This window comes from Nannobrachium achirus (genome assembly GCF_963921795.1).
Source record: "Nannobrachium achirus genome assembly, chromosome: 11".
In the NCBI taxonomy this organism is placed as follows: domain Eukaryota; kingdom Metazoa; phylum Chordata; class Actinopteri; order Myctophiformes; family Myctophidae; genus Nannobrachium; species Nannobrachium achirus.
This window is the reverse complement of record NC_137820.1, coordinates 12245186-12491397: the sequence shown is the minus strand read 5'-3', so window position 1 is coordinate 12491397 and position 246212 is coordinate 12245186. Positions and strand designations below refer to the sequence as shown.

The window sequence follows — 246212 nt, the reverse complement described above, 5'->3', positions numbered from 1 at the left end:
TGAATGAATTAATAATGATACTACTCAAAAATGTATGATATGTGGAACAAGCGAGAGGATTTGTCACGCTCAGCATAGCTGATGCAGGAGGAACAAATCCATGGGTGTATGGCTCTTTGTAAATCTATTTATATACTGTGTGCTATGAAACACAACTGCTCCCGTAGGAACGGCAGGGGCGGAATGTCATGAGCTGGGGAACAGCTTAACTTGTTATGTGTGTGGTGATCTGGTATGTTTTTCATATCATACTTTATAGACAGAGTAGAGAGAGAGAGAGAGAGAGAGAGGGAGGGGGAGAGAGAGAGAGAGAGAGAGAGAGAGAGAGAGAGAGAGAGAGAGAGAGAGAGAGAGATTGTGCGTCACTTTGTGTGCGTGTGTGTGTGTGTGTGTGTGTGTGTGTGTGTGTGTGTGTGTGTGTGTGTGTGTGATAGGGATGGGACGATATGACATTTTCATATCACGATTATTTTGTCAAAAGAAATCGCGATTTACGATATTATCGCGATAATCAAAATCCATTATCCTGGGGTGGAACATTTGCCAAAAAAATAGCCGATCTACAAGCTCACAACGCGTCGCGTTGTGAGCTTGTAGAACGGCTATTTTTTTTTGGCAAAGACATTGATAGAGATTGAAAAGAAGACTGTATCAAGTACGTATATTTTAAGTACCTTTTACCAATTATAGAGGGTTTAAGTGGTACCGGATATGCAGCTCGGCAAATAAAAGGTCAATTGATCCCAATACATATATTATAAGTACCTATTACCAATTATAGAGGGTTTAAGTGGTACCGGATATGCAGCTCGGCAAATAAAAGGTGAATTGATTCCAGAGCAGGATGATATCACGATAAATTAAATCTCCACGGTTACGATTATCGTGAGTGTTTTTTATCACGATAAACGATAATATCACGTATCGTCCCATCCCTAGTGTGTGATTCAAAATAAAGTCACTCCTTTTTTTTTACAGACGCCCATCACTTTTGCACCAAACACTGAAGTGCTACTCGTAGCTCAGACACATTCAAGCAGAGGCATTTGGCCCTCAGAGAAAACATGAACGTTAATGGGACTACTTAGTACTTACAACCATCAAAGATGTTTCCTCACCCAGCACATTTCATATAATTGCAGGTGCATTACATCATGATGGAAGTTCAATCACAGCATTCAACAACCCATGCGGAGAACGTTAGCAGACAGAAATTCAATACACGTTTATGACTTCCACGTACACTAATCAAGCAAACGGCCCAATAATCCATTGCAAAGCCAAAGCCAATATTAACTCCAATTCCAAACCTTAACAGATGCCACCTACGTAAAATATGCACCCTTCTGCTTCTTAATGTTGTTACACAGCAATCGCTGAATGTTGATTGTTGCCAATAAACGTCTATGCCCTTTGTTAAAAGTACAATGACTTTCTGTATATTGTATATGAACAATATCAGCATCGCCCCCGGGCCACAACACAGTAGAATATTAGTCTAGTGTAACTGACAGGCCAGCTCCAGATCCAGTACACTTGTCACAAGTTGTTAGATTGCATTTCAGTCACAGCCAGGTTAATATACATTTATTGCACTTGTCCAAGCTCGCTGTATAGCTTTCTATATCTTTTGTTGGGGGATAAGGCTAAAATGTAGACTATGTGACGCACTCTGTTTTTCTAGGAGTTAATAAATTCTCACGCCAATGCAGAGGCTGGCATGGGGGGCACCGGGTAAAGTAGAGTATAGTGCCTCACAAACAGCCACCAGGCAAGGTAGTATTATGCTCTCGCTCAGCTATGTATCATGCTTCGAAAAGAATCCCTTGCATTTAAAGACACCAAGATTAATCTGACTCCCTGGAAAAAATTAAGTACAAAGTTAAATTGTAAAGTACACAAGTTAAGCCTTAATTGATGATACTGTACAAAGATTTCCAGACGATATTTGCACACTGTTGAGAATCAATGGCCCCCTGAAGACGGGAAAAATCAAATCAAATACCTTACCTGTGATGTTGTATAGGACTTGTTCAATTTGGTGAAGTCTGAGCTGAGCTATGAGTGTTGGTCTGCTTGTCTGTGTCTGTCTGTGCGCTTCCCTCAGGCTGTTGCTGTCTGGAAGAGAGAGTGCTGGTGAAGTATGTGCGCACTGGAGAGAAATGAGGCAGTGTGTCTGTGATCCTCTCTCTCTCCCTCCCTCTTTCCCTGCCTCTCTCCCTCCCTCCTTCCTTGTAATAAACAGAGAACACGTGGCTTCACCAATGATGCAGCAATGCATGCTGAGGATCAGAGGAGAGGAGAGGAGAGGAGAAGGGAGGAGAGGAGAGGATGAAAGTGCCGGGAGGAAAATTATTTGGAAGATAAAAAAGATTTGAATGATGGATCATAGAGGTGACCAGAAATAATAGAGAAATGGATGTGCAGTGCACCCCACACACACACACACACACACACACACACACACACACACACACACACGCACACGCACACACACACACACACACGCACACGCACACACACGCATAAACAGTTACGTTTGTCCTGCTCTTGAATGCAGGACAAAAATCTTCAAAACAGTATGAAATCACACAGCGAAAACATTGACAAGTCCACTTTTGGACAACTCTGATTGCTAAATTAAATTAGACCTCACCTCAATTCCTACTCACAGTCATACAACTCCTCCATACCTCCAAAGCCTGATCAACCCCTACAACCCCACCCGCTCACTCAGATCAGCTAACACAGGGATGCTGACAGAACCCTCGCTAAAAACCCCAGGACAAAAATCCACTTGGCCTTGACAGTTTGCCCTCCTGGCCCCCAAACTGTGGAATAAACCCATAGCACTTACTGTAACACTCGCCTACCCTTGATGACCGAGTCATGTCATCAACAAGGATCTGTCCCATTTAGCGCCACCATCAGGCAGATTTTTTCAAACACATTTTTCGACACTGCGCCTACAAATTTTTCCCTAAAATCACAGTATGTCAATAGTCATGTCATCAACATGGATCTAACCGCACACTCTCTGGCCCTACCTAAGCAATACATTTGCCACGCACATCCCCCTACCTACACCCAGGAACCAATGGCACTTACAGGTATACTGTGTATACTGTTGTTTCCTGTTGAGATTGGCACATTTCACCCAGGTTTTTTTCATCTCACTCAGGTCACTTTGTCTGCTGACCTCACTCAGCAACAAAATAAACAGAAAATAAACACAAATTTAAATAAAAAATTCACAGGAGGCAAGCAGTGATCACCCCATGATGTGCACTGCAATGCAGTTTCAAATGCACTACATTGCAGGCGCTTTTTGAGAGTGAAAAAATAAGAAGACATGTGTGATCTGGGCAGCTTGCCCCAGAAAATGTGCCAATCTCAGCAGGAAACAACGGTACATGTGACCTGACGGTCGCTTATCTCCCGATTAGGGAGTCTTACTGATTGTAATTCGCTCTGGATTAAAAGTATCTACTAAATTAACGCTGAGTTTTTAACACTGTACAATGCATCTATGTGTAATGTGTCTTCCTCCATCTGTCCGTCTGTCAGACATCAAACCTATTTACTACTTCTTTGCTCATGATGTGTCATTCTCTGTGCTTTCCCCACAGAAGGACACATTCAGAAGTACATTTACTTGAGTGCCGTATACTCAAGTGCTATTTCCATATTCTTATATTTTTAGAAGATTTCTTGAAAATGACAATATTTCAACATAGGAATGCATTGATAATAAAATGTAAGGGTACTTAGTCATTTGTACTTTTTAATACTTAAAAGGTGTGGTTCTATTTGAATGGTATGTTTACAGTGTCTTCATCAGTTCTGTTATAAACCGCCCTGTAGCTGATCTAAAATCACTGTAAGCAATGGTCTCTTGGGGCTTATTGCTTTATTACACAACAGCCCACTAAGCTCAAATTAAAACTGTTTCCAATTTAGAAAATTGAACATAAACTCTCCCCCGGTGCAGTTTCCATCAGATGTTCACTGTCCGAGTGCCCTTAATTGTGGATGTTGTATTTCCTGTTCTACCACCTCAGCCTCTAAAAGCGGTTCTTTGGTTCATAATCAATAGGGGTACCTCTCCTGTAGAGCACCTGTCTTAAAGGTGCTATTTGTCAAAGGTGCTAATTTATACATAGAACCATTAGAGGAGGATAAATTAAGCTAGATAAAAGCATGACTAGATTAGCCAGCTTTGCAGCTGAAAATTCATAAGGGCACGTTACGTTTGAGACGCAAGCACTACGCCACGGTTGTCACATTGGGAATTATTTGCACCAAGTAACATCATGTTCATGATGACCAACCCACATGTTGGATTTAAAACAGAGTGGGAGCTACCACTGCAAAGGCTCAGTCGCCCTTTTAGCCTAGTTTTCAGGATAGCTAGAAGCCCTTCAGAAGACCTGAGAGATCTCACAGTGTCAAGGGGATGCAGTAGTATACACATTATGAAAAGTGGGGCTAGCCCGTGTAGGTGCTTCATAGGTGATTAATATCTGTCTAATTCTACATTTGATGGGTAACCAACGTAGTGACAAGAACTGGTGTATTGTGTGTGTGTGTGTGTGTGTGTGTGTGTGTGTGTGTGTGTGTGTGTGTGTGTGTGTGTGTGTGGTGTAGTCTATTGTAGTGTTACTGTTGATAATGTGGGCCAGTGGTAATGTGGAGCAGTAATAATGTGGGACAGAGCAACTATCTTGGTGAGGTCACCTTTGACTGCTATTATTTACACAGGAACCACTTTATGTATCTCATATAACATTGAAAGACAGACAGATAGAACATAGTACTTTATCTAGGATAACATCCATTTCAAAAGCAGAAGAAGCATAACATCAATTACAAAAGCAGAAAAGGGGGGGAGGGGAGGGGAGCATGGGGCCTTAGTCTATTTACAAGTCACAAGTAGCAGCCGCCTGAAGGTGACTTTTCATACCAACTTTGAAGGAGGCTAGGGATTTGCCCTCCTTTAAGGCTTCACTGTAAATCACCTTGATGCAGTTAATCTATTTAAATAAAGTGTTATTTTTCAGTTGCAAATAGACTGCCCCTGCAGGGAAACCAGACTATAGTACTTGTCCGACTTTATTCCATCCTCTCCTAAGTAAACTTTTTTTTGCCATGCTACTCCTCCCAGTTTTGGGAGAGGTTGGGCCATATGTCAAATCGAACGACTTCATTGGGACACGCATGCGTGCTATTTTGCTAAGAGATACGTTATATAGTTAAATACATATATACATTTATTTGTTAATTAATTTTCTCCATTGACTTTAATTAAAATGACTTTTCCCAAATATGGAGATGGCCAACATCATAGATGTCTGACATCATAGACCGCATGAGACTGACACAGTATGTCCGTATATTGGCCTTCCAAAGATATGGGCTTAATATTGATGACATCAGGGATCTCCATATATGGCCATTCATTTATTAGTGAGTTCATTCTCCCCATTGACTTGAATGGGGAAAATTCAAATGGTAAAAAAAATGTATAAAATCAATTTGCGAAATTCACATCACGGCAACTACAGTTGCAATTTCCAATTACATCTTTCTAGTTAGTGTGGTTGCCCAACAGGGCAACACATTATAGTCCTGGGGAAACCTTATCTATTACTAGGGTAACTTTTCCGCTGCCATTGGAAATTGATGGAATCAATGGGAATGGGAATCAATAGTGAATCAATAGGATAGGGAATCAATGGGAGTGGGAATCAGACATACTGTGTCAGAGCTTCACATGACAGTTAGCTTACTTCAGAATACTAGAAATTCGCGGCCGCTGGCGCGGCCGCTCATATCTAGAAATCGCGCCCTAACGGGCGCTCATATTTGATCATAGTCATTGAAGACACAGAACTGTTTTAAAGTAGCAGTGTTTCTGGCAATATCAGCAAAAAGACAAACGAACAGACAGAGGAAATTTAATATATAGTGTGTTGTTACTTTGCTCTCTCTCTCTCTCTCTCTCTCTCTCTCTCTCTCTCTCGTGGCCCCCTCTCTCTGTTACTTTATCGTTTGAGAGAGAGAAATGTATATCTGTGCACAAACACGTAACGTTACGGAGCTGCTGTGCAACGTGTATCTTAAATGTCTGCACTACACTGTCCTTGCCACCAGGGGACACAGTAGGCCTATACACTCATAAGTACACTGCAGCATGGAACTATTTGTAAGTCTGTGTTTCGGCCGGAAGGTTTCTAATGGACGTACTATGATGTAATTCACGTCATAGCATTAAATTATTGTTTTGTTTAATTGTACATCGTGCAAGTACAATACGTTCAGGGAAAGCAGCTAGGAATGTAGGGGGGAAATGCAGCGATGTATGTGTGAAAGGAGGAATCTGTAGAAGCAGTGGTGTGAGAGTCTATCAATGACATGCTTAAACAACACCAGGAGCTCGCCTGTCTATTATAGTAAAAAGATAGTCACATCAGTCACCACACTTGCAATTTCCAATTGCATCTTTTCTAGTTGTAGTTGTCCCTGGCATCCTAGGATTCATTTGGTACCGTGTACAGGAACAGTGTATACCAGAGGCATCTCAATGTTCTGGTCAGTCCACGCTCAAGCCTCATCATTTTATTGTAATGTCGATGTCTATGTGCCGCCGGGTTCCACAGTGTGGGCATACTGCCAACACACTGAGACCTGGGAGAGCTAGGCTGGCTGCTGTTCTATTGACTCATCCGGCCGTTAGGCTGAAAATTGGTCTCTAGATGTTCACAACATATTCCTTCGCACTGCAGGGAGAGAGACAGAGACAGAGACAGAGACAGAGAGAGAGAGAGAGAGAGAGAGAGAGAGACACACACACACACACACACACACACACACACAGACAGAGACAGAGAATGAGTATACTGGGAGAAAGATAATTACACAAAAACCAGACCGGTGCCCGTTGGGAAGAACAGTCACCATTGACGTCCAGTTGTGCAATCTCTAAATTTGGGTATCGTTTCAGCATGCAGCTGTTACCATGGTGGCAACTCTGTTTAGTATCATTGATGTCAGCATGCTCATCGCCAAATGTTGGCATTATTTCAGCAAGCGGCTGATATCATGTAGATGTCACCATGCTCATCTACAAATTTGGGCATTGTTTCAGCATGCGGCTTTTACCATGGTGATGACACTGTGTAGTATCAGTGAGGTCAGCATGCAGACAGACGGACAGTGGACAGACATTCGCTAAAGTAATAGTGAGATGAGATGAGTATGACACATAAGAAGGAGGCCAGTTAATGGGGCCCTTGTTCCTGCATGAGAGAATACTGTTGTCTTATAGCCATATACAATACAGTAGGACAATGTTATGGTCCAGACTGTGGGGTTGATCAGGGGCGTCACAAGGGGTAGGAAAGTGGGACTGAGTTACTGGGGCCCAAGGTGGAGGGGCCCTAATAACTTTATCTATTGAAAAATAGCAGATATACAAGCTCACAGCGCGGCACCGAGTGCCGCGCTGCGAGCTTGTAGATCTGCTATTTTTGAAAAGTTGTGAAAATGTGTGAAAATCTTTGAATATATGTATTTTTTAAGCGAACATTTCTAACTCAAATTTTGCTTCTGGGGGTCCCTGGAACTAAATATTTTGAGATCGGGGTCCGTGGCCAAATACATATCATCTTGGGGGTCCTTGACATAGGTTTCTTGCACACATTTTCACGATTTAAAAAAAATAGCAGATATACAAGCTCGCAGCGCGGCACTCGGTGCCGCGCTGTGAGCTTGTATATCTGCTATTAACATTCATGGGGGGCCCGCAGTGAATCCTTGTACCCAGGGCCCAGAATTTGGTGTGACGCCCCTGGGGTTGATAGATGGCTAAGTAGATGTCTCACACAGCAGAAATTAGATGGAGCAAAGAGAGTGCGAAAAATCTATTACTTTACTCTTACACTTTCAAAGTGTATACAATCCAATTATTGGTGAAGAGATTATAGGAGCTATTACCTCCTGTGCATGTGGTTGGATAAGAAGGGCTACAACGAATGCTGGGTGATTGATCATACATTTCTTTATATCACATATCCACAAACATTTAAAGACGGCATTTAACCACTTAAATCCTTGCATCCATTTTGTGGGGAAAGCTTTCGTTGAAGATAGCAGATCGACAAGCTCACAAGGTATCGCACTGCGACGTGTTGTGAGCTTGCCGATCGCTATCTTCATTGAAAGTTTTCCCCACACAGAAAATACACTAGTATAGAGCCCTGAGGGACTCGGGTCAACCATATGGGGTTTAAGTGGTTAATTAACACCTAAATTGAGAAGATTAACATTAAAGACAGGGTGAAATCAAAAACATGTTTTTCACACTTTTAGAGCATATCTGTAGTGATAATATGGCCATACCTAACACTAGATGCCAAAAAAATAGAAAATAAACAATTTTTGTGTATATTTATATCAAAGGTCCCTAAATAGGCCATTCTTAATTACTTCCTGTTAACAGAAATTCAAAAAGTGTTGACATAGATTGAATATAAATGAACCTTTGATTACATTCACCTGTTTGTTTCCCATTGCTGGCTCCCATTACTCCCATTACTCCGATTTTAAATCCCATCGCCTGAAGGGCTGGTCCCCTCGGATAGGTTCAGAAACACACAGGCTTCCTTTTCAAACTGAAACTTCAAAATAAAATACCCAAAATAGTCATTTCATTGGGTCTTTAACAACTAGTCCTTACCCGTTCAAAGATATGAGCTCCGAAATGATGTGCAGTGTGTGGGTTATGGGATGTGCACTGTGCACACAGTATATGAGGGATGGAAAGTAACTTTAACTGGTGCTTTGCTTGCATCATAATATGTAGGAGCATCAATGTAAGAAATACCCGTTTCGTTTAATGGCTACAGAGATACTGTGTACCGATCTGCATGATTTTTGGACAACATCTGTAACCCCCCCCCCCCCCCCCCCCCCGCCCCCACACACACACACACACACACACACACACACACACACACACACACACACACACACACACACACACACACACACACACACACACACACACACACACACACACACACACACACACACACACACACACACACACACACACACACACACACCTGGTTAAACATGTTGCCTCATGCTAGATGCAGAATAGATATGCCTCATGCTAGATGCAGAATAGATATAGATACACCATAAAAATGCTAATATACAGCATATGATTTGTGAAAGTGACAAACGGGCTTCACAGTTATGTTAGGTGTGTTCATATGCTAATGGTGATGCGATTTCAGATCAATTGCTCCAGCCACTGAGGAGAAACGCTGGGACAGACAGACAGACACTCAGACAGACACTCACTCAGACAGACAGACAGACATTTGGAAAATTATATGTTTGATGCCATCCATGGTCCATGCATGGGGAGAAAGTCTGGGGAGAGAGGCGGTTCAGAACATGAAAGTTGCTGTCGGCGTGTCTCGCTGTTGTTGCCGTGGCGTAAACTTTACGCCACGGCAACAACAGTGACACAACAAGTCCGGGACCCCTAGGGGTTACTACAGGGGGGCTGCCAAAATCTTTGTTTTCTTGCAATGGGCCTGGTGTACAAGATTCACTACACCTCCAAGATACCCATGTACCTGGCAAACTACTTCTTAAAGGTCAAGGATGTTCACGATCACAACACCAGAGGCAGCTCCACTAATCATCATCAACGTAGATTTAACACTAAACAAGGCGCTAAACTCATTCTCCTGCTATACCATCAACATGTGGAACGCCATTCCACAAGCCTTAAAGGAGAGCAAATACCTAGCCTCCTTCAAAATTGGTATGAAAAGTCACCTTCAGACAGCTGCTACCCGTGACTTGTAAATAGACTAAGCCTCCATGCTCCCCCCCCCCCCCTTTTCTTTTTTTGCTGCCTTTGTATTTGATGTTATGCTTTTGAAACTGACATTATCCTATCTTTCAATGTTATATGAGATACTTAAAGTGTGGTTCCTGTGTAAATAAGCCTCGGCTTTCTAGGATCTCCTTTTAGTTGACCTTGTACCAGTGATTTGTACTGTCATGAAACTGTACTTTTTTCTATTGCAAACTTCTAATACATTCTTCAATCAATCAATCAATCAATCAATGTGAGATTATTTTAAATGAACAACTTGAACCCTCACATCCCTATTCTGAGGAGAACTTTAGCCAAAAAATAGCAGATCTACAAGCTCTCAACGTCTCACGCTGCGAGGCGCTGAGAGCTTGTAGATCGGCTATTTTTGACAAATAGGTTTGGTGTAGAGGTTAAGTGGCTTAATCAATGTCTGAAAGAAACACAGGAACACAAATCCGACATAGACTGATGACAGTGCTGTCAAACAAGTCTATGAATCCATCTATGAAATCTGTGAAAATCTACTGCACAATTGTATACAATAATAATATGTATTGGGGGTCCCTGCTTTCTCCCTATCAGCTAAGGGGTCCTCCTTGGCCTGAAAATGTTGAAGACCCCTGGCATAAAGCATTCTGTGAACCACTATATTTTCCGCGTTATGTGTTTTGGTTCTTTGAAATTCCAGTGTCTCCTCAGCCGTGAACTATTACATCATCCACTGCAACCGTGTTTGGTGGCCGAGTTTGACATCATGGTAAATTCCTTAAAAGCAAGGGCAGCCATGGTGCCAGTTTTGCCTGTGATTGCGACCGTCAGGTCGCACTTACTATCAAAACCTCCACAAACTGTAAGTAAGTCAGTCCCTCCGTCTGTCTGTCACACCTCACACGTCACACTCTTGCCCTGCTCATATCTCCGCAACCGTTGCCCCGATCCATGCCAAATTTTGCACACACGCTCCTTGCCTGCCAAACTACAACCTCCAAGGACCCCCGGAGCTCCAGGGACCCCCAGGTCCCTGGGGGACCCCCAGATGTAAAAAATGACCAAATGTGCAAAAATGACCAAATGACCACCCCAACGGGGCTGCTCACAGGGAATTCCCGGGGACCACCGACTCCTGGTGCTCCAGAACGGATGCAAAAGTGGTGGCGCCCCCAGTGGAGGACCCCCTCCACTGCAGCTCACATAAAATGCCGTAACTCGGGCTAGGAGCGTCCGGGAGAGCCGGGGCCGGTACCTATTCGTCCGCCAAGGCAACGCGGAGACCCCACCCCTCATTTCTCACATGCCCCTCTTCTAGCGCCACCATGAGGCCGATTCTTGCAAAACACATTTTTGGACACTGCTCCTACAGATTTTGCCCTAAAATCACACAAATCGGTACACACTATGTCTACACGTCCCCCTACACCCAGGAACCAATGCGACTTACAGCCCTCTTTGTGTATACCTGTCACCTGACGGTCGCTTATCTCCCGATTAGGGAGTCTTACTGGTGGTAATCTAGCTCTGCTAGTGACTATTCAGCTGCTGCAGCTCTGACCCCTGCAGGGAAGTATACGGCCAGCTGACCAATCAGCGCAAGCTTCTAACCCTCTCTGGCCTTTTATTACTCCCCTCAGCCATGGCAAATAAAGGCTGGCTGTGATAGTGGTTCATGATTCATTTTACATTATGAAATGTCACACCACACCCAGGCAAACCACATCACTGCCTCCTGCTTGGAGTCGTGGATGAAACGGCTGTACATCAGGGGTCTTCAACAGGGGGTCTGGGACTCCTATAGGGGGTCCTCAGAGTTACTACAGGGGGTCCACCAAATCTTTGTGTGATAGAAACTTGTTTTTTTTCCCTCTTTCTTATATTAACCACTTGAACCCTAGCGTCCATATTCTGAGAACTTTAGCCGAAAATAGCCGATCTACAAGCTCACAACGCCTCGCAGCCGCGAGGCGTTGTGAGCTTGTAGATCGGTTATTTTGGGCAAAGAGCTTTGGAAGGGGAAAGAGCAGACCAAGTACAGTGAAAGGTTGAGTTTATTAAGTATTGACCGTTGTGGTTAAAAAAGTATTGACCGTTCAAGTGGAAAACACAAATTAACATGAATCCAAAATACACTGTTGATCGTGCTGTCAAACAATGACAATATATCTATGAAAAGGTTCTGGGGGTCCCTGCTTCATCTCTCTCTCAACTAAGGGGTCCTTGGCCTGAAAACGTTGAAGACCCCTGCTGTACATGGTGTGTCGGCTAACACTCTTAAATTGTGTTAATTTAGTGAGGAAATGGTCCTTAAAGCTATACTGTGTAAGATGCTCAACTAGTGGTCAGTAGCCCTATAGCAAACCGCGGTCTTTCGGCCGTTTTTCGTACCTTCACACCCCCGCGTCTGCCTCCACAACGCCGAGAGCTATCTTTAGAGGGGTCCCTGGTTCCTGTGCGTTCAGGCATTCCGGAGAAACGGACTACTTCACCCTGCCTGGTAGGTGAGATTACCTTTTGAGTAAAGAGACACACGGGCGACTACAAATATGGCCGCCATAGCGACCCCACTTCAAGATGCGCTGTGATTGGCCGGCAGTGTATAACCCTCGCTGTGATTGGCCGGTAGTGTGATGACGCAATTTTGCCGCGAAATTCTCCCCCCCTCACGGCTCATAGAAAACATAAAAAGAGAAGGCTTTAGAAGCTGAAAATAACGGAGTGGGGGTTCTAAAACTTTAGCGATTTAACAGTTAGGACAATTTTAAGATTTGTTTTATAAAAAAAGTTACATGGTATAACTTTAAATGTAATTGCGATAAATTAAATTTGTATTGAACGCGAATGTTCTTAACATTTGAGCAAAACCTCACTGTACAGTACCACCTGTGTGCACTTCACTAGGGGTGCAGGAAAAAATCGATTCGAATTTGAATTGTGTTTCCAACATGGTAAGATTCAGAATCGATTCTCATTTTCCAAAATTAGATTTTTTTTATTAGATAATATGATTTTTATTTAATGATTTTTTATTATGATTCTTTTATTACGATAATTTATTAGATATTATGTTGTGTTTGTACAAGTTAAAAGAATGTGTGCAAGCACGAATAAATCAGACATGTTGTCTTGGATTTGCCTTTGTGTGTTTACATTATTGCAATAAGTTGATAAATATAATTGATTTACAATTATAAAAGCTACATAAATGTACTCTGCTTTCATGCCAGCAGACTAGAGTAGATCCTGATATATGAATTGAATAGAGAATCGTTTTGAACCGAGAATTGTTTTGAATAGAGAAGCGTTATTGCATCGGAAAATAATTGTTTCTGAATTCGAATCGTTTGGATTTGAAAGAATCGAAAAAAATCGTGAATCGTGACCCCAAGAATCGATTCTGAATGGATTCGTGGGATACCCAAAGATTCGCAGCCCTACACTTCACGGCATGCCTGCATGGGAGTTTTCTTTGGCAGGGAAACAGCTGATGTAGAGTGGAAGATTTATTGCCAATCAGCATGTATTCAGTAGTAACAAGGTAAAGAGTGTGGTGTCATTTTACATGTTGTGGTGGTTCGTTCAGACACCGCCCGCCAGGTAGGCCCCGCACGTCGGAGAAGCGCACCCTGGATGGGAGAGCGAGGCCCAGCAGAGCAGTGCATGCTGTGGGCCAAGTCATTGAAGGGCGTTACCTGCCGGCCCACATGCTTCATCAAGCACAAGCATAATATTATTATGCACCTGTGGGCTACTCCAAACACAGGGTGCATAAGTAGAAGCCTCGCTCTCTCCCCCAGTCTGTGCTGGATCTCCGACGAGCGAACACATGGGCAACCAGGCGGCTGGACCAGGAGCGGACCGACACTGAGGAGTGTGTACCTTTCACTGAGGAGTGCGTACCTACCACTGGAGAGTGAGTACTCAGGCGACCTGTGGAGATGGACCTGGAAAAGGACAAAGCAGCCTTACCAACCGGACCCCCAGGGAGCCAACACCATACCTATTTTGTTGAGTAGAACTCACTTCCCTTTAAAACTTACCTTGTATCCAACTATTCTCTGGCCCTAGGTCCCTTAATCCCTGTGTTCATTTTATTTAGAAGATAGAGGATCTGTTGGATTTAATTGAGAGCGGGCACCGTACTTACCTGTCACCTGTAGAGAGAAATACTCACCTATTACCTGTGGGAAAGAAATACTTTACCTGTCCCCTATGGAGAAGAATACTCACCTATCACCTGTGGGAAAGAAAGACTTTGCTGGAACCATACTCACCTATTACCGGTGGGAGGAAACCCCCCTAACTGACTCTTACCTACCCCTGGCCCCCCTATGAAGAGAAGAGACGGCAGCGCCCGCCCGGGGAAGAACCTATGTTGAACTGTTAATGACAATTTGAGTTATTCATATTTCTGTTGCACATTCATGCCACGTTGCATCATTCTGCTGTTGTAAACTAAGAATTGTTTAATAAATGCCCGGAGTTGGCAACACTGTTCACGCTCTCTTGTGTCTGGTTTGGGTTCAGTCACCACAATGTATTTATTTATTGATGGTTGATTTGATAGGGATACATATCAAGTGTATATAGACAGACAGAAAACAGCTATCCGATAAACGTCATAGAGTGGATGCTAATGTGCGATACCTGTCCCTCTAAAGGGCTTTTGTGAAAATAAGAATATAATAAAGTGATGTAACTGATTATGGCAAGATTAAGTAAAATATTCAATTAAACACACATTTAGCAATAACATAACGTAACTACAAAAGTGCAGCAGGTGTCCACCAGGCCGGGTTGCCTACTGCCAGCAAACTTTGGAAGCCAATCTTAGCCAATTCTAATGGAATATAATATAAATCTGACTGATACAGCTTTATCACGACACGTGTACCAATTCCAGGAGTGGTAGAAAAACGCGTTTTGAAGAAAACGCGAAATGGCGTAAAAATTGAAAATGGCCTATTGACTATAGGAGTAGGTCCTTGGCAAGGTAACATCTCATTAGGTCGAACACCCTTTGGATCGACCACCAAAACCTAACCTTAACCTCAGTAAAACTATGCCTAAACCTAACCCTAACCCTAAACCTAACCTCAGTAACCGTGACGCGGGTGATTATCTAACCTGCCAACGGGAGTTCGACCTATGGGGCAGTCGCCCTTGGAATCCAGGGATCTTTCTTCTTTTGATTTTTGGTGAAAGGTTTGTCATGGAGCAATGAACAACTAGCCTGGGATCGCATCCAATTTCAGGCTTCTGATCCGGTCGGGAGCGGATGGCGTCCTACTTCATTTTGTAGTCAAAACTGACTACACTTTGGCCGGAACTACCTAACCGGAATCAGTGTAGTGTCCAACACTACAATCAGTTTGAACCCAAAACAATTCCCCGCGCTCAAGGACATCATTTTAGTGCCTACCCAATAAAACCCTTAATGCGGCGTAGTTTTGCTAATTTTTTGAAAAGCTTGTTTGGTATATGCATCTTTTAGTCCAACTCGTAGCGACTGGCAAGTCTACGCTTCTCTAGCATTTATATAGGGATTGGGGAAACAAACAATGGGAACCAAAACAAAGCGACACCTCCGCTTCTTCTGCCATCCGGTCTAGGAGTGGCCTAAACCACACCAAAATGGCCTGTTGTAAACGAATACCAGGCTTTCCTCCAAGCTGGAAAGACTGGTGATGCGAGGATAATGAACAACTGAATATCTGTTTGCCAGTTTGTCAACCACATCCTCAGGCCAGGCCCACAAGCAGCTGAGGCAGTGTAACATACTGTAGTTAAATTCAGAAACTAGTGTACTACTGGACAAAGGAGGCATGATTGGTGCCCATGTCAGGCGAGCTCTAAAAAGCTATCTGAGCAACATTTTAATGGAAGCTTTACATAGTGAAATTAAATGTTTTCCCCATTGACACATTTTAAATTGTGTATTAAAGTTATACCATGTAACTTTTTTTATAAAACAAATCTTAAAATTGTCCTAACTGTTAAAGGGCAACTTTAGTTTTTTACAACAAGGGTTCATATTTTAGATTGTAATTAAAGAATATAAAAGATGAGTGTTAAATTGATTTCATTTAATTCCTTCTATTGTTTTAGAGGTTCTTATTTCAGTGTTTGGGGGCATGCGTACAAGTGGCTAAATATGTCATTTTACACAGAATAAGCCCATTCCCAAGATACAACGCAACCTTTCATGGTTGGATGTGACTTATGGGTGCTAGAAGTGTTACTGTAAATAGTAATAAAGAAACTGCTGGCTTATTGTGTCTACAAAGATATATTTAGCCACTTGTACGCATGCCCCCATGCGTACGCATGCCCCACATTTTAGCACAGTAAACACGATAAAACAATAGAACGAAGCAAATGAAAACATTTTAACAATCACTTTTTATTTTCTCTAATTACAATCTAAAATATGAACCCTTGTTGTAAAAAAAACAAAGTTGTCCTTTAAATCGCTAAAGTTTTAGAACACCCACTCTGTTATTTTCAACTTCTGAAGCCTTCTCTTTATATGTTTTCTATGAGTTGTGAGGGGGGGAGAATTTCCCGGCAAAATGATGTCATCTCCCACATGATACACTAACGGCCAATCACAGCGCAGATCATACACCACCGGCCAATCACAGCGAGTCTTGCTGTCTCTAAAGGAAGTAGCTTCCCTCAGCAACTGTGTTTACATTGGTGAAGGAATCTTGCTTGCTACTCCCTCAATCCTTGTCTAAAAATGACGGGAGACGGCTCTACGGATGCGTATCGGCGAGGCGGAGGTGCTCGGGACGGCCACGGTGGTCCGCGGACCCCCGTTCCGGAGGTCCGCGGCGACTCCGGCCGAAAAAAGCAATACCGCTACTGACCACTAGTTGAGCAGCTTCCACAGTACAGCTTTAAATACACAATTTAAAATGAGGGACTTGTGTCGTAAACGGTCATAACATTTTTATGACCGTGCCTAATTAGTTTTTCTTTCTCCCAAAGACACATCTCGTCCGTCCGTCCGTCCGTCCGTCCGTCCGTCCGTCCGTCCGTCCGTCCGTCCGTCCGAAACAGCGTTTCTCCTCAGTGGCTGGAGCAATTGATCTGAAATCGCATCACCATTAGCATATGAACACACCTGACATAACTGTGAAGCCCGTTTGTCACTTTCACAAATCATATGCTGTATATTAGCATTTTTATGGTGTATCTACTATCTATTCTGCATCTAGCATGAGGCACGTCTATTCTGCATCTAGCATGAGGCAAAATGTTTAACCAGCTCTGTGTGTGTGTGTGTGTGTGTGTGTGTGTGTGTGTGTGTGTGTGTGTGTGTGTGTGCGTGCAGGCAGGCGGGTGTGTGTGCAGGCGGGTGGGCGGGCGGGCCTGGGGGGGGGGGGGACAGTATCTCTGTAGCCATTAAACGAAACGGGTTTCTTACATTGATGCTCCTACATCATGCAAGCACCAGTTAAAGTTACTTTCCATCCCTCATATACTGTGTGCACAGTGCACATCCCATAACCCACACACTGCACATCATTTTGGAGCTCATATCTTTGAACGGGTAAGGGCTAGTTGAATTAAATTAACGACTGGTTGGCATGGGGCCATGCAGTTGAATCATAGGATAAATGTGAGAAAATCATAGAATTCTATGTTTATTTGTAATAAAAGGGATGCCATATCTAGTTATCCTCTGCCTCCAACTTTTTTCAATATCTTTGTTTTTTGTCTTTTCATTTGAAAATGTTTAAATAGTTCCCCCCACCATTTTATAGTAAATGGTCCATTTATAATAGCGCCTTTATCCAAGGCGCTTTACAGAGATTGTGCATTACATTCACCCTTTCACACACACACATTCATACACCGATGGCAGAGGAAACCATGCAAGGCACCAACCTGCTCACCGGGAGCAACTAGGGGTTCAGAGTCTTGCTCAAGGACTCTTCGACACCAACTCTGGGGGAGCCCGGGATCGAACTGGGAACCCTTCGGGAACCCTCCGTGTTCTAATGACGGTTTCTCTACCCCTGAGCCACTGCACTCTTTATTCAAATTGTTCTTTTACTGATTGCAATTGAGCCATCTGTCATGGCCCACATACTTATAGCCTATATACACGCGCACTATTTATATCAAGTGTGTATACGCCTGTCATTGTCGCCCTGCTTTAGATAATAAAGAGAGGTCTAAACTATAGTGCGTTCATCTTCCTCCTCCCACCCCACACAGAACACGTACATTGTCTGAGCCGCTGTTCCTGTGCCAACGAGGACGTGGTGGGGAGGGGCGGGGGCGTATAATGTTCATTTAGAGAGGCAGGGACGTGCTGGGCCCCTGATCCCTGATTCAGCCCGGGAAAAAGAGTTGGAGAGGCCCTCATTGCGCGCTATAGAGAGAGATCTCTCTCCATAGCGCTGCTGCTACTCAAAGATTTGCCATTTCAGATCATGACAAGTGCCAGTGGGCCAATTACATGAGTTATATTTCGTCGTTGTCGGGTGGAAACCTTGTATGTCCAAAACCGTTTGTTTTGTATTTATCATTTAAAAAATGAATTAAACTAGTGAAAACAGCCGATCTACAAGCACACAACGCCTCGCACCGCGATCGGCTGTTTTCACTACTTTTGTGCGACGGCCTTGAATGATGAAGCAGGGCTTTGCTTTGCGAAGAAATGTACAAATTTGAAACTTGGTGATACGAGGTTTCTTCGCGACAGTGGCGATTTACTTTGTTGGCCGCCCAGCCCCCAAAATGGAACAAAGGACGACATTTCATTTGATTTTTTTTTCCTAATGACCGGCCTGGACCGGCCCGGGAATGAACCGGCCTTTCGGGAGTTGTCCCGCTTTTCCAATTGGCCAGCACGTCCCTGACGTACATTGTCTGAGCCGCTGCTCCTGTGCCAACGAGGACGTGGCGGGGAGGGGAGGGGGCGTATAACGTTCATTTAGAGAGAGGATAGCCGGGGTGTCGCTTCAGATAAAGCTGATCCTCACACCTCATCACTGAGATGTGGCTGGCTGGCTGCGTGGCTGCATGGCTGCTACAGCAGCGCTCACACCTCATCACTGAGATGTGGCTGGCTGGCTGCGTGGCTGCATGGCTGCTACAGCAGCGCTCACACCTACCCACCTTCCCCTCCCACCGCCTCCTTTCTTCTTCCTCTTCTCCTGTTCTCCCTGACATTCAATCTCTCGCCTACGATCAGGAGCGTCACAAGGGGTGGGGGGAAGTGGGACTGAGTTACTATAGGGCCCAAGGTGGAGGGGGCCTTAATTATTGTATACTTTAGCTATTGAAAAATAGCAGATATACAAGCTCACAGCGCGGCACCGAGTGCCGCGCTGCGAGATTGTAGATCTGCTATTTTTGAAAAGTCGTGAAAATGTGTGCAAATGCGCGGCACCGGGCGAACATTTTTAACTCAAATTTTGCTTCTGGGGGGTCCTTGGAACCAAATATTGTGAGATGGGGGACCGTTACTATAGGGCCCAAGGTGGAGGGGGCCTTAATTATTGTATACTTTAGCTATTGAAAAATAGCAGATATACAAGCTCACAGCGCGGCACCGAGTGCCGCGCTGCGAGCTTGTAGATCTGCTATTTTTGAAAAGTCGTGAAAATGTGTGCAAATGCGCGGCACCGAGCGAACATTTTTAACTCAAATTTTGCTTCTGGGGGGGTCCTTGGAACTAAATATTGTGAGATGGGGGACCGTTACTATAGGGCCCAAGGTGGAGGGGGCCTTAATTATTGTATACTTTAGCTATTGAAAAATAGCAGATATACAAGCTCACAGCGCGGCACCGAGTGCCGCGCTGCGAGCTTGTAGATCTGCTATTTTTGAAAAGTCGTGAAAATGTGTGCAAATGCGCGGCACCGAGCGAACATTTTTAACTCAAATTTTGCTTCTGGGGGGTCCTTGGAACTAAATATTGTGAGATGGGGGACCGTTACTATAGGGCCCAAGGTGGAGGGGGCCTTAATTATTGTATACTTTAGCTATTGAAAAATAGCAGATATACAAGCTCACAGCGCGGCACCGAGTGCCGCGCTGCGAGCTTGTAGATCTGCTATTTTTGAAAAGTCGTGAAAATGTGTGCAAATGCGCGGCACCGGGCGAACATTTTTAACTCAAATTTTGCTTCTGGGGGGTCCTTGGAACTAAATATTGTGAGATGGGGGACCGTGGCTAAATACATATCATTTTGGGGGTCCCTCACATGAAAGAGTTTGAGCACCACTGACATAGGAACATTTAAAAATATTCAAATGTTCAAACATAGCAGATCTAAAAGCTTGCAGCGCGGCACCTGGTGCCGCACTGTGAGCTTGTATATCTGCTATTTTTCAGTTAAAGCACAAAGGAAGGCGTAATAATGTGTTCCCAGTCTAAATGCGTTAAACCCCCTCCCCCTATGAAGAACATTCACGGGGGGCCCCCCCCGGGCCCACAGTGAATCCTTGTACCCATGCATGCAGGGCCCAGAATGTGGTGCGACACCCCTGCCTACGATCTCCATTCATGTCTCTAATGTCCCCGTCTCGTCATTTTCCCCTGCTCTTGTCCATTCTCTCACATCACCTTCCTAACGTTTCTCTGCACCAAGTGCAGTGGTGGAAGAGGTACAGTGATTTAAAAGTAGCAGTACCACAAACATTCATAACTACACCCAAAATATGCCAATTATCTCTGTATATTCTTGTCGGAACGGAAATATAAATGACTCTCACACTCTGTTTCTCTCACTCTCACCCTGTTGTGCTATGTGATTTGAGCCGCTGTCTACATAAATTGCCAAGCCTTTTTCTGGCAATAACCAATTTGTGTTCCCCCCCCCCCCATCCATCCAGATAGGGCCACGCACAGGTCCTCTTTCCATCTGGTTTGCATCTATCAGCCACCACATAACAGACATAACACTATAGGACGGAATTATGGGATGTATGAGGCTGGCCATTCTGCGCATGCGTTAATTGAATTAATAGTTTAATAATGCATTTAATTCCATGAATTAATTAAAAACATTATTCCACTCATTTTGACAGCACTGTTATAGATAGATGATAGATAGATACCTTTATTATCCCAAGGGGGGAATTCAGTAAAACACACAACACAACACACCTCAAAACTGTACCACTTGAGTAAATGTAATACGTTACTTTCCACCACTGACTAACGTGCGCAGGGACTTCATTAATTGGCATAGAATGCACTTGAGAGGGAAAATGTTAACTAAGATGACTAACGCCATGGTAACAGCAGGAGGTGTTTTCACAGCCCTGCTCAAAATAGAAGCTCAAAACACTGCGTGCAGTGTCTGAAGTTACAGAGATGAAAACCACTGATGAGCTTAGATGTACACTCACTGATGCTTGGATGAATACAGGAGATGACAGCTCATACAGAGAGAGAGACAGAGAGAGAGAGAGATAGAGACACACACAGAAAGACAGACAGACAAAGATTTCACACTTGCTTTGGCAATGTAAACATGTTTCCCAAGCCAATAAAGCCCCTTTGAATGAAAAAGCGAGAGACAGAGAGAGAGAGAGATCTGGGATTATGCCCAACATTAAGTTGTATACACAAATAGTTTCATAACAAATACCAAATGTCAGACGCATTTGAAGCAGACACTGGCCAGAGGCAGCATTAGTGTCTTGTGTGTCAGGTTCCTGGACCCTTGCCCTGAGTCTGCCCTTTACTGTGGGCTAATCTTTTGGCTACGAGTGCCCACTCACACAGTCTCCTCCCAGCAAAACCATGCCAGAGTGTTGGGATGCCACGGCAGCTTTTGACTTTGAGACAACAACACTAAAACTGCCTGGAAGCGCAGGAAATCGGTTCCTTTACGGTTTAATCCATATTAAAATCACAAAGAGTTTCCCACTGCAATTATGTGCAGTGGGATGTTCAAACTGTTTTAGTTTTTTCTCCTGGGAAATTTGTACCGAGCAGGCATAACACAAACAATGTTAAATTCGAATGAAAAACAAAAATATAGAAGGGCACAGAATAAAAGAACAATAATGCATCAAATAGTACCTGTAACTTCAGACTTGCTGTAGTCTACATTTAGGGTCTTTAGAGTTGTCATGATTGTATGAGGATTACTAATCTCTCAAGACAGATTCTGCTAACAGCGGCAGTTGTGACCCTAGAGGCAAAAACAAACAAAACATAATTTACATAATGGATTCCCAGATTGGAGGATTTATGTATCAAAGGGACAGACAGAGATATAGGTTCTGCAAGACTTTGCAATAGATTGAAATGAAGTGGCATTACAGTAGACGTTAGACAAGGTTAATGAAACTGTATAGAGGGTATATATGCACATTTCTAAAGTGACAATTTAAGTAGCAAATAGGAAAGCTCAACGATCCTTTCACCCTTCCTGTCACCTCTTCTATCCCCTCGATCCCTCTTCTCTGGCCAGAGGTATCAAATTCTTTGATAAGCTATATCAATGACAACTACTTGTCAAACTACATTTAGTCTGCTGCTTGTTTGGATTGAACATCCCATCACTGTCCTGATACTTTGGATGTTATTAATTCATTCTGCTTCGATGGGTAGCTGTCCCTTGCCATCATTATTTATGTCAGCAGGTCAGGATCAATAACAGTGCCAACCCTGGGGCAATGTCAATAGCTTCCAATCACCAATGACCCGTCATTGAACTGCACGCACGCCACGCACGCACACACAGTAACATACATTCCTATAACTAGAGCAGAGAGCAGTGAAGTGGTTGTTTTCATGCTATGTGCTTCAGGGGTGGGTGATATGATGATAAATATCGTTGAGACGATAAAATGTCTCCACAATATGCCTTTTCAGAGATATCGTATATATTGTGATACAATGAGGGAGCCTTATAAAAATAATACGGTTGAATTGTTAATACAGAGATTCATTTAAACCTGCATTTTGTGTCTAAACCAGTAGTTCTCAAACTTTAAAATGTCAAGTTCTCCCCTTAACTTTGACAGAATACAAATGAAACCAAATGGACCCGTAAGGGTCCATTTGGTTTCATTTGTATACTGTCAGAGTTACATACTTGTAAGGGTCAATTTATACCTCCCAAAAGGAACCCAGAGAGTCCCTGGACCCCACTTTGAGGACCACTGGTCGGTCTGTTACTTGATACCGTGTACTGTAGATGGTTGTACTGTAAAGAATCGTGATAGGATTGTGTATCGTGAGGCAGCTTGGGAAAATATCGTGATATTGTATTATTTCCATATCGCCCACCCCTATATGTGCTGTTGTACCTTGGGGCGTGCACTGAGAATGTCTTTGGCTGAGTTCAAGCTTCAAGTGTGTAAGACACTGGGGCCTGTGAAGTGCTGATGTTGGCAGAAGCAGACGCATTGACGCAGGTGGCACTCTTTTAGGGGCCATGCACACTGGCTGAATGTCACCCCTGGATAACCAGCCTTTGCAACCCCAGGGAGCGACGCGAGAGACACAGCGGCTAAAGATCAGCACAGGCGTGCACACACACTGGCAAGTGGCAATACCTCTCACACAACAAATCATTATTGGATAAGCAAACACTACACTGGAATACAGTAAGAAAACAGATCCAACAGCCTACTTCAGCAGTATGGATTGTGTGGACTCTCTTTGTAGAGGCACTTGAGAGGGTGATATCATTTACTTAAGACTTAAAGTAGTTCACCCCCAAAATGACTTTATTTCTATTGATTACTCACGCCACGGAGACGGAGAGTTCAATCATATTTTCTGTTATTGTCGCATTGTTAAGACACAATTTTGATTACAGTAAATGTACCCCCATCGATTCCGGATGGGGACCCAAATGCATTTGGGTCACTATTCGGAATCAATGGGTGTCAAAAAATATTACTGAACTCAAGTCTCCATGGAGTAAGTAGTCGATAGAAATATTTTCATTTTGGGGGTAAACTACTACTTTAATGTTATTCCTGGAATATACAACCTGATTATTTTGTCATAAGATGTGGTGTGTGTGTGTGTGTGTGTGTGCGCCAGCCACACCGAAAATACCTGATCTATGAGGCACGGTGGTGCAGTTGATAGTGCTGTCGCCTCACAGCTAGAAGGGTTTGATTCCCGCCGGGGGAACGCTGTGGGCGTGTTTCCTCCTCTGCGTCCCACACCCTAGGAAAGGGCCTTTCTGTGTGGAGTTTGCATGTTCTCCCCGTGTCTCCTAGGGTAGATAGCCTCACAAAAACATGCATTAATCTTGTTTTCTATACAGCCTCCCCCAGAGGGGGCTCCCCAGGCGTGGCAGAGGGAGAGCAGAAACCAGGACTACAGGTTAGGCAATTGGCACTGGGTGAAAAAATGGGTTACAAAATCTTGGGATAAAATGTATAAAAAAAAGAAAATACCTGATCTATATTTTTGTAGGACTCCAAGGAATAATTTGAGATGCAGCTCAACACTGTACAGTATGTCAACAGTTTATATTAATGTATAATAAATTTGAAGGGAGAATGCAGTGTACATGCATAGGATTGTAATTCTACTGAATTCCAATTAAATGATATGACGACACATACTGTACATGTGATAAGAGTAGGGTGTTCACTGTGCACACTGAATACAGTGCAGGTTATTGAATTCCATATTTTACCCCAAACATGCCACAATACCCAGCATTGGTGTTGTACTAATTATTTTATTGAAATTGTAAAAATCAGGAATTGACTTCAATTCTAACTGCCATTACATTTATTTCAGTTACCTAAAACAACTTAAACATTACATTTAGATTAGATTAAGGTTATTTTATTTGTTTTTAAATCCCTTCTATCGGATTTAATCCAGCCCTATGTCCCAGCTAGCCTCGTAAACCACTAACTTCCGGATATCAAGATGTCAATGCGTTTTCTGGAAGTTGGTGGTTCATGAGCCCTATGTCCCTGCCAGGGCTTTAAAGGACCAGGTCACCTCTGGGACAACCAGATCTTATTTTATTGTTGTGTGGGACACGATCAACACAATCCTGAATTATTTTGTGTGTTCAATCTGTGTTTTTAGATATTTTAGTATTTCAGCCGATTTCAGCATGCTACAACTGGTCATATGATGCAAAATGCATCATATGACCAGTTGTAGCATGCTGAAATACTAACATATCTAAAAACACAGATTGAACACAAAGAATAATTCAGGATTGTGTTGATCGTGTCCCACACAACAATAAAATAAGATCTGGTTGTCCCAGAGGTGACCTGGTCCTTTAAGGTCTGCAGACAAGATGCAAGATGCAAAATCCTTACTTAAAACTTGTCTTTTCTCCCCTGCCTTTAGTTGTATATAGCTCTCCTGTAGAAGGCTAGGGCTCCACCAAAAAGACGCTGTTGTGCCGACGTCAACGTCGGCAGTGGAGCTCCCTTCATTGATTAAAACGGGAGCGTTCCCAGCGTTGACGCGGCGCTCTCGGTGGAGCAGGGGGGTTACCTTGCATATTTTAATCTGTGTCAATCCATATTATTTGTTGATGCTTTCTGTATAGATGCTCTGAATTGTTTCATTTCTTCTGCCATGTTGAGCACATTGGTTTAGCTCTGGGCTGTTGCAAGTGTGCTATACAAATAGCTTGATTTGATTTGAAAACTATTTTTTGCTGTTTTTTACATCACAAAATAAAACTATAGTATAATACATGGACATGGTTGCTTAAAATAATTTCTAGTGTGAACATATTCTTGGTATTCTATCAACAGGTGATGAGTTCATTCAAAGGTCATATCAAGACAGAAAAAAAACAAATAAGCCACAGTAGGAAAGTGAAGGAACTGCCTGCATAATGGTCTCGGGTAGGGGTGGACTACATGCTGTTTGATGCAGTACTGCCTAGTAGCGGTACTGCTCACTTTGCCTGAATGCTACAATCTGGTACCAAAAGCCATTCAATGTGCCATAAATAGAACCGGAGATACTTGATTTAGCCCCTTTCCACAAATAGAAGATGAAATATTTACCATGTAGATGAATAAAATACATTCTCAGTATTTTTTGTCCAACACTTGGCTGTTTTTAAGTCTGCATTCTTCACCACAACCAATGGTTCAGATATCAGTTTTCAGTTGAACCACGTTAACCCTACACTCCATCCAAGGCCCTTCTGTTTTCGCTCTAAACAGCTTCAATAAAACAGCCGATATAGAAACTCACAAAAGGCCACGCCGCATTGTGAGTGCAAATCTGCCATTTTCGTAGATAGTTCACCTCAGAATTGGTTTTACCCAATAGGTTGTTAGATCACCAATTAAGTGACAAAAGGGTTTCCTGTCTGAAAAGGGACACACACATGGTTATGCCGAAGGATAAATAAACAACACCACCATAGTAATATATCATCAAGTACAGACACAAATATTTCCGACATTAATTTATGAACCAAACACTCAACATCTCCTAAAACTGAGAACTCATCTCGTTGGCTTCTCGTTGTCTTGGGTTTATGCAAGAAACTGCACACAGCATGAAGGGGGTGGTCAAAGCAGGGTCCCCACAGAGCCCCAGGGGAGGGAGGGCGATCTCTTTTAGTGTCCCAGTCGCGATTCTTCCGTCCGCGTCCCGACGGGAGGACGGAGCGCCGCCAGGTAGCACCTAAACAAAACCTTAAAGCAGAAATAAGCAGTTTTCTGCTGACATAAGCAGGAATCATGCAATTGCTTATTTTTATTTTTTATTTTATTATATTCAGGCGGCTAACAATGCTCCCTAAAAAACTCTAGTCTCTGTGGCGCTTCTAGGAGCCGCAGTCTACCTCCAAAACTATTATTTTATCTGTAAGAAGCTCTGTCATTAGCAGCTCATTGGTGCATGAACCAGCCGACCGGGGCTAAAAGGATTGACAGACAGGTCAACCAATCTGAACAAGAACAAGAGGCGGTCCTGATTGGTCTGTTATTTTGGATGGGCACCCAGTTTAATCGACCAATGACAGAACTTCTCAAAGATAAAAATGATAGTTTTGGAGGCAGATTGTAGCCCCAGGAAGTGTCACACACACACAACATTTCTTTAGGAAGCATTGTTAGCCGCCTGAATAAAATACAATTTAAATACAAATTTTAAATAAGCAATTGCATGATTCCTGCTTATGTCAGCAGAAAACTTCTTATTTCTGCTTTACCCCTAACCTCTGTAACCTGCCGACGCTCCATCCCCCCCGCGGGTGAAATGAGTGCCTAACCTGCCGACCCTGGTGAAATGCTAACCTGAATAGAGATCGCCCTTGCTGCCCCAGGGTGCTTGAAGCGGTCTTCACATGTGAAGGTCGGCCAGTTTCCTCTTGCGGTAATTGAGAACCAGGTTGGAAGCGGTGAGCTGCGACGCGCGGCCCTTCTCCCAGCTTTGGAAGCCGTTGAGGCCGCTCTGCCCGGACCTGAACAGCGCCCTCTCCAGGCAGTCCAGGCGCTCCACCAACGCTGACGTGTCCTCGTTGTAGGCGTTCTGGGAGGAGTCCATCGTCCGCCGGAACCGGCCGATGAATGTCTGACAGAACAAATAGCGGGGGGAAAGGTTCTTATATTCTTACACTATAGCAGTGGTTCTCCACCTTTTCAAGCCGTGACCCCCAAAATAATCATATTTTAAATGGGGACCCCCCACCCTGATGAGCACTTTGTATAACAGTGATATTGTGAAAATAGCAGATCTACGTGCTCACAACGCCTTGCAAATCGGCTATTATAAGGTCCTTAAAATTTTGCCCATTGTCAGACCGACACTTTGTTTACATTCTAGTCTATTCTTTGATAGTGTTAGTTTAGGATGTAAACAAAGTGTCAGCCCGACAATGGCCAAAATGATTATTTTATCATTATTTTACGCTTTTTGTGGTCATTTTAGAATTGAAAAACATTATATGAAGCTTATTTTTTTATAAAATATTTTCGAAACATTATTTTTATTTTAGCATCCGTTTTTCAAGAAAAAGTTGACTATAGCTCCTTTAAATTGTCACTTTAGAAATGTGAATAAACCCCTCTATACAATTAAACTTTATGCTGGTTTGTGAGAGAACAATGTTACACATTTAAGTTAATCATCTGGGGACCCCCCAAAATAATTTGGCGACCTCCCTCCCCACAGGTTATGAACCACTGCACTATAGGACTACTCAAACATTTTCATGTTGGTTGGTTCTCAATATTGAGATCCACTGGTCCACTGCACTAGGAGAACAATGGTCTAGTCCAGTGGTTTCTCAAACCTTTTAATGTCAAGGACCCCCAAATTGACACTTACTGTATTAGCCCGCAGACGATTCCCCCATTCGAAAATATATATTTGATTTTACTGTAAACTTTTGCTGGTACCTAGAATAGGGTCAATGCAAAATAGTAAAATACAGTAGTGAATATAACCTTGAAACTTTTAAATCAGACCACATGTAAACCAATATCCTTTGGGACCTTTATAATCTTGCCTGACCCACTTAAAGTACCCATGGCACAGTGACTGGACCCACATAATTAAGAGATTCAAAAGATGCAGTATTCATCATTTCTATTACTTTTATTTTATTATTATTATTATTTATTTATTTGAGAAAACTGTCATTATGCTAAACATTCTAGATTGAAGGCAGGGCAAGATTTAATTTAGAGTACAAGGTTTAAAGGAGAACTTATATTATGTGAATCATCACATTCTATTATACAAATCTCTCACAAAACTTCCCAATGCATTGTGTGACAAAAGCTTGCTTTCTATATGCTGGAAAATTGCCGCTAGCCAGTAGCCAAAGTGAAATATCTTTTTTGATTAATATAACGCAGGCGGTGGCGATTTTCCAAGAGTGAGCTCTTGACTTTGGGAAGTCTTATGCCAGATTTTTTTGCATTCTAGTCAAACATAAAGTTGTTCAAGTTTCACAATAAATATGGGCAAAGTTCCCCTTTAACAACCTGAAATTGTCACACAGTCAAATAAGTTTAGAACATGGGCAAAAATCCAACATCAGATTTTCTTAAAAGCCATTCGTAGAGTACTGCAAGGTTAAAGACAATTAAGATAATATCATCTTACAGGGCACATCTACCCTTTGTCTCTGTCAATTCATGCGATCACAGCCAATCTGCCTGGCAACTGCATCAATCAATCAGTTCCCTGCTGCAATCTACCAAGTCTATATGATCTGATGTTGCCCTCTGGTGGTAGAATATTAAAATAGCATTCCCTAATGAATGTTTGTGTCATACACTAGGTGACTTTTAAGGTCACCCAAAGATTGTATTGGCAATATCCAATCTGCCTTACTGTATGTTGACAGAAATGCAATGACACTTGATCCAGCATGTTCTGCTTCAAACTAAACATAAAGCAAGGTAACAAAACCTTGAATTATAATTATCTTACTCCATTTTACATTTACAGAGTCACATATTTCTGAAAAAATTATGCACTGTGTAAATTTTATTATATCGTCACTGTCGGGCAGAAACCTTGTATCTCCAAGTTTCAAATTTGTAATTTTTTCACAAAGTAAAGCCCTGCTTCATCATACAAGGCTATTGCACAAAAGTAGTGAAAACAGCAGATCGGCTGTTTTCACTAGTTTAAATAATTTTTAAAATGATAAATACAAAACAAACGGTTTTGGACATACAAGGTTTTCACCCGACAACGACGATATGTAATATTTTGACTATTATTTTTTTTAACTTAAATGGTGCATTGCATTCTTGCGTTAATGTTGGCCATTTCATTAGCCAGTTCATCGTGGCAGAAAGCTTGGCAATAAATAGACTGATTAAGCTAGCCTGATGTGACACCATGGGAAGGTGTGCATTTATTTATTAGACCTAACAGTTGGAGCCAGACTACACGTTGAGTTATTTAGCACCGAGCTCCCTTGTAGATCTGAGCTCCTTGGCAGATGTGCTTTGCTTGCTTGAGTGCCAAAACATCATCCACTTACCTTGTAGAAATATACACATCATGCTTTCTGTACTTCCAATAAAAACAAAATGGCTTGGCGATTTTACTTCACTGCCACTTCCACTTGGAATGTAAAATAAAATCCAACAAAGGATCATTGTAAGGTAAATGAGCCCATGAACCCAAAATCACAGTCATGGAAATGACAGTACATGGATGGTAAAATTAGGGGTGTCGCTGAGACGATACAATGTCTCCTCGATATGCCTTTACAGAGATATCGTATATATTGTTTGTGATAAAATGAGGGAGCCTTATAAAAAATCCTGTTGAATAGTTAATACAGAGATTCATTGCAGAATTCATTTAAACCTGCATTTTGGTCTAAATCCATAGACTGTAAAAAAAACATGGACGGTGCGAAGCCATTGCTTTCTATGCTGCAAAAATTACGCTTTTTTGTTCCTTGTATGGGTGTCGCCATCATTGTTTTAATGGTACCCAAAGAATCATAAGGAATGCTATTGGCTGCTAGCCTAGTAAATGACCAACTTCCGTTATCCAGGAGGATTCCAGAACCGGAAGAGGGCGGGTACGAGGCTAATTGGCTGCCAGCGGTCGCGTGGAACAGCAGGGATACATGGGAGAATGTGGTGTTGAGCCTCCCGAAATAAAGCACACAAAGAACAACACAGCCGGCTGGTATCAGTTTAGTTGTCCACGCCCCCCGCAACTTTAGCATCAATTTTAACATAAATGGGACCATATTGCACAACCGCATATCATGGTGATTGAGAGGCAGTTATTTACTAGCAACAGGAACCATAAAGTATTTATGACGATGTTTATTAAGGTTAGAAAATCAAAGGGGGAAATGACTGGGGTCCAATGGAGAAATATTCTTTTTGGTACCTCGCGCGGGGAAAACAGCGCAACAAGCGGGCAATCATGGGATCTTTCTGTTCCGGGAACGCTTCATGAATAATCCAGGCAACAACACCCCTGTCTAAATCACTAGTTCTCAAACTTTAAAATGTAATGGTCTCCCCTTAACTCTGATAGGACAGTATACTTGTAAAGGTCAATTTAGACCTCCCAAAAGGAACCCAGAGTCCGTGGACCCCACTTTGCGGCCCACTTGTCCGTTACTCCTTTTCTTTTATTTTTTGTTACCATGTAGGTGGTTGTACTGTTAACTCATCTGCTGCCATTTAACAATACCTTCGTACTCTCATATGCCAAACTGTCTCCATAGACTTCCATGTAATTCATAGTGCACAGATCATGCACACCCATGCCTAGATAATGCACCACGTGTGTCCACATTGCTCACAGCTTTCAAACAAAAAAATCCGAATGGAAATCCGTTCAGGCATTCATGAGATAGCAGCCATTATGTTTTCCTAAAATGTAAACAAAGATGGCTGCCATGTTTGAAAGATGGGGTTGCTATGGGGGTTAAACATGCAATTTCGCGATCGCTATCATGCCTACTAAATGTTTTGGGGTCAAAAAAATTTTTTTTGAAAAAAAATCTTTTTTTTTTTTTTTTTTTAATTCTCGGGTTCCTCGGGCGTGGCAGGGTGGTACATCGCGAAATTCTCGTGTTCCTCGTTTTTGGCAGTTAAGTAACATGAAAATTAACCATAAAAACCAACATGAAAAGGAATCGTGATAAGATTGTGTATCGCGATACCGCTTAATGGAAACATATGGTGATATTGTATTTTTCCATATCATCGCCCACCCCATGGTAACATCCTAAATGTTGAGAGCGTAAATGCATTTTACTGTGTGCACAAGTATGTGTGATTATTTGTGTGCTAGTGTGACGGCCGAGGGGCTTTTGTTGTTTCTGTGGATTAGTGCTGGTAGGGGTAAGGTTACATTCACAAAGATCAGCACAACAGTGTTCAGTGGTACTGGTACTAAATAAGATAACGCTGATCTATTAGTTTCCTCCTGATTAAAGAAATGGTTGCTATACACAGGGTTTTTCTGAATCCATTGTTTTCATTATTTTACTTGGGTGGCTAAAACGATTTACAAGGTTCCCACCCATTTTTACCAATTAATTTCCAAAACTTTTCCAGAATATTTAACCCGATTTCTAGGACTATATAACAATAATTCAGCTCAATAACAAGTCGCTTACTCCTATGCGCAATGCCCAAAGACGGGTAGTGTATGCCAGTGGTTCTCAACCTTTTCAGGCCGTGACCCCCGAAATAATTATATTTTAACTGGGGACCCCGGCATAGCCGATCTACATGCTCACAACGCCTCTCAATTTTCACAATTTCTGCCTCTAATATGAGACAATTTGGCCAATGTTTAATTTGTCATTTCAGAGGTATTAGCCACTTCTTTTCGGTCCTTTCGTACTAGAAAAGATCAATGTGTAGATTAACAAAATCAATAACCAAAGACAATGCCATAGCTATTTTTTTCCAGGACCTTCCAGGACCCTTGATCAATTCCAAAACTTTTCCAGTACTGGAAAGATATTTTTCAAATTTCAAAATATTTCCAGGAATTTCATGACTGTGGGAACCATGGATTTATCGACCAAATTATATTTTGTATGACATTGGTTCATCGTATTCACCTGCAGTAATGTCCCTGCGATATCCGGGTTCTCTGGGCTGTCAAAGTGAAGCATCTGGGATCCCAGGCCATAATAGTAAGGCCCCATCTTATTCAGGTCCACTACTGTGGGGTCAGCATTGAACACGGTCCTCCAGCCTTCTCGGTACACCTTAGGAACTTCTACTGACACCACCCTCCGCTTCTTCTCATACAGACCTTTCACCAGCCACAGAGGAAGCTCCATCTTGGTACCCTGAGACGAAGGCGAGAAACTGAATTATGGCATGGTTAACAGTCTGGCCCAGGGGCTATATATATATATCTCCCGACCGATAGTATATCTTCCTTGTATTTCCTTTTTTTCCCACGACTGCAATTATGCAGCCGATATGGGCTGTTTTTTTTACTACTTTCAACCTGGCGTCTCTATTTTGGGCATTCCATTATAGGTGGAAGTACAACTATAAACTAATAATGGGACGGCCTGCCACCAGGCCGGACAGACCACATCATCACACTGGTGTCACTATGACTCAGCCATAACCCTACGGTCGCAGTTAACTATGAAAACTGGCACATCTTGTCTGTATCTTGTTCGTGAGTAACGCCTCTATGTCTATAGCTGACCTAAATGTCTATGGCTGATCTGTTGTGACATCCTCACCTGTTGTGACATCACCTGTCCATATATGGGCATTCCCACATGAAGTCGTGTTTAGGTGAACCACACCAACAGAATCTCTTTATGCCCATATATGGAGATCCCTCATGTCATCAATATTAAGCCCATATCTGGGAATGCCAATATAAATGTACATATTGTGTCAGTCTAACTAACCAGTGTAGCTGACACGACACGAGTCACACTTGCAAATGAATTCCGTCCTTGTCGCTTGCATGATCATAATTAAGCCCATAGCTTGGAATGCCCATATATGGACAATTGGACATATTGTGTGAGTCTCATGTGTTCTATAACATAAGACATCTGTGATGTCAGACGTCAGTCATATCCATATTTGGAAAAATATTTTGTCTAAATATTTTGAGATGGGGGTCCGTGGCCAAATACATATCATTTTGGGGGTCCTGCACATGAAAAGGTTTGAGCATCACTGACATAGAAACATAGGTTTTTTAAAAAACCTTAGAAGGATTTGAAATATTCAAAGACTTGCATTTTCATGATTTTTCAAAAATAGCAGATCTAAAGCTCGGCTCGCAGCGCAGCACTCTGTGCGAGCTTGTATACCTGCTATTTTTCAATAGTTAAAGCAAAAAGTGCGTAATAATGCGTTCCCAGTCTAAATGGGTTAAACCTCCTCCCCCTATGAAGAACATTCATGGGGGGGCCCGCAGTGAATCCTTGTACCCACAATACCCAGGGCCCAGACTTTGGTGTAACACCCCTGATAATCAGAAAATGGAACAACATAAACGGAAGACATTTGTATTAACATTAAATGAGTGTGTGTTGCATTGACAGCTGCTGCAGTCAAATGTCACACAGGCACACAGACACCCCTACATGTAAACACACAATTCATGTGTTTTTAACATTCAGCTCTGTGTTTACTGGTCAAAATGACTGATGTATAAAGGGGTCAAAACCATTCCACTTACTAAATCTGTAAACTATAATCCTCCTAAATATAAATGTAATAATGTAATAGATAGTGTTAATGTATCAAGGTGTAACTCTGAGTGTAAAAATGTAACCAAATAGACACTGTACATGTGTACAATCTCAAGAGTTAAATTGATAATAATAACAATATATTGTGAGGTCACAACATTATTATTAGGCTACTAGTCTTGTGCCCGGGGGGGCATGCACACTCACAGTATATGAGGGATTGAATGTAGGAGTCTCAGAAGTAATGTTGGAGAACCCAGAACGGTGCCCGTTGGGCAGAACAGTCAGTGTCACCATTGATGTTCAGTTGTGCAATACCCGTTGTATCAGTCTGTGATGTCAGTACTAAGATGTCAGAGTATGACGTCAGCATGTAGACAGCCATGGTGGTCGACACCGTATATTATCATCAGTGATGTCAGCATGCAGATAGACAGCGGACTCATCTCCAAATTTGGGCATTGTTTCAGCATGCGGCTGTACCATGGCGCCGCCGACACCATTTGGTATCAGTGATGTCAGCAAGCAGACAGACGGTCAGACATTTGCTAAATTAATAGTTAGATGTTAATTAATATGAATTATAATAACAACAATAATACAAACTTTATATGAGTTAGTTGACCTTGTACTAGTGAACTGTACTGTCATGATTGATTGATTGAAGACTTTATTAGAAGTTTGCAGTTTCATGACGGTACAGTTCACTGGCACAAGGTCAACTAAAAGGAGATCCTAGTAAGCACATGGCTTATTTGCACAGGAAACGAGTATCTCATAACATTGAATGACAGACGGATCAATCAATGAGCAGTTGGTAAAAAAAAAGGATTGGAGAGACATTCATAAAAATAAAGTGACCTTATTATTAGTTGTCAGTGACGCCAGATTTCATTGTTACTGAACTACCTTCATCTGGTATTATGGTATTATTATATACAAATTGCTCAGATTGGTTCAGACTGCAGGGAAGAACATAGGAGCAAGACAGCTCCCCTCTCTGCAGTCCATTTATGAGCAGACCACACTAAGACAGGCTCAAAAAATAGTTTTACGTGGAGAATTTATAGTGAACCTACATGGAACTATGTTAGGTTTAAAAAATCCTTTGTACCAGCGTCAACTAAAATGTTGAACGAGGCTCTGAAACAGCATTGATCGTGAGATAAGATCAACTACCATTTTGTGCACTGTGTAATGTTGTGTCCCCCCCTGTATGTATTTCTATGATGTCTTTTTTCATTGATGTTTTATGTGTGGCTGCAGCAGGGGTGAAAGCCCAAGCAAAATGTCCCTTGTGGACAATAAAGTTTACCTTAACTTACCTTATTATTTATATACATGATTTAATGACATTTCGTTGCATTGTTACAGTGTCTCATGGAGTGGAATAATGCCTTATACTGACCTCGGGGATGTCTTGCGTGTCACTGGACTTCTCCAGGAATCCCAGCCGCAGGAAGGCGCACTCAGTCCGGCTAGGCAGTCTCTCGTGAGAGAGCAGAATGTCATCGATGGAGAAGAAGTTCTCCTCCATTCCCACGCCGGGCGGCACGGGGAGATATGTCTGCGTCTCCATTAACAACGGAACGGGGCTCTGATGTGGAATTTAAATAGTTGTTTGTACTTAAGTGGTCTCTCACAGACAGACAGCACACCACTGCAGCTGTCAACACTTGAATCCACTTCCTGTTTCTTTCTTGTTTTAGCGCGCGCCGGCGGCGCCGCGCACTTCTAAACCAATCAGAGTGCTGCTAAGCGAGTCTAGGCAAATCGATTGCCGATAGTCAAAACAATCGCTCTGTGCAGGCTGAACAGAACACCTATGCAAACTTCTAATATACTTCAATCAATCAATCAATCAATAATCTTTTATACGTTTATGTGCCTTTGCACAAAATAAGTGCAAAGTTTGTTAATATTATTTTATTTGCAGTTGCAAATTCAACCATCAGGGGTCACAATATTACCATCCGAAAAGGAAAGAGTGGCCTCTATAATGCTTGGCAGTCATTTGAGGCTGCAGGTCTGGCACAAGTGGCTGGAAACTAAAAGGAATCATATAATACAGAGATGACAATGACGACAGGCTCTTCCAATGAGCCCTTGTGTTGCAACTGAAGCTAAATTTACCTAGAAATGTAATGGGAATATCAAATTAACATGCTGTATATCTCTATATAGGCTATCTGTATTGAATGCAATTACCTTAGTTAAAGGTGATACACCATGCATTTAAAAAGTATTTATGTCATATTGTTTATGTCCCAAAAACGTTTTTCAAAAGGTTTGAGGCTAAATTACCACTCCTGAATAGAGAGCCTCTCTCATTTTTGAATGGCTCTCAGAGCATTTCAGCTGCAGTACCACCTTTGGCCTGAACTGCGCCACCCCCCCTAAAATGTTTTTGAAAAAAAAAAAAAAAATTGAAAAAAAAAAAAAATGTTTTTGAAAAAAAAAAAAAAAAAAAAATCAAAAACGGCCGATGATGACGTCACAATCGGCAGCAAATCTGGATAGCCTGTTTTGAGAACCCGTGGGATACTTTTAACCTTCGCCTTCTCAAAACCAGAGAAAGACACAACGGTCAGAAATGGGACTTTGTGAGGATAGAAGGTGCTAGTGGGACCCCAAAAAAAGGTTTTAAAATAGGAAAAGTGAAATTTCATGGTGTATCACCTTTAACCCAAAGTCAAACTTAAAGGGAACAGACATCATCGTTTTTACATTTACCTTAGTCAACCCACAGTCAAAGTCTAAGCAGGAACCACAGGACAGCAATGTTGTTTCTTTTTTACATTTTAATATTATATATATATTATATATATCATTATCATTACTCATCCCACAGATTGCACATCAAAATCATCAGACATGTTAATTGGTGCCCCCAAAAAGCAGGCAGCCATTCACATCCTCTGAAAACAAAAATAAGTCTGCAAATGAAAAGAGTCAAATGAAATAAAGCCATAGTAAATGTAGGTACCATATTATTGTAGCTGTTTAGCTGAGAGGGCAGGCAGGCAGTACAGTATTGCATACTGTAACAGGAATTTGGGAGACTTACTGTAGTTAAGCCCTATTTATTGCTTCATCATATGACAGAGTCGCACACTGAGCTTGTAGATCTGCTATTTCCGATGTGTGACACCACCATACGGCGGAGCTTAAATTTGGCATTATTGGACATGTTTACACTGCTCAATCACACCAAACCAGACTGAAGTGGGCATCATTTCGCAAATATAGGTCATCTTCTTCCGTTGGCTGCAATGCCCATTATACATTGCCACATTGTGGCACAAATATGGGCAATGCAGTCAACAATTGGGTGTCATAATCGTTACAAAAGCCCGTTCCCATATTGGCATTCCAGGCCATATGTGCTGGCTTCATTTCTCACTCATTCACAAAACACATTTAGTGTGACTTGTAAACAAGTATGACCATTGCATTATGAGTACAGAGAACAGGGGCTGGATTTCCTGTTGGCTCAGAGAACTAGGAAGCCTTGGGAACTGCATTTCATCTTCAGTTCTTCATCAACATCCTTCCCAGTGAATGCCTATACCAGTCGTTCTCAGACTTTTTTATGTTCAAGAACCCCCATATAACTCTCAGAGTTACATACAGACCTCCCCTCCACGAACACTAAGGGACCCTATTTTGAGAACCACTGGCCTATAGGCCAAATATAACCCAGGGATGGAAATGTTTACTGACCTACACGCCAGCTAATAGTAATGTTTAGGTTAGTGTGGAGTTACCATTGAATGAATCACATTCAAATACCACCCCATAATATGTCTGAGGGTAGCAGCCAAAACCCTCTGAGAAATATGATACATCATTAGGTAGGGCATTCACGAATAGTGGTTTTTAGTATTCGAATTATTTGACCTCAAAGTATTCGAATAGTCGAATATTCGACAGGACTGGCCAAACTGTCAAATATTAAGCAAGAGGCGTACATTGTGAAAATAGCCGATCTACATGCTCACAACGCCTCGCAACGCGAGGCGTTGTGAGCATGTAGATCTGCAGAGCATGTAGATCAGCAGAGCATGTAGATCTGCTATTTTCACAATATTTATCTGCGGAACCGAGTCACATTAAATGTAATACCTACAATTCCAAGTGCTTGTCAGGGTGGGAACCCCCAGTTCAAATATGTTTATTTTGGGGGTCACGGCCTAAAAAAAATTGAGAACCCCTGGTATAGAGCATTAACAAATTCATCCACCAGGGGTATTGACAACTCATTCTTATGCCTTCCTATCTAGCCAAGCTTTATAAACCAAGAGAAAACAATAAAAATATTCAACATTGGTGAACAATGTCGAATAGTGACTTTGATATTCGAATATTCGAATATTTGGTGAATGCCCTATCATTAGGTGACTGTGGTTGGTAAGATTGTAAGACATTGTAAGATGAAAGACAAAACCGATAAAGATATAGACAGTCCTAGTGCTCTGGAGCTGTGAGGAAGCCCTTGACCCTGATCAGCAGCCTCCTCAAAGTCCAACGTTTGGTCTGAACGGTCTGCTGATGACCAGGTATCCCCTGAACCATCCTAGCAACAAGGTCAACTCTTTACCATTGATTTACGATGGAACTATTATACTGTTAGTTGTTCAAGGGTTAGGACAGCATGCACAAGCTATTCCTTTTTTATGTGACATTATTTAACGTGGTCAATACATATCTTTAACCGAAAGATGAGTTTTGGAATATTATTATTTTGCCTTTTATACAATCGTTGTGTGTTCTTATATTAAGGCCAAGTTAACAGCAAAAAAATGAATATGCTTACCTCTCTGTCCTAAAGCTTGTACTGTAAGACAACCTTGACCTTCGTACTAAGATCTATCATGGGATACCCAGCGCAGATCTGCTCATGTTTAAGAGGTATGTGGGTCACAAAATGGACCATTGATAATAGTGTCATCTAGCACAAATGGAACCATTGTTATTCCCAGCTATTGTCACTGTTATATTTGCTTACAATACCATTGTTTGTTTATATCTGTTTTGTCTTGTAGTAATCATCGTCGTACAGCGCCTCCTCCGTATATGAGAGACATTTCTGAATGGTGAGTTACGTCTGAGTTACATGACTCGAATATTAAACAAATATTGTTAAATATGAATGAATTAATAAATAAGCCCCATATAGTGGATCAACCGAGTCTTTATGGGATGTGTGGCTAACATCTCCAATTAGCCTCAGTCAATGGAATCAGAAATGGCCCAACCTCCAGCAGAAACACAACGTGGACAACTAACAGTAGCAGAAACCAGCGATTTACAACCTGTGGGGCCAGGGCCCACTGCTGGGGATATTGCAATTGGACCCCCAAATAATTGTCCAAACCAGGGGTCTTCAACGTTTTCAGGCCAAGGACCCCTTGGTTGAGAGAGAGATGAAGCAGGGACCCCCACAACCTTTTCAGAAATTCCATAGCTCCATTGTTTGACAGCACAATCATCAGTGTATTTTGGATTCATGTCAATTTGTGTTCTCAGATATCTAACCACTAACTGTCAATACTTGACCTTTCACTCTGTACTTAGTCTGCTCTTTTTCCCCTCTACACCAAACCTCTTTGCCGAAATAGCCGATCTGCTATTTTTTGCTAAAGTTCTCAGAATATGGACACTAGGGTTCAAGTGGTTGACATAACGTAAAAAAGGAGGAATAAAGTTTCTATTACACAACTATTTGGAGGACCCCCTGTAGTAACTCTGAGGACCCCCTAGTGGTCCCGGACCCCCTGTTGAAGACCCTTGATATAACATTCATATTAAAAAAAAAATGAAAATGGTGGCACTCGGGTGGTGCAGTGGTAAATAGGTTGTGGGTTTGAATCTACCGCGGTGCATCCGGCTTTGTGGAGCGTCTACAAACTCTACACACGAACACAACTGGTCCATGTTCGGGGATGGGAAGCCGGGCGGGGGAGGGAGGGTGATATTTGTCACTGCACGTACTCCTATGGGTGGGAGGGGGGGCGGCACCTGTCAGCAAGGAGTGTTCAGGAGGAGTAGGACGAAGGCTCTAAGTCCTCCCGGTGGGGGCTCCTCACTCGTACACGTGTGTGTGTGTGTGTACGCGCGTGTTTATAATTGTGGAAAGAAAAGTTATGGGAAAATGAGTTCTCTTTGTGACACCTAGTTGGATTATAAAGTGTACTACCTTAGTGCTCTAAGCCGGAACACTATCGTTTCATTGGTCATGAAAATAAACTATGAAAATGCGTGCGGCCCGTCAGATGGGTGGGCCATGAACACGTCTGAGATTTTCAAGGGGGCCCTGATCCAGAAAAGGTTGGGAACCGCTGGCATAGACCAAGAGGTGCCCCTCTCTTTCTCACACACACGCGCACGCACGCACACACACACACACACACACACACACACACACACACACACACACACACACACACACACACACACACACACACACACACACACACACACACACACACACACACACACACACACACACACACACACACACACACACACACACACACACACACACACAGACAAACACAGACAAACACGCACACAAACGTCATCCTCACAGACAAAAAAAAAATGCATACAGTCACACATGGCTGTCACAAGTGAAATGAATAACAACAAACAGCGTCTCATACCCACAGCAAAAGAAAAGAAAGAAAGACATCAGGCAGGTGAATAAAGAAGAGAGGTTATGTGTGCAGTACAATAATAATGTCATGTCGCTTCTCTGTGGTGCCTGTAAACATCATCAGCAAAGTAAAGGGAGGACTGCCAGTCTCACATACAGTAGGGAACATGGACATCTAGACTGTAAACGTTTCAATACACAGACCGACGCACGGCATTGTCCCAGTCAGCCATTCATTAAGACATTCCAGACCACACACACACACCCACACGCGCACACACACGCGCACACACGTCACACACGCACGCACGCACGCACATACTCACACACAGAGGCACACACATTAAGAGACGTTTTCAACATCTCCAATGCACACAATATACAGTACGAGCATAATCTACATTGCTGGCCCCCTTCCGCCCTCCCATGCAGATGGACTGAGCATATCGTCATTGTCGGGTGAAAACCTCTTATGTCCAAAACCGTTGGTTTTGCATTTATCATTTTTAAAAAGATTTAAACTAGTGAAAACAGCCGATCTACAAGCATTGTGTGCTTGTAGATCGGCTGTTTTCACTACTTTTGTGCGACGGCCTTGTATGATGAAGCGGGGCTTTACTTTACGAAAGAACATACAAATTTGAAACTTGGAGGTACGAGGTTTCCCCCCGACAACAACGATGTGGTCCATTACTATACCTGCTTCACTGCCACCCATCCCTTGTCTTTGTCCACCATTTCTGTTTACATTTTCTTTTCTTCACGTTCTTCCACACCCACAGATACAAGAAAAACATTGTCCCCCCCCCCCCAATGTCTTACACCCTTCCTTATTGTCCTCTAACAGTGTTTCAAAAGCGTTGTGATTGGTGAACAGTGTAGATCTACATAATGGGCGGAGGTGTGTGCGTGTGCGTGTGTGTGTGTGTGTGCGTGTGTGTGCGTGTGTGTGCGCGTGTGTGTGTGCGTGTGCGTGCGTGTGTGTGTGTGTGTGTGTGTGTGCGTGTGTGTTAGGGATGGGATGATATGAAAATTTCATATCACGATTGTTGTGACAAAAGAAATCGCGATTTACGATTATCGCGATAATCAAAATACATTATCCTGGGTGGAACATTTGCCAAAAAATAGCAGATCTACAAGCTCACAACGCATTGCGTTTTATTTTTTTTGGCAAAGACATTTGATAGAGAGTGAAAAAAAGACTGTATCAAGTACATAATTATATTATAAGTACCTTTAAGTGGTATCGGATATGCAGCTCGGCAAATAAAAGGTGAATTGATCCCAGTGCATGATGGAGGACGATATCACAATGAATTAAATCTCCACAATACGATTATCGCGAGTTTTTTATCACGATAAACGATAATATCGCTTAACGTCCCATCCCTAGTGTGTGTGGGTGTGTGTGTGTGTGCGTGTGTGCGCGTGTGTGTGTGGGCCATAACGTTTTGGTTATTCATCTCCGGTCCAGTGAGGGAGTGTGCGCTGGAGGACACAACTCACACGAGGGCAGGAAGGTGTGGAACAGGGGCAGAACTATAACGTAGAAGCACACTGGGAGCCAGTCCAATATGTCAGTGGTCCTCAAACCCTTTCATGTCAGCCCGCCTCGTTGTGAGCTTTTACATCTGCTTTTAAAACATCCAAAATCAAGTGATTCTGATGCTATATCAACTCATACCCTGGAACCCCCGTCAAAGGACCCCCTGGGAGTCCCCAGACCCCACTTTGAGTACCACTGCATCACGAGAGGCTGCTATTGTCGTTTTTTTTCCTTTTCTTTTTTTATCGTGAGACAAGAAGCCCACGGCATAATGCACAAGTTAGTAAAGTCTGTTGCTGTTTGGACATAGCAAACTCTCACAACGGGATAATCCTCCAATTACACGCTTCCTACTCCTTGCCATCATTGTTTAAAATCACTAACCTCCCCTCTCTCCGCATCCCATTTCATTATTATAAGGCCATGGGAGGGCTGATGGACACATGATTTACAGGCCTCACTCCCAATTCAAGATGGAAGGTTTGCTGCTCAAGGTCTGTGGAGAGCTGAGCATGCAGACACTGTAGGCAACTAGCTAGCGTGATGGGACCGTGCTCAGGGAGCCGGGGCTGGAGAGCAGTGGCTTTGGGTCTATGACGTTCAGACAACATGGAGAGGCGACTGGCTTTCTAGCTACCGTACCAAGAAGCGACTCTGTGTTAGCCTGAAGAGGCAGCTAGTAGCAGCAGCTTGCCATTATAGGGGGTCTTCCCGCGCGCGCGCGCGTGTGTGTGTGTGTGTGTGTGTGTGTGTGTGTGTGTGTGTGTGTGTGTGTGTGTGTGTGTGTGTCTGTTTGGTTGGGTGTCTTGGGTAGACGGGCAATGTTCTGTAGGTGTGTGTGTGTGTGTGTGTGTGGGGGGGGGGGGGTGTCGGTGGGGGCAGTGAGCAGAAGAATGTGGAACTTTGTAATGTACAATAGTATTGGTTTGACGGCTAACTCTTTTGGTTCAGTTCACAAGGAATAACTCTCTCAGTTATCAATTCCTTTAAGATAATTATGTTTGTTTTCTTTGATTGTTTCAACAGTTTTGGCTGTCTCTGTCCCGATATCCATGGCAGGATCAGGCCCTAGAGAGAGAGAGAGAGAAAGAGAGAGAGAGAGAGAGAAAAAGAGAGAGAGAGAGAGAGAGAGAGAGAGAGAGAGAGAGAAGGGGCAGAGAGACGGGGAGAGGGGGGGGTGAGCTAGGGAACAATGCATTAATCATGACTTGAGTAAAAACAGTTGAAATGCACAGATTTTATAAGCTTCATTAAATAGGCTGTAAACGGATAAAGAGATTGAAACAGCAGCTTAGCCTACAAGACTGAGAGTAGACATTGATACAGTGCATGCATGCCTGCCTGCTTGCGTGCACGTGCGTGTGTGAGTGAACACTAACATGAGCTTTTGCGCCACGGTATGTGTATGGGCACTGCTGGGCAGTCATCAGTGGTGGAAAATACAAGTACATTTACTTAAGTACCGTACTTAAGTACAATTTTACTTGATACTTTACTTGAGTATTTCCAATTTCCAATGCTTGTACTTCTACTCCACTACATCTTGGATCCTAATATTGTACTTTTACTCCACTACAATTATTTGAAAAATGTAGTTACTAGTTACTTTGCAGATATAAATCATATTATATTCTAAAACGGAATCAGTTTATATCAAACCCAGGTGCGTTATTTCTTGCCACAGTGTTCCACAGTGCCCAATGATCTGCACCTGTGTTGTTTCTGCAGCACGGCCGGGAACTACTTTCTTGTAGCTGGGGACTACTTTCTTGCAGAGCAGACCTTATAGTGTATAATAGTGAAATAGAACAGTTTTAATTGGTACGGTACATGTCTATGATTTTTCATGTTGCCATATACCATATTGTAACCGTTTTAGAAAAGCAATAAGTTGAGGCTTGTGGTTAAGGTGAGGCTTGTGGTTACTTGTGGCTTGTGGTTACCTGTATTTTACACCGGCTGAGAGGGGGTTGGCTACGCCTCTCAGCCAGTGTAAAATACCAGGTAACCACTCGCCTCTTGTGGCTTATTGCTTCATTATAAAACATACATAAACCACTTTAGCCCTATTTTATACTTTGGCTATTTGAAAATAGCTGATCTACAAGCTCACAACGCGTCACATCGCGACGCGTTGTGAGCTTGTAGATCTGCTATTTTTCAAACATTGTGTAGGCTACTTTCACTTTGGGTACTTTAAGTACTTATTGATGCCAATGCATTGATACTTTGATACTCAAGTACATATTGCATTCCCGTACTTATACTTCTAAGGGTGCCCTCACACCAAAATACCTATGAGAGTGGAATCCGCGTTCCGCCATGCATGCATTTCAATGAGAATGGAGCGTTTTTTTGCAGAAATCCTCTGCTGGCATGAAACCGCTTCACTCTCATTGAAATGCATTGGCGGAAGGCGGATTCCACTCTCATAGGTACCTTTACCTTCCAGGAGTGTGTGAGTCATGCGTCTTACCTTCAGCAGTGTTCAGAGTGTCCCCGGCAGTCAGTCAGATGGGTGTTCAGGGCAGGAGCGATTAATCTCAAACCATGAGTCTATACAGCTGCACAACACACACACACACACACACACACAAGAGAAAGAAACCGTTTTTTGCATTTCCAATTGTCTACAGTAGGGCATTCACCAAATATTTGAATATTCTAATATTTGAATATCAAAATCACTATTCGACGTGGTTCTTATTGTTTTCTCTTAAAAAAATATATAGTTTATAAAACTTGGCTAGATAGGACGTCATAAGAATGAGTTGTCAATGCCCCTGGTGGATGAATTTGTTAATGCTCTATACCAGGGGTTCTCAAACCTTTTTAGGCCGTGACCCCCAAAATAAACATATTTGAACTGGGGACCCCCACCCTGACAAGCACTTGGAATTGTAGGTATTACATTTAATGTGACACAGATACATATTGTGAAAATAGCAGATCTACATGCTCACAACGCCTCGCAACGCGAGGCGTTGTGAGCACGTAGATCGGCTATTTTCACAATGTTCGCCTCTTGCTTACTTAATATTTGACAGTTTGGCCAATCCTGTCGAATATTCGACTATTCGAATACTTTGAGGTTGAATAATTCGAATACTAAAAATCTACAGTGCAATATTTTTAACCCATTACGACCCGGAATTATTTCATACTTTGGCTATTGAAAAATAGCAGATATACAAGCTGTGAAAATGTGTACAAATCTTTGAATATATGTATTTTTAAAGCAAACATTTGTAACTAAAATATTTGGTTCTGTGGAGGGGCGGGGGGGCCTGATAGGGGCCCATAATATTTCGAGATTGGGGTCGACGCCAAATACATTTACTTCTAGCGGGGGTCCTTGACATGAAAAGGTTTGAGAACCACATGATAGAAACATGAGTTTTTCAAAAACCTTGCAAGGATATAGAAGATTTAGATTAGAAGATCTGCTATTAAAATCGGGTCAATAGCAGATCTATTATGATTCTATATATGTGCAATAACCATCCGACCAGTCCACTGCGAAGTTGCCATGTGTAAACTGTCCATGAATATTAAGAAATACACAAATCTCTGTATCTGTCCGTCTAGGATAATGGGTACTGCCCTAAGTACTTTGACAACGGGTACCATGGGTATTACATAACCCAGTGGTTCCCAAGCCACTTATGACTTGCATACTATACTTCTCATCTTACAACTGATAGCGAAAATAGCCAATTTACAAGCTTACAGCGCCTCGTGACACATTGTGAGCTTGTATGCCAGGCAGCAATTTTCCATTATGTATTAATAACTTTCAAAATTTTTTTTTATTTATTTATGTTTTTATTTATTTATTTACTAGCCACTTTGACTGGTAAGCCAAAAGGTTAGCTATGTACAGTTACAGGTTGATAGAGTCAGCAAGACCAGTTGGGCTGATACCACATTGAGAACATACAGGCTACAGGTGTGACTTGGTGCAACATGTACAATTTTGGACCACCTTCAAAAGTGTGTGTGTGTGTGTGTGTGTGTGTGTGTGTGTGTGTGTGTGTGTGTGTGTGTGTGTGTGTGTGTGTGTGTGTGCGTGCGTGCGTGCGTGCGTGCGTGCGTGCGTGCGTGCGTGCGTGCGTGCGTGCGTGCGTGCGTGCGTGCGTGCGTGCGTGCGTGCGTGCGTGCGTGCGTGCGTGCGTGCGTGCGTGCGTGCGTGCGTGTGTGTGCACACGTGTGTGTGCTTGTGTGTCCTTGTCAGTGTTGTTTTTGACAACAAATTTTGATTTAGTTTTAGTCATAGTCTTTTTAATAAAATGTCATTTAGTTTTAGTCATAATTTATTCACCTGAAGAGTTTTAGTTTTAGTCAAATTTTAGTATATCATAAGATTTTAGGTGACTAAATCTATAGTTGATTTAGTCAACTGAAATGTATTTTGGCAGGCCCTGATGACATTGTAATGACTGATACACTTGGTTGTGTGCAGAAAATAGCAGATCTACCACCTCACAATGCAAGCTTGTAGATCGGCTATTTTCAGCACACAACACCTGAGAGCAACCAAACATAAAATGACTCACTTCTCCACTAGTCCCTCCCTAACGTTTTAGTCTAGTTTTTATTTTGTTGACGAAATTGTCAATATATTTAGTCTTAGTTTTAGTCATCACAGCTTAGTTTTTATTTCGTTTTTTATTTCGTTTTCGTCAGTGAAAAAAGCGCAGTCGACAAACATTTTTCGTCATAGTTTTAGTCGACAAAATTGACACTGGTGCGTGTGTGTGTGTGTGTGTGACTGAAACTATCTTACCTTTTGTGGTAGATGCAGAGGCACGGCAGTCTGGCTATAGTGTCCCCTTGCTGCAGTTCCTCTAGACAGATCACACATTCGCCAGCATCCCTCGCCAACACATCATCTGGGATAACACACGCACGCACGCACGCATGCACACACGCACGCACGCGCGCGCACACACACACACACACACACACACACACACACACACACACACACACACACACACACACACACACACACACACACACACAGAGTGAACATTAGAATGCAATGACGGCAATGTCAGAGAGACTTATCCACTTTCACCCCCGGCACCACTATTTTGGGCATGTCATTATTATACTGTCGGTGGAACTTTCGAAATGTTTTCTAAAGAGCTGTTGTTGAAATGTTTTGAACTTGAACCCCATAGCGTCCATATTCTGGGGGAAAACATTCGCCAGAAATAGCAGATCAGCAATAGTTGGGTGAAGAGGTAGATGGAAAAAAGTGGCCCAGCTACAGTTGTAGTTAGGGAAAATTAGCAGAATATCTGTCAAATCTAGGAATAAATTCCTTACCAAACAATTTCTTCACCAATGTGTTTGTAAAGGTGTCTAGTAACATATCTAACAAAGATTGAAATTCAACATCCCTAGGAAAATCTTTGTCAGCTAGGGTAATTCTGGGTCTCATTCACTTACTATATACACTGTACTATGAGGGGAAAAAATTACTCCCAAAAAACTTGCTTTAAGTGGAATGTGAGGGGTCTAACTAGGTGTTTTTAATTATTCTGAATCCATTGCAAGCATTGGTTTTGAAACGAAAAACATTCCGTGGGCTAAAGATGGACCCCCATACCACTGTGAAAAGTGATGACTCATCACTAAACCATCATTTTTATTTATTGATTTTTGCCCAATGAATGTTTTCCATTCAAAACAAATGCTTGCAATGGATTCAGAATAATTATCATCCCACTTAAAGCATATTATTTGGGAGTCATTTTTTCCCTTATAGTATAGTGTATAGTGAGTGAATGAGACCAATAATTACCCTAGCTGTCAAAGATTTTCCTAGGGATGTTGAATTTCAATCTTTGTTAGATATGTTACTAGACACCTTTACAAACACATTGGTGAAGAAATCGTTTGGTAAGGAATTTATTCCCAGGTTTTTATTAATATTCCCTGACTATTGCAACTCTGTTTCACTAAAGACTAGAGCAGTGGTTCTCAACCAGTGGTCCGGGGACCACCAGTGGTCCTTGAGGGGGTTCCAGGTGGTCCCCAGCTAAATGATGGAGCGTTGGTGACCAAATGGACACTTATAGGTCTTTAACTCTTGAGAGCGTAAAATGAAACCAAATGGACCCTTAAGGGTTACATTTTACGCTCTCAGGAGTTAAATGATTGTCTACACAATTAGAGAATTGTTATTTTGATCAACGTTGGCCTGTTATCTCTCCTACGGTACAAACATCAATACAGCATGGAATTGTGGAAAAAAATCGTATCCAACGATGACCAGATATTCTACGTTTTGGGTCTGAGATAGCCTGGTTCCAGACCCTGAATCGCTAGCCACGCCCCTTTAAAAATATGTTTTAGGGCAGGCGATTGGGCAATAATAGAGTGAAAACGAAATGTCAATTCAGTCTGAGAGGCTAAATCTCATCAAATGGTGGTCCGTGGCTCACATGCCCAATAAATAATGGACTTTTTTTTTTTTATATAATTTAGAGTAGCCAATTATTTTTACCCCTTTATCGCCCCAATTTAGTCGTTATACCAATTGATTCCTCCCCACACACATTTCTGTGTTGTCACTGCTGTGGTATCCTACTGACTCACCTGCCAGTGAGGAGCCCCCACCAGGAGGACGCAGAGCAGGGTTCACCAATAGGCGGCCCCGCGGGCCGCAACTGGCCCCCACCAACCCCAGTGTTAATGGTGGTATAAGAGCAGCAACAACACTAGTATATCGTTGTTGTCGGGTGGAAATCTTGTATCTCCAAATTTGTATGTTCTTTAGCAAAGTAAAGCCCTGCTTCATCATTCAAGGCCGTCTCACAAAAGTAGTGAAAACAGCAGATCTACAAGCACACAATGCCTCGCAAGTACATTTTATAGATGATAAATACAAAACGGTTTTGGACACAAGGTTTCCACCCGACAACGACTATATGCTATAAATATAAGGTGCTGGGAGTGAAAATTATAATGTAGGGGTGCCTCGGATTAAAATAATATTCATGGGGTGCCCTGAGACAAAAAAGTTTGGGAACCCCTGACACAGGGCTTAAGTGGTTAAAGTACAACAACATCTACACTCAGAATATACACAGACACAGCCTATAGATACTGTGTATAGGTCATTACATTTTTCTCAAAATGATTTTTGTTTTTACATTGTGAAATGATTTAAAAAAATGATTTAAAAAATGTTGCCAAAAAGAGAGAGAGAAAAAAAAATGCTGACATTGACGTGACTCCTTTCTAAATAATAGGACTTGTTATTGCATTGGGTTCCGCCCTCTGTTCAACTCAGTGAGTTGAGAATGGAAACACTGCCGTCATGTGGATTCTTTCATATCACACTGTAACACTGTTAGTGAACAAACACTCGGTGGGAAGGATTCCTGTCACAATATAGAGCCGTTTTACACTGTTACTGAACAAGCACTCTATAGCAATGATTACTGTGACAACGTGGAGCAGTTTAACCCTGCTAGTGAACACACATACTGTGATTCCTACCTTGAGGCAGCAGTAGCAGCAGCGGCAGCAGTGTTGTTTCTCCAACACAGACTGGTTGGACTTCCTGGTCAGGTGAGCAGGCTGGGTGTGAATTCCTTGGCTACAGCGACATCTGTTGATGGGGACCTACTGATTGGTTTTATTTCACCAGACTCTACCTAGCTCCAGTGGGTTGGGGCGGCCGCGGCCGCTTCGCGGCCGCTGCCAGAGCACGCAGTCCGGCTTGGGTGCCCTCCGAGACCTCGGTGTCTGAGTCTGGAGCTCTGTGAAAAAAAAGAAAAAAGAAAAAAAGCCAGCTGCTGAGCGGGCGTGCGTGCGTGCGTGCTTGCGTGCGTTCAGTGCAATGTGAATGCATGTGACCAATTGATAGGAAGATAGATAGATACGTAATAAACATGAACTAAAAGGAGATCCCAGTAATGTTTTTGGCTTATTTCCACAGGGAAGTCATTCATGAATGAACGAATTATTGATATAGGACTGTCATAGGTACAGTGTCATTGACAGTACAGTTCACTGGTACAAGGTCAACTAAAAGGTGATCCTAGAAAAGACTAAGTCAGGGGGAAACAATTTAAAAAATAAAACAATAAAAACAGCCGATCTACAAGGCTGCATGTGGGCTTGTGGATCAGCTGTTTTGGGTAAATGTGGGTTTGTATTGATCCCTTTATCGAGTGATTGATTGAAGACTTTACGACAAGTTTCATGACAGTACAGTTCACTGGTACAAGCTCAACTAAAAGGAGCTTTATTTATTGAATGAATTATTTCCCTGTCTCCACACCAGGCCCAACTGCGCCGCCACTGACTGATAAATTGCGACCGTCGGGTCGCAGTTACTATCGAAACCTCGACCGGCTGTCTGTCTGTCCGTCACACTTTTGCCCTGCTCATATCTCTGCAACCGCTGCCCCGATCCGTGCCAAATTTGGCACACACAGTCCTTGCCTGCCAAACTACGATTCTCACATGGCCCTCCTCTTCTAGCGCCACCATGAGGCCAAAACTCATTCTGGACACTGCTCCTACAAATCTTGCCCTAAAATCACACAAATCGGTACACACTTGCTCTACGCTCATGTCATCAACATGGATCTGTCCCATGTAGCGCCACCTTCAGGCCGATTTTTTTAAACCCATTTTTGGACACTACTCCTACAGATTTTGCCCTAAAATCACGCAAATCGCTACGCAGTCAGTATATATTAGGGAGTCTTACTGGTTTAATTATTTATTTCCCGACTATGTTTCCGAGACTGATTATTTATTTATTTATTTCCCGACTATGTTTCCGAGACTGATTATTTATTTATTTATTTATTTCCTGACTGTTTCCGAGACTGATTATTTATGTAATTAATTATTTATTTATTTCCGCCCCTGGACTCCGCCCCCCCCAGGCGTCTGCCTATCGATCGGCTGGGCTTTAAAGAGCCATAACTCCGTTTTGCAGCGTGCTACCGTCTCCAAACTCGCTTTCTGGCTTCTCGTGTTACATACAAGCTCACGGAAGCTCCATCCAACTTCTGCGCAATGCATTATGGGATGTTGGAAAGTTGTGGATACTAGCAACAGAGTATTTAAATAAATAAATAAATAAATAAATAAATATATAATGAATGAACGAACACATGAATAAATAAATAAATAAACAAAGAAAGTGTGTGTGTGTGTGTGTGTGTGTGTGTGTGTGTGCGCATGCATGCATGCATGCGTGCGTGCGTGCGTGCGTGCGTAATTACTGCCTCCTCGTTAAGAACCCCACACATTTAGGCAAATTCTTTCTTTCTTCCTTCCTTCCTTCCTTCCTTCCTTCCTTCCTTCCTTCCTGTAAATGAGGCCGCATGACAAGCGTTCTCGTCACCGCGCTGACGGGGTAATTACACGCAAATACAAGGGGTGGAGTTGAACTTAACGAGTGGGCGTGGTTTCAACTACAAGCTCACAACGCGTCACATCAAGACGCGTTGTGAGCTTGTAGATCTGCTATTAACGAGTGGGCGTGGTTTCAACAAGAGGGAGGACTCTGACTTAACGAGTGGGCCTAACGTAATGAGTTTTGTGGGCGTCGCACGCATTAATTATGTAAATTAAGCCGACTTATGCAAATGGGGGGGCGGGGCATGGTTTGGAAATGCGTGTGGGCGTGGTGCGTGCGTGCGTGTGCGCCTCAATTAATTAATTAATTAATTAATTAATTAATTAACTGCCTCCTCGTTAAGAACCCCGTAAATTTAGGCAAATTCATTTCCTTTCTTTCTTTCTTTCTTTCTTTCTTTCTTTCTTTCTTTCTTTCTTTCTTCCTTCCTTCCTTCCCCTTCCTTCTAAATAAATACATAATTAAATAGCGGGGGTCCCCGAGGGTGTCATCGCGTGCGGGGCGGCGAGCCTGATTATTATGTAAATGAGGCTGCATTAATTATGTAAATGAGGTCGGGTGTGGTCTGCATTAATTATGTAAATGAGGCTGTTAAGTGGCGTTTCCCAGCGCGTAAAATATGCAGACGACCGTATGTAAATGAAGGGGAGGAGCTTAGTCGACGTATGCAAATTGGGGGCGGGGCATGGTTTGGAAATGCATTTGGGTATGGTTCGCATACATTATGCTCGCATACATTATGCTAATGAGGGCGTTAAGGTGGGTTTCCCAGCGCGTAAAATATGCAGACGACCGTATGTAAATGAAGGGGAGGAGCTTAGTCGACGTATGCAAATTGGGGGCGGGGCATGGTTTGGAAATGCATTTGGGTATGGTTCGCATACATTATGCTTGCATACATTATGCTAATGAGGGCGTTAAGGTGGGTTTCCCAGCGCGTAAAAAATGCAGACGACCGTATGTAAATGAAGGGGAGGAGCTTAGTCGACGTATGCAAATTGGGGGCGGGGCATGGTTTGGAAATGCGTTTGGGTATGGTTCGCATACATTATGCTCGCATACATTATGCTAATGAGGGCGTTAAGGTGGGTTTCCCAGCGCGTAAAAAATGCAGACGACCGTATGTAAATGAAGGGGAGGAGCTTAGTCGACGTATGCAAATTGGGGGCGGTGCATGGTTTGGAAATGTGTGTGGGTGTGGTTCGCATAAATTATGCTAATGAGGCTGTTAAGTGGCGTTTCCCAGCGCGTAAAATATGCAGACGGCCGTATGTAAATGAAGGGGAGGAGCTTAGTCGACGTATGCAAATTGGGGGCGGGGCATGGTTTGGAAATGCATTTGGGTATGGTTCGCATACATTATGCTCGCATACATTATGCTAATGAGGGCGTTAAGGTGGCTTTCCCAGCGCGTAAAAAATGCAGACGACCGTATGTAAATGAAGGGGAGGAGCTTAGTCGACGTATGAAAATTGGGGGCGGTGCATGGTTTGGAAATGTGTGTGGGTGTGGTTCGCATAAATTATGCTAATGAGGCTGTTAAGGGGCGTTTCCCAGCGCGTAAAATATGCAGACGGCCGTATGTAAATGAAGGGGAGGAGCTTAGTCGACGTATGCAAATTGGGGGCGGGGCATGGTTTGGAAATGCATTTGGGTATGGTTCGCATACATTATGCTCGCATACATTATGCTAATGAGGGCGTTAAGGTGGGTTTCCCAGCGCGTAAAAAATGCAGACGACCGTATGTAAATGAAGGGGAGGAGCTTAGTCGACGTATGAAAATTGGGGGCGGTGCATGGTTTGGAAATGTGTGTGGGTGTGGTTCGCATAAATTATGCTAATGAGGCTGTTAAGTGGCGTTTCCCAGCGCGTAAAATATGCAGACGACCGTATGTAAATGAAGGGGAGGAGCTTAGGCGACGTATGCAAATTGGGGGCGGGGCATGGTTTGGAAATGCGTGTGGGCGTGGTTTGCAGACATTATGCTCGCATACATTATGCTAATGAGGGCGTTAAGGTGGGTTTCCCAGCGCGTAAAAAATGCAGACGACCGTATGTAAATGAAGGGGAGGAGCTTAGTCGACGTATGAAAATTGGGGCTGGTGCATGGTTTGGAAATGCGTGTGGGCGTGTTGCGCATACATTATGCTTGCATACATTATGCTAATGAGGGCGTTAAGGTGGGTTTCCCAGGGCTTAAAAAATACAGATGACCGTAGTGAGCATTCGTTCCACGAACGCATTCATTCAATGAATGAATGAATAAATAAATAAAGTGCACGTGCACACACGTGTGTGCGTGCTTGCTTGCGTGCGTGCGTGCGTGCGTGCGTGCGAGCGAACGCACGTGCACGCACGAACGCACGCACGCACGCACGCACGCACGCACACTTTATTATTTATTCATTCATTCACGCACGCACACACGCATGCACACTTTATTTTTTAATTAATTCATGAATACAGCCTGCGATATGCGTGAAATCTTGCAAGCACATTCCCACTAGGTCAAGGAACAGATGCCTCCCTTCTCACATTGGCCTGTTATAGCGCCACCAGCGGGTCAACTTTTGCATAACACATTTTTGGAACAAAATGCCTCAAATCATGCATGCAGCTAATTTCAGTAACGTCAAAGAGAGCACTGCCTGCGATCTTGACATTTTGTACTTTTATAGACATTGTTTTCTGGCTTGAAGCGAGCCCACAATTGTTTCGAAGGAACAATATTTTCTAGTTTCCATATGATATGCACATGTATTCAGGGGCGTAACTACCGCTGACGCAGCTGACGCATGCGCATTAGGGCCCGGGACGTCCTAGGGACCTAGTTGTCTTAATGGATGATATTTATAATGCTGTTTTGGAAAAACGGCGTGGTGATGTTTGTAGTGTGAAGACTAATGTCAGAGTTGTTGTGTTGGAGTGCCATAGGGAAGAGTTCATTAGCACCAGAGAGAGATGGAGACAGTGAGACACTACTTGGTTGGGCTACATATTGTCATGAATTAGATGGCGAGTGTGTAGATGTCTTCTGTTGGAGCCTGGTGTCCCGCATTTGCGCTGTCTGCATTTGCGCTGTAGAAAAAAGGTGGTTGTTGTTGTTGTTGTTGTTGTGGGGCACTTGGTGAAAATCTCGCATCGGGGCACACCGGGGGCTAGTTTCGCCACTGTGTATGTCCAAAAAAAAAGGAAAATGATTTAAACTAGTCAAAACAGCCGATCTACAAGCACACAACGCCTCGCACTGTAGATCTGCTGTTTTCACTACTTTTTGTGCAAACAGTAAAATTTTTACTTTTGTGCAAACAGTTTCATTTTTTCCTAATGGCCCGGCCTGGACCGACCGATAATGAACCGGCCGTTCGGGAGTTGTCCCGCTTTTCCCAATGGCCAGCACGTCCCTGTATATATATATATATATGTGTGTGTGTGTGTGTATATATGAGACATTCTTTGTAAATATATATTTTTTTTTTTTTGCTTTGTTATTTTTGTTTAAAACTGTATTTTCAAGTTGTTTCTGTTTTTTATCGTTCAATGTTATATGACATTTAAAGAGAAGATCTCAATGGAAATAAGCCTCCTTCTAGTTGACCTTGAACCAGTGAACTGTCATGAAACTGTACGTTTCCCTATGCAAACTTCTAATAAATACTTCAATCAATCAATCAATAATCTTGTATACGTTTATGTACCTTTGCACAAAATAAGTGCAAAGTTTGTTAATATTATTTTATTTGCAGTTGCAAATTCAACCATCAGGGGTCACAATATTACCATCCGAAAAGGAAAGAGTGGCCTCTATAATGCTTGGCAGTCATTTGAGGCTGCAGGTCTGGCACAAGTGGCTGGAAACTGAAAGGAATCATATAATACAGAGATGATAATGACGACAAGCTCTTCCAATGAGCCCTTGTGTTGCAACTGAAGCTAAATTTACCTAGAAATGTAATGGGAATATCAAATTAACATGCTGTATATCTCTATATAGGCTATCGGTATTGAATGCAATTACCTTAGTTAACCCAAAGTCAAACTTAAAGGGAACAGACATCATCGTTTTTACATTTACCTTAGTCAACCCACAGTCAAAGTCTAAGCAGGAACCACAGGACAGCAATGTTGTTTCTTTTTTACATTTTAATATTATATATATATTATATATATCATTATCATTACTCATCCCACAGATTGCACATCAAAATCATCAGACATGTTAATTGGTGCCCCCAAAAAGCAGGCAGCCATTCACATCCTCTGAAAATAAAAATAAGTCTGCAAATGAAAAGAGTCAAATGAAATAAAGCCATAGTAAATGTAGGTACCATATTATTGTAGCTGTTTAGCTGAGAGGGCAGGCAGGCAGTACAGTATTGTATACTGTAACAGGAATTTGGGAGACTTACTGTAGTTAAGCCCTATTTATTGCTTCATCATATGACAGAGTTGCACACTGAGCTTGTAGATCTGCTATTTCCGATGTGTGACACCGTCATACGGCGGAGCTTAAATTTGGCATTATTGGACATGTTTACACTGCTCAATCACACCAAACCAGACTGAAGTGGGCATCATTTCGCAAATATAGGTCATCTTCTTCCTTTGGCTGCAATGCCATTATACATTGCCACATTGTGGCACAAATATGGGCAATGCAGTCAACAATTGGGTGTCATAATCATTACAAAAGCCCGTTCCCATATTGGCATTCCAGGCCATATGTGCTGGCTTCATTTCTCACTCATTCACAAAACACATTTAGTGTGACTTGTAAACAAGTATGACCATTGCATTATGAGTACAGAGAACAGGGGCTGGATTTCCTGTTGGCTCAGAGAACTAGGAAGCCTTGGGAACTGCATTTCATCTTCAGTTCTTCATCAACATCCTTCCCAGTGAATGCCTATACCAGTCGTTCTCAGACTTTTTTATGTTCAAGAACCCCCATATAACTCTCAGAGTTACATACAGACCTCCCCTCCACGAACACTAAGGGACCCTATTTTGAGAACCACTGGCCTATAGGCCAAATATAACCCAGGGATGGAAATGTTTACTGACCTACACGCCAGCTAATAGTAATGTTTAGGTTAGTGTGGAGTTACCATTGAATGAATCACATTCAAATACCACCCCATAATATGTCTGAGGGTAGCAGCCAAAACCCTCTGATAAATATGATACATCATTAGGTAGGGCATTCACGAATAGTGATTTTTAGTATTCGAATTATTTGACCTCAAAGTATTCGAATAGTCGAATATTCGACAGGACTGGCCAAACTGTCAAATATTAAGTAAGCAAGAGGCGAACATTGTGAAAATAGCCGATCTACATGCTCACAACGCCTCGCAACGTTGTGAGTATGTAGATCTGCTATTTTCACAATATTTATCTGCGGAACCGAGTCACATTAAATGTAATACCTACAATTCCAAGTGCTTGTCAGGGTGGGAACCCCCAGTTCAAATATGTTTATTTGGGGGGTCACGGCCTAAAAAAAATTGAGAACGCCTGGTATAGAGCATTAACAAATTCATCCACCAGGGGTATTGACAACTCATTCTTATGCCTTCCTATCTAGCCAAGCTTTATAAACCAAGAGAAAACAATAAAAATATTCAACATTGGTGAACAATGTCGAATAGTGACTTTGACATTCGAATATTCGAATATTTGGTGAATGCCCTATCATTAGGTGACTGTGGTTGGTAAGATTGTAAGACATTGTAAGATGAAAGACAAAACCGATAAAGATATAGACAGTCCTAGTGCTCTGGAGCTGTGAGGAAGCCCTTGACCCTGATCAGCAGCCTCCTCAAAGTCCAACGTTTGGTCTGAACGGTCTGCTGATGACCAGGTATCCCCTGAACCATCCTAGCAACAAGGTCAACTCTTTACCATTGATTTACGATGGAACTATTATACTGTTAGTTGTTCAAGGGTTAGGACAGCATGCACAAGCTATTCCTTTTTTATGTGACATTATTTAACGTGGTCAATACATATCTTTAACCGAAAGATGAGTTTTGGAATATTATTATTTTGCCTTTTATACAATCGTTGTGTGTTCTTATATTAAGGCCAAGTTAACAGCAAAAAAATGAATATGCTTACCTCTCTGTCCTAAAGCTTGTACTGTAAGACAACCTTGACCTTCGTACTAAGATCTATCATGGGATACCCAGCGCAGATCTGCTCATGTTTAAGAGGTATGTGGGTCACAAAATGGACCATTGATAATAGTGTCATCTAGCACAGGGGTCTTCAACAGGGGGTCCGCGACCCCTAGGGGGTCCGCGGAGGTACTGCAGGGGGTCCGCGAAATTATTGCTTAAAAAAAAAAAAAAAAAAAAAGTTTTTTATTTATTTTTTTTTTTTTTTACATTTGTTAAAAAATAAATCATGATTCTATCCATTTTGAATAGCTTGAATACATGATTACATGATTACTATGCAATTGACAGATTGTTGATATTATTGACATTGGTTCTCAGTTAATAAGTAGTATGTTTAGAAATGGTAGTGGTACGGCCCACCCTGCTCGCTGTAACTTGTACATGTTTAAAATAAAAAATATGTCGTAGCCCCGACCCCCCCACCCTACAAGGTGGTAGGGGGTCCCTGCTCCATCTCCCCATCAGTTTGGGGGTCCCCGGCCTGAAAACGTTGAAGACCCCTGATCTAGCACAAATGGAACCATTGTTATTCCCAGCTATTGTCACTGTTATATTTGCTTACAATACCATTGTTTGTTTATATCTGTTTTGTCTTGTAGTAATCATCGTCGTACAGCGCCTCCTCCGTATATGAGTGACATTTCTGAATGGTGAGTTACGTCTGAGTTACATGACTCGAATATTAAACAAATATTGTTAAATATGAATGAATTAATAAATAAGCCCCATATAGTGGATCAACCGAGTCTTTATGGGATGTGTGGCTAACATCTCCAATTAGCCTCAGTCAATGGAATCAGAAATGGCCCAACCTCCAGCAGAAACACAACGTGGACAACTAACAGTAGCAGAAACCAGCGATTTACAACCTGTGGGGCCAGGGCCCACTGCTGGGGATATTGCAATTGGACCCCCAAATAATTGTCCAAACCAGGGGTCTTCAACGTTTTCAGGCCAAGGACCCCTTGGTTGAGAGAGAGATGAAGCAGGGACCCCCACAACCTTTTCAGAAATTCCATAGCTCCATTGTTTGACAGCACAATCATCAGTGTATTTTGGATTCATGTCAATTTGTGTTCTCAGATATCTAACCACTAACTGTCAATACTTGACCTTTCACTCTGTACTTAGTCTGCTCTTTTTCCCCTCTACACCAAACCTCTTTGCCGAAATAGCCGATCTGCTATTTTTTGCTAAAGTTCTCAGAATATGGACACTAGGGTTCAAGTGGTTGACATAACGTAAAAAAGGAGGAATAAAGTTTCTATTACACAACTATTTGGAGGACCCCCTGTAGTAACTCTGAGGACCCCCTAGTGGTCCCGGACCCCCTGTTGAAGACCCTTGATATAACATTCATATTAAAAAAAAAATGAAAATGGTGGCACTCGGGTGGTGCAGTGGTAAATAGGTTGTGGGTTTGAATCTACCGCGGTGCATCCGGCTTTGTGGAGCGTCTACAAACTCTACACACGAACACAACTGGTCCATGTTCGGGGATGGGAAGCCGGGCGGGGGAGGGAGGGTGATATTTGTCACTGCACGTACTCCTATGGGTGGGAGGGGGGGCGGCACCTGTCAGCAAGGAGTGTTCAGGAGGAGTAGGACGAAGGCTCTAAGTCCTCCCGGTGGGGGCTCCTCACTCGTACACGTGTGTGTGTGTGTGTACGCGCGTGTTTATAATTGTGGAAAGAAAAGTTATGGGAAAATGAGTTCTCTTTGTGACACCTAGTTGGATTATAAAGTGTACTACCTTAGTGCTCTAAGCCGGAACACTATCGTTTCATTGGTCATGAAAATAAACTATGAAAATGCGTGCGGCCCGTCAGATGGGTGGGCCATGAACACGTCTGAGATTTTCAAGGGGGCCCTGATCCAGAAAAGGTTGGGAACCGCTGGCATAGACCAAGAGGTGCCCCTCTCTTTCTCACACACACACGCGCACACACACAAACACACATACACACACACACACACACACACACACACACACACACACACACACACACACACACACACACACACACACACACACAGACACACACACACACACACACACACGCGCACACACACACACACACACACACACACACACACACACACACAGACAAACACGCACACAAACGTCATCCTCACAGACAAAAAAGAAAATGCATACAGTCACACATGGCTGTCACAAGTGAAATGAATAACAACAAACAGCGTCTCATACCCACAGCAAAAGAAAAGAAAGAAAGACATCAGGCAGGTGAATAAAGAAGAGAGGTTATGTGTGCAGTACAATAATAATGTCATGTCGCTTCTCTGTGGTGCCTGTAAACATCATCAGCAAAGTAAAGGGAGGACTGCCAGTCTCACATACAGTAGGGAACATGGACATCTAGACTGTAAACGTTTCAATACACAGACCGACGCACGGCATTGTCCCAGTCAGCCATTCATTAAGACATTTCAGACCACACACACACACCCACACACGCACACACACGCGCACACACGTCACACACGCACGCACATACTCACACACAGAGGCACACACATTAAGAGACGTTTTCAACATCTCCAATGCACACAATATACAGTAGGAGCATAATCTACATTGCTGGCCCCCTTCCGCCCTCCCATGCAGATGGACTGAGCATATCGTCATTGTCGGGTGAAAACCTCTTATGTCCAAAACCGTTGGTTTTGCATTTATCATTTTTAAAAAGATTTAAACTAGTGAAAACAGCCGATCTACAAGCATTGTGTGCTTGTAGATCGGCTGTTTTCACTACTTTTGTGTGACGGCCTTGTATGATGAAGCGGGGCTTTACTTTACGAAAGAACGTACAAATTTGAAACTTGGAGGTACGAGGTTTCCCCCCGACAACAACAATGTGGTCCATTACTATACCTGCTTCACTGCCACCCATCCCTTGTCTTTGTCCACCATTTCTGTTTACAGTTTCTTTTTCTTCACGTTCTTCCACACCCACAGATACAAGAAAAACATTGTCCCCTCCCCCCCCCCCCAATGTCTTACACCCTTCCTTATTGTCCCCTAACAGTGTTTCAAAAGCGTTGTGATTGGTGAACAGTGTAGATCTACATAATGGGCGGAGGTGTGTGCGTGTGCGTGTGTGTGCGTGTGTGTGTGTGTGCGTGTGTGTGCGTGTGCGTGTGTGTGCGTGTGTGTGCGTGTGTGTGTGTGTGTGTGTGTGTGTGTGCGCGTGTGTGTTAGGGATGGGATGATATGAAAATGTCATATCACGATTGTTGTGACAAAAGAAATCGCGATTTACGATTATCGCGATAATCAAAATACATTATCCTGGGTGGAACATTTGCCAAAAAAATAGCAGATCTACAAGCTCACAACGCATTGCGTTTTATTTTTTTTGGCAAAGACATTTGATAGAGAGTGAAAAAAAGACTGTATCAAGTACATAATTATATTATAAGTACCTTTAAGTGGTATCGGATATGCAGCTCGGCAAATAAAAGGTGAATTGATCCCAGTGCATGACGGAGGACGATATCACAATGAATTAAATCTCCACAATACGACTATCGCGAGTTTTTTATCACGATAAACGATAATATCGCTTAACGTCCCATCCCTAGTGTGTGTGGGTGTGTGTGTGTGCGTGTGTGCGCGTGTGTGTGTGGGCCATAACGTTTTGGTTATTCATCTCCGGTCCAGTGAGGGAGTGTGCGCTGGAGGACACAACTCACACGAGGGCAGGAAGGTGTGGAACAGGGGCAGAACTATAACGTAGAAGCACACTGGGAGCCAGTCCAATATGTCAGTGGTCCTCAAACCCTTTCATGTCAGCCCGACTCGTTGTGAGCTTTTACATCTGCTTTTAAAACATCCAAAATCAAGTGATTCTTGATGCTATATCAACTCATACCCTGGAACCCCCGTCAAGGACCCCCTGGGAGTCCCCAGACCCCACTTTGAGTACCACTGCATCACGAGAGGCTGCTATTGTCGTTTTTTTCCTTTTCTTTTTTTATCGTGAGACAAGAAACTCACGGCATAATGCACAAGTTAGTAAAGTCTGTTGCTGTTTGGACATAGCAAACTCTCAGAACGGGATAATCCTCCAATTACACGCTTCCTACTCCTTGCCATCATTGTTTAAAATCACTAACCTCCCCTCTCTCCGCATCCCATTTCATTATTATAAGGCCATGGGAGGGCTGATGGACACATGATTTACAGGCCTCACTCCCAATTCAAGATGGAAGGTTTGCTGCTCAAGGTCTGTGGAGAGCTGAGCATGCAGACACTGTAGGCAACTAGCTAGCGTGATGGGACCGTGCTCAGGGAGCCGGGGCTGGAGAGCAGTGGCTTTGGGTCTATGACGTTCAGACAACATGGAGAGGCGACTGGCTTTCTAGCTACCGTACCAAGAAGCGACTCTGTGTTAGCCTGAAGAGGCAGCTAGTAGCAGCAGCTTGCCATTATAGGGGGTCTTCGCGCGCGCGCGTGTGTGTGTGTGTGTGTGTGTGTGTGTGTGTGTGTGTGTGTGTGTGTGTGTGTGTGTGTGTGTGTGTGTGTGTGTGTGTGTGTGTGTGTCTGTTTGGTTGGGTGTCTTGGGTAGACGGGCAATGTTCTGTAGGTGTGTGTGTGTGTGGGGGGGGGGGGTGTCGGTGGGGGCAGTGAGCAGAAGAATGTGGAACTTTGTAATGTACAATAGTATTGGTTTGACGGCTAACTCTTTTGGTTCAGTTCACAAGGAATAACTCTCTCAGTTATCAATTCCTTTAAGATAATTATGTTTGTTTTCTTTGATTGTTTCAACAGTTTTGGCTGTCTCTGTCCCGATATCCATGGCAGGATCAGGCCCTAGAGAGAGAGAGAGAGAAAGAGAGAGAGAGAGAGAGAGAGAAAAAGAGAGAGAGAGAGAGAGAGAGAAGGGGCAGAGAGATGGGGAGAGGGGGGGGTGAGCTAGGGAACAATGCATTAATCATGACTTGAGTAAAAACAGTTGAAATGCACAGATTTTATAAGCTTCATTAAATAGGCTGTAAACGGATAAAGAGATTGAAACAGCAGCTTAGCCTACAAGACTGAGAGTAGACATTGATACAGTGCATGCATGCCTGCCTGCTTGCGTGCACGTGCGTGTGTGAGTGAACACTAACATGAGCTTTTGCGCCACGGTATGTGTATGGGCACTGCTGGGCAGTCATCAGTGGTGGAAAATACAAGTACATTTACTTAAGTACCGTACTTAAGTACAATTTTACTTGATACTTTACTTGAGTATTTCCAATTTCCAATGCTTGTACTTCTACTCCACTACATCTTGGATCCTGATATTGTACTTTTACTCTGAATTTTTTTACTTTGAAAAATGTAGTTACTAGTTACTTTGCAGATATAAATCATATTATATTCTAAAACGGAATCAGTTTATATCAAACCCAGGTGCGTTATTTCTTGCCACAGTGTTCCACAGTGCCCAATGATCTGTTGTTTCTGCAGCATGGCCGGGAACTACTTTCTTGTAGCTGGGGACTACTTTCTTGTAGCCGGGAACTACTTTCTTGTAGCCGGGAACTACTTTCTTGTAGCTGGGGACTACTTTCTTGCAGAGCAGACCTTATAGTGTATAACAGTGAAATAGAACAGTTTTAATTGGTACGGTACATGTCTATGATTTTTCATGTTGCCATATACCGTATTGTAACCGTTTTAGAAAAGCAATAAGTTGAGGCTTGTGGTTAAGGTGAGGCTTGTGGTTACTTGTGGCTTGTGGTTACCTGTATTTTACACCGGCTGAGAGGGTTGGCTACGCCTCTCAGCCAGTGTAAAATACCAGGTAACCACTCGCCTCTTGTGGCTTATTGCTTCATTATAAAACATACATAAACCACTTTAGCCCTATTTTATACTTTGGCTATTTGAAAATAGCTGATCTACAAGCTCACAACGCGTCACATCGCGACGCGTTGTGAGCTTGTAGATCTGCTATTTTTCAAACATTGTGTAGGCTACTTTCACTTTGGGTACTTTAAGTACTTATTGATGCCAATGCATTGATACTTTGATACTGCAAGTACATATTGCATTCCGTACTTCTACTTCTAAGGGTGCCCTCACACCAAAATACCTATGAGAGTGGAATCCGCGTTCCGCCATGCATGCATTTCAATGAGAATGGAGCGTTTTTTTTTCAGAAATCCTCTGCTGGCATGAAACCGCTTCACTCTCATTGAAATGCATTGGCGGAACGCGGATTCCACTCTCATAGGTACGAGGGTTGTTAGGGTTACTTTTAAAAAGGAATCCCCTACAGTTACAAGTTACTTGCAAAGAAAATGTAGTCAGTAACGTAATCTGATTATCACAATTTAAAAAGTAACTACTAGTTACTTTCAGTTACTTTTGGATTACCGTTTAGAAAAACTCTCTAATTAAATAAAACATGTTTTACCATTGATAACTAGACAAGAATATTGAGCCAATGAAATTAGGAAAAGGACAACAGAATTTTACTTAAGCGAAGTGGCAGTACTTTACGCTGATTCGTTTTGATTATTTTATTGTTTGGCGTTATAACTTATTTGTAAAATTGATGAGGGCAAGGGGAGAATGTACTCCAGCATGTAACCCCCATCATTCAGATCCGTTACTGTAATCCAGATTACACATTTTAAAATGTAACCTGAGACTTTACAAGTTACCTGTTTTTTGTAATCTGATTACGTAATCCCGTTACATGTAATCCGTTACTTAACAACCCTAAGGTACCTTTACCTTCCAGGAGTGTGTGAGTCATGCGTCTCACCTTCAGCAGTGTTCAGAGTGTCCCCGGCAGTCAGTCAGATGGGTGTTCAGGGCAGGAGCGATTAATCTCAAACCATGAGTCTATACAGCTGCACAACACACACACACACACACACACACACACACACACACACACACACACACACACACACAAGAGAAAGAAACCGTTTTTTAGCATTTCCAATTGTCTACAGTAGGGCATTCACCAAATATTCGAATATTCGAATATTTGAATATCAAAATCACTATTCGACGTTGTTCTTATTGTTTTCTCTTAAAAAAATATATAGTTTATAAAACTTGGCTAGATAGGAAGTCATAAGAATGAGTTGTCAATGCCCCTGGTGGATGAATTTGTTAATGCTCTATACCAGGGGTTCTCAAACCTTTTTAGGCCGTGACCCCCAAAATAAACATATTTGAACTGGGGACCCCCACCCTGACAAGCACTTGGAATTGTAGGTATTACATTTAATGTGACTGAAATATCCCAACTAGACAAAGAGTCTAGAATAGAAATACCCGGAGTTACTGTGAGTTGAATCTAACCATAATATTCCTTTGTTGCCACGGAGAGAAGATCTTAAGAAACAGAGTAGCAGGCAATCAGGAACAAAGACAGGCAAAGATGGTTCGATTCCAGGTTGGTTTATTTGTAGGAGATGCATGTAGCACAGAGCACAGAGGGCAGCAGCCCTCCGCCGTCTGGCCGGAGAAGACCCTTTTTCCAACAATTTGAGCTTTCTTTATACTCTCTCAGAGTTAGCTGAGACAGACATGTTGATTCAGGGGTGAGATTAGGTTTACCATATGGTGGCCAAACGGGCCGGTGACCCAAAGGCCTTTGTTGACTGTAAACCTTAACTAAACACAGCAGGTAACAGGGCCCTGACCCCCACCCCAAAATAGAGAATGGATGCGAGATATTTAGTTATTACAGTCCTGGGAACAGACATTTGCCCCTGTCCCACGCCTATCTGACCATGCAACATTAGAACACACCCTTAAGTTTGGCGTAGAACTGACAGTACAATAAGTACAAAATATGTGAATATGGATTCACGCTACCGCATGACACAGATAAATATTGTGAAAATAGCAGATCTACATGCTCACAACGCCTCGCAACGCGAGGCGTTGTGAGCATGTAGATCGGCTATTTTCACAATGTTCACCTCTTGCTTACTTAATATTTGACAGTTTGGCCAGTCCTGTCGAATATTCGACTATTCGAATACTTTGAGGTTGAATAATTCGAATACTAAAAATCACTTGGTGAATGCCCTAGTCTACAGCGCAATATTTTTAACCCATTACGACCCGGAATTATTTCATACTTTGGCTATTGAAAAATAGCAGATATACAAGCTGTGAAAATGTGTACAAATCTTTGAATATATGTATTTTTAAAGCAAACATTTGTAACTACAAATATTTGGTTCTGGGGAGGGGCGGGGGGGGGGGGGGGGGGGGGGGGCCTGATAGGGGCCCATAATATTTCGAGATGGGGGTCGACGCCAAATACATTTTCAGCTATTTTCAGCACACAACACCTGAGAGCAACCAAACATAAAATGACTCTCTTCTCCACTAGTCCCTCCCTAACGTTTTAGTCTAGTTTTTATTTTCTTGACGAAATTGTCAATATATTTAGTCTTAGTTTTAGTCATCACAGCTTAGTTTTTATTTCGTTTTTTATTTCGTTTTCGTCAGTGAAAAAAGCGCAGTCGACAAACATTTTTCGTCATAGTTTTAGTCGACAAAATCGACACTGGTGCGTGTGTGTGTGTGTGTGTGTGTGTGACTGAAACTATCTTACCTTTTGTGGTAGATGCAGAGGCACGGCAGTCTGGCTATAGTGTCCCCTTGCTGCAGTTCCTCTAGACAGATCACACATTCGCCAGCATCCCTCGCCAACACATCATCTGGGATAACACACGCACGCACGCACGCATGCACACACGCACGCACGCGCACACACACACACACACACACACACACACACACACACACACACACACACACACACACACACACACACACACACACACACACACACACACACACAGTGAACATTAGAATGCAATGACGGCAATGTCAGAGAGACTTATCCACTTTCACCCCCGGCACCACTATTTTGGGCATGTCATTATTATACTGTCGGTGGAACTTTCGAAATGTTTTCTAAAGAGCTGTTGTTGAAATGTTTTGAACTTGAACCCCATAGCGTCCATATTCTGGGGGAAAACATTCGCCAGAAATAGCAGATCAGCAATAGTTGGGTGAAGAGGTAGATGGAAAAAAGTGGCCCAGCTACAGTTGTAGTCAGGGAAAATTAGCAGAATATCTGTCAAATCTGGGAATAAATTCCTTACCAAACAATTTCTTCACCAATGTGTTTGTAAAGGTGTCTAGTAACATATCTAACAAAGATTGAAATTCAACATCCCTAGGAAAATCTTTGTCAGCTAGGGTAATTCTGGGTCTCATTCACTTACTATATACACTGTACTATGAAGGGAAAAAATTACTCCCAAAAAAATTTGCTTTAAGTGGAATGTGAGGGGTCTAACTAGGTGTTTTTAATTATTCTGAATCCATTGCAAGCATTGGTTTTGAAACGAAAAACATTCCGTGGGCTAAAGATGGACCCCCATACCACTGTGAAAAGTGATGACTCATCACTAAACCATCATTTTTATTTATTGATTTTTGCCCAATGAATGTTTTCCATGCAAAACAAATGCTTGCAATGGATTCAGAATAATTATCATCCCACTTAAAGCATATTTTTGGGAGTCATTTTTTCCCTTATAGTATAGTGTATAGTGAGTGAATGAGACCAATAATTACCCTAGCTGACAAAGATTTTCCTAGGGATGTTGAATTTCAATCTTTGTTAGATATGTTACTAGACACCTTTACAAACACATTCGTGAAGAAATCGTTTGGTAAGGAATTTATTCCCAGGTTTTTATTAATATTTCCTGACTATTGCAACTCTGTTTCACTAAAGACTAGAGCAGTGGTTCTCAACCAGTGGTAAGGGGACCACCAGTGGTCCTTGAGGGGGTTCCAGGTGGTCCCCAGCTAAATGATGGAGCGTTGGTGACCAAATGGACACTTATAGGTCTTTAACTCTTGAGAGCGTAAAATGAAACCAAATGGGTTTCATTTTACGCTCTCAGGAGTTAAATGATTGTCTACACAATTAGAGAATTGTTATTTTGATCAACGTTGGCCTGTTATCTCTCCTACGGTACAAACATCAATACAGCATGGAATTGTGGAAAAAATCGTATCCAACGATGACCAGATATTCTACGTTTTGGGTCTGAGATAGCCTGGTTCCAGACCCTGAATCGCTAGCCACGCCCCTTTAAAAATATGTTTCAGGGCAGGCGATTGGGCAATAATAGAGTGAAAACGAAATGTCAATTCAGGCTGAGTGTCAGGCTAGGTCTGAGAGGCTAAATCTCATCAAATGGTGGTCCGTGGCTCACATGCCCAATAAATAAGGGACGTATCGTCAATTCTGACCCCCCCTCCCAAGGAGGATTTTAGGGGAGGGTCATGCTATTTTGATTTTACTCTCAGGGAGGGTGATGCTATTTTAATTTGAGTCTCGGGGAGGGTCATGCGATTTTGAATTAAAAATAGTCCAGGTTTTTATAGCCCTATATATATTTTACTACAGCGTTTCTTTCAATAATACTATTATTTAGAACACGCAAGCAAACTTATTGAGACATGAAAAGCAACATAACTAGGTGAGTTCTGATCAGAAACACTCGTGGTTTGTTTTGTATGATACAGGATTAAGAATGCTGGCTTTTCTAGGCTTACCTAGTCTACATTTGATACCAATACTTGTTATTTGGACTTCTACTTGTAACAGAGTATTTCTACATTGCAGTAGGCCTATATTGATTGATACTGCAGTAAAGAATGTGATTGTTTTTCCACCACTGAGTAAAAGTTAAGCCATAAGGTGATAGTCATGGCTTTGAGGGTTAATCTTCTGCCGTTGTCTCAGGTTATGAAGGCCAGTTTTGTATTTTATTTACAAAAGAAAAGCATTCCAATGAATGTCATCATCATGTATTTATCAGATTGCAGTAATACAATTAATTGGGGGTTATACAGTGAGACCTTAGTACTCACGGTACATGTTTGCTTGAGTTTAGTTTATTTATTTTTTTATAGCGTGGCTAGCGATCCCCCTAGAAAATAAATGACCAGCCGCCATTGGTGTGTGTGTGTGTGTGTGTGTGTGTGTGTGTCGCTCTCTCTCAAAAAGCAAAAAGAGAGGGAGAGAGCTCACGCTAGAGATGTTGCATTGCATCTGTCCAAAAGCAAAAATGTCTCATCTGTCTCACAGTGCACTCTACCTTCTTCATTAAGATGTTAAACTTGGTCACACATAGGTTTGAGTGATTAGGCTACTTTGTCTGATGTGAAAACATTGTGATGGATAAAGACCTAGATGTTACCTTGTGTGTTGGATCCAGTCAATTTGAAGAAAAGTAAATAATCCAGCGTTTCATTTGAGGTGAGGACAATAAGAAAGCACAGTTTTCATTCACTGCTTGGCAAGATCCATTCTACAGCCTATTATGTCATTTTATCATTCAGAACAGCTGACTGGAGTGAGAGCTTAATTGAAATGACCTACATTGCGCAGTGAACTGGAATTATATAATGAATTATTATTATTAATTGCAATTATTTTGTATGATTAATCGTCTCGACAGCCCTAACTATAAGTTAAGGTTTTAAGCATAATTTTACTGTGGTAAATGTCATGTTGTTAGGGGAGGGTCAATCCTTTTTTTTTTTATGCCTGGGGAGGGTCATTGATTTTTCCCCCAATAGACTAGTTTGCAAATCCCGCCCCATTCTGCCCTGTTACTATGATGGGACATTTTCCCTGGGCAGATTGTTTTTATAGTGGCAGTGAATGGGATTTTTTTTATGTTTTCATAGCCTCATTACAGCTATATAAAGTACCAAAGGAAAAACATCTAGGTGATATTAATAAAAAGGGAAGACAAAGGTACAGTAGTTACATTGCAAAACAGGGGGTTTCCCCGAAAATATATGTTTTAATGTGTTTAATCCCAGTGGGACAGAATCACTATTGCAGATTCTTTTATAGTGGAAGTGGATGGGATTTTTTTTTTGTTCATAGCCTCATTACAGCTATATAACGTACCAAAAAAAACACATCTACGTGATATTAATAAAAAGGGAAGAAAAGGGTACAGTAATTACATAGCAAAACAGTAGTTTCCCCCCGAAAATATATGTTTTAATTAGTTTAATCCTCTGGATCAGAGAGAGAATAGAAATAGCAATAGAAAGCGCATTGAATCTTGGGTAGGAAGAGGAGAACTATAATCTGTTCTCCTCACATACACGTAATTCTGCCCATTTAAAATATATGTACCCAATCGTAACTAGTTAGACCATTGATAAGGTCCATGTGAACTAGTTTGTTGAAGCTTATTCATTATGATGAGCGAGATCGCCCCCTACTGCCGCGGCCGTACCAGGCGATTGCCGTGCTCCGCACTGCGGACAGTTTTTGAAAGGCTGAAGCAACATTCTCCACTGCACAAACTCCACCCCCGATAGCAAAAAGCGAATGTTTTTTCTGGTTGGCCAGTCAGGGAGTCTCAGGGACCAATCAGAAGGCTGACAAAAGGTCTATTGAGAGGGAGGGTCATGGCATTTTATATCAAGGCTTATATAATTTCTCCAGTAACACCCTTCAATAAAAAACGGGACCTCCCTAATGGACTTTTTTAATTTTTTTTAATTTAGAGTAGCCAATTATTTTTACCCCTTTATCGCCCCAATTTAGTCGTTATACCAATTGATTCCTCCCCACACACATTTCTGTGTTGTCACTGCTGTGGTATCCTACTGACTCACCTGCCAGTGAGGAGCCCCCACCAGGAGGACTTAGAGCAGGGTTCACCAATAGGCGGCCCCGCGGGCCGCAACTGGCCCCCACCAACCCCAGTAATAATGGTGGTATAAGAGCAGCAACAACACTAGTATATCGTTGTTGTCGGGTGGAAATCTCCAAATCTCCAAATTTGTATGTTCTTTAGCAAAGTAAAGCCCTGCTTCATCATTCAAGGCCGTCTCACAAAAGTAGTGAAAACAGCAGATACAAGCACACAACGCCTCGCGGTGCGAGGCGTTGTGTGCTTGTAGATCGGCTGTTTTCACTGGCTTAAATCATTTTTAAAATGATAAATGCAAAACGAACGGTTTTGGACATGCAAGGTTTTCACCCAACAACGACGATATCTGAACTGTCGCTGGAGTAGCGGGAACGCCACTGTCACCCCTGCAATGCTGTGGCCCTCGGCTTGGTACCCTAGACATGATTCGTGGGGCGGCATAGCTCAGGGGTAGAGAAACCGCTGTTAGAGCACGAAGGGTTCCCGAAGGGTTCCCAGTTCGAATCCGGGCTCCCCCTGAGTTAATGTCGAAGGGTCCTTGGGCAAGACTCTGAACCCCACATTGCTCCCGGTGAGCTGGTTGGTGCCTTGCATGGTTTCCTCCGCCACCGATTCGGCCCTTGGGGAAAACTAATTGGGGAACCTTGACTTAGAGCCTTCGCCATACTCCTCCCGCCCAACACTCCCCGCTGACAGGTGCCGCCCCAGCCCGTAGGAATACATGCAATGACCAGTATCACCTCCCTCCCCGTCCGGCTTCCCCCCCCAAACACGGGCCAATTGTGTTCGCACAGACGCCCGACAGCCGGTTGCACCACGGTGGAATCGATCCCACAACCTCTGTGGTGGTGGGCAGGGATGGACTTTCTTTTTAATTAATCAGATGTATTACTGTAACACCAAACCTCCATGTGGTGTGGGGAGGGGGGGGGGGGATATACAGAATAGCTAAATATTCATTGAATCAGTGGAATGTTGGGTTCAGCTTTTAATCCAATCAATTTGAATTGTTATGCAGTCCATAAAGGTGTTAAAGTGGAACTTATGTAAGTGGTAAAATGCAGCACAGGGACCATTCATGCCCCCTACACTGACTGCGGTTAGTGGTTATTAAAATGAGAGAATATAAGAATCATGAACACGCTGGGGACAATGCCAGGGCTTTTCCATTGTATTATGAAGACATTTAAATTGACCATTTTTCCGTCTTCCTGCCAGTGACCTGCTTCAGCATTTTCAGGCAGAGATGTCAGACTCGTCGGAGGGTATAATGGTTGGAATCTCAAAGATGTTTAAGGGTTATAACTGTCATCATTATAAGGTAATTGTTATCCATAAGAGTAGCTGTGCCCGTTGGTCTGTCTATCTGTCTGTACATGACTTTAGTCTCAAACCATAGACTGTAAAAAATATGGACGGTGGGAACCCATTGGTTTCTACAGTATGCTGCGAAAATGAAGCTTTTTTTTGCCCTTGTATGGGTGCCGCCATCGTTGTTTTAATGGGTACCTAAGGAATGCTATTGGCTGCCAACGGTCACGTGCAACCGCAGGGATACTTGTGTAAACGTGTTGAGCCTGCCGAAAATAAAGCACACGAAGAAGAATCATCACAAGCCTATGATCACAAGCCCCTCCTACAGCATACCTTGCTTTAAAATCAATTATAACATAAATGGGACCATATTTACACAAAAAGCATAATGGTGATTGAAACGAGGCTTTAAACTAGCGACAGGAACCATAATGTATTTATGACAATGTTTATTAACGTAAGAAAATCAAATGTCAAAGTTCGAGGAAATGAATGGAATCCTATGGAGAACATGTTGCTTTTGGTACCAGAACAGCGCAACTAGCGGCCAATCATAGGAACTTTTAGTTTCGTGTTTGCTTAATTTTAAATCCGGACAACTGGCCCCCTGTCTCAAACACACACCTTGAAAAACGAATAATAATAATAATAATAATAAAACTTTATTTGTATAGCACCTTTCATGACATGAAATGCAGCTCAAAGTGCTTTACAGAGCATAAAATGAAGCACACGTGCTTAACAGAGAAAAAGTAAAATAGAAATAAAAAATACATAAAAAAGAGATAAGTAAAATGATTACAATAAAGCAAGAAAAAATAAAAGCATAGAACATTGAAGAACAATTTCAGAGCCGTGCGGACGTCAATAGCAGCATAGGGATTAAAAAAAAAAAAAAAAAAAATTTAGCTAAAAGCAAGAGTAAAGAAATAGGTCTTGAGCTGTGCTTTAAAGCTATCCACCGAGGCTGCCTGTCTTAGGTGTAGTGGTAGTTTATTCCAAGCTGTCGGTCCATAGAAGCAGAAAGCTGCTTCACCATATTTTTTATATGTCATTGTTGGCACCTCAAGTAGGTCTGCACTAGAGGACCTGAGTGGGCGGGTTGGAACATATCTATGCAGGCAGTTATAGAGGTACGAAGGTGCCAGACCATTTAGAGCTTTATAAACAAGTAAAAGAATTTTAAAATCAATCCTAAAAACAACCGGGAGCCAGTGTAGCGACGCTAAAACTGGAGTAATATGTTCTCTTATCTTAGTTTTTGTTAAAACTCTGGCTGCTGCATTTTGAACAAGTTGTAATCTGTCAGTTGTTTTCTTTGGCAGACCAGAGAGAAGTGCGTTGCAGTAATCAAGCCGAGAGAAAACAAAAGCGTGGATCAGCGTTTTTGCATCGTTCAGCGACAGATAGGCTCTAATTCGCGCAATATTTCTAAGGTGAAAGAAGGCAATCTTCGTGACATGATTAATGTGTGTATTAAAATTTAATTAAGGCATGAAGGTGCCAATGGCTGGTTGGCACCTTCATGCCTTGTTAGAGAGAGGGATAATGGTGCCCCCATGGCCCTCCTTCCTCTATGAGCCAACATTTGGCCAAAATGTCCACTTGCATACCGTAAATTCTCTTATAGGAACCCGGGCTATTATTTGTCTCAAGAGTAGCGGGCACCAGGCTCTTGTTGGAAGCAGGACAGTATAAGAGACAAGGCTTTTATTCCTATTTCTCAAAAATATCAGAATGATTCAGATCAGATTTTTTTATTAGATACCATATTTTTGGAAAAAAATATAAATATTATATATTATATATTAGGTTATTTATAAAGAAAAGCGTTTTTATTGGAAAATCATCATAGAAAGACTCATACAGAGATAACATTCTGCTGTATTGTATTGCATTAACCAATTCATACTGAAAATCAGCTCCTCATAATGTGTATCAGAATAGAATACAGTCCACACAGCATACTGCTGGGGAATAAAAAACACTACATTTCCCATCAAGCTCAGCGGCTCGTTTCGTCATTCAGATGCGACTCTCCCTGGTAAACAGGAACCACAGGATACTAGCATGGATACTAGTATAGCCGCATTAGCTTCATTGAGCTTCATTTACTGTTTGGATTAAACTTCCACGCTAAAGATCTCATGTGCGGCCGTCATCCACGCCGATGTTCGCGAGGACTACGCACACGCACGCGCCCCGGTAAGTTGCCAAAGTCATCCGTCTTTGCCAAACGGAACGTGAAATGAGCGGCGTCCAAATATCGCTGCGCAGTTTGTAGACAGTGTACGGTAAATCACCGTAACAGCTGGCTTGGGATGTGAGTGACAGTCAGACAGAGTGGAGAAAGGTACTCCTGAATGATACGTAACGTAAAAAAAAGAGGAAAAAGGAGGCTCTTATTGGAGCGTCGGCTCTTAATTACTTAATTCAATTGCGCACCCGGAAATTAAAGCAGGTCCGGTTCTTTATTAAATATAGGATATTATTAGAGCATTTACGGTATAAGCTGTCTCAAAACCAATGGACAGATTGCCATGCAACTTGCTGAAGAGCAATCATGCTCTGCGGAGGAAAAATCCTAACCATTTGAGTAACCCTGTTTTATTGTCTCCACCAGCCGAAGGCTGAGGGAGAGTATGTTTTCCCCTCCGTCCGTCCGTCCGTGCGTCCGTCCGTGCGTCCGTCCGTCCGTCCGTCCGTCCGTCCGTCCGTCCGTCCGTCCGTTTGTCCGTTACCAGCTAATCTCCGGCGCCGTTGGCCCGGTCGCTGCCAAACTGTGCACACACACTCCCTCGACACCAATTCAGAACCTCTGCCCCAAATATTTCACATGGGCCTGTTCTAGCGCCACCAGGAGGCCGACTTTTGCAAAACTAACTTTTGCCAGTACTCCTACAGATCTTGTCCAAAAATCACGTAAATCAGTAGACAGTATCTCTACAGTCATGTGATCGACATGGATGTGTCAGATTTTCCATATTCCATCCTGATTGCCTAAAACTGGCTTTCAAAGTTTGCAGGATTGGTCAGTTTTGAATAAAATGCCTGAAATCCTGAACGCAGTGTGCGATTTTGGTGAAATTGTGCATGCACATTCCCAATAGGCAGAGGAATAAATGCCACTTAAGAAAAATCAAATCAGCCTCATGGTGGCGCTATAACAGGCCGATTCATGTTTTCACCTATAACTCCACCGATTACTGTCAAACTTTGTATGCGCACTCCTTAGAGGCCAAGGTAAAACCTTTTCCCTGCATTTTTTACATCAGCCTTTTATAGCGCCATCAGGAGGCCGACTGGTGGAGACCTGTGCTCGGAAGAGCACTGCTTCTAGTTTATTATTTGTTCATCTGTAATTATTTCATTTTTAGGGCTTCATTAATCCCATGAGGAAATTCAGGGAAAATTTGACACGTAGACATTGACAGGCTGTGAGTCGAACCAGTGACCTTTTAATAATTACCAGACAGCTTCTTTACCCAATCAGCTGACGCCACAACATGCCACCCTCAGGGCAAAATGTCATCTTTTCACAGAAAATATTTCATAATCTAATAGGCAGATTGCAGGACGAACCCTACGGATTTTGATGAGCCACTTTCAATCAAACACCTGACTGCAAGGTCAGTCCATTGACTCCATTCATGCCACTTTTGGCCAGCTGAGCGTAAGGCGCAATGCAGCCTCTGGGGGTTGATAGTGGGCCTGCTTTATCATGTCATTCATTTAGCTAAATTAAAACTTCTCCTAAACATTGTGAAGAACGTTAAAAAAATGTATTAAATAATTCATTTCAGTTGATTGTAGATCTCAAAGTGGCTGCCGTGATGCCAGTCAAGGGTGGATGTGGAATAATTTACCAATGTCATTATCAATATATTATAACATTTTATATGAGTTCAAATATCAAGAAACAAAGTTATTTTCAATCATTTCTAAATGAAATGAAATTCTGCCAAATCTCTTAGACATCCAGGACAAAAGTCCAAAGACGTCCAAAGACGTTACATCTTTTAATAGATTGAAATCACAAAATGAAAGAGAGTAGACCTATGCTTTCCCCCCATAAAAAAAAATAAAAAAAATAAAAAAAACTTCTTACCCCTTTTTCTCCCCATTTTTTTATATGCCAATTGATTTCTCCCCACACACATTTGTGCGTTGTCACTACTGTTGTATCTGACTCACCTGCCAGTAAGGAGCCCCAACCGGGAGGACGTAGAGCAGGGGTATTCAACAAAATTGTCCAGGGGGCCACATTGACAGAAACCCAAGGGGCCGGGGGCCGCACTAACGTAACACCCGCAGTGCTCTGACTGGAGTCTCTTCACTTGACTATGATGGAATATGATTAGGGATTACTGTGATTATGGTAAGATGAAGCTCACGTTTCATATCGTGCAAACCATACCTATAACGTTCATTAGTCTCCAAAAAAAAAAAGAAAACGATTTTGGATTTTTTTTTTCAAAATCTTCTTTTCTTTTTTTTTTCATAATTGCTCCAGGGGCCACAAGGAAGGTCCCCGCGGGCCGCATTTGGCCCGCGGGCCGCCAGTTGAATACCCATGACGTAGAGCCTTCGTCGTTCGTCCTACTCCACCCACCGAACACTCCCTGCTGACAGGTGCCACCCCAGCCCATAGGAGTAGTAGTACGTGCAGTGACAATTATAACCCTCCCCATTATAACCCTCTTCACCCGGCTTCCCTACCCCAAACACAGGCCAATTGTGTTAAACCATGGGTCTTCAACAGGGGGTCCAGGACCCCTAAGGGGGTCCTCAGAGTTACTACAGGGGTCCTCCAAATCTTTGTCGGATAGAAACTTTTTTTCTCCTTTTTTATATTAACCACTTGAACCCTAGTGTCCATATTCTGAGAACTTTAGCCAAAAATAGCAGATCTACAAGCTCACAACGCCTCGCAGTGCAGGGGTTGAAAACCCCTGGAATAAACGCTCGACAAAGTCGGATGCACCACGGTGGATTCGAACCCATCATCATGTCAAGGAGAGTTGAACAAACAAAAACACCCAGCGCGGAACATTCACAGGTTCTGCAAGGCTTCAGGTTATGGAAGATTCTGGGTTTTACCCTTTAAAGGAGTAGTTCACCCCAAAATGATTTTTTTCCTATTGATTTGTCACGCCATGGAGACTAGAGTTCAATAATATTTTTAGTTCTTTGCCGCATTCCTAAGACAAAAATGTGATAACAATAAATTTACCCCCATTCGTTCCGGATGGGGACCCGTTTCGAAACGGGTCCCCATCCGGAATCAATGGGGGTAAATTTACTCGAATCAAATTTTTGTCTTAGGAATGTGACTTAGGAATTTGAATTGATTTAATTTCAAATGCATTTAGTTATACTCATGTTACAGTAACTTCATGAACTTAAATACAAATACGTTGGATATGAAAATAAGACTAACATTTTAGTACTACTATACTAGTCATTAAGCTACTAACATAGACTGAAGGAATGAAAACGGGTCATGTTTGCATGCTTGGAATTTTAACAGCTGAAACCAATAATATATCAGTATTCTGATATTACCCTGCGGGCCGCATTAAGTGAAGGTGGGGGCCGCGTGTGGCCCCCGGGCCGCCAGTTGCCCATGTATGGTCTAACATGACAAAAGGATTCCTACTACACTCTGCAGACAAAGAGCAGAAATGTAGAGCAGATGAGGGGGGAGAGGGGAGGGGGAGCAGACAGTGTAAGGCGGCGTTAAGAGACACAAGACATATGCTCTGACTGCAAATCAGCTTAGTTCTCCAATAAACTCCCATAACCCCCCCTGTCCTCCTCTCCCCCTCCTCACTTTATCCTGCACCTCCACCACGCTCTAGTCTACGCACGGCAAAATCAGGGGAGTTCATCTAACGCAGAGAGATATAAAACGGGGTACATACTCAGGATTTTTATCGTGTACACACATAAAGATCCCTCTCCTCAAAACACTCCATATTCTGTCCATATATAACGGAATATTTCCATCAAATTTAGCCTAGTAAACCAGACTCCTCCTGCCTTCGGAGAGTCTGGTTTACGAGGCTATGTAGTATAGCATCTTTATTCACACCCCTGATTCACCACAATGGAATATATAATAAATATTATATCATTAAGTACAAGTAGCAATACCCACAATGTAGAAATGTCAACGGCTGTATTCAAAACTGTACTTTAGCTAAAGAACCAAAGTATTGGCATGAACATTTTTGGCACATTTTCAAATGGCTGAAGCATATAATTGGGTTTATGTAGGGAATTGAAATAAATCAGTTAAGTAACTAGTAACAAAATATTTGCAGTGGAGTCATTAGTACACTATTTGCTATGTAGTTTAACAGCATCGGAAAAAATGCTAAAGTAAAAGTGCCTCAACATGCATTTGAGTAAAATACAGAGCTTGAGCAAAGATACTTAGTTACTTTTTGTAGCAATACTCTCCATACTTCCCATCCACCCTCCCCTCACTCCTTAACTAATTATCTTATTACCGTCTGTGGCTTCCAATGCTGTGTACATCACCAGCAGCAGGCAAGACAGGTGTGCAAAAGCATGTGTGCATGCAATGTGCTGTATTTAGGTCACACACACGTGTGTGTGTGTGTGTGTGTGTGTGTGTGTGTGTGTGTGTGTGTGTGTGTGTGTGTGTGTGTGTGTGTGTGTGTCTGTGTCTGTGTCAGGGGCGTCAATTGGGTATGGCAGGGGTATGCAGCTGCCATATCCTGGGTCCAGGGGGGAGAATACAAGTTACTTTCAAATATAAATCCATGAATGTCTCTTTTGTCTGTCTGTGTTATATTGTTAAATTACATTAAAACAACTACAAATGCAATTTTTAACAAAGGTATTAGGCCTATAATTATATTCTCCACACTTGTATTATCCCCAACTTGACAAGATGGTATATTCCCAGGTTCCGCAGGTCAGCTGCACAGGTGCAATGCATTATTGTTAATAGTGGCACGTTTACTATATTATGCCAAGTTTAGCCGCACTTGAACAACCGTTCCAGGCTGCCATATCCAGCCCAAGAAACCATAGAGAGTTTGGGGGAAAAAATAGAATGTACTTCATAAAATAAATGATGCTTCTTAAAATAAAATGATGCTAAGGTATGGCAACATGACTGGTGTGCGCGCCTTCGCGCGCGTGCAAGACACCAGTCATGTTGCCATACCTTAGCTTTTTTTCTGAACTGACGCCACTGGTGTGTGTGTGTGTGTGTGTGTGTGTGTGTGTGTGTGTGTGTGTGTGTACTATATATTAATATACCTGTGAAGGTAAAAATGCAGGACCATTTTCCTAGTCCTTACAAGAGGAATGGTTGTTTTATGGTTAAGAAATAAAAGATTTTTTGAATAAGCTTAGAATTACACATTTAGAGGTTTCGGGGTTTCGGATTCAAGTTATGCCTGATTCATACTGACGGTGCCATGCACTGAAAATAGCTGATCTACAAGCTCATCTACAAGCTCGCAAGTTTGTAGATTTAGGGTTTAGGGTTAGGGTAAAAATGTAAAAAAATATTCTTAACATTTAAAAAAAAAAAGTGTGTGTGTGCGTGCGTGTGTGCGTGCGTGCGTGCGTGTGTGTGCGTGTGTGCAAGAACTTGTGCACACACACACACACACACACACACACACACACACACACACAGACACACACGCATGCCCAATACCTGCCTGCCTGCTCTCTGTATACCTCTGTGTGAGTGTGTGGGTGTCCTCACATAGTGCTGCATTTTCCACGGCGTGGCTCTGCAGGAGGCTAGCCATCTATAAAAGAGGGTCAGTCAGTGTGTCTGTCTTGGTGTTTGCCCTGCAGCTAATCTCGCCAAACGCTGGACAGGATCAACACCAAATTCCCTGTGCACAACAATTCTATTTTCCCCCCCACAAATAAATACTTTCTTTTTTTTTGCCCACAATTTGCAACCCAGGGGCATAGTTCCGCCGATTTAAAATGATTCCAATACGGAACTAAAACTTCCTATGATTGGCCGCTAGTTGCGCTGTTTTCCCCCCCGGCCGATCGCAAAAAGAATTGTTCTCCATTGGACCCCATTCATTTTCCCCTTTCGTTTTCTAACCTTAATTAACATTTTCATAAATACTTTATGGTTCCTATCGCTAGTTAAAAATTGCCTTTCAATCACGATGATATGCGTTTTGTGAAAATAAGGTCCCATTTATGTTAAAATTGATGATAAAGTTGCGGGGGGCGTGGCCAACTAAACTGATACCAGCCGGCTGTGTTCTTCTTTGTGTGCTGTATTTCGGGAGGCTCCGACCACATTCTCCCATGTATCTCTGCGGTTGCACGTGACCGTTGGCAGCCAATAGCCTCCTCTGGTCGCATTTCAATCTATGATGGCGACACCCATGCCAAGGACCCAAAATACTTCAGTTGCGCTGCATAGAAACCAATGGCTTCGCACTGTCCATATATTTTACGGTCTATGTTTGCAACCCATTTTTCACCCGGTGCCAATTATCTAATGTAATCCTGGGCGCTACACTCCCTCTGCCAACCTGGGGAGACAACGGACTGACCTCATGCTTCCTTCTATGCATGAGGAGTCCAAGCCGCTTCTTTTCACCTGACAGGGGAGAGATTCCAGTTCCAGTTCCTTTCCCCTCCATCAGGCGCCCCTGCTGGCCAGGGGGAGGCAGTATAGATTAGAGACCAGGATTACAGCATGTTTTTTGTGAGGGTACCTACCCTAGGAGACACAGGGAGAACATGCAAACTCCACACATTAACCCTGCAAGGCCCGAATTAATTTCTACTGGCCAAAAAAAATTAAAAAAATCAGATGGTGTTGTAGGAGTCCTAATCACAGGAAAATGTAATTTAAAAAAAATAATAATGTTTTTGTAAGGTTTTATAGCCATAAATCATAAATCATATTTTTCACAATATTAACATATGCACGTGTTCTAGACATTCTAATGATCACGAAAAAAAATATTACAGGCATTTTACTTATGTTTTTGTGAGGAATAGCTTCAGTTAAAAAGTGAGATGTTGTTCGTCCAGACGCTGGAATTTCAATTTCTCTGGGAGGTGTGAATGTCAGTCTCTGTGGGGGGTATTTATATGCAAATACCGTGGCCAATGGCATTGTAATACTACACAATGCCATTGGCATACACATTGTAATACTAAACAATATGATTTAATGGTGATGTTGCCCAAAAGCAACGCTGGGCCTTGCAGGGTTAAGGCTCTTTTTGCCAACCCCCTTAGGGTATGGGCACTGATGACGCGGAGGAGAGAACACGCCCCCCAGCGCCCACAGCATCCCCAGCGGGAATCGAACCTAAATACTTTGTAAAATATTTAAATGTAACGTTTACGATGGAAGTCAACGGGGCGCTGATCAGGCTGAAACCTTGCCCGAATTTGGTTGATCTATTCTAACACATCACAGATGACATCATAGAGGACTTTAGTCATAGCTGGTCACGTGGAGCCCAAGGAAGATCCACTCTGGATCCACGCCGTTCGCATTCGGACCCCCAGATCCACATGATGATCCCCATTTGAAAAGATATGCCAGAGACCCCAAGAAGAGAAGATTTTTAAGGGCTCAAGCAGTGATTCTGAACCATTTTAATTTAAAGGGCCCCCAGTTTGACATGCATTAGGCTGCGGATTCCCATTTAATGGCATTTCTATCTCTAGGACCTCAATTTATATTTGTAAAATCAATGTTAATTTAACTCTGAGAGTGTACAAAAGGAACCAAATCTGTTTGTACTCTCTCAGAGTTACAGCCCCGTAAGCGTCCATTTGGTTCCTGACTATCATTTAGATGGAGACCCACTGGAACTCCCTCAAGGACCCCGGACCCCACTTTGAGAACTAATGGTTTACAGCACCAAAGGTTTACAGCACAATTTGTATGTACACTGTGTAAGTCCAGCCTGTTCTAGCCGACATACAAGCTCACAACGCGGTCGCATCTACAACATGTTGCCAGCTTATAGATCGTCTAAATTCCGGAGCAGGGTCACCATCGTGCCACACAGAGTGTAAACAGAGGCATCGGAGGAGTGGGATGTGAGGGCTCCTGCACCCCATGCACGTGAGCTGACCACTGGCTCTTTTTTTCTGGGCTTTGACTTTGTATAATGATATTTTAATGCCTGCAACTAAATATAGCCTTCTTAAGAGACAGAGAGGGGTTAGGGGCCACGCACAGACACAGAGAGTAAAAGAGGGAGAGACAGACGGCAGCGGAGCGGGCATACATACCGGTACACAGAAAGGCTAGAGCGTGTGCGCGTGCATGAGAGAGAGAGAGAGAGAGAGAGCAGTGGTGTCAATTGGGTATGGCAGAGGTATGCAGATGCCATACCCTCGGTCCAGGGGGGGAAATAAAAGTTACTTTTAAATATAAATCCATGAATGTCTCTTTGTCTATCTGTTCTGGTTATTTATGTTGTTAAATTACAGTTAAATAACTACAAATGCAAAATTTTACAAAATGGTCACTTAAAGGGATATTACACTTTCAAACAAACTTTTAGGTCTAATCAGGCTTGTATGAACACCCTGAACAGTTTTTAATTTGCTTCATTCAGTATTTAGATATTTGATGTAAATGTTACCAGCTCCAACACGCCCAGGCCCTCTCCACATACACACCCATTGTAACTTCAAACTCCATTTTAACCATGATAGATTCATTAAAAACACACATTATTTTTTCTGGTGACTCATAATACCCTCCTAATACGTGAGCAGACCGTGTTTTTTCAATAACCTTTTTCTTTTATTTTTAATAATTCTTTGGGAAAATGGAAAACATTAAATACAATAATATTTTATTGAAAATAAATGAAAAAAGTTATTGAAAAAACACGGTCTGCTCACGTATTAGGAGGGTATTATGAGTCACCAGAAAAAATAATGTGTGTTTTTAATGAATCTATCATGGTTAAAATGGAGTTTGAAGTTACAATGGGTGTGTATGTGGAGAGGGCCTGGGCGTGTTGGAGCTGGTAACATTTACATCAAATATCTAAATACTGAATGAAGCAAATTAAAAACTGTTCAGGGTGTTCATACAAGCCTGATTAGACCTAAAAGTTTTTTTGAAAGTGTAATATCCCTTTAACAAGGTATTATAATTATTGTCCACACTTGTATTCTCCCCATCTTGACAAAATGGTATATTCCCAGGTTCCGCAGGTCAGCTGCACAGGTGCAATTCATCATTGTTAATTGTGGCACGTTTACTAACATCCCAAGTTTAGCTGCACTTCCAGGCTGCCATATCCAGCCCAAGAAACCGTAGAAACGGGGGGGGGGGGAAATAGAATGTACTTCTTAAAATAAATGTATCATGCCTGTTGCTAAGGTATGGCAACATGACTGGTGTCTGTCTTGCACGCGCGCAAGACACCAGTCATGTTGCCATACCTTAGCTTTTTCCGAACTGACGCCACTGAGAGAGAGAGAGAGAGAGCAAGGTGAGTGCAGTACAGTTTGGCTTTCTTGCTGCTCGGGTCATTGGAGGACGCAAAAAGGGAGAGAAACAGGGAAGTGAGCCATGATTAAGAGAGGCAAAGCTAAAACTCCTTTAACTCATAATTGATGCGACGACGTCTGATGCCAAATGACCGTTGGCAAGATGGTGAATGCAGAGGGGAGCGCGGCTGAAAGTCAAGAGGGAGGGGGAACGCAGGAGGAAGAGAGGCCATGAGCTATTTTACCCCACAACAGACCTGGGGTCCTTTAAAACCCATTTAGGCCTAGAATTATTGAATACTTTAACTATTGAAAAATAGCAGATATACAAGCTCATAGCGCGTCACCGAGTGCCGCGCTGCGAGCTTGTAGATCTGCTATTTTTGAAAAAGTCGTGAAAATGTGTGCAAATCTTTGAATAGGCCTATATGTATTTTTAAAGCGAACGTTTGTAACTCAAATTTTGCTTCTGGGGCGTCCCTGGAACTAAATATTTTGAGATGGGGGTCCGTGGCCAAATAAATATCAGTTTGAGGGTCCTTCACATGAAAAGGTTTGAGAACCACTGACATAGTTGTCTCTCAAGAACAGACTAACTGAGCTCCAGTTACGTTAAGTGAAAAGGACCTTTTCTTTGACGATGGCTGGCCAGATTGCTGACATAGAAACACAGGTTTTTCAAAAAACCTTAGAAGGATTCAAAAGACACTTATAGAATCGGGTCAAAATTCAAATTTTCACGATTTTTCAAAAATAGCAGATCTACAAGCTCGCAGCGCGGCACTCGGTGCCGCGCTGTGAGCTTGTATATCTGCTATTTTTCAATAGTTAAAGCATAAAACAATGATACACAATAATGTGTACCCATTCTAAATAGGGCCTAACCCAACAAAATGAGCTAATATCGCACAGAAATAACTAAGACACTGGCTGCTTGAAAATATCCAATCTACAAGCTCACAACATGTGAAGTGAGTTCAGCTATTTCCAAAAAATGGGAGACATTTGAAATATTTCTAAAACAATTTAACAACACAAACATTGTATGGGGGACCCCTGGCACCAAATATTTTCAGATGAGGGTCTGTGTGGAAAAATACATTTGGGGGTCCATTTTCTCCAATAATATTGTAAGTTCTGGAATGCAACTGGATCAACATTAGGACTTTAATTTGTATGGAGTTTGCAAAAATGCATGCACCTATTCATCGATCCACCAATCTGTTCTGTCCGTCCGTCTATCTACCGGTATCTACAGTATTTATCTATCTATCTTAACAGATTATAATTAGCATTATTCATATACCCATCTATTGGGGAACCAGGGACGTGCTGGGCCCCTGATTCAGCCCGGGGAAAATAATTGGAGAGGCCCTCATTGCGCGCTATAGAGAGAGATATAGTAGCTGCTGCTACTCAAAGATTTGCCATTTCAGATCATGACAAGTGACAAGCCAGCGGGCCAATTATATTAGTTATATTTTGTCGTTGTCAGGTGGAAACCTTGTATGTCCAAAACCATTTGTTTTGTATTTATCATTTAAAAAATGATTTAAACTAGTGAAACTAGTGAAAACAGCAGATCTACAAGCACACAACGCCTTGCGGTGCGAGGCGTTGTGTGCTTGTAGATCGGCTGTTTTCACTACTTTTGTGCAAACAGTTTAATTTTTTCCTAATGGCCGGCCTGGACCGGCCGGGAATGAACCGGCCGCTCGGGAGTTGTCCCGCTTTTCCCAATGGCCAGCACGTCCCTGTGGGGAACATTATACAAAGGTGGGACTTGTTAGTAAATGCAATGTGTTTTGCAATGTGTGCTTTATTCACACCTCTTGCCATGTTGGCTGGCTGACAACATGTGGTGGTAGGGATAGCAGGAACAAGCATCTCCTCACTGTGTAACCCTGTGATCACAGCCTCAAACACAACCCTTCGGCATGCAGACACAAAACCATCAAAACAGCAGGTGGAGCACATGTTTGGTAACGCACATTTAATAAAAACTGTTACCATGGCACTCTTTTGTTCTGTTCTTCTTTGCATTGCTGCGATGAAATAAAAATGTTTTTTTTTAGGTTGAATGCACTTGCGTGACTATTACCTATTACCCTTTTGTTGTTATGGTCTTTTTTTCCACAGATGCACGTACGCGCACATTTTCTAAAGAAATGTTTCTTGGGGTTAGGATTAGACACAGCGCAATATGTTGTTGTAGATCTGTTACTTTTGGCTTTAAGGTTAGGGTTAAACATGTGAGTAAAAATTGCATTCACAAAATGTCCGTCCTAAAATGCTGATGATGCCCTCAAAAGATAAAGCAAAACAAGTGTGTGTGTGTGTGTGTGTGCGTGTGTGTGTGTGTGTGCGTGTGTGTGTGTGTGTGTGTGTGTGTGTGTGTGTGTGTGTGTGTGTGTGCGTGTGTGTGTGTGTGTGTGTGTGTGTGTGTGTGTGTGTGTGTGTGTGTGTGTGTGCGCACGCACACGTGCGTGCGTGTTTGCTGGCCGCACTCAGAGATGAGCTAATGTGTGACAGTTAGTGGGCCCAGGTGATTGACAATAGACCCCTAAGCATCCTGGGAAATAAGATAAGCTGCTGCCCTGTCCCTGTGTGTGTGGGCCTAAAAAAAAGACAAAAGAAATGGCGAGTGGAAAAAGACAGAAACGCGGACAGAGACACAAAGATAGAAAGAGAGAGAGAGAGAAACACAGAGAGGGAGAGAGAGAGAAAGAGAGAGAGAGAGAGGGAGGAAAAGGCGAGTTTAGCGGAGAGCAAGACGGACAGTGTAACGAATGGGGAGAGAGATGAATGGGCGGAAAGTAAAAGACAATGAAAGGAGGGAGAAAGAGCGCACACACAGTGTAGTGGGTGACTCTCCGACACATGACGACTGATGGCTTTATGCTTCTATATCGTCACTGTCGGGCAGAAACCTCGTATCTCCAAGTTGCGAATTTGTATGTTTTTTCGCAAAGTAAAGCCCTGCTTCATCATACAAGGCTGTCGCACAAAGGTAGTGAAAACTGCAGATCTACAAGCACACAACGCCTCGCACCGCGAGGCGTTGTGTGCTTGTAGATCGGCTGTTTTCACTAGTTCAAATCATTTTTAAAATGATAAATGCAAAACGAACGGTTTTGGACATACAAGGTTTCCACCCGACAACGACGATATGTTTCTTTGCGCTGTGAGCCTGTAGATCGGCTGTTTCCGCCACGTGACAACCGGCAAGCAACAACGTATTAACCAGGCTTTAAAGATAGACATAAAGGCATTTACTTAAGTACTGTACTTAAGTACACTTTTGAGTTATTTGTACTATACTTTAGTATTTCCAATTTCCAATACTTTTAATTCTACTCCACTACATCGTGGATCCTAATATTGTACTTTTACTCCACTACAATTACTTGAAAACTTTAGTTACTAGTTACTTTGAAGATATAAATTATAATATTATAAAACATACATAAACCACTTTTTTTTAGCCCTGTCTTATACCTAGGCTATTTGAAAACAGACGATCTACGAGCTCACAACGCATCGCAACGCGCTGTGAGCTTGTAGATCTGTTATTTTCAAACATTTAGTACTTTTACTTTTGGTACTTTAAATACATTTTTATGCCAACACTTTCATACTTTTACTCAAGTACATTTTGAATTTCCGGACGTTTACGTACTTGTAACAGAGTACTTCTACATTGCAGTATTGATACTTTTACTTAAAGGCCCGCTGACACGCCCCGAAATTATAATAGTATGATACAGTAGGTCACGTGGTCTCTCTGAAAACAGTCTGAAATAGTCTGAAACTCATGTCACAGTGTAATCTGCCCCTCACCCCCAGCTGACCTGTACAGTAATAGTTTATAGTACAGTCAATTAATTTGATTGGCTTATAATTGCACATTCCCACAATGACATCATAAAAACATTAACTCATATTTTAAGATGAATTTTTAAAGTGACAGTACCCCTTTAGGTGACAGTACCCCTTTAAGTAAAAGAATTGAGTACTTTTTACACCACTGCATAAAGGAGAGAGAAAAAGTGGAGGCAGGAGATGTGCAAGAGAACGGAGAGAGAGGGAGAGTAATTTTCCAGAAATAAAGAGTGACAGAACAGCCGGAGTCGGACTCTCTCCTTTTAGCCTCTCTCCTCTCTTGTGTTATCGGCCATCAGGGTATTCCATCACTCCATATCCCATCTTCCCTGAGACAGCTTCACTCTCCAATCTGCCTCCATCATTCAATCTTTCCCAACAGCCTTGATTCAGCTCCAGGGCTAGAATCTTTTTTTTTGTTTTTGTTTTATTTTTGCACAGGCCTGCACAGTAAAGTCCGCTGTGCATTTTGGCGTACTGTAAGGGATATTTTTCTTTGTTAAGATGAGTGTCAAATACAGTAGCCCTGTATTCCGATAGCAGTCATTGCTGTATTTCAGGGGTCTTCAACAGGGGGTCCGGGACCCCTAGGGGGTCCTCAGAGTTACTACACAGTGTCCTCCGAATCTTTGTGTGATAGAAACCTGTTTTCCTCCTTTTGTCTATTAACCACTTGAACCCTAGTGTTCATATTCTGAGAACTTTAGCCAAAAATAGCCGATCTACAAGCTCACAACGCCTCGTGCTTGTAGATCGGCTATTTTCGGCAAAGAGGTTTGGTGTAGAGGGGAAAAAAGAGCACACTAAGTACAGGGTGAAAGGTCAGGTTTACTATGTATTGATGGTTCAAGTGGTTAAATATCTGAAAACACAAATTGACACAAATCCAAAATACACTGATGATTGTGCTGTACAACGATTAAACTACCTGTATATGGAATCTATGAAAAGGTTGTGGGGGTCCCTGCTTCATCTCTCTCTCTCAACTAAGGGGTCCTTGGCCTGAAACCGTTGAAGACCCCTGCTGTATAGTGATTGTTCAGTAACAAACGTCTCCCCATTTCCCCCACTCTTTAGTAAAGGCATAATATATTATGAGGGCAGCCTGGCCAGGATACCATGAGCAGACACATTTGAAACTAAGTGGAACACTGTCAGATTGAAGCTGATAAAATAATAATAATACATTTTATTTATAAGGCGCCTTTCAAGGCACTCAAGGTCGCCGTATCAAATTGATATCCTGAGATTACCGGTACAGATTTTCTGTTTACTAACGAGCTGGAATATAAAGCTTTTGACTTGATATTTACTGTATGTGGGACTTGTTGACTGCTTTATTACTTTTTTGACAATTGAATTCATGAGTATATATACTCATATTTATCCAATTTTAAAGTTATTCCATGTAACTTTTTTGAGCGGTGGTCACACCGTCTCCATAGCGTGGCCGTGTGTGTAGGTATGTTTGTTAGTGTGTTAGTTTGTTTGTATGTGGGTGGGTCTGTATGTAGCCTCAAGCCTGTGTAGTACCTTTTCTGACCACACATGTTAAGGGAGGGGCGCTGTTGTCCAGGCCACACACACACACACACACACACACACACACACACACACACACGGGGGGGGGGGGGGGAGGGGGGGGAAACCACCGCTCAGTTCACACGGGTGTGATTTTTATAAAACAAATCTTAAAATTGTCCTAACTGTTAAATCGCTAAAGTTTTAGAACACCCACTCCGTTATTTTCAGCTTCTAAAGCCTTCTCTTTATATGTTTTCTATGATCCTGTCCGGGGACCGGATTTCGCGGAAAAATGACGTCATTTGCATCATCCGTATACGTTGTGTATACGTTGGCCAATCACATTGCAGATCATACACACATGATACACTACCGGCCAATTACAGTGCATCTTGCGACTCTTCAGGAAATAGCTTGCTTCAACAGCTTTGTTTACACTGGTCTAGAAGTCTAGCATGTAACTCCCCAACCGCTGCTCGTAGAGGGACACGAGAGACCTCGATGGATGCGTCTCGGCGAGGCGAGGCGGACGCGGTGGTCTGAATGCCCGGTCCGCGGCGAAAAACGGCCGAAAAAAGCAGACGCGACCGCGGTTTGCTATACTGCTACAGACCACTAGTTGAGCAACTTACACAGTATAGCTTTAACTTCCATTTAGATTCTGTACAATGGGGGTGAACTGACACTAGTCTTAATTGAGACATATTAGTAACCGTACAGCTGCTGAATAAGTACAAATCTATCTGTGCTTAATTCATCTTTTGCTTATTTTCTCCACTAAAGACCAAAGTTTTGTGCAGTTGTCATTTTTAGGTTATTGCTTTTCTTTCACATGCTAATCTTCTACTAATTAAGGTTTCAACCCTGAAGGGCCCTATTGTTTTTGTGCCAATTCCTCTTCTTCTACCTCTGCTGCAATTTTGTGAATTCCCATGAAATAGTAAATAGTAGAAACATGAAGTTTCACCAATGAATTAAAGTTGTATGCATGAATCATAATGAGTCCTATTTAAAAGGATTTTTCAACAGACATCCATTTATTCCCACTCTACAAATGTCCCTAAGAAAGTCTGTCTACTATACATCTTATGACATTTTGACTTGTGTCTTCTTTTGTATCATCATAAAACAATAGCTATCTTAAATACAGGTGTCAGAAACTGTCAAAGGTCTAAAACCCTTTAGACCTTTGCTTGAAAAAAAAAACAGGCTTGAACCCCTGAATTGCCACTTTGCAGCTATATTTTCTATACTTATTTTAGAGATATAAAAATCTCTCTTTAGGGCATACATGTGTGCATGTGCGCACATGCAGGCATGCGCCTTTAGGGCCCGGTGCAGACAGTGACAGAAGGCTGTCAGTCAAGCAAGTAACTGTTACGCTGTCTCCCAGAGTTCCCGGGGGCAATGGTCAGACATTGCTACTGTCAATCCAGGCAACCATGTATCGCAAGAACTAAAAGTTTAACATTTTGCAGTAGCTTGGGAGTCCTCAGCGATTGGTTCATCCCTTAAACAATCGCAAGATAAATCACAAATTTAGGTATAACACTGAACTCCAAGATTATTGATTGTCTATTTCAGTACTAGTCTGCGTGTTTTTGAATAGCCTGCCACTAAGCCTGAATGTCCATTTCATTTCACGTTATTATTCCTGGTGGTCTTTTCAAAAACAGCTTCAATAGCAACATCATGATGTTACACCCATCATACAATTGTTGTTTCGCACTGTCTTGTACAGTTTACTTCAAACGTCACGTTCAAAGGATGCTGATTGGCCCGGTTTGAATTCCAACTGAGAAATCACATGGGACGACAGTGACACCAGACTCGTAACATAGACTTTTATTTTTAGGGGGCTTTTTTGAGCCTTTATTTGACATTCTAAAACGTCTAGTTCCATTCCTTGATTCTGATTGGCTGGTTTCCCTTTAACTGATGTGGTATATTTGAGACTATAATCCAAACCTTGAATCAGTTTATATCAAACCCAGGTGTGTTATTTCTTTCCACAGAGTTCCACAGAGTTCCACAGTGCACCAATTATCTGCACCTGTGTTGCTGGCAAAAAAGCTGGGAACTACTTTCTTGCAGACCTTGTATGGAATTAGTGAAATAGAACAGTTTTAATTGGTACATGTCTATGATTTTTCATGTTGCTATATTGTAACCGTTTTAGAAAAGCAATAAGCCATGCGAGGCTTGTGGTTACCTGGCTGAGAGGGTTGGAGAGAATGGAGACACTCGGCTTCGCCTTGTCTGTCACCACGCCTCTCAGCCGTTATAAAATAGTCCAAAAATGTGGTTAAAAAAATCGGCCTGATGGTGGCGCTATATGGGACATCCATATTGATGAGATGAGTGTAGACATACTGTGTACTGATTTGTGTGATTTTAGGGCAAAATCTGTAGGAGCAGTGTCCAAAAATGTGTTTGAAAAAATCGGCCTGATGGTGGCGCTATATGGGACAGATCCATGTTGATGACATGAGTGTAGACATAGTGTGTACCGATTTGTGTGATTTTAGGGCAAAATCTGTAGGAGCAGTGTCCAAAAATGTGTTTTGCAAGAATCGGCCTCATGGTGGCGCTAGAAGAGGGCCATGTGAGAAATGAGGGGTGGGGTCTCCGCGTTGCCTTGGCGGACGAATAGGTACCGGCCCCGGCTCTCCCGGACGCTCCTAGCCCGAGTTATGGCATTTTATGTGAGCTGCAGTGGAGGGGGTCCTCCACTGGGGGCGCCACCACTTTGGCATCCGTTCTGGAGCACCAGGAGTCGGTGGTCCCCGGGAATTCCCCGTGAGCAGCCCCGTTGGGGTGGTCATTTGGTAATTTTTGCACATTTGGTCATTTTTTACATCTGGGGGTCCCTGGAGCTCGGGGGGTCCTTGGAGGTTGTAGTTTGGCAGGCAAGGAGTGTGTGTGCAAAATTTGGCATGGATCGGGGCAACGGTTGCGGAGATATGAGCAGGACAATAGTGTGACGTGTGAGGTGTGACAGACAGACTGACGGACGGACGGACGGACGGACGGACGGACGGACTGACTGACTGACTGACTGACTGACTGACTCACAGTTTGTGGAGGTTTTGATAGTAAGTGCGACCTGACGGTCGCAACTAGGTAACCACATGCCTCTTGTGACTTATTGCTTCAAGAGAGGCAGGACACAGGTTGAGAGAGTTGGGGAGTGACATACCCAAACCAAAGCTGACATTCTTGCACTTTCCATAAACCAGTAAGACTCCCTAATCGGGAGATAAGCGACCGTCAGGTCGCAGCGTGATTTTAGGGCAAAATGTGTAGGAGCAGTGTCCAAAAATGTGGTTGAAAAAAATCGGCCTGATGGTGGCGCTGAGTGTAGACATAGTGGCCCTCATTTATCAATGGAGTGTAAAAAATGGTCTATTTTTTTCACCAAATTTTGCGTAGGGCAACGTGTGCACGGCATTTATCAATGCTTCCTAAACAGACACACCTGCCCTACATTTGATCCCAGCGTTGATAAATGCGCAGGCTGAAATTTAAATAACACGCCCTTAATTATTCTAGAAACGCCCCGATTTTACGACCAGAACAATCCGAATACGACCTAACAACCAAAGAAAAGCCATGTCCGCGTCCCACACAGACCACGCACACATGCACGCACGCACGCACACACCTACACACGAAACTAGGCTACTTGGAACAGCAGCATTTTGGTTTACACAGCAGTCTTTGACAGTGGAAACATGGGATTAACCAACGGTACAATTTTTGACAAGGACGCTATAGCACTGCAGCCGACATGAATGACACAAGTCACTGCCATGAATACTTTTGGATATTAATTTAAACCACCGCCTACCCGTGCCGTGCGTGCGCAGACAGAGCGCGTTCATTTGGTTACAAGCAATCATTATTCCCCATGGCCATGATCTCACGGCTCGCCACGTCGGGTTTCCAGCATAGTGTACAGTAATTGAGAGACCCCACGGTTACGTTTTGGATATTAATTTAACCCAATTTCGGTGACGAGCGCAATGCACTTTTGAGTGCTTGAACTAGCGATCATGTACCGTTCCTGCGCGGGCTGGTCTTCTCCCAGGTGGGCCGTGGACCCCCAAATAAATCATCCGCAGCGTGCGTGCGCGGGGCTGGGCACAGCCAGGTTTGGAGCTTCGGGTTTTATCCATATTTAAAAGGACTCGAGTCACTGTATAAATTGGAGGCTCACGCCTCACGGTAGATCACAGCGGCGCCGCGCTGGCCCCGAAAATGCTCTCGCATGCGTTCGTAGGCTATAATGTGCTTGTTCTGAGCCAGGACTGCAATCTTAAAATATAGACTGTTAAAGCACTTAACAGTAGATTGCTTCCATGTTGCTAGATTTTGATTGCTTGTCATTGTAACTTGGAAATAAAATCGGCGTGCATGTCCATGATGTAGCTGGCTATAATATACTTTTATAAAATGTTATATTTTCACAGGATTATTTATTATTGTGTTGGATATACATTTTCGAGTGGATACATGTGTCCATTGCCTGTCAAATAGTTACACAATGCTGCTCTGCACGTCTATAATGGAACAAAGTGGTGTAGGATGAATCCTACACCACCTCTGGACTTGACGTGAGATTTGATCCTACCCTACGCCAACGTCAAAGTCAAGTTGAAATGATAAATGTCGAGACTTCCCTAAATTTCGGTGTACACCCAAATTTTGATCTGCACCACGTTGATAAATGAGGGCCAGTGTGTACCGATTTGTGTGATTTTAGGGCAAAATCTGTAGGAGCAGTGTCCAAAAATGTGTTTGAAAAGATCGGCCTGAAGGTGGCGCTATATGGGACAGATCCATGTTGATGAGATGAGTGTAGACATACTGTGTAGCGATTTGCGTGATTTTAGGGCAAAAATTGTAGGAGCAGTGTCCAAAAATGTGTTTTAAAAAATCGGCCTGAAGGTGGCGCTATATGGGACAGATCCATGTTGATGACATGAGTGTAGACATACTGTGTACCCATTTGAGTGATTTTAGGGCAAAAATTGTAGGAGCAGTGTCCAAAAAGAGGGCCATGTCAGAAATGAGGGGTGGGTTCTCCGCGCCGCCGAGGCGGACAAATTGGTACCGGCCCCGGCTCTCCCGGTCGCTCCTAGCCCGAGTTACGGCATTTTATGTGCGCTGCAGTGGCAGGGGGTCCTCCACTGGGGGCACCACCACTTTTGCATCCGTTCTGGAGCACCAGGAGTCGGTGGTCCCCGGGAATTCCCCGTGAGCAGCCCCGTTGGGGTCGTCATTTGGTCATTTTTGCACATTTGGTCATTTTTTACATCTGGGGGTCCCCCAGGGACCTGGGGGTCCCTGGAGCTCCGGGGGTCCTTGGAGGTTGTAGTTTGGCAGGCAAGGAGTGTGTGTGCAAAATCTGGCATGGATCGGGGCAACGGTTGCGGAGATATGAGCAGGGCAAAAGTGTGACATGTGACGTGTGACAGACAGACTGACTGACGGACAGACGGACTGACTGACGGACGGACGGACGGACGGACGGACTCACAGTTTGTGGAGGTTTTGATAGTAACTGCGACCTGACGGTCGCAATAATGAGGTATTTTATTATCTTTTCCGGTTTATGTATGACCTTGAAGTTAGCACTTCTTTGCTGGCATATATGAGTTTACTTGTTTTTTGTATTATATATTGTTTTCCATTTTGAATTGCAAACATTTTCAATTTGATCATCTTATGTTACTAAATACCACTTCCAACCCATGCCCAGTTATCCCACATGTAGCCCACGTGGGACCCATGTAATTTGCCCACTTCAAGCCCATGCCCACGTGGTACCCAAGTAGCCCACCTCGTACCCATGCGGGACCCATGTGGGCGTGCTGGCTGGGACGTTTACCAAGTTTCTAAGTAACATTTATTAAACTATATTTGTCCCTAGGGTAGAGTAGTTCATGGTAGTTCATCTTCTTCCACAGTGAAGTAATTGGTACTAGGCAAAGCTATGCTTTTAAAGCAGCTTCCCCCGACACTTGGTTGCAGATCACAGAAGAGTGGGTGTCTTTTATAAAGCTGTTTTAATCTTTAATGACAATTCTCCAATACATTTTAAAGTGGATGACCTTTGGATCTCAATAAAGTTTAAGATGGATGGAAGATGTTATAGAGTGCCTCAGATGAATCTGAACAAGGACCTTGCACAACAAAACTCCGACCTTAACTTAGCTTTCAAAGATATACATTATTGTGAGCCAAAACTGGAATGCATTTTCTTTATATCAAAATACATCTCAAGATTTCTAAGACCTTTCAAGCGATCTGTATGATCCCAACCCACACAATGAAGTGAGAAATCCTACTCAAAGCCAGTGCATTCACCAGGGCTCAGCTGAGTTATATTTATGCCCACATAAACGTCACATTCTCCTACATTTGCATGATAATCTGTCTGCATGAATTAAAGGTTATGAACCGTGCGTGCCATTTGATAGTGTGTTAAACTTGTCTTCTCTCCATGATGCGGGTACTGCAAGGGCAGCACCTTACATAGAGCAGTGGTTCTCAACCTTTTCAGGCTGCGACCCCCAAAATAATCATATTTTAACTGGGGACCCCCCAGAAGAGTTGAGGCATTACATTTTGTATAACACGGTTCTATTGTGAAAATAACCAATCTACATGCTCACAACGCCTCGCGTTGAGAGGCGTTGTGAGCATGTAGATCGTCTATTTTCACAATATCTGCCTCTAATATTTGACAATTTGGCCAATTTTAGAGGTATTAAAAAGTCCTTAAATTGTCACTTTATGCTGGTTTGTTTACTGTTGAGAGAGAAAACAATGTTGCACGTTAAGTTAATCATCTGGGGACCCCCCAAAATAATTTGGGGACCCCCCTGAGGGTCCCGATCCACAGGTTGAGAACCACTGACATAGAGGTCATAGAGTTAAAAACACGATCCACTCTAGAAATGTGTTAACGAGAGGAAGAGATAGTGAGACAGACGCTGGATGTGGAGGCTAATTTATACTTCCTAACTCGATGAAAACATGTCAGAAGTATAAATTCATCCAAACTACAGTTTTCAGGGACAGCACTTGCAACTAACGTTAGACCACAATACTTCTAGGAAAAGTATTTCAGTCCTAGTAGCACGGGTGGATGTCATGATATAATTGGTTCAAATTCATTAGAGCCTGCTGATGTAATCACGCACAACATTTTTGTTTGATAGTCACTGAATTAGATTAGACTTTCAAGAAAAGTTGTCCCCATTAGGACTATTGAACTATGTCATTACAGTGTACTATACCTTAGAGGAGTTGTGTGGAAATTAAAAAAAAGTTCCCCCTCTTCTGTGTTGCCTAGAACTGGAGGATTGATTTTGGGGTTTGTATTGCAAATCACAACTTGATGACATCACACCATTGTACTTTACAATACAAACCCCAAAATCAATCTTCCAGTTCTATGCAACACAGAAGGGGGGGAACTTTTTTTTTTGTTATTTCCACACAACTCCTCTAAGGTATATTAATGACATAGTTCAATCTCAACACCTATATTGGAGCATTTGGAGGCAATCCTAAACCAGAATGTTTAGCTACATATTCCCACAAACACCTCTCACAAACATAGCCACCACGTCGAACAAACGTGAACATTTTAAAATGTCCACATTTTAAACATGCCACTCTTTGAACCGCATTTATTTCTATTTAACAAAATTTGCCTCACGCAGAGCAGCCACTCCTGACGGAATGATCCAACGTTGACCGGCGACACGATTTGCGTCACAAATGGGCGTAAACACAACGCACTCCAACTAAGTAACTGCCTGCAAGCTGCAAGCAACAGAGATGGGGGGAGGATGGGGGGGTGGAGAGTAGAGAGAGTAGAGAGACAGAGCGGAGCTCAGCGACACGACCAAATGCAGCACTCCAATTGGCTAGGACTGATCACGTGGCACACGTGCCGACGTCCCACGTCACACCAGCGCCATACGTGCTGCTGACGTAAAGTCAACACAAGGCTAACAGTTAGCTAAACAAATGATGTACTCACGTTTGCAGAGTCAATAGCACTAATGTCCACATTCCAGTACAGTCCATCACTTAGGCACGAGTCCCGATCACATTCCCATAATCTTCATGTATGTACATCCCATTACAGCCACATAACGTTAGGCATTTTATTTATGCGCAGTTTCTAACAGGGAGTGCGTCCGCCGGTAAAATATGTCCGACCGGAAACGTGCTGCGGCACAATAGTTCCCCCCAGAGAGAGGCATCAGATAGATGGATACATCGATCATAGATGTATCTATCTATCTGCAGATAGATATATAGATAGATAGATAGATAGATAGATAGTACTATAGAGAATCAATTATAAGAAAAACAATCATAATAATTAAAACACATATTATTAACAATAATAATATATGGAATTAATATAGCACATCTATCTACACTGAGAGCCACAGAAAGATAGATTAGATACACACATCTATCAATAGATAGATAGATAGATAGATAGATAGATAGATAGATAGATACTAGATATTATAATACAATAATAATAATAAGGGTAATAATAATAATAATACAAACTTTAATATCTGGATTTTATATAGTACTTTTACACTACAGTACAGTACGGCACAGTACAGTAGTACCATAAACTACAGTACAGTACAGTACAGTACAGTACAGTACAGTATGGTACAGTACAGTACAGTACACTACGGTACAGTACAGTACAGTACAGTACGGTACAGTATGGTACAGTACAGTACAGTACAGTATGGTACAGTACAGTACAGTACAGTACAGTACAGTACAGTACAGTACAGAACAGTATGGTACAGTACAGAACAGTATGGTACAGTACAGTACAGTATGGTACAGTACGGTACAGTACAGTACACTACAGTACAGTATGGTACGGTACAGTACAGTACAGTACAGTACAGTACAGTACGGTACAGTACAGTACAGTACAGTACAGTAATATGTCCGACCGGAAACGTGCTGCGGCACAATAGTTCCGCCACAATATTTTTTTTTTCACAAAATTTTTTTTTTCTTATTTTATTTTTTATTTTATTTTTTACTTTTTGTGAAAAAAAAAACGTTTTTTAGTAAAGAAGCGGGCGTGGACTCTAGATGTGAGCGGCCCGAAGGGCCGCGAACCTCTAGTATTGAAAATGGGTGGTCTTCCCCTTTAACTCATACAGTGCCCAGAATCACCACGCCCAATGGCCAGAGAATCCACCATAGACATACGCTGTATATGCACAAGCCGTGCCCAGCCATGACGAGCCTGAAGACTTTCCTTTGTGTCATGAACAGGAACAGGATGAAGTTAGCTTGAAGTTAGCTATTGGCTACCAAGCATTTTAGAAGCCCTATTTTCGGCGATTTAGCCGTGATTAAACCTTGTGCACCTCAAGGATATGCATGGAACAGAGAAAATGAGCTCTAAAGATCATGGATTGCATTGGAGTGGACGGCAAATATCGGCGGCGCGACACTCTCGCGGGCCGATGTAAACAGACCGCGTCCGGGGGTCGGCTCGAATATTTTGCCCGTTGCTTCGGTAAGGCCTCTGGATGTTTTTTTTTTTTTTTTATAAAAAGCCGGACTAGTTCGGGATCGGCACACCGGCCGATCAAAAGGCCGAAATAAAGCCGAACTACTGTAGTTCGGGATAGGCACAAAAAGAGTTAAGTACAACTTTTAGGTATTTGTACTTTACTTGAGTATTTTCACATTCCAATACTTTTACTTCTACTCCACTACATCTCGGATCCAAATATTGTACTTTTACTACAACAACGCTGACGAAGACCAACAAGGTGGAAACGTGTACGTTGCTCCTGTCCAGTGAGGTCAATAAAATCATGTGAAAAGGAGATTCCTTGAGTGCTGGCAACTTCTTCCCTGTCTACTTTTACTACACTACCATTATATGACAACTGTAGCTACTAGTTACATTTTAGATTTGAGTTTGATTATAATTACAAATCACTTCAGCCCTATATACATATCGGCAATTTGAAAATAGCTCACATTGCTTGTAGATCTGCTATTTTCAAAGGATTTTTACACATTTTATTGATTGGAAAACTTGTGAAATGGGACATTCTACATAATGAGTACTTTCTACTTTTGGTACTTTAAGTACATTTTGATACCAATACTTTTGTACTTTTACTCAAGTTGAATTCCTCAAAGTGTTAAGCCCATATCTGGGAATGTCCACGTATGGACATATTGTGTCAGTCTCTGTTGTTTCTCGCCCTTAGGGCGTTTTACTGTTTGTAACTATGTTGTGTGTGTGTGTGTGTGTGTGTGTGTGTGTGTGTGTGTGTGTGTGTGTGTGTGTGTGTGTTGTGCATGTGCCCCAAAGGGATGATGAATGGAGAGAGGGCAAGATCATTTAGCGACCTACAACTGGGTTGCAACCTGGTCGGTAGTTTTCACCGACTGGGTCGCTAAATCTACCAACTGGGTCGCTAAATCTACCGACTGGCTCGCTAAATCTACCGACTGGGTCGCTAAATTTACCGACTGGGTCGCTAAATCTACCGACTGGGTCGCTAAATCTACCGACTGGGTCGCTAAATCTACCGACTGGGTCGGTCGCTAAATCTACCGACTGGGTCGCTAAATCTACCGACTGGGTCGCTAAATCTACCGACAGGGTCGCTTATCCACCGACCGGGCTGCTAACCCTAACCCAAACCCTAACCCTAACCCTAACCCTAACCCTAACCCTAACCCAAACCCTAACCCTAAATCACCGACCGGGTCGCTAACGCTAAATCTACCGACTGGGTTGCTAAATCTACCGGACTGGGTCGCTAAATCTACCGACTGGGTCGCTAAATCTACCGACTGGGTTGCTAAATCACCGACTGGGTCGCTAAATCTACCGACTGGGTTGCTAAATCTACCGACTGGGTCGCTAAATCACCGACTGGGTCGCTAAATCTACCGACTGGGTCGCAAAATCTACCGACTGGGTCGCTAAATCTACCGACCGGGCCGGTAAATCACCGACTGGGTCGCTAAATCTACCGAACGGGCCGCTAAATCTCTGACCTGGCCCGGTCGGTGATTTTGCAGCCCGGTTGGTAGATTTAGCGACACGGTCGGTAAATCTATATCGACCCGGTCGGTAAATCTAGCGACCTGGTCGGTAGATTTAGCAACCCAGTCGGTAGATTTAGAGACTCAGTCGGTAGATTTAGCGACCCAGTCGGTAGATTTAGCGACCCAGTCGGTAGATTTAGCGACCCAGTCGGTAGATTTAGCGACCCAGTCGGTAGATTTAGCGACCCAGTCGGTAGATTTAGCGACCCAGTCGGTGAAAACTACCGACCAGGTTGCAACCCAGTTGTAGGTCGCTAAATGATCTCGCCCCTACTGGATGAATGTTTGGGTCGAAACAGTGAAAGGTCACAACCAAGATCAAGCTTAAAATGTCCAAATTGGTCATGTCTCAATAACACAGAAACGTACGTATGTATATACTGTAGACACAGGAAGAGGTGTTTCTCACCATTGTAGGAGAGGCGGGGCTTGCTTAGACACATGATGAAGTGAACTTCCATTTCATTGGATGCCACAGACTTGGAGCAGACAGGACACTTAAATCCTAGGAAGAGGAGCAGAGAACAGATCAGACCAAGCTAACAGAAAAGGAAGAAAAGCACAACAGTAAGATACATCTACACAAAGTCATCTTGGTACTGTCAGTTGGATTATGATAGACATGGAAAATGTTGTGTTATAAAACCATAGTTTGTAAATCCACTACTGAGAACTATACTAGATGCATGACAATAGCCTACATATAATGATGTATATGACATGGTGTGTAAGTGTCTATGTCAGGGGTCTTCAACATTTTCAGGCCAAGGACCCCTTAGTTGAGAGAGAAATGAAGCAGGGACCCCCACAAGCTTTTCAGAGATTATATAGTTTCATTGTTTTACAGCACAATCATCAGTGGATTTTGGATTCATGTCAATTTGTCTTATCAGATATTTAACTACTTGAACCGTCAATACTTAATAAACTTGACCTTTCAATCTGTACTTAATCGGCTCTTTTTCCACTCTACACCAAACTTCTTTGCTGAAAATAGACGATCTACAAGCTCTGTGAGGCGTTGTGAGCTTGTAGATCTGCTATTTGCCCTTAGACCCAGATAAATAAAAAGAAAGCTGACCAGAGTCATTTGGAACTTAAAGCCTGGACGGTTTTCAGGACGGCTACGCAAGGCTACCCAAGGTACAGCTGCTATGACGCGATCGTCGTAGCAGTCAAAAACGTTAAACAAACAGCCGTCGGCGACAGGTTCCCACCACTTTTACTGAACTCTTTGGTTCCCATGGTGACGCTTCTATGCAGCAGACATTGTAGCCACTATAGTGGAAAGGTAGCTTCTGCCGTAGTAAGAAGGGCTGTGACGGCAGCCGCACAGCACTGATCCATTTCCGCTTACCAGAGTGGATTGCCGTAGCCGTCGTTGCTTGAAGTCCCTATTGCCAGTGGGAAGGCAGTGAAGTGCTCACTGTGCAAATCACGGCAGTGTCGTGGCCAATGAGAGCAGGTTATAGGGGCGGCCATAGCTGAATGGTTAGGGAGCCTGCCTAGGGAACCAGTTCCCCTGGTTGTCCCTGGTTCGATTCCCGGCCAGGATAGCAATGTCGATGTGTGTCCCTGAGCAAGACTCTTAACCCCTAATTGCTCACGCGCTCCTTGTGGGCTGCGATTGCTCACGCGCTCCTTGTGGGCTGCGATGCAGCTGGGTTGGGCTGCAAATACTGAATTTCCCTCGCGGGAGGAGTAGGTAACTATTGTAACTATTATTATTAGGTCTTAGATGAATTACGGTGTGGAAAGAAAACGCTGGTCCTGTACCATAGGGTACCGGTATATCTCACAAACTCTAACTAATATGAAGGCTGAAAAAATATGTGATTCACGAAAGTAGGCTACTCTACTACAGGAGTTCCCAAACCTTTCCATGCCAAGGACACCCAAATAGCCAAAGCCCCTGGCTGCAGCACCATACTGCAAAATGTCTTTAAAAAGAAAAGAAAAAAGAAAACATGGAGATCCGGTTGCCCAGAACCGTAGATCCGACCGCGGCCCATGTGTAAATGTATGTGTGTGTATGTACTGTATATCTATTTATCTATACAGTATATACTTTTATGTTCCCTCTCTAACAGGCCCCACTTGAAAAAAAAAGAAAAAAAAAGAAAAAGAAGATTTACTGCACTAAATCAGTTATCCCCATACTGATTACTGTCCTGTGACTATACCTAGACATTGTTGTTTGTACTGTAGGGCTCCACCAAATCACAAAGATCAGACATTGTGGCACCTGAACCAAACGTAAGTGTATCTCTTGCGTCATATTCCCTTTTTTCAGTCATTCGTTATCTTTGACACTTTGACACTCATACAATCTCCCTCCCCCTCCCATTTTCTCTGCTGTTTGAAAAACATTTGAGCAATTTCAGTTGTCCACTCCTGTGTTGTTCGCTTGGGGCCCATTAGCCCTAACTGTATTAGTTTAGCAAAACAGCTAATTGAATCGACTGCTGGGCCACATGAGTTGAGTTTACATCACACTGCTGAAATCAGACATTGTGTCAGATAATACCAGTCAAACCAGCAGCAATCCTCTGCTTTACCCAACATTCTGTAGTGCATCAGATTGGCCCCACTGACTGCCACACACTTACATTTTAGGCCTACTAATGTTTGTTATGAGACAGCCAAGCCATGCGTTTCAATCTTAGTTATCTTACTAACTGTTGCCCCCCAGAGCAAAGAGACAGGTAAATTACACAGCCACATTTAGAGGGGGGGAATAAAATTGCAATCCTCAAATGCATTAACCACTTAACACATTCCCCGCCATTTAACAATACCTTCGTACTCTCCCCTGCCCCTGTCTCCATAGACTTCCATGTAATTCATAGTGCACTGATCATGCACACCATGCCTAGATAATGCACCACGTGTGTCCACATTGCTCACAGCTTTCAAACAAAAAAATCCGAATGGAAATCCGTTCAGGCATTCATGAGATAGCAGCCATTATGTTTTCCTAAAATGTAAACAAAGATGGCTGCCATGTTTGAAAGATGGGGTTGCTATGGGGGTTAAACATGCAATTTCGCGATTGCTATCATGCCTACTACATTTTTTGGGGTCCAATTTTTTTTTTGAAAAAACATTTTTTTGAATTTTTTTTCTTTTTTTTTTCTTCTCTGGATTATCGGGCCTGGCGGGGAAAGACATTGAAATAATCTCGGGACTATCGGGCCTGGCATGCAATGAGTTAAGCAGTTTTCTTTTAAATATTTTCCACACGAAAATAGTGAAAATTGTTCAATGAAAATACTGAAAATAGCAGTTCTAATAGTTGAAATAGCCTATCTTTGCCTGAAATGACATGACCAGAATAGAGACACCAGGTTATAAGTGGTTGACTATGCAATTTTGGCTTTATTAAACATAATCTAGACTAGAGGTTCTCTCTGTGATTGCAACAATCAATTCCTTCTTAACTAGGGTGTGAAAAGATAGGGTCATGATTTGAGGGGATAAACAGAGAGGCAGGCAGACAGACAGGGGCTGACAACGAGACAGGTGAGCAAGATAAATTGTTTCTTTATTAGACTGATACACAGATGGTCAGAAAGATATACTGTACATGTACAGGGTCAGATACATACAACCACATACAACCACACACTAGGGCATTCACGAATAGTGATTTTTAGTATTCGAATTATTCGACCTCAAAGTATTCGAACAGTCGAATATTCGACAGGACTGGCCAAACTGTCAAATATTAAGTAAGCAAGAGGCGAACATTGTGAAAATAGCCGATCTACATGTTCACAACGCCTCGCGTTGCGAGTCGTTGTGAGCATGTAGATCGGCTATTTTCACAATATTTATATGTGGAACCGAGTCACATTGAATGTAATACCTTCAAATATGTTTATTTTGGAGGTCACAGCCTAAAAAGGTTTGAGAACCCCTGGTATAGAGCATTAACAAATTCATCTACCAGGGGCATTGACAACTCATTCTTATGACTTCCTATCTAGCCACGCTTTATAAACTATATATTTTTTAAAGAGAAAACGGTAGCACTTTACAATAATGACCCGTTATAAATCATTTATAAACATTTATAAGCAGTTTATAGATGAGTAATAAACATGAACAAACTGTTTATTGACATTTGTAAATGTTTAACTAAACATTTATAACTGTTGTAAACATCATTTACATGTTATTAGTAAGTAGTAAACTAATCATGAATAAACCATTTATATACATTTGTAAATGCTTACTAAATCATTTATAACCATTGCTAAAATTCACATAATGTGTAGGTAGGAATGCATTTACAAATGTCTGTTAAGGTGACCTCCATGTGTTGTTCATGTTTAATATACGCTTTGTAGATGTTATCAAGAGCCCTAATGTAAAGTGAAGACTATTCATTGCGACCATCAGGTTGCAAGTTACTATGAAAACCTCCCCCGGCTGTCTGTCAGTCCCTCCGTCAGTCTGTCCGTCACGTCACATCACGTCACGTCACACTTTTGGCCCTACTCTTATCTCCGGCACCGTTTCCCCTATCCATGCCAAACTTGCCAAACTGCTAAACATGAACAAACATGGAGGCCACATTAACAGACAGTTGTAAATAATGAATAGTCTTCACTTTACATTAGGGCTCTTGATAACATCTACTAATGATTTATAGATATTTAAGGAATGTTTTACAAAGCATAACCATGAACAAACAAGGAGGCCACATTAACAGACAGATATAAATAACCAGTAAGGAGATAAGCAACCTCATGGTGGCGCTAGAAGAGGGGCATGAGAAATCAGGGGTGGAGGTTGTGGTTTGGCAGCCAAGGAGTGTGTGCAAAGTTTGGCATGGATAGGGGCAACGGTGCCAGAGATAAGAGTAGGGCCAAAAGTGTGACGTGACGTGAAGTGACGTGACGTGACATGACGGACATCCGGTGGAGGTTTGTATAGTAACTTGCGACCTCACAGTCGCAATGAATAGCCTTCACTTTACATTAGGGCTCTTGATAACATCTACAAAGCGTATATTAAACATGAACAACACATGGAGGTCACCTTAACAGACATTTGTAAATGCATTCCTACCTACACATTATGTGAATTTTAGCATTGGTTATAAATGATTTAGTAAGCATTTACAAATGTATATCAATGGTTTATTCATGATTAGTTTACTACTTACTAATACCTTACTAATAACATGTAAATGATGTTTAAAACAGTTATAAATGTTTAGTTAAACATTTACAAATGTCAATAAACAGTTTGTTCATGTTTATTACTCATCTATAAACTGCTTATAAATGTTTATAAATGATTTATAACAGGTCATTATTGTAAAGTGCTACCGAGAAGACAATACAAAAATGTAAAAAAGCGAATATTCGACTTCGGTGAACAACGTTGAATAGTGACTTTGATATTCGAATATTCGAATATTTGGTGAATGCCCTACCACACACACACTAGGGGTGCAACAGTTAATCGGAATATTCAAACAACAACAACAACACATCAACTCTGACTTTTTCTCTCTCATGAACACACAGAGTCACAGACACACATAATATCATCACCACCACCACCACCACCACCCAGCCCCCCACCCCCCCATGGCAGCTGACCCACTTTTCCCCTGGCTGCTATTTTCAGATACTCCATAGGGACGTACAGAGGGAGGGATAGAGGAAATGAGTGAAAAAGAGGTGCAGAAGAAGGGTGGAAGAGTTCAGGCATTCTAGGAGAGATGGAGGGTTATGATGATATACGTGCACGTGGGTCCAGCAGGGGACAACATGATGTGTGTTTGAATGTGCCAACGTGTGTGCGTGCGTGTGTGTGTGCGTGCGTGCGTGAGTGCGCGTGTGCTGTAACTTTGTTTTGTGCGTGTTTTGTCAACCAAACTCACCCGAGCGCCACAAAAATTCCTCTGGGACATTTTATGTATTCAAGCGGCGCATATATGGTTAGATAAGTACAAAAATAAATCATCGGATTGGATCATAAATTAATTAAAGTGGTGTGTGTGTGTGTGTGTGTGTGTGTGTGTGTGTGTGTGTGTGTGTGTGTGTGTGTGTGTGTGTGTGTGTGTGTGTGTGTGTGAGAGAGAGAGAGAGAAAGAGAGAGAGAGAGAGAGAGAGGGGGGCATGCTAGGAGTAACACATACTCAAGGGGATCTGGTTTATGCTAAACTGGCACTTTTCGCTTGACTCTAATTTCTTCTCTCAACTCTGAGTTACTGTCTTCAAGTCAAATTTGTTTCTTAAGCAACCTGCCTGGTTAAATTACTGTAAATGTGCACATTGTGCATAATTTGCGTGTGTGTATAAGTGCGTGTGTGTGACTGTGACAGTACATGAGCGTGCAGTTTCAGGGGGATGTTTCAAGACCATGCTCTGCTTAGAGAGCATGGGCTCAAAACGTCACTCTGTAAGAGGGGTGTCGCACCAAATTCTGGGCCCTGGGTACTTTAACTTTTGAAAAATTGCAGATATACAAGCTCACAGTGCGGCACCGAGTGCCGCGACTTGAGCTTGTAGATCTGCTATTTTTGAAAAATCGTGAAATTTGAATCTTTCTTTGAATATTTCAAATCCTTCTAAGATTTTTTGAAAAACCTATGTTTCTATGTCAGTGGTGCTCAAACATTTTTATGTGAAGGACCCCCAAAATGATATGGATTTGGCCACAGACCCCCATCTAAAAATATTTAGTTCCAGGGACCCCCCCAGAAGCAAATTTTGAGTTACAAATGTTCGCTTAAAAAAATAGAAAGATTTGCACACTTTTCAAAAATAATTCCAGGCCCCTCTACCTTGGGCCCTAGTAGTAACTCAGTCCCACTCCCCCCCCCCCCCTTGTAACTGCAAAATTAAAAACAATTAACGGACAAAGGGAGCTATAGTGTGCGGCTCGACTTTTTTAATTTGATCTAAGTTCACTTGGGGGCCAGCACCTGCCTTCAAGAGGTCGCGGATGTGCACTACTACTCTTTGATCTCGGGTGTCTCAATATCCACACACACACACGCACGCACGCACACGCACACGCGCACACGCACACACACACACACACACACACACACACACACACACACACAGTATGTACTATACTGTACATGCATGTATACAGTGTTTTGTGTGTGTGATTATGCTGAGAACGGCATGGGACAACTCTACAGTGGTCCCAAGTTTGAATGTGACTCAATTCAGCCTCACTCATTAGTCTTTACTGCTTAGTCATACAAGTTGTCTGTGTGTGTGTGTGTGTGTGTGTGTGTGTGTGTGTGTGTGTGTGTGTGTGTGTGTGAGAGAGAGAGAGCATGACTCTTCCATTCCAACATGTTTACCAGTGTTGGGCAAACTTTAAAGAAGTAGTTCACCCCAAATGACTTTTTTTTCCTATCGATTACTCACCCCATGGAGACATGAATTCAATAATATCTTTTTGTTTTTGTCGCATTCCTAAGCCAATACTTTGAGGAGACTCTTTGTAGGGCCATTGATTCCGGGTGGAGACCCAAATGCATTTGGGTAAATTTATTATAATCAAAATATTGTCTTAGGAATGCGACAAAAACTAAAACTGAACTTGAACTCAAGTCTTCATGGGGTGAGTAATCAATAGAAAAAAGTCATTTTTGGGTTAAAAAAGTAGAGCTACTACACTAAAAGCTCTTTCAAATTGAGCTGCTAGCTACAATACATGTTACTTAGTACAAGTAGCTACACTGAATCTACTTTGAACCTGTAATGCAGTTGGTAGCCTAATTTGGCTAATTTCATTACATTGATGGAGATTTCTTTCTTTGGTGTGTTCTCCATTCCGACATGTCGCCACTCCGACAGTGACTTCTTGTTGTCGGAGTGGCAACACTTCCATAGAGGTTAAGGTTAGGGTAAGAGATAAATGGTGCATTTATATAGCGCTTTTATCCAAGGCGCTTTACATAGATTGTGCATTACATTCACCCATTCACACACACATTCATACACCGGTGGCAGAGGAAACCATGCAAGGCACCAACCTACTCACCGGGAGCAATTAGGGGTTCAGAGTCTTGCCCAAGGACTCTTCGACATTAACTCAGGGGGAGCCCGGATTCGAACTGGGAACCCTTCGGGAACCCTTCGCGCTCTAATAACGGTTTCTCTACCGGTTTCTCTACCCCTGAGCTATGCCGCCCAGAGATAGGGTTAGTGTCGGAATGGAGACATGTCGGAAAGGAGACATGTCGGAATGGAGAGATGCGCTCGGTCAAACAGCACTCAAAACTAATCTTTTTTATTGTAGTGGTATTGTAGTGTTTGCTCTAGATTAGAACGTCACAAATACAATATATCCATATAACCCACAAAAATATATATAAAAGAACTGTAGAGTGTGTACTGTGTACTGATTTGTGTGATTTTTGGATAAAATCTGAAGGAGTAATATCGAAGAATGTCTTTTACATACTGTAAGTCGGCCTTCTGGTGGCAGATGTGAAAAATAAAGGGCACAGGTTTACACAGTTTACATAAATATATATATCACCAACAACCACCATAAAACGTATGTTTTATTTACCGGTAAATATAAATATATATTTAAATAATTTATACAGTAATATATTTTGCTGTATATATTACAGCCATTACTCCAAGAAAGAGAGAACCAGGCAGACAGGACATTTTCTTTAATTTCAGGTTAATTCAATTTCAGTACAGCACAATTATACAACTTTATCTCTGCCCTGTGTCATGATTAGAAGGGGGAATAGCAAGGCTACACTCAGTAAATGGTATCACATAGCACTTCTACCGCTAAGGGCACCGAGGTCATTTTCTATAACAAAGCAACTGAACTCACTTAGCATTTTTGCGGTGCAACTCTCACTAAACCATTTTTATTAGCACAGAACTATGTGAGGAAGGGATTGTCCCATGCAGCCCAAAGGTAAAGCATGCCCTGTGACGCAAAGGTGGCTGGTACTCAACCCCGGGGAGGCAAATAGAACAAACAGGATTACAATGACAACCAGAATACAAAAGCTTATTTTGAAAATATAGAAGACATTGAGAAGCCAAAAAGAGTGAGAACTAAAACGGAAATATTGGAATAAAGATAGAAAACATGTCTGAATTAAAAACACAAAACTATAAGGCTTCCTACAAACAGTAAAGTCATATACCCTCTTGGCTTGAATCAAGCTTGGTTCAAGCCAAGAGGCTTGGAAGAGGCATGAAACCATGTGACTTCCAAAGAGAATGAATTGGACGACACCCTCCCCCCCCCCCCCTCATTCCCAAAGGACAGGAGAGGGTATATCACTGTTTAGTGTGAATGCAGCCTATAACAACCCTGTCATGCAGTAAAGTTTTGTTTCAAAATGTGATATGATTTACACACTGCATTCTCTGTAAATGGAGATGAAAGATACAGGGAGTGCCATACTGCTAATTTGTTTTAAAAACAAATGAATTAAAAAAGGAAATTAAACAGTCTACTGTAATAACATTGCCACTTAGTCAATACTGGATGCATAGGCCTACAGCACTATGTATCCTTACACATTTATTCATTTATAATACTACAATTACATTACCTAAACATGATACGCACCACCCCCAGGTAATAACACCTACACCTACGTTCAATCAAGATATGAAGACGCTATGAGCGGTGACTGAGAGAAAAGCCAATACCGACAGACAATATGATTAAAACATGGATCAGACTGTCACACAATGATAAATAATGTCCACAGAGCCGGCCTGGGCTGTAGATAGACCAAGTCCGCAGGACGAGCCAGTCTAAATCAAACCAGTGCTTGGATGGATAATGGCTGCACAACAACAACAACTCTCAGAACAAATCAATATGGCCGTAAAAAATCTAACTGTAATCAAACCTCGCATAAATATCTGTGGGAGTCTGAGATGATAACTAAAGGTGGAAATGAAAGTTTTGTTATTGTTTTTCTGATCCACACTCTTATCTGTATTAGCGACGGTAGACTTTGCGGCATATAGGGCATATACGTGTCGATAAAGGTTGAGAAAAAGACACACAGAGTGGTGTTGGGTTACACGGCTGCAGTGAATGAAGAGCCACAACAATGCAGGACCACACAGTGTGATAAATCACCAGCCCTGCAGTCCAGCACACCATGCAAAGGTCAGCTACGGTGAAGTCAAGGAAAGAGAGGCGAAGTAAGACAAATGCTGGAAAGAAAGAAATAAAAGAGGAGAAATATGACTGACAGAAGGTCAAGAAGAGGTGCAGCATTTCTTTTCTTTCTTTTTTTCCCTCTAAAATAATGAAAATTGCAAAAGGGGCAACAGAGAGAAAAAGGGAGCAGAAAAGGAGTAAATATAGAGGGAGTATGGATGAGTCATGATATTGAGTGAGGTTTGAACGCTGGGGGGGGATGAGAGAGGTCAAGAGACATGAAGCAACGAGACAAAGAGGGCAGAGGGAAACAGATTGACAGGAAATGTGATGGGAACTTGGGAACTGGGAAGCATCTGATTTTCTTTTGATTTGTAGTTGCTGCAGAGCTAGCGAGTGAACATCGCTCTGAGTCTGTGCTGCATGCTGTAGCAGCCCTGCCTGGAGTCCCTTTCTTTCCATATTACTCCAGCACTGCACTGACTAGCACTGCTTTTTAGAGTTGATTTTAAAACTGTTTTTATTTGCTTATGAAGCGCTTAATAATAGGTCTTCCTCCACTTTCCTTTAGATATCCCCAAAGTATTTCACAAACACACAGGCAAGATGCCTTTTTCCTTCTATGTCCTAAGATAAGTTGTGGAAAACGCTATCACAGACAACCTTTTCAGCTTCATATACCGTATTTTCCGGACTATAAGGCGCACTTAAAAGCCTTTAATTTTCTCAAAAAACTACAGTGCGCCTTATAGTCCAGTGCGCCTTATATATGGATCATTCATTGACATTGACATTCCCTTTAGCACAGCTCCATCTGTTGGATGCATAACGCAACGGTAGCGTCTATTATGTGCGCCTTATAGTCAGGTGCGCCTTATATATGAAAACAGTTTGAAAATAGACCATTCATTGACAGTGCGCCTTATAGTCAGGTGCGCCTTATTGTCCAGAAAATACTGTACTGTACTTGCTTGACAGTACTAACACCATTGTTCAACCCTGCAAGGCCCAGCGTTGCTTTTTGGCAACATTTTTTAAATCATTTTTTTAAAAATGTTATAATTAGTTTTACTGTTCTTTTTTCACATTAACATCACCATTAAATCCTATTTTTTAGTATTACAATGCCATTGGCCACGATATTTGCATATAAATACCCCCCACAGAGGCTGACATTCACACCTCCCAGAGAAGTTGAAATTCCAGTGTCTGGACGAACAACATCTCACTTTTTAACTGAAGCTATTCCTCACTAAAACATAAGTAAAATGCCTGTAATATTTTTTTTGGTGATCATTAGAATGTCTAGAACATGTACATATGTTATTATTGTGAAAAATATCCCAAAAATGCAAATTAGAGCATGATTTATGATTTATGGCTATAAAATCTTACAAAAACATTATACATTTTTTTCCTGTGATTAGGACTCCTACAACACCATCTGATTTTTAAAAAAAAGTTTGTCCAGCAGAAATTAATTCGGGTCTTGCAGGGTTAAAGAGGTGGTGCCATATTTTCTGTTTTGTATGTGTCTATGGAGTTAATATTACTCTAATTGACCCCCGGGTTTGGTTATGCAAATGTGTATTTTTGGTTTCTTCCTGAAAGCTGAAAGCCTCTGAGTCAAAAGGCCCAATCGAAATACGCCAGTTTATTGACACTAAAATCATCCCCTTCCCTTATTAGCATAAAATAAACAGCTGTGGGCGTGGCTAACTTCAGCTGGGTGAAGTTTATGTGGCCACATAAAAACATAATTTTAACACTTTCTGTACACATTTATTTTTAAATCTCCTCCTAGTATAATCATAATACCCGGTGATCCTGTTTTAGAGCGGAAAAATAACGGCAACCCATCTTTAATTATTTTATTTTTTTTGTATTAACAGTTTGCCAGACGAAATAGAATGGTTGTTGGTAGATTAGCTGTGAAATTTCTATTATTGTATTGTGATCTGAGACATAATATTATGTTTATAAACATGAGCCTGCCACCACTCCTTCTTGGACCGCACCGTTTATCTGGATCTCCGTTGGGATAGAGTGGTAGTTTTGGCCGAGCATCGATCTCCCCGTGCGTTTCGCGTGCGCGATCCGTGCGCATAATAATCCATGCATATAATCCAAGAATGACTGAACAGTCGATGTGACCATTTTGGCTAACTTAGCCCTTAGCACTCCAGCTATGCTAATGTTATCCTCCAGACAGTAAACGGACAGTGTCAAGGAAGCATGAAGAAGGAAAGGCCATGACGTCACCTCTGCTTCATGTCAGAGCAGCCATGAGCTATCGATGGACGAGCGGTGACTAGGGAAGGTTAGACGATCGCCGATAAAAATCATTTATTTCGGTTTTAATGACCCAGTACGGGAAAAGACGACGCGGCTGAGACTCCTTGCTCAGATGTCCGATATATTCCGGTTTTAATATTAAGGGGCTCCCAGTGGCTTGGAAAGGGTTAATGTGTATTTTCAGATATTCAATGTAAAAAGAAAAAGGTTCCTAATCACACAAACACTTGGAGGCCCCCTTGTAGTAACTCTGAGGACCCCTGGGGGTCCCTGAACCTGCTGAAGGCCCATGCCCTAAACTGTTGCAGCTCAGGCTAACATGCAAATGCTTGCAACTAACATTTTTAAATAGCATTACAATACAATCATACTACAGTCATTTGGAGGTTTACAATGAAGTCTCTGTCATTCGCCAAAAATGTGCCTTTCATCTTTTTTTAGGATAATTATTTTACTGCAGCTGAACATAACTGCGTAATTTGAGATAAAACATTATAGTAGAGTTGTTTTGTTTTCTCATGTGACACATTCTACTGCAGGCTCCTTTACAGACTGCAGAATCAGCAATTTGGCCAAATACCTCCGTTACTCACTGGAAAGAAGTGGAGCAGATGGTAGGCTGAAACAAGAAAAGAGAGGAATTGTTTTTGTTCAACTATACCATGTCTTGGCATGGGTACACACGTATGTGTTGGCAGAAAAAAAGTCTATTGTCGATACAGTTTTAGCTCTTAGTTTGTTCTCTTATTTTAATTCTGAAAGTGCTACACACAATGGCCATAGTTTTAGCCCGGATATATAGCCATTGTATCCATTCCAAATACAGTGCTATAGCTTCAATATAATTGCGACCATAGGTCGCAAGTTTACTATGAAAACCGGCACATCTTATCCGCGTATCTCTTTCTGTACGTCACGCCTGGCCCTGTGGTTCTATGGGTTTGTCGCTCTGACATCATGCTCTGATGTCACTGTGATGTCATGGGAACCACTCTTAACTCATACAGTGCCGCCGGCCACAAGGGGCGCTAGAGTGCCAGAAATGTCTCTATAGACCTTCGCTCTAGCTTCCGTCGACACTGTCCCAAGTGCCTTGGGATTTCACTCCAGCCAATGCTATGGGTGACGACTCCGAGAGGAGGAAGCTAGCTGACACGTAGCCAAAATGCTAACCCATTTAGAAGCCCGATCTAAAGCTATTTCAGTCGCAAAAAAACGTTTTCTTTGGGTCTGGGAACACAATCCGGAGAAAATCCTGTCTAAACATGTGATTTATTATTGGAGTGGGCGGCGCGATGCGGCCGTTAGCGCGACTACGGCCTGTGTATGGCCGAGTGTTGGCCTGGACCATGGATGGACGTTTAGACCGGGGCTTCGTTGAGGCCTTCGATTAAATAATTCATTTTATTAAATATCCCGAACTAGTTCGGGTTAGGCACCCTGGAATACGTCGCGCCGCCGACAGTATATATTGAGGTTTTTTTGGGGGGCTCTAAACTTTATTTTAAACCATTTTCAATGGAATAAATCGTCGGACCATCTAGCGTCTCTCGTTGGCTAGCGCTGGACGAGCAAGGACCACCCACGTTGCTCCAAGCAGCTCGGGGTAAGTAAAATAGCAAATAAAATATTGTATTGGATTGAAATAAAGCCGAACTTATAGGGTTAACAGAATGGGTTTTCCGCTCTGACATCATGCTCTGGCTTGATGTCCGTTTTATGCCCATATATAGAGATTCCTGTCCCGATGTCATCAATATTAAGCGCATATCTGGGAATGCCCATATTTGGTAATGCCCATATATGGGCATGTTCTGACATCACATTGTTGACTATCATGCAGGGGTTTCCATATATGGGTAACTGGTCCGATATACATCACTCGACCTAATGACACGTTACCAAACTACAGCACCAGAGAGTTTTTTTTCTATCTACGTATACCTATCTATCTGTCTGTCTTGTCTTGTCTTGTCTGTCTGTCTGTCTGTCTGTCTGTCTGTCTGTCTGTCTGTCTGTCTGTCTGTCTGTCTGTCTGTCTGTCTGTCTGTCTGTCTGTCTGTCTGTCTGTCTGTCTGTCTGTCTGTCTGTCTGTCTGTCTGTCTGTCTGTTTCAAAACACATTTTGAATCCTGTTCATGAGAGCATCACAGCTGAGGACACAATAATTTTGCTTAATCCTCATAATCATTTCCATACATGTGTATAAACTATAAATCCATCTGTTGAAAAATAGCAAAAATTGCAGATCTAAAAGCTCACAACGCATTGCAACGATCTGCTATTTTTGGGCAAAGAGATTTGGCAGAGTGAAAAAAAAAAGACTGTATCAAGTACGTTAGGTCAGTTTTACCAATTTTAGGTTTAAGTGGTACCAGATATGCACCTCGGCAAATAAAAGGTGAATTGATCCTAGTGCATGACGGAGGACAATTTCACGATAAATGATAAATTTCACGTGTTTTTTATCACGATAAACGATAATAGTGATTATCGTCCCATCCCTGTATTGACAGGCACATTCTGTCTGTCACATTCTGCAGACAGAGCGCCACTTAAACACAAGCACACACAAAAACAAGCCACGCCAGTCGGGGTAAACCAAGGACACGTTCAAAGAAACTATCTGAGACACAGCGCTATACAGCAGACAAACCACAAGACAGACTCATCTGCAGGAGCTCCCACTGTGTCTCTCTGGAGGGTGTTTTAGTTGTAAGCAGTGTTGGGGAAGCTACTTTGAAAGCATTGCTTTGAAGCTTCCAATTACTTCACACTGGAAGACGTTGAAATACAGCAAAGCCGCCCAAGGGAGGGAATAAAGCTACTTAGAAAAAAGTAGTTCAAAACTGCTTTGTAAAAAATAAACAAACTGACAATGTAGATACGTAGAAGAAAGTCACATGCCAGCGAGAAATGCAATTCAATTGAAATGATTGCAAAAGGTGTCCATTTATTAACAGATCATACCTGTAGATAAAACAAAACAAAAAATAGTCCACTATCGCAGGGGTCTTCAACAGGGGGTCCGGGACCCCTAGGGGGTCCTCAGAGTTACTATAGGGGGTCCTCCAAATCTTTGTGTGATAGAAACCTTTTTCTCCTTTTTTTATATTAACCACATGAACCCTAGTGTCCTTATTCTGAGAACTTTAGCCAAAAATAGCAGATCTACAAGCTCACAAAGCCTCGCGCTGCGAGGCGTTGTGAGCTTGTAGATCAGCTTGTAGATCTAGATTGTTTGGAAATTAAGTACAAGGAACATCCGCCTTGGTTTCTAATACATGTCCATCAGTCAGACACCTGTCCTCCAGAAACTAGACACTTGCATCCTAGCAGCACTATTCTGGGGGGAACGATCTCCAAAAATAGCCAAAAAATATATATATTTACTGACGACCCATAAAAATGGGACACTGGTATAGAGGGTTTAAATCTGGCTGGAGTCCAGCCAGACGAATGCAGCATGCCTTCACGGTGGTCAGAATGAAAGAACAATGAGCAGGGCCTGTCAAACCAGTTTCAATTTTAATTGTGTGTGTGTGTGTGTGTGTGTGTGTGTGTGTGTGTGTGTGTGTGTGTGTGTGTGTGTGTGTGATTAAAAATACATTGCGTTAAAAAAAAGAATCTAAGAAATTCCATTGAAAAAAAGCAGAGCTACAAGCTCACAGCGCGTCACATTGAGATGCGTTTTGAGCATGTAGTTCGGCTATTTTAACTAGATTGGGTTCCCGGGGAACCATCAGATTTCTCTTTTTTGGGTCTTGAGTAGGGATGGGTATCGTCTGCGATACAATGGTATCGATTGTATGACGTCAATACTATCGGGTATCGGTTCACGTAAAAACGAACGATACCTCGTTTCGATACTCTGGAACGCACCCCTGGCCGGTCGCATCTGTAACAGTTGGGCTACGGAGAGTTTAATGACTGCTTTAGTAGGCTACACTCGTTACTGTGGAAAATAGCCGACAATAGCCTATAATGTTTATTATTATGATGATTATCCACCGTCTATACTCTCCGCTCCGCCACACTGTGTGATCATCATCATCAACTCACCATAAAAAGTATCGAAAAGGGTATCGTATCGATTCCCAGGTATCGAAAAAGGTATCGTATCGATTCAAAGGTGAACGATACCCATCCCTAGTCTTGAGCCAACAAGTTTGGGAGCCACTGTGGTAGAGTATGTTAATGCAATAAAACAGCAGTGGTCGGGGAGGTGGTTTCCCTGCTCCTCCTCTATTGAGATGTGTTCGTAGCAGAGGCGTCATTTGGGTATGGCAAGCTATGGCAGCTGCCATACCTTGGCTACAGGGGGGAAATAATAAAATGTACTTTTCATCATGCCTGTTGCTAAGGTATGGCAACATGACTGGTGTCTTGCACGCGCGCGAGGGCACGCGTGCAAGACACCAGTCATGTTGCCATACCTTAGCTTTTTTGAAACTGCTTCGCCACTGGTTCGTAGGAACACTGCATGGTTGACGAGTGCTAGCGCCTTAAGCTACCTGCCCAGGCAGGCAGGGGGTTCCTCACCGGTTTAAATGTAGCCTCCGGGAAGAACATACGTTTGATGGATTGCAGCATGCTTTAACTACTGAACCACTAAGGCAAACATATGAACGGAGTTGAACTTATACCAGCAAGCTATACCACAAACTAATAGTTAAACTCATTACATTTAATTCAATTTGATTTAATTGAATCACTACTCTCGACACTGGCTGTGTGTCAGAGAAGCTGGGGAAATATTCAGCTCCAGATGCGCGTGCGAGCGCACACACACACACACACACACACACACACACACACACACACACACACACACACACACACATTGTGTACACAAACATGGACTTGCACAGCCTCTCCAGTCAGGATGTCGACATCCCAAATACAAAAAAAGGTATTCAGGGTTCTGAAAGGGGCTATCCACTCAGGCTGAAGACACAGATTGTACTCAGGAGCACAACAAAGCTACTCTGGGGGTTTAGCTCCGTAGCATGGCAGACTGAAGGCACACATTTAACACACACAGGCACTCCAGGCAGGCAGTGTCACACACAGAGAGAGAGAGAGAGAGAGAGAGAGAGAGAGAGAGAGAGAGAGAGAGAGAGAGAGAGAGAGAGAGAGAGAAAGAGAACACCCCATTGACTTTTATTTATTATACTCACTAGACCTTACCCGTTCAAAGATGTGTGCTCCAAAATATGTGCAGAGTGTGGGTTGTGGGGAAAGTTACTGTAACTGGTGCGTGCGTGAGAGCATCATAATGTAAGGAGCAGCTCATGGAGGAGTGTATATTTATTTACCCGTTGGAAGATGAGACACACATCAAACGCACCTGGTGAAAGCGTGAGAGAGAGAGAGAGAGAGAGAGAGAGAGAGAGAGAGAGAGAGAGAGGAGAGAGAGAGAGAGAGAGAGAGGAGAGAGAGAGAGAGAGAGAGTGCACATTCCTGAGAGAATGCACATTCATAACTGTGAGAGAGGGAGCTGTGTGTGTGTGTGGGGCTCCAGATCCCATGGCCTGGAGGAACAGACCGTAACCCTGGCAACAGACAGTAGAAAACGCTAATAAACAGCTTTAATTTGGGAGAAATGAAATTCGGGCTCCGTCACCGTTGGTATAATGCTAATGGCCAATACCATGTGAACTTTGGGATCAGTTGCTGAAGCGAGTGAATAGATAAACGTAGATAAGCGTGAGCGTTAGAGCGTGAGTGAGTTGTTTGGAAAATTATATGTTTGATGACTTGAATTCGTGGAGATGTTTTTGTTTTCGTCACTTTCCTGATCCAATAGTCCAATATTTGATCAATTGAAGAGCAAAACTAAATATAAAACATTGGCTTATAACCTGGACAGAAAACAAAGCCAATCCTCCCCCTGACCTTTCTATTGTAAATACCATTTATTTTGAAATGTGTTTTACAACATTATTTTTTCTTCTTCTTTTTTTTCTGCATAGTACTGTGTTTTATTTGTCTGTCATTCTTTGTTATATAACTAATGAAAAAAGGACTCCAAGTGAAACAAGCCCAAAGTCATGTTTGAGGTGTCCTTTTAGTTGACCTTGTACCAGTGAACTGTACTGTCATGAAACTGTACTAGTATGCAAACTTCTAATACAGTCTTCAATCAATCAATCAATCAATCAATCAATCAAACTTCAAGCTTGTAGGTTTTTGGCACGTGACACTGTAGTGCGTCAAAGAATACATTAGGCTTGATAACGATGGAAAGACAAATTTATGCTCCATTGTACGATTGTGTTGCGTCACCAAAATAGCTGACCTACAAGCACACAACATGTCAAGGATGCCACTTTGTCACACGACGATTTCTTCCTCATTTACAACAAGCAAGTGTAAATTGTTCTTGTGAGCAACTCTAATTGTGCTGTCTGTCACACCCTGGGCTGTGACCACCTTTGATATCCATTAAGGAAATATACAGTAGAACAGTACTTAGTGGTGAAGATAAGGGTACATTGTTCCACTGTCTTTGGACGTGTCCAAGATTGGTGGAGTATTGGAGGGAGGTCGGGCATGAAATTAAGATTTTATCAATTGAAATAATACCAGAACCAAAATTCTTTCTGCTTGGCCTCTATCCAGATGGACACAAACTCAAACGGAGTGAAATTAAGTTTATTGATATCTGTCTTTTACAGGCTAAAAGAATAATGGCATTATCATGGAAAGGTCTGGGTAAACCAAGTATTTCTCAATGGTTTAGAGAATTGTGTCTTTGTCTACCTCTGGAAAAAATCACATATTATTTTGAAGGACAAACAAAAGTTGTTTCAGGAGATATGGGGACGTTTTATTCAATATATTAAAGACTGTAACTTGCGGCACTTATTGTCAGAACGGGGGGGGAGTAGTGCTGTTGTTGTTGTTGTTTTTCTTTTTGTGGTTTTGCATTTTGTCATGTCATTGTATGTTTTGTTTTTGTCTTAGGTATATTAAAAAAGTGATGTAACAATTGTAACAAATATTGAAATATCTGTGAAAAAAAAGAAAATCTAATAAATATATTGTAAAAAAAAAAGAACAGTACTTAGTGTACACACATATTACAACTGTAAGAAACCAAGGTGAAAACAAGGCACTCAGACACACGCACACGCACACGCACGCACACACACACACACACACACACACACACACACACACACACACACACACACACACACACACACACACACACACACACACACACACACACACACACACACACACACACACAGATGCTGCATACTGATGCAAATGGCAGAAAGACAGAATTGTAGCTACATTAAATGTCTGTCTATCATCTGTGTCTGGCCTACCACCGCTATGACCATAAACGGGAACCCAGGATGCTGTTGGTTCGATTACATCACAACTTACGCTCCTAACGCAAACTCTCTCTCTCTCTCTCTTCTCTCTCTTCTCTCTCTGTCTCTGTCTCCCTCGCTCTCTCTCTCCTCTCGGCAACTCTCTTTACCTTACCGGAAAGAACAGCAGTTTCCATGGGAACAGAACAGAACAGAACAGAGCGGAGAAAAAAAGAGAGATGGAGACCAAAAGAGGGAGATTTAGAGGAGGAGCGGGGATGAAAAGTTGGGGGAGGAGAGAGGAGGGATGAGAGAGAGAGAGAGAGAGCGCGAGGGAGAGAGAAAGAGAAACAGAGAGAGAGAGAGAAATGAAGAGAAGAAAACTGGTTGTGACCTTAGATGCAGGCAGGTGAAACCGAGGGCAGTACATGGGAGAGGGGTCTGCCAGGGACGTGCTGGCCATTGGGAAAAGCGGGACAACTCCCGAACGGCCGGTTCATTCCCGGCCGGTCCAGGCCGGCCATTGGGAAAAAAATTAAACTAAAATGTCGGCCTTTGTTCCATTTTGGGGGCTGGGCGGCCAACAAAGTAAATCGTCACTGTCGGGCAGAAACCTTGTATCTCCCAAGTTTCAAAATTTGTAAATGTTTTCGCAAAGCAAAGCCGTGCTTCATCGTACAAGGCCGTTGCACAAAAGTAGTGAAAACAGCAGATCTACAAGCACACAACGCCTCGTTCCGCGAGGCATTGTGTGCTTGTAGATCGGCTGTTTTCACTAGTTTAAATCATTTTTAAAATGATAAATACAAAACAAACGGTTTTGGACATACAAGGTTTCCACCCGACAACGACGAAATATAACTCATGTAATTGGCCAACTGGCTTGTCACAAATCTTTGAATAGCAGCAGCGCTATAGAGAGAGATCTCTATAGAGAGAGATCTCTCTCTATAGCGCGCAATAAGGGCCTCTCCAACTCTTCTTCCCGGGCTGAATCAGGGGCCCAGCATGTCCCTGGGGTCTGCTGTGAGAGGGAGACAGAGTTATTATACCTAAACTCCATCATACGACAAAGTATAAATTAGCCTTTAGAGAGACATAAATGGGGGGAAAACGAATTTAAATCGGGCCGCTGTGCAGAAAGATATGCTTCGCAGTGACACTGAGGGTTAAATGATGATGTTTGGTAAGACAGTGCACTAGGGGTGTAACGATACATTTTAACAGCAATTCGATACGTATCACGATACATGGTTGACGATACGATACATGGACGATATTGGTTCATTCATGGTGATACGATACGATTCGATTCAATGATTTAAAATCGATATAGTAACTATTTAGCAAAGAAATTAAATCTGTGTGAAAGGTGTGGATTGTGCAGGTTTTAAGGGAAACATGTATTAATATGGATATAAATAAGTAAACACAGTGATTATCTGCCAAATACATGGTCATTGTTTATGGACAAACCTGCACCTTGACATGAACCCAGAGATTACACACATTTATCGATAGACCAGTGTAGCTATATGGAAAGGAAAAGTAATTTAAAGTTTTTCTTCTTGAAAATGCTAAATACAATGCACAAGTAGGTAGTATCGATACAATCGATTCTTTTCACTGCCGATTCGATACGATACAAAATAAAACAATACGATTCGATTTTAGCTGTTTTCATTTCGATATACAGTACTTCGATTTTTTAAGTTAACAACGATATTTCGATACAGTTACTATATCGTTACACCCTTAAGTGCAGCCAAACCCTCAGAGCCTATGTGGTTTCCTCCAGATAATTCAATGGGCCTCTGTTGAATGGGTAAACAAGATGGTGAATAACACACTACACTGTCAAATATAATCCTGAGTGTTCATTTTAAACTGAGAGTGTCCGCATGGAAGTGGTCTATTTGGTTCCATGCGTACACTCTCAGAGTTAAATGAACACTCGTTGATGTTACTGTGTAATCTGCCCGGCGAAGGACCAAAAGGGATCTACTGTAGCTAATGTATCGGCTGTAACATGCAGCTAATCACTACTGTAGGTGAAGATGGGTTATTCATCAAATTCACAAATTGATATAAAAAGCATATGAATGACAACATTATACTGTATCATACAGAACTGTGACCGTCAGGTCGCAGTTACTATCAAAACCTCCACTGCTGTCAGTCTGTCTGTCTGTCTGTCAGTCAGTCACGTCACCTCACACTTTTCCCCTACTCATATCTCCGCCACCGTTGCCCCTATCCATGCCAAACTTTGCACACACACACTCCTTGGCTGCTAAACCACAACCTCCAACCCCTCATTTCTCACATGGCCCTCTTCTAGCGCCACCATGAGGCCAATTCTAGCAAAACACATTTTTGGACACTGCCCCTACAGATTTTGCCCTAAAATCACGTAAAGCGGTACACAGTATGTTTAGAGTCATGTCATCAACATGGATCAAGTGACCTGACGGACGCTTATCTCCCGATTAGGGAGTCTCACTGGTATATATCGTGTCGCCAATTTAGTTGTTGCCAATTCAATGAGTACCTGTCACTTTCAATTTGATTGGGGATAAGTGCCTGCGACATACCGTACTAGCGTCATGTCCAGGGGGTGTACTTGCACATGATCATGGCCGGGGGATGTGGTTGTACCTCAAGCCGCCTCGATCGTGCTATATACTAGGAACCTGACATATCCACATGGCTTGGCAAGGCACACTGGAGAGATCATGGGGAGACCCCCGTTACTGTTATTGAACAAACCATCACATAGACTCCCTTTAACCAATGGAAAGTATTAACCAGAGGTTGTGTTGTTGTTTTGGTTCCCAGGCTATTTTTAGGAGGATATACAAGGTTTCTGCCTGACAGCAACATACAGATCAATGAAAAAAAAATAATAATAAATAAAGGATCTAGAATATCGTCACTGTCGGGCAGAAACCTTGTATCTCCAAGTTTCAAATTTGTAGGTTTTTTCACGAAGTAAAGCCCTGCTTCATCAGACAAGGCCGTTGCACAAAAGTAGTGAAAACAGCAGATCTACAAGCACGCAACGCCTCGCGGTGCGAGGCGTTGTGTGCTTGTAGATCGGCTATTTTCACTAGTTTAGTTAATTTTTTAAATGATGAATACAAAATGAATGGTTTTGGACATACAAGGTTTCCACCCGACAACGACGATATATGAAAGTGTCCATTTTTAATTATGAACTTTTCCACGATATATATATTTTTTTATAGATGGATCTGTAGATGTTTCAAATGCTGGGTGTAGCCCCCAGGTGGCTATTGGAAACCTAACAGAACAGAACAGAACAGAATGGAACGGAACGGAACAATTAATTTTACCAGTAAAATATGGCACAGTCAGTGCAATAGTCAATCAGAAAGGTAGCTTTGTATTGATGCTGCTGGCATTGAGTGCCACTCCCCAGTGCTGCTTACAGTGGGAGTCAGACATTTATCTTTAGAAAGCCTCTCCACTGTGCCATGACAACTTTAGGACAATGCCCTAGTAGCAACAGTTGCTGTGCCACACTGCCATAGTGACCTTCCAGGAACTGGACACTCGTAAAGGCTGACAACTCACGTTCAGGGCTGTCTCACCATCATGTAATTTTACTTGACGATTAAATTGTCATACAAATAACCGTGATTAGTGATTGTCTCCACCAGCCGAAGGCTTGGGGGAGAGTATGTTTTCCCCTTCGTCCGTCCGCGTGTGCGTCCGTGCGTCCGTCCGTCCGTCCGTCCGTGTGTCCTCGCAGTTTGTGTGCAGCTAATCTCAGTCGCCGTTGGCCCGGTCGCTGCCAAAGTGAGCACACACATTCCCTGGATGCCAATCTAGAACCTCTGCCCTAAAGTTTTCAAATGGGCCTTTTCTAGCGCCACCTAGTGGCCGATGTTCGCAAAACACATTTCTGTGCACTACTCTTACAGATTTTGTCCAAAAATCCTACAAATCGGTAGGCAGTATCTCGACAGTCATGTGATCGACACAGATCTGTCCGATTTTGCATATTCCTTCCTGATTGGCTAAGATTGGCTTCCAAAGTTTGTAGGATTGAGCCGTTTTGAACAAAATGCCTCAAATCCCAAACGCAAAGTGCAATTATCATGAAATCGCGCACACGTTCCCACTAGGCAGAGGAAGAAATGCCACTTAATTTTTTTTAAATCAGCCTCATGGTGGCGCTATAACAGGCCGATTTGTGGTTTTACCTATAACTCCACCGATCAGTTTCAAACTTTGTAAGCGCACTCCCTAGAGGCTAAGGATAAACCTTTGCCCTGCATTTTTCACATCAGCCTTTTATAGCGCCACCTTTGGGCCGACTTATGTAAAACACATTTTTGCATATTACTCCTTGAGATTTTATCCAAAAATCACGCAAATCGGTACACAGTATCTCTATAGTCATGTGATCAAGTCCGATCGGTCTGATATTTCATATTCCATCCTGATTGGCTAATATTAGCTTCCAAAGTTTGCAGGATTGCTCCGTTTTTGAACAAAATGCTTCAAATCATCAACGCAGCTTGCGATTACCGTGAAATTTGCCACACATATTCCCACTAGGTCAAGGAACAAATGCTATCTTTTTTCACATTGGCCTGTTATAGCGCCACCAGCAGGTAGAGTTTAGCAAAACACATTTTTGGAACACAATGCTTCAAATCATGCATGCAGCGTCCGATTTCCATGAAAGATCTATGGTGAAGAACATATGCCACCCTTTTTACATTGGCCTATTATACAGTAGCACCACCAGGACACACGGCCTGGTGGAGACCTGTGCTCGGAAGAGCACTGCTTCTAGTTTAATTGTGATTTTGGCATTGGACATTGGAACATAAATACAAATGATTTTTCTCTTTGGCTTTTAGGCTTTGTAAACAAAAATTACACAGGGCCAGATAAAACATGAAGAAAGAAATGACTGAATTATATTGAGGCTATATTGAATCATTTTATACAAATATCCACGGGTTTCCAACGCCCCATAGTGCATTACGCAGACGTTGTACCGAGCTTCCGGCACCGCAGCCGAGTGTGATTTACAAGCTCACAACGGGTTGCATCTGCGACGCGACGTGAGCTTGTATGTCTGCTGTTAAACCGGAAGTGTGGTCCAAATAGGTCCAAATAATCTCCAGTAAACTCCCGCGGAAAGAGGTGGATACATTTAGTGGAAATAACAGACCTACAAGCTCACACGCCACAATGTGACGCCTTGTGAGATTGCAGATCTTTGTTTCTGCTATTTTTGAAAATGTTTGAAAATGAAAAAAAATTCAACATAGAAACGATTATGACGATAATGCACAATAACTGCAATTATCTCAAATAATTGCGATTGGACGATTATGTTGTAATTGTGATACGCCTACTTTACAATTACAGTGTACTATATCGAACCACAAATGTGCACTGGCCCATTGGACACATGCACCATTTTATATGACATTTGACAGACCCTGAAATATGCAAAGAGAGAATTCCATAGCGAGGTGTAGGCAGACAGATGAGCAATCAGACAGTCACAGACAGAAGGAACGTCTGACAGACAAACGGAAAGACAAGCTGAGAGATGCCACCAGAACCTGTTAAAACCCATTCAGAACGGGTACACATTATTGTGTATCATTATTTTATTAATCGTGAAAATTAGAATTTTGACCCGATTCTATAAGTGTCTTTTGAATCCTTCTAAGATTTTTTTTGAAAAACCCATGTTTCTATGTCAGCAATCTGGCCAGCCATCGTCAAAGAAAATGTCCTTTTCACTTCAACTGGAGCTCAGTCTGTTCTTGAGAGACTACTATGTCAGTGGTTCTCAAACTTTTTCCGGTGAAGGACCCCCAAACTGATATTTATTTGGCCACGGACCTGCATCTCAAAAAATTTAGTTCCAGGGACCACCCCAGAAGCAAAATTTGAGTTACAAACGTTCGCTTTGAAAATACACATATTCAAAGACTTTCACACATTTTCACGACTTTTTCCAAAATAGCAGATCTACAAGCTCGCAGCGCGGCACTCGGTGCCGCGCTGTGAGCTTGTATAACTGCTATTTTTCACTGGTTAAAGCATTCAATAATTCTAGGCCTGAATGGGTTAAGTAACAGCAAATTCTGTCAATCTCAATCTTGTCTCCATTCATCCCACTTGATGCCTTGATCCCGCTCGTTCTGGCCTGACCTCTTGAAAGTGAAGGTTGCGTTGTTCCGTGCGCGTGCACATCATGGATGCCAATGATGTTTAAACGGAAACGACAGGCAGCTGTGCGGTTGCCACAGAAACCATCCCTTTACGTATTTCCCTCTTTCCTCCTCTGTTTTGCCCTCTCGCTCATCCTCTCATTCTCCATTTCTCTTTCTTTCACCTCACTGTCCTTTGCCTTTGGTTTTGTGCGCGTGCGTGCTTGTGCGCATGCCATGTGTGTGCGTGTGTGTGTGTGTGTGTGTGTGTGTGTGTGTGTGTGTGTGTGTGTGTGTGTGTGTGTGTGTGCGTGTGCGTGTGTGTGTGTGTGTGCATATTCTGTGCCTGAGTGTGTCCTTGCTCCTCTGTATACACCAGAGAGGAGTGCCGTGCTAACAAGGAGACGTACCGTAGATGTATGAAGAAGCCTAGTATGAGTATGAAGAAGCCTAATTGATACTTTGTCGCACGACACCGCTGTTCAACTGAGGCATAAATGAGACTTTGGTATGTGTGTGTGTGTGTGTGTGTGTGTGTGTGTGTGTGTGTGTGTGTGTGTGTGTGTGTGTGTGTGTGTGTGTGTGAGAGAGAGAGAAAGAGAGAGAGAGAGAGCGAGCTGAGAGCGAGGGAAGCAGACAAAGCACAAATAAATTGTGGCGCTGACCTATATTCTTGAATCCTGCACCCAGACAGTTCAGCGCCACAGATGTGCTCCTGTCCCCCATGTTGCTGAAACACTTGGCCACCGACTTCAGTCACAATATGACAAACAGCTAGGGCATTCACGAATAGTGATTTTTAGTATTGGAATTATTCGACCTCAAAAGTATTCGAATAGTCGAATATTCGACAGGACTGGCCAAACTGTCAAATATTAAGTAAGCAAGAGGCGGACATTGTGAAAATAGCAGATCTACATCTACACAACGCCTCGCGCGAGGCGTTGTGAGCTGTGGAACCGAGTGGAACCGAGTTACATTAAAACCTACAATTCCAAGTGCTTGTCAGGGTGGGGGTCGCCAGTTCAAATATGTTTATTTTGGGGGTCATGGCCTAAAAAGGCCATGTAAGAACCCCTGGTATAGAGCATTAACAAATTCATCCACCAGGGGCATTGACACCTTATTCTTATGACTTCCTATCTAGCCAAGCTTTATAAACTATCTTTTTTTAAAGAGAGAGCGAATATTCGACTTCGGTAAACAACGTTGAATAGTTACTTTGATATTCGAATATTCTAATATTTGGTGAATGCCCTACAAACAGCGTGGACCCAGTCAATGGAGGTGCGCCCTGACGTGTGCCTTCGTGTATTGTTGTGTTTGTCATGATATGCTGCATTTGGTGAATGCGGGGTGGCATGTTTCATAAGCCGAGGATGTGTGCGTGTGCGTGTGCGTGTGTGTGTGTGTGTGTGTGTGTGTGTGTGTGTGTGCGTGTGCGTGTGTGTGTGTGCTCGCACGCGCACTGTATGAGTGTGGAAAGGTGTGTGGAAAGGTTCTTGTGTGTATGGGAAATGGATGAGTGGCTTATGTCCATCTAATCTGAGCACAATAGCATGGCGGGATTGCACTCTGCCAAAAAGACAAAGGGAGAAATGGAGAGGAAGTGAGAGATAGTCAGGCAGGGGGAGAGACAGAGAGAGAGGGAGAGAGAGAGAGAGAGAGAGAGAGAGAGAGGGGGGCAGGAGTGGTGGGGGGGGGGTAGAGGGTCACTGAGTAATTGCTTTGCACTTCTGATGGGTGGGTGAACTCACATGACCCCTCTCGCAGCACGGTGTTTACAGATTATGCCCTCCATTGTTAAACACTTAAACTAATATGGACTAGCATCCATATTCTGGGAGAACATGAGCCAAACATAGCCTATCTACAAGTTTACAACGCGTCTCCTTTTAGGTCGGCTATTTTTGGCAACAGGATTTGTAGTCCCGACAACCTCGGGACCAGTTTACTAACTCAGTCTACACCGCTATAGTTCCTATTCTGGCGAACATTTGGCGAAAATAGCCAATCTACAAGCTCACAACACGTCACATTGCAATGCGTTGTGAGGTTGTAATTTTTTCCCTCGAGATTGGACAAAGTATAGAACTATGTGTGACACCATGCAGTCAATGAAGTACGTATATATACTATATAGGCTTAAGGACAAGTGGTCTTTAATCTGGTGTGTGTGTGTGTGTGTGTGTGTGCGTGTGTGCGTGCGTGCGTGCATGCGTACGTGCGTGCGTGCGTGTGAGCATGTATTTGTGTATAAAACAAATAGATAAAGACAACACGATGACCAACTCATTGAGCTCAGAATCAAGAGTTAACAGGCTCAATATCAATTGTTTCCTTAATGATCTACACTCGGCCAAGACTCAACTAAGGCATAGTTCATGTGCTGTTGCTCATGCAGGTGTGTGTGTCCTTGCTTTTAAGTGTGTAGTTTCACAATTTCTTTATGAAAGTACGAAAATATCAAAAAGATGCACTAAATGCACTATATATACTATACAGTATGACACTGTTCTGTAACGTTACAATACATCCAATCACAAATACCGTAAATACAGAGCATTTTGTATCTGCAGTATAACCTTTACAAACATACTTAAATAAATAATAGGTTTAAGCCATAGGGGGGGCCGCAGCCAGTGGCTATGGCTAAAGGTTTGGGAACCACTGACCTAGCCTAAGCCTACCCATGATACCTTGAGCCCAGCTGTTTTGTGTGGTACTGCAATTTGTTATACTGGACTCAGGCTGCTGTTCATTTCTATTCTACTGTATTCGGTTATTATTAAGCCTTTAAGAGAAATACTTTTCTACAGTGCCATCTCTCTGGACCATGGAGAGGGACTTACGGTATGTATCTAAGACCAACTGAAGGAAAAAGCCTATTGGTCAGAGACAGTGTCAATGCCGTTATGAATGAGCACATTAACCATGGCGTACCCATTTTTAGCAAATATAATTGACCCCCCTACCCACACACACACACGCGCGCGCACACACACACACACACACACACACACACACACACACACACACACACACACACACACGCACGCGCACACGCACACGCACACGCACACGCACACACACACACACACACTTTGGCTATTTTCCGCTATTTGTCAAAGAAATTGTAAAGGTGTATTGTGGTTAAGCATTTATGCTGTATTTGATAAAGTATATCAGATTGGCGTTAGGATTTGAAGAATCCACTGGGTTAGGTTGATTGATAGGTCGAAGAATCCAGGATCAAACTTCTGAAAGGTACTAGATTATTCTGACAGACAGTTATCGTCTATCTGTCTGTCTGTATCTGTCTGTCAAACATGTTGCCTTTTTGTCAGCCCATCTGTTTGCATCTATACTTTGTTCATTAGTTTCTGACCTCGTTGTATGCCTGGCTATTCTCTTTCCAGACATTTAACTCATCAGTCATCACCTGTCTCTGTCTTGTCCGCCTGTCTTGTCCATCTTAAGGTACCGTACTGCTTTTGAATTCAAATGGCTGCCTTGCCTGCATGTGTCTAATGTGTTTTTGACTGCAGTTGTTAGTGTTTGACAATCCGTCTCCATATTCTGTATGGATCTTTTATCTGCCTTCATCTTCCTTATCGCTCTCGAGACTATTACATTCTGTAATAGTCTCGGCATCTGACCACAGTTCCATCTATCTGCTCGTCTGCTGATTACATGTTTGTTTCTGTCTCCATGCCTTGTCCAATTTCCAAACAGCCAGCCAGTCTGTCTGTCTGTCTGTCTGTCTGTCTGTCTGTCTGTCTGTCTGTCTGTCTGTCTGTCTGTCTGCCTGTCTGCAAATTCATTCAGACAGATTAACGGATGTTAATTGAATCATATTCATTTTTCCTGTTTCACTGATAATTCATTCTGTCCTATTCTGGCAATGTCAGCCAGGCCAGCGGTCCATCTGTCTTCACATCCATTCATTTTCCTGTCAATACATCATTCTGTCTGTCTTCCCACCTACTGTATTCATATGTCAGTATACTTTTTTCTTTAATTAATTGCAGTGATCTCAACTTTTAGTGAGGTCTCCACATTCAAAAAACTGTGATAAATCCCCACCTATCTCTTGTGCCAGCAGGCGGGCGCAAAAAGACCAATCACATTGTTTGAATAACAACAAGTCAATTTTGATCACTTGCTCAGCAGGGAAACAAAAGCAAATCGTCACTGTCGGGCAGAAACCTCATATCTCCAAGTTTCAGATTTGTACATTCTTTCGCAAAGTAAAGCCCTGCTACATCATACAAGGCAGACGCACAAAAGTAGTGAAAACAGCAGATCTACAAGCACACAACGCCGATCGGCTGTTTTCACTAGTTTAAATAATTTTTAAAATGATAAATGCAAAACGAACGGTTTTGGACATACAAAGGTTTTCACCCGACAACAACGAAATGCTTATTGTGTCAGCATTGGGACATTTTTCTGTTCTGCTCATAGACTGTAAAAAAAATATGGACGGTGCGAAGCCATTGGTTTCTATGCGGCGAAAATGGCGCTTTTTTGTCCCTTGTATGGGTGTCGCCATCATTGCTTGAATGGTACCCCAGGAATCATAAGGAATGCTATTGGCTGCCAACGGTCACGTGCAACCGCAGGGATACATGGGAGAATGTGGTCGGAGCCTCCCGAAATAAAGCACACGAAGAAGAACACAGCCGGCTGGTATCAGTTTAGTTGGCCACGCCCCCGGCAACATTATAATCAATTTTAACATAAATGGGGCCATATTTGCACAAAACGCATATCATGGTAATTGAAAGGCAGTTTTTCACTAGCGACAGGAACTAAAAAGTATTTATGACGATGTTTATTAAGGTTAGAAAATCAAAGGGGAAAAAAGTCCAGCGGAGAAAAAATCTTTTTGGTACCTCACGGGGGGAAAACAGCGCAACTAGCGGCCAATCATGGGATCGTTCTCTTCCGGGAAAGCTTCATGAATAATCCAGGCAACAACACCCCTGGTTCTGCTCACCTAGAAAGGTCAATAGATTGCAGGGGGCAATGATGGAATAAGGTCAATATCTGCACCTGGCCGACATGCCAGGAATGAGTGATTATGTTTTCGCCCCTGTCCGTGTCCATGTGTGTGTGTGTGTGTGTGTGTGTGTGTGTGTGTGTGTGTGTGTGTGTGTGTGTGTGTGTGTGTGTGTGTGTGTTTGTATGTGTGTGTGTGTGTGTGTGTGTGTGTGTGTGTGTGTGTGTGTGTGTGTGTGTGTGTGTGTGTGTGTGTGTGTGTGTGTGTGTGTGTGTGTGTGTGTGTGTGTCTGTCCGCCTCTGGACCAAATAGGCATCAAACTTTACATGCACATACTGTATCAGTCCCAGTTGGCCAAGGAATAACGTTCTCCCAATTTGTTTCAAATCACGGTAGTGTCTACAGGTCAGGTCACTTTATATTTGGCCATACAAAACTGACCAGATGCTGCATTCATTATTTTTGCCATTTTCTGTTAAATGGCAAAAAACTTTGGAAGCCAATCATCATCATATGAATGGAATATGAAAAATCTGAGTGATACATGTTGAAGCATGACTCCAAAGATAATGTGTAGCAAGTTGTGTGAGTGTTGGATAAAACATGTAGGAGTAGTATCAAAAAGCGTGTTTTTAAGAGAATGCAAAATCGAGTTAAGTGTAAATGGGTGAGGCCTAAAAAGGAATCCAGGAGAAAAACATGAGTTTACCACCAATGGTTTTAAGAGTTATAGACCAACATGAAGAAGCCTGTTATAGCATCACCATGATGCTTATTATACAAGGTAATAAACTAAGAAACTGGACAAACGCGACAAACCTACATCGATGATAAAGTTGACGGAAACATAATCAAACCACGTGAACCACGTTACTTAACAGCCAACTAGGCTTCAGTCCAAAACTGAAAACCCTATACTACAACATAAACATCAAAACGGACGGCGCTCTCATTACAGACAAGCTAATCGTTTTAACGTCTACTTTTCCACCATAGCCACATCACTGGTTAAAAAAACGGTCCAGCCCATCTGGGCAGTATGGTGAAGAGCATGTCAAAAAATACTACAGAAATCTAGGGGTACACAAAAAATTAAGCACCCTACAACACAAGGCCATTGGCCATGACAAAATTCCCCCCAAAGACTCACTCTTGATCAAGGTCCAGTGGGACCGAAACGTCTGTTAACTTAAAGGGCCAGTTCACCTCTGGGACAACCAGATTCTTATTTTTAGTTGTTTGGGACAAGATCAACACAATCCTGAGTTATTTTTTGTGTTCAATCTGTGTTTTGAGATATTTTAGTATTTCAGCATGAATGATGATGCATTTTGCATCATATGAGTCATCATGCTGCATCATATGATGCAAAATTGTGTTGATAGTGTCCCAAACAACAATAAAATAAGATCTGGTTGCCCCAGAGGTGAACTGGCCCTTTAAGTAACTGAGCAAGAGCAGTGTGCAGGATTTTTTGTTCATGAAATATTTTTTTCATGATTGTTTCAGAGTACAGCATCTTGCAATGAGCCTGTTGAACAAGCTACACTACATCGCTAAAGGGTGCATTTCCACTAGGCTTTTGAGCAGTAAGACATGGTTAAGAGCAGGTTCTGCTGGTGTTTCCACTTCAGCCTGGTCCGGTTGTAACCGCGCCGAATCGCGTTGATGGGCCTGGTCTGGTAGATGATACCAGGCTCTGCCTGGTTGTGAGATGAGGAACCGGGCTACTGGGACGCTGAATGAATGATGAACGCGTCTGTAATCACTCATTGGTTAAATTACACGCGCGTTGTTTACCAGTGTCTGAGCGTCCTCGTCGAGATAGTCTTTCCGTGGGATAATAGGAACATTTCACAACTTTTCATCAGCTTTTCTCATTTCTATTTTCAAGTTAAGGCAGAAATAGTACAGTGGTCACTGGTCAGTTGTGGACACGCTGGCATTAATCGCCGTTTGGTCCAACCCGAAGTGAGCCGTGTCTGTGTGCAACAGTCTACACAACAACAACAACAGAGGAATGCTAGCCTTTTTGTTTATCGTTATTTTTTCATTATTCGGAGATCTCGAAACATTGACCTTTTTTTTCACTTCCCGACTCTTCACTAATCCTCAGTCGCTAATGGATACACCCTATCAGTGCGACACGGCACGGCACGGATCGGTGCCGCGCGGCAAGGCACGGCTTGTTACTGTAGTGGAGAGGTGCCCTAAGACAGTGTTTCTCAACCACTGTGCCTGGGGACCTTTGGTGTGCCCCTGAGAAGGGTCAAGTGTGCCCCTTGAAACTGCTTGAAAGCCAGTATTGTATTTATCATTTTAAAAATGATTTAAACTAGCCGATCTACAAGCACACTGCTTGTAGATCTGCTGTTTTCACTACTGTTGCACGACAGCCTTGTATGATGAAGCAGGGCTTTGCTTTGCGAAGAAACGTACAAATTTGAAACTTGGAGATACGAGGTTTCTTCCTGACAGTGATGATATTTACACCCCGCGTATTATGTTGGTGTGCCCATGGATTCTTGGGACATGAAAAGTGTGCCCATGCAGAAAAGGCTGAGAAACACTGCCCTAAGATACCCATGTACCTGACAAAATACTTCCAAAACGTCAGGGATGTTCGCAATTACACCAGAGGCAGCTCCACAGATCACGTCCAACCCAGATTTGGCTCAAACAATGGGTTCAATTTGTTTTTATTTTGTTTTACGACATTATTTTCTGCATTGTGCCGTGTTTTATTTGTCTGTCATTCAATGCTAGATGAGTTTAAAAAAAGGACCCCAATTGAAACAAGCCAAAGGCTTTCTTGTGGTGTTTATCCTTTTATTTGTACCTTTTCCTATGCAAACCTATAATAAAGTATTCAATCAATCAATCAATCATAATAAAGCTGATTTGAAAGAAATGGGTGGAGTGTCTTCCTTGGGTGTGTGCATGCAGTTTCACGCCGATCGGTCCATTGGTGTCTGAGATTAGCTGTACACAGACAGATGGACGGACAGACAGAAGGACGGAGTTAATTAAACTGTGTTATGAGCAGATTATAATGCATTTATATACTGTAAGTATGTTTATAATGCAATAGACTCTGAGTAATTTACATTAGATAGATAGATAGATAGATAGATAGATAGATAGATAGTAGGGCATTCACGAATAGTGATTTTAAGTATTCGAATTATTCGACCTCAGAGTATTCGAATAGTCGAATATTCGACAGGACTGGCCAAACTGTCAAATATTAAGTGAGCAAGATGCGAACATTGTGAAAATAGCCGATCTACATGCTCACAACGCCTCGCGTTGCGAGGCGTTGTGAGCATGTAGATCTGCTATTTTCACAATATTTATCTGCGGAACCGAGTCACATTAAATGTAATCCCTACAATTCCAAGTGCTTGTCAGGGTGGGGGTCCCCTGTTCAAATATGTTTATTTTGGGGGTCACTGCCAAAAAAGGTTTGAGAACCCCTGGTATAGAGCATTAAAGGTGATACACCATGCATTTAAAAAGTATTTAGGTCATATTGTTTATGTCCCAAAAACGTTTTTCAAAAGGTTTGAGGCTAAATTACCACTCCTGAATAGAAAGCCTCTCATTTTTGAATGGCTCTGAGCATTTTCAGCTGCAGTACCACCTTTGGCCTGAACTGCGCCAAATTACGGTATATATTTTTTAAAGAGAAAACAATAAAAAAATTAAAATAAGCGAATATTCGACTTTGGTGAACAACGTCAAATAATTACTTTGATATTTGAATATTCGAATATTTGGTGAATGCCCTAATAGATAGATAGATACCTTTATTATCCCAAGGGGGAAAATCAGTCACCCAGAGGAAGCATTCTCCATACTATGGAATCATATATCAAATCTTCATAACTGAACATGACTCATTCTCACAAACATGAGTGAAACACAAGTCTTTAATCGATTAATGTTCCATCCTGACTGGGGAAGAAACCATTTAATCTACCAGAGTTCAGCTTATTTGATCTCTACCTGTACCCTACAGTATGACTAATAAAACATATATGAGGAACAGCAATAACTCGATCTACTGCTTTTCATGTCTGGCTGTTTGTGCGTGCATGCTTGCATATGTGCGTGCTTGCATGTACATGCATGCATTCTCAAGGGGAGACTATGCAAGGCTACATTACGAATGCAGTAGCAAGACTCTGAGCAGCTTGTGTCGTGATTAACATTAATGCATCTCTTTAACACCTGAATGGATGTTCAGCACCCACTCACTCTCTCTCTCTCACACACACACACACATGTGCGGGCGCACACGCACATGAATACACAGGCACGCACGCACAGCCTGTCTCTGTCTTCTTGTCCGACCTTTGTCTAGAATTTTATGAGACAATCAGTTCTCTCTAGTGACGACTAATTCTACCTTCTCTCTCTCTCTCTCACACACACGCATACACACACACACACACACACACAGGGGCGTCACAAGGGGTAGGAAAGTGGGACTGAGTTACGAGGGCCCAAGGTGGAGGGGCCCTAGTAACTTTAGCTATTGAAAAATAGCAGATATACAAGCTCCGAGTGCCGCGCTGCGAGCTTGTAGATCTGCTATTTCTGAAAAGTCGTGAACATGTGTGTAAATTTTTGAATATGTATTTTTTAAGCGAACATTTGTAACTCAGATTTTGCTTCCGGGGGGGGGGGGGGGGGGGGGGGGGGGTCCCTGGAACGAAATATTTTGAGATGGGGGTCCGTGGCCAAATACATATCATCTTGGGGGTCCTTGACATGAAAAAGTTTGAGCACCACTTTCATGGAAACATAGGTTTCTTGCACACATTTTCACAATTTTTCAAAAATAGCAGATCTACAAGCTCGCAGCGCGGCACTCGGTGCCGCGCTGTGAGCTTGTATATCTGCTATTTTTCAATAGTTAACATTCATGGGGGGCCCGCAGTGAATCCTTGTACCCAGGGCCCAGAATTTGGTGTGACGCCCCTGCACACGCACACACACACGAACGCACACACACGACACGTGTACTACATAAACGCATGTGCCCAGTTGCCCACACAAAGCATGTCAAACTTTTGCAAGGGTAAAAAAGGGGGCGAGGGGGGGCCTGCAGGCCACAGGATTTGCAGCTATTTCTGAGGAACAAAGAGGCTCAAGGCTAAATTTATAATTCAGCGGACAACCAACCGCATTGCTCGCCAAAACAACTGGTTGCCAAGCTAATGACGTTGTTAACTTACCGATCAGTAGTTTTGGCAAGCGAGTCATGCGAGTATAGATTAGGCTTAAACACTTGAACCCCAGTATCTTTACACTACAGTAATATCCTGGGGGGAATCAAAGTGAGCTTGTAGATTGGCTATTTTTTGGCAAAGAGATTTGGTGTCGACGGTAAAAAGCAGTTCTAGTACAGTTGTTTTAACACAGGTCAGTTTTACTGAGAATAGAGGGTTTAAGGGGTTAAGTGTTTCCAGAGCAGCAGAGCAGAGTACAATCCAAACAGGAGTAAACTGTATGCTGTTGTCTATTTTAGAAAAGGAAGAGGGCTTCATGAACCAGTGTCTATCAACACTTATCTTTCTAGTCTGAGATGGTTCATGAACATAAAAGGTCTTGGCCAGAGTGAGTGCCCCCACCTCTCCATTGTGTCTGTCTGCCTCTCTCTTTCTCTCTGTCGTCTCCGACAGAGACGACAGAATACTATAGTGCATGAATACTATAGTGTCCTTATTTGCGGGATGTCATAATAGGTGAAAATACTGTAGACAAACATTTGGTGAAAATAGACAAACATTTGGTGAAAATAGACAAATATTTGGTGTAAATAGGTGAACATTCAGCAAAAATAGCCCATCTATAAGCTCACAAGTTGTAAACTTGTAATTTCACTGGTATTAATATACAAAAAAAGTATATGGTCTAAGTACTCTTTATGCATTTATTTTTGCAACATTTGTCTAAAGAAATCACACCCAATGTGAAGTGAGCGGTGGTCGTGCTTGCATAACATCTTCAGACTAGGATTTAAGTCTAGGATGTACAGGCTATGCTACACACACACGTTTTGCTATGGCAAAACGCTGAGGAAAAAGGCTACAGACATACAACATATGACATCACTAGACAAACATGATGCTACACACACACATTTTACTATGGCAAAACGCTGAGGAATAAGGCTACGGACACACGCACAGCCACATATAGGAGCGGTTTGCACCGCTCAAAAATAACAGTACATAACAATCTAGAAGCGTAATATGTTTCGTGATAGGCAAAATATAAAATAGGTGGTTAATGTACGTTTACTTTTGTAATACTTAAAAATTGTTAAAATACTTGTAAATCTGAAAACATGTACGTAAAAGTTTTCAAATAATTGTAGTAAAGAGTACAATATATGCCAATGAGATGAGTTGGAGCATAAAGTATAGAGAAATTGACCTATTCAAGTAAAGTATCTTTTCTTTTTACATTATTGTACTTCAGTACAGTACCACCCCTGGTCACAGGGCCCGTTCCTGGCATAAGCAATATAAGCGGTCGCTTAGGGCCACAACCAAAGTGGGGGCCACATCACATGAAGTCGTTTTATTTTTAAACATATTGTTACATTATATGTCATATATCCCCTATCCAAAAACTAGCGTTATTATTCTAATATGCCCTCCCCGTTCCTCCATCCCCATAATCCCCAACTTCATTCTAGGCCTGGCTGCCTTGATTCATGAACAAGTCAATATGCCTCCAAAAAGAAATTTTGATCTGTTGCTGCAGATTATTTTAGGTGGCCCCCCCACTGTCGGATGCACGCGTACGCGTGCATCCGTCAGCGGGGGGCCACCTAAAATAATCTTGTATAGGGCCACCTAAGTCCTAGAACCGGCACTGCCTGGTCATGAAGGTCCAGGTGATGAGGATGACTTATGGTAAAAAGACATAGATAGAAAGAGACAAGCATTGATCTGGCTAAATGTGAATGAGGGGAGCAAACTCCAACACATCTCACAGGACCATGCCTCCTTCAAGGCAAGAGGTCAGCGTCTCTGTGACGATTATTATGACTAATTTATATTCTGACCATGACATTGTTGGCACTGCAGGCAACAGGGGAAATATCAGTGTCATCTGTTACAGGATAATTCAATAGAGCTACAGTTCAAATGTATTCATTGATATTTCATAACTGGTGGGAAGCCTTTTGGGGCATCATGAGATCTACCGTTATCCTTTCCAAGGCTGGAGAAATCTGCCACCCCCTGCCAAGCAGACAGTGAAAACTATTACCACCTTTAAGTCTTATTACAGGCTGCTAATGACAATAATGGATTCAAGATGTAGAAAGAAAGAAAGAAAGAAAGAAAGAAAGAAAGAAAGAAAGACAGAGTTAATTCACAGCAATCAAGATCTTTTAGAAATCATGAATTGTACAGAAACAGAATATTAACATATTGGGGCGCCTGCTGGCCTACTGGTCCTGGCGCATACCACATAGGCTTCGTGTAGCCTGCTTTGTGTAGCTGCTGGTTCGATTCCCGAGCCCGATCAAGGTGTGCTGCATGTTTCTCCCCCTTTCCTGTCAGTCTACTGTCCTGTCAATAAAGGCATAAAAGCCCAAAAACATATCTTAAAAAAGAATTGAGGTATTAGCTGGCTTTTTCAAGGGGGGGGCGGGGGAACGAGTCCAGGCACCAGCTAGTATTGGAGTGGACTATAATAAAAATACAAATAAAAGAACGAGGAAGAAAAAACAGTTTTGCAGAAACATCCACAACATCCATTTTCTTCCTGTTCTTCTGGACAACTGAAAGCCGTGGGAGCATTCATGATTTCAGTCTTGCTCTTAAAATAATCAAACTAATCGTAGCAGCTGTAAGAAATGCTTCCTTCTTTAACTGATTTCTTTCTTTTTGTTCAGCAAGAATGTGGATATCCAAAGAGGAAAGGGGCTACACCCATAAAATATATTTTTCCATCTTTTAATAAATCATTCAGCCGAAGGATAGACAAACTTTCCGCCCTAGGCCCTCAGTGTCACTGCAAGAGTGTGGCTCACACAATTGAAGGAGATTGGAGTCACTGCCTTTCTTTTATTTATGGGATTTCAAATTACACTGAACTTAGTTAGAACATTGCATCGGATAGCTTTCTGGCTATGATATAAGTCAGTCCAAATATATTATTAATATAGATATATAATATATTATTATTACTATTATTATATATCATATTATTATTTATCAGTTCTCCTATGCTCCATAAAAGGTGAATGCAGAATCATGTTTTTCTCTCTACAATCACTTTCATTGCATGGAAAAATCTTGCAGTACATGAAAGCATGGATTCTGCCAGCATATATAAAGACAAGTCCTGTTAATTATTTATGGGGAAAGTCAAATGGTTCTACTCATTCTCTATTAGGCTTTTAATTTGATCTGTTACACCAAATCCTGGCAGCTGTCAATCAAACACTGCGATACTATTTTATATGAATAGAAAAAGGCGGGCCAAGAGTCACAAAGGTCAGTGATTTGTTTAGATCAGCAAGCCTGAGTGTCACAGGATGACTGACCAAATAGGCTGCCAGATATTGTCAGATGATCATCCAGCCTCCGAAACAGAAGCTTTTATGCTTTCACTATTGAAAAATAGCAGATATACAAGCTCACAGCGCGGACACCGAGTGCCGTGCTGCGAGCTTGTAGATCTGCTATTTTTGAAAGATCGTGAAGATTTGTGCACGTCTTTGAATATTTTGACCCAATTCTATACGTGTCTTTTGAATCCTTCTGAAAGTTTTTTTTTTTTTTAAACCCACGTTTCTATGTCAGTGGTGCTCAAACTTTTTCATGTCAAGGACCCCCAAAATGATTTGTATATGGTTACGGACCCCCATCTCAAAATATCCCCCACAGAAGCAAAATTTGAGTTACAAATGTTCACTTTAAAAATACGTATATTCAAAGATTTGCACACATTTTCACGACTTTTCAAAAATAGCAGATCTACAAGTGGTGCCGCACTGCAAGGTTGTATATCTGCTAATTTTCAATAGTTAAAGCATTCAATAATTCTAGGCCTAAATAGGTTAAAGTACATGTACAGTAGATTATGATCCAGGAAATCGTCAGGGTGCAAGCCAGGTTATCCAAACTCAGGCATAACTTGAGCCCAGGCCTCGGCTTCAGCTCAGGCTAATATACCAGCCCTCAGTTGGATAAAGAGGGCCTGCACAACAAATGGCCTGCATTAATCTGTGTATCATTTACCCATAGCCTTATCGATTCACAAAGACAAGGAGAAAATAGCATTTGATCAACACTTTACGTATATAAATTGATTAACATTACTGTCAAGGAGGAACTAACATTGTGAATGAAATGGCAGACCTGCTTGATTTTCAAACAGTGGGAGTTGAAAACACGGAGGATGCTGCTGGCGGGGTTCGCCTTTGTTGGTATGCAGCCGTTCTGTGAAGCACCACTGACATCACGCTCTGGCTTCACTGTGATGGCACACTAACAGAATCCCTTTTATGCCCATAAAGTTCCCTGATGTCATCAATTTTAAGCCCATATCTAACAGGACTTCATATGGGAATGCCCAGAGGCCACATTGGCCACATACCACACTAACAGAATCCATATATGGCCAAGACAGCCCATATCTGTGTGGCTGGTTCTATCTACAGACAGGGATCTCCATGTATGGGCATAACAGGGTATGATGTAAGATAAGATGTCATAGACATCATAGGACTTTCACATAACAAATAACTGAGTAAGCATGTTTGGCCTCTCACAGCATATCTCCATATACTGTACAGTACATGGATCTCCATATATGGGTACCAGGGGTCTCCATATATGGGTAACTGGTCCGATATACATCACTGGCCAGATGGCAAAGAATTGGCGGACATCGCCATTTAGGGTGAGGTCGCATGTCGCCCTGAGGTGTCTTACTGGTTGGTGATGGTTTCTCTACCACTGAGCAAATGCCGGTTCGATTCCTGATCCGGACGACCTTTGCCACATGTCATTCCCCATCTCTCTCCCCATTTCCTGTCAGTCTACTATCCTATCAAATAAAGGCATAAAAAGCCCAAAAACAAATCTTTAAAGTAAAAATAAATAATAAAGTACTTCCAATGCTGAACCTTGGGCAACTATTTTATCCATAACCTTTTGCTCTCACTACTGGTGGTGTCTCTTTTAAATCAATGTATATTGACTTGAGTTGAGAGTATGACTTGAAGGATATTTCACAGGAGAACAGCAATTTATCCAGCAATTTATCCAGGGCTTGAGAACAGTCAGCTCCAATTGTTTCTAGTCTAGACACTGATGATATATATATTTATATACCCACAATCCCACATGATCCTTGCTCCTCAAATAATCACCTTCTGGGAACTATACTGGTTCACTTCAAAGGCCAATAAACAAACAATTGATATTGCATCCACTACTCCCCCTGAGTTTTGTCAATGATCGGTCGATGAAGTACAGTACTAAGTCCACTGGAAACCTCTTTTTAAGCTAAACAGATGCTTGGGGAATGCTGTGGTGGTATACTGTAGCTCTAGTTGCTAAGCAACTATTGAAAATCCACTAAAAGTATTATGTTGTTTGGTCAAAAGTTGAATTATTTTATCTTCTAGAACTCAGAAATAAGAATCCCCCAGCATACAATTACGTTCTGAGAAAGAATTGCAGCAGCTCTCCGTGTTCTTGTACCCTGGGATTTCTATTCAATCTGAGGGGAGATCTACAAGCTCACAAACGCATTGCAATGTGGCACGTTGTGGGCTTGCAGATCTTTCATTTTTGGCAGAGAGATTTCGTGTAGAAGGAAAGAAGAGTGGACCAAGTAAGTACAGAGCCAACTCAGGTCAAGTTTACCATGTGTAGACTAAATACTAACCACTTGAACTTTACGTGGTTAATAAGAAATAGAAGCCAGCACTTAAACACAGGAGTAGGGAGGAAGAGTGGTTAACTGTGGACCTGAGTCAATCCTATGTTAAACCAGTCAAGTTGTCCTTGAGAGTGAGACAGTCCCCATTATAAGGCCAGCATCACTTGCTAAAATCTCTAAGTGAAATTCTGATGTTGTCTTTCTTGCAAATAATGGACAAACAGGACACACCATTCAAAACTCAATGAAAACATGACATTTCACAGTGACATTCATCCTGAATGTATGTGAATGTTACCACCTGCATATATTATATTACCACACACACTACTTGACTAAAACAGATAGAATATCACAATAACTATCAGGGAAGGTTTTCCTGTGCTGTCCATACAAGCCCTTCACTGATAAATAGAGCCAGACTGATATAACAATAATTTTATTTTATTTGCAATTATGCAGCCGATGCTTATCAGATTAGAGCAGATCAGCAGATGGCTTAAGAAGTGGTTAAATAAATAAACTTAAAAAATAAACGTGATTTGTCAATAAAAGTGATTTGTGTTTATTTGTGTTTTATTATATATTTTTTGGTTATAAATTAAACGTTCTGAAATAGAAACTAATCAAATCAAATGACAGCTTATCAGTCAAAACATCGGTAATCGCCTGTGGTCTATGACTCAGTATTGCAACCCAAAGATGTGGCATTGGTCATGCTCTACTGGCCACCACAAAAACCCTTCACTGATAGGGGCTGTCTTTATATCAACCATAGACTGAAGGCCATGGGCCTCTGTAGCCTGTATCTCTGTCCACTGTCGTTCTCCTGAGATTTCTTGTACCGGTGTGAAGCTGTTCCCAGCGTCCCCACAGAGCTATCTTCTCCCACTGATACAAAAGCACATCAGGGTTGCTAGGTGATAAAGGGAAGGAAAAACAGTTGGGATGTTGACGTCTGACTTGCTATTCTCCTGCCATGAGCTGGTTGGGGTTTTCGGTAATGAGAGCCTGGGGACCTCGCTGAGCCCGGCTACTCTGTGCGCGCGCGTGTGTGTGTGTGTGTGTGTGTGTGTGTGTGTGTGTGTGTGTGTGTGTGTGTGTAGGTGCGCGCACACGTGTGTGTGTGTGTGTGTATGTGAGAAGAGAATGTGTCTATAATCTAGGAGTCTAGGTGCATGACTTTGAGTTTCTCTGCGTTCAGTTTTGCATTCTTGTAACTATGTGTATGCATACTGTATGCATGCGTGCGTGCTAAGGCCAATGTCAGTAGCTGCTGTATATCTGTGGTGTCTGAAGCCTGATTTATGCCTCGGTGAGTGTCGTGGAACAAAAATATGTTATTTGTGTCACACGACACTTTGTCCCTGAAGCATAAATCAGGCTCTAGGCTCATGGCCTGACAGGCTCAGTCACACAGAAACATACTGTGTGTGGACCAAGGTAAGCCTATGATAACCATGAACAACCTCTCCTCTGCTGCCCCATCAACTCAACCCTTTATCCCTCTCTCTCCCTCCATCCTATACCCCACCCTCCTTCCCTCCCAGGTCCCCACCTCACCCTTCTACTCCTTTCATACCTCCCTCCCGCCCATGTTTCCTCTCTCCATCACTCCCCCCTTCCATTTCTGTCCTTCCCTTCCCCACACACCTCTCTCTCTCTCCCCTCTCTAATCGCCAGACTAATTGACTCAGACAGATTTGGCAACAGGCTTATGAGAGTCACCTCACACACACAAGGAATGACCTATGCACAGACGGTCAAGACCGGGCTCTCCCTGCAACGTTTATTTTGAGGTTTGGTTCGTCTTCTTTTTTTACCGAGGCCCTCAATGTCACACAGACTCTAAAGATAGTTTTGTGAATCCGACACAATGACATAACAGTGTCTCCTCTGCTGCTGGCAGACTTGTACTACCCAACCAAGACAGCTGTTTCCACAAATAACAGAACCTACACTGTAGGAATAGAAGCCCTTGATTTCATTTCAACTCATTTGATTTAAAGGTGTAGAAAGTTCCTTCCGGTTTGTCTCATACAAACACTGATAGGCACTGAGGGGTGAATTAAGCTCCTGACTGGGGTGGCAGTAAAATATGGCACCTGCCTTGGCCAACTACAGGAAAGTGCGCAGATGTGTTTTCCAGTGAGTGTGTGTGTGTGTGTGTGTGTGTGTGTGTGTGTGTGTGTGTGTGTGTGTGTGCGTGCGTGCGTGCGTGCGCGCGTGCGTGTGTTTATTTGCCTTCAATGGACACACTTACCGCTGTGGCCACTGAACCAGCGGGGTGCGATGTGCAGGGGTAAGGTGTCAGCCAGCGACCCCCGGGACCCCAGGTAGAGGACACCGTCCGTGTGGTGCCCTCCGCCCCCCGTGTCCTGCTGGTAGCCGTTACCGTGCATGGGGGCGGCGTTAGTGCCGGGGCAGACCCCCCTCCGGCTCTGTCCGAGTCCGTTCCCCCCCTGGGGGTGTAGAACCCGAAGGGCACGGCGGGGCCGTGGTGCTCGATGCCCATGCCGGCCACGGAGCTGACCGACCGACTCCGCAGGCCCATGGTGCCGCTCGGCCGGTAGTGGCCGAAGTGGGCCGAGGGTGGCACGGCGCTGTCGTCCGTGGAGACGCCGGGAAAGGCACCCCGGGGCCGCCCTGTCGTGCTCTGCTTGCCCCCCATCCAAAGCGGCGGCACCCCGAGAAAAATGGGTGGGGGTTCTCGATCGGAGCGGAGCGGCCGGGGCTCGGCTCGATCCGCAGAGGGTCGAGAGAGAGAGAGCCGTCACAGGCGATCGCCCCCCTCCCTCCCCTTCCTCCTGGCACGCCTGTCTGCCTGTACTGTTGTATACGTCTGTCTGCAGTGGTCTTCACGGCTGCTCGCCCGCCGACAGAACGGCTGCTGCTGCTCTGATTTCCAGTCCGGCCGGGTTGTGTTGTCAAGTCTGACTCGAGCAGCAGCTGGGGCTGATCTCTGCAGACGCAACAGCCCGTTCCCCTGCTGAACGGAACATATGAGCGATTCACCTGAACCAGAAATAAACCTCGAGAGAATTATTAGTCTAAATGACAAGTTGGACGACGTAATGATTAAAAAACCCGAAAAGCGAATGGATGTTATGATATTCCAATGTCCTCCAGATAATTGGACGCCTGTATAAACATGCTATACATGCAGGACTCGCAGCCAGCAGCAACACGTTTTTCGTGCCCCCCGTCGCTCCGTGCCAATGACAGCACACACACATACACACATACACACAGCCTGCCCCAAATCACAACAGCAGCGAGGAGGATGACACGCACAACGCATCCACCACCGCCGCAATGTTCGCTCCTCTTATCTCGCCTGTTCTCTATATTGCCTCAGCTGATCTCAGCCATCATGACAACTGTTGCTGTCTGTCTGTGTCTGTCTGACCGCCGATGATGACGGTATGTCGGTCTTGCCACAGTTGCCAGCCAGCCCAGCGACGTTGTTGATCCTGCTGCTGTCTGTGCTGTCGCGGGTTTCCCGGAGACTCGGCTCTCGGGTCACTGATACGCCGCTCCCCTGCGCTCGGAAATCGGCGCGCTCTCGCGCTCCGTGCCGCCGCGGCTGCTGCTGATGCTGGTGCTGGTGCTGGCGAGACAATGGAGGCGCTCAGTGCGCAAACTCAGCCAGTCAGCCTGCAATACAAACAGAGCGTGCACGGACTGGAGACGCTTGTTTGATTCTTATCCAGGAGGGATGGATGATTATACCGTTAAATACATTATTTATTTAGATATATTTTCATTTTATGGCCACATCACTCACTCTGAATCAGAGTTTCAGACATAACCATAAACAAACCCATGCTCATATTAGGAAGGATCACGGCCACGTACGTCACTCTGACTCACACAACCATTAACAAACTCGATATAGGCCTACCCATATATAGGCATGTCACTATGACTCAGACATAACCATAAACAACAAACCCGATACGCCCATATAGGCCTAGGCATATCACTATGACTCAGTCAGCCATAACCATAAACAATTAGGCATTTATGGAGTTCCACTTGTCCAGAGCCGCAGATCCGACATCTATGCCCATATATGGTCATGTGCATATATGGGACCGACCAACTTCAAACTCAGTGAGCGCATTGGCAAGGAATCGAGGTAGTGCATTGCCCACCGCCGCCGAGTCTTTCGGATCTACGGTTGTCCAGAACCACTATTCCAACCGATATGTCCATATATGGGCATATCAGAATGGCAGCTCCAACCAATATGCTTATTTGGGCATGCCAATATAGGGGGCCGCGTACCGGCCAACTCTAGATGTGAACAAACACAATACAGTAGGCTATTTCGGCTTGGCTTCTGATGTCATTATTAAATTGTGCATGTGACACTTTTCTTTTTCACCATATTTGTACTTCAGGCTCATCTTTAGCATGGGATTACTTGGTCTAATCCGCCTGCATATCTAATTAGGCTATTAGTTTTCCTTTTGTTTTCCTTAGCCTGTAGTGAAGTGCTTCTTGTTTTACTTGGCCTTTGTTACCCAATATGGCCAGAATATGTGAGACTAGCCACTTACCTTAACAGTTGTAAACATGTCATTCTGTTATGCACGCAAGTAGCAGAGTCTACAGACACATTTTGGCACAGCCAACTGCATCAAAATCAGTGTGTTTGGTGATTTAATAAGGCATTTCTTGAACTTAGCTGGTTATAGATTCTATTGCAATGTACACACAAGGATTATGTGTAGACTTTACTACCCAAGTTCCTCCCCATAGTATGTTAAATGATTCACTTCTGAATCCCAAGGTTGTAGAGAAAAATCAATAAACCATTCTTTGGTGAGTGCACTAGATAAAACGGCAATGTGTAGAGCTGTAGATCCAGTGTTTCACTGCTTGTCTTTATTCAAGTCGTGTAATGGAAGAGCAGCCTACTGTTGGTGAACAGGTAGTTATCAACAGAGAGACCATAGGTTTGGCAGCAAGGAGTCAAGCTTCTCACCTAAGCATGCACACTTGTTCATCCCCAATCACTTTTTCTCTCTCACGCACGCACGCACGCACGCACGCACAAAGGCAAAGGCAAGCTCGTCCTGTACCATTGTATGTTGCACAGCATTGCTTTCAACGTTCACAATATCAATATCAATATCATACCCTGCCTGGAGAAAAATGCAGTCAGGAAAGTAATTTCCATAAGAAAACAATTTCACAGTTATTACTCAGTTATTATTTATTATTATTTCCAAAATCTAAATTCTGTGAGAGAAATGGCACTCAGTCACAGCACGAATACTGTACATTAACCATGTAGAATTGGACAAATCAATATTAAAGTGCATTCTAAAAACATCGATGTTGTCGGGTGGAAACCTTATATGTCCAAAACCGTTCGTTTTGCATTTATCATTTTAAAAATGATTTAAACTAGTGAAAACAGACGTTGTGTGCTTGTAGATCGGCTGTTTTCACTACCTTTGTGCGACGGCCTTGTATGATGAAGCAGGGCTTTACTTTGTGAAAAAAATTACAAATTTGAAACTTGGAGATACAAGGTTTCTGCCCGACAGTGATGATATATTCAATAAATAATTAAAGTTATGAAAATATATGTATCAATATAGAATAAAACAGCCTTTGAGGCTCTCCATCTAATGTGATTCACATGCCTGGCAGAACAGAAATGTGTCCTTAGTGACCTGGGAGGCCTTTAGAAAATCGGTACACTGCTGCCACTTTGTGGCAGACCGCTGAACTACATAATTCTCTCAGCACATACAATTTAAGATCTTTGTCACCTCAAAGAAAACAATCACCATGATTTATTATATTATAGTTTAGCAGTCGCTCTTATACAGAGCAACTCAGTGCTAGGGCTGTCACGGTTATGACATTTTACATGACGATTAATTGTCACTCAAATAATTGCGATTAACGATTTAATTGTGTTTTTGTCTTTGAAAATTACATTTCTGTTTGGCTTTTAGTCTTTGAAGTTGCACATGGTATGGCACATAACCTAAATATACAAAGTTATTGACATATTCGACAACTTTATACTTAAAAAAGAACATTGATAGTGGAAATAGCCGATCTACAAGCTCTCTTGTAGATCTGCTATTTCCACTATTTTGTACTTAAAAAAAAGACATATGAACATTTTTCAACATGGACACGATTATGAAAATCATGTCAAATAATTGCGATTAGACGATGTGACAGCCCTACTCAGTGCAAGATTAAAAATTACATGAACGATAGTCAACCAACAACAGGGTTACTAAGCGGTCAAGTAAATGAGCTCGTTGATTTGCTATTTTCACAACATGACACCATTGTACGATGAACTATAAAACAAAAGCCTTGCCAGCATGCACTTTAGCTCCCAGGAAAATTAAACGGAGTGCTGTATGGGGGCTCGTCAAGACAAATGTTACAGAACCTTCCCAGGATTCATCAGGTTTTTGGGGTCGAGTGAGGCTTTGAGACCCTGCATGACCTCCATAGTCGAGGGTCCCATCTCCTCGCGGAGGAGCGCTCTCTTCCCCAAGCCAACTCCATGCTCGCCAGTACATGTACCATCCATGGCCAGAGCTCGCCTACAACAAGAAACATGTGTTACTTCCATTTGAAGTACCATGCATACAGTAGTAGTACATAAGGACCACAGGAATACACAAGAAACGGAGGGGGAGAGTGATTTAATCCGGTTGCTCCGTAGGTCCGTACGTAATTGTCTCTGTCCGTAACCTTACGGACAACAACCCGACGGATTAAAAACGATAAAGACGTACGCACGCTTGAACTACCTGTGGCGAACATTTGTCAACCGTGGCAGTAGTGAGGACAATTACTTATGACAGCGGTTCTGAAACTATGTGTCCCAACAAGAAATATAATTTAGCAAGAAACCGGAAAAAAGGAACGTCATTGCAATCACTGAAGACTGGACTGAAGTCTGGACTCCTCACAGGCTCAAACGGCTTTATTGGCATGAGAAAACATACACACAAACGCACACGCGCACACACTCACACCGCCTGTCCTCCAACAGCGAGACGGGTGCAGTGCACTGTGTTTTGTTATAATGACTCAGTCCGGGTGGTTAATCTGTACCTCGGTCCCTCGCGGAGTTGCATTTACCGCGATAACGTTGCCAACAGACAGCAGCTTATACCAAACATCACGTCGGTCGTCGGGTCAAGAAATTCTGTGGTTCTACATATTGGCTAAAAAACCACCTCCATGTGGCTCGCGGCCCCAACGGGAGCAGAATTGGAGTGGAGAGTGGGGTCGGCACGTAAATAACGTAGAGAGGAACTATGCATGTCGACGGATCTACCGTAAGTACTCTCTCACCCAAAAACGTACACAAAATCACGCATACGTAACTATAAACGGCCCTTAAAATCCCTGCTGAGAAATGTAAAGTGGCATTTAACTTTGTTGTCCAGACTACTACAGACTGTCTAACGAAGTCGAGAGATCAGTCAGTTGTAAGGTGTGAAAAAGTTGCTGAATGCAACTCTCTCCGCTAAAGAAATGGCTTGACGTTCACTATTCAACAAAAACGTACAAACATGTGCATGGCTGATTCATTTCAGAAATCATAGCAGTAAAGATGGTCGCTGCACAGCAGGGGGATTACAGAACATAGGCACAAGGTTATACTTGAACTAAACTGTAGACTATTTTGGTTTATCAAATTGTTATTATTTAAAGCTGCCCTGTGTAACTTTCCTCTTCTGCACAAGTATTTATAAAGGGCTTTGCCTTACACGAAAGCAGGACAAATCACTTTTAATATTGGTAGTCTCCACTATGATGTACTTGATCATTTCCATCTTCTGTTTTTTAAAATAGAGCCACACAAAAACGAGCATGGAGTCACATACACTTTACGATGTGTCTGCATTTTGAGCAAACATGCATGATATACCATGTAGTCTGTGCGCTGTATGCAGACAATATACATTTACCGCAAGCACCACCTCCACTGCATTTGCGAAAGAGCCCCCGCTAGCCCTCTTTGAAAACCATGTAGTGCAACAGATTTTGGGCACAGGTGCTTTCCAACAGCGTGCTGGAACCTTAAAGTTGTTCAGTGGAATATAGCTACAGAGTCGGGATGGATAATAGGAAGATAAGAAAAAGAGAGGTCACACTACCTGGCCAGTCTCTCAGCGAAGAGGTGGACCCTGTGGACCTCGTCTTCATCACTGGGGTCCAGCACCATTATACAGTGGAAGTTACCATCACCCACATGGCCTGCTATAGGCCCTGGGGGCAGACAGACGGACAGCAATCTAAACATACAGTACTAATCAATTAATTTCTACCTGGTGTCCTTATTTTGGGCATGTGATTATAGGCAAAAATTGCTCAAGAATGTTCACAAATGTAAACAAAAGATCTGCATGCTCACACCCTGGTCAACGCGTCACGATGCAACCATTGTGCCGCATTGTGAGCTTATTGCAACCGTCAGGTCGCAGTTACTATCAAAACCTCGACCAGCTGTCCGTCAGTCTGTCAGTCTGTCACACGTCACACTTTTGCCCTGCTCATATCTCCGCAACCGTTGCCCCGATCTATGCCAAATTTTGCACACACACTCCTTGCCTACCAAACCACAACCCATCAATTCTCACATGACCCTCTTCTAGCGCCACCATGAGGCCGATTCTTGCAAAACACATTTTTGGACACTGCTCCTACAAATCTTGACCTAAAATCACGCAAATCGGTACACACTTGGTCTACACTCATGTGTCATCAACATGGATCTGTCCCACATAGCGCCACCATCAGGACGTTTTTTTCAAACGGACACTGCTCCTACACATTTTGCTCTCAAATCACGCTGCGACCTAACGGTCGCTTATCTCCCGATTAGGGAGTCTTACTGGTAGATCTGTTATATCCGCTATTCATTATATGACAAAGTATATAGGGTTCATTGAACATGTATAAGAAAGATAAGATTAACTTGGAGTGTTGATTTAACAATAAAACGTAAATAACAATGAGATCACTCAAAAATAAGCAGTGAATCTATTGTAGTGAGAACCGACTAAATCTACACATTAACCATCACATATCATCACTGTCCTGTTTTTACAATTTAAGAGTTAAATTAAAAAGGATTTTACTGTTGGGCTGAACCAGAGACGAAGGAGATTTATTTACCCTGGTTACATTGAGTAAGACCGAAGGCCTGTTACTTATTATTAGTCTCCAAGTCCCCCTGTGTGAATTCGGTTATTTACCAATTAAAAACACAGCTTGAAATAGAGTGTGATCCTTGCTAAAAGCCTTGCTAAACCAGCACAGAGACCTGTCTATTCACTGTGTGTAGAGGGACATCCTCACACCCCATCACAACCATACACAGGTTGATTTGTACAATATTTTATTTGATCTATTTACCTGTGAGTCTGTTCTGAACCAGGTCTTCCTTAGTCTCCACAATGATCTGAGGCAGGCAAGAGAGAGGAACGCACACATCTGTAGAGTAGGCCTGTAGGAAGGAAGCACGCACGCACGCGCAGCACACACACACACACACACACACACACACACACACACACACACACACACACACACACACACACACAGGTAAGGTCAGTAATACCAATCTGCAGTTGAATTAATTATCTAACATTTTGTTCATGATTCTTAGCTATGTCAGTCAGTCAGTCAGTCAGTCAGTCAGTCAGTCAGTCAGTCAGTCAGTCAGTCAGACAGACAGACAGACAGACAGACAGACAGACAGACAGACAGACAGACAGACAGACAGACAGACAGACAGTCCAACATTTTGGTCACAAATCTCAAAAACAGTCTGGATTGCTATGGCATTTGCTGTGTATCTTCACTCTGCACAAAGAATGAAACCTACATATTATGGTGATCCCATGTCCTTTCCTTTAGCATGCACCATCCTGGACAATATTACCATTTGCTATTTTGCTTACAAGATATCTCATATGAAACATATTATACACTGCATGTCCAAAACCACTGCTTTTCAAGAAATGGAAAAGAAAATAACCTCTACCATGGCCTTACCACCCTTAGCCCAAAATGTCACACCAGATATCTCATTCTAATAGGCAGACTGCAGGAGGCGGTGACCATATGGCCTTTCCTCTGATGCCTCCTTCAGTAACAATACAATACAGAGTATAGAGAACAATTCTGTCACTAATGATCATTTAATGTTTTCCTTTTTAGCCCTGCTAGTGAGAGCACAGGGTACTACATCTCCTTGCCTTTGGGGTGCTGAGCTGAGCTTCTATTAACAGTTTTCTTTTTCTTATTATTCAAATTATACTTCTTATTAAGAATAATGATTCATAAAAGCTCAATCAAGTGCTTTATAAATGTTGCATCTACCATTTTTGTCCACGGAATTCCCCATCACTGTAAATTGGCGTTTCAGGTCTTAATGGGTTAACAACCCCAATTATTTGGCTATAGCGTGCCAGCATTCACTTACGCTTTATGTTGAAGAGCCCAAAAGATCCCCGGAAGCCACGTGCATGTGCATGTTGTGTAATCTGACGGTCTGTTTGCATTCGGTCGCAAAACTAAAATCCTAACCGTGGCCTATCGTCACGGCCCAGTGTCGGCGTGAAAAAGAGCGGCTCCCTACCTTCTTGGCGTTCTGAAAGTAGATTCTGAGATAAAGCCGAGATGCTGTTGCTGGCCATGATGCTGGCAGCCAAGTTGCATGATGGGATATGTAGAGCTTTTGCTCACCAACCGCTACCACAGGTTATGTTTGCCTGGTAACCATGGTAACCAGGTAAGACGTCCCCAGATGTCTTAACGGTGAGTCGGTGACTATTAACCCTTGTCCCTAAAGCCCCTATCATAGTAGGCACCGCGGTGATAAAGCTATCCACCACGGTGTAGTCTTTTTAAGTCATAAAACTACAACATTGTGTCATTACTCGCGGTGAAGAGCTATCCACCACGAACCCCGACACATCTCTCTGTTTTTACTTTCAAACAGATCGTCCCATCACCCTGTTCACTGATTGGTCGATCTAGACCAGTCAGTCACAGTGATAGGACTTCACCGTGACTGACTATGATGGCCACCACTTTTTTCTCACTTTAGGTGGATAGCTTTACACCTAAAATTTTCGGTGAATAGCTCTTCACCCTGGACTCTGATAGAGGCTTTAGACGCCTGTGGACGTCTTAAGGAAAAAGTGGCAGTCGTCAGAGTCTCTTACCTTGCAACCAGGTCTGAGTGACAGCGCAGCATACCAGGCGTCATGGCGGGCCTTCCAGAGTCGGTTACGTGTTTCTGCGTCTCGCGCCCACTGGAACTCTGAACCACCGTTAAACTGAGTGATCTCCTCTACAAACAAACACACAAACACGCACGCACGCTCATTTATCCCATTTAGAACGGGCACACATTATTGTGTATCATTATTTTATGCAGATATACAAGCTCACAGCGCGGCACCGAGTGCCGCGCTGCGAGCTTGTAGATCTGCTATTTTTGAAAAATCTTGAAAATTAGAATTTTGACCCGATTCAATAAGTGTCCTTCTAAGTCCTTCTTTGAATCCTTCTAAGATTTTTTGAAAAAAAACCTATGTTTCTATGTCAGCAATCTGGCCAGCCATCGTCAAAGAAAAGGTCCTTTACTTAACTGGAGCTCAGTTAGTCTGTTCTTGAGAGACTACTGTGTCAGTGGTTCTCAAACAACTGAATGTGAAGGACCCCCAAAATAATGATCTATTTGGCCACGGACCCCCATCTCAAAATATTTAGTTCCAGGGACCACCCAGAAGCAAAATTTGAGTTACAAACGTTTGCTTTGAAAATACACATATTCAAAGATTTGCACACACAACTTTTTCAAAAATAGCAGATCTACAAGCTCGCAGCGTGGCACTCAGTGCCGTGCTGTGAGCTTGTATATCTGCTATTTTTCACTGGTTAAAGCATTCAATAATTCTAGGCCTAAATTTAATTCACTTGAATTACACAAACACAAACACAGACATTAAAATGAGAGGAAGCGCACAGACCTACGCACCTGTTGTGTTGACCTGCTCGTCGAGACTTTTCTCTGTGCCGTGAAACTCCAGGAAGAGAGTTGGAGCAACCGGGTAGGACAGAGAGTTAAATGAGTTGCATGCACCTATCATCACATCATCCAGGAACTCTGGAAAACAGACACACACACGCACACACAGTTTCAACAAGTGGACTTACTGACTCACCTGCCAGTGAGGAGCCCCCACCAGGAGGACTTAGAGCCTTCTTCCTACTCCTCCCGCCCAACACTGCCTGCTGACAGGTGCCGCCCCAGCCCGTAGGAATGACCAGCATCACCCTCCTCGTCCGGCTTCCCTCCTCCAATAGTGTTCGCACAGACGCCCGACATAGCCGGTTGCACCACAGGGGATTCGAACCCACAACCTTCCGTGGTGGTGGGCAGGGACTTTACCACTGCGCCACCCAAGCGCTAAATGAAAACATTTTAACGCTCATCTTTTCTTTTCTCTTCTAAAATATGAACCCTTGTTGTAAAAAACAAAGTTGTCCTTTAAAGGTGATACACCATGCATTTAAAAAGTATTTATGTCATATTGTTTATGTCCCAAAAACGTTTTTCAAAAGGTTTGAGGCTAAATTACCACTCCTGAATAGAGAGCCTCTCTCATTTTGAATGGCTCTCAGAGCATTTCAGCTGCAGTACCACCTTTGGCCTGAACTGGTGAACTGGTTTGAAAAAAAAAAAAAAAAAAAAAAAAAAAAAACATTTTGAAAAAAGATTTTTTTTGATTTTTCTTTTTTTTCTTTTTTTTGACGTCACAATCGGCAGATGACGTCACAATCGGCAGCAAATCTGGATAGCCTGTTTTGAGAACCCGTGGGATACTTTTAACCTTCGCCTTCTCAAAACCAGAGAAAGACACAACGGTCAGAAATGGGACTTTGTGAGGATAGAAGGTGCTAGTGGGACCCCCAAAATAGGTTTTAAAATAGGAAAAGTGAAATTTCATGGTGTATCACCTTTAAGTGGTTAAGCTCACCAATGCGAGCGATGGGCACTCCAGCCTGCAGGACTTGCACGGTGCTGTCCACAGCAGCCTGGACAGAGGGGAAGGAACACACGGCGGACACAACGGCTTCCGGGACGCCGTACAGCCGGAGGGTTGTCTTGGTGATGATGCCAAGCGTGCCCTCTGACCCCACAAACAGGTTGGTGAGGTTGTACCCCGCCGAGGTCTTCCTGAAGGACAGAGGAAGAGAGAGAGAGAGAGGGATGAAGGAGGGCAAAAGATGCTTTATCAGGATCTGAGCTAAATATAATGGTGCTGGAACTATTGGTTATTCTCTTAGTGATTATTCCATCGATTACTTTTTCGAGTAATCAAATGGTTGAGAAGCAAGTTTTTTCATAATTAGTTTTATTCCCTTTATACAGTATATCAATTAATCGAGGCAAAAACAAAATCTTCTCTCATGGGTGTCCCTGGCAGGTTCCTTGAAGCTTTATGAGGTTCCTACTACTGTACACAGACATTAAAACCCGTTCAGAACGGGTACACAGTATTGTGTATCATTATTTTATGCTTTAACTATTGAAAAATAGCAGATATACAAGCTCACAGCGCGGCACAGAGTGCCGCGCTGCGAGCTTGTAGATCTGCTATTTTTGAAAAATCGTGAAAATTTGAATTTTGACCCGTGTCTTTTGAATCCTTCAAAGATTTTTGGAAAAACCCTATGTTTCTATGTCAGCAATCTGGCCAGCCATCGTCAAAGAAAAGGTCCTTTTCACATAACTGGAGCTCAGTTAGTCTGTTCTTGAGAGACTACTATGTCAGTGGTTCTCAAACCTTTTCATGTGAAGGACCCCCAAAATGATATTTATTTGGCCAGGGACGCCCATCTCAAAATATTTAGTTCCAGGGTCCACCCAGAAGCAAAATTTGAGTTGCAAACTTTCGCTTTGAAAATACATACCGGTATATTCAAAGATTTGCACAAATTTTTACGACTTTTTCAAAAATAGCAGATCTACAAGCTCGCAGCGCGGAACTCGGTGCCACGCTGTGAGCTTGTATATCTGCTATTTTTCACTCGTTAAAGCATTCAATAATTCTGGGCCTAAATGGGTTAAAAGCTACCTGGTTCGTCTGCCTTTCCCAGCAGTATGTATGATGGTTCCATCTGCCAACACCACCTCCAGGTTTAGAGTGTTCTCTCTCATGGTACCGTAACGCACTGCATTGGTACCAGATGCACTGGTTGCAGCCATGCCGCACAGAGACGCATCTGCTCCCGGGTCTGAGGTCATAACATAACATGAGAAGTGCTCAGGATTTGTACTTGAAAGTAGAATGAGTAGAATGTAGACATACTCTGTTGCATTCGAACTGTTACTTGAGTAAAAGTAAAAAATGTATTGGTTATCCTCTGTTACAAAAGGTGGGCGTGAAATTCCACTTGATCACTAGAAAAGCAGTTCCTGCAGAAACTGCGTGGGTTTGAAAACACACACAAAGTATATTATGCACAGTAGAAAATGTACCCATCCCTCCTCAGACTGACTTTTGATTCAGCTCAAGTCCAAGCAAAAATTTGAAAATTTGAAATTTGAATGAAATTTCTAGCTCATAGAATGTGGAAGTAGTCAGTAGGATGCCAAAAAAAGTGGTGGAATAAATAAATATAAATTGTGGACAACTAGTGTGTGCCCGCTGGAGCGAGCCCACAGGTTGAGAACCACTGCACTGAGCTACACAGGGAGACAGTGATGGGACTCGCCTACTGGAAACCACAGGCCTGTGTCTCGAAGGTAGGAGTTGAGAGCCTTGCGCGTCACACCAGGCTCCACCGTCACATCAAAGTCTTCCGGGTGGAGGTCCAGGACCTGGTCCATGTTCCTCAGACTGAAACAAACTCCACCCTGCGTGGGGGAAGAGAAACAGGAGCTCCAACAGGGTGGTGTACAATTGCAATAACAACCAGTAAGGCGAGAAGCATTGAAACGACAGAGACTGACATGTTCTACGGTAACATTTAGGGGTGAAACAAATCAATGGGCCTACAAAGAGTCTTCTCAAATTATTGGCTTAGGAATGCGACAAAAACAAAAAATATTATTGAACTCAAGTCTCCATAGGGTGGGAAATCGATAGGAAAAAAAAGTTGGGGGGTGAACTACTCTATAGTGGTTAACTGATTTGTAAGCGCACTTCTCAGTTATTTGGTGAATATAAAAAGTGGATAGAATAGAATAGGATAAGAAAATAAATGATGCAGCCATAAAAACATATATCTTTTGTGCCAAAAGTTCTCTCTCACGTTCAAAGCGCCAACCCCTCCCTCTAGGCCTGTTCCAGTGCCAAAGGGTATGATGGGGAGTGAATGTTGATGGCAGATCTTGGCCAGGTGGCTGACCTCTTCAACACAGCGAGGAAACACCACCACATCTGGAGGACGACACCTGAATAGGGATGGGACCATATGAACATTTCATATCACCATTATTGTGACCAAAGAAATCGCCATTTACGATATTATCGCGATAATATCAAAATATCCCAAACATCCATTATCATGGGGCAGAACATTTACCAAAAAATAGCAGAGCTCACAACGTGTCGCAACACAATGCGCTGTGGGCTTGTATATCGGCTAAATACTTTTGGTAGAGAGTGAAAAAAAGATCTATATTATAAGTATGTTTTATCAATAGAGGGTTTAAATGGTACTGGATATGCAGCTCGGCAAATAAAAGGTGTTTGATCCTAGTGCATGACAGAGGACGATTTCACGATAAATTAAATCTCCACGATACGATTGTCGTGAGTGTTTTTTATCACGATAAACGATAATATTGCGTAGCGTCCTTCCCTACTGAATATGGAATGTATGGTGAGTGAGAGACAGACCTGTGCTTGGACTCATCTTTGCCATGCTGTTCTCTTATGGCGTCACCCAAATGCACACCATCCTCGCCACACACAGACCTGAATGCAGAGACCACCTTCTCCAGGCCAACAACCTGTACAAGGTGTACACACGCATGCACACACACACACACACACACACACACACACACACACACACACACACACACACACACACACACACACAGTTTGTGTTTTTGTTGTTTTTAATCAATCATTTAAATGCTTCTTGCTGTGTTTTTACCTATGTTGTATGTAAAGCACTTTGTGAGTTCCCTCTGTGAAAAGTGTGATACAAATAAAATGTACTTACTCTCTCTCTCTCTCTCTGTCTCTCTCTCTCTCTCTCTCTCTCTCTCACACACACACACACACACACACACACACACACACACACACACACACACACACACACACACAGTGTGACTGATGTCATAACAGTGTAATAATTAAGAATAAGTAAGAATTATTATTATTATTATATTATAAACCACCAAAACATCATCAAAAGCACCTTAAGTGTTACATCTTGAATAGGAAATGACAGTGCTATGACCATAGGGTTATGACATTGTCATATAGCCTATTTATTCATAATTAAATAGCATACACAATAAGTTATCTGGGCTTGGTTGCAAATCGTTTGAGCATTGTGGTAAATATGTCTAGCCAAAAGCTACATAGCCTATGCTGGAATGGATTCGTGTTGTTTAAAAAAAAACAGGCAGATCTGCTTATGAGTTATGACAGGCTTACAATGTGATTACTGATTATAATACAATCATGATGCCTCATGCACAACATTAGAGCAAGTGTTACAATACAGTGTAGACTAAATGGGTAAATGCAGCCTATACTTACTCCTGCAGCATGTTCCCTTTTGATATGTCGACATTGCATGAGACGAGGCAGGCGAGGTAGCAAGCGACACGTTGAGGTCAATAAAGTGGTCATTGTAGCAGCGGTAGTAGTAATACTTATTTGTTAATACCGGTTTTATATAACGCTATAAGGTCATAGAGTTCATATCATAGAGTATAAGTAACCTCGCCTACCAGCCTTTCTGAGAGAAAGCCTGGTGTTCGTTCACAACAGGCCGTTTGGTTTCCGCCTAAAGCGCGGAAACCACTAGAAGAAGCGGCGTCGCTTTGATTTAGCTCCCTCCGTTTGTTTCCCCAATCCCTATTAAAATGCTCGAGTAGCCTAGTGTAGTCTTGCCAGTCGCTACCAGTTGGACAAAAAGATGCATGTAAAAACTAATTTTTCAAAAGCAAAACTACTCTGCATCAAGGAGTTTATTAGGTAGGCCCTAAAAGTATGTCCTTGAGCGCAGGGGAATTATTTTGGGTTAAAACTGAATCCGGTGGATAGTTCCGGCAAATTGTAGTCCTTTGAGTACTACAACATGACGTAAAGTGGTTTCCTCCCTCGACCGGATCAAACCTCGAAAAGTGAACTGATCCCAGACTAAGTATAAGGTACTTCATATTGGTCACATTGTACTTTAATACTTCCGGGGAGTGTTGTTGACACCAGCTACTGTACAACGTAAACACCTCGTCTGATTCCCCTCTTTAATCACAAGGTGGCGCTGCAAGTCAACAAGTAAAGACAGCCTGCACTGTACTTAGGACTGGAGTCACACGGGGGGAAACAAAACAAAACATAACACAACAGGGAAGTAACAGGCAGAAAAACATTTCATCAGTGAATTTGCTCCTACTGTAAGTAAGTTATTTTACAGTGTGCAATACATTTATTATGAGCCTATAGTTGTTTGTAGCCTACGAGGGTTTGGTGTAGAATTGTTGTAACCTCGCCTACCAGGCTTTCTCCCGGGAGATTGTTGTAGCCTACACACCTTTACAGCAGTTGTAGCCTCCGTACAGTACAGTACGTACAGTAGCCTACACTGTTTGAATTTCGACCGTGGCCATTACTTTCATGGTCGCCCTTTTCCAGAAATGTATTTTGTACGTGATGCACAACGGCTTTGCTTCTTATTTAGCCGTTTATCACCACACAAGCGTGGGTGGCTCAGTAGCTGACAGGTGTACAAGATACACTACACCTCCAAGATACCCATGTACCTGACAAACTACTTCCTAAAGGTCAACGATGTCCACGATCACAACACCAGAGGCAGCTCCACTAATCATGTTCAACTTAGATTTAACACTTATAGGATCTCCTTTTAGTTGACCTTGTACCAGTCATTTGTGCTGTTAGTGTTATGAAACTGTACTTTTTTCCTATTGCAAACTTCTAATAAATTCTTCAATCAATCAATCAGCCTTCATTTCTCTGTCACAGGCCCACCTGATTAAGAAACATGTATCCCGTGGACCGACTGCCAGCTCTGGATTCCAGTGAGCTGACCTCAGCCTCTGAGCATTATCTGTCTACTTTGCAAATGCAATCTGTAATGCAGCATGAAAATATATGGATTGAAACATTTCACTCAAAGGTTAAGGTACCAGGAACATGTTCTATTGCTCCAACTTCAGTTTACTTTATTTTATATTTACAGTATATGAAAATTGCAAATTGCAATGCAAAGCAGTACTACCCATCTGAGCATCTGTTTTTGGCTGCCCAGGTGGAGGTAACAGGACCTAATGTCAGCAGGTTGCTGCTGTTTGAAGATGACCAGCTTGACTGTATTCTCCCAGCACTAAAGCCCCCTGGTGACCATACACAAGGTCAGGACTACAAGCATACGCAGACACGCAGCGGCACACATGCACATGCAGAGCACACACAAACTCACTATTTATATTTTCTTGCCTTTCTGCCTTCATTACAGTGGTGGCCCTGTATCTAAATGGGAAGTGGTGGTCGGTAGATGATGTTTTGAGAACAACCAGCAAATCCAGGAACGGCCTTGTCTTGGTAAGTGTAAGTGTTGTGTGTAAAGCATGTGTGCTGAGTGAGCAATCACACGTGTGTTCATTAAATGTATTTATCTCTTGGTGTGCTCCCACCACCACAGCACTGCACACCACAGACATCTCTACAGCTGGTGTGAGGTGTTACAGTTTCAGTTTAGGCATTTAGCAGACACTTTAAATGTCTGACTGCCTGTGCCCTTACAAATCGTCAATGAAGTATTCAATCAATCATTAAAATTCCACGTCTTGGTGTCCCAGGTGCAGTCTTTGATGGAGAGGGTGATTCTGTATCTGCTCAGCCAGGTGGTGGAGAAGCTTCCAGAGGAGGAGGTGCTGTTCCGCCCTCACCCCAGCAGAGAGCATGGTAAACTGCTGTGGAGTAATGGAGAGGCTGTGGGATTCTATACCATCAAACTGAAAGGTAAGAGGGAGAAGAACGAGGAAGGAAAGGTGGTGGAGGAGGAGAAAGGGACACATATAGTGATGGAGGACACACGACCTGGCGTTTGCCAACGGGTCCGAGGCGTTAAGCTAGATGCAGAATAGGCCCAAATTTTTAGTCAACATTTTTAACTCAAATATTTTCTTCTGGGGGTCCCTGGAACAAAATATTTTGAGATGGGGGTCCGGTGACCAAATACTGTACATATCATTTTGGCGGTCCTTGACATGGCCAAATACATATCATTTTGGCGGTCCTTACCACTGATATAGGCTGATTCAAATTTTCTGAAACAATTAATGTTGCTATATCAGTGGTTCGCAAACTTAGTCATGCTCATGTCAAGGACCCCAAAATGATAAGTATTTGGCCATGGACCCCCATCTCAAAATATTTTGTTCCAGGGACCCACAGAAGCAAATATTTGAGTTAAGCCCTAAGCTAGATGCAGAATCTATTCTGTGTCTAGTTTAGGGCCTCAGACCCGTTGGCAAAAACGAGCACGTGGAGGACACAGACCACTCTACAAAACAATCTAGGGTAAAACTAAGGCACACAGTGGCTGCCTTTGCATAGCGGTGAGAGAATATTGGGACCCACACGTAGTTGCAAGTTAAGATTACGATTAAGGCCAAGATATAGCTTTGCTACATTGTGGAAAATCAAAACCATTGAACCTCTGTTGCATTTAAATGCATGTGGAGTCTCTTGTCTTTACTCATAACAGCCATAACCTATTCAGAAGTCTTTGTGTACGAGCACAGAGACATAAATTCCCTGCCTTCTAAATAAATCTCTAGGCACACATGCCTTACTTACCTTAGTATGTTTTCTGCATGTGTGCTACAGGTACATGCGGAAAACACATTCTACCCAACAGGGCTTCTACTCTGTTTTTCATTTTATTTATGATGAGAGCAGGGATGACATGCAGTAAAATACCTCAAGTCAGACTCGAACCAAGGTCAGCTGCAGGGGGTGCCTCTCACCATCTCCTTTATCCCAACTCTAGAAACACATGTGTGTGCTTTTTTCTTGAATGCTGATATTAAGGTTCAAGGTGTTCCTTCTGGAAAAGAAATCATACTGGCCATGCAGAAAAGTACAGTAGATGTTTATTTTAAGATCATGCATAAAACCGACAGCATTTTCGCCTTGGCAAGGCCTCAGCCTTCATGTCCCCTGTGTCCTCTGTCCACATGATCCTTTTCATTGCTTTGTAGTTGAGTTCAGTAGAGCAGGGGTTCCCAAACGTTTTTGTCTCAAGGCACCCCATAAATATTTGTGTAATCCGAGGCACCCCTACATTATAATTTTCACCCCCAGCACCTTATGTTTATAGCATATTGTTGTTGTTGGGTGGAAACCTTGTTTGTCCAAAACTGTTCACTTTGTATTTATCATCTATAAAATGTACTAAACTAGTGAAAACAGCAGATCTACAGGCGTTGTGTGCTTGTAGATCGGCTGTTTTCACTAGTTTTGTGCGACAGAGGTTTTTGCCTGACAGTGACGATATTTTAGTGATTTTTATGTTGCGAGGAAAACGTTGAGATAATAGCCATTTTGGTTAGAACTGTGAAAATAACTTTGTACTTCAAGTTTAAAATGATACTAAATATTCCTTCAAGTGTCCAAATAAATTCCAAATATTATCAAATGATCTCGAGGCACTCCTGGACTGCCGTCGCGGCACCCCAGGGTTCCCCGTCACCCACTTTGAAAACCCGTGCAGTAGAGTAAAAACCTCCCATACCAGGTAGTGATGCAGCCAGTCAGGATGCTCTTGGTGCTTCCTTTGTAGAAGGCCAGCAGGACCTTATGGCCCCTGAACTTCTTTAGTCGCCTGAGAAAGTAGAGGCGTTGTTGTGCCTTCTGTGTACGTCTCAGGTGAGTTACTCAGTGATTTGAACTCCAGCTGCAGGAATTTTAACTCGCTTCCTCTCTCCACTGCAGCACACAATACCATTACTGCTATCCCCAATAGGTACAGTAGTTATGATTTTAAATTTTAGATGCCGATGGCATTTAGCTTATCTTTTCTAAATACATGTCTCTCAATTCCCAAGGCGCTAATCCTGATTCAAGCATTCTGTACATTTTGGGACAATACAATTGGAGCAAAAGGGAGTTAGGGATAGCAGAAATTATAAGGAAACCAAAAGGGATCAGAGATACATGGGTATTTTTTTAATATAATTAGTGTGGTTGCCCAACTTGCCCAACAGGGCAACACATTATAGTCCTGGGGAAACTTTATTTATTACTAGGGTAGCTTTTCCGCTGCCATTGGAAATTGACAGACAGACAGACTTCTGTCCGGGATAGACTTTATTTATTACTAGGGCAACTTTTCCAGTGACATTGGAAATTGATGGAATCAATGGGAATGGGAATCAGTAGGGAATCAATGGGAGTGGGAATCAATAGGGAATCAGTAAGGAATCAGGGAGTGGGAATCAATAGGGAATCAATTGGTCGAGCTTCACATGACAGTTAGCTTACTGTAGAATATAGTCACGTCAGCAACCGTCAGCAACCACACTCGCAATTTCCAATTGCATCTTTCTAGTTATATTATTATATTACTGGCAGTGGCCTAATATACACCATTGGTTTATACTCCAGTACCTGGCTTAAAGTCCTGCTCGCAATTTGGTGTTAGGGGAGTTTCTCACCTGAACTGAGTCAGTGGGTCCCTAGACATGAAAAATCACCGAGGTGCTCGTCCGCCATAGTGGCACGAATGGCGCAATGGCCATATCAAATATGGCTGCCATCGGCTATGATGAAAATCCAACTTTTCTGTTTCTGGGTGTATATGCACATGTAATACCTCTATTTGGACTAATTGTGGTGTGGGGAATTCATTTCTGATATTGTTTTGACCATTTTGGGTGATTTGGACCTCAAAAGGTCATGGTCAAGGTCATTTTGCTATTCCGAAGACCGTGGGCCATAACTTGGCCATTGTTAGGAGTAAAAACAGGTGCAGTAGGTCTAAATCAACTAATGCTGACATGTATAATTCATTTCTGACATTGTTTTGACCATTAAGGATCATCTTGTCTTTGAAATATCAATGTCAATGCCATTTTACAAAAGTTTGTTACTATTTTATAGTAAGTTTGTTTTGTTTATAACAAAAGACATACTAGTGAGAAATACAACAAGTAAACATCAACATTTAACTTTAAAGGGGGTTTTAAATTGGTGTTTAAATGAGCAAATAAGACTATTTACAAATAAAAGTAACAAATACAATTACACAACAAAATCACTCACAAAATTAAATAACAATTTTTCCCTCAAAGTGCACCATATTGTGATTGTGTGCATGCAAGTATAGTATGAGGTGTTTTTACAGGATGGATTTGTCATTGTTCCATGGCAAAATATGATGCACAGAACTCCATCAGTGTCGAGTGTCTTGCTTCAGACATGGCAGGAGTGACATTTACTTTTTGAGGCAGTTGTCCTTTGGACAAGTATATTTCCCATTCACTTGTCTGGGGACAAAAGTCACTTGTCCGGATAAAAATGTCATACATTGAAATAATATCAAAAGGACGGCTAATGACCCCCCTTGCTCCCTCCACTCCATATTATGGGCACTTGTCCCAGACAACAGGACAAGCCTTTATGGCATGTCCCGTTCCATGTTCCATTGGTTCTAGTCTTTCCTCAGGTTCCTTGGCTGTTGCAAGCAGGTGGCAAGAAATGCGCTAGAAAGGTGCCTTGTTGGTCTCAGCAGTTGTTCTTCTCTGCTACCAATACTGTGTCTTGTTCTGTCAAGGTCTTTGCCTCTCCAAAGTTTGTTAGATATTGTACTCGGTCAGAAGCCATAACTACATAGATAGATAGATAGATAGATAGATACCTTTATTATCCCAAGGGGGAAATTCAGTTGTCCAGTAGTAGCACAGCAGTATACAGTTATTTACAAAGTTACAGAGACGTAAGAAAAAATAGATAAGAGGGAAAGAAACAAGAGAACAAAAAAAAGAGCAGTACAGTACCAATAAAGAGAAGGTGCATCAATAGAGGGGGCGAATAATATATAAGTATATATACATAAAGTGTCTTGCAAAAAAGACCATAGCAGTCAATGCTAGTTAGTGCAAACAAGTATCTCACTGTCATTGTTAAACAAAGCAAAAATACTCAGAAACTACCAACACAAACTAATAGTGCAAAGTCAAAAAAAATCAGTGCGAAAAAAGAAGAAACTAGGAAGCGTGTCACCGCAAGACGCACATGAGCACTCTTCCTGGACGGTCCTTTTGGGTCAAAGTCAATACAGCAATAGTTCCTAAGAGGTCAATGTCAATACAGCAAAGGTTCCGTCAGTCTAAGTTAGGAAGGGAGACCTTTTCAAGCGTCCGTTATGTGTCTCGTTGTACAGCTTAAGGGCAGCCGGTACAAAAGATTTTCCTAATCTCTCACATCTCCGTCCTGGGTAGGTAAAGCGGTCGTTTCCTCTCTTACTCCAGTAACTGGTGATCTCTAGATGGAGGGGGTGGGAGGAGTTCTCCAAGATGGAATCCAGCTTCCTCGCTACATGTTTAATCCTCACCTGGCCCATGCAGTCATCTCCTGTCTCCAAGGCATACAGTATGTACCTTGATCACTGTCTTGGCTAGTGGTGCTCCAAGATGAGACTGCTTGATGCAGTGGAAGTGAGTCTCACCAGTGCCATACTGCTGCCAGATCTCCTTCATCCCCAGTGCTTGGAAATATGGGGTGTAGTATAGCAGTAATGTGAAGGAGACTGGGGTCCGCTCATATTTCCGACATCCCATTATTCTGACCATTAGGTTAGTGAAGGTTAGGGATAGGCTTAGTTATAATGGAGGCTGTACATGCACCAGGTGTCAGCCTCCTCAATCCTATTCAAGATGTCTGGGATCTCTTCTCCACTAGCGACATCATCAACAGAGACAACAGAGCTGATAATGGTAAATGGACTGCATTTACAGTATATAGCACTCTTCTCCAAAGCGCTGTACAATGTATTTCACATTCGCCCATTAACACACACATTCACACATACATTCACACCATGAAACCATGCAAGGTGCTCATCGGGAGCAGTTAGGGGTTCAGTGTCTTGCTTAAGGACACTTCGACAAATAAGCAGGAGGCAGCCGTTCTACCTACATCGCCACAAGCTTGAATGGACACCATATTCCGAACACACAGCTGGAGAGCTGTTTGTTCTCCTCAGACACCCAGAATTTGTAAAGTTGATGAGGGATGGGTCTGTCGACTCTGTTATCTCTGATGATGAGTGGCTCCCTGCAAAAGGGGCTGGAGGTGAAGAGATCCCAAAGATTGAACTAGATTGAGGAGGCTGTCACCAAGCTGCTGGTACATGTGGAGTCAACTGGCCCTATTATAACTAAACCTACCCATAACCCTAACCTAATGGAGGGAATAATGGGTCGCCAGGATTATGAGTGGACCCCAGAGAGTTGTCGTAGTGATACTTACAAGCACTGGGGATTAATTAGATCTGGTAGCAGTATGGCACTAGGTGTGCAGCGGCACATGCTCTACAGCATCAAGCAGTCTCTCATCTTGGAGCACCACTAGCCAAGACAGTGATCAGGGGACATATGCCTTGGAAACTGGAGATGACTGCATGGGCCAGGTGGGGACTAAGCATGCAGCTATGGCTTCTGACCGAATACAATATCTAACAAACTTTGGAGAGGCAAAGACCTTGACAGAACAAGACACAGCATTGGTAGCAGAGAAGTACAACTGCTGAGACCATCAAGGCACCTTTCTAGTGCATGTCTTGCTACCTGCTTGCAACAGCCAAGGAACCTGAGGAAAGACTAGAACCAATGGAACATGGATGGATGCAAGGAACACTTCGACTCTCGAGGATATGGCTGCCTTGCTGATGGATAAATGGTAAATGGTAAATGGTGCATTTATATAGCGCTTTTATCCAAAGCGCTTTACAGAAATTGTGCATTACATTCACCCACACATTCATACACCGGTGGCGGAGGAAACCATGCAAGGCACCAACCAGCTCACCGGGAGCAATGTGGGGTTCAGAGTCTTGCCCAAGGACCCTTCGACATTAACTCAGGGGGAGCCCGGATGCGAACTGGGAACCCTTCGGGAACCATTCGTGCTCTAATAACAGTTTCTCTACCCCTGAGCTATGCCGCCCCAATATCGGTGCATCATATTTTGCCATGGAACAATGGCAAATACATCCTGTAAAAACACATCATACTAACTTGGATGCACACAATCACAATATGGTGCACTTTGAGGGAAATTGTTATTTAATTTTGTGTGTGCTTTTGTGTGTGATTTTTATTTGTCACTTTTATTCGTAAATAGTCTTATTTGCTCATTTAAACACCCATTTTAAACCCCCCTTTAAAGTTAAATGTGGATGTTCAACGTTGTATTTCTCACTAGTATGTCTTTTGTTATAAACAAAACAAACTTACTATAAAATAGTAACAAACTTACAAAAAATACTATAAAAGTGCAAGTAATGAACAAAATCGTTTTTGAAAAATGGCATTGACATTGATATTTCAAAGACAAGATGATCCTTAATGGTCAAAACAATGTCAGAAATGAATTTTACATGTCAGCATTAGTTGATTTAGACCTACTGCACCTGTTTCTACTCCTAACAATGGCCAAGTTATGGCCCACGGTCTTCGGAATAGCAAAATTACCTTGACCATGACCTTTTGAGGTCCAAATCACCCAAAATGGTCAAAACAATATCAGAAATGAATTCCCCGCACCACAATTAGTCCAAATAGAGGTATTACATGTTCATATACACCCAGAAACAGAAAAGTTGGATTTTTATCATAGCCGATGGCAGCCATATTTGATATGGCCATTGCGCCATTCGTGCCACTATGGCGGACGAGCACCTCGGTGATTTTTCATGTCTAGGGACCCACTGACTCAGTTCAGGTGAGAAACTCCCCTAACACCAAATTGCGAACAGGACTTTAAGCCAGATACTGTATTATTAATGGATATTACATATTTTGGCAAGTAAACACAAATCTAATGATATATATATTGTATAATTGTGAGCTTGCCTGAAAGGCGAGAACACTATGTTATCTTCATTATTTATTTACCAAGTTCCACCACGACAGTACAAAGGCACGGCCCTTAGCCAACGAGGTGCAATTGCGGTGCGGAAAAACATCTGGGAGTGGTGTTAGCTGGAGTATTGGTTGAGCTTCACATGACAGTTAGCACGCTGCAGAATATAGTCACGAGCGAGCCCGCACTGTTTTGTAGGAACAGTATTTCTAGTTTCCATGTGATGTTCTGTTAAAGGTAGCTTGTGTGATGGCTGCACCAGTCAGAGCTACCTGCTCCCTGTTCTGGACACTGTATTGGTGAGGAGCAGCAGGAGGAGGAGTGGCCTGGGACTACAGATGCTGGAGGACTTCTGCTCCTCATTCCCCACAGAGGAGGTGCTGGGAGTCAGCTCTCCCTTGTCACATAGTATGGTCGCAGGTCAGTCTCTGCCATTGCTGTCTAAAGCCAAATCAGCAGTTTGTTGATTTATGTGGTTTCTTTTCTTTATTTTTCTTTATTTTATTTTGTATAAAATACATATACACCAACATTCACATTTTCCCAAACAAAACCATTTTTGTGGTTTGATGTTTTCTTTGGTTTCAGGATGTAGAAAAACAAGTCTTTGTCTGCAATACATATTTGAGGGAATAATTTGAGATCTTGTTTTGTATGGTGTTATGGCTTTTGTCCTGCGAGATTTACTTTGTGTATTAAACCTCTCCCTCCATTGTAAATTGATTGATCGTCCTTCAAGAGGTTACGGGCTCATGTCCCCTGTGTTAACAGTGTGTAGGACGTTTCTGCAAAAACATGATGACCAGAGAGAGCGCCTGTATGAAGTGGAAGCTCCTGGGGGCTGGGCTCAGCGACGGAACATCTGGCTGAACATCCAGCTAGGCCGATACCCATTCAGTAAGGCTGCAGTATTTCAGTAATAGTATCTCTTCTATGCTAAGTATTAAGTAGTACCAGACCTTATTGTCAGTAGTTGTGATTTTTCATGTACTGGTACAGGTCAATTTGAGTACATTTTATTGTCTCCGCCAGGCCGAAAGGCTAACATTGGCTTCCAAAGTTTGCGGGATTGCTCCATTTGGAACAAAATGCCTCAAATCATGAACGCAACTTCCGATTTCCGTGAAAAGGCAGAAGAAGACATTAATTTCACATTGGCCTATTATAGCACCACCAGGAGGCCACACAATCCGACCTGGTAGAGACCTGTGCTCGGAGGAGCACTGCTTCTAGTTTGTGCCTGTGAGAAAATTCCTTTAGCAGGGTCAGTGACAAAGGCATTCCAGTGATTCCACACACAACTCAAAACACTGAATGAGAACATAATGTAGCAATTAAAAAAGAAAACACCTGCTGGGGAGTGGGGAGATGTCATAGTCGTGTTTATGTTCACTAAAGAGCAGCTGTGAACTGTGTGACTAAAGGCTTTGGCACGGTTCTTCAAGAGTTTGATTGCACAATGCACAATGCTTCGTCCAAACATATCGGACAGCTAAAGGTAGACCTTTGTTAATCCCACATGGGAAATTCAGTTTGAGACGCACCCAGCTGATGACTGATGATCGGGGTCATGATGAACGCTTGGGGAGGAGCTGTTAGTGTTAAGTGTCTTGTTCAGGAACACGTGTGTATTGGGTGGGCCAGGAGGTGAACTGGTGACTTTCTGATTACCAGACGGCCTCACTAATCATTAAGTGTCTGGAATTAACCTCTCAGGAACACTTTGGGCTAGGCCTTAGCCCCTAGCCGCTAGATATCTTGTTGGACTGCTGATGCGCACTTATGAGAAAAAATAAAAAGAGTTGCGTGCCGTGCATTTATTGCTTATAAGGATAAAGGAAACATTCAGTCTGAAAAAGTCCAGTTTGCTAATTCACAACTACTACTTTTCTGTTTGAATTTCTCTAAATTGTAACGTAGTGTACCGTACAAATATCATTTATGAAAAGGCTACTTACTATCCTGGCCTGAAGTCGGAATTGTTTTGCGTATTACCGGTACTTTATGACTGAAACGTTTTTCTCTCTTGGTGTTTTGTATGTGGGGATTATCTGGCTCATCGCATGTATCATTCTGTCATGAAAGATAGATTGTATCATGAGTGAAACAGCTTCAGGTATGACCCTGCGCAAGCCTACCTCAATTTAATAAGAGCTACTTACCTCAGTAGAGAATGCTATCATTCTGGACCAAAATCTTTAATTTGATCTAGATAAAATCATAAAACGGGTCTGTGGTCTAACACACACACACACACACACACACACACACACACACACACACACACACACACACACACACAACACACACACACACACACACACACACACACACACACACACACACACACACACACACACACAATATATATATGGTCGATATAAGGGATCAGTTGGCCTCCCAGGCTCAGAGGCCAAGGGGGCGTCACCAAGTTAAAGCGATCCGGTGGGAAAAGGCAGTTCGATTTTTGGAAAGTCGCAAAAAAAATGGCTTGACATTGATTTCCCTGTCTGTCCAGGTGTGGATGAGAAGAAGAATCCCATGTTGTCAGGGGACTCCATGAAGAATGAAGGACATAATACCCAGTGTCACACGGAACAGATCTTTCTTGCATGTTGTGAAGTGAATAGCAGACCCAAGTATTGTGACCTGATACTGTATGCCTTGATCTCTATAATCTAAAGTCAAAGAAAGCCATTCCTAATTACACTCCATTACGTTAAAGAGTCCCAGCCGTAGATAAGAGTTTGAATTCATGTAAAATCTCAAGTCAGACTGAAGCAAATTATCTCAGCCATGCGTTTCATGCTATCATGTACAGTACATGGCAATCTGGCTAGCCATCGTCAGGGAAAAGTTCTGTCGCTCTCTTCCCTTTTGCAGCAATGCAGAAGTTTGTAATCGAGAGAATAAGTACATGGTAACTAAATTTGTAAAATCTTAGCATCTGTAATAATTACATTAGCTGCACAGTGATTCAAAAACAGGCTTATTTAGGAAAATAGGTAGACACCGTGATGCAATGTAAACATTACAATTCTTATTTTTTCTCTCTCAAAGCAATCTCAAGATGCTAGGCAGGAGGCTGAGTCATCAGAGGACACTGGGGACTTTTACAGCGCACAAAGACCCCTGCCAATAGACTCGCATATTAAGGTTTGGGACCCAAGCCAGGTCGGAAGTGCCCCGAGTGCAAAGCCTCCTACAACAGGATGTATCTCAGCAGCCCATGTTGAATCCCAGAACATAGAACTGTCTCCAAGATTACGAGGCCCTCCAAAAAAAACACCAGCTGTCCGAACCTCCTGTGGCGAAGAATCGGAATCATCAGGCCCTACAGAACCCATGACTATAGGCTCTTCAAACCTTACTACGCCTGGACCCATAGAATCGCCACAATCTCTCAAACCAAGACGAGAGAAGGAGGAGTTGCTCAGATGTGTCAAACGAGTGAGAATGACATTGAAGTAAACACAGAAAGAGAGGGCTTCTGCTGTTAACCACTTGAGCTGATTGAAAGTGGGAAAGCATGTCTGAGAGGTGAAAGTGAAAAGGGGTCCACAGAGGGGTTGGCATGTCCAACAACATTTTATAATTTGATATTTTGCACAGTAGATGGAAGAACTGTATACTTTCATACTTAGTTCTTGTAACTGTGGTCATAGTAAGGTTGTCTTGCACAAAATAATGTCCCCGTCTTTGTACCTGTTGTCAAATTGTAGTGTGACAATGTTGAAGTTTCCTACAATTAAAGCTGGATTCAGTGCCTTAAATGATAAATCTCAACATTTTGGATTACATATGATTACTTTTATGGTGTTACATAATTTAAATTATATAGGCTCCACTAGCTTAAAAGTCCTATTACATTTTTTGGCTATTCGAAAATAGCCATTCTACAAGCTCACCATGACAAGTGAGCTTTGTAGATCTATTTCTTTTTTTTCTTTTTTTTTCTTTTAAACATGTTATCTTGACAATCTTGTCTGAAACATTTTCATGACAATGCTCCTCAAATTAATATGGTATTTAGCCACGGACCCCCACCTGAAAATAGTTTGTACCAGCCAGGCACATGTACAAGATTTGTGTTATTAAAATGTTAATAATTTTGATAATGTCAGTTAAAAATATTCAATTTTTTTTTAATAGCATATCAACAAACTCACATGAGCTTTGGTCTGCTATTTCGAAATATCTGGTGTATTTAGGGATAACGTTATAACAAAATGACGATGGCGTTTTCTCTACAAATGGAAAGGAAGCCGTAGGCACGTCACGTTTGACAAATGAAGCGCACTCGTTCAGTTTCTCTTTCAGGAAGGAACCAAGGAAGATCAAAGAAGGAATGGACACCGACGTCATTTTAGGCTCCATGGCCATCCACCATGACACTCTCGGTGGCAAAACTGGCACCGGAGGTTCGGTGAATAACATTGGAGTATATGAGCGCCGGCTGGGGCAGCTCATGAAAAAAAAAAAAATCTGAACGATAGAGACCTTTTAGTCCACTTGCCAAAATCTGAACCCTGGCATATTGAGTACACCAAGGTTTTATGTTAGAAATGTTGAGTAAGGGTGCCCATCATGTAGAAACTGCCGGATGCTAACTTGCATATGTTGAGCAATTTTCATAATTTGCATAAATCGCTTTATTTCGCATAATCCCCTATAGTAAATATGTCAAAAACTGATTGGCCGGTTTGAACAATATTGGAGTGGTTTTGGGGGTTATTGAGGATGCTGAATCCATTTCTGACATTTTCTAAATTCAAAATGGCCGTTTTAAACCGGAAATGGCCATATACCAATTACCAACTTAAATTGGGAGGATTTTGATACTTTTTTGTCCATTTCCGGTTTAAAACGGCCATTTTTAATTTAGAAAATGTCAGAAATGGATTCAGCATCCTCAATAACCCCCAAAACCACTCCAATATTGTTCAAATCGGCCAATCATTTTTTGACATATTATCCATTATTATAGGGGAATATGCTAATTAAAGCTAATTATGCAAATTATGAATTGCTCAACATAATTATGCAAGTTAGCATCCGGCAGTTTCTACATGATGGGGACCCTTACTCAACATTTCTAACATAAAACATTGGTGTAGGCCTACTCAATATGTCCGGGTTCACAATGGGGCTCTATGGGCTGGCAAGTAGACTATGTATAAAACACTCAGCTCAGGAATATAAAAGAAAACATGTCACACATTGTTTTGTGCTGTGTTGCTTTTCGGTGAGTACACTGTATAACATTATAGAGGCATCTAAAGAGCACAATTTACGTTTCTGAACTAGATAGTATCGCCAGACTCTCCACCATTCCCTGTCTGGAATCCAAATCTCGCGATAGCTCCGAGACAGAAACAGCCGCCGCCGCTGTTTAGCTGCCTCAATAACATTATGTACCGTGCACATCGAAAAGCAAGTGATTGTAAAAATACCTGTGATATGTCTTCTTTTATATTCCTGGAGCGATTAAATACAACAAAGGTCTCAATCGTTCAGAATTATTTTTTGTTCATGAGCTGTCCCAGCCGAAGCTCATAGACGCCAATGTTATTCATCGAGCTTCCGCGACCGTGGTGTGGGCGTGACTTATGGTGTCTTCTCCTTCTTTGAGGCTTCTTGTCAGGAACCAAGAAGGCTCAAAGAAGGAGAAGACACCCACCCGGAAGTTGGCACACCACGGTCCATGCACCATGACACTTTGGGTGGCGGAACCACAGACATAGAAAGGTAGACGCCTCTTCCGGCTGGGGAGTGCTGGTCCAAGACTCCTGGCAAAAAAAATTAAAAGAATTACGGAATTCTTCCCTATGCGTCACAGAAGCGGAAATTCGGTCGGCCAATCAGAGGCAGATGGAGCGGGTTTTCTCATACGCAACGCTGAGCCGTGCAACATCAGGAACTGGATGAAAACAAAACTGGAGCTGTCACCAAACACTCAGAGATTTGTGAAATAAGTTCCCAGAGAGAAACATGGTCGTTTCATGTACAGCTCCGGGTTGTACAAACAGATGCACATAGGGTGTGCCAAATGTAGTTCTAAGATCGGCCATTTCTTGGGTAAACACAGCCTTACATTGGTGTTCTGATTAGACTATAGTATTAGTTCTATGCAATCAAACAATTGAAACACCTGTGTTTTGACCCAAGAAATGGCCGCTAAGGACTACAATGACGTAGCCGCTGGCACACTATAGGAAAATAGAACGCTGGGAATCACTTTCCACAGGTAAAGGCCTCTCCATACTTCGACCGAAATGTTCGGCGAGTTGTGTTTTCCGACGTTCGGTCCAATGCTTTTCAGAAGTCCTGAGGGATATAATTTTATGGTAGAAAAGGACCTTTTGACCGAAAACGGCGGTTTCGGTCGAAGTATGGAAGGGCCTTAAGTAACATGATTCATTAATCTGTCTAATGAATGTAGACGGGAATGTGACCAAATCCTGGATCCAACTCCATGTCTGGTATTGACACTTGCTTTGGCCGTGTAAACGTGCCAATAAAGCTCCTTTGAATTGAATGGGAAAAGTCCCGGAAAAGACGCGCTGTGATTGGCCAGCAGTTTTTTTGAGTGACAGTCTGTCTTCCACACTCCGCCATTTCTGCCAGGACTCCTTGACCAGGCGCGCCAATGAACTGCAGCGGCGGGGGAGGTATCTAGCTTTTTATATCTGTGGGCGGAACTTGCAACGGAAGCTCGATGAATAACATTGGCGTCTATGAGCTTCGGCTGGGACATCTCATGAACAAAAAATAATTGCAACACAGCATAAAACAATGTGTGACATGTTTTCTTTTATATTCCTGAGCTGAGTGTTTTATAAAGGTCTCTATTGTTCAGAATTATTTTTTGTTCATGAGTTGTCCCAGCCGAAGCTCATAGAAGCTAATGTTATTCACCGAACCTCCGGTGCCACTTCCGCCACCCAAAGTGTCATGGCGGATGGCCATGGAGCCTAAAATGACGTCGGTGTCCATTCCTTCATTGATCTTCCTTGTCAGGAACCAGGAAGTATTTCGTGCAGTTGGCTTTGGCTTAAAAACCAAAACACTGCACAAAATGAGCCGAATTTATCATAACACGTCGTTACAAAACAAGCCAGTACACAATGAGAAAATAAACGGTGTTTGGTCTCCCTCCGCATATGAAAGGTAGAGTGGCAGACAGTGTATATTCTGATCACAGTGTTGGTTGTAAACCTTTACAGTCTAATGTGGTTGACTTTTTTTTACTACCTCTTGGCGAATTTATTATGGAAACGAGCACTTTCGACCGGGCGTCTTGTGTGATCTTTATAGCATCATTGTCGTACCACTACTGTACTAAACTGTTAATAAACTATTATTCAATCAAACTCTTCCTCCTGCCAGTGGACCAGGCGTTCTTCTAGAAGGGAAACTGCTGGATGTTTCCAGACATACTATTAACGATATCGGCAATCAGAAGGTAATGTTAGCCTGCTGTGTAGTTTATAACTCATTTGTGGTTTATTCAAATGCATTCATAACATCGAGTTTTGCTCCAGTGGCGTCAGTTCAGAAAAAGCTAAGGTATGGCAACACCAGTAAGCAACAGGCACAGTGAAAAGTACAGTTTATTATTTCCCCCTGTAACCAAGCAGTGGCGTCAGTTCAGAAAAGGCTAAGGTATGGCAACACGACTGATGTCTTGCACGCGTTGCCATACCTTAGCAACAGGCATGATACATTTATTTTAAGAAGTACATTCTATTTTTCCCCCCCGTTTCTACGGTTTCTTGGGCTGGATATGGCAGCCTGGAATGGTTGTTGCAGCTAAACTTGGCATGTTAGTAAATGTGCCACAATTAACAATAATGAATTGCACCTGTGCAGCTGACCTGCGGAACCTGGGAATATACCATTTTGTCAAGATGGGGAGAATATAATTATAATACCTTGTTAAAGTGACCATTTTGTAAAATTTAAAATTTTACATTTGTAGTTTACTGTAATTTAACAACATAATAAACAGAACAAATAGACAAAGAAACATTCATGGATTTATATTTAAAAGTAACTTTTATTTTCCCCCCTGGATCCAGGGTATGGCAGCTGCATACCCCTGCCATACCCAATTTTGCTCAGTTGAAGTCTCACTTTTTTTTTATTGAAAATAAACAATACTGTGACGTTACCAGAACTTATAGCACCAAACCAATGTTATTGTTTTGCTGTTGATGCCAGCAGGTCCGCTTCTATGTGCTGTACATCAAACCTAGACGGATCCATCAGCGGAAATTCGATGCCAGTGGAAAGGAGATTGAACCAAATTTCAGTGACACCAAGAAGGTTAACACTGGCTACCTCATGTCCTCCTTCAGTGAGTTACTGCTGTGAGGGGTGAGGGGGGGTCTGACACATAGATGGTCTGACATCTAACTAAGCAGCGGCGTCAGTTCAGAAAAAGCTAAGGTATGGCAATATGACGGGTTAGGGTTAGGGTGCAAGACGACCAGTCATGTTGCCATACCTTAGCAACAGGCACGATTACAGTACATTTTACTATTTTCCCCTGTAGCCAAGATATGGCAGCTGCCATAGCTTGCCATACCCAATTGACGCCTCTGTAACTAAGTTTAAGTGTTTTGATTAATATTTTCATGGTAGATTTATGTAATTTTAATTAATTTTACAGTAAATGCACTACCTGAATTGATTTCGATCTGACCTGTAGGCTACTATAGTCCCTGGAGGCATTGAAAAACTCATGTAGACCTCCCATTAACATGGAATCTGTAACTCTTAACCATAAATGTACCACCACCAGTAAATATCAAAACTACAATACTTTGCAGCTCAACGTAAACCTTACAGTGGTCCTCACTAGCACACTGTACATGAGTTATAAAGGTGTGAATTTGTGTTTATCTTATTCTGCTATCTGCTTCATACAGAGGTGGAGGCTAAAGGGGAGTCAGACCACCTTACAGAGGAGCAGTTGTCAGCAACGGTGAACAAGGTGGAGCTAGTGGCAATAACGGACAAACACAGGCCGAGCGGTGCCATGGCCTTCTGGTACCCAGAGTCAGAGATGGACAAGACGGAGTTGGAGACTGGACAGGATGTCCGTCTGAAAACAAGAGGAAATAGCCCTTTCATCTGTGAGCTTTGGTTACAATCAACTCTTTTTTTGATAGTACAAAGTACTATTATTTATTACCAACAATGACTTCTATGCTTTCCTTTTTTTCCCACAGTTTTGTTTATTTGAAATTCAGGGCATACAGTAAACCAAGACTTGTTCGTATATTATGAGAACCAATCACAAAAAAAGATATTCATATAAATGCCAAAGATAACAGTATAGCAATAGGGCAAAAACAAAACAAAACGAAAAAAAAAGAAAAGAAAAAAAAGGCAATAATAAAAGTAACAAGTTATGATGGAATTTAAAGTACCATTCAGCGGAGTGACATTTAATGATCATATGCCCTGATTCGAGTTCAATCAACAAACAGGCAAATAGAACAGATGAAAAATGTATAAAATGATTAACAACAACACACGAGACAGATAAACTTGAAAAAACAAGACAAGACATGGCTTGGTCGCCCCACACCGCAATATATGTGATAAACAAGCAGTGCACCCACACATAGTTCCCCATAATAAGTAAACTAGGAAGAGCCAGCTGCATCCGAGATTGTGTCCCACTTTGACAGGAGATGTAGAAATGTATTAGTCTGTTGAGGTGGGATGTTCGCGAACAAATCGAGTCTTTTGAACGGCTCTTTGAAATGAACGATGGGATCCGGTTCGCAGTAGGGAGCCGTTCATTTAGTAAATTAACAGTTGTGGAATAAGTACGAAACATTCTTTACTTATGTAAACGTGTCAATACTGCAACGTGGAAATACTCTGCCACAAGAAGAAGTTTGGAATTAAAATAGTAAAAGTACAAAAGTATCGGTATCAAAATGCACTTAAAATACAAATAGTAGAAAATAGTCATTATGCATTTCACAGTTTTTCAAATGTGGAAAATGTAGCCTATATAGCTGAAATGTATAGGGTTGAAGTGAATTTGTAATTATAATGAAAATCTACAAAGTAACTAGTAACTAACTAGAATGAGCCAGTCTTTTGAACAGCTCTTTGAAAGGAACGGATCCCAGAGATCCGGCTCACTTCAAAGAGCCATAAATCCCATCTCTATTAGTCTGAGACAGTCTGAAACCGTAAGTTGTTTACCAGTCTAAGGAAGGGATCCCAGGTTTTCTCAAACTTAGACACCGACCCCCTCAAAGTACCTCTTATTTTTTCTCATTTAATAAAGTGGAGTGTATCCCTAATCCAATGAGGATGGGATGCGGGGGCGACTTCTATGCTTTAAACAGAAATTGAGTTTCTGCACTCAAGTGTACTCTACTCATACGTCAACATTACTTTGATTTGTCACAAAACGTAGCCTGGCTTCAGCCTTCAGCCCCTAAATTGTTAATCGTGACGAGTGACGACATTGAAGGCTTCACCGGAAAACAAATGAAACAAAATGAAAATGCAGGCTGAGTGTCAGTCCACACAAAACCAGTACTTACCATAATTGGAGAGTATAAGTTTGTTTGTAGAAGCCAAGTATTCCTCTATCTCACTGTATAGACTAGATGGCATTGTGGCAAGATGGTTAGGAATTGCTGCCTAGTCAAAAGTGTTGCCTGAGTTCAGGGCCGTGCTGGCCATTGGGAAAAGCGGGACAACTCCCGAATGGCTGGTTCATTCCCGGCCGGCCCAGGCCGGCCATTAGGAAAAGAATACAAATAAAATGTCGGCCTTCGTTCCATTTTGGGGGCTGGGCGGCCAACAAAGTAAATCGTCACTGTCGGGCAGAAACCTCGTTTCTCCAAGTTTCAAATTTGCGAGGCGTTGTGTGCTTGTAGATCGGCTGTTTTCACTAGTTTAAATCATTTTTTAAATGATAAATACAAAACAAACTGTTTTGGACATACAAGGTTTCCACCCAACGACGACAAAATATAACTCATGTAATTGGCCCACTGGCTTGTCAGCAGCAGCGCTATAGAGAGAGGTATCTCTTTATAGCACGCAATGAGGGCCTCTCCAACTCTTTTTTCCCGGGCTGAATCAGGGGCCCAGCACGTCCCTGCCTGAGTTCCAAGATCAGTGTTGTCCAGTTCTGTCAAAGTGCCCCAGAGCAAAGACACCTAAACCATATGTTCAGAATACAGTATAAAATGATGTATAATCATCCTCACAAATGACTGTGTTCTCTGCTTCCAGTCTCCTTGGCAAAAGTGGATGGGGGAACAGTGACCAAGTGTAATTTTGCTGGAGATGAGAAGGCTGGAGCATCATGGACAGACAAGGTTATGGCCAACAAAGGAGAAGCTGGCAACTTGCAGAAACCTGGAGAAGGCGAGGGAGCAGAAGAGGACGAATGGGTAACGACAACTCTAACTCAAAGATAAACAACATTTTAATAAACGTTCTGTACCACATAACATTTCAAATTAATCGCCCGGGTGCTTAATTCGCAAAATTGATTTGAACCAGCGTATGTTTGCGATACTTTATTTATGTCCATTTGAATGGCCGTCGATGTGCAAAACGGTATCAGACAAATATATGGTGGAAATATATACCAGATTTTACAAAAGAAAAATCATAATTTAAATTAGACTATTTGTATAGACACAATGTCATCGATCATTGCTTGTGATATGAGATTGATTATGTCCTTACTTGGGTGGGGGTTAATATTATACATAAGAAGACTGATTAGTGCAGTATGTTTATTCGTTTTCTAATGTCTTCCAGGATGATTGAGGGTGTAAAACGGCTACAGCTGTCTACCAAACAGCCTGAAGGTTTGGCCCGGCCTGTCTATCTTGGGCGATGGACTCATGCCTTTATTCCAGTACTGTCTATACTAGCGTCATTGTTTATATGGGACTGAAGCCTTGTATGCTTTGATCTATCTCCAGTGTTCCCACGGTCATGAAATTCCTGGAAATATTTTGAAATTAAAACAAATATTTTTCAAGTACTGGAAAAGTTTTGGAATTGATCAAGGGTCCTGGAAGGTCCTGGAAAAAAATAACTATGCATTGTCTTTCGTTATTGATTTTGTTAATACTGAAATGACAAATTAAACATTGGTCAAATTGTCAAATATTAAGAGGCAGAAATTGTGAAAATAGCAGATCTACATACTCACAACGCCTCGCAACGCAAGGCTTTGTGAGCATGTAGATCGGCTATTTTCACAATAAAATCGTGTTATACAAAATTCCTCAACTCTCTTCAAATATGATTATTTCGGGGGTCATGGCCTGAAAAGGTTGTGAACCACTGGCATACACTACCAAGTCTTTGGGCATTGCGCATAGGAGTAAGCGACTCGTTATTGAGCTGAATTATTGTTATATAGTCCTGGAAATCGGGTTAAATATTCTGGAAAAGTTTTGGAAATTAATTGGTAAAGATGTGTGGGAAACCCTGTATCTCTCTTTTGGAATTGATCCCTATACATGATAACTTGGACTTCATCTCTATCTCTGGTCTTTCTAACTTCTGCGCCGCTAGGGGGCAATATGTAACAATCTTTGTAGATCAGGGGTCAGCAACCTTTTTGAGTGCCATGTTTATATTTTCTAGATAGTCAGTGTGCCATGTCAACATACATTTTAATGACTCGCCATCAAACATTCAGACATTTTGATTGGCAGGACATAATAATAATAATAATCCACCTATCTCCCCGAATTCCTCCCCTGTCAAAGTTCAGAGTCTTAATGAATATAGAATTATATGCAGGATGTAATATGCTGTGAATTAGGTGACTTCATTTAATTGACCATAAAACACCTCACTTCTGCCAGTGTGCCAGTGATCACCCTCCCCTGTGCCAATGTTGGCACCCGTGCCTAAGGTTGCCTACCCCTGTTCTAGATTGACAGACTTGTACTTGAGGTCACATGATCACAGACTGCCACTGGCTGGTCAAGCGGACTCTAATCACAGCTGTGCGTATTTCAGTCGAAGCTGCTTTGCCCCTTGAGCGTGCACACACCCAGTAATGTTTGTAAACAAGGAACCCGTCTGTGTGTCTCCTAGTTGCTATGCATGTGTACCAGGAAGACGATATAAAACTTGTAAATAGATATTCTTGTCATCAGCAGGCTAGTCCCTGAGAAAATATGCCACGGCTGTGTTCATCAGAGACAAAGACCAGAACTGGCCTTTATTATATAAGTTTTTATATTTTTATCTTTGCCATTTTTGCAGCTTGAGACCACACACAATTATGGTTTGGAACACTCCTGAGAGTATTCCAATGTATTGAACCATTAAGGCCGCGCTCACACATGTGCGTCACGCATCATCATCTTATCGTCTGAGAATGGCCACTGGGAACGCCGTACTAATGCATTGTCAATGGAAGGTTGTTTGGTTTTTTGTCGTTGCCGTGTCTCTAGCTCAACCGCAGCCTGTACACTCTTGAAGAGACACGGCAACGACAAAACACCAAACAACCTTGCATTGAGAATGCATTAGTACGGCGCCCCCAGTGGCCATTCTCAGACGATAAGATGATGATGCGTGACGCAGATGTCTGTACGGCGCCTAACAATCCTTGCTCTTACTGCAGGGTGCACACATACTGACACTTTAAGGGTAATACAATATTTGTGTATGCATCATGACTTGTATTTCAGGAAATCATATAGACTGTATTATTAGTAGTAATATAACACATTTAACAAACGTTTTATTACAAATAAAAAATAAACATTACATTGCTTCTTTATTATCATATACAACATACTTGATTGTTTTCGATATCAAAATGGGTGTGTGTTTGTGGGTGGGGTGGGTGTTATCAAACCTGAGCATGTTCAGTCCTTTGATAAATGACTATAATAGTTCAAGCAGCATAATAGTTGTTGACTCTCAGTTTTGAAATTGGCATAATATAATAATTACCTACATTATCCCACAGGGGAAATTACGTTTCAACTTAAAGGGCCAGTTCACCTCTGGGACAACCAGATCTTATTTTATTGTTGTTTGGGACAAGATCAACACAATCAAGTTATTTTTTGTGTTAATTCAGCATGAATGATGATGCATTTTGCATCATATGAGTCATCATGCTGCATCATATGATGCAAAATGCATCATCATTCATGCTGAAATACTAAAATACCTCAAAACACAGATTGAACACAGAAAATAACTCAGGATTGTGTTGATCTTGTCCCAAACAACAATAAAATAAGATCTGGTTGTCCCAGAGGTGAACTGGCCCTTTAATGGACAACTTTAGTTTTTTACAACAAGGGTTCATATTTTAGATTGTAATTAAAGAATATAAAAGATGAGTGTTAAATTGATTTCATTTACTTCTTTTTATTGTTTTAGAGATTCTTATTTCAGTGGTTGGGGCATGCGTACAAGTGGCTAAATATGTCATTTTACACAGAATAAGCCCATTCCCAAGATACAACACAACCTTTCATGGTTGGATGTGACTGTAAATGGGCTAGAAGTGTTACTGTAAACAGTAATAAAGAAACTGCTGGCTTATTGTGTCTAAAAAGACATATTTAGCCACTTGTACGCATGCCCCCATGCCTACGCATGCCCGACATTTCATCACAGTAAACGCGATAAAACAATAGAACGAAGCAAATGAAAACATTTGAACACTCACTTTTTTCTTTTCTCTAATTACAATCTAAAATATGAACCCTTGTTGTAAAAAAAAGAAAAAGTTGTCCTTTAACCCAGCTGAGTGCTGCCCACAAGGAGCGCGTAGCCAGACAACTATTCCACAATCTCCGAATGCTATATAGAGTCTGGAACGGCAGCTCCCGAACGGCGAGTATCGGAAGTAGCCGCTGCTGCACTGAACTGTAGTCCCACTAGAAACATAACAGAAACACAATAGCTCAGACAAAGTCATTCGAGCGGCTGATGTTTAAGAAAACGTTTTAAAACATCATGGAGGAAAGATCAACAACACCAGAGAAAGATGAAATAACGCCCCCAGAAATATTGAAAGGAGACATACCGCTTCCAGTAGGACATGTTATTGCTATTGCACCAAGGGAGCGGTTGCATCACATCCGCTCATTCTGTTTGCCAGACTGTATGCCGGGAGCATTTGCCCAAATCGCGGAGGCTGGCCTCGCAAGACTAGGGGTTAGGTGTCTTGCTCATGGACACTTCGACACATAGTTGGAGCTGGAATCGTACCTGGGACCTCCGGAGTCCTAGGTATGGACACTAACCATTCAGCCATGGCTGCGTTTTGGCGTCAGCCAAACGCTAGTTCAGCATTTGGGTAGTTTGCAGTGCTATTTCGCCAATAGCCACTAAAGGAGATATCCACTAGTTACAGTGGCTAGTTGATAAGTTTCATTAAAAAAAAAAAGAATCTTGAGTTAATGTTAAAATAAATACCTGAATTTATGAATAGTGAATGATATCTGATAAAACTAGTTTTCAAAAATAATATACTTTGTGCTAATAATGTTGCTGGAAGAATAATGCTATTGAGTTTGCTATGGTTCTGTATTAGGCGTGTCAGTGGACTGCTGAGTAGGTACTAGGTAGTCTTTGATGCACATTTGAGTAAATAGATAAGTAAACAGTCCACTTAAGTTTCACAAGTTTGCCATTATAGTAAATCGATCATTCTCTCTGGAATGCCAGTGTCTTTCATGACACTGTGGATTTTCTCATCTCAAAAAGGAGTATTTTTCGACTTTTTTGTTTAAAAAAAGGAAAGAAAAAAAGTTGCACACAGGCTCCCTAAAACATCCGATTCTGGGTTTAGCAAGGCAGATGGCATAGGGATTCTTGAAGAAGATGCGTGTTCTTGTTCGATTTCATTTGTTTCTGTAGCAGCCAGCGCATAATTGTATAATGCAAATTTATGTTTAAAGCCATTCATATTTGCTTCATCAGTGCCTTAATTTCATAGCAGTTGATTCTCCTGAGATTTTATATTTGGCCAAAGTCAATTCCAGAAGGTACTCTTCTTTCTTCTACGAGGCGACTTCATTTCTGAACCATTCCAGGACCGTCTGCTTGTTCTCCTTGACCCACAGGATGTTGTTCTGTGTTCGTTCGATGGAGTTGTCCATATACCTGCTGTCTGTGAGATTAGCTTCCTTCTGGAACTGCTTCAGCTACAGGGACAAATAAATACACACTACTGTTAAACCATTTAGGCCTAGGATTATTTAATGCTTTAACTATTGAAAAATAGCAGATATACAAGCTCACAGCACGGCACTCGCCATGCTGTGAGCTGGTCTTTGAATATATCTTTTTAAAAGCTCAAATATTTGCTTCTGGGTGGTCCCTGGAACAACATATTTTTAGATAGGGGTCCGCGGCCAAATACATGTAACTTTGGGGGTCCTTGACATGAAAAAGTTTGAGAACCACTGATTTAGAAGAAGGATTTAGAAAACCTTTTATAAAATCGGGTCAAAAATATTCAAAAACTTGCACAAATGTTGTACGTATAGTGTGTGCCAGCGGCTACATCATTGTAGTCCTTAGCAGCCATTTCTTGGGTCAAAACACAAGTGTTTCAATTGTTTGATTGCTTTACTCCAATCAGAACACCTGTGTAAGGCTGCGTTTACCCAAGAAATGGCCGCTCTTATAACTACATTTGGCACACCCTATTTGGCCGTGGAACCTCCATCTCAAAATATATTTAGGAAACCCCAGAAGCAAAGATGGAGTTGTGTTCACTTTAAAAAAAATATATATTATCCAAACCTTTCACAAATCTTCACAAAAATAAACAAATTAGCAGTAGGCCTACAGTATAAAACAATGGTTAAAGTGGTGACACAGATTCCATTACAAAAGTAACGGAAGGTTTAGCAGCTAATGTTCATTCATGTTTCCTTGCCTTTTTCTCTTACATGAGGAACGTGTGAGATAGAAGGAACTTCATTTTATGTCAGTGCAAATTCATAATATCATTCAAATATTATATACTGTAATTACCTCATTAAGTTCAAATTCTGTAGAAAATCTTTCTGCTATGTCGTCAACCAGGCAGCCAAGGCATCTCTCCCCTCCACTGGGACAAAAGCAATGACAAGTTAATCATTATTTTATGAGTATTTCAGTCACAAATCCAGATAATTTGATTCTTATGAATTCATTATAAGTAGGCTAAAATAACAAAACAATCTAACAGTACTGCATAATGTTTTCATTACACAATTACGCCGTTTTTCTGCTCGTGACAATGGAATGAATTAATAATGACTTCATATTACTGGAAAAGAACACAGTGTAATGTTACAGTATTTATGCAGCTTTCAAACATAAGAATTATGATCATGGGATGTGTGTATTTATACTGTATAATGTACATGTGCATCACTACAGATGTCCTTTATGTCAGAAGTTCTTTTATATCAAAGAACAGCATAAATAACTAGAAGCAGTGCTCTTCCGAGCACAGGTCTCCGCCAGGTCAGGTAGATTAGTGTGGTGGTGCTATAATAGGCCAATGTGAAAAGGAGCAATGGAAAAAAGTTGTACATAAGTCAGCCTCCTGGTGGCGCTATAAAAGGCAGATGAGAAAAATGCAGGGCAAAGGCTTTTCATTTGCCTCTAGGGAATGTGCATACAAAGTTTTACACTGATCGGTTAGGTTATGGGTAAAAACACGAATTGTCCTGTTATAGCACCACTATGAGGCTGATTTGAAAATGTTTAAGTGGCTTCATTTCACCGAAATTGCATGCTGTGTTCATTCATGATTTGAAGTATTTTGTTCAAAATGGACCAATCCTGCAAACTTTGGAAGCCAATCCTAGCCAATCAGGATGGTATATGGAAAATCGGACAGATCCATGTTGATCACATGACTGTAGAGATACTGTGTACCGATGTGTGTGATCTTTGGACACAATCTGTAAGTGTACTGTCAAAAAATTTGTTTTACAAAAATCTGCCTCATGGCTAGAACAGGCCCATGTGATAAATGTGGGGCAGAGCTTCTGAATTGGCATCCAGGGAGTGTGTGTGCACAGTTTGTCCGCGACCGGGCCAACAACGCCAGATATTAGCTTGTAACGGACGGACACACGGACGGATGGAAGGATGGACGGACGGACAGGGGCGAAAACATAGTCTCGGCCATGCCTTTCGGCCTGGCGGAGATAACGACATAACAAAGGGAATTATGATGGCATCATAGCAACGTGGAACATATTCAGTGTGAGTGTGCAAATAAAGGGCTGTCACAGGGATAGCTCTCTATTTGCAGCCAGGATGGCTGGGGCTTGTTCAAATCATTTTATCTTATCTTACTGTAACCACACTAAAAGAAGATCAACACAATTGTCAAAATAGCAATAAAATGTTGCTGCGTAGATCAGCGTAATAATTCAAAGTTCAGAATGGGACAATGTATTTCAACTTCCTGGTAATAAATGCAACGGGTGAATTTCTTTCTTTTATTAAATAACAAGTGATAAGCACCAATTGGATCGATAGACCTTTGGACCTGATGCTGTCTAGGTTTTCACCAGTCGCGACTTATACAGTCATTTTTATGGCTGCCAGTAGCCAATTCAAGTAATCTGATTAGGATTCTGCTGTTTCATGACTCCACGGAATTAACTGGGAGGCTTTTCCTGTAAATCCTGTTTCATTTTTCATTCAATTATTCATTCATAATTAACTTTTAAGAGGATGGTGAGAAATTACAGTATTTCCCTCTCACTTTCCCCTTGATATCTAAACAACAAATTGTTTCATACTGTATTGTGTTTTCCCCAGCAAAGACTACAGTGGAATGCATAGAAATAAAGTATGTAGCTACAATAAGTATTGAATATTGTTTAGGCTGTCTAATGGTTACTGTACGTATAAACCCGACAGACTAGACCAGTAGCACGCAGGGGCCACAGGCCCTTACCTGTAAGTCATTAGGCCAGGAAAATAATCAGTGTAGATAGTGGATCGCTGAAAACGTGCACTCTTATGTTATTTGTCTAAATGTTCATAGTGGTCCTGTCTTGGTGAACAGTGGTTGGTATCTGCTGAACTAGTCTCTCAAGCCAGACAACTATTCCACAATCTCTGTAAATATCTATGCCAAGCGGTCAAAGAGTTGTCATCTTTCATTATTTCCATTCAAGAAAACATAATAAATATCCAATTTCCATTTCTGCTAAGCAGCAACCTAGATATGCTATGACAAATTTGAGGGAAAAAAAGAGAGAAAACAGTAAGTCATAGTAAGTCATTTACATGACTGCGAAGACGAAACAGACGTGGGAAGAAGGCAGATATCCGTTTGGCAGCGTTGGACCGCTTTAGCGCTTCTGAGTTCTTATGTATGGCAGAAGCAGAGTATGGAGCCAACAGTCTGTCTCGAGAGACTACTACTGAACAAACCTGATATTACCCTCTGTCTGAGGAGTTCTCCCTCCAACATTACAACAAAAAGCCAAATATAAACAGCCTAACTAACTATGACTGAAAACCTCAACAAACACCATTCACAAGATAAAGAAAGGATTACAGCAACCATAATAATTGTCTTCAAGCCTAAATAAATGTAACCTCTTTGAACCCGAGCTGTTCCCAGACACGTCACGTACTGTACGTCTGGAATGAGACAGCCTAAAATGCAGTGCTACCACTGCCATGAATCAGCTACACAGTTATGACTATTGGTTTGTGGGTCACAAGGCGTTCTGTATGATGTATCAAGCTTAAACTGACTTTTTGTGTCACCATTGTGTGAGAAACATGAGGTTACTCTGGCGCACGCACAGTTATATGCTATGCTATGTCCTAAAATTCTGAACTATTGGAATTTGGACCAATGTTTTTAATACTATCTCTGTAATATTCACTGCAAATGACCCCATTCCCCCAAACCATCATCTTTATTGATTCTGCGACCAATAGTGGTCGCCCCATGGCCCACAGATATTTTTTAACAATCCCTACTATCCTACTGTATATCATATCCTAATCCTATCACATCCTATCCTGCTATTTATTAAGGAAAGCTCTGTCTTAACACGTTTGTCTCCTCATTGGGTTGAGCAATTGATCTGAACTTGCACACAGGGATTGACCATTACTTAGGAAGACAGCCACGAACGCCACAGGCTCTGTTTTCACGGTTACCGTCCCAGCTGGTGTGTGGTGTTACTGTAGCTATGGGACTCCACAGTACACACACTCACACCCTGCCACACAGACAAGACAGACACGTCCGGAGTAGTGGCAGCGCTGCAGTTATAAAGGACTTTGATTTTGAAGCTGTGTCCAAACAGTGTGTTTTATGAATGGAGGAGAGCTTTGGATAGCAGTTCCATAGTGCTCGCTCGCACAGAGCGTTTATTCACAAGCGCAATTTTCGAATGAACACCATGTTATTTGCATAAATATCAAGCTTAGCTGCCTGAAACAATGTAAGCATGGTCTTCTCGGTTGTGGTTACAACATACGACTCAGCGTAAATGACCGGGTTGTTACTGTTTACACACATGCAGCCATATGATCAAATGAGCAGCCTCCTCCTAAAGTATGACTAAGCATATACTGTGTACACAGCACATAACCCAAAGTCTGCAAACACTTAAATGCTCACGTCCCGGGTATGGACTAGTGATACCGATATGTGATTCCCTACTGGGTGACAACAGAAACATTTAGACAGGCATTCTCATTGGAATGCATTGCCCAGATGTCCCGCTGTGACCAGGTTTGGCAAGAACAGTCTCGCACAATAAAGAGTGTGAGCGACTTTTTTCTTTTTTTTTATGCATAAAAGGCAGCCTTTCCAGTGAGCTAACAATGCACAACAGTAACACCCTGACTCAGTTTGACCTGAATGGAACAACCCCCCCCCCCCCCCCCCCAAAAAAAAAACAAAAAACAAAAAACATGATCATCAGGTATTATGATTATACTAGGAGGAAGATTTACATAAAATATCTAAATATTGAATCTAGCAAAATAAGGTTGTTCTTAAAAGCCTCATTAGACGATTAAAAGACCAAAAGTTTTTTTTTAAAGTGGAATATCCCTTTAAGTATGCCTGGTTGTCATGGTGGGTGGTGACCAAGCTGAAGTTAGCCACACCCACAGTGTTGGGTGAATGGTAAAAGGGAGGGGATGATTATATGATGTCATTAAATCAGTGTTTTTGGATCTGCACTTTTGACCCACGAGGTGTCAGCCTCCAGGAAGAAACGTCAAATACAAAGGGAATACATAATTGCTCATAACAACCACACCAGGGGGTCTAATGAAGTACTGTCAACCTCCTAGACACATGAAAACCAGAAAAAAGTACAAAACTATGGCACCGCCTCTTTAAAGAGGTCTGTAGCATCTTAATGCTACCATTGAGAAGAGCCGTTGCATAAACAAGAATAATGGCAACCTACTCAGCTATTTCAGAGTGGTGAGCTTTGAGAAAGTTCCAAGCCAGGGCCTGTCCTGCCACATTCGCAGCTACTCTTTGGATGGCTTCACTTGCATCCACCTTCCGTATCTTCTCAGGGTCCAAAGAGTACTCCAGGAATCTGTAAGATAAGGAAGGCAAGGCCCAAGATTAAACAGTCTCTGTTCATTAAAATGTGCATGATCTGGTATCATGTTATCATAGATGAGTCTGCAGGGCTGGTATTTACATATGTAAACTCATATTCATTTAATTCCAGTGACATGTAATAACCTACAGAGATGAACACCAATTTGAGATAAGATGTAATGTTTTAGGCACGCCTGTCCCCAGTCAGAGTCACAGGACTGACATGATGGTGACTAAAGGCCTGTCCATACTTTGACCGTAACCGCAGTTTTCGGTCAAAAGGTCCTATAAAATTAAATTCCTCGAAAGTTCTGGAATGCTTTTTCTCCGAACAATAGTTCTGAAATTTGCACAACGAGATGTTGTGACTCGCCGAAATCTAGTTCGGTGAAACGGCAAACGTGATTGGTCGGTTGGATCACTTGTGTGTTCACAAGAAGACGGGTGGTGCTGGTGGCCACAACACTGTCCCAAAGCTGTTCATCCAGCTGCAGTGGCTCGGACATACCCCCGCCGGCTAGATGTGCTCGCCTCCTCCTCAGCTGCACAAAGCAGGGCAAAATCCTCCTCGTCTTCCTCCTCCTCCATAACCTCCACAATACGTGCCACCGCTTCCAACTTTTCCATCTCCGCCATCGCTGCTGTTGTTGTCTCTCTCTCTCTTCTCTCCTGTTCTCTTTCTCCTCACAATGCGCCTCGCCTCCTACACCACACGCAGCGTGGTGTACGCTTTTCCCCGAACCCTCCGAACAGGAGCGAAGTATGAACATCCAACGCTTTTTTTTCGGAAAAGATAAAAAATAAAAATGTTTATTTTTCAACCGAAAAGTTCGGTTCTGTCGAAGTATGGAGAGGCCTTAAAGGTTAGTGGCAGTAGGCCTAATGTTGATTCAAAGAGTATGTCAATTTGATCATGAAAATCGATATCAGCCATGGTTGATATCGATGCAGTAACATTATCACTCTCCACCCTGGCTTCCCACCCCTGAACACGGGCCAATTGTATTCGTATAATAATAGTAAATAATAATAAAACTTTGTATAGCACCTTTCATGACATGAAATGCAGCTCAAAGTGCTTTACAGAGCAGAAATTGAAACACACCCTCGATAAAGACCCCCAGAGGTGGTGGACAGTTAGGCTACTTTATCACTGAGCGTCTAAGCCCGTAATTTTCACTTATGATGATTTTTTACTAAATGCTATCATTGCCACCTCAATATCTAATTCAACAGCCATAGACAAATAAAATCAAAGCATTTCCCTGCAAACTTTATTGCTACCTGCACCCCAGACGGTTTAGGTCAGTGCTTCTCAAACTTTTTCAAGTCAAGCACCCCCAAATTGATTGCGACCGAAGGTCGCATTATACCCCGAAAAACCTTGTAGCTTGTCTGTCTGTCTGTCTGTCTGTCTGTCTGTCTGTCTGTCTGTCTGTCTGTCTGTCTGTCTGTCTGTCTGACTGACTGACTGACTGACTGTCTGTCTGTCTGGCTGGCTGTACAGGAAGTGATGTCAGTGTGATGTCAGTGAGTCACAGTGATGTGGTACAGAATAACTCATATATATGTCACGTGACATCACTTCCTGTACTGACAGTCAGACAAGCTACGAGATTTCTCAGGGTATAAAAGTCCATATATGGTCATTCCCAGAAAAAGAAAAAAAACTTTTATGCGTGACATCACTTCCTGTACTGACAGTCAGACAAGCTACAAGATTTCTCAGGGTATAAAAGTCCATATATGGTCATTCCCAGAAAAAGAAAAAAAACTTTTATGCCCATACATGGAGGCCGAAAATGAGAATGCTAGGGTACCCCATTATGCCCATATATGGAGATCCACAGGCATCAAACCAAGGCCCTAACTCACCAAGGCCCTGCTTGGCATTACTAATTAACGTACAGTTTATGCCCATATATGGAGATTCCTATATTGTCAACATTAAGGACATTATTAAGGATATTATGTTATCAATATTAAGGACATATATGGGAATGCCCATATTTGGTAATGTCCATATATGGGCATGTTTTGACATAACATAACTATCATGAAGGGCTCTCCATATATGATTAACTGGTCCCATATACATCACTGGCCACTGTGGCCAGATGGCCAAGAATTGGCACGACCTCGAGGTCGCATGTCACCCTGAGGTCGCAAGTCACCCTGAGGTGTCTTACTAGTAATATGTACTTGGCCCCGGACCTCCATCTGAAAATACTTTGTGCCAGGGACGAATAGAGAATATGTGTGTTAAAAGAAAAGACATTTGTAAATTTTCCACAACATTTTCAATATCTTTTTCATAAACTCTAAAAAATAGCAGATGTAAAAAAACACACACCCCCAAACACACACACACACACACACACACACACACACACACACACACACACGCACACACGCACACACAAACAATCCAGTTGGTTACATCTGTACAGCCTGTAAGTTTCAACTTAAGTGATGACGGTCGATGATCTCTCTCACCTGCTCAGTAGCCAGACCTTCCTGGTACAGGCGAAAGCGGGGAGGTATTCGTATTGAACTAATATCTCAGTGGTGTTCTGGAACAGCTTCCAGAGAAACTCCCATTCCTCCTCCCCGCCTGCAGCCACGGCCTGGCAGTAGATGGTAGGCCGCAGGTTGGGGTGGATTCTGAGACATGCACACACATACTGTCATGCACATCATGGGAATGAACTCACAAATACATACATACAGGGACGTGCTGGCTATTGGGAAAAGCGGGACAACTCCCAAACGGCCGGTTCATTCCCGGCCGGTCCAGGCCGGCCATTAGGAAAAATAAATAAATAAAATGTCCGCCTTTGTTCCATTTTGGGGGCTGGGTTGCCAACAAAGTAAATCGTCACTGTCGGGCAGAAACCTTGTATCTCCAAGTTTCAAATGTGTATTTTATTTTTCATCATACAGGCTGTCGCACAAAAGTAGTGAAAACAGCAGATCTACAAGCACACAACGCCTCGCTCCGCGAGGTGTTGTGTGCTTGTAGATCGGCTGTTTTCACTAGTTTAAATCATTTTTAAAATGATAAATACAAAACAAACGGTTTTGGACATACAAGGTTTCCACCCGACAACGACAAAATATAACTCATGTAATTGGCCCACTGGTTTGTCACTTGTCATGATCTGAAATGGCAAATCTTTGAGTAGCAGCAGTGAGGGCCTCTCCAACTCTTTTTCCGGGCTGAATAAGGAGCCCTGCACGTCCCTGCATACATAAACATGCAGAACGCAGGCACACATGCATGCACAGCACATAGACACAAGTGTGCACTGTGCACGTACAATACACATATTCACTTATCTTGCAGCACACGGGACACAGTACACACCAATATTTTTTAACGATTTTCCAATGTCTAAGAAACCTAGGATTAGATATGCAACTCCCCAAAGATAAAGGATGACTTTGCCAAGACTTAAGGAATATTTCAAGGCCACTCAAATGAGAGTTCTGACATGCTGGTGCAATGCAGAATATGTTGCAAGATGGAAGGATATTGAAATACATTTTGAAGGATTCCAGGTGTATAATGCAACGGCAAATAAGGAGTTATTTATGAAGTTGGAGAAAGCCCTGGGTCCAATCGCTACATTTACAACTGAAATAATAATCTAGTGCTTAAAAAATATAAATTGGAAAGAGATACGAAAATTCTTAGTTGGGTGGCGTATGATCCCGGTTTCAAACTGGGAATCTATGATCGAATTGTTTTAAACAATGGACACCAAAGGGCAATACAGCAGTATGTACAATGGATGAGAATGGGGAGATGCAGACTTGCAGAGTTTTGAAAACCTAAAGGAAAAATATGATCTGGGGAAGCATGATTTCTTTTGATACTTACAGGTGAGGGACTATTATGAGAAAGAGATAAAAACAGATTCAGTGTATGAGGTTATTAGGATTAAGATTAATGCTTATGGAAACAAAAAGTGCTGAGTAATCTAATCTCTGCTCTAGTGCTATTAATAAAGGTTAGATGGCCAGTACAGAAACTTAAAGCGATATTCCACTTTCAAAAAAACTTGGTCATTTTATCATCTAATCAGGATTTTTGGAACACCCTGAAGAGTTTTTAATTTGCTTCATGCAGTATTTAGATATTTGGTGTACATGTTTCCAGGCCCTCCTCCTCCAGGACCTTTCCCCATACACACCCATTGTAAAACTGTTCAGGGTGTTCCCAAAAGCCTGATTAGATGATAAAATGACCAAAGGTTATTTTGAAAGTGGAATATCCCTTTAAAATGTATATTTAAGAGAAGAGGGGAAAGTGGACTGGTACAAATTACTAATGAGGAATGGTACAATATACAGTATTTAAAACGCAGTAAACAGCCACTAGCTCTAGGACATGGAGTGAATTCAGTTGGAAGAATATTGTTAGATTTTTCAGCGGTGCTCCTGGAAGGAGCTAAGCTCCAACATCTGGCTTTGTCTGGGCTTTGAAGCGTGGCCTACATCTGGCCTACATCATGGCACAAAGCGCTCAAAGTTTGTTGTACGCCCAGGCTCACATTGGCCAAGCTTCGCAGCCAGGACATTAATGAAATATGATCACAATATTATTTGGTGTATAGCCATTCTATTTTAAGAATGCATAATAACATAAGCTTGAACAAATACTGAGATGGAGAGTATTTTGGAGAAAAGAAAAGTGCTACATACACAACTTAAGGAAGGGGGTGTGCAGGCAAGAGATAGAAATTAGTTAATTCAGCATATCCAGGTTACATAGCAAATACACACCACAATTACGCTTAAACAATAACGTATTGTATGCTTCTCAAGCGGGGTTCATACCTATTGATGGAAGTGGTCATCCAATTCTTAAACATGAATGTGGCCATTTCCACGCATTCAGGCAGTTCATTGCTGCATGCTATTTGAATAGCGAGCATCTGGAGGTGCCTGGGAAGAAATCAGATCATTCTATAATACCGGTTGAAAAGTATCTATTGGCCAAATGATCCGATTATAAAAATGTAAAAAACAATAATAGGGAAAATAGCCGATCTACATGCCAATCTACATGCCAATCTACAATCTAGTCACTGAGTGGCACTAGGTTGAAAAATGGGATAAAGGTTTTAGGAGAAAGAAATACAATCTATTTAAATTGTTTGCAACAACAGAGGGCCAGCTTACTGTTGTGAGAGGTCAAGAGGGACAGAGGAGTTCTCTGTGTAATTCTGGAAGTGGCTGTACAGGCCTTTAACCTGCTTCCGTAGATAGGCCTGTAGAAAGAAACTGCTACACATCAATGTATGTGATATCATTAATGATTTGGCCAGAGAGGTAAAACAACTGGGGAAACGGGGGACTATATGTGGTCATGTATTTGTAGACATCCTGCTTCCTAAGGATGACATTATTTTACTTTCAGAAAATGACAAAAAATGGTGCAAGACGGAAAAAAGAAAACACAAGTAATGCACTTTAGAAATCAAATCCAGGTACAGAATGGAGTAGTTTCAGGTGCTGGTGACAAACAACTAGAGTTTACATATTAGTACCTTTGTTTCTAGATGAAAACATGTCTTTTTTCACAGTGTATCTGCCCTGGCAGGGCACTGGGAGGCCTTATCCACAAGTTTCCGCGGGAGTTTACTGGAGACTATCGGGACCAAACTTCCAGGTTTAACAGCAGACATACAAGCTCACGTCGAGTCGCAGATGCAACCCGTTGTGAGCTTGTAAATCGGGCGTGATTCCTAAACCCACCAGGATTGAGTTAAGACCCGCCTCCTCGATAATCTTAAGTATGAAAGTGCCCATGAACGTTAGTGCTGCTCGCTCAAGTGCAAAGTACCTACTACCTACTGATCCATTACAATAATACACGCAGCATATAGCCCAAAGCCATATCCAAACCATAACAATTTAACTGATAATCAGTAAGAGTTTTTATTTTGAGCACAGTAGTGACAAATTAATAGCTTTCTCAGTAGGTCTACATTTTTCTCTCAAAGTTACAAAGTTTTCCCTTTATTAAGCACAGTACAATTAAGTCAGTTTCAAGATTTTTTTTAGCACAGTTTATTTTGAGCAGTGTAGTGAGAAATTAATAGTTGTGCATTGTGCAAATGCAGGCTTTTCTCAATCGCAGTACAAGTCTTCATGCCTCTGACTTTATCCACCCTCCATGTGTCAGGCAGGGATTTCAGCCACTCCTGGAAGTCCTCGCGTTTCCACGAGGCGGGTCTTAACTCAAGCCTGGTGGGTTTAGGAATCACGCGTAAATCGGCGCCGGAAGCTCGGTACAGACGTCTGCGCAATGCACTATGGGGCATTGGAAACTCGTGGATAGGTAAACCCAAAACGTTTAATTCTGACTGAAAGAGCATTTTGGTGGAAGATACCTGTCTTATTATTGTAATTACTTTCTATTTTCATTTCATTTTTACAATGCCAAAATGAAGAATATTCTGATACCCATCTGGTCCATTACTTTTTTTGTTTGGTGTCACAAGGAAAAGAAAGAAAAGGATTTCTGCTTTGCTTTGGTTTCTGACATCATGCAACATGTCACTACTAGTACTGCAATTTCCATATTGGAATAACTTGCTTTATATCCTTGTCCTCTAATCTGTGCGCATGCGTGCATCTGTGCGTTCATGCGTGTGTGTGTGTGTGTGTGTGTGTGTGTGTGTGTGTGTGTGTGTGTGTGTGTGTGTGTGTGTGTGTGTGTGTGTGTGTGTTCATCACACATACCTGCAAAGGTCCAAAGACCTCTGAGCGGTCAAACATGTTGTTGAAATATCCGAGGTTATCCACTGCAGCCTTCCATGGAGAGTACGCCGTCTCGTTACGAAGGTAGCGGGTAGCATTCAACGCCAGCGTTACATTCACCAGTTTGTTCCTGAAGAAATCAGGGATTACATGTATTTTACTTTCCACATAATAGGGGTGCAACAATTAATTCAAAATAATTGATATCCTCGATCTTCCAATTAATCAATTGTTTCAAGTTCAACTTTCATACTTTTAAAGGTTACTGTAATTCCTCTCAAACATTAATTCTATTCAAACCATTATACTTGGTAGAAATAAATGCATTAAATGAATTGCTTTTATTATTTTAAAGGTACATCCTACTCAAATGCATTTACTTTTATTTTTATCTTCAGTTGAAAATTAATTATTTTCTGTCAAGTCACATGACAATGTTACATATTTAACGCTGAATGATGAAACCAGGCTTTTGTCATAACATTAATTAAACCTAGGGAATAGTAGACTAATTCCAACCTACTAGATACTGTACATGAAAAATGCAGAAAATGCAGTGTATTGTGCGTAAAGTAAAGGTGTCATAATAAATGTATCAGCGTGGTGCACATGATAGGGCCTGGGAAAACAAAACAGTCAGTGGTCCATACTTTGCCAGGGTAAATGCATCACCAACAAGTTGTCCTCTGTTGATGGCTGGGATGACCTGCAAACAAAACAAACACTGACATTTACTGGAGTACAAGTACAGAAGTAGTGGTATCAAAATGTATTTAAAGTACCAAAAGTAAAAGTATTCAATATGCAGAATGTCCAATTTTATAAAATCTTTTGAAAGTAGCAGATCTACGAGCTTGTAGATCGGCTACTTTCAAATGGCCGAAATGTATATAGGGCTGAAGTTGTTAATGTATGTTTTGTAATACCGGTAATAATCCAAACTAGTAACTAGTTTTCAAATAAATGTAGTGGAGTAAAAGTACAATATTTGGATCCGAGATGTAGTTTGGAATTACTCAAGTAATGTACAAACAACTCAAAATTGCACTGTACAAAAGTACAGTACATAAGTAAATGTACTTAGTTACTTTACACCACTGCCTGTGGCCACATTCATTTGAACAATACACACATGCACCTGTGAAAACAAAGCCTTTTATTTTTTGCCTAACTAGGCTTCAAAAATAAGATATGTGTTTATTGGCCATGATTTCCTAATGGTTGCAACAGAAACTCTGTTGTCCAATTGAATGTACTGTATAACATCTGTCAATGTCATGGCTGTTCAACTGTAGGTGTGGATGAGACGTACCATTTGCTATAATTTAGTATTATAACTCTTTCTGAATAGATGGCTCTGATATGAGTCTATGCACCAATTTCTCATATTCATCTAGCAGTTTAATCACTTGGCCCTTTTTCCAAGTGTAACTTGACATATTTTCACCCAATCCTTCCAACAAAACCATGAGTTCATGAGATAAAGTGTAACCTTTAACACTGTGGAAATCTCTTATTTAAATCATCAGAAAAAACATTAAAAAACAACTCAGTTTTTCTGAAAGCTTTCAATTCCTGTCCTTAAGGCTTGTTCATCTACACAAAAAAGGTCCAGTGTAAATGTTTGTGTCAGTTTCACAGGTGCAGGTGGAGGCTGATTTGCGGTGTAGACGTGATCCTATAGGACTTACACTCAGGTCACTCTCCAGTTGGGCTAAGAGCCGGTCCCAGTTTTCTGGGTTGTAGTTGACTTTGTAATATCCAGCACAATTGACATTGGCCAAAACCCACTCTCCATCCTTGGAGATGAATTCATCCGTCTTCACTGCTCAGAAAACATAGGATGAGTCATAATACATACTCTGTCCATGCAGGATGTTGCTTCATTTCTCTTGGTTTGTTCTTTCACTATTACTATTACTAGAATGGGTAATGCTGAAAGTCAAATTTACAGTGCATTTTAACAGTGGGCGACAGCCGGACGTATTTTCCGGAAGTGCGTTATTTGTCAATGGGACCCGGCAACTACTGGCGGATAGCAGGCGATGATGGAAAAGTGGGCGGAGGAACGTTGCCCAAAAAAACATGAAACTATTTTATCTTTGGAACGACATCGTCGGCGATAGCCAATCAAATTCATGTGTTGCTTTGTTTACCCAATGGAGGACATATATACGGCAGGAACGCCCACTAGGAGATTTGTATGGCCCAGAGTCACCGTCTGTTACCCGCTGTTAAAACATAGGGTACGACAACATCCCTTTTGTTATTTTTCGGGTCTTAAAGGAGTAGTTCACCCCCAAAATGACTTTTTCCTATTGATTACGCATGCCATGGAGACTTGAGTTCAATAATATTTTTAGTTTTTTGTCACATTCCTAAGACAATAATTTGATTACAATAAATGTACCCCCATTGATTTCCGGATGGGGACCCAAATACATTCGGGTCCCCATCCAGAATCAATGGGGGTAAATTTAGAAAAATAAATGTTTTGTCTTAGGAATGCGGAGCAGAACACTGATAGGTATATCTTACCTGTGTCACTGGTGACCAGCATGACCAGAGAAGGTTCAGATGTCTGTGACTTGACTCTAATTGGGACGTGCCACACAACACTAAACAGGACAAAGTACACAAATCAATGGAGTATAAAAACCTATGGTGGGTAGACAGTGCTTTTGTTTTTGCCCCTTATACCTTTCATTCTAAGTGAAACAGACCTACAGGAGTTGGCTCTATAGAATAGTAAAGTGTGACGTAATTTACACATCCTACCTGGTTTGCGTTTTTTTCATATGGCGTCATATAAGAACTGCGTTCCAATTATAAACAAATTATCTCAGCGGTTTGACTCATATGGATATGAAGAATCAACTGATGGTGAAAAAACGCTAATGTTACTGTCGCTAGAAACAGGCTTTATCACTTATGAGTGACTGACTATCATAAACCATACAGAGCCACCTCGCCGACAATATCGCAAAGACCGTTTGTTTATTTTTGGATCACAATGCTTATATGAGACGATTTAAGATGACCCAATGTTATTCTCCATAGAGAATTACTTCCGTGGAACCGGGGGATGAGCGAGTTACATCATGACTTCACTGTTCTATACTTGGTCTGTTCTTGCTTCCTTCCACACCAAAATCTCTTAATAGCCAATAGATCAGTGCCAGTGTTGCCAGACGTACGATAATTATCGTATTTGTACGATAATTTGCCCCTCTGTACGATGTACGATCAATAATTCCAAAAATGCCCAAATGTACGATAATTTCGGCATATCATCAAAAAGAGCGTGCATTCACTATTTTCCCTGGCTGCTGATCTGGGATCTGGTTTGGCTTCTCAAAATAAGCCAGGAAATCAGTCAATCTGACCCTAGATCTGTACTTGGAGGCATTAAAAACACTGGTTGCATCTTTCCAGACCCGTTTCAGGCTTTTATTTGTGTAAGCTCCAAGAAGTTGCCTGCCTCCACACAGCATATCTGATGCGTTTTTGTCACGCAGGAGTCTAAAACGAGGTTGTTTCTTACACTAAAGACGCATTTTTTGTTTTTTTACGTTTTTACGCGAGTGATTTCTCTTTTTTGGCCGTGTACGATAGTTTCATGTCAAATACGATAATTCTGAGCCTCCGGTACGATAATTCAACATTTCACATCTGGTAACACTGATCAGTGCATCGGCTATAGGGGCCACTAGAGCTCAAGTGGTTAAATAGCGAAAATAGCAGATGTGCAAGCTTACAATGCATCATGATTAGGGATGCAAATTATCGATGAATTCATTAATTGATAGTTGATAACCTTATCGATCGATTAACCGATTAATTGATAAGCAATGTTTTTTAGGTTCAAATGGAAAATTCTTGTCCGAAACCGAAAATGATTGCGTCAACGAGCTTCAACACAAACACACACACCTGCCCTTTGCAGTAACTTTGCAGTCTGTCTCATTTCTCTCCAAAAGCCCTTAAATATGATTAAGGATTACTGTGATTATGTTAAGATCACGTTTGATATCACACACACCATACCTGTAACTTACACTAGGCAAAAAAAAAAAAAAAAGATTAATTGTAATCGTTTATTTTAACTGATTAATTCCTTAACGGCGATTTTAGATTAATTGTTAACATCCCTATTCATGATGTGATGGCGTACATGGGACAAACTTACTCGGAGCCTGCCACAGAGGATTTCTGGTAGACCTCTCCGGTGGTGGTGTTGATGGTGATGACAGGATAGCCAATTTGATTGGTCCAGGAATCCATCACTTCAGCGACCTTGACGTGACCGCCATCCTCATCTACAGCCTGCAAACACGTCACCAGTGCAACGGCAATTAACATGTTATTAGTTACAAGTAGCTGAATCAATAAACAAAGGTAAAAAAAGATATTACACCAGGGATCCTGGATTACATGGGCCCCTGGTCCTGGGACTGCCTCAGGGCCCGGTTAATGTGAACCCCAACCAATCATATCAGGGGCGTGGCACAGTGTGTAAATTAACACAGGAATGACCCTGGCAACATATCAATAGTCCAGGTGTGTTAGATGTTTGGTAGGCTATTTTTCAACCACAGCTAATGCTGCAACATCAGTAGAATGAGTTTGGGAACAGACGCCACAAGACAAAACACATACAATGAATATTTTGTGTGTATTTGTCTCATTAGTAACAACAATACAGCAGTGGTGAAACAAGGGAACTTGGGAATTAAGGCATCTTGATGACAAACCACAAATCACTTGACAAGACAAAAAAGAAAGGAACTGAAATCTCAGTGTAGTTCCATTTCTTCACAGTTGCTGATACTTAAAATACTTAAAATATTGGGGCGCCCGGTAGCCACTTAAAGGCATTGATGCCTGATGGCGTCGCCGGTTCAATTCCCTATCCGGATGACCATTACCACATGTCACCCCCCATCTCTCCCCAAATGTCCTGTCAGTCTACTTTCCAATCAAATAAAAGCCCAAAGAATGTGTTACACATTTAAGATTCCAGTTCCTTCATTCTTTTTCTTGGCAGAAGTCTTGTGAAATACTTTGTGGTTTTCTCAGTATCTTTCCAAGTAATCTTTCTTCACCATCACTGTGCAGTTTTTTCCAATGACAAATAAATGACATACCATTCCACGTAATGAAAAAGTAATTAGTTGTGTATCTTTTGTCTCCTGGTGTCTGTCTCAAAATGCATTCTACTGCCCATGCTGCATAAAGACAATTGAGTGCATGCGATTTTGACTGAATATGGAGCTTGCTTTGTGGTCTGCAACTGGATTCATATTAAACTAAATACAAATGGTGACTTACCTTTTGTAAATACTTCCACAGGTCTGTACTCTGGGTGGCCTCATACTGGAAGGCTTTCAGATACATCTTAAAAACAGAGAAGGAAGGAGAGAGAGAGGGGGGATCAGAGCAACATCATTGATCACAGGATTTCCACAGATTAGTGTTAAACAAAGAAAGAATCTCCAAAAAGTAGAAATGTTTTGCTGATCAATTTAGATAAGTTAAATCTGTATCCTAATGTGTTACAAACCCTAACCCTAACCCAAACCCTAGGGCATGCATGCACATTAGTCATGCATATTTTTGTGACACAATAAAAAGCAGTTCATGCTTACATTGACTCCAGTGTTGAATACTCGTTCAGTGATTAGGTCTGCAAGCATACTCAGAACAATGGCTCCCTGCAGTGTGAAGACAGAATATGATCAAAATATTATGTATTCAGGGACCCCCCCCCCCCCTGCAGAGTGAAGACAAAATATGATCAAAATATTATGTATTCAGGGATCCCCCCCCCCCCAGAAGAAAATATTTGAGTTACAAATGTTCGCTTTAAAAAAAGATATATTCAAAGATTTGCAAACATTTTCACAATTTATCAAAAATAGCAGGTCTACAAGCTCGCAGCGCTGTGAGCTTGTAGATCTGATATTTTTTAATAGCTAAAGCATGAAATAATGGTTAAAGTGGTCTTAATGGGTTAACCTTGGTGTAGGAGATGGTGCTGAACATCTCCATGATCTCCTCAGGAGTCTGGACGCTGTCCATGGGGGCGTTGAGAGCGTGAGATGTGTTCATAGAATCTATGTCGAATGCATTGTCCAGGTTCGCCAACACCCACACATCTTTCTGCCGAAGAGAGACCCAACACGTCCTGTTACACTTGGCTTTAATCATCTCGGTGTGATAAGAGCAGTGACCCTCGACAGGGTCCACTTGTTGGAATGAGTAAATACAACCATCTGGCCATGTTCTATAAAGTTTGAAGTTGATTTTTTTTCTCTAATACTAAATTACACTTAACAACTTTAGTTTTGTACAAGGGTTCATATTTTAGATTGTAATTAAAGAATATAAAAGATGAGTGTTAAAATGATTTAATTTACTTCTTTCTATTGTTTTAGAGATTCTTATTTCAGTGGTTGGGGGCATGCGTACAAGTGGCTAAATAGACTCATTTTACACAGAATAAGCCCATTCCCAAGATACAACGCAACCTTTCACGTTTGGATGTGACTTATGGGGGCTAGAAGTGTTACTGTAAATAGCAATAAAGAAACTGCTGGCTTATTATGTCTAAAAAGACATATTTAGCCACTTGTACGCATGCCCCCTTGCGTACGCATGCCCCACATTTTAGCACGGTAAACGCAATAAAACAATAGAACGAAGCAAATGAAAACATTTTAACACTCACTTTTTCTTTTCTCTAATTACAATCTAAAATATGAACCCTTGTTGTAAAAAAACAAAGTTGTCATTTAAAGTTGTACCATGTAACTTTTTTTATAAAACAAATCTTAAAATTGTCCTAACTGTTAAATCGCTAAAGTTTTAGAACACCCACTCCGTGAATTTCAGCCTGTAAAGCCTTCTCTATATATGTAAACTGCAATCCTTGCCGGGGACCGGATCTCGCGCCAAAATTGCGTCATCACACTACCGGCCAATCACAGCGAGGGTTATACAACTGCCGGCCAATCACAGCGCATCTTGAAGTGGGGTCGCTATGGCAGCCATATTTGTTGTCGCCCGTTTGTACCATCCCTTCTCTAGGTAATTTCGCCTACCAGGCAGGGTGAAGGAGTCCGTATCTCTGGAATTACTGAACGCACAGGAACAAGGGACCCCTCAAAAGATAGATCTCAGCGAGGTGGAGGCAGACGCGGGGGTCTGAAGGTACGAAAAACGGCCGAAAGACGCGGACGCGACCGCGGTTTGCTATAGGGCTAATGACCACTAGTTGGGCATCTTACACAGTATAGCTTTAAGTGTGAATCATTTTTTATATGCAAAGTACTCTGTTCTATCCGTCTGTTTTTAAATGTTATTTACATAAAGTGGTTCATGTGTACTGTAAACCAGTAAGACCTAATCGGGAGATAAGCGACCGTCAGGTCGCATACACAAACTTTAGAAGGCAATGGTAGCCAATCAGGAGGGAATATGGGAAATGGGACAGATCCATGTTGATGACATGACTTTAGAGATACTGTGTACCGCTTTGCGTCATTTTTGGGTATCTGTAGGAGCAGTGTCCAAATATGTGACGTGACGGACGGACAGCCGGTGGAGCTTTTCATAGTAACTTGCGACCTAACGGTCGCAATAAGCCGTAAAGCTTACTAGGATCTCCTTTTAATAGACCTTGTACCAGTGATTTGTGCTGTAATGAAACTGTACTTTTTCCTATTGCAAACGTCTAATAAATTCTTCAATCGATCTATTCATTCCAGTATCTGCAAAATCCCACTGAATGTAAAAGCATGTTCCTCATGGTTTTATGGTCGCACAAAGAACCGGCCTTTGCCAGTCTGAAAACACCTATTATTCAGGAATCTGATTCATGTTTTAGAGACAAATCTTACTATGTTCCAGCTGGGCTCCAAATTGTCCACTGCGAAAAATGACATGTAGCTGGCAAAGCCTTCATTCAGCCAAACTTCGTTCCACCATTTCATAGTCACTAGGTTTCCAAACCACTGTAACAAGAGAAGACCACAAAGGAGTAAAAGGTTGAAGGTGTTAAAATAAAGGGTAATTTTAACTTCATACACCAACTAAAGACTAACTCTTAATGTCTATGAGGGTGTATACCATTCTATACAGTTGTTTTTATTATTATTGATGGTGCTTTTTGATATGTTGTCTGACTCCTAGTTCTTTTTGTATTGCTATCCTTGCTGTATCTTACAGTATGTATCTGTACCTTAACTGCTGTGCCACCTCTGGCGACTGAATTTCCCCTGCAGGATCAACAAAGGTCTAGGAGGTAGTATATCTATCAATCTGTTTGTCACTTTACTCCAAGTGATATTGGACTGGCTATCCCCAAAAGGAACATAATTGAAGTTCTTCCTGGCAGGAGTGTAAACAGTACAAACATATTTGGCTATGTCTCTGACCTGGTGTGCCAGTTCATGTCCAACGAAATTGGCAATGGTTTCCTTGGATAACGATGAATTTTGGTCTTCTTTACCAAGCAGCAGCGTGAAATCTCCGTAGATGACCAGTCCCCAGTTCTCCATGGCTCCGGGCATGTCTGGCACTGCAACATGATCTGGAGGCAGCACATGATATATTGTTGCTGTCTGGTAGAAACCTTGTATCTCCATTTCATTTAAATGCTTATGTTTTTTCATAAATTAATGCCATACTTCGTCATACTACAGTATCACACAAGCTCACAACGTGTCACAAATTTGCAAGGATTAATTAATTAATTCATTATGGGAATTATTTATTTCTGCATGTCTATATTATTGTTATTATTATACTGTAATGATTAGCCTATACAGTACAATCGTATATATGTCAATTCTTTAAGACAGGTCATTTTTGGCACACTGCCACACTGAGGATTTTATTGTGTTGTTGCTATTTTCCCATTTTCTCACCCAGTGCCAACTACCTAACCTGTAGTCCTGATTTCCGCTCTCCCCCTGCCACACCAGGGGAATTGGGGAGCACCTGGCTGGCCACGGGGAGGTAGTATAGAAACCAGGACTACTGCATGTTTTTGTGAGGGCATCTACCCTAGGAGACATGGGGAGAACATGCAAATTCCGCACAGAAAGGCCCTATTGCCAACCCCACCTAGGGTGTGGGCGCTGATGACGCGGGGGGAGGAACACGCCCCTAGTGCCCACAGCTTCCCCTGGCTGGAATCAAACCCAGGACCTTCTAGCTGTGAGGCAAAGCGCTAACCACTGTGCCACCGTGCCCCCGTTGCTGCTGTTTTTTTGATTGTATTTTGCTCAAGACAGATCTCACAATGCAGAAAGACCATCCTGCATGATGGCTTTGAAATAAGACACATCAGGTTACAGTGTAAGGGCACTTGATGTGGCTCTGTGTGCATGGAAAACTAATAATTCTTCTCATGGCAAATGGCCACATGTTCAGCATGAGTTACACACAACCATTGACATTTTGCACCTTGAATGCAGAATTTTGCAACCCTTTTGTCCATCCATACAAAATTATCCAGAGACCTACCAATCTTTCTCTGCGGGAAATCAATCCCAAAGCGATCTTCAAAATACTTGAGAACCTTCCCAGCGATGGAGGCTGCATAGTCGGCCAGTCCTGCTTCTATGGCCGCAGGGCGAGCATATATCTGTGCAAATCAAACATTCAGTAAGTAAGAAAGCACTACACTCAGTTGACATGTAACAGATTACTGATGCGCTTCTTTCCACACACAAATTCCTTGACTGACAAGGAATATTGATCATGGGATTGACAAACGCTGAACCAATTCAATAGTGCAGTCTTGAAACCTATGTCAGACCTGCATGCATGTAGCCTCGTACCCGCCCTCTTCCGGAAACCATTGATAACGGAAGTTGGTCGTTTACTAGCTAGCATGCATGGGTCAGAAGCGGGGTCGCAGCCTCAGGTTGTGTTAGTAGGTGCTGCTGACATTTTCACACCATCAGCTAACCAGGTCTTTAATTAGAGGTGGGCGCGATATGGAAAAATACACTATCACAATATTTTTCCAAGCTGTATCACAATACACCACCTTATCACTATTCTTTTTCATGTTGGTTTTCATGGTTATTTTTCAAGTTACTTAACAGTACAACCACCTACAAGGGAACAAAACTAAAGGAAAAAGGAGTAACAGACCATTTAGACCAGTGGTCCTCAAAGTGGTGTCCAGGGACTCTCTGGGTTCCTTTTGGGAGGTCTAAATTTGACCCTTACAAGTATGTAACTCTGACAGTATACAAATATACTGTCAGAGTTAAGGGGAGACCTTGACATTTTAAAGTTTGAGAACCACTGATTTAGACCAAAATGCAGGTTTAAATGGATACTGCAATGAATCTCTGTATTTGCAATTCAACAGGATTTTTTTTACAAGGCTCCCTCATTGTATCACAATATATACGACATCTCTGAAAAGATATATATCGTGGAGACATCGTATCGTTGTATCGTCTCAACGATATTTATCACCATATCGCCCACCCCTATCTTTAATCCCAGGCCGTTGTTTTGGGGTGAAAACGGTACCGGGGTTTCTGAGATGAGGGGCTGGGGTGGACCCTGATCCCCCATAAGAGTTAAGGGCCCCCCCTAAGAGAGAAGGAGGGCCATTTCATCGACTTTATGAAAGAGCATTGGCAAAACTGTTGGTCTATTTATTTTCTTACTTGTATTTATCCAAACGTCTGCACCTCACTACTGTATGGTATTACCTTGCAGCTACAGTTTATATGATAACCTGATGAAATTACACAGGAACTACTGTAAATATATGCCAATATTGGTTATATATCCAACTTCAGACAGAGTATTTTATCACCACCATAAATATCCTGGGAACAAAATGTGACTCCAAGACATATGTGAACTGTTTAAGAACGAAGATACATTTACAAACTCTGTGGTTTGCCGCGTATACAAGAGTGTGGATGAAGTTTTATGTCTGCAGCAATTGAGGACAATAACTTTGTGGAATGTTTATGTTCTGATGTTTGTGCAAATAAAATGTTTATAAGAGTTTTTTTTTCCATACACAACATGATATCCCTACAGCTGTGATTTCATTAGTAAACATGTGCAAAAACAACAGACTACATACATTAATCTTCACTCGATCGTGTGAGGGTGTGGATGGGACATGTTTAAACTCAGACACCACAAAGGCAAGGAGGTATGTCGACATCTTCTGCGTCGGATAGAAAGAGGTGACCTCCCAGTCATCATCTATAATCCTGTTATCTGAGGGTAGTATAGACATTAGGCAGCTTAACATAAACGATGTCATTTCTCTTATAACCACCAACTCACAACACAATCACAGGTGGAGGTGTGTACTCATGAAATGCATGGAATGTTGGAGTGAAAGTGCTTTCTGGACGAGAACACGCTTATTCACCTGACTGTTCCGAGTTCCCCAGGGCTACAGTGTTTCTCCTGTGTATGACGGTCGCGTGAAACGTAGCCTTCAACGCTGGCTCGTCGAAACAAGGAAACGCTTTCCTGGCATCTGTAGCCTGAAATTGGCTGGCAGCAAGGTATCTATAACATATTGGGACATTTAGTTGTCAAATATTGTATTTGTTCCGGTTGATACAATTAGCGAAAGACATCATGACTTGATTCTTGAACAAAGTCAAAGATATCAGCTTATACAGCATAGCAGCTCATACATCATTATAGCGTCTACCACCACAGAAACAACCCACATAACAAAGACCGACTGTATGTATACTTAACTGTATTGCTATACAAACTGACAATTTACTTGAGTGTCTGTAACCAGTGGGCGTATGATGATATAGTATGAGACATCAGAATTTATTATGACTAGTCATTGTGTTGTAATTGTACACCACCATCACCAAGCTGTTGATCTTGTGGACTGACAAACAGTGGTATTTTAGTGTCTGTGACCAGGCGTGTGTGACAGTAGCATTCCCACTGTACTGTACAGGAATTGGTAACATAAATAAAAGTATACAGTATACATGTAGCAAACAATGGACCTTTCATTGAATGTATCAGCCTATGAGCCATTGAGCAACATCCTTAGGACTGAAACTGAAAACACAGCACAATCCACAGATGTAATGAAACTCCAAAATGGACCCATGTTATGGTGTAATCTCATCTGTAATGCACGTGTGAGGCACAGGCTACTGCAGAATCAGAGCAGAGGGTTGGGCTTAGATAATCAGAGATAATGTTAGTTAAACAAATACTTCCTCCAGTCCAAATTAGTGTGTATTGCAAGGAATGACAAATTGTTTATGTACTGCAGCCAGCAACTATTAAAGGTGCAGTAAGTGATTTTCAATACTTAAAATAACTGTACAAATAACTATATATATATATATATATATATATATATATATATATATATATATATATATATATATATATATATATATATATAGGATACAGAATAAACAAGTGAAATTGTTTACAAACTGATAACTACTTTTTGTGTGGCAGCTGAAATTGGCAACCCACCTGAATATGTATTTTCTTTTTATTAAAGAGCCGAAGAGACAGGGAGACCCCTGTAACTGAACAAACACTCTATAGCAACAAAAACACTTTTCTTTTAACCACATTTCTTTTCACTTACCCCACCTTTAATTCTTGACTTTATTTTGAGAGGATATAGTACAAAGCCATGTCCTTTGAACCCTGCTTCTTCGACCGTGTTTGCATAAACAGTAAACACACGTCTGTCTATGCCCAATTTCCTCATAGGCTTGTCACAATAAACAGATGACTTAATCATAAGACTAAGTCATATAAATTAAGCTTTCCTGATCCAGGAAAAAGAAAACATCTTTTATTGCACAGAATGAGATTATGTTTCTCATGACAGCTAATTTGATATGAAATAATGGGCTCCACAAGGAGAGCTCAACATGTTGGAATTCATTTCTCTGAACACCAAAAAAGAATTGTATTGCATGGGCATTGATACATTTTTCTGTGTAATACCTACCAACCTAGAAAGCAATGTCTATAGTCTATCTATCGACTTAAAACTCAGAATGTGCCAGTGTGGTAGTACACACTCTGATAGTATACATGATTATTCTTTGGTTTAAAATGCACTTAGTATACAGCTGTATACAGTTATTTAGCCTTAGATCAAGACTCTTGTATATGTGTTTTGCACTTAAAAAAAAAAAAAAAGTACAAAATGTTTGTTATTGTATAAGATAGTATGTTGATCAAAAATGATAAAATCATACCTTTTGATTTTCATTTGATATCTGTCACCTACCTCTCATCTCCATCACCTGAGAGCCCTTCCTTGTACGTGCTCCTATAGAGGCCAACTGTCCGTTCATCTGCCATTTCTCCCTGGAAAGCTGTGAATAAACTATAATTCCATCCTGGCTCCAGCACGTCATCTAACTGGATCTCCAAGAAATCCGTTTTTTCGTGGTGGTACTGTTCTGCAACATTGATGCGCTCGTTGGTGTCTCTGCTCATCACCTTCACGCCAGTCACTGTCAGGTTTTTGGAGTGGATAAAAATGGTCATAGTCCTCTGGACGCAGTGGAAATTAACAGTAGAGTTCCCGGTGAAGGCCAACGTCTGGTTGGGGCTGGTGACGTTGACCACGTCGATGATGCGGCTATAGAAGTGAGGCTGGAGGTAGATGGTGTAGCTCTCGGGTACCAGGTCCCCTGGCAGTCTCATCTTGGGCGGGGGTCCCGTGGGGAACGGGGTGGTAGGTGGAAAGGTCGGCCGGGGCGTCGGGTTCATCCCTGAGATCTCGGCCCGGTACACAATTATCATGGTGACAATCCCAGCGATGGCTGAGAGAGTCAAGATGACCGCACAGATGCCGAGAGCCTTCGAGATGTAGAATCCTTTCGCCATTCTGGACACTCTGCTTGGTCAAGAGTCCGGGCGGTCTTGGTCCTTTGACTGGAAGACACGAGTGGTGACTCTGCAATGAAGATTTACCCTTTGCTCCTATGTCTCTGACCCGAAGCACTCAAATGGCTCAATGTCCAAGACACCTCCCTCTCATAAACAGGGCTTGGCCTGTAGATTAAGAATTAACTTGGGTTTCAAGTGAAGGCACAAAGATTATAAGTATAGCGTGAGGAGAGTGATGTTCATTGTCCCTGTTGTAAATAATGAGTCAGATTGCACTCTTACACATCTGGAAGTTGTTAGTGTGGTCTTGCTGCTAATGCAGAGGTTAGGTAAACCTCTGGGAAAGAACACAATCTCCCCACACAGTGCTCTTCAAGCTATCATGCCTGCTCATGCACACATCCATGTCTAGGTGCATGTGTGCAGAAACACACACACACACACACACACACACACACACACACACACACACACACACACACACACACACACACACGCACACACACACGCACACGCACACACGCACGCACGCACACACACGCACACACGCACACACGCACACACCTCACGCTCCCCTTTTTAGTGTGACCATTCAAACAAGCACTGACATTTATATCTGTGTGCACAGCACACGTTCAGGCACACGTACAAATAGCCACCATGACCCATTTCATGCCTTGTTAAAACAAATAATACAGACATCAGCATGCTTGCACCTCTGGAGTCTGGATCCCAGTCTGTTTAAAAACAAAATATGTACTCCTAGAACTGAAGAACACTGGTGCCAAGTCTCAATGCACGATCCACACAGTGCCGGTGATCATGCATTCATCTCCCACTGTTAGGTCCCGTCTCTGTCAATCCTGCCTGTGTGTCCAACAGCCACAGGTCTACATAGGTTCTGGGCTCCGGGAGAACTTTCACCAAATGAGAAGCATGTGTTGGAAGGTGTAATAAGGGACACCGGGAGGAACAGGGAGAGAGGGGTGGAGAAACAAGCAGAGGGGTGGGAGTTGAGAGTACAAAAGGATTTGAGATCATGGAATCAATTGGAAAATTGTGCCTGACCACTCGTGCTCTCACACTAACGCACAGACAGACACACACACACAGACACACACAGACACACACACACACACACACACACACACACACACACACACACACACACACACACACACACACACACACACACACACACACACACACACACACACACACACACACACACACACACACACACACACACACACACACACACACACACACATACATACGGGGCGCCCGCTGGCCTAGTGGTCAAGGCGCATACCACATACTAGGCTATGATGCCTGCTGGCGTTGCCAGTTCGATTCCTGATCCGGACGACCTTTGCCATATGTCATTCCCTGTCTCTCTCCCCGTTTCCTGTCAGTCTACTGTCCTATCAAATAAAGGCATAAAAGGCCAAAAACAAATCACACACACACACACACACACACACACTCTTATTCTTCCTGGAGGTGGCATATGGACAGAACAGTAACAAGAGTGATGTATGGGTGTGGTGATATTAACATGTGATCATGGGAACAGATGTTGCAGCCATTGTGTCATAACGTGACACAAGCGACCACAGTGAGGCCAGATCCAGGTGGAAAGGCTGGCAACTGGAGGACTGCAGTTCTGTTTTAAATGATATTATTAGAAACAATAGACAGGCTGTTAGTGAGTCTCTGGTAAGAATACTGCTGCCTCAGAGAAACATTGAAACCCCTCAGTTAAGAAGGGGGGGGGGGGGGGGGGGGATAAATATTAAGATTGTGCAACCGAGTTGAAAATCATTCATTGTGATGCAAGTGACCACAGCACATAACTTATATAACCTTACACTAAACCATCTGGACTATAACATCATGGTCCACACACACGCCACAAACAAATGTTAAGTTTAAATTTCGTCAACTTCTAGTGGAGAGTCATTATTATGTTATTATATATTATCGTATATATTTATATATGATTATGAAGACAGGCTGTAGGGAAGAGATGTAACTCAAACTTGTTACATTTACCTCATTGTAGCCCCCGTGGGTGGCTGTGTTGTTTAATTTCTTATCACGGTGAAGGGAATTGGGAATTGGCAGTCTTGTTTCTCTGTATAAACATTATGTATGGTTGCAGATGGTTATACTTAGATTAGAAGGATGCGCGTGCACGCACACGCGCGCACGCACACACACACACACACACACACACACACACACACACACACACACACACACACACCAGCTTTTACACTGTTAAAATAAGATACATTTGCAGTGCCCACAATTGTATGAACTAGAAGTTCGCGGCCCACATCTAGAGATCTAGAGATCGCGCCTGCTTTGCAGGCGCTCACAGCTACGTTGCAGCAGCAGGGCTGCCAACTTTCAGGAAAACCTAGGAGTGAGATTTTTCTTTTTTTGCGAGGGAGGGGGGGGGGGGGGGGGGGCTTTGGTGCCGCAAAATAAATTAAAAAAAATGATATATAGGCCTATATGTTCAACAAATATTACAATAATTTTGGTTATTATTATAATTTTATCGACCCTTGGAGTCACTATTACACACCAACCAGGTACAGTATGTTGCTTTGGGTGGGTTATCCAAATCCAAATCTAACCCTCAATTATGAATATTATGTAATTTTGAGTCAGAAACGTAGGAAGTTAATAGCCTATAGCCTACTGTAGATCATTTTGTTGGGGGGTCTGGGGTCCTCCCCCAGAAAAAAATTTAAAGAGTAGATGTTATTTCCTGTATTCTGTTGCATTTTACAGGGAGTTTGATACTTTTATCTGGCTTTACTAGGATGAGAAAAATATTACATTAGGCTGCAAGTAACACGTCTTTTGCTTGAAGATCTGTTCTTTTTGCACACGCATGACGCATCCATCCAAAAGTCCCTCCTCATTTAAACTGCCTGCTCATTTTGGACGTGTTGAATTAATGTTGTAGATCCTCCTGTCGCCTGTCGATCTTACTGTAGAGAATGATGTGCGCAGGAACGTGCACGCAGCGTTCCTCACACCAGACGCTCACGCACACACAGCGACGCATCTAATCATTAGGCTACTTCAGAATCGATACAGTATTTTAAGCCCTTTAATTGCTCAAATCGCAGCCGAAGTGGATGTCTCAGTGACACTTGAGTTGACGCAGTTTTCCACTTTGTGACGGCTGGTGATATGACGGCGTGAGAAATACGATGTGTGGCGTGAGAGCGTGAGAAGAGGGTCATTTGCGTGAGTCTCACGCTCATTGCGTGAGGGTTGGCAGCTCTGTGCAGCAGTGATCCAACTGATACGGCCCTGCAACGCCTACTGCGTGGGGGCCCAGTTCAGCCTTGCACCGCCTACTGTGTGGGGCCCAGTCCGTCCCTGCACCGCCTACTGTGTGGTGCCCCAGTCCGGCCCTGCAACGCCTACTGTGTGGTGGCCCAGTCCGGCCCTGCACCGCCTACTGTGTGGGGGCCCAGTCTGGCCCTGCAACGCCTACTGTGTGATGCCCCAGTCCGGCCCTTCACCGCCTACTGCGTAGGGGCCCAGTCTGGCCCTGCAACGCCTACTGTGTGATGCCCAGTCCAGCCCTGCACCGCCAGTCCGGCCCTGCACCAACTACAGTGTGGGGGCCCAGTCTGGCCCTGCAACGCCTACTGTGTGATGCCCCAGTCCGGCCCTGCACCGCCAGTCCGGCCCTGCACCACCTACAGTGTGGGGGCCCAGTCCGGCCATGCAACGCCTACTGTGTGGGGGCCCATTCCGGCCCTGCAACGCCTATTGTGTGGGGGCCCAGCCCTGCAATGCCTACTGTGTGCGGGCCCAGTCCGGCCGGTTCGAAGTAGAGCAGTGAATCTGAGCAGCTATACCCTGTGTGTGTACTGTACTGTACCTTACTGTACCATACCGTACTGTACCATACCGTACCTTACTGTACTGTACTTTACTTTAACTTACTGTACCTTACTGTGCTGTACTGTAATGTACCTTACTGTACTGTACTGTACCCTACCGTACAGTACTTTACCTTACTGTACCTTACTGTACTGTACCCTACCGTACAGTACTTTACCTTACTGTACCTTACTGTACTGTACCTTACTGTGCTGTGCTGTACTGTACTTTACTGTACTGTACCATACTTTACTGTATTGTACCTTACTGTACTGTACTGCACCTTACTGTACTGTACTGCACCTTACTGTACTGTACGTTGCTGTACTCTACTGTACCTTACTGTACTGTACCTTACTGTACTGTACTTGACTGTACACTACTGTACCTTACTGTACTGTACCTTACTGTACTTAACTGTACTCTACTGTACTTTACTGTACTGTACTGTACTTTACTGTACACTACTGTACCTTACTGTACTGTACCTTAGTGTACAGTACCTTACTGTACTGTACCTTACTGTACTGTACTTGACTGTACACTACTGTACCTTACTGTACTGTACTCTACTGTACTTTACTGTACACTACTGTACCTTAGTGTACTGTACCTTACTGTACTGTACTTTACTGTACTCTACTGTACCTTACTGTAATGTACTCTACTGTACCGTACTGTATTGTACTTTACTGTACTCTACTGTACTGTACCTTACTGTACTGTACTCTACTGTACCTGACTGTACCTTACTATACCAGTGATGTTAATAGGTTTTTAATGTAATGAGTCCCGGGACCCAAGAGGGGTCTTTCGGATGAGTCCCAGGGATATTTTATGGGTCCCACAAAAATTCAACGCGTCATGTCATTTTTGACAAAGTGCAGCATTTAACTTGAATTGGTTATTATATGGTTATGTTCATGTTACGTAGAAATGTGTATGAAAGAAATTAACCACAATTCCAAATCTTACAATTTGGAATTGTAAGATTATTTTATCGAAAAATAAAAACATATATTTTCTTTATTTTTCAAAAGTTTTTCCCCCAAAAAAGGTTTTAATCGTTCAAAACGTTATAAGCGTTAATGTTTTCCATATGTGAGAGGACCGTGTGTGTGTGTGTGTGTGTGTGTGTGTGTGTGTGTGTGTGTGTGTGTGTGTGTGTGTGTGTGTGTGTGTGTGTGTGTGTGTGTGTCGGAGACGAGTGCATGCCTGTGTTGTGCATTAACATGCATGCGGCGCTAGTCAGGTCCGCGGACTACTGATTGAGAAACACTGCTGGAACGGGCTGATGCGAGCGTCATAGCAGTGCGCGAATGCGCGTTGACTTGCCTGACTGTATCAACTCTATGGACTGGATGCTTTTGTTTACCTCCTGCCTCTGCATGCATGCTTGACACGAAAAGCTCGCTTGTTAATGGCAGCGTCGCCGTCGTGTGCGATGATCGCAAAATACACGTTAATGCGACACCACCGTGGACGCGGTCGGGGAGAGAGCGAGGCAGACACTGCTCCACATTTAATACACTAACACTAGCCTTAGCTACACTAGCCTGGGGTGCGCTAGCCTGAGCGCCCCCACTACGTTCCATGGACTCTGTAAAACTCCGCTTCTAGTCTCTAAAGAACAGACTCCATGCTAACGCAAGGAAGAGCAATTATTTATTATAAATATTATCAGGGCTTTGATGCAAGTTCTGATGGGTGCAGCTGCATAAAGTGTTGCTTGCTTGTTGTGTCGCTGCAGTGTAGAGACGTCATATTTCAGCGCTGTGCCTTGCACACGTTCTGTGGGGGAACCCTTTTCGGTGTATCACCAAACATGCTGTGCCACTATGGTCAGAGAGCGGCCCGGTGCTACGCTAAAACTCAGGCACCCATTGAATTCTGTGACCATCTACGGTCGCCCAAAATGGCATCGGTGGACGATAGAACGCACTGTCGTTAGTTCTATCGTCTGTTTTAAGACCTTCTACGCGGATTTCATTTGTGTTATAGCATTAAGTAGCATGCCTTCACCCATGAACAATGGTGGCGTCTGGACTTTTTAAAATATATTTTTTTCGCGACGTGGTAAATTATTTTAACGTGGATGCGTCCATGGGACCCAAGGACACTGACGTGAATGCGTCTTTAGGCAACGTGAATGCGTCAGAGACGCGTGACGCGCACGTATTGACGTCACTGCTATACTGTACTTTAATGTATTCTACTGTACTTTACTGTAACCTTACTGTACTGTACTGAACCTTACTGTACCTTACTGCACTGTAATTTACTGTACTCTACTGTACCTTACTCTACTGTACCTTACTCTACTGTACCTAACTGTGTACTGTACCTTACTGTACTGTACTTTACTGTTCTCTACTGTACCTTACTGTACTGTGCCTTAATGTACTTTACTGTACTCGACTGTACCTTACTGTACTTTATTGTACTTTAATGTACTCTACTGTACCTTACTGTACTGTACTTTACTGTACTCTACTGTACCTTACTGTACTTTACTGTCCCTTACTGTACTGTACTGTACTGTACATATTCTGTGTTCTAGATCTATGTTTTTTATTCTGTATTCTTTATCTATGAATTCTATATGTTCTAGATCTATGTTTTTGATTCTGTGTTTTATATATATATGAATTCTGTGTTCTAGATCTATGTTTTTGATTCTGTGTTGAATTTTATATGTTCTAGATCTATGTTTTTGATTCTGTTCTATATCTATGAATTCTGTGTTTTAGATCTATGTTTTTGATTCTGTGTTCTATATCTATGAATTCTGTGTTCTAGATCTATGTTTTTGATTCCATAGTGTTCTATGTGTTCTAGATCTATGTTTTTGATTCTGTGTTCTATATCTATGAATTCTAGGTGTTCTAGATCTATGTTTTTGATTCTGTGTTCTATATCTATGAATTCTGTGTTCTAGATCTATGTTTTTGATTCTATAGTGTTCTAGATCTCTCTCTCTCTCTCTCTCTCTCTCTCTCTCTCTCCCCCCATCTGACCCCCCTTCCCTCTTGAAACCCGATACTTTTGTGATGATAATGACACTTAACTCTACAGAGGATTGCGCAATAGGTATTGCGAAATAAGCATACAAACACAAACTGTACGGTAAATATGCATTTTGAAAAGATGACACTAAGTGGATTACGTTCAGCATAGCATGCAGTATATATTTCTGTAATAATGGTGACTTCCAACACGACCGAATGTTGGGAATAGCCGAACAAAATCAGTATTTAGCCGTTGTGAGTTGGTGTGGCTAAGATAAGATAAGATGAAACATTAAGGATAAGCATAGCGTGTATAGTTCTTTGTTAACATTTCTTCGAAATATCCTGAACGCAAATGTTTCATCGTAGAGACACACCACACATAAGACTTTGAAGATTACAAATAATCTCAAACAAACATCGATCTGCAGTTCTTTATTTTACGACACAGCAAACCTAATGCAAAACAAGTCAATGGGAATGCATTGGTCAAGGTCCTAGGAGATACTATTACTCTCTAGTGCAAATGTAGGAATGTTACCTTGTAAGACCATCAGAGAGAAATGTCCAAAAGAAATCTTTAAGAATATAGGGACCCCTACTGGTCACAAGAAACCTTGCAACCTCATCCATTCCTCAAGTGGAAACAACAGACTGGGGGTTATGGCAAATAATAATAATAATAATAATAATATATATATATAACTTTGTCCCCACAAACCTGCTATACGTGTGTGATGTACATCATGTTGATTCCGTAAACACAAGAGGCATGTTACTCACACATGGAGCACGGTGGAGAGCCGGTCTCCTATGAGGAGAGAAGCAGTCACATAATCAAATCTCGTGTAATATCCAAATTAGTTATGATTTGGGAGACAAACCACACATGTTGAAACACGAGGACCGGTTAAATCAATCATGTATCAAAATAAAAAAACAATGTTAAAATAGGGGTAAGTGCTGCAAACAGTATAAAATAACTGTGCTGCATTCATCCTGACCAGGCAGCTATGATTAGTATTACACCAGCTTAATATTGTTAATGTACACTGAGCCAATTAAAATAAATATAGCAACCATTTCAGTAATGATATAGAATCACTGTCACCTTCCAGGTCATAATCTTCATCAAGGAGGTAACGTTTTCCCCCGTTTGTCTGTTGTCTGTTAGCAGGATAACAAGCAGTTTGTAAACAGATTGTAAACCTCAATGGTGGAAAGGTTGGTTCTGGTCTAAGGATGAACTGATAAACTTGTCATGCTGATTGGCCAAAAGGGGGGGCATGACCTGTCCCAAAAAGCTTCTGAACAGAAAACAGACTATCATAACAGAACACAAAACGTTGTGCTTGATTGAAAGTTTATCATGGCCCCATAAAGAACTGATGAACATGTTTCACTGTTTCATTATTCAACCTCCAGACTGAGGCCTCTGGCACACAGTGGCAGAACCCCATAGGTACTAGACTACTGCATCATGAAGTTAGAGACAAGATGTTGTTGTTGTCAATGAAGGAGACAAATCAGTTTCCATTCTTGAAATGGCCTGTACCTTTGATTCTAGCTTAGAGGAAGCCTTTATGACCAAAGTCATTAAATACCATCCGCTCCTACGAACCATCACAGAGCTAGGCTATAGGTGCAATCTATTTGTGTTCATCTTCGGCAGCCTTGGACATGTACATAGGTTGGTTGTAAGAGGCTTCCAACAACTTGGGATGCCAAAAAAAGCAGCTAAACGGCTTGCAAAGTTCTGTGCGATCTCTTCTACTATCGGTAGTCGCCAAATATGGCGAAGGCGTTGTTACGTGTACCCTTGAATGGTGTGTGATTATTGGATATTTGTCCAGGATTTGCTGACTGTACATTATTTACAGCACCTTGTAATATTTGTGTCCTTGTACTTGTATCTCTTATGTGGACATAAATAAATGATTGAAATGTGTGTGTGTGTGTGTGTGTGTGTGTGTGTGTGTGTGTGTGTGTGTGTGTGTGTGTGTGTGTGTGTGTGTGTGTGTGTGTGTGTGTGTGTGTGTGTGTGTGTGAGAGAGACACACACATAGTGCTAACATGTTTATACTTAATTCCCATTGAAAAGCTTTGACAGAATCCACAGGTAGAATTAAACTTTGGTTGACCATGCCCTAAGGTCTAAGGAACAAACAATAATCAATTTAATTCAAAAGCTCACCGTGCCTGGAGTGTCCTTGGAACTGTGACGCAGGAATTCTTCAACTATGGCTTGGATTGGCTTTGTCCCATTTTCTCGTATCCACTGTACCCTATAGATGGAGGTCTGCAAAATGTATCGGCCGAACTTATGTTGTTTTTCAGCCACTCTGACATTTGCAGGACTTGCTCTTCAGTTACATCTGATTCTGTGATGAGCAGAGAAAAGAATACATTCTCACATAGAAAATAGTGGTAGATGAAGACATCCGAGTTTACAATGTAGATCTTTGTTACAATCTGTACTCTACTTTGCAATCTTTGTTGCAAAGAGCATACAGTCATCCACTTCGAAATGCAAGTGAGTTGAATACTACATTGTATTGACACCTTGATCTTGCTGTACCTGGCAGGATGACTCGGGTCTCTTGTGGTGAATTCAACTGCCTGCCCTAGCGCTGTCGGCACCTTTTCCAGACATTGTGGAGGTGCTCATCCAGATACCCTGATGCTGGTTTATGACTCCTCCCCGGGGTGAACCATTCATGTTAAAGTAAAGGAAATAAGCAGAAAGGAACACACACACATTAGGAAACAACAGGCAGCAACACCAAGTTGACAATGTGTGTTCATAATTTGCTTTGTGCATTATATAGGATATAGTGTATAGTAGTTAGTCTAGCTCAGCTAGACAATCCACCATGTAAAACAAGGTGGGGATATATACTGCAGTTAGTTAGCGGCATTAGTATATAGTCTGGCTAAGTCAGGCTATATAGTAGTAGCTTTACTTACATAGCATGTGCCCTGACAGTCCCTCAGGCATGGAAATTGATCCACTATCGATAATGCCAGGGTTGCATTCATAGCTGAAGTTGGACTTACTGTAGACAATAGATATATAAATGCTACTAAACAACCTAAACTATTAATTTAATACAGTCCTTACAAAATATTTTATGTAAAAGCTTTTTGAAATGGATTGCTTGGATGGAACCCTACAGTATGTGGTTCACATAAGTGAAAATGTACCTACCACTAGTTAAAAAATGGCTTACCCGTAATTGCCGGACTATAAGCCGCGGCTTTTTTCCCATGTTTTGAACCCTGCGACTTATACAAAGGTGCGGCTTATATAGAGATTTTTACAGCTAACAGCCAGTTAGTTAGTTTTACAATGGTCTTTAACAAGGATTTATATATAGATTTTTACAGCTAACGGTGCTCTAGCGGGAAGCAGGAAGGACACCTGCGGCTTATAGTCAGGTGCGGCTTATATATTTAAGCATTTGTTTTTTGTTCTAAATTTAGCTGGTGCGGCTTATATTCAGGTGCGGCTTATAGTCCAGCAATTACGGTAATCTTGATTGAGAATACTCACTTCTCTCCGAAGCGCTCCTCCATCAGGTGGGCATACAGTATATGGACCATTGATGTAGAGATTGATCAGGAGAGCTTCTTCTGCAGACCACGAAACAAACATTTCCCATCATCTATTTTGCTGAAGATCTAACAGATATTTTTAATAAAAAAGAGAAGGCAAAATAAATTAAAACTACAGAACATTAATTTCAAAATGTAGACTAGACCACCCTCCCCTCTCTACAGTCAATGAAGCAAGGCTGCAAAGCTGCTCGCACAGACAAAGTGAACTTACGAATGTTGCTCCATCTTCCACCAAAGCTCTTTGCTGGTCTGTAGGCAATACTGGTTGTGGTGAGTCTGCCTTCTGGTGCTGGTATGGGCTGCAGCAAAATAGTAGGCTCTGGTGTGGGGCTAGAAAGTATAAAAGTATGAAAAGAAAATTATTAGCACCAGGGTCAGAGCTACATTGTTTAAATGATTAAAATAAATTACACAAAACACTGCATACACTTACTATACAGTATAGTTTACCCTGTAATCCAGTGGTTCTCAATGTGTGGGTCAGGACCCCCAGGGGATCTACAAGCTCACAACACCAGTTTGCGGTTGAACTTCTGAGCTTGTAGATCTGCCACTTTCACAATAATTACCAATGGAACCGAATAAAACAGTCCATGTGCTTGTCTGGGTTTGGGGGTCCCCAATTCAAATATAATATTTTTAGGGGGTCATCAATTCAAATGTGATTATTTTGTTGGGGTCCCCAGTTCAAAGTGGGGTCACAGTTGCCTGAAAAGGTTGAGAACCTCTGCTGTGATCCATGTTTAAAATGCATGTGACATGGCTTAGACCAGAAGTTAACTACAGGCCCCAGTTTCCTGATAAGTAATGAAAGGAGCAATTCCCAGTTTTGAGGAAAAAAAGGGAAAAAAAATCCTTTATCCCCAAATACCTTAACTAATAACTACAATTTGAAACACACATAACACATTTTGTCTCTTTAGACCTACTCTGGTGTACCTCAAGCAGGTGTCGTTGAAATTTCAGCAGTGGCCCAAGGAGATATGAGGGATGCCAAGCTTTCCCCATCCAGGAGAAAGAAGCACTCTGTGTCAATCCGTTGCTCTGCAAAATATTGTTTTAACAGAGACACAAACTGTTTTAACAAGCTGTTTTTAAAGGCTGTCTGTTTCAAAGGGATAATGTGGTTATCTAATATGAGATAAATGCCAACAACAGTCACGTGTACTACTGTACATTCCACGTGTACTAGTGTACATTCAGTAAAATGCCTATTACAGTAGTACATACCTTCAAAAGACGTGACCCACTCAGTCAGATTCCATGTAGGCTATATAATATGGTTATCTTTGACAAACTCATCCAACTTTAGGAAAAGAAGTAAGGAACAGACAAATATTTAGGGCAACATATGATGGTGTGTGAGTGTGCACAAATTGTTAGCCATTTCTCACTAGTTTTGACACAAACCAAACTATAGCTAGCTAACAAATAATTCACTTGTTGCCACTATTAGATAAATTATTAAAGATAAATATGGATCTCTAAATCCATAGTTAAAATAAGACAAAGAGACCAAAGGACGTATATCTTAGATTGCTGTATTGAGGAGAGACAGACAAAGAGACAAACAGTTCTAAATCTCTCCCCACCCTAACGGCAGGACAGAGGATTCTCTCTCTCCTCCAAGATGGAGGAAAACATGTATATAAAGACATACAGTTTATGACAGTAAGAAGCGTGGAACTTATTCATTCGTTCCCATATCATAACAAGGAAGTAGTAGGAACTCATTGATTCGTTCCTATATCATAACAAGGAAGACAGTGAGAAAGGGACACGTAGTGTTGGTAATTTTCCACACTCGTGACTTATATCATAGTATCACAGTATATCAAAACATGATTACATTCAGGGCAGCCAAAGTTAAGTTACTATGACCCGTAATCTATTTAGCCTGAGCTCTACAGTATCCACAAAATGTGGTCTCTATACTGTGAGTTCAGTTCATAATATATAACCTTATATGGTCATATGAGCGTCATACACAAACCAGAATTATGTATCATAATTCTTATCAATCTATCCTTTTAATTTTTGTATGAGGTTCATATGACCTCCATATTAAACATTTTATCAGGGTAATAATAATAATAATATGAAGACTTTAATAATATTTATAAATTCAAATCTTTCAAAAAGGAACTGTAATAAATCCTTAAAGTTAAAAGAAATGTGACACATCATTCATCGTTTCTTACAGATGAATGAAGACAGAATTAAAATTGAATAAACAGATAAAAATAAAGAATAAAGAATGAAAAATGAAAACCTGTAATAAAAGATTAATTAAAAAAAGTCCATAAGTCCAGTGATCGGATGACGATGACGATGATGATGATGAGGGTGATGATGATGACGTGGTGATGTTGACGTTGACGTTGGGGCATTGTAGAGACGTGAGGGAGGAGGACGCAGGATGCAGTTGATGTGGGGTCGTTCTTCTGGGTCTCTCAGGTGATTCCTAGGGGGGACGAAGACTTGGCCAGTTTACTGTTTCAACAACAATTTAGTTCATCATGATAGTGTTTGTACTACACATGGCATCAACAACAGTGCAGAATTCTCACCGACAAGGCACGATTTTTACATCGTGCCGCTGCGGTTGATTGGCTCGTGCACTGGTCTGGCCGGACCTCAGGTCGTGGTTCGTCTGCACCCCATCTCCGTCGTGGTGATTTTCAGTTGACCCGATTCCTCCTTCCCCACACTGCAGTCCTCTCTCCGTCACCGTCAGCCCATGTAACAGAAACATTTCAAATTAAGTTTCAAATAAATCTTAAATCAATGAAAAACCAAATTAAATAAATTGAAATCAAATCAAAATTAAAATATATTATGGATCTCTAAATCCATAGTTAAAATAAGACAAAGAGCCAAAGGACGTATCTTTAGATTGTTGTATTGAAGAGAGACAGACAAGGTAGACAAAGCAGTGGGCTGCCATAGTGGTAGCTTTCTAATCTCTCTCCCCAACCATAGCGGTCAGGACAGAGGATTCTCTCTCCCCCAAAATGGAAGTTTAACATGTATATAAAGAGTACAGTTATGACAGTAAGAAGTCGTGGAACGTATTCATTTGTTCCCATATCATAACAAGGAAGTAGTAGGAACTCATTGATTCGTTCCTATATCATAACAAGGAAGTAACAGGAAGAAAGGGACACGTAGTGTTGGTAATTTTCCACCACTCGTGACTTATATCAGAGGAAGACAGTGAGTCTGGTGACATACAGATACAGTATAAACCAAAACATGATTCTATTCAGGGCATTCAAAGTTATTATGACCTTTAATCAGTTTGCCTGAACCTACAGTATGCGACCAAATTGTGGTCTCTTATATACTGTACGTTCAGTTCATATTATGCCTTTATATGGTCATATGAGACTCATACACCAATAACATAATTATGTATCATAATTTATCCTAACAGCCACACTGTTCCAACTTGCTAATTTAGCTAGATATGTATTTGACACACCAAGGTTAAGCTTTATTTATGCTCCATTGCACAATGTATTTGGTACCCGAAAATAGCAGATCTACAAGCTCACAAAGTTTACAATAATAACGTGGTGTAACTCTGGGTAAACAGCTGGCCAGCTATGGCCAAAGTTAGCAAGTTGAGTTAGCTAATGCCAATATCCACCCTTTGTGGTTTGTGTGAACAATGCTAAGAGAAATATTAAATAACAGAAAATGCATTATCTTATTGGTTATTATCTTTTATTAATGTCAAAAGCAGGTCCTTACTGTACCATTTCACCATTAAATGGCAGCCATGTCCAAATCACTGGTTCATCTCCTCCTGTCATTAGCTGCTGTCCAGTGGTAGTGAATGAAAAGGCGGGAACAATAAATAAATACATTAAAAAAAAGGTGAAAAGAGCGGCAAATTTTGAGGGCTGCCCTCAGTACGCCCGTTTAGGCCCATAGTTCTACCTTTGGGCCTTTTTGTGTGGGCAGCCCACATCATTTGCCGCTCTTTTCACACACGTGGGCTGCCCACAGTACGCCCATGGTTAGCCCATGATGAGTCAACAGCTGTGGGCCTCATTTGGGCAATCCCACTATGTGTAGGTACCGTTAAGTGCGGGCTGGCATTGCCCTCACTGCCCACACATAGCCTGCAGAGGCCCATCGGGGCTTGCTTGGCCTCGTCAGATTCCCCTGTTTAATCACAAGGTGGCGCTGCAAGTCAACAAGTAAAGACAGCCTGCACTGGAACGCAATAGTACTTAGGACTGCAGCGGCGTCAGTTCCGAAAAAGCTAAGGTATGGCAACATGACAGACACCAGTCATGTTTCCATACCTTAGCAACAGGCACGATTACAGTACATTTTATTATTTCCCCCTGTAGCCAAGGTATGGCAGCTGCCATAGCTTACCACCCATACCCAATAGACCTTTTGTCAGCCTTGATTGGTCCCTGAGACTCCCTGACTGGCCAACCAGAAAAAACATTCACTTTTTGCTATCGGGGGTGGAGTTTGTGCAGTGGAGAATGTTGCTTCAGCCTTTCAAAAACTGTCCGCAGTGCGGAGCACGGCAATCGCCTGGTACGGCCGCGGCAGTAGGGGGCGATCTCGCTCATCATAATGAATAAGCTTCAACAAACTAGTTCACATGGACCTTATCAATGGTCTAACTAGTTACGATTGGGTACATCTATCTATAAATGCGACAAATCTCTGTCTGTCTGTCTGTCTGTTTGTTTGTAATCCGCGTATCTCGAGAACCGTTCGTCCCACAGGCTTCAGATTCGGCACGCGCGTTCCCCGCTGCGGCGCGGAGTGCAGTGCCGGGCCTCTGCCCGACTCGGCATGCAGTTTTCCCGAAGCGGCGCGAAACGTTCGGAATCTCCTTATGCGGAGCTGATTGTTAACATCAGGCTGTTCCTGAGGAAATCGGCACAATCGCTGACTCATTGTGACATCACTTCATAAAAGGCTCTGACATCACGTACGCCAGGAGTCAACAAAAAATCTCTGTGAATGTGTATGTATGTATGTGAATCTCGAGAACCGTTCTTCCCACCGGCACGCGCGTTCTCCAGATATGGGCATAAAATGAATCCCCGAATGCGGAGCTGATGTCTGACATCAGAGTTTTCCGCAACCGGTACTGTGTGTGCAGAGATCTCCATATATTGGGGTTTGCATTAAAGGGTGGGGACAAAGGCTAACAGAAGGCAAACAGATGGTCAAAACGGGTCCTATGACAACATGACAACAGGTATATTGGGGTTTGCATTAAAGGGTGGGGACAAAGGCTAACAGAAGGCAAACAGATGGTCAAAACGGGTCCTATGACAACAGGTATATTGGGGTTTGCATTAAAGGGTGGGGACAAAGGCTAACAGATGGTCAAAACGGGTCCTATGACAACAGGTATATTTGGGTTTGCATTAAAGGGTGGGGCAGGCATAAAATGGACGCAAATAGACAGATATCTCCATATATGGGCATATGGGCATAAAATGGACCCAGAACTATATCTGCAGTGATCTCCATATATGGACATAAAATGGACGCCGACAGACAGACAGATACAGATATCTCCATATATGGGCATAAATGGACACAGGCAAACAGATGGTCAAAACGGGTCCTATGACAACAGGTATAATGGGGTTTGCATTAAAGGGCGGGGCATTGGACCCAGAACTATATCTGCAGTGATCTCCATATATGGACATAAAATGGACGCCGACAGACAGACAGATACAGATATCTCCATATATGGGCATAAATGGACACAGGCAAACAGATGGTCAAAACGGGTCCTATGACAACAGGTATAATGGGGTTTGCATTAAAGGGCGGGGCATTCATTCTCTATTTACATCGTTCCCGAGTTGGCCAGGTCGCCGACTAGACGCTGGGCCGCCCGAAGGGCGGCCCAGCTTCTAGTATCTATCTATAAATGCGACAAATCTCTGTCTGTCTGTTTGTTTGTAATCCGCGTATCTCGAGAACCGTTCGTCCCACCGGCTTCAGATTCGGCACGCGCGTTCCCCGCTGCGGCGCGGAGTGCAGTGCCGGGCCTCGGCCCGACTCGGCATGCGGTTTTCCCGAAGCGGCGCGAAACGTTCGGAATCTCCTTATGCGGAGCTGATTGTTAACATCAGGCTGTTCCTGAGGAAATCGGCACAATCGCTGACTCATTGTGACATCACTTCATAAAAGGCTCTGACATCACGTACGCCAGGAGTCAACAAAAAATCTCTGTGAATGTGTATGTATGTATGTGAATCTCGAGAACCGTTCTTCCCACCGGCACGCGCGTTCTCCAGATATGGGCATAAAATGAATCCCCGAATGCGGAGCTGATGTCTGACATCAGAGTTTTCCGCAACCGGTACTGTGTGTGCAGAGATCTCCATATATTGGGGTTTGCATTAAAGGGTGGGGACAAAGGCTAACAGAAGGCAAACAGATGGTCAAAACGGGTCCTATGACAACATGACAACAGGTATATTGGGGTTTGCATTAAAGGGTGGGGACAAAGGCTAACAGAAGGCAAACAGATGGTCAAAACGGGTCCTATGACAACAGGTATATTGGGGTTTGCATTAAAGGGTGGGGACAAAGGCTAACAGATGGTCAAAACGGGTCCTATGACAACAGACATCACTTCATAAAAGGCTCTGACATCACGTACGCCAGGAGTCAACAAAAAATCTCTGTGAATGTGTATGTATGTATGTGAATCTCGAGAACCGTTCTTCCCACCGCCACGCGCGTTCTCCAGATATGGGCATAAAATGAATCCCCGAATGCGGAGCTGATGTCTGACATCAGAGTTTTCCGCAACCGGTACTGTGTGTGCAGAGATCTCTATATATTGGGGTTTGCATTAAAGGGTGGGGACAAAGGCTAACAGAAGGCAAACAGATGGTCAAAACGGGTCCTATGACAACATGACAACAGGTATATTGGGGTTTGCATTAAAGGGTGGGGACAAAGGCTAACAGAAGGCAAACAGATGGTCAAAACGGGTCCTATGACAACAGGTATATTGGGGTTTGCATTAAAGGGTGGGGACAAAGGCTAACAGATGGTCAAAACGGGTCCTATGACAACAGGTATATTGGGGTTTGCATTAAAGGGTGGGGCAGGCATAAAATGGACGCAAATAGAGAGATATCTCCATATATGGGCATATGGGCATAAAATGGACCCAGAACTATATCTGCAGTGATCTCCATATATGGACATAAAATGGACGCCGACAGACAGACAGATACAGATATCTCCATATATGGGCATAAATGGACACAGGCAAACAGATGGTCAAAACGGGTCCTATGACAACAGGTATAATGGGGTTTGCATTAAAGGGCGGGGCATTGGACCCAGAACTATATCTGCAGTGATCTCCATATATGGACATAAAATGGACGCCGACAGACAGACAGATACAGATATCTCCATATATGGGCATAAATGGACACAGGCAAACAGATGGTCAAAACGGGTCCTATGACAACAGGTATAATGGGGTTTGCATTAAAGGGCGGGGCATTCATTCTCTATTTACATCGTTCCCGAGTTGGCCAGGTCGCCGACTAGACGCTGGGCCGCCCGAAGGGCGGCCCAGCTTCTAGTATTTTAAATGGGCAGAATTACGTGTATGTGAGGAGAACAGATTATAGTTCTCCTCTTCCTACCCAAGATTCAATGCGCTTTCTATTGCTATTTCTATTCTCTCTCTGATCCAGAGGATTAAACTAATTAAAACATATATTTTTGGGGGGAAACTACTGTTTTGCTATGTAATTACTGTACCCTTTTCTTCCCTTTTTATTAATATCACGTAGATGTTTTTTTTTTGGTACTTTATATAGCTGTAATGAGGCTATGAACAAAAAAAAATCCCATCCACTTCCACTATAAAAGAATCTGCAATAGTGATTCTGTCCCACTGGGATTAAACACATTAAAACATATATTTTCGGGGAAACCCCCTGTTTTGCAATGTAACTACTGTACTTTTGTCTTCCCTTTTTATTAATATCACCTAGATGTTTTTCCTTTGGTACTTTATATAGCTGTAATGAGGCTATGAAAACATAAAAAAATCCCATTCACTGCCACTATAAAAACAATCTGCCCAGTGAAAATGTCCCATCATAGTAACAGGGCAGAATGGGGCGGGATTTGCAAACTAGTCTATTGACACCTCTGTAGGACTGGACTCACAGTCACAGGGGGGAAACAAAACATATAACAGGGAAGCAACAGGCAGAAAAACCTTTCAACAGGGAATTTGCTCCTACTGTTATAAGTTAGCAGTGTGCAATACATTTATTACGAGCCTAGTTGTTAGTGGTTAGCCTACGCCGTTTTTTTTTTGTGTAGAATTGTTGTAGCCTACACACCTTTACAGCAGTCATGCACGTAGGCTACACTGTTTCGACCGTGGCCATTCATTTCATGGTCGCCCTTTTCCAGAAATATTTTGCGCATGAAGCATAACGAGTTTGCTTATCACCACATAAGCGTGGGGTAGGCCTACGTGGTTCAAAGTAGCTAGTAGCCTACAAGATACACTACACCTCAAAGATACCCATGTACCTGACAAACTACTTCCTAAAGGTCAACGATGTCCACGATCACAACACCAGAGGCAGCTCCACTAATCATGTTCAACTTAGATTTAACACTTACTAGGATCTCCTTTTAGTTTTAGTTGACCTTCTACCAGTGATTAATTGTGCTGCTATGAAACTGTACTTTTTCCTATTGCAAACTTATGATACATTCTTCAATCAATCAATCAATCAATCAATCAATCAATCAATCAATCAATCAGCCTTCGTTTCTCTGTAACAGGCCCACCTTATTAAGAAACATGTATCCCGTGGACCACCTGCCAGCTCTGGATTCCAGTGAGCTGACCTCAGCCTCTCGAGCAATATCTGTCTACTTTGCAAATGCAATCTGTATTGTACTGTTGTTCTGTAAGGTACCAGAACATGTTCTATTGCTCCAACTTCAGTTTACTTTATTTTATATTAGGCCTACAGTAGATGACAATTGGGCCAAATATGCATGCAACTTGTTGCAAAAATGTATCTTCAAAGTTTAATGAAATTCTATTCAAATGCAAGGCAGTACTACCCATCTGAGCATCTCCACAATCAATGCTTCATGTTTTTGGCTGCTCAGGTGGAGGTAACAGGACATAATGTCAGCAGGTTGCTGCTGTTTGAAGATGACCAGCTTGACTGTATTCTCCCAGCACTAAATACACATTAGGTCAGGAGGACTACAAGCATACGCAGACACGCAGCGGCACACATGCACATGCAGAGCACACACAAACTCACTATTTATATTTTCTTCTGCCTTCAGTACAGTGGTGGCCCTGTATCTAAATGGGAAGTGGTGGTCGGTAGATGATGTTTTGAGAACAACCAGCAAATCCAGGAACGGCCTTGTCTTGATAAGTGTAAGTGTTGTGTAAAAGCATGTGTTCATTAAATGCATTTATCTCTTGGTGTGCTCCCACCACCACAGCACTGCACACCACAGACATCTCTACAGCTGGTGTGAGGTGTTACAGTTTACAGTTTCAGTTTAGGCATTTAGCAGACACTTTTAATCCAAAGCGACTTACAATAAGCAGGTATAATAAGCAAATATGTCAGTACATCAACAACAATACAACAAATACATAGGAATGTCAATCTAGAAAATAATAATAATAACATAGGTAGACCACACACCAAGTGTAATTACTTATTTAAAAAATATATATATATAACTTTGCTTTTTTCCTCTTTTATTCATTTGCTACTTTGACTTACTGAACACTGTCTAGATTAGAACTATGTCTGACTGCCTGTGCCCTTACAAATTGTCAATGAAGTATTCAAGCAATCAATCAATCAATCATTAAGGTTCCACTTCTTGGTGTCCCAGGTGCAGTCTTTGATGGAGAGGGTGATTCTGTATCTGCTCAGCCAGGTGGTGGAGAAGCTTCCAGAGGAGGAGGCGCTGTTCCGCCCTCACCCCAGCAGAGAGCATGGTAAACTGCTGTGGAGTAATGGAGAGGCTGTGGGATTCTATTCACCATATTCCTGGCCATTCTATGGAGGCTGCCATTTTCCTTTTACAGAGGGCGCTGGAGCATTTTTCTTTGTGTGCTGCTTCATAAACATCTTTTCACTTCCTCCCAAGTAAGGAAGTGACATGGAATTGTCTTTTGCCAGATTTTGCCAAAGAAATAAGCCCAACAGAAGCAACTACAGTAGGCTATACTACTTTACATTCACATTTGAAAATAGCAGATCAGCAAGCTCACAATGTGTCACATTAGCCCCGTTTACATGCACGCATCTAATCGTATTAAAAACAAGATTTTAGATAAACCCGATCTAATTCTGCATGTATACACCTAAATAAACCCGATCAAATCCAACACGATTTAAATTCTGATCGGATGCAGAGGGGTGGTCTAGACTTTTTTACGACCCGATCAAAAGGAAAATCCTTCCATGTAAACACCTAACCCGATTAGAATGTGACATGTTCTTTCAGCGCAGACTTCCTGGCCATTTATTGTGGCACTTTTTGTGATGTTTCACCACATCTATTTAGTTTATAAACGCATTTTTTAATCAATCTATAAATGTGCAGACTATCTGTGTAGCCTGCCTACGTTAGTGTGCGTGTTTGCGTGCGCTCACGCGAGTCCCAACTAAGACTCCTGTCTCAATTGAGAAGAACCGTAGGCTAGAGATCTTCACAGGTCCAAAAAATGGTCCCGAAAACTAAATGGACCGTCAAATTTTGACCGATTCCGACCTGTTATGAAACAATAATCATATTACAAAACCAAACCTGAGTGGCCCCGTCTCGTCCGATTCCGTCCCGTTCCGACGTTCATTCTTTTTTTACAGACCGAAACCCGTGACATGTTGTCCCGAAATCCTTTTATTTCCAAGGTTCCGAGAGACCCGACCATTTAATCATTATTAAAATCCTCTTTTATGTAACTCATGATCACTGCAGCCCTGCAGCGTGCTGTTAACTGATTGACAGGCAGAAGAAGGCTGCCAAGGAATCTATAATAACCTATTAAGATCGAAACAAAAGTCAGGGATAAAGGAATACTTATAGGCTACTTTCTAACTACAGAGGTAAGTCATTTTCGGTTTGTTTGACATGTTTAACTTGTACGCGGTCGCGGGTGCCTTCTCATCAAAAAATAGCCGATCTACAAGCTCACAACGCGTCCTGGCAGCAGGCTACGCATTGATTGATTGATTGATTGAAGAATTTATTAGAAGTTTGCAATAGAAAAAAGTACAGTTTCATGACAGTACAAATCACTGGTACAAGGTCAACTAAAAGGAGATCCTAGAAAGCCGAGGCTTATTTCCACAGGAACCACACTTTAAGTATCTCATATAACATTGAAAGACAGACGGATAGAACATAGTACTTTATCTAGGATAATATCAGTTTCAAAAGCATAACATCAAATACAAAAGGCAGAATACAAAGAAAAAGGGGGGGGGCATGGGGGCTTAGTCTATTTACAAGTCACGGGTAGCTGCTGTCTGAAGGTGACTTTTCATACCAATTTTGAAGGAGGCTAGGGATTTGCTCTCCTTTAGGGCTTGTGGAAGGGCGTTCCACATGTTGATGGTATAGCAGGAGAACGAGTTAGCGCCTTGTTTAGTGTTAAATCTACGCTGATGATGATTAGTGGAGCTGCCTCTGGTGTTATGATCGTGAACATCCTTGACCTTTAAGAAGTAGTTTGTCAGGTACATGGGAATCTTGGAGGTGTAGTGTATCTTGTACACCAGGCCCATTGCAAGATGCTGTACTCTGTCAGCTACTTTGAGCCACCCCACGCTTTCGTGGTGATGCTCGGTAAGGTGGGTCAGAGGAGGGAGACCAAGCACAACCCTAATTAGTTTGTTTTGGGCTGTTTGGAGCTTTAGCTTTAAGGCAGCTGGGGCGTCGCGATACCAGACAAGGACTCCGTAATCAATGAGGGGCCCAATAAGAGCACCTCCTAGTGTCTTTCGGGATTTAATATTGATCAGTGGGGCAACTCTTTGCAAGAAGCGAATTCGTTGATTGACTTTATTGATTACCTTGGTGGTCATTTTTTCACTGGATAGGTTAGCCTCCAGGATGCAACCCAGGTAGCAGATGTGGTTTTTTCTTTCTATCACAGTGTCACCTACTTTAATTGTGAAGTTCTCAACTAGGCTAAGTTTCTGACTAGATCCAAAGAGGATACATTCAGTTTTGCCTAGGTGAATTGAGAGTCTGTTGTCATTGAGCCAGGTGCAGATCTTGTTAAGTTCACAGTTAAGGGCCTTTTCAACCTGCAAAATGTCTCTGCCTGAGACTAGGAGAGCCGAGTCATCCGCGAACAGAAACAGATTGCAGTCACAAGCAGATGACATGTCGTTTACGTATATTAAGAACAACAGTGGTCCTAGTATACTCCCTTGAGGTACTCCACAGTTTACTGGGAGGGGGGGGGACAGGGTTCCGTTGACTTCCACCATCTGTTCCCTCCCCACCAAGTAAGAGTGCATCCATCTCACTGCTGTGCTGTCAAGACCAATAGCTTTGAGTTTTTCGATCAGAATAGAATGATCGACGGTGTCAAATGCCTTCTGGAGGTCCAGCATGACCATGCCGCAATATTTGCCATCGTGAATTTCACGTTTGATGTAATCATTCAAATAGATGAGGCATGTATCTGTGGAATGGGACTCTCTGAAGCCAGACTGGAACTCGTAGATCAGTTTATTCTCTTCAAGATATTTAGCCACCTGTTCATAGACAATTTTTTCCATTACCTTGGAGATGGAACTAAGGATTGAGATTGGCCTGTAGTTGCCAGGGTCAAGTTTACTGCCTTTTTTGTGCAGGGGGGTTACCTTGGCTAATTTGAAGTCCTGGGGGACATAACCCTGCTTGATAGATAGATTAATAATATGGGTAATGATTGGGGCAACACGTTAAACTGATCCTAGACCAGCATTATCATCTCACTTACACAGCCATTCATTCATCTCGCGGCCTCACGGCTAACAGACCTGATCCTAGGTCAGCCTAAACACAGCACACACGAAACAGAACTCCAGTAGTTCGGTGAGAGAAAGAGAAAGATATTCTAGCGCGACTGGACGCTACGTCCTCTTTCATCTATCCTCCTGTGCGTCTTTGCCCAGGTGAGATTGATCTGGCCACTAACTAATTGTCTTCTTGCGATCATAAATAGCCTAAGAAACCACCAGCAAAACATCCTATAGACCTATTCTTCATCAGATAAATAATATTTAAAGGGGCCTGGGGTAAGTGGATATAGCTAAGAGAGTCAATTTTAAAAGTATTACAGACTTTTTGTTTATTATCGTGAATGCACTTGTCCATGAAGCCATATGTTCTATGGGCCGTCGCCCGTCGGGAGCAAATATGGATTGTGACGTGATGATGATGATGATGATGATTATAATGATAATATAGGCCTAATAGACCTACATACAGAACAATGCATATCCCCAATAATCTAATTAAAAGAGCATTGCAGCTTATTTTTTCACTTTGGTGGGGCTGTGTATTTGCTTAGGCTCCATTATTATTACTATTATTATTAATGGATACAGGGAAATGCGATATATTTAATCATTTGCGTCACAACACGATTTAAAAGTGGGCACATGTAAACACCAGATCGGATTGATCTCACCCCATGTATACACTTGATCCAATACCTTCAATCGGGTTTATTTAGATCAGATTGGAATGAGGCTGTCATGTATACACAGCTATTGTGACACATTGTGAGCTTGTATATTTGCTATTTAAAAAATATTGAGGGAAAACATTTTTTTGAATATTTTTGAAACATTTTAACAACATAAATCTGTGTGGAGGTCCCTGGCACCACATATTTTCAGATGGGGGTCTGCGACTGTGGACAAATATGTAATCTGGAGTCCTTGATATGAAAAGATTTGGGAACCACTGGTTTAAAAAAATATTAGAAAGTAAGCCCAATAAGCAACTATTTTTTTAGAGACACAAATTGCTTATTATAAGCAGACATGGCAACCCAGGTACATTCAGAGCCCAGAGCCTAGAACGCCAACTACTGACACTTTGATGCAAGGACAACAGGAAACCAAATTATGTTTTTCAGGCCAGCTTTTTCAGCCTCCGCCTCTTTCAGGATATGAACAGGAAGCCAGGGGTGGGGCCAGGAATGACGTGAATACCATCAAACTGAAAGGTAAGAGGGAGAAGAACGAGGAAGGAAAGGTGGTGGAGGAGGAGAAAGGGATACATATAGTGATGGAGGACACGCGACCTGGCGTTTGCCAACGGGTCTGAGGCGTTAAGCTAAATGCAGAATAGGCCCAAATTTAGAGTCAACATTTTTGACTCAAATATTTTCTTCTGGGGGTCCCTGGAACAAAATATTTTGAGATGGGGGTCCGGTGACCAAATACTGTACATATCATTTTGGGGGTCCTTGACATGGCCAAATAAATATAATTTTGGGGTTCCTTACCACCGATATAGGCTGATTAAAATTTTCTGAAACAAATTATGTTGCTATATCAGTGGTTCTCAAACTTAGTCATGTCAAGGACCCCTTAAATGATTGTATATGAATATGAAGTATTTGGCTGCGGACCCCCATCTCAAAATATTTTGTTCCAGGGACCCACAGAAGCAAATATTTGAGTTAAGCCCTAAACTAGATGCAGAATCTATTCTGCATCTAGTTTAGGGCCTCAGACCCGTTGGCAAAAACGAGCACGCGGAGGACACAGACCACTCTACAAAACAATCTAGGGTAAAACTAAGTCACACAGTGGCTGCCTTTGTATAGCGGTGAGAGAATATTGGGACCCACACGTAGTTGCAAGTTAAGATTACGATTAAGGCCAAGATATAGCTTAGCTACTGTACAATGTGGAAAATCAAGACCATAGAACCTCTGTTGCATTCAAATATAATCTGGAGTCTCTTGTCTTTACTCATAACAGCCATAACCTATTCAGAGGTCTTTGTGTACGCGCACAGAGACATATATTCCCTGCCTTCTAAATAAATCTCTAGGCACACATACCTTACTTACCTTAGCATGTTTTCTGCATGTGTGCTACAGGTAAATGCGGAAAACACATTCTACCCAACAGGGCTTCTACTCTGTTTTTCATGTTATTTATGATGAGAGCAGGGATGACATGCAGTAAAATACCTCAAGTCAGACTCGAACCAAGGTCAGCTGCAGGGGGCGCCTCTCACCATCTCCTTTATCCCAACTCTATAACCTAGGACAACTGTTACCTTGCACTACTGGAACAAAAGTTGTACTGACTCTGACCTCTAACATACTTTTCCCTGTGAGGGTTGCTGTGGCGTCTTGCTGTGGCTCCCTTTATTGCTTAAAAAAGGGGAAAAAATATATATATATTCTTGATTTATTTGCACTGACTTTGGTCACTTTTTTCTGTCCCTGCACTATTGGGTTGTGTTGGTTGTACTGTGTACTATAATTGCTGTGTTGATATGGCGGTGTGATACTTGTGTTGCATTGACTAGCATTGACTGTTATGTGCACTTTTTTGTTTGGCACTGTCTGTTAAGTTGTGCTTTGAGTATAGCTTGTGTGTGTGTGTGTGTGTGTGTGTGTGTGTGTGTGTGTGTGTGTGTGTGTGTGTGTGTGTGTGTGTGTGTGTGTGTGTGTGTGTGTGTGTGTGTGTGTGTGTGTGTGTGTGTGTGTGTGTGTGTGTGTGTGTGACGTGTCACTTATGTGCGTTGAATGTTTCATGGTCACTTTATGTATATATTCTTCCTTTCTTTTTTTTTTGCAATAGCTTTTCGACACTTTATGTTTATATTCTTTTTTTTGTGCTTGCTCTTGGACTGTACACTACAGTACTCTTTTTCCTACTTCTTTGTAACTTGTAAACTTAAACTGCTGTGCTGCCTCTGGGCAACTGAATATCCCCCGTGGGATAATAAAGGTATCTATCTATCTATCTAACTCTAGAAACACATGTCTGTGCACCTTTTTCTTGAATGCTGAGGTTCAAGGTGTTCCTTCTGGAAAAGAAATCATACTGGCCATGCAGAAAAGTGAGTGCAACAGTAGATGTTTATTTTAAGATCATGCATAAAACCGACAGCATTTTCGCCTTGGCAAGGCCTCAGCCTTCATGTCCCCTGTGTCCTCTGTCCACATGATCCTTTTCATTGCTTTGTAGTTGAGTTCAGTAAAAGTAAAAACCTCCCATACCAGGTAGTGATGCAGCCAGTCAGGATGCTCTTGGTGCTTCCTTTGTAGAAGGCCAGCAGGACCTTGTGGCCCCTGAACTTCTTTAGTTGCCTGAGAAAGTAGAGGCGTTGTTGTGCCTTCTGTGTACGTCTCAGGGTGAGTTACTCAGTGATGTGAACTCCAGCTGCAGGAATTTGAACTTGCTTCCTCTGTCCACTGCAGCACACAATACCATTACTGCTATCCCCAATAGGTAGTTATGATTTTAGATTTTAGATGTCAATGGCATTTAGCTTATCTTTTCTAAATACATGTCTCTCAATTCCCAAGGCGCTAATCCCGATTCAAGCATTCTGTACATTTTGGGACAATACAATTGGAGCAAAAAGGATGAGATACATGGGTAGGGTATTTTTAATATAATTAGTGTGGATGCCCAACAGGGCAACACATTATAGTCCTGGGGAAACTTTATTTATTTATTACTAGGGCAACTTTTCCGCTGACATTGGAAATTGATGGAATCAATGGGAATGGGAATCAATGGGATAGGGAATCAGTAAGGAATCAGGGAGTGGGAACGGGAATCAGTAGGAATCAATGGGAGTGGGAATCAACTCCCATTACTCCCAAAAACATCTGGGAGTGGTGTTAGCTGGAGTATTGGTTGAGCTTCACATGACAGCACACTGTTTTGTAGGAACAGTATTTCTAGTTTCCATGTGATGTTCTGTTAAAGGTAGCTTGTGTGATGGCTGCACCAGTCAAGAGCTACCTGCTCCCTGTTCTGGACACTGTATTGGTGAGGAGCAGCAGGAGGAGGAGTGGCCTGGGACTACAGATGCTGGAGGACTTCTGCTCCTCATTCCCCACAGAGGAGCTGCTGGGAGTCAGCTCTCCCTTGTCACATAGTATGGTCGCAGGTCAGTCTCAGCCATTGCTGTCTAAAGCCAAATCAGCAGTTTGTTGATTTATGTGGTTTCTTTTCTTTCGTTTTTCTTTTTTAAATAAAATACATATACACTAAGTGATAAAACAGAAATACAACATTCACATTTTCCCAAACGAAACTATTTTTGTGGTTTGATGTTTTCTTTGGTTTCAGGATGTAGAAAAACAAGTCTTTGTCTGCAATACATATTTGAGGGGATAATATGAGATCTTGTTTTGTATGGTGTTATGGCCTTTGTCCTGTGAGATTTACTTTGTGTATTAAACCTCTCCCTCCATTGTAAATTGATTGATCGTCCTTCAAGAGGTTACGGGCTCATGTCCCCTGTGTTAACAGTGTGTAGGAAGTTTCTGCAAAAACATGATGACCAGAGAGAGCGCCTGTATGAAGTGGAAGCTCCTGGGGGCTGGGCTCAGCGACGGAACATCTGGCTGAACATCCAGCTAGGCCGATATCCATTCAGTAAGGCTGCAGTATTTCAGTAATAGTATCTCTTCTATGCTAAGTATTAAGTAGTACCAGACCTTATTGTCAGTAGTTGTGATTTTTCATGTACTGGTACAGGCCAATTTGAGTACATTTTATTGTCTCCGCCAGGCCGAAAGGCTAACATTGGCTTCCAAAGTTTGCGGGATTGGTCCATTTGGAACAAAATGCCTCAAATCATGAACGCAGCTTCCGATTTCCGTGAAAAGGCAGAAGAAGACATTACTCCTTTTCACATTGGCCTATTATAGCACCACCAGGAGGCCACACAATCTACCTGACCTGGTAGAGACCTGTGCTCGGAGGAGCACTGCTTATAGTTTGTGCCTGTGAGAAAATTCCTTTAGCAGGGTCAGTGACAAAGGCATTCCAGTGATTCCACACACAACTCAAAACACTGAATGAGAACCTAATGTAGCAATTAGAAAAGAAAACACCTGCTGGGGAGATGTCATAGTCTTGTTTATGTTCACTAAAGAGCAGCTGTGAACTGCATGTGTGACTAAAGGCTTTGGCACGGTTCTTAAAGAGTTTGATTGCACAATGCACAATGCTTCGTCCAACCATATCGGACAGCTAAAGGTAGACCTTTGTTTAATCCCACATGGGAAATTCAGTTTGAGACGCACCCAGCTGATGACTGATGATCATGGTTGTGATGAACGTGTGGGGAGGAACTGTAACTGTTAGTGTTATATGACTTGTTTAGGAACACTTCGACGTGTATATTGGGTGGGCCAGGAGGTGAACTGATGACTTTCTGATTACTAGACGGCCTCACTAACCATTAAGTCTTTCTCAGGGACACTTTGGGCTAGGCCTTAGCCCCTAGCCGCCAGATATCTTGTTGGACTGCTGATGCACGCTTATAAGGAAAAAATAAAAAGAGTTGCGTGCCATGCATTTATTGCTTATAAGGATAAAGGAAACATTCTGTCTGAAAGTCCAGTTTGCAAATTCACAACTACTACTTTTCTGTTTGAATTTCTCTAAATTGTAACGTCATGTACGAATATCATTTATGAAAAGGCTACTTCTATCCTGGCCTGAAGTCGGAATTATTTTGCGCATTACCGGTACTTTATGACTGAAACGTTTTTCTCTCTTGGTGTTTTGTATGTGGGGATTATCTGGCTCATCGCATGTATCATTCTGTTATGAAAGATAGATTGTATCATCATGAGTGAAACAGCTTCAGGTATGACCCTGCGCAAGCATACCTCAATTTAATAAGAGCTACTTACCTCAGTAGGGAATGCTATCATTCTGGACCAAAATCTTTAATTTGATCTAGATAAAATCATAAAACGGGTCGGTCTAACACACACACACACACACACACACACACACACACACACACACACACACACATACATTTAAGCCTCGATCAGAGTCTGCGGTGAAGAGCTATCCACCGCAAATTTGAGGTGGAAAGCTTTCCACCTCAAGTCAGAAAATAAGTGAAGGCCATCATAGTCCGTCACGGTGGAGTCCTATTCACCGTGACTGACTGGTCCAGGTCGACCAATCAGTGAACGGGGTGAAGAGCCTATCTGTCTGATAGTAAAAACAGAGATATGTGTCGGGACTCGTGGTGGAAAGCTCTTCACCGCGAGGAATGATGTAAAGTTGTAGTTTCATGACTCAAAAAGACTACACCGCGGAGCCGACTCTGATCGAGGCTTTATACTTTGCTACTGATGCCATGCCATGCCATGCCATGACATGACATGACAAGACAAGACAAGACAAGACAAGACAAGACAAGACAAGACAAGACAAGACAAGACATGACATGACATGACAATAAATGTCTTTATTGTGTTGATGGTCGATATAAGGGATCAGTTGGCCTCCCAGGCTCAGAGGCCAAGGGGGCGTCACCAAGTTACAGCGATCCGGTGGGAAAAGGCAGTTCGATTTTTGGAAAGTCGCCAAAAAAAATTGCCTGGCTCCAGCCAATAGACCCGCCCACTCTCTGAGTGGACTGCTTCTCTTGGTCTGGAATTGGCATATGACGCGCGTCTTTATGTCGGTGTCTTGGCAAACCGACTGGCACCGACCAATGAAATCAATGCAAGACGGAGGAGGGGTGGGTCTAACTTTTGAAAAGCAACAGAAACAGTGGAGGGGGGGGTGACTCACCAGAGTTCTTAATTGCTCCCTTTGAACTTCAAAAGGGTTCTGAACTGCAGTCAGTGATTGAGCCATACAAGTGTCAATAGGGTGTGCCAAATGTAGTTCTAAGAGCGGCCATTTCTTGGGTAAACACAGCCTTACACAGGTGTTCTGATTAGACTATAGCATTAGTTATATGCAATCAAACAATTGAAACACCTGTGTTTTGACCCAAGAAATGGCCGCTAAGGACTACAATGACGTAGCCGCTGGCACACACTATAGCTCGTTTAGTGATTCTCTCTAATCAATGAAACATCAAAGACAATGCCTGTCATAGAGGGGAGGGGGAGGGGAGAATGTTTTGAGTGCACAAGTCAAACACAACCCCTCCCACCAGATGTCTTGTGATTGGGAATTTCAAATTTTAAATCCCCTCCCCTTTGAAATCTCTTACAATGGGGACAATGTCAGACTCAAGCTCCAGTGCAGAGTCTGAAATCAGGCTACAAAAAATGGCTTGACTTTGATTTACCTGTCTGTCCAGGTGTGGATGAGAAAAAGAATCCCATGTTGTCAGGGGACTCGATGAAGAATGAAGGACATAATACCCAGTGTCACACGGTACAGATCTTAGATATTTTATGCATTTTGTGAAGTGAATAGCAGACCCAAGTATTGTGACCTGATACTGTATGCCTTGATCTCTATAATCTAAAGTCAAAGAAAGCCATTCCTAATTACATTCCATTACGTTAAAGAGTCCCAGCCGTAGATAAGAGTTTGAATTCATGTAAAATCTCAAGTCAGACTGAAGCAAATTATCTCATGCGTTTCATGCCATCATGTACAGTACATGGTAACTAAATTAGTAAAATCTTAGCATCTGTAATAATTACATTAGCTGCACAGTGATTCAAAAACAGGCTTATATAGGAAAATAGGTAGACACCGTGATGCAATGTAAACATTACAATTCTACAATTCTTATTTTTCTCTCTCAAAGCAATCTCAAGATGCTAGGCAGGAGGCTGAGTCATCAGAGGACACTGGGGACTTTTACAGCGCACAAAGACCCCTGCCAATAGACTCGCATATTAAGGTTTGGGACCCAAGCCAGGTCGGAAGTGCCCCGAGTGCAAAGCCTCCTACAACAGGATGTATCTCAGCAGCCCATGTTGAATCCCAGAACATAGAACTGTCTCCAAGATTACGAGGCCCTCCAAAAAAAAAACACCAGCTGTCCGAACCTCCTGTGGCGGTCTAGAATCGGAATCATCAGGCCCTACAGAACCCATGACTATAGGCTCTTCAAACCTTACTACACCTGGACCCATAGAATCGCCACAATCTCTCAAACCGAGACGAGAGAAGGAGGAGTTGCTCAGATGTGTCAAACGAGTGAGAATGACATTGAAGTAAACACAGCCAGAGGACTTGTGCCGTTAACCACTTGAGCTGATTGAAAGTGGGAAAGCATGTCTGAGAGGTGAAAGTGAAAAGGGGTCCACAGAGGGTTTGGCATGTCCAACAACATTTTAATAGGCATTTTATAATTTGGTATTTTGCACAGTAGATGGAGGAACTGTATATTTTCCTACTTAGTTCTTATCTATCTATAAATGCGAGAAGTCTCTGCGTGTCTGCGTGTATGTAATCCGCGTATCTCGAGAACCGTTCGTCCCACCAGCTTCAGATTCGGCACGCACGTTCTCCGCCGCGGCGCGGAGTGCAGTGCCCGGCCTCGACCCGACCCGACGCGCGTTTTTTCCGAACCGGCGCGAAACGTTCGGAATCTCCTTATGCGGGGTTGATTGTTGACATCAGGCTGTTCCGGAGGAAATCGGCGAAAGCTCTGACTCATTGTGACATCACTTCATAAAAGGCTCTGACATCACGTACGCCACATGAGTCAACAAAAAATCTCTTATGCGGGGTTGATTGTTGACATCAGGCTGTTCCGGAGGAAATCGGCGAAAGCTCTGATCCGCGTATCTCGAGAACTGTTCGTCCCACGGGCACGCGCGTTCTCCATATATGGGCATAAAAATGGGCATAAAATGGATTGCAGACAGACAGATACAGATATCTCCATATATGGACATAAATGGACAGAGGCAAACAGATGGTCAAAGATCTCCATATATGGGCATAAAATGGATTGCAAACAGACAGATACAGATATCTCCATATATGGACATAAATGGACACAGGCAAACAGATGTTCAAAACGGGTCCTATGACAACAGGTATAATGAGGTTTGCATTAAAGGGGGAACCGGCACTGTGTCTGCAACACAGTTGGAGGCAAAGACAGATACTCCATATATGGGCATAAAATGGACGCAGATAGACAGATATCTCCGCACGGAGTGCAGTGCCGGGTCTCGACCCGACCCGACGCGCGGTTTTCCCGAACCGGCGCGAAACGTTCGGAATCTCCTTATGCGGGGTTGATTGTTGACATCAGGCTGTTCCGGAGGAAATCGGCGAAAGCTCTGACTCATTGTGACATCACTTCATAAAAGGCTCTGACATCACGTACGCCACATGAGTCAACAACCGGCGCGAAACGTTCGGAATCTCCTTATGCGGGGTTGATTGTTGACATCAGGCTGTTCCGGAGGAAATCGGCGAAAGCTCTGATCCGCGTATCTCGAGAACCGTTCGTCCCACGGGCACGCGCGTTCTCCATATATGGGCATAAAATGAATGCCCCCATATATGGGCATAAAATGGATTGCAGACAGACAGATACAGATACAGATATCTCCATATATGGACATAAATGGACAGAGGCAAACAGATGGTCAAAGATCTCCATATATGGGCATAAAATGGATTGCAAACAGACAGATACAGATATCTCCATATATGGACATAAATGGACACAGGCAAACAGATGTTCAAAACGGGTCCTATGACAACAGGTATAATGAGGTTTGCATTAAAGGGGGAACCGGCACTGTGTCTGCAACACAGTTGGAGGCAAAGACAGATACTCCATATATGGGCATAAAATGGACGCAGATAGACAGATATCTCCGCACGGAGTGCAGTGCCGGGTCTCGACCCGACCCGACGCGCGGTTTTCCCGAACCGGCGCGAAACGTTCGGAATCTCCTTATGCGGGGTTGATTGTTGACATCAGGCTGTTCCGGAGGAAATCGGCGAAAGCTCTGACTCATTGTGACATCACTTCATAAAAGGCTCTGACATCACGTACGCCACATGAGTCAACAACCGGCGCGAAACGTTCGGAATCTCCTTATGCGGGGTTGATTGTTGACATCAGGCTGTTCCGGAGGAAATCGGCGAAAGCTCTGATCCGCGTATCTCGAGAACCGTTCGTCCCACGGGCACGCGCGTTCTCCATATATGGGCATAAAATGAATGCCCCCATATATGGGCATAAAATGGATTGCAGACAGACAGATACAGATACAGATATCTCCATATATGGACATAAATGGACAGAGGCAAACAGATGGTCAAAGATCTCCATATATGGGCATAAAATGGATTGCAAACAGACAGATACAGATATCTCCATATATGGACATAAATGGACACAGGCAAACAGATGTTCAAAACGGGTCCTATGACAACAGGTATAATGAGGTTTGCATTAAAGGGGGAACCGGCACTGTGTCTGCAACACAGTTGGAGGCAAAGACAGATACTCCATATATGGGCATAAAATGGACGCAGATAGACAGATATCTCCGCACGGAGTGCAGTGCCGGGTCTCGACCCGACCCGACGCGCGGTTTTCCCGAACCGGCGCGAAACGTTCGGAATCTCCTTATGCGGGGTTGATTGTTGACATCAGGCTGTTCCGGAGGAAATCGGCGAAAGCTCTGACTCATTGTGACATCACTTCATAAAAGGCTCTGACATCACGTACGCCACATGAGTCAACAACCGGCGCGAAACGTTCGGAATCTCCTTATGCGGGGTTGATTGTTGACATCAGGCTGTTCCGGAGGAAATCGGCGAAAGCTCTGATCCGCGTATCTCGAGAACCGTTCGTCCCACGGGCACGCGCGTTCTCCATATATGGGCATAAAATGAATGCCCCCATATATGGGCATAAAATGGATTGCAGACAGACAGATACAGATACAGATATCTCCATATATGGACATAAATGGACAGAGGCAAACAGATGGTCAAAGATCTCCATATATGGGCATAAAATGGATTGCAAACAGACAGATACAGATATCTCCATATATGGACATAAATGGACACAGGCAAACAGATGTTCAAAACGGGTCCTATGACAACAGGTATAATGAGGTTTGCATTAAAGGGGGAACCGGCACTGTGTCTGCAACACAGTTGGAGGCAAAGACAGATACTCCATATATGGGCATAAAATGGACGCAGATAGACAGATATCTCCATATATGGGCACAAAATGGACCCAGAACTATAACTGCAGTGATCTCCATATATGGACATAAAATGGACGCCGACAGACAGACAGACAGATACAGATATCTCCATATATCATATGGGCATAAATGGACACAGGCAGACAGATGGTCAAAACGGGTCCTATGAAAACAGGTATAATGGGGTTTGCATTGAAGGGCGGGGCATTCATTCCCTATTTACATTGTTCCGAGTTGGCCAGGTCGCCGACTAGACGCTGGGCCGCCCGAAGGGCGGCCCAGCTTCTAGTTATATTAAACTAGAAGCTCGGCCGCCAAGCGTCTAGTCGGCGACCTAGCCAACTCGGGAACAATGTAAATAGGGAATGAGTGCCCCGCCCTTTAATGCAAATCCCATTATACCTGTTGTCATAGGACCCGTATTGACCATCTGTTTGCCTGTGTCCATTTATGCTCATATATGGAGATATCTGTCTGTCTGCATCCATTTTATGCCCATATATGGAGATCTCTGTATCTGTTTGTCTGTGTCCCTTTATTCCCATTATGGAGATCTCTGTATCTGTCTGTGCCTCCGACTGTGTTGCAGACACAGTGCCGGTTCCCCCTTTAATGCAAACCCCATTATACCTGTTGTCATATATAGACACAGGCCATATGTTTGCCTGTGTCCATTTAAGCCCATATATGAACATCAGAACACGTCATACTGATGACATTCAATACGTAACCATGGCATTTTTTGTTGACTCATGTGGCGTACGTGATGTCAGAGCCTTTTATGATGTGAAATAGTGGGGATGCAGCTGTTCAATTTGTTTCATTGCTCCAGTCAGTGCATATGTAAGGGTGGCCCAACTCACATTAACAGCCAGTGTTAAAACTGGTACCTTTGTCAACACCTACTGAGATTTGCCAAT

The 246212-nt window shown here is 42.4% G+C and overlaps 6 protein-coding genes, 1 long non-coding RNA gene and 1 pseudogene across 14 annotated transcripts; 3 read left to right on the top strand and 5 right to left on the bottom strand.

Moving 5' to 3' along the window:
* Positions 1 to 27178: 27178 nt before the first annotated feature.
* Positions 27179 to 35677, bottom strand: gins3 (GINS complex subunit 3; the record flags this gene model as incomplete). Its single annotated transcript, XM_080736856.1, has 3 exons — positions 35434 to 35677; positions 32409 to 32642; positions 27179 to 27409 (listed from the first exon to the last, which is right to left on the bottom strand). The coding sequence occupies exons 1-3, from the start codon at positions 35602 to 35604 to the stop codon at positions 27179 to 27181; spliced, it is 636 nt and encodes a 211-aa protein (XP_080592982.1). The 5' UTR covers positions 35605 to 35677.
* A 5745-nt stretch (positions 35678 to 41422) lies between these two features.
* Positions 41423 to 49933, bottom strand: LOC308293536. Its single transcript, XR_013962478.1, has 4 exons — positions 49748 to 49933; positions 47019 to 47124; positions 44709 to 44796; positions 41423 to 43300 (listed from the first exon to the last, which is right to left on the bottom strand). It is a non-coding gene; the product is annotated as an uncharacterized lncRNA (long non-coding RNA).
* A 12538-nt stretch (positions 49934 to 62471) lies between these two features.
* On the bottom strand, positions 62472 to 144520 carry znrf1 (zinc and ring finger 1; the record flags this gene model as incomplete). The annotated part of the gene is given in 6 exon segments (XM_080737503.1): positions 62472 to 62649; positions 64598 to 64685; positions 66416 to 66521; positions 100357 to 100452; positions 144113 to 144265; positions 144268 to 144520. Coding segments are annotated over 5 exon segments (666 nt in total). The 3' UTR covers positions 62472 to 62649; positions 64598 to 64627.
* A 2547-nt stretch (positions 144521 to 147067) lies between these two features.
* Positions 147068 to 158856, bottom strand: ldhd (lactate dehydrogenase D). 2 transcript variants are annotated; one of them, XM_080736502.1, is made up of 11 exons: positions 158110 to 158856; positions 157779 to 157891; positions 157189 to 157330; positions 156649 to 156790; positions 156009 to 156168; positions 154908 to 155107; positions 153905 to 154033; positions 153087 to 153214; positions 151270 to 151360; positions 150009 to 150120; positions 147068 to 148439 (listed from the first exon to the last, which is right to left on the bottom strand). In XM_080736502.1, exons 1-11 carry the CDS (start codon positions 158230 to 158232, stop codon positions 148274 to 148276), a joined length of 1506 nt encoding a protein of 501 aa, XP_080592628.1. In that variant the 5' UTR covers positions 158233 to 158856; the 3' UTR covers positions 147068 to 148273. The 2 variants fall into 2 exon arrangements, with proteins under 2 accessions (XP_080592628.1, XP_080592629.1); XM_080736503.1 differs by having other exon boundaries at positions 158106 to 158230.
* A 582-nt stretch (positions 158857 to 159438) lies between these two features.
* Positions 159439 to 171999, top strand: fam169b (family with sequence similarity 169 member B). Of its 5 annotated transcripts, none has more exons than XM_080737499.1 (8): positions 159439 to 159520; positions 160110 to 160269; positions 160396 to 160498; positions 160603 to 160688; positions 160946 to 161108; positions 168474 to 168656; positions 169008 to 169133; positions 171297 to 171999. In XM_080737499.1, the coding sequence occupies exons 2-8, from the start codon at positions 160129 to 160131 to the stop codon at positions 171311 to 171313; spliced, it is 819 nt and encodes a 272-aa protein (XP_080593625.1). In that variant the 5' UTR covers positions 159439 to 159520; positions 160110 to 160128; the 3' UTR covers positions 171314 to 171999. The 5 variants fall into 5 exon arrangements, with proteins under 5 accessions (XP_080593625.1, XP_080593622.1, XP_080593626.1 ...); XM_080737496.1 differs by having other exon boundaries at positions 170755 to 171999; XM_080737497.1 differs by having other exon boundaries at positions 159444 to 159524; positions 170755 to 171999.
* A 3275-nt stretch (positions 172000 to 175274) lies between these two features.
* arpin (actin related protein 2/3 complex inhibitor) lies at positions 175275 to 181961 on the top strand. Of its 2 annotated transcripts, none has more exons than XM_080736674.1 (6): positions 175275 to 175406; positions 175626 to 175701; positions 176463 to 176595; positions 177170 to 177376; positions 179514 to 179674; positions 180051 to 181961. In XM_080736674.1, the coding sequence occupies exons 1-6, from the start codon at positions 175315 to 175317 to the stop codon at positions 180057 to 180059; spliced, it is 678 nt and encodes a 225-aa protein (XP_080592800.1). In that variant the 5' UTR covers positions 175275 to 175314; the 3' UTR covers positions 180060 to 181961. The 2 variants fall into 2 exon arrangements, with proteins under 2 accessions (XP_080592800.1, XP_080592799.1); XM_080736673.1 differs by having other exon boundaries at positions 176460 to 176595.
* A 7729-nt stretch (positions 181962 to 189690) lies between these two features.
* LOC308294131 (aminopeptidase N-like) lies at positions 189691 to 210513 on the bottom strand (the record flags this gene model as incomplete). The annotated part of the gene is made up of 18 exons (XM_080736855.1): positions 189691 to 189832; positions 192337 to 192504; positions 194683 to 194790; positions 195028 to 195116; positions 196594 to 196741; positions 197262 to 197317; positions 198303 to 198436; positions 199150 to 199205; positions 200801 to 200937; positions 201943 to 202008; positions 202260 to 202325; positions 202630 to 202773; positions 204513 to 204626; positions 205050 to 205204; positions 206143 to 206263; positions 207740 to 207879; positions 208037 to 208179; positions 209909 to 210513. The coding sequence occupies 18 exons, from the start codon at positions 210511 to 210513 to the stop codon at positions 189691 to 189693; spliced, it is 2592 nt and encodes an 863-aa protein (XP_080592981.1).
* A 19407-nt stretch (positions 210514 to 229920) lies between these two features.
* On the top strand, positions 229921 to 245695 carry LOC308294130 (soluble lamin-associated protein of 75 kDa-like; annotated as a pseudogene). Its single transcript, XR_013963361.1, has 8 exons — positions 229921 to 230034; positions 230994 to 231099; positions 235279 to 235338; positions 238076 to 238259; positions 238625 to 238750; positions 241440 to 241516; positions 241899 to 242496; positions 245575 to 245695. The product of XR_013963361.1 is annotated as a soluble lamin-associated protein of 75 kDa-like (transcript).
* The last annotated feature ends 517 nt before the right edge of the window (positions 245696 to 246212 follow it).

Excerpts from the sequence above, each read along its gene's own strand:
- ldhd (XM_080736502.1), bottom strand. The coding sequence starts at position 158,232 with ATGACATCAGTCACACTGTGTGTGTGTGTGTGTGTGTGTGTGTGTGTG. Across the intron at positions 157,892-158,109 it reads GACAGAGAGAGAGAGAGAGA|GTTGTTGGCCTGGAGAAGGT; the intron begins GTAAGTACATTT and ends CACCTTGTACAG. Across the intron at positions 153,215-153,904 it reads CGAGCAGGTCAACACAACAG|AGGAGATCACTCAGTTTAAC; the intron begins GTGCGTAGGTCT and ends GTTTGTTTGTAG.
- arpin (XM_080736673.1), top strand. The coding sequence starts at position 175,315 with ATGAGCCGAATTTATCATAACACGTCGTTACAAAACAAGCCAGTACAC. Across the intron at positions 175,407-175,625 it reads TCTCCCTCCGCATATGAAAG|TGGACCAGGCGTTCTTCTAG; the intron begins GTAGAGTGGCAG and ends TCCTCCTGCCAG. Across the intron at positions 177,377-179,513 it reads AGGAAATAGCCCTTTCATCT|TCTCCTTGGCAAAAGTGGAT; the intron begins GTGAGCTTTGGT and ends CTCTGCTTCCAG.
- fam169b (XM_080737496.1), top strand. The coding sequence starts at position 160,129 with ATGTATCCCGTGGACCGACTGCCAGCTCTGGATTCCAGTGAGCTGACC. Across the intron at positions 160,689-160,945 it reads CCAGGAACGGCCTTGTCTTG|GTGCAGTCTTTGATGGAGAG; the intron begins GTAAGTGTAAGT and ends TTGGTGTCCCAG. Across the intron at positions 168,657-169,007 it reads GTCACATAGTATGGTCGCAG|TGTGTAGGACGTTTCTGCAA; the intron begins GTCAGTCTCTGC and ends CTGTGTTAACAG.